At 32.9% G+C, this 208,792-nt stretch overlaps 5 protein-coding genes across 13 annotated transcripts; 2 read left to right on the forward strand and 3 right to left on the reverse strand.

Annotated features, from left to right (window-relative positions):
* Window positions 1-22,018: 22,018 nt before the first annotated feature.
* Window positions 22,019-67,122, reverse strand: LOC126887439 (retinoblastoma-like protein 1). Of its 3 annotated transcripts, none has more exons than XM_050654972.1 (16): window positions 66,421-67,122; window positions 64,052-64,185; window positions 63,786-63,995; window positions 57,283-57,767; window positions 56,345-56,428; window positions 54,592-54,638; window positions 54,336-54,508; window positions 52,770-52,968; window positions 46,441-46,644; window positions 43,062-43,236; window positions 38,152-38,277; window positions 37,973-38,094; window positions 30,437-30,731; window positions 29,158-29,264; window positions 24,944-25,105; window positions 22,019-23,469 (listed from the first exon to the last, which is right to left on the reverse strand). In XM_050654972.1, the coding sequence occupies exons 1-16, from the start codon at window positions 66,556-66,558 to the stop codon at window positions 23,314-23,316; spliced, it is 2,817 nt and encodes a 938-aa protein (XP_050510929.1). In that variant the 5' UTR covers window positions 66,559-67,122; the 3' UTR covers window positions 22,019-23,313. The 3 variants fall into 3 exon arrangements, with proteins under 3 accessions (XP_050510929.1, XP_050510930.1, XP_050510928.1); XM_050654973.1 differs by having other exon boundaries at window positions 37,973-38,049; window positions 54,592-54,641; window positions 66,421-67,119; XM_050654971.1 differs by having other exon boundaries at window positions 54,592-54,641; window positions 66,421-67,117.
* A 5,172-nt stretch (window positions 67,123-72,294) lies between these two features.
* On the forward strand, window positions 72,295-77,096 carry LOC126887441 (pre-mRNA-splicing factor 38). The gene is made up of 2 exons (XM_050654976.1): window positions 72,295-72,893; window positions 76,666-77,096. Exons 1-2 carry the CDS (start codon window positions 72,426-72,428, stop codon window positions 77,053-77,055), a joined length of 858 nt encoding a protein of 285 aa, XP_050510933.1. The 5' UTR covers window positions 72,295-72,425; the 3' UTR covers window positions 77,056-77,096.
* Window positions 77,097-77,678: 582 nt separating this feature from the next.
* On the reverse strand, window positions 77,679-92,868 carry LOC126887440 (vacuolar fusion protein MON1 homolog A). Of its 3 annotated transcripts, none has more exons than XR_007699072.1 (5): window positions 92,426-92,868; window positions 86,114-86,311; window positions 85,633-85,876; window positions 83,015-84,591; window positions 77,679-81,148 (listed from the first exon to the last, which is right to left on the reverse strand). XR_007699072.1 is itself a non-coding variant. In XM_050654975.1 (5 exons), the coding sequence occupies exons 1-5, from the start codon at window positions 92,719-92,721 to the stop codon at window positions 82,005-82,007; spliced, it is 1,452 nt and encodes a 483-aa protein (XP_050510932.1). In that variant the 5' UTR covers window positions 92,722-92,868; the 3' UTR covers window positions 77,679-82,004. The 3 variants fall into 3 exon arrangements, 2 of the variants coding, with proteins under 2 accessions (XP_050510932.1, XP_050510931.1); XM_050654975.1 differs by having other exon boundaries at window positions 77,679-82,285; window positions 84,159-84,591; XM_050654974.1 differs by lacking the exon at window positions 77,679-81,148 and having other exon boundaries at window positions 82,280-84,591.
* An 8,495-nt stretch (window positions 92,869-101,363) lies between these two features.
* On the reverse strand, window positions 101,364-208,530 carry LOC126887443 (integrin alpha-PS3-like). Of its 2 annotated transcripts, none has more exons than XM_050654981.1 (21): window positions 208,512-208,530; window positions 186,471-186,586; window positions 181,769-181,851; window positions 180,891-181,008; window positions 177,500-177,588; window positions 174,441-174,645; window positions 172,212-172,300; window positions 168,800-169,003; window positions 159,014-159,116; window positions 155,569-155,754; window positions 154,072-154,242; window positions 153,875-154,011; window positions 147,547-147,812; window positions 146,928-147,141; window positions 146,440-146,603; window positions 141,869-141,941; window positions 135,261-135,732; window positions 133,362-133,452; window positions 131,905-132,040; window positions 131,791-131,844; window positions 101,364-101,648 (listed from the first exon to the last, which is right to left on the reverse strand). In XM_050654981.1, exons 3-21 carry the CDS (start codon window positions 181,799-181,801, stop codon window positions 101,484-101,486), a joined length of 2,970 nt encoding a protein of 989 aa, XP_050510938.1. In that variant the 5' UTR covers window positions 181,802-181,851; window positions 186,471-186,586; window positions 208,512-208,530; the 3' UTR covers window positions 101,364-101,483. The 2 variants fall into 2 exon arrangements, with proteins under 2 accessions (XP_050510938.1, XP_050510937.1); XM_050654980.1 differs by lacking the exon at window positions 208,512-208,530 and adding an exon at window positions 207,025-207,236.
* Window positions 108,746-130,007, forward strand: LOC126887445 (uncharacterized). Of its 4 annotated transcripts, none has more exons than XM_050654985.1 (4): window positions 108,746-109,011; window positions 123,022-123,495; window positions 125,947-126,299; window positions 129,470-130,007. In XM_050654985.1, exons 2-4 carry the CDS (start codon window positions 123,057-123,059, stop codon window positions 129,905-129,907), a joined length of 1,230 nt encoding a protein of 409 aa, XP_050510942.1. In that variant the 5' UTR covers window positions 108,746-109,011; window positions 123,022-123,056; the 3' UTR covers window positions 129,908-130,007. The 4 variants fall into 4 exon arrangements, with proteins under 4 accessions (XP_050510942.1, XP_050510943.1, XP_050510941.1 ...); XM_050654986.1 differs by lacking the exon at window positions 108,746-109,011 and adding an exon at window positions 115,672-115,765; XM_050654984.1 differs by lacking the exon at window positions 108,746-109,011 and adding an exon at window positions 115,686-115,978.
* Window positions 208,531-208,792: the final 262 nt, after the last annotated feature.

Genomic DNA, 208,792 nt, shown 5'->3' on the forward strand with positions numbered 1-208,792 from the left:
AAACTCCACTCCCCCGTCGCAGGTGGAAAGACATGGTGTCGAATGAAAGCTTATAATCCAAGGATGGTACTAAGGGTGAGAAATTTGACTTGGGACTTCCTGATTTAGAAATGCAACCGGAAGTACTCTTTTAAAGTTAAAAGAATAGTACAAGCGATATGTTATTCGACGCGCCTTCGTAAGACGAGAACAAATACATACTTCCGGTTTCATTACTGCCTGTCTGTTTGTCAATCCGTCCGCGAATATAACTTCTCCGTTATTAATACGGATAGAGAGACAAAATGAAGTGTCGAATGGAAGCTTATAACCCAAGACCCAAGGATTGTATTATAAATAGATGAGAAATTTTACATCGGACTTCCGGTTTTAGAATTGCAACCGGAAGTACTGTTTTAAAATCACGGAAATAGTATAAGCGATATATTATTCGACGCGCCTCAACAAGATAAGAACAAATGTATACTTTTGGTTTTTATATATGTCTGGCTTCAGCTGGGCTTTATTCTAGTCTGTCTGTCCCAGAGACTTTTTAAACACAACTGCTCCGTCATTAGACCAGATAGAATGACAAATGAGTTGTCGAATGAAAGCTTATAACCTAAGGATAGTATTAAAGGTGAGAAATTTGACCTCGGACTTCCAGTGTGAGTCTTGCAGCCGGAAGGGCTGTTTTAAAGTCGTAGAAATAGTACCAGCGATATATTATTCGACGCTCCTTAGCAAGACGAAAGCAGTCAGTCAGTCGTTCGTCTCCTCTTAGCTTTGTGTGCAAATGGCAAATGTAATGTGTGTCTGGCTTCGGCTGGGCTTTAATCTATAGGGCGCGTCTTGTAGACGCGCAAGCGCTGTTTGGCAATAAAAATAAAACAACCCTTATGATGTGCGTCGCAACTCGCATAGTCATCCACACTCGTTTTTCGTGGGAGTGCGTTTGGCAAGTTCAGGGTCGTATCCTTAAACCATTGTAGTAGGTGAAAATTTATATATATAAATAAAAAAAATACATTTATGAGGATATATTTTTTATATAAATATTTTAGGAAACTTGAAGGATTAAATAATAATCAGATTAGAAATTAAGGAATACTGGGATAAAAATTTGAAAAACAGGATAATGAAAAACATAGTTTATAATTATTACAAAGAAAGAAATATTAAAATAGCTTGGACATATTATCATATATCTATTGTTTTCACCCAATTTTAAAAAATTATGAAAACGTTTAATTACCACGTCCGTCTGTCTGTCCGTAAACTCCACTCCCCGTCGCTATAGCAGGTGGAAAGACATATGAGGTGTCGAATGAAAGCTTATAATCCAAGAATGGTACTAAGGGTGAGAAATTTGACTTGGGACTTCCTGATTTAGAAATGCAACCGGAAGTACTCTTTTAAAGTTAATAGAATAGTACAAGCGATATGTTATTCGACGCGCCTTCGTAAGACGAGAACAAATACATACTTCCGGTTTCATTACTGCCTGTCTGTTTGTCAGTCCGTCCGCGAATATAACTTCTCCGTTATTAATACGGATAGAAAGACAAATGAAGTGTCGAATGGAAGCTTATAACCCAAGACCCAAGGATGGTATTATAAATAGATGAGAAATTTTACATCGGACTTCCGGTTTTAGAGTTGCAATTGGAAGTACTGTTTTAAAATCACGGAAATAGTATAAGCGATATATTATTCGACGCGCCTCAACAAGATAAGAACAAATGTATACTTTTGGTTTTTATATATCTGTCTGGCTCCAGCTGGGCTTTAATCTAGTCTGTCTGTCCCAGAGACTTTTTAAACACAACTACTCCGTCATTAGACCAGATAGAATGACAAATGAGTTGTCGAATGAAAGCTTATAACCTAAGGATAGGTATTAAAGGTGAGAAATGTGACCTCGGACTTCCAGTTTTAGACTTGCAACCGGAAGAGCTATTTTAAAGTCGTCGAAATAGTACCAGCGATATATTATTCGACGTTCCTTAGTAAGACAAAAGTAGTCAGTCAGTTGGTCCTCTCCTCTTATCTTTGTGTGCAAATGTAACAGGTGCTCTCTGTCTGGCTTCGGCTGGGCTTTAATCTATAGGGCGCGTCTTGTAGACGCGCAAGCGCTGTTGGACAATAAAAATAAAGCAACCCTTATGATGTGCGTCGCAACTCGCATAGTCATCCACACTCGTTTTTCGTGGGAGTGCGTTTGGCAAGTTCAGGGTCGTATCCTTAAACCATTGTAGTAGGTTAAATAAAATTTATAAATAAAAAAATTTTAAAATACATAGGATGATACATGTTTTATATAAATATTTTAGGAAACTTGAAGGATTATAAATAAGATAAGAGATTAAGGAATAGGTATTACTGATTTTCGGAGGGTGAAAGGGTACGGGAAATTTTTTAAAAATTAGGTTTAAAATGGTGAATTTTAAAACACTTTTCAGTACCATAACGACATTCAAAACTTATCGTTATTAAAGTACCTATTTTTATTTATCTAGCAAAGAAAAATCAGATTTTTTTTAATTCTCGAAGGGTCGGGGCGGGCATGGCCCCCTCTCTGGATCCGCCCTTGCTATATTTGTTGAAATTTTTGAAGTGTCCTTAAAAATAAGCTATATTTTATAATAGTTTGGTGTACCTACCTACATACAGGGTGTTTTGATTTACCTACCATAAACCTATATATTTCTAAAAATGTGACGTTTTAGAAAAAACTAAATTATCTTGGGACTTAAAAATTCATAATAAACTATTTGTCTTATTTAACCCGGGAGTAGTCGCGCTCACTTCTGTAACGTGAATATTCGCGTGTTAGATTCTATCTCAAAATACGAATTTAAATACGGATTTACAACAAATTTTTATTTTATAATATTTTTATTTACTTGCTATGTTTGAAATATTATTTCTAACAATTATTAAAGCTAATTGGCTCTCTCCATAGCCATAAATTCCACAAAAAGAAGAAGAAGAAGTAAAAAATAAATAAATACAATTCCTACGTATTACTACACCTTTCCTCGAGGCACTTACGAAATTTTTTTCAAAATTTCAAAATTGTTCATCAAGTTATCGCGAAAAAGGATAAAATGTGAGATTCTATCTAACGGCGCGACTACTTGCGGGTTAAACAGATGTTTATTATAACAATTTTTATTATTGGGTGGTCAAAATAATAGATTGTTCTATTAGCAAATTCAAGTTGTAATAACGTAGATACCTACTTATTTGAAATGAAACATGAAACACCCTGTCTTTTATTATTAGTCTGTCGTCTGGAAAATTTACTTATCTTTATTAGAATGCCCTATACTCTATACTATACGTCATATCTCCCGTCATCTTTGAAATATTGTTGCCACCCATTTTGAAAAATGTGAAAACCAGCGATATATTATTCGACGCCCCTTAGCAAGGCGAAAGCAGTCGGTCATCTCCTCTTTGTGTGCAGATGGCAAATGTAACAGGTGCTCTCTGTCTGGCTTCGGCTGGGCTTTAATCTATAGGGCGCGTCTTGTAGACGCGAAAGCGCTGTTTGGCAATAAAAATAAAACAACCCTTATGATGTGCGTCGCAACTCGCATAGTCGTCCATACTCGTTTTTCGTGGGAGCAGTGGCGTAGCTAGGGTGGGGCGGAGGGGGCGGTCCGCCCCGGGTGTCACCCTTTCGGGGGTGACACCCGAGAGGCACGATCACAAAACAATGAATCGTTAATTTGTAACTACTCACTTTACAATCAAAATACAATTCGAACTTATTTTGTGAACACCCGAAATCGAGAAAAGTTTAGGTTAAAGTGGATTTGAACCGTTAAAAGGAAAAAGAAGTTGATCTAAGTATTTACCTAACGAAATTCTCAAGAAGCTTGAAATAATTATTTATGGTTTAGATAATATGAAGTGCCGTTCACAGGAATACGATAATGCAGCTCTTATGAGCGGCGCCGGCGTACATGGAGGAATACAAGCTATTATTACAGCAACAAATAAAAAGGCCATTTCCTTTGGATGTATTGATCATTTAATTAATTTATGTAGCCAGCACTCTTTTTCACAAAAATAGATTTTTCGGAAGTGTAGAGGCGATTTTTAATTTTTTTTTTCTGCTTCCACTAGCTGCTGGGAAGCGCTTATTAAACACAACAAAGCATCTGTTAAACGACTTTCCCCAACGAGTTGGAGTGCTCACTATGCTGCAGTTCTAGTATTGGCAACACATTTTGATAGTATTGTTGCTGCAATTGAGGAATTATGTCATCAACTAGAAAATTTAGATACCAGAGGTGCTGCACATAACCTTATGCCCGCTGTGTGTAATTTCATATTTGTTTGTTATCTTTTCTTTTGGAACGATGTACTAAGAGAAATACATTTTTGTCTGATTGAATTGCACAGTAAAGGTATAACCGTTGATCAATCAGCGACCAAATTATATTGAATATTGAGGGGTCTTTATATTGAAGAACAACGTAGTCATAAATATTATTGATGAAGCAATAGATTTTTCCACGAAAAAATATGAGGACGTCATTCCCACCGAAAAACGAATTCGACGTCAAAACCGAACGCATGGTGAGTTAGCTTTAGCTACCGATACAGGACTCACACTTCGAGTCGAACTTCAAAAGGATATGTTGGAATGGTCTGACCTATTCAATGTTGAACTCGAAACCAGATCAATGTCCATTCATGATGCGGCTTCATTGTTCAAGATTGTGCAGACACGCACTTTGCTTTTTACGAACAGTGAACAGTTGAAATTAGCTGTTTCAACATTTTGTGACTTTTACCATGAAGATGTATCGGAAGCAGATCTCCTGATAGAAATACCAAGGCTCAGAAAATATTTATAAGTGGCCAATACTACAGCGTCTAATCTAAATTCTAAATGGTTACCTGTACACATTTTAAAATTCATTGTGGAATGAGTTTTCATGGAATCCCTCAACAACTTTAATGGTTGCATTAAAATTGTTTATAACAATTTGGGTATCGGTGGCTTCATGGGAGAGAAGTTTTAGTAAGCTAAAATTAATCAAAAATTACTTGCGAGCAACAGTGATGCAAACAAGGCTAAATAACCTTGGTTTATTAACTATGGAACATGAAGCAACACAAAACATGAATATAAAAAATGTATTTTCAGAGTTTGTCGCTAGTAAAGCTAGAAAAAAAATTACTTTTAATTCATTCACACAATGTAAAACAAAAAATAAATAAACTGTTTTATAGGTACTATTTACTGCAATTTCATTAACTATAATTATTAATTTTTTCATTATTTAAAACATACGTATATGGGATTCTTTTTGATTTTAATAGTCTTTATTTTTAGAATTTGGGGTGACACCATCGATTACCGCCCCGGGTGTCACCCATGTTAGCTACGCCACTGCGTGGGAGTGCGTTTGGCAAGTTCAGGGTCGTATCCTTAAACCATTGTAGTAGGTTAAATAAAATTTATAAATAAAAAAATTTTAAAATACATAGGATGATAAATGTTTTATATAAATATTTTAGGAAACTTGAAGGATTATAAATAAGATAAGAGATTAAGGAATAGGTACCGCGATAAAAAATTGAAAAATAATATAAAGAAAAACACAGCCAGTTCATAATAATTATTATAAAACTGAAATATTGAAATGGCGTGAACATATTAATACAAGGAAAAGAAACATCTACAAAAAGGAAGATAGGAATTAGGAACTGGACAAAAAATATACAGGGTGGCCCATCTTAGACTTCTTGTTCTCTATGCAGAAAACGAGACTGATTTTCGAGGTAGGGGTGAAAGGGTACGGGAAATTTTTTAAAAATTAGGTTTAAAATGGTGAATTTTAAAACACTTTTCAGTACCATAACGACATTCAAAACTTATCGTTATTAAAGTACCTATTTTTATTTATCTAGCAAAGAAAAGTCAGACTTTTTTTAATTCTCGAAGGGTCGGGGCGGGCATGGCCCCCTCTCTGGATCCGCCCTTGCTATATTTGTTGAAATTTTTGAAGTGTCCTTAAAAATAAGCTATATTTTATAATAGTTTGGTGTACCTACCTACATACAGGGTGTTTTGATTTACCTACCATAAACCTATATATTTCTAAAAATGTGACGTTTTAGAAAAAACTAAATTATCTTGGGACTTAAAAATTCATAATAAACTATTTGTCTTATTTAACCCGGGAGTAGTCGCGCTCACTTCTGTAACGTGAATATTCGCGTGTTAGATTCTATCTCAAAATACGAATTTAAATACGGATTTACAACAAATTTTTATTTTATAATATTCTTATTTACTTGCTATGTTTGAAATATTATTTCTAACAATTATTAAAGCTAATTGGCTCTCTCCATAGCCATAAATTCCACAAAAAGAAGAAGAAGAAGTAAAAAATAAATAAATACAATTCCTACGTATTACTACACCTTTCCTCGAGGCACTTACGAAATTTTTTTCAAAATTTCAAAATTGTTCATCAAGTTATCGCGAAAAAGGATAAAATGTGAGATTCTATCTAACGGCGCGACTACTTGCGGGTTAAACAGATGTTTATTATAACAATTTTTATTATAGGGTGGTCAAAATAATAGATTGTTCTATTAGCAAATTCAAGTTGTAATAACGTAGATACCTACTTATTTGAAATGAAACACCCTGTCTTTTATTATTAGTCTGTCGTCTGGAAAATTTACTTATCTTTATTAGAATGCCCTATACTCTATACTATACGTCATATTATCTCCCGTCATCTTTGAAATATTGTTGCCACCCATTTTGAAAAATGTGAAAACCAGCGATATATTATTCGACGCCCCTTAGCACGGCGAAAGTAGTCGGTCATCTACTCTTTGTGTGCAGATGGCAAATGTAACAGGTGCTCTCTGTCTGGATTCGGCTGGGCTTTAATCTATAGGGCGCGTCTTGTAGACGCGAAAGCGCTGTTTGGCAATAAAAATAAAACAACCCTTATGATGTGCGTCGCAACTCGCATAGTCGTCCACACTCGTTTTTCGTGGGAGTGCGTTTGGCAAGTTCAGGGTCGTATCCTTAAACCATTGTAGTAGGTTAAATAAAATTTATAAATAAAAAAATTTTAAAATACATAGGATGATACATGTTTTATATAAATATTTTAGGAAACTTGAAGGATTATAAATAAGATAAGAGATTAAGGAATAGGTATTACTGATTTTCGGAGGGTGAAAGGGTACGGGAAATTTTTTAAAAATTAGGTTTAAAATGGTGAATTTTAAAACACTTTTCAGTACCATAACGACATTCAAAACTTATCGTTATTAAAGTACCTATTTTTATTTATCTAGCAAAGAAAAATCAGATTTTTTTTAATTCTCGAAGGGTCGGGGCGGGCATGGCCCCCTCTCTGGATCCGCCCTTGCTATATTTGTTGAAATTTTTGAAGTGTCCTTAAAAATAAGCTATATTTTATAATAGTTTGGTGTACCTACCTACATACAGGGTGTTTTGATTTACCTACCATAAACCTATATATTTCTAAAAATGTGACGTTTTAGAAAAAACTAAATTATCTTGGGACTTAAAAATTCATAATAAACTATTTGTCTTATTTAACCCGGGAGTAGTCGCGCTCACTTCTGTAACGTGAATATTCGCGTGTTAGATTCTATCTCAAAATACGAATTTAAATACGGATTTACAACAAATTTTTATTTTATAATATTTTTATTTACTTGCTATGTTTGAAATATTATTTCTAACAATTATTAAAGCTAATTGGCTCTCTCCATAGCCATAAATTCCACAAAAAGAAGAAGAAGAAGTAAAAAATAAATAAATACAATTCCTACGTATTACTACACCTTTCCTCGAGGCACTTACGAAATTTTTTTCAAAATTTCAAAATTGTTCATCAAGTTATCGCGAAAAAGGATAAAATGTGAGATTCTATCTAACGGCGCGACTACTTGCGGGTTAAACAGATGTTTATTATAACAATTTTTATTATTGGGTGGTCAAAATAATAGATTGTTCTATTAGCAAATTCAAGTTGTAATAACGTAGATACCTACTTATTTGAAATGAAACATGAAACACCCTGTCTTTTATTATTAGTCTGTCGTCTGGAAAATTTACTTATCTTTATTAGAATGCCCTATACTCTATACTATACGTCATATCTCCCGTCATCTTTGAAATATTGTTGCCACCCATTTTGAAAAATGTGAAAACCAGCGATATATTATTCGACGCCCCTTAGCAAGGCGAAAGCAGTCGGTCATCTCCTCTTTGTGTGCAGATGGCAAATGTAACAGGTGCTCTCTGTCTGGCTTCGGCTGGGCTTTAATCTATAGGGCGCGTCTTGTAGACGCGAAAGCGCTGTTTGGCAATAAAAATAAAACAACCCTTATGATGTGCGTCGCAACTCGCATAGTCGTCCATACTCGTTTTTCGTGGGAGTGCGTTTGGCAAGTTCAGGGTCGTATCCTTAAACCATTGTAGTAGGTTAAATAAAATTTATAAATAAAAAAATTTTAAAATACATAGGATGATAAATGTTTTATATAAATATTTTAGGAAACTTGAAGGATTATAAATAAGATAAGAGATTAAGGAATAGGTACCGCGATAAAAAATTGAAAAATAATATAAAGAAAAACACAGCCAGTTCATAATAATTATTATAAAACTGAAATATTGAAATGGCGTGAACATATTAATACAAGGAAAAGAAACATCTACAAAAAGGAAGATAGGAATTAGGAACTGGACAAAAAATATACAGGGTGGCCCATCTTAGACTTCTTGTTCTCTATGCAGAAAACGAGACTGATTTTCGAGGTAGGGGTGAAAGGGTACGGGAAATTTTTTAAAAATTAGGTTTAAAATGGTGAATTTTAAAACACTTTTCAGTACCATAACGACATTCAAAACTTATCGTTATTAAAGTACCTATTTTTATTTATCTAGCAAAGAAAAGTCAGACTTTTTTTAATTCTCGAAGGGTCGGGGCGGGCATGGCCCCCTCTCTGGATCCGCCCTTGCTATATTTGTTGAAATTTTTGAAGTGTCCTTAAAAATAAGCTATATTTTATAATAGTTTGGTGTACCTACCTACATACAGGGTGTTTTGATTTACCTACCATAAACCTATATATTTCTAAAAATGTGACGTTTTAGAAAAAACTAAATTATCTTGGGACTTAAAAATTCATAATAAACTATTTGTCTTATTTAACCCGGGAGTAGTCGCGCTCACTTCTGTAACGTGAATATTCGCGTGTTAGATTCTATCTCAAAATACGAATTTAAATACGGATTTACAACAAATTTTTATTTTATAATATTCTTATTTACTTGCTATGTTTGAAATATTATTTCTAACAATTATTAAAGCTAATTGGCTCTCTCCATAGCCATAAATTCCACAAAAAGAAGAAGAAGAAGTAAAAAATAAATAAATACAATTCCTACGTATTACTACACCTTTCCTCGAGGCACTTACGAAATTTTTTTCAAAATTTCAAAATTGTTCATCAAGTTATCGCGAAAAAGGATAAAATGTGAGATTCTATCTAACGGCGCGACTACTTGCGGGTTAAACAGATGTTTATTATAACAATTTTTATTATAGGGTGGTCAAAATAATAGATTGTTCTATTAGCAAATTCAAGTTGTAATAACGTAGATACCTACTTATTTGAAATGAAACACCCTGTCTTTTATTATTAGTCTGCCGTCTGGAAAATTTACTTATCTTTATTAGAATGCCCTATACTCTATACTATACGTCATATTATCTCCCGTCATCTTTGAAATATTGTTGCCACCCATTTTGAAAAATGTGAAAACCAGCGATATATTATTCGACGCCCCTTAGCACGGCGAAAGTAGTCGGTCATCTACTCTTTGTGTGCAGATGGCAAATGTAACAGGTGCTCTCTGTCTGGATTCGGCTGGGCTTTAATCTATAGGGCGCGTCTTGTAGACGCGAAAGCGCTGTTTGGCAATAAAAATAAAACAACCCTTATGATGTGCGTCGCAACTCGCATAGTCGTCCACACTCGTTTTTCGTGGGAGTGCGTTTGGCAAGTTCAGGGTCGTATCCTTAAACCATTGTAGTAGGTGAAAATTTTAATAGAAATAAAAAAAGTAAAAATACGGGGATACATCTATAAATATTTTAGGAAACTTCAAGGATTAAATTAATAAGATTATTGTTTTCACCTACCTAATTTTGAAAAAAGGTGAAAATGTTGAATTATTTACGTCCGTCCGTTCGTAAACTCAACTCCTCCGTCATTATACCACGTAGAATGCCAAATGAGGTGTCGAATGAAAGCTTATAACCCGGCCAAGGATGGTATTAAAGGTGAGAAATTTGACCTCAAACTTCCGGTTTTGAAGTTGCAACCGGAAGGGCTGTTTTAAAGTCGCCTAAATAGTACCAGCGATATATTATTCGACGCCCCTTAGCAAGGTGAAAGCAGTTGGTCAGTCGGTCGTCTCCTCTTTGTGTGCAAATGACAAATGTAAAATGTAACAGGTCTGGCTTCGGCTGGGTTTTAATCTATAGGGCGTGTCTTGCAGATGCGCAAGCTCAATTCGACAATAAAAATAAAACAACCCTTATGATGTGCATCGCAACTCGCACAGTCATCCACACTCGTTTTTCGTGGGAGTACGTTTGGCAAGTTCAGGATGGTATCCTTAAATCATTGTAGTAGGTTGAAATTTATAAATAAAAAAGGAAAAATACGATGCATTTATATAAATATTTTAACAAACTTAAAGGGTTAAATAAGATTAGAGATTAGGTAATACGACGAAAAAAATTTGAAAAATAATATAATGAAAAACATAGGTGTACTGGCTAGCGAAAGTATCCAGAGACGAAGAATTCCACAGTTTTATGTTATTAATTTTGTTGAATTGAATTAGGAAAAAAAAATAGGATATTATTTTCACCCAATTTTGAAATCCACGTCCGTCTGTCTGTAAACACAACTCTACGGTTAATATACCAACCAGGTAGAATGACAAATGGTGTCGAATGAAAGCTTATATAACCCAAGGATGGTACTGAAGTTGAGAAATTTGACCTAGGATTTCCGGTTTTAGAAAGGCAACCGGAAGTACTGTTTTGAAGTCGCCGAAATACTACAAGCGATATATTATTCGACGCGTCTCAGCAAGACGAGAACAAGTATATGTATAAAAATACTAAGTTTTCACTCTAATGGCATATAAAACAACATAATGCTATTCTACATCCCACCAAAATGAAAACAATGGGAACCTTCTCTGGTTACACCTCTGAGGCTTCTACAATTTGCAAGCCATACGGATGCTGAGACTAAGGAAGATGAGGGAATTCTACAATTTACAATTCACGTCCCATCTTCTCAGCGCGGCAAAGTTCCAACGAGAATGGTTCCCTTCGTACTCCAATCAGAGTAAATGGTAATCAAAAATGAATAACCATTTTCAATTTCGTTGCAAAACGAAAATACAGCCGAACCATATTCCAGTCCAGTCAGAGAGTGCAGCAAGCACCTCTACCGGTTTCGAAACTTATTAGTCTCTCATCAGGATAGGCACATATGCTGCTCTCTCCGATCCAACCAAAACAAACCCCAGCGTGCAGTCCCGGGTTGCAACGAACGAAATGGCATAGATGCCCTAGCGGCAACTGCTAGCAAAAAGACTAAGTTTATTATTATATTATCTCGAAAACTAATGACTTTATCGTTACGAGTGAAGAGTAAGTTATTTACATAGAGAGTACTGGAGAATCTATAAATTGCGCTAAAATAGCAATTTCACCAGTGACGTAGAATTTGGGAAGGGTCAACCATTTGCTTTCCCGTCGTACGCCTCTGGTAATAACCGGAAACCTGTATTTAACATAATTTCATAAGTTGAAATTTGATAAAGTTAAATCTTAATATTTTGAGGTCTAGATTCGACTACTCAGAGATTGGACAGTCTTAATGATACCCCCTCTATAAGCAAAACTATATATTTTACTAAAAGGAAAAAGAAGAAGAAAAAACGACAAAAAAATTGTTAATTAGTGAAAAATTCCCAGGAACCCGATTATAGGAACAGCATTTCAAAATGTTTAATCCCCGCGACGTTATTAAAAAAATAAATTATAAACAAATTACAACAATTTTCAAATGCTATTTTAGAGGGGAGTTAATTTGAAATTTGAATTTATCAACACATTTAACGAAAACATACATACAAATAAAAGTAATGAGATTTTAAACAGGTTTATAATCTGGTGGTAACAACCGCGTTTTTGCAACTGAAAATATAGTAACATTTTATAAATTCAATATCTCATAAATTATTAAATATTTTTTAACCAATTTTTTTTTCTCAATACTGGTAATATAGCGCAACTTCTCGTATTAAATAAAAAAATTTATAGTGCTTATTTAAAACGCAAAAAATATTTTTTTGTAAATTTTATATATAATTATTTAAATAAATAGGGGGTCAAATTTAATTTAGTAAGTCTTAGGTGAAAGATTTGTCCTTCAGCTTTGTAGAAAAAAAACCTAAAGACCTTCAATACAATTCAAATAACCTCAGCAGTTAAAAAAGTAAATATTGTGCAAAAATGACCCCTTTTTAATTATTTAAACAATGATCCTCTTATATGATTTGGATACTTTCTTGAAAATATCTTTTGTACTCACCTAAACTTTGATATAAAATTTGTTCCAACCTGTACGAATTTACATTTCGATTTACATGTAGTGTAATCTTATTTTACTAGACTAGCCGTGAATAGCTTTGGAGAGACAGTGTCTCGTTGCCGTACTCCTCGCTGTATACCGAATTTATTTTTCTTGTTCAGAAAGTCTTACACTAGCCATTGCATTTTGGTACATATAATAATAATAATAATAATAATAAAGGTCTTCCTGTGGGAGTTTTATGTCAGTTCTTCTATCAGGCGCGGCCCCCTGCGAATGGGGGATGCTTTCTGGGTATTCGTAGCGCCAATACCCAGAGAGTAGCAGGAATACTTGCCGTGGAGCAAAAACTGACACCTGGCAGTAGGTATAAAATGCACACCCATGAGAATGGAGACAAATAGTTTATGTTTAGGGCCGCTGCCTGGGGATCGCCAGGGCACGTCTGGAGCCGACGCTGGACGTGACAGCATGCGGGACGTCGGTGGCAGGGTGTTGAGGAGGTGGGCCCCTGTCACACAAACAGCTACAGCCCAACAACAAGAACAACAACCACAAGCGAGCCAAACAACAGCAAGAGCTCCACTCGCTGAAGGTGCTGCGCCGGAACATCAGCCGGCGCTCACTCAAGCGGGACGACCGAGGCAGCGCATGAAATGGACTGTGTCCATTAACGATGCATCTTGCGCTTCTATTATAAGGTGACAAACCTCGGTCAAGAAACGATCGGCTACAGACAACAGCTGTATGCCGAATTTTGCAGGGAGTACCCAGATATTCAAGTATCGGAGCAAAGAGTATCAGATCAATACCGGGTAATCGTAAGAAACAACCTTATCCCAGAGACTAGACGCAATACGATCAAAAGCGAAGTCGAACGGGAGATTAATAACCAAGAGCTAGTTTTAGATCAAGTCCCTAATGAAATCCTTGATGAGCAGATTCCTGAGATTCCCATACCAGAAACTCAACCTGACAATACACAGCAGGAAAACAACGAGTTGCGCGATAGTCTAGAAAACGAAATGGCTCGTGCCGTACAAGAGTTTAATGGAACAAATCCACTTAGCAGACCACCGCTACCACGAATAAACTCTTGTAAGAAACTAGGTGCCCTGTTACAAATTGTGAATACTGAAGTCCTACCCAATTATGTCGTAGAAGCCCACACATTGGAGTACCTGCATATGCTAATCTACTGTGCAGCTACAGCAATTGCCAATGTAATGGGCGTTAAGATCAGAACACGACGGGGTACTAATAACGGAAGGACTGGTAACAGAATTGCACCCTGGGAAAAAAGACTTCTCGGAAAAATTGAATTACTGCGTAGGGATATTGGGCAAGTCACGGAATATATAAGAGGTGTAACAAGTAGAAAAGTCATTAAAAGAGCTGAAGAAATAATGCGGAGCACTGCAAGACACTCGAGATATGATCCAGAAAATAACACAGCCCAACAGTGTCTGGATACATTAAAACAAAAACTCTCCGTCTATTCAGGACGATTAAGAAGGTATAAAGTTAGTAACAACCGAAAATCTGACAATGCACTTTTTGAGAACTCTGAGAAGGCGTTCTACCGAAAACTCAATTCCACCGTAGAAAGTGTCGACAAGTCTTACCCAAGCCAAGAAGAAATTCATGAGTTTTGGGGAAATCAACTTTCCACACCAGCTGCTTTTAACAACAATGCTGGCTGGATAGAAGATACGACGCACAACTGTCACCACTACGTCACTGCTAACTACGAACCATTCATGACTGAAGAAGTCTCAAATGTCATCAAAGAGCTTCATAACTGGAAATCTCCTGGACCAGACGGAGTTCAGAACTTCTGGCTTAAAAAGTTTTGGAGTATTCATGAGTGCTTATCAACATTAATTAATCATGTTATTTCTAATCCGCAGGAATTACCATCATTTCTAACTCAGGGAACTACTTATTTAATACCCAAGGATCAAAATAACACCCAAGATCCATCCAAGTACCGCCCAATTACTTGTCTTCCAACTTTGTATAAATTGGTCACATCCTGTGTAACCCGGCGTATCTACCAACATTGTGCTCTAAACAATATCATAGAGCCTCAACAGAAAGGATGCGCTAAGGGTTCCATGGGTTGCAAAGAACAACCTATCATCGACTAAGTCATTTCTAACCAGGCATACACTAAAAAAATAAACCTTTTTACTGCTTTTATTGACTATAAAAAGGCCTTTGATTCAGTACCGCATGAATCGCTAATAGATATATTGAAAATATACAAAGTAGATGATAACATAGTGACCTTTTTAAGGCATATAATGAGAGATTGGAAGACTAAAATTCACCTCCAAATACCTGGTGAAAATATCGAAACCGAAAATATCGCAATCAACCGGGGATTATTTCAAGGAGACTCGTTGAGTCCATTGTGGTTCTGTTTAGCTTTGAACCCCCTTTCCCAGCTATTAAACTCCACTGACTCAGGTTTTAGCATTAAAAGCAATAATACTGTGGTAGCGAAGCTCAATCATCTGTTGTATATGGATGATTTGAAATTAATGGCTTCCACTCGAGAACACCTAGAAGAGATGCTAAAAACTGTAGAAACATTTTCTAATGATATTAGTATGCAGTTCGGTCTAGACAAGTGCCGTGTTTTGAATATAGTCAGAGGAAAGGTACAGCCCGGTGGATTCGATATGCAAAATGGCCAGAACATCGAGGCCATGGGCGACAACGATATGTACAAATATCTTGGAGTAAAGCAGGCGCGGAAAATTGACCATAAGCAAATGAAAACTGAGATAACTACTGAGTTTATAAGAAGGGTAAAACAGCTGCTTCGTTCACACCTTAACAGTAAAAACTTGTTTAAGGCACTAAACACCTACGCTTGTTCCGCGCTTAGCTATTCATTTGGTATTGTTAAGTGGACAAAAACGGATATAGAAAATCTTCAGCGAAAAGTACGAACACACCTCACAAAGGCACAAAAACACCACCCTAAAAGTGCAGTAGAACGAACGACATTACCCCGGTATTTAGGAGGAAGAGGACTTATGGATATAGGTGAGCAATTAGATAAACAAATTGCTAATTTAAGAACTTATTTTCAGATGCAGGCTGAGACATCTACTCTACATCGCGCTATCTGCGCAGTAGATGACACAACACCGATCAAACTGAGGGAAGCAGAACTGCGCATAAACCACCTTACTAAGGACGAAAAAGTGCGCGCCTGGATGGGTAAACCTTTGCACGGGCGACATCCCAATGAGGTCAGCCAAGATTATGTCGACAATATAGCGTCGAACTACTGGTTGACATCAGGAAAGATGTTCCCTGAAACGGAGGGTTCATTACTGGCCATTCAGGATCAGGTTATACCAACCAGAAACTACCTGAAATATATCATCAAAGACCCTCAGGTTCAAAACGACAGATGCCGATATGGATGTCAAGCCCAAGAAACCATCCAACATCTTACAGGGGGCTGCCAGGCATTTGCTGCAACTGAATACAAGGAACGGCATGACGCAGTGGGAAAAATCCTTCATCAAGAGATATCTATCAAGCTGGGACTTCTCCAAACGGACCATCTCCCGTATTATCAATACGTCCCTGAGAGTATGCTTGAGGATGGCAACTACAAGCTATACTGGGACCGCACTGTGCTCACAGACCAAACAGTGGCACATAATAGACCAGATCTCGTACTAGTTAATAAATTAACAAGACAAACAACACTAATTGATGTGGCGATACCTAACAACAATAATCTACGTAGTAAATTCACTGAAAAGATCGCCAAGTACAGAGATCTAGAAATTCAAATACGAAGGCAATGGAGAATGCAAAGTACCCAGACGATACCTATTGTTATGTCTACTACTGGAGTCATTCCGAAGAACCTCCTCGAAAGCATAAAAAGGCTGGGTCTAAATGAACATCTTTACAAGACCATGCAGAAAGCTGTACTACTCGCAACGGCCAGATGTGTACGAAAGTTTTTGGGAGATACACCTGCATACCAAGTCACCTAGGGCTCGATAACACGGAAAGAGTCCCACCAGAGCTCAATCCTTTTGATACCGTAGGTATCTGGGATGAGTCAATTTTCCCCTTAGAGGGAGTGTGAGCCGTATGGCTAAATCTGGGATAAGGTCTTTATTTTTCCTTCAAGTACATACAGTACACAAGAACATACAAAATATAAATGCATAATATAACAACAAGAAAGAAAAAATGCCGAAGATCAGTTGGTACTGAGTTCAAGAAATCAGCACCTCTGCTTTTCATCTTAAGCAAGAGAAAAAATATATATATATATTTTTTTCATGTTCTGTAACATTTTAAAAACCGTGACTAATAGGAACATTTTGTAATTAAATATTGTAAAAAAACTATCACATAGTCTATACATGCTACATAACAGGTCATTAACTATGGCACATGTTTTACTCAGTTAGCAATTTAGTTTTAAGAGATTTCTTAAAAGATACAATCGACTTTAATTTTAATTCTTTTGCTAATCCATTATATATTTTTGATATTTGATATGTAAATGAGTTTTTGAATTGTTCTGTACGATGTGGTGGAGCTGTAATTGTATTTTTATATCTTGTATTAACATTATGTATGTCAGTTCTATATATAACTTTTTTAAAAAGATATGCTGGTAATGAGTTTTTGATGATTTTATGGAATAGACAAGCAGCGTGTAGATATCTTCTCCTTTCCATGCTCAACCATTTTACGTGTTTTAGTTTGTGAGAAATAGGCTGGTGTCTTCTTACACCACAGATAAGACGAAGACACGAATTTTGAACCACCTGAATTCTTCTCCTGTCATCTGAACTAATACAAGGCCCGTACACAACATCACCATAGTTAAATTTAGACAAAACCAAACTTTCACACAGTATTCTTTTTATCTTGTAAGATAGATAGCGGCGATTATGATAAATTGTTCTTAAACTGAGAAATGCTTTACTCACACAGGTGTTAATATGTTTTGTAAATTTTAGGTGATTATCTAAAGTTAAACCCAGATTTTTAGCACTAGTTACAGGTTTAATGATTTCATTATCAACAACTATTTCAATGGTGTTACTCATCTCCAGACATAACCGGCTAGGACCACAAACCACCAGATTAGTTTTTTTAAAATTTATATTTAATGCATGATTTCTTGCCCAACTAATGATTTAATATCCTGATTAACAGTCCGGGTAGAATGAATGGTAAATTTGTGTATCGTCTGCATATAGATGAAAATTACAGGTATTCAGAGAAGTCCCAATATTGGTGGTGTATAAAGTAAATAAGATTGGACCTAAAATTGAACCCTGAGGCACCCCTGACAAGATGTTTAAAAAATCAGAGCACCTTTCATCTACTTTGACGCTCTGTTTCCTATGGCGCAGGTAAGACTCAACCATATTCAATGCATCCACGGAAAAGCCTATTGACTGCAAATATATATATATTGTTATATTTCTATTTGATATGAAAATTAAATTTTGATAATTATAAACAGGATTCAATTTAATATAAAATATTTTCAATTTTCTCAACCACGGGCATATAAATTTAGAACAACCTGTATACAACAAATTGTTATATTTAATTATAAGAAGTGATTAGAAGAAGCTTACGAAACTCGGGACAATGCGCTTAGAATAAACAAAGTGAATGGCGCGTACCATTATCGTTTTTCGCGGAAGGTTCGATCATTAGCTTATGCTAAATAAGACTCAGTGGAAATCGATAATAGGTCATTATCGTTGTTCGCGGAAGGTTCGATCATTAGCCTATGCTAAATAAGACTCAGTTGAAGTAGATAATAGGTCATTAAATTTTGTAAACAGTAGAAAGTAATTTTAGAATGGGAATTAACTATTTTTTTTTTAAATCCATTAAGCATATTTAGAAAGATTAAAAATTGGTTTTGAGGAATACTGCGAATGAGAGTTGGTGGTGGAAGGTTGATTTGTGAATCTGGAAGGGATATTTAGAAAGTAGGGGAATGAATGAGAAATAGAGATCAGAATGTTAGGAGCTGTCGAGAAGTGAAGTCCAGTAGTAGACGGTAGTGTACGGAGAGTGAGAAAGCCGGTGTAGTTCCGTGAGTGTGGAGTATCTATCGTGGAACGAGAGGTAGGCCAGATCGAGAGTAAAGAACCTCCTTGAGCCAAGAGTGTCCCGGTAGCTGATTGAAGTTTCGAAAAAGGTAGAAACACGGCATCACGACAGAAGCAGGAACGGGAGCTATACGAGCTAGTTTTCAAAGGAGAACATTACTGGAAGCCAGGACGAGGTTTTGATCGCAGCCAAGGATAGCAGGAAACGGATCTTGTGTGAAGACATTCTCAGTTCACCAGAAAAAGGTCAGTCTTATTTGTTTGGACATGAATGTATGGGTTTTTCGTATTAAATACCACATTTAAAATTGAAGAACATAATCAATAATATCAGAAAAGCTTCATCAAACTTAAATAGAATTGTTGCTAATAAATCCTAATAGTTAAATGTTAATAAAAACTTTCAATTGGAAACCAAAAGGAAATAAGATTCCCATGTGTAAATGTTATGTTTAAGAATAATAAGATAGAGCAAATATTAAGCAGTGATTGTCATTTAAATAAAATAAACAATATTTTGATTATAATTGTAACCCATATGTGTGTATTATTTTACTCTTTTATTTCCTATCCCGATTAGGAACCATTGAGAAATACTTAGAAGCCACGTAAGTAAGTAATTAAATTTATAAAAAGCCCTGAGATTGAAAACATATTGATATGTGATCTGGTAAATTAATTAGATTATTATAAATGCATTGATTAAATTAAATGACATATAAGAATATTATCTCATATCAATAATCAAGATCACATCAATATATATAGCAAATATATGCTATATATTTATGTTAATGTAGCAATGGTCTATTCGGCATTTTGTCAATGCTTTTAACATTTTCTGCTGGCTTATGGTATCGAATACTTTCTGGTAGTCCACGAATATCAGTGCCAATGGTTTGCTATATTCTGCAGACACATCATCAGGTTTTTTATTACATACTAGTAAGTGGCCGTTAGTGCTATATCTCAATCTAAATCCAGCTTGTTCTCTAGGCTGATGGAAGTCTAACTTATCCTCCAGTATTTTTTGTAAAAAGTTGATACATGTGTGACAGCAAACTAATAGGACGAACAAGTACACAGAAAGGGGTTCAAAACTTTTTTTAAGGAAAAATAAAATACAATTTTTTGTGATTTGTTATATTGCAACATAGAGATACAAATTCAGCTTAATATCTATACAAATCTGTCTTCTAAGTCGTACCAATCAATCACACAATTTACTTAAAAGTCTATTAAAAAAATACAACTAAGTATTGCAATAAAATTATTCAATAAATTAGATATTAAATTACCTAATGGTATACATGAATTTTTGACATATACAAGGCAGCAATTTGTTCTTTAGCTCCTATTAAATTCAGTCTATGAGTTTTCTTTGTAAATTACACTATTCCAAGAAATCAAAATTATATGAGTCGTATTGTAATAGTCGGGATAATTCATAACGACCACACGTCTAATACCAATCATACGTAACACCATAAGGATTGGCTAATAATGGACTACAAATTAACGTTAAGAAAACTAAGTTCATGATTAATTCTAAGCAACATACAGTAGAAAGGCTAGATATCAATGGAAAACAAGTAGAAAAAGTCTATAACTGTAATAATATGATGACGCAGCGGGCGATGGGCCGGTCGACCAGAGACGACCGTAGGAGTATCCGTGTGGGCGCATCCCCTCTTCATAACACCGCTGGGCGAAACCGAAGGAGTAGTGGCATCGAGAGCATATTTAAGACGAGCCAGGAGAATAATAAAATCAGTTGTTGCTAACGTATTGAACTAAAAATAGCTCGGTGGCAGAGATGCACCGGATTTGAGGTGGTATTATGCCTAGGTAGACGCCACAGTATTGACGTGGCGTTCCACCGTAACCGTTACCGCAGTAAGCGGTAGTAACGATGGACGGGTGACAGTGTCACTGTTCAAATGTTATCGAGTTGAATTGAAATGCGATGTCTGGGTCTGAATGTGTGGATGTTGATTCCGCGTAGCGAGATAGTTATTGTATATACCGGGTGGTGAATCGTAAAACGGGCCATAGGAAATTCAATGTAAAATTCTAAACTGTTGAATTTCTGCTTCCCTAATTATTTTACATCAAAAGTCATAAGAGAATATTTGTAGAGAATTGAAATCCGTATTAAAATCAAAAGTTAAAATTGTTCTACGATTTAAATGCATTCCAAAATTTTGAAAAATATGATACATTTGCCACAGTAGGTATGTGTATAGAAATTAGGCCACACGTTACTATTTAACTGACAGTGCGGTTACCATTAACTGAATAAAAAATCTTTATTATTCATACTTTCTCCGCAACTGAGGTATCTTATCAACTGTATTGTTTTTAAACAATAAATGATAAAATAAAAATATTGACAGTTCAAAAATGTGAAAATAATAACGTCATTGTGACACATTATTGCACTGTGTGTGGCCTAATTTTAGGCTGAAAAACGTATTACATTTTTACAAAATTTTGGAATATGTTTAATTCGTAGAACAATTTTAACAGTTGTTTTCAATACAGATTTCAATCCTCTACAAATAGTTTCTAATGTCTTTTGATGTAAAATAATTAGGGAAGCAGGAATTCAATAGTTTAGAATTTTACATTGAGTTTCCTATGGTCCGTTTTCCAATTCACCACCCGGTATATTGTGTTGTGTATTCTATCGTTTTAATAGGTATTTCTATTGTGTTCGAATGACAGTAATGAGTATAATGTTATTTTTCCTTTGCAGAAGACAGAATTATATTTTATTTTATTTATTTTAAACTGTATTTAATTATCTGTCGATCGGATAGCTCAGTGCGACTAGCGGCTGACCCGCACTTCACTTCTACGTGAGATATGTGAGTTCAAGCCCAGCCAGACCATCGGAAAATCAAAAAAGGCTAACGCGTCAGTATAATATTCTAAATATGAATCTGGCGCTTAGACTGGAATATGCGGGCATTTGATCGGCCTATGAGGGAGCAGTACGGCAAGGGATAAGGGCTTGCGGCTCGGTGATACTCCCCCATAAATCGCTACCAGAAGGGCGTTGACGCCTAAAATACCGGTGTATATATATATTAAATATATTTATTTTATTTTTAACCTGTGTTTTCCTGAAAGAGTTACCCGTTACATAACTACAACTAGTACAAATCTGGATACCTGGGTAAATAAAAACAATGACCAAGCTAGATAAATCAGGATACGCATTGAAATTGCAAGGCAAGCATTTATAAAAATGAAAAAAATGTTTGTTAATCGAGACCTTCCTCTGAAGCTGAGGATAAAAGCCTTAAGATGCTACGTGTTCTCGACTTTACTGTATGGAATGGAAAGCTGGACACTAAAAGTGGATAATATAAAGAAGTTGAAAGTATTTGAGGTGTGAGAAGATTGCGAGGTCACAAAGAGCATCAAAACAAGAAAACTGCATTATTAGCCCATCAATCCCGTTATAAATTATTAAGTACTCTCATTTCTTCTCATAATACTTCTCATTTCTTGGAAAGTGTAATTGAAATAATTCAGAACAAATTGAAAAACAAGAAAATTTGTTTAGTTCTTAAGGTATAAGGAGTAAAGTACCTTGTTAAAATCTTTGATCTGTACGCCAGATCTATTATATAAATATGTAATATAATCACAAAAATCAAATACCTTCATAATTAATATTTAAAATTGGCCATTTCTATTTATTTACTTTCACAATAGTCATTTATTATTAAGCTAAACAGATTTTACAAAAGCGTATATTCATAATATCTTTTCGGTCTTATAGAAAGGCACAATATGTATGGTCCTTGGGCTCACCGTTTAAAAAAATATTACCTCGCTCAGGAGACTTTTTTTATTTAGTTATTCATGACGAATCGTAAAACTTTTCTATTTCAGAAAATTTTCGGGAGGGGGACGTTTCGTAAATATAGAGGTCTCTAAACTTTATTGCGGCCAACAAATGGAGTACCCTAAAAATTTTTCGGAGAATATTACCAGTTAATTGTAAATATTTTTATCAAACAATCCTGCAAAAAATCATCATTTATGACTCCATAGTGCGTCCCGCCTAATAGGAGGGGGGCGTACGCATCATAAAGAATCATAAGATTTATACCCTCACAGCTGATTTTTGCAGGATGATTTGATAAAAATATTTGCAATTAACTGGTAATATTGTCGGACAAATTTTTAAGGGTACAATTGTCGGACGCACCAATGTTTAGAAACCTCTATATTTACGAAATGCCCCCTGCCGAAAATTTTCCTAAATGGAAAACTTGTGGGATTCAACATAAATAGCCGAATAAAAAAAGTCTCATGAGAGAGGTAATATATTTTTTTAATGGTGGGCCCAAGGATTAATTTATGAACATGAATGATATTTAAAATCGGCCTTTTAATTTTAAAACCATTTTTTAATCAATTCTATATCTCTTCGCGTGTTTACTTGATAATAAAATAATTTATTACATAAATATAACTATTCGCTGTTTTGGTTCCTACGTTCTTCGACCAAAGTATGGAACTTACGATCTGATAATCTTTTTGGGGGTGATTCTGCTTCTAAATCATCTGCTAAAAGGCGTTTTCCTGTCACTTTACTATTGCTAACCAATTTGTTGATATCTTTTAGATCCTAAAACAAATGTTAATATATAAAGTCAAGACAATATTGCAAACATCTTTTGTATCAACAAAATATTTAATAAGAATTCGCCGTAAAACGCTCAGTACAATAAATCGATCATCCCTCTCTGTCATTACACGTCGCCGCTGATCCGAATTTGGTCGTCGACTGTAGCTACCTGTCTCGTGGTAGCGACGGCAAGCCCTTGAGACTGCAGACTTCGTCATAAGGAGGCGACGGGCGACAGTCCTCTGGACTATATCCTTCTCGTAATAATGCAATTATCTGGACCACCTTCACTGGTAAAGTATCCATTTTGTAAAATATTCGCTTACTTCACTTCGAAGTGTACACACAGGTCAACGTTTTAAAAGGGACTGAGACGACCACCAGCAAATTAATAGACGTCTACATTGCGTAGAACATGCCCGTTACGATGTTTGATTCATTCCCCCTGCCATACAGAAGAAGACAAATTTTACAAAACGTTGCCAATTATAAATTACAAGCTCTATAGTAGACAATATTCTTTTTGCATTACTTGTTTTAATTCAAAGAAGACAACATGAAATTACTAAGCAAAAACTACAATTCATCGAGTGAGTCGATTTTTTTGCTCTCAAGTGTAGATAATCAATTATCACAGTTACATAATATTGTTAAAATTACTATATTTTAAAAGATTAAGTTTTTCAACCTAATAAAAATATTTGTAAAATAAAATATTTTTAAAAGATTTTTAAGGTACTAGTACACTTTAGAAGACCAAAAATAAGCATTTTTTCAAGATTTTTTTTCTCAGGACCTTTATTAGAAATGAACAAAACTTTTTACATATTAATATCTGACTCTTGGAGAATACAAAAAATATATCTTTTTTCATTTATGCACGTACACTAATGTTGTAGAGGGCGCCAAAATCGAGGCCTCGAAAAAAAGTAGTTCCGATGGCGGACAGTTAATCTCATGATTGGGATCTCTGAAACAAAAAAATCATACGGCATTTGAAAAAGGAAGGTTTCTTACGTGAGAATTTACCACCGTTAGTGAAAAATTCCGCAAAGAAAAGATTTTACGGAAATTTGAAAAAATTTTGTGAAAAAATGACCCGTTTTTCTTCAGTTTTTCATGGTTAAAAAATAATTATTTTTTATTTTTTGATGAAATTGTGGTAAATTGTCACGTAAGAAACCTTCCTTTTTCAAATGCAGTACGATTTTTTTGTTTCAGATATCCCAATCCTGAGATTAACTGTCCGCCATCATTGTTCGAGGCCTCGACTTTTGCGCCCTCTGCAATATTAGTGTACGTGCATAAATGAAAAAATATATATTTTTTGTACTCTCTAAGAGTTATATATTAATATGAAAAAAACTTTATGTTCATTTCTAATAACGGTTCTGAGAAAAAAATTCTTGAAAAAAATGATTATTTTTGGTCTTTTAAAGTGTACTAGTACCTTAATTGAAAAAGTATATTTTACCTTGGAAGGGCTTCTACTGAAAAAGTAATTAAAATTCGTACTGGAGCTAGCCACAGGAATCTCAAACGGTCGCAGAAATACGTTTCCAACAACTTGGACACTAGAGGAAATTAAACTTTTACTTTTCACTGCAGGAAGTGGGCTTAGCAGTAAATTACTAGTCTGAAATAAATAAAATCATTATTGCAGTAAATAGATAGTTGATAATATAAAATTATATATTATTGTGTATCAATTTATCAATCAAAGATAGAATAAAAATTTTATTTTTTTAATATAACGCGGGCACATAAATTTAATACACCCTGTATATTGATTTGTAACTATTTAGTAGAAGGTAGCTTTTACGCAGTGGGTTTCTCTTTAATGAGTTTTTCCCTGAAGACTTAAAGACATTTGCAAATACAGTGAAGTGAAATGACAATTTATTTCGGATTATAATTTAAAAAGATTGTTTGTTACGGGAAGGTAAAATCCACAGGTAGCTGTAATTATTAGTTTTTAGAAAAATAAAGGTAGAGAGATTTGGATTTTTAAGTCTGTTTGTTTTAAGCACAAGAATATTTGTATAATTTCCGGAAAGTGATTAGGATGAGTAGAAGTATTGTTTGAAAGAATGCCTGGGTTTTTCGAATGAAAAAGAGGAATGTGGAAAGAGAAATGTTTCTGATTGGCTTGGCAATTTGGAATGGGGAAAGGGAAGTTTGAATGTTGAGACAGTTTGGAAAAGAAAGGTGTATGTCACCGGCATCCTAGAAGGGCAGTCGAAAGTTTTCGCGTATAGTTCAGAAGCAAGTACTAGTGGTTGTTTGTTAGTGGAGAGTAGCTGAAAAGTGGAATGAGAGACAAATCAAATCGAGAAGAAATACCTCTTTGATTCTGTAAAATCCAAGAGAGTAAGTTACAAGAATTATCGTTATTAAAATTATTTGTGACACCAAGTAAAAAGATACTTGGGTCTCAGGAGATTATTATTGAGAGAAAGAGAGGAGAGTTTTGGAGTTTATTGAACGAGTACTGGTCAAAAGCGGCCTAGCTTGTGTTTTGGAGAAATAGTTGCTGGTGTGCTGCTGGATTGATACTGAGAACGGAGAGGGCTTTGATTGGCAGCCTAAAATAATCAACCAGGAAGAGCTGTTTGGGTCAAGAGGAGACATCATTTTGTGTGAATCAAAAAGGTCAGTCAATAACTTATGTGATAGATGTTCTTTGTAATCAGAAGTTAAAATATTTGCGTAAAAGCATATGAATTAAGATTCCAACATTTCAATAATTTAATAGGAAGTATAAGTAGTTTTGCAAATACCTAAATTTGTTTGTTTAGCTTATTTTATAAATGGTATCAGGAACAAAGCGATAAATATTTGTTTAAATTATATTAATTATATGGTAACAGTTTCATTTGGACAATTATGCCCACAGGATTTAATTGATAGATTTTCAGAGCATTGCTTTTGATAATAAAGGTATTTGTATGTGCTTATTTATGATTTTTCTATTTATTTCCTTTTCCTATTTTATCCCGATAAGGATCAACTAAGAGATACTGAAGCCACGAGAAAGGATAAGTAAAACCTAAGATAATTTTAGTTAATTTTTATGACAAAAAGGCACCCTGAGATTATTTATTAATTGTTTATGTATGATTTCCGTCAATTCACTAATTAATTAATTAAATAAATACTCAATTAAAATAAAAGTAATAGAAAGCACATCATAACAATATTTTATTGCAAAAAAAATTTAAGTTTAGTGAGTCAACATGTTTTTAACAATGGTTGCCATTCAAAAAGCAAATATCAAAATTGTAACACATTTTTAGCAAAATAAAAATTATATTCACTATTTTTTTACCATGTGCCGTAGTAAAGATATTATATTATAACGTTTAAATAAGTGAGATCATTGCAATTAAATCGGTCATTTTAAAAACGACATATATCCACATTTTGTCAAAAATAACTTCACAACATTTTCATGGAGTTTGTACACTTCGCGTCATAAAAAACTGGTATTACAACTCTTATAACCTAAAATCGTGTTTTCAAGTTGTGTAAGTTGGTCTTGTCACAATGTCATTCTAATTTCTAGGACAACGTTGCCAGTTCAACGAAAATATTATATCAAACCAGCTAAAAGCAGGGCGACAGACCGCAAAGTAGGTATACTAAAAATTAAAACAACATCGAGCATTCTCTATTAGTCAGTCACATTTATTTAAACATGCATCCTAAAAAATTCTCTTATTAATTTTGTAATTTTCCACCATTTCAATTAATTACCCTTACATTAATTATTCGTGCTTTATTATAATTTATGACAGATATGACATGAATAATGACACATAACAAATCTAGACATAACTTTAAATTATTATGTTTATTTCAAATCGAGAGGTGTGATTGGTTTCTCGTAAAGTCTAGCACAAAACTGTATTGAGTTGTGGGATACTAGAATAAATAAAACACACGGGAAAAATTAAAATTTGAAATTAATACAAAATGAACAACTTTTACAGTGAACAAGTGTGAAATTTAAATATATGTATTACAATAAAATTCGAAACTGCTGAAATATTAATATTTTGTCATAGCTCCATTATTATTAATCACTGCTTGTAATCTTCTGGGCACTGAGTTAATTAAATTTACTGCTAAATTTTCATCTTCGATAAAGCTTATTATTCCGGCAAATTGTTCTCGTTTTATCAGACTTACTTAACTGACGTGGCATCGTTAAAAATTTACTTTGACCAACTTGTCAAATCTGACTGATGTCAAGTAATTAGATAAGTCATCGAGGACTGGACCTAGTCCGTTCTATACAATGTGTTTAATCGTTTAATTTTTCAGTTATAAGTGGATTTTTTAAGATTAACTCAATCTTTTCTCTGGTTATTAAATTTATTAAATACGATTTTTTGTTGTTAATGATAAAAGTAATACCTATCTAAAAACTTTATACATTTTTGAATGTTATTTTTGAAGTTATACTTCTTTAGGCGCGATTGAGATTGAGGGTGAATTTATATAGATCTGCGCGCATGCGCACACCGACAGTTTGGTATTAGTCTTTATACGGCTCTGATTGGGTGTTGAAATGATCTGTCAATAATTGTTCAATATGGAGGTTATCGGTAAACAAAAATGTTGTATAATATATTAGTTTTTATTGTTGTGAGGACAGAAATAAAATCGAATTTATAATTATAGTGACTTTTTAAATAGTTTTGAAAAGCCACAGGTACGTAATTCTAAATGTTTCAGTTGTATTCCAATAAAAAATTATCTTCATACCTATTTGGCAAATGTAAAAAAAATAATGTACTTACCTAGTACTTGCTATGCTATACCCCTAGTGGGCAATGCTTTAATTTACATAATCTGATTACGAACAAACTTTCTACAAATTTTCATCTAATGTATCGTTTTCTTACTCTATATATTGTTGTATCTTAATTCGACAAAAATCAAACTAATAAAAATTCATATAAACAAAATGTCAAAAAGTTGTTCAGTTTGTGTATATTCCCACACGTATACGCGAAGGTGGTGCAGTTTGAAATCGCTTTGACTCTCGTATGGCGGGATACACGGGAAGTAGGTTCAAGCCCAATGCAAGTTATATAATTTTTTTATAGATTTTATGATTGTAAGTATATTATTATATATATTTTTCAGAAAATACGTATTTAATTAAAATTTTTGGCAACAATTATTGTTCAGAAATCATTTGTGGCATTTTTCAATGTGTTTGTGTGTGTTTTATTCTTTTATTTTTTTAATTTTTGGTATTGTTTTAATAAAAATTTTTGGAAAGTAGTAGAGAAACTGTTTAAAGTATATTGATTTCGTTGAAATCATATAATAGAAGTATAACTTCTTACGTGCGTACAAAGTACACACATTCTTTTTGTATTTAGATTTAGTGCAATTCCGTTATCTGTGATGGCAACAACGCCGTGATTCACGAGCAGTTGTGTTATGTCTGAACACAGGTTTACATTGGGAAAAAAAGTGTACCAGTTTTTTATGACGCGAAGTGTACCAGTCTCTAAGATTTTGTGAAAAAAAAATCACACAAATCCGACCCCCGAAGACGTTGAAAAAATGATTTTTATATCGCTTGATTTAAAATGATTTTTCTCAAAATTACTTCAGTGCATATATGTCGTTTTTAAAATGAACAATTCAATTGCATTTAAATATTTTTACCTGTACGGAACTCCTAAATTTGACAGCAAATTTTTGCATGACACCTACATATACAGAGTTGTAAAATATTATCAAATCACTTCGTTCTTCAGGACATCGCCTTCCACCTAAAATGTTAAATCACAACGTTAAATATGCAGTTCAAATCAAATTGGCAAAATATATATTATTCATTTAAACTACGCAAGTGGATTATGAATCACGCTAGTCAAAAATGTCGCGCTAGAAAGAAAAAAATCAAAGATAAAGAAGAAGCTTTGGCGTGAAGGAAAAGCGTGGGTATTTAAGAGGGATGTACAAGCGGTTCAACTTATTCCTGTCGTCGTAGCAGGCATGGTATACTTAAACAGAAAATAGCATGCTATAACTTTACAAAAATATAATTTAACAAATTACATTTCCCAAGTACGCGCTTAAGGTTAATAATATGTCGGTGTATTCAACATTTGAGTACATTCTGATTAACAACATCTAATTCTACCAAGGTTTCAAAAATCGAACTGTTGTTTACCTATTAGAACTTTATCATTACTTTATATCAGCATCAGTACTTCATAATTTTCAAATAAAAATATTCCGAAAACGGTAAACAGTATCGAGTTTTACCAAGACTACTTTTTTGGTGTAATACAGCATGTTGAATATCCCTAGCTTCGACTCGCTCAGCGACAGCATCGCGCCAGCGCACTTGAGCGTAGTGAGAAATTTACTTCGCGATTCAAAAACATATTCCGGTGTGTAACACTTTACGATTTGACAGACAAATAAGAAATTGAAAATAAAGTTGTCAAAGCTTTAAACGCGTTTTTCTCAAAACTGCTTTTTTCAAAGGCGGTGGACATTGTAATTCAAAAACTACTTGACCGATCTACCTGAAATTTTGCACAGACTTTCTTTGGACACTTCGTATGGTAACGCTGTCGAGATATTTTTTACGATAATAAAAAATATGTTGGATTTTCACCTTATTTTTAGAAAATATTTCGATATTTTGACTTCTGAGTGACACCGGAAACTCCAAAATTGTTAAAACTAAAAAAAAAAAACTCGACAGTTCTCGACTCGACTATTCTTCAATGTTTTGAGTTAAATTTTTTTAAGTATATTATTCTTTGAATTGTACTGAATGTTTATTTAATTTAAAAATAAAATAATTGTACCATAGTTTCCAAAATAAAATCACAAAGACGTGCTTGACCCCCCCCCCTTAATAAATCTTATAGATAAAAAACACTGATCTGAATTATTTCAGCTGACACACAAAAATACTAAGACTTACTTTCATCATCAATACATTCTCTCGTAATTAACACATTCCTATAAACATTACTATTGCATTGGGGTTGTTCCCTGTAGAATTTCATAATATCTTGAAACTTCAACGGAACATCTGACAGTCTGCTTATCACATAAACGGCACACATCAACAGTTGATCCAAGTGCCTGTCTTTTATTAGATCACTGTTTTGAATGGAATATTCAAACTGAGTCCAAATTTTTTTCTTAACTTCTGTATCTACTAAATTTAATTTCATACAAAGGTGTTCCATGCGGATTCCAGCCAAGACGTAGAACTAAAAACATATATTCTATTTTTTCATTGTCTTCGATATAAAATATTAATTATGTACTGAAATTGGCTCATTGGTCTAGGTCTAGGAGATACCAGATTTTGGTGCAGCATAGTATGTGGTCCACCGTCGTGTTTGTAAATGCATAAATAAGAAGAATTATTATTTTAATTTTGGAAATGAAATGCATAAATAAGAAGAATTATTATTTTAATTTTGGAAATGAAATGTTGCGTCGAAGATACAACTTTGAACTAAACTTACGTGCATAGAAATCGGCCCACTTAAAAGGGCCCAGCCGGGTAAGATGGTGAAAAGTGCCCCCAACTCAATTTAAATTCCATATAGGTCACTTTTTAGCACATATAGAGGAACTCACTTTCTGAAATTTTTAGCCCCCTAGGTGGTCACGTGACACCCTAGAGCCTAATTAGGCTTTTTATGTTTTTATTTTTTATCTCAGCCGCGTCAAGAGCTAGCCAAAAACTTTTTTAAAAAAGTTGTAAGTTTCAAAAATATCTATATGAAAAATTTTTTTAAAATTTTTTGGCGGGAAATTCGAATTTTTAGAACAATTTTAAACTTTTAAATAACTCTGAAAAAAAAAAATAAAGCACTCGTTTTTATGAAAATCAATTATAATGTGTATTTTTGCACAATCTTTCACCCTGAATTTTTTCAAATTTTTAAAATTGGTGAAACGTACCTTTAAAAATAAAAAAACCGCATTTTTTCGGTTTTTTTTTTCGTTTTTTGATACAATTTTATACATATTTTTCAAAAAAGGTAACACCGTCACTAGAATAGGTAAAAAAAATGAAAAATAATTGGGGTTTGCTTAATAAAATTTTTTTGTAACGCCATCCATTTTCAAGATACAGGGCGTTGAAGAAAACAAAATTTTACACATTTTTTACGATTTTGCCGAAACTACTGGCAACATTGCAATAAAATTTGGCAGGTTTTAAGAGGTAGTTATTGTGCATTTTTTGACATACAATTAAGAATTTTATAGTCATCATTGGCGCGCATACGAGTAATGGTCTCAACTTTTTAAAAAAAAAAATATGGTACGCCACTGACATATTTCAAATTAACAATCATTTTTGAAATCCTCGTTCCATTTGTGACAAAAAATCTATCTTCCCATTTTTTCATACGACGCGCCGTTTTGTTGCAAAAAATAAAATATCTTAACGCTTCCAAAGTATTCGAATTAATTTTTATAATGGATGTACGAGTTTATGTATGTAGATGTAGAAACTACTAGAAGTTCGAATGCTTTGTAAGGATTAAGATCTTTTATTTTTTTAATAAAAATGGCGCGTCGTGTGAAAAAATAAGAAGATAGATTTTTTGTCACAAATTGAACGAGGAATTCAAAAACGATTGGTAATTTGAAATAATATGTCAGTGGCGTACTATCTTTATTCTTTAAAAAGTTCAGACCATTACCCCTATGCGCGCCAATGATGAATATCAAATCCTTAATTGTATGTCAAAACATGCACAATAACTTCCTCTTAAAACCCGCCAAGTTTTATTACAATGTTGCCAGTAGTTTCAGCAAAATCGTAAAAAATGTGTAAAATTTTGTTTTCTTCAACGCCCTGTATCTTGAAAATGGATAGCGTTACAAAAAATTTTTATAAAGCAAACGCCAATTATTTTTCAGTCACCTACTCTAGTGACGGCGTTACCTTTTTTAAAAAATATGTATAAACATGTATCAAAAAACGAAAAAATGCGGTTTTTTATTTTTAAAGGTACGTTTCACCAATTTTAAAAATCTGAAAAAATTCAGGGTGAAAGATTGTGCAAAAATACACGTTATAATTGATTTTCGTAAAAACGAGTGTCTTAGTTTGTTTTCAGAGTTATTTAAAAGTTTAAAATTGTTCTAAAAATTCGAATTTCCCGCCAAAAAATAAAAATTTTTTTTTTCATATACAGTGGAACCTCGATAACTCGGATTAATCGGGACCACGACCGATCCGGGTTATCGAAAATCCGAGATAGCCGGAGAATATGGTAAAAATTAATAAAATACGGTATACTTACAGATAAACTCCGTTAGAATTGAAATAACATGAAATATCTTTATAAATATGCACAGTACATATTACCTACTCATTACAATTCTAAAAAAAACACCAAACCCAAACAATACAAGACACACAATACTAAAGACCATTGTTTATAAAAGAATTTTTTAAATAGTCTTTCCTAAACAATGCTGACAGTTTGAAATAAAAAGGAATAGATACTACAGACAGCTGGCTGTTGTTTCTGCGGCGTGTACTATGAGTAATTTTTAATCTCGTGTTCAAATTACACACATAAGTACACGACACAGAGAGTCTAGACACATTATCTCTCAAATATTATATTACATACACTTTTATTGTTGAAAGGATTGTCTGATAATTAACTATTTTGATTGGAAATAAGCCACAATTAAATTGAAAAATACAAAATATTGAAAATCAAAATGTTTATCTGATGAAAATCGGTCCGGGTTAGCCGGACTTCCGGGTTATCGGGGACCGACTTATCGGGGTTCCACTGTAAATCTTTTTGAAACTTACAACTTTTTTAAATAAAGTTTTTGGCTCGCTCTTGATGCGGCTGAGATAAAAAATAAAAACATAAAAGCCTTTAGGCTCTAGGGGGGTCACGTGACCAGTGGCGTGCTGGTCATATAAATGAATCGGTGCAATCACCGAGAGGCCTCGGCCTCTTGAGGCCGGTCAAATAAGTTTTCATTATAAATAATGAATAAAAAATTCTGATGATTCTCATGAAGGTAACATGAGGATGGGAGGCCGCTTTCCTATAAAATCACCGGGCTGCTTGAAAAGTTCCAGCACGCCACTGCACGTGACCACCTAGGGGGCTAAAAATTTCAGAAAGTGAGTTCCTCTATATGTGCTAAAATGTGGCCTATATGGAATTTAAATCGAGTTGGGGGCACTTTTCACCATCTTACCCGGCTAGGCCCTTTGGTCATTTTTGATGACTCGTATCTCCTAAACCTGTTGGACGATTTAATTGATTTCTTGAACATGTCATAGCCCGATTCTTTAACAATACCACTGTAATAATATTGTTGCTAAACAGATAAATTTTCATTGTATACCGGGTGTACCAATCCTGTGTTTTTTCCTCAAAGTTCGCGTCACCCTGTGGAATATTCTAGTATATATAAAATACTGAAATTAAAACGCAACTATAGCCTCTGGTTTTCTTAATATTCTGTTTTTTGATTCATTCATTTATGTTGGATAATAAAAAAGTTAGGTACTTTAACAACTAGACATGTTCTTCATCAATACACGATGTTTCTAAATAAGTCCGACAAACTTTAAGAGGTAATTCTGCATGAAAAATAATGACAGTTAACTTGATAAACGTTTGTCCGCAAATGTTTCGTTTCCGAGATACGTGATGTTGAATTATTTCTTACAAACTAACGATTTATTTATTGCTTTAAAACCAGTTGAGATATGAAAATGAAATTTGGTAGGTTTTAAGAGATAGTTATTGCGGATTTTTTGACATAAAATTAAGAATTTAATATTCACCATTGGCGCGCATACGGGTAATATGACCGATCATATTACCCGTATGCGCGCCAATGGTGAATATTAAATTCTTAATTTTATGTCAAAAAATCCGCAATAACTATCTCTTAAAACCTACCAAATTTCATTTTCATATCTCAACTGGTTTTAAAGCAATAAATAAATCGTTAGTTTGTAAGAAAACATTCAACATCCCGTATCTCGGAAACGAAACATTTGCGGACAAACGTTTATCAAGCCAACTGTCATTATTTTTTCATCCAGAATTACCCCTTAAAGTTTGTCGCACTTATTTAGAAACATCGTGTATTGATGAAGAACATGTCTAGTTGTTAAAGTACCTAACTTTTTTATTATCCAACATAAACGAATGAACCAAAAAACAGAATGTTAAGAAAACCTGAGGCTATAGTTGAGTTTTAATTTCAGTATTTTATAATATCTAGAATATTCCACAGGGTGACGCGAACTTTGAGAAAAAAACACAGTTTGAATGGTACACCCGGTATGCAATGAAAATTTACTTGTTTAGCAACAATATTATAATAGTGGTATTGTTAAAGAATCGGGCTATAACATGTTCAAAAAATCACTTAAATCGGCCAACAGGTTTAGAAAATATGAGACATCAAAAATGACCAAATTTTTAAGTGGGCCGATTTCTATACACGTAAGTTTATATCAGTTATACACTGATCCAGATATTGTGAAATTCGTTAAAGTGCACAGACTTAGATGGGCTGGACACATTGCTAGGATGTCAGATCACGAATACACGAAGAGATTAACATTCTCAAAACCAGAGGGCACAAGAAGTAGAGGACGACCACGAAGAAGATGGATTGATGATATGGAAGAAGACCTAAAGATTCTAAGGGTGAGAAGATGAAGGGAAGTTGCCAGGAATCGACAGGAGCGGCGACTTCTTTGCGAGCAGACCAAGATCCACAACGGATTGTCGAGCCACTTATGATGATGATTATTTTAATTTTACAAATTATTATACAGTTATATCCCTATTTACTATTTTAGTTCGGAATAAGTTAATTTGTATCCTGAGAACCACAGTGCCTACCCAGTAGCCAATTTTGTGGCTTATTCCTACTTAAAATAATAAATTGATATGACAAAGTATTAGTTTGTAGAATTAAAATGGCAATTCTTATTAGTGCAGTCACTGAAGCGTAAAATAGGTTTTTACCTCCGAAATTTTTTACTATAAACCGATTTACATGAGATTTTGGAATTAGACTTATCTTACCCTTAACTTCAAAAGTGTTATTGACCCGAACTCCGTTTTTTGAAGTTATACTTCTTTACGATCGAGAGTGAAATTTTATCACATGCCGGGCGCATGCGCACACAGACAGTATGTATTTCGTTGCTAATCTTTCAAGATGTATGTATCAGCGCTGTCAGCGCAAATAAGCCCTATTATATCATATAAAAGGATATATTAGTGTTAAGTATTAGTATTATTTATTATAATTTTTGTGTCTTAAGGTTTGTCTTCCTCGGGAATAAGATATTTTATAATAATAGTAAGTATATTTGTATACTTCACTTGCTCAGTATATGAGAAATCTTGTAACCTGTCAAAGCAGAAGGGATATAGCTCAGTGGTAGAGCGTGTGACCGGAGATCAATTCCCTGGTTCAAATCCCGGACGATTCATATTTTTGTTTATATTTTTGGTATCGTTTTAATAAAAAATTTTTAAAAGTGGTAGGTAGGTAAAGAAAGTTAGTTTAATATTTAAATAAAATACAAATAACCTGTTATACTTAATTTCGTTGAAATCATAATAATAGAAGTATAACTTCTTACGTGCGTACAAAGTACACACACATTCTTTTTTCTTTTTAAGGGGTGAAAACAACCCCTTAATGGAAAAATTGAAATTGAGCCAATTTATCGCCAGAAAACGTGTTTAATAATAAAGAGTGACATTGTGAAGTGTTTTCTAACACAATAACCTTATGTTAAACTCATTTTCATCCCATTGAAAACCGTACAACCCTTGCAAACAACCGCTAAATCGAAAAAATTTACAAAAAATTAATTTAGTATGACATAAAAAGATTTAAATATATAGTAAATGATATTTTATGTTCCCTATCTTAATTATCATATTAACCCCCTTTCAACCCTTAAAATCAACCCCTCGATTAAAAATTGTATAATTTTTTTTTTGTAAACTAAAAAGGATTTAAATATCGTTCCACGTTCTCGAAAAAGCTATGCTGAAAAATCATATGCTCAAGTTCTTTAACCCTTAAAACTACCCCTAAATTAAAACATTGAATATGTATGATTATACATTTAAAAATGTTTAGTTTACTAAGTAGAAAAAAATACGATTAGTTTTTGGGCCATAACTACTTAAATTTTGAAGCTATCACAACATAAAAAACCATTTTGAAGGTAATTAAAAGAGCTACAACTTTTTTCAGTATATGTAGTGAAAAACCATTTATTTTGAAACGGTGCAGGGTCAAAGTGCTCGAGAGAGATTGTGGTCGCGCTCTTTAATCAATCATATCTTCGTCAATTTTTGTGTGATAGGAAAAACAAACAAACCAAAATTTTTGTCAAAAAAACCTATTTTTTTATTATTACACTTTTTTACGTATCTTTCATTATTTTTGAGATATTATGAAAAGGTGGTTCTTTTAAAAACTTTTTTTAAAAATTCTTTTTTCTTAAAATCGTGATTTTTTCAAAAAATATTTGTTCCAAAGCAGCGAAACTGCTAGAATCCATCAAACTCTTTATATTAAAGTTGATTTTAGACGGAATACGATTAATTTTAATTTTGGTGGAAATTGCACTTATGAAATCCATTGATTTAAAAAAAAAACATTAGATGTTCCTCTTTTTTTCATCACAGCTCACTCATTTTACGTACAAAAGACTTCTAACAGTATTCATTTTAAAGCACTATAAAATTCTTTCTAATTAGCATGCATAAAATTTATTCGCTCTCCGCTAGTTGGCATTGAATACATCGATTAAATTTCACACAAAATAAACAATGGCTTTGATCTTCAATATCTCGCTTAATATTGCACCTAGAACACTCTTTAAAGAACCAATTTGTTCATTTTTTTAACAGCTACAATTTTGTTCAGTATCATATTATTGCATAAATGCGTATTTTTGGAGATATTTGCAAAAAACTGTTGAAAATCGTGAGAAAATTCCGAATTTTCAATTGCCAATAACTTGAAAACTATTGGGTTTTTGAAAAAACTTTATACAACATGTTTTGCTTCAAATTAGGTCTTCTATCGATATCTGAAGTTATTTTGAAAAAAAAATTCCACCACCGAAAAGGGGTGGCAACCACCCCCAGGGTGAAAGTGGAGTTCGGCTCAATATCACTTTTGAAGTTAAGAGTAGGATAAGCCTAGTTCCAAAATTTCATGTAAATCGGTTAATAGTAAAAAATTTCTGAGCTAAAAAGCTTCAATGACTGCACTATATGATTTATGCGTTTTATTTACTTTGTAAAGATTTTCATTATAAAACTGCAAACCCTTCTAAGAAAAGATTAAAAAGATTATGGTATTGTTTTAGCCACACAGATTATTTTTGAACGTATTTGCTGAGAAAAATAAAAAACATGTTTGCTGATAAAAATAAAAATGATCTGTATACCTTTCTGAATATGATTGCTAAGCTCCCTAATCTTCGCCGAACATTTTCAGGAGCAGGTTGTTGCTTATTATCAACATCTGCAAAAGAGATCCATTTCTTATTACCTTCTTTATCAACAATGACTAAAAAAGATTGGATGAGAAAAATGAACAATCAATGAGTGACTAAATAGTACTTACTTAGCTGTGGATTCTTTTGCAATACCGATTGCCCTGGTTGAATATTTGGGAAAAGATTTCTGCTGGCATTTTGGATGGGTGATTGGAAACGGTCCACTGCAGATGGAACAGGTGATTGATGAATATCTAAAGAACAAAGATTCATTGAACAACACAGAAAATCAGTAAATCAATACGGTTTCAGTAAATGTTTTTTGTAAAACTTCGGTATTGATTTTATACAACATAATTTAGTGTAGGAAACAGAGGTTGAACCTTGCAAAATGGACACAAGTCCGGTTTTTTTTTTCTGGCATATCAAGGGGTGCTTATTATAAGACTAACTTTTTCTGAAAAAATTTCGCCCCGGAACCCCCCTTTTCACCCCTTTAAAGGGGGTAATTTATGGTTTTTGCAGAACGTAGCCCTTCCTGTACCTTTTACAAAAAATTTCTTTTATAGAAATATGAAGAGGACTATATTTTCTACGATTTGTTTCCGACAGCATCTCTCTATCGTCCACCGTTTAGCAAGGGTGGCGCCCCAAAATTGACAAGTTTTTAAAAAAGATGTTTTTAAAAAATATATATTTTTCCCTAACTGTAACGGAAATTAAAAAGAAATGCTGCGTAAATTATTCACAAATAGATGATTAATTTTTTGGTATAGGTTTCACTTAAGGATAATTGCCCTTTTTTTAATTACAGGTTGTTACATTTTAAAAAACCCCTTTTTATACCATCTGAACCGTTTATGCTAGAGTAAAAAGACTTTCAGCGATTACCCATGTACTGGTGCTATTTACAAATTTGTATAATGCACCCCCATTTTTCCCCGGAACCACCCAAAAAAAGAAGAATTAATAAATAAAGTGATTTTCTTGGAATCCTTCACACACAATGCCCTTCATTAATATGCTTCATATATCATTTTGTGCAAGTTATTATTACCCATGCATGGATACTAAAAGCGATTTCCTAGTGCAACCCCTGTAGCCAAAAATAATAAATAAAATGGGGGGTTGAAAATTTTTTTTTGTTTTTTGCTTTTTGATCCATATGTGCATATGCTTCATCAATAGTGCTTTTCAAAAATGTATATGGTTATTGCAACATCCCTGCGCAAACCACCCCTATCCTTGAAAATATACTGCAGAAACTACCCCTATACCTTATCCAGCATGTTTTTACGATTTTCTCATTACCTATTCATTTTTTTTTAAACAAAACTTATACAAGGTTAAAGACCACTATTTACTCTAAAGATTAGGTTCTATTCATTTTTTTCGTTTAAGCAACCGTTACGGCACAGTGGCGCCGTAAACCTCATATATGCTTTGACGGGCTCCAGTTTTTGTTTATTTTTTCGTCATCTGTTTGTTTTATTGATAAAGTACTTATGTAAAATAAAACAACACAGTGTAACCTACAAATCATGACCTATGCACATTTTACATTCTTTGCTCCCCAAAGCTACAGTGGTGGCCCAAAATAAATTTTTTCATATTTTCGCCACCTACACGCATTTTATTGCGTTAATGCTACCTTAATAGCACAATATTCACCCCTAAGTGGTCGCTAAGCAGTGGCGGATCCAGGGAGGGGTGATGGGGGCGATCACCCCCACCCCTCTCAAACCAAGTGATATTATATTTGAAGATTATAAAAATATTCATTTATTTTTATAGAAATACTTATATTATATTAATATTATTTTTATAAGAATGACTTTTTATGCTTTAGCGACAGTGGCGGATCCAGCATGGTTAAGAGGGGGGTGCCAATTGGTTAAATTTCTATAAAAATAAATGAATATTTTTATAATCTTTGAATATAATATCACTTGGTTTGAGAGGGGGGGAGGTGATCACCCCCATCACCCCTCCCTGGATCCGCCACTGCGTAGCGACCACCTAAGGGTAAATATTGTGCTGTTAAGGTATCATTAATGCAATAAAATGCATGTAGGTGGCGAAAATATGCAAAAATTTATTTTGGGCCACCACTGTGGCTTTGGGGAGCAAAGAATATAAAATGTGCATAAATCATAATTTGTAGGTTACACTGTGTTGTTTTATTTTGCATAAATACTTTATCAATAAAACGAACAGATGACGAAAAAAAAAAACAAAAACTGGAGCCCGCCAAAGCATATATGAGGTTTACGGCGCCACTGTGCCGTAACGGTTGCTTATACGAAAAAATGAATAGGACATAATTTTTAGAGTAAATAGTGGTCTTTAACCTTGTATAAGTTTTGTTTAAAAAGAATACATAGGTAATGAGAAAATCGTAAAAACATGCTCGCCAAGGGATAGGAATAGTTTCTGCAGTATATTTTCAAGGATAGGGGTGGTTTTCGCAGAGATGTTGCAATAACCATATATATTTTTAAAAAGCACTATTGATGAAGCATATGCCCATATGGATCAAAAAGCAAAAAACAAAAAAAAAATTTTCAACCCCCCATTTTATTTATTTTTTTTTGCTACAAGGGTTGCACTAGGAAATTGCTTTTGGTGTCCATGCATGGGTAATAATAACGTGCACAAAATGATATATGAAGCATATTAATAAAGGGCATTGTGTGTGAAGGATTCCAAGAAAATCAATTTATTTATTAATTCTTCTTTTTTTGGGGTGGTTCCGGGGAAAAAATGGGGGTGCATTATACAAATTTGTAAATAGCACCAGTACATGGGTAATCGCTGAAAGTCTTTTTACTCTAGCATAAACGGTTCAGATGGTATAAAAAGAGGTTTTTTAAAATGTAACACCCTGTAATTAAAAAAAGGGGCAATTACCCTTAAGTGAAACCTATACCAAAAAATCAGTCAATTATTTGTGAATAATTTCCGCAGGATTTTTTCTTAATTTCCGTGACAGTTACGGAAAAATATATTTTTTTTAAAAACACCTTTTTTAAAAACTTGTCTACTTTAGGGCGCCACCCCCGCTAAACGGTGGATGATAGAGAGATGGTGTCGGAAATAAATCGTAGAAAATATAGTTCTCTTCATATTTCTATAAAAGAAATTTTTGTAAAAGTTACAGGAAGGGCTAAGTTCCGCAAAAACTACAAATTACCCCCTTTAAAGGGGTGAAAAGGGAGGTTCCGGGGCGAAATTTTTTCAGAAAAAGTTAGTCTTATAATAAGCACCCCTTGATATACCAGAAAAAAAATAAAACCGGACTTGTGTCCATTTTGCAAGGTTCAACCTTTGTTTCCTACACTAATTATAAAATTATATTTACACAATTACTTCACAATGAAAGTACCACGACTTTTTAAAATTCTTTCTTCTTTTAAGAAAAAAGCTTTACTTCTGGTTAGGTTTTTGAGGGGACAAGACGTGTCTACTTTACGGGATTCTTTATACAATAAATCTCCCAAGATTGGTTGTGAATTCTACACTCAGTGTTATAAGTTGCTTTAATGTTGTTCTGAAGCTATTTTTTTGTGGCATTTTTGTAATTAACTATTTTTAATGGGAAATAAGCCACAAGTTTACTAAAAAAAAAAAAATGATTTTATTAACGTTTCGATGTCCAAATCAGATGCCGTTGTCAAAATACAAAAAATATTAATAAATTAAACAAAAATGTTGTTGCTTAGTAAAAAAATCTTCTAATAATTTATTTAATATGACTTATTTATATCGGCAATTCAGACATATTATACATTTTAAAGTAGAAGACTTTAAAACGATATTGCTAATATTTATGAGTTGCGTTCCTGGGACGACTTTACTGAAAGATAGTTCATTCAATAGGGAACTTGCATAAAATTTTAAATTCGAAAAAAATGGTATAAATCACAACAGAACATAATTTAGAACCTGTATCAAAAATAAAAAAGTTTTGTTTGTCTTTCGTTTGGCCCCTAAAGACGACTAAAAATTCAACTTATACCAGCCACCCCAAAACGGGTCGTGACGTCACAAGGTTGTATGTTTACATTCTACACCAATTGTATATATAATTTTAAATTAGACATTATAAACGTCAGTAGAAAATACAGTTATGTGACGTTATAAATGTTTTTGATCGTTTGAACTATTTCGTATGAAAATTTGTACTTTTACAAAATGGTTTTATTTTCAATAGTAAACCTTCTTTCTTTTCCTTCAAAAACTGTATCAAACTGCAATCTCAACAAACTGGTATATTTTATTACAATGATGCCCATTATCGTATATGAAATACGATAAATGTCATTAGAATATAAATATTTTTCCTTTATTCCCCGACGACGATCTGGCTAAATAACCAAGTAGTTGGAGGCCAATAAACTAAAGAAGAAGAAGAAGAATATACGTAAATATAACCGTAAACTGAACCACATAGTCAAACTCTGTGACGTCACGGGTAGTTTGAACTATTTTAAGATAAAAAAGACTTTAAATTTGTACTTCTAAGTTATTATGAGTTTTTGAAGCGTGAAATTTTGGAAATATCATTTTTATACAAAACTGAACATTATTATGTAATAAAAAAAATGTGCAAGTTCCCTATTCGATCCGTCACAAAAAAATCATAGCATGTGATCTGTCTTAAAGACAACCACATGCAACGATGACAGTAAAATTCTCGCGTTAGGGATTCCATAGTAAATCACGAGCGAAAACCAGGAAAAAACCTCGTGATACTATCCCGACATCGTAAGTATTAGGTCTTACTTTAGTTTACTCTCAAAACTAATACCAAATTCTGACCTTAATATGCACATATGTTATTTTAAATTATAAATAATATTAGTACTAACTCGATATGTTATTGACTTACTAATCGTGTATTTTCTTTCTATTGACTTCCTCTTTTAGTATAGGTAACCACATCCTACTGCATTCTACCGAGGAAATGGCTTATTTCCCATTAAAAATAGTTAAGTTGCTTTAAATTTCATAGATGTTTATTATCTATAATACTTACTTATTAACGTAGGAATGTCATTGGACTCATTCCTAAGTCCGTTTCTGTCATATACAACTTGATTTGGAAGAGCCGTTTCTTCAAATTTTGGAATTGATCCTCCAGAAAGAGCGATGGCTTCCCAAATCGGACTGTTCGACTTCCACATCAAACTTTCAAGCACTGTTTCTTCAGTCTGCAAAAATATATTTTTGAATTTTGGTATTTAGTCCATGTGGTGAGACCGCCCCGTCTGAATCAATTTCTGATTCGATTTCTTTGTGGATTCCTATTCAAAAATGTCCCCTTTAAACAAATCTGAAGGGTACCGGGCGGAATTTTTGGGCAGGAAATGTTTAAACAATTTTTTTAAACAAATACAAAAGATCACCTTTTTTGACCCGAAAAATATTTTTTGTTAGGTTTAATGGGTCATTCTAAATAAGAAAGGTATCTTGTGATTCTTCTCAGAAATTGATAGTTTTTGAGTTATAGGCGATTTAAAATCTAAAAAATGCTAAAATACGCATTTACAATGCTTAAAAACTCATATTTAAATTAGTATTTTTGAGGTTGCCAAGTACTTATATTGTAGTTCAAACATTCATTTTCAAGATTCTGCAGACTGATCGGGTCTAACTTCAATTTACACCGTTGTTATTTAATTGTTAATTATGCATGTCCATCCGATTTTTGCCGGTGCGGCGCGCACTATTCCCAAAAATCTCCTATTTTCCTTCGAAAACTATATTTTTAATATTCTTTGGGACATTCTAAATAAAATAAGTTTCTTGTCACTTTTCTCAAAAGTTAATAGTTTTAAAGTTATAAGCGATTTAAAATCCAAAAATGCGTATTTTCGCATTTTTCGAATTTTAAATCGCTTATAACTTTAAAACTAGTAACTTTTGAGAAAAATAACAAAATACATATTTTATTTAGAATGTCCCAAAGAATCTAAAACATATATTTTTTCGAAGGAAAATAGGTTTTTGGAAATAGTGCGCGCCGTACCGGCAAAAAAATCGGATGGACACGCATAATTAACAATTAAATAACAACGGTGTAAATTGAAGTTAGAGCCGATCAGTCTGCAGAATCTTGGCAACCTCAAAAATACTAATTTAAATATGAGTTTTTAAGCATTGAAAATGCGTATTTTAGCATTTTTCAGAATTTAAATCGCTTATAACTCAAAAACTATCAATTTTTGAGAAAAATCACAAGATACCTTTCTTGTTTAGAATCACGCAAAAAAGCTAAAAAAATATTTTCGGTCGAAAAAAGGTGATCTTTTGTATTTGTTTCAAAAAATTGTTTAAACAATTTCTGCCCAAAAATTTCGGCCGGCACCCTTCAGATTTGTTTAAAGGGGACATTTTTGAATAGGAATCCACAAAGAAACCGAATCAGAAATTTTTTCAGAAGGGAGCGGTCTCACCATATGGACTAATTCAAGTCGCTCAAAAAAAATATAATTGTTTTGAGTCAGAGACACAGTCAAAAGCTTTTGCATAATCTATAAAGCAAATGCAACTCTATGAAGCAAATGCATAACCTATGAAGCAAGTTCCTATGATCTGTGCATTTATGTAGGAGAACCGATAGGCTGAACATTTCTCTGATTCCAAGATCAAAAACAAATTTTTTTCAGACTTATGTAAGGGTTCATCTTGGTTCCATTTCAAATCACTCAATTTTGGAGCAAAAAAAATTTTGGACCTCCGATTTGTCTGAAAATTGGTATATAGCTTCTGCGGGACGTAAAAATCAGATATTTAAGGTCAAAAAATCTTCTTCTTTTTTTCTCAGAATGTTATTTTATGCGATTTTACAGTGATTTGGTGTTTATTTATACAAATTTGCATTTTCTATCGTAAAGTATCAATGGAAAACATAATATTTTAATAGAAGGGACTTAAAAATGTCATTATATGGCATTATAACAAGTTACTTTGATTCAAAACAAGCTTTTGATCAAATTTTATAGTGTAGAAAACGGTAAAATACCGTTTTTTACATTTTTCTCCTTCCCAAATTACATTATAATCGATTTGGCTGAAAATTTGCCCACAGATAGACAAAACATAGGACTTTAAGTGGCGAGAAGGATTTGAATTATATTACAATGCAAAAAAAGTTACATGCAATATTATAGTCAAAAATATAGGCGTCTACTGTAAGTACAATTAACTCGAAAATATCGACCTCACGACAAAAATTGTTAAAAAGAAATTGTAATAATTGTAAATACGATTTATTTGGAATAATTTCAGTTCCTACCATTTTTGTCGAAAAGTTAAAAATGGCGGAGATATTGAGCAAAACAGGTTCTCCTTTAAAATCAAGATGGCGGCTAACGTAACGGAAGAATTCATTCGTGATTTTAAATTTAGGCTACTATTGACTCCCCTAAAGATCAGAAAAATAAAATTTTGGGCAGCTCGGCATTCAAGGTCAAATGCTATCCCGACTGGACTAACATATACTTTTGAGTCCGATATTACTGCATGTAACTTTTTTTGTATTGTAATATAATTCAAATCCTTCTAACCACTTAAAGTCTTATCTTTTGGCTATCTGTGGGCAAATTTTCAGCCAAATCGATGATGCTGTATTTTGGGAATGGAGGAAAACGTAAAAAACGGTATTTTAACGTTTTTTACACTATAAAATTTGATCAAAAACTTGTTTTGATTCAAAATAACTTGTTATAATGCCATATAATGACATTTTTGAGTCCTTTCTATTAAAATATTATGTTTTTCATTGATAGTTTACGACAGAAAATGCAAATTTGTTTAAATAAACACCAAATCACTGTAAAATCGCATAAAATAACATTTTGAGAAAAAAAAAAGAAGATTTTTTGACCTTAAATATCTTATTTTTACGTCCCGCAGAAGCTATATACCAATTTTCAGACAAATCGGAGATCCAAAATTTTTTGCCTGAGTGATTTGACATGGAATGTACCGTAAATAATTTTATATAATGGAACCTTATATCTCCCAGATGCACAATGACGCAACTGTACATAGGGTTGAAAATGGGGGGATTAAATTAAGATAATGAAATTGGAACCAATAGCGATGAAAATAAAAGCCATCGTCATACCGATGCTCCTGAACGATTACTATTCATTTAATCCCTGCCCTATTTAAAAATTTAAAAATCGATTTTTTTCTCTCCTGAAGAATTTTGCTTTTTTTTGCAGTTACGTCATTGTTCTTCCAGACCAGCGATATATGGATTCCAACAGCCTATACGGCTTTCCATGCACTTCATAGAGATACAAATTATTAAGAAATACTGTATTTTATGTATAAATATGATTCTTGCTACTTTTAATTTGGTACAGAAAACAACTTAACAAAAACCAAACAACTTTAAGACTTACCATATTTAGATGCTTCACCATCTCTCTTGAGAGTTGGTCTTTAGTTCGAACAATCAGTTCAATGACTTTGACAAAATGTATTGGTTGCACCTCAAAAACATCGAGGATCCAGGGGAACTTATTAGGAAAATTATATGAAAATAATACTATCTCCATACAGCAGGAAAACATACATTTATAAAATATATCCTTTTTTACTAGAGCCTGAAAAAAAGTTTAAATTAATGAATAACTTTCTATACAGTCAGGTCACAAAATATAAATGATTTTGTTTAAATTATACTCATTTACCAGTAAAATACATTCATATAACAGATTATAAACAGCATAAGGGAAACAAAAGGAAAGCCTAACAGAGTGCCATATAAACTTACGTACATAGAAATCGGCCTACTTAAAAATTTGGTCATTTTGATGTCTCATATTTCCTAAACCTGCTGGCCGATTTAAGTGATTTTTTAAACATGCTATAGCCTGATTCTTTAACCATACCACTCAGTGGCGGCTGGTGACTCAAAAATTTGGTAGTTCTGCAGTATTTTTTGGTTTTTTTTAATTCAATATCTTTTAATCGTTGTATTTTACAACGAGGCTTTTAGTTTGATATTTTACACCATATATTTATTCATTATATATCTATTAAAAAATAATAAAGAACTTACCGATTTTCTTCTTTTCAAATTGAAGATAAATACAATTATATCAAAAATAGCAATGGTACATTATGGCACACTAGTAATTGTTTTATAGTTTATGTTTTTAGTAGAATTTTATCGATAAATACGCGAAACTAAGGAATGCAAACGAAAAAACACTACAAACAAAATCGCCACAACAATAATTGCATTATAGGGTCTTACGAACTAACTACACACAGAGCCAAATATATTATTTTTTTTTATAAATAAGCTCGATTCGTTGATTTTTTTTTTAAAGCAAACTTGTCTATAACTTTTTCATTAAAGTTTGGTATTTCTTTTATAAGTGTTTTTTCTACTGACAACATGGTTAAAGCTACAAGTCGGTCTTCAGTCATGGAATTTCTCAAGAATGTTTTAATCCATTTTAAACTCGAAAAGCACCTTTCAGCTTCTGCCGTACTCATGGGCACTGTAATTAGAATTTGAAGCAGTTTTACAGTTTCTTGAAAAGGCTCTGTTAAATTATTTTCAATTAAAAATTTTAAAAAAGGTATTGCCCCATTAATGTATCTACAGTCTCTTCTAAAATAAATAACAGATAATTCAGTCTTCAAGCGCTCCCTACCTAAATTTGGATATGACGCGCAAGTCAGGCTTAAATTATCATCTGGGAAATTAGCACAATAATTATCAAATTGCTCAGGATAAAGCAATGAAGTTGCAAGTAGGTGATTTTTAAAAGCAAATCTATCATTTGCACAATTTATGATTATATCACAAACTTCGATAGATGCTCCCCGATGATCTACTGGACTGTTATCCTTCCGTAACCTTTTAGTTGGTAATGGTTCAACGCATAAACTAGAACCTTGGTCAATGGTATCATCTATTGAATTTCTAACTGAATTCATGTATCTTTCGAAATCTGTCACCTTTTATTGATTTCCAAAGGATCCGTTTTAGTCTTTTGAAGGGCATTATACAAAACGTCTACTTGTGGCATTATGCGATGGAAAAATGTTAACCAAAAAACAAAATTTTGATCCACTAGTATTCTTCGAATGGAAGACGCTGAACTACAGACAGCTGCCTTATCAAACGATTCTTCTATTTCTTCCATACATTCGATAAAAGAAGATCGATGTTCAAACACAACATTAACAGTTCGAATATTGAAGTTCTAGCGAGTTGGAGCGCCATGAGGAATTTTCTTTTGGACGATTTTATCTAAAACTGCCACTCGTTGTGGCGAATTTTTAAAAAAGGTAGGGATTTCATTTAAATTTCCAAAAAAAAGTCTAACTTGAGAGTTTTCGGAACAAGCCTTAGACATTATTAAATTTAATTGATGCGCGTAACAGTGTACAAAATGAGCAAATGGATATTTTTCTTTGATTCTGGCTTGAACTCCTGCGTGCTGTCCACACATGACCGCTGCCCCATCATAACTCTGAGCAATTAGTTTATTATTTGAGTTTTCCAGGATAGGATCCAAAACACTGAAAATGTTTTTGCTTAAAGTATCTGCATTTAATTTTGAAGGTACCAAATATGTCCAAAATCGTTCTACCGGTGCTCCATTTCGACAATATCTAAATACTACAACCATTTGCGATTTTGCTGAAATGTCTGTAGTCTCGTCGGCCATGACAGCTAGATATGGAGATTCCCGAATTTCCTCCAAAATTTTATCCTGGCATAATTCCAACATGCAGTCCAAAATATCATTTTGAATTTCTTTAGAAATGCCCTTAAAAACCGTCGATTCTTCCAAGTGTTGTGCTAAAGTTCTATCCAATTCAGCAGTAAAATTTATGAGGCCGCGAAAAATTCAAGGATAGTCGGATGTTTGTGTCTCGTCGTGTCCCCGAAGCGCCAATTCGAAAACACTACAAAATTTTATGCAGTCTATAATTTTTGAGAGAACATACCTATTTTTTGTTACAGCTTCATTGAATTTTTGAATATTTATCCAGTATGCAGAATCTAACTGTTCTTTAATATTCACGGAGCCTAATAAAGCATATTCCATTTGATTGTGCAAATGATGCTTAGAAGTTTCGTGCTTTTTTATTTTATCACTTAAATGCACTAAGTCTGTTACACCAACTTGCGTCCATGACTTATCACCTCCAAAGAGTACACAAGGAAAACAGAAAAGAGCGTTTTTTCTGTTGCAGCCACATATCCAACTATTTCTCGTATAAATATCGCAATTAAATTGTCGTTTGTAATTTTTCCCTCGGCTTGATCCTTCTTTTTCGATTTTAATATCCGGCAAAGGACGTCCTTTGCATTTTAATTCTAGTTTTTCGTCATAAGAATATTTAAAGAATCTCTTAACATTAATCAAATTATAAATAACATCCATCCTGAACAGCACTTTTATTCTCATATACTTAATATAAATACCGAATTACGTGCAGGACAACTTATTTTAACAGTCGTCGCGTCGCGATCACCGATTATTTAAAATTACAATAAACGTAGGTTTCTACACACTAGTTCGAACTGCAACAAATGCAGCTCAAATATTGCTTTCAGTCGTCGCCCGAAAAGTGTAGGCGAGGGTTGAGCGGGTGTTATCGGGAATATCTTTAACAGTTCACAGCTCGGAGTAGCACCGGTCCGGTCAAATAAGTGGGACTTGCTATCGCCATGAGATGCGACGGACGACAGATTAAAATAAAGGCGGCCATGCACCAAAACCATCTAAATGAATTTAGATTTTATAAGTAGTGATATTTTTTATTTAATTTTCAAAGTAATTTTGTTTGGATTATTTTGGTGGTTCTGCAGCTCCGCAGCACTTATATACCAACCGCCACTGATACCACTGCAATAATATTGTTACTAAACTGGTAAATTTTCATTGTATACCGGGTGTACCAATCAAACTGTGTTTTTTTCTCAAAGTTCGCATCACCCTGTGGAATATTCTAGCATTTATAAAATACTTAAATTTAAAATCCAACTATAGCCTCAGGTTTTCTTAACATTCTGTTTTTTGATTCATTCGTTTATGTTGGATAATAAAAAAGTTAGGTACTTTAACAACTAGACATGTTCTTCATCAATACACGGTGTTTTTAAATAAGTGCGACAAACTTTAAGGGGTAATTCTGCATGAAACAATAATGACAGTTGGCTTTATAAACGTATGTCCGCAAATATTTGGTTTCCGAGATACGGGATGTTGAATTTTTTCTTACAAACTGACGATTTATTTATTGCTTTAAAACCAGTTGAGATATGCAAATGAAATTTGGTAGGTTGTAAGAGATATTTATTGTGGATTTTTTGACCTAAAATTAAGAATTTTATATTTACCACTAGCTAGCATACGGATAATATGATCGGTCATATTACACATATGAGCGCTAATGGTGAATATTAAATTCTTAATTGTATGTCACAAAATGTGCAATAACTACGTCTTAAAACCCACCAAATTTCATTGGCATATGTCAACTGGTTTTAAAGCAATAAAATAAATCCTCAGTTTGTAAGAAAAAATTCAACATCCCGTATCTCGGAAACCAAACATTTGCGGACATACGTTTATAAAGCCAACTGTCATTATTTTTTCATGCAGAATTATCCCTTAAAGTTTTTCGCATTTATTTAGAAACACCGGGTATTGATGAAGAACATGTCTAGTTGTTAAAGAACCTATCTTTTTTATTGTCCAACATAAATGAATGAATCAAAAAACAGAATGTTAAGAAAACCTGAGGCTATAGTTGGGTTTTAATTTCAGTATTTTATAAATGCTAGAATATTCCACAGGGTTATGCGAACTTTGAGAAAAAAACACAGTTTGATTGGTACACCCGGTATACAATGAAAATTTATCAGTTTAGTAACAATATTACTGCAGTGGTATGGTTAAAGAATCAGACTATAACATGTTCAAAAAATCACTTAAATCGACCAACAGGTTTAGAAAATATGAGACATCAAAAATGACCAAATTTTTAAGTGGGCCGATTTCTATGCACGTAGGTTTAGATCATCGCTATATAAACATGATCAAATACATCTATGCGACAGCAAGCGTGAAACTGGCAGATAAAAAGACCAACGCATTTAAAATAAAACAGGGAATGCGACAGGGAGACACAATTTCGCCAAAATTGTTTACATTATTAGAACATATGTTTAAGAACGCAAATCTGAGTGAAAAGAAATTAATGTCAACGGAGAGTCATTTAAGGTTCGCTAACGATATTGTTCTTTTTGCTGACAGCATCGATGATGCAGTATCGCAACTGGAGAAACTCTACCCAGCCTCCGTACAAGTTGGATTAAAAATCAACCATACAAAAACACAGATCATGACAAATCTTGTGTTAAGTGAAAAGATTTTAGTAAATGGCATGCCTATTGAAAAAACCACCTTTTATAAGTACTTAGGGCATGAGCTACGCATAGGGAGAGATACCTAATCAAACGTGCGAACTAAGCCGCCCATAGGACTCATTTGGGTGGCATTCGGCAAGCTGGGCTATGTCCTTAAGTCAGAACTGCCAATGTGTCTCAAAAGAAGTCTTTGATCAGTGCGTATTGCCAGTATGTACAGTGGAACCCCGATAACCCTGAAGTCCGGCTAACCCGGACCGATTTTTATCAGACAAACATTTCAACAATAAAAATGTATGTAATATAATATTTGAGAGATAATAGGTATTTGTGTAATTTGAACTACATATACGATAGTAAAAATGACTCATGGCACATGACGTTCATTGTCGTGTTATCTGAAACAACAGGCACCTGTAGTAACCTTTATTTATTTCAAACTGAAACCTTTATTTATTACTTTCAAAGACTAAAAGAGTAGGTATGTAAAAAATTCTTTTTTAAACAATGGTCTTCGTCTGTTATTAAATAACATAACATCGTTGCGATTGAGACTGTATTGTGTGTAGTACAGTCGTATTGTTCGCTTCCGTTCTGTAATCGTTCATAAATCTATTCAGATTTTGTATTTGCGTGTTTTTTTGTCTACGTAATGGCAACAAAACTTAAAAATGTTGTAGTGATAATGGACAAGAAACTAGAAGCATTAAGTAGAATTGATATAAAAGGCGTAATTGGTACGTTATTTTATATGTGTACTGTGCATATATATTTCATGTTATTTCAATTATAACGGATTTTATCTGTAAGTATACCGTATTTTATTAATTTTTACCATTTTCTACGGCTAACCCGGATTTTCGATAACCCGGATCGGCCGCGGTCCCGATTAATCCGAGTTAACGAGGTTCCACTGTACTTACATATGGTGCAGAAACTTAACAATAACCAAGAAAGTAAGAAATAAAATTTGTATTACACAAAGAGCCATGGAACGCTCAATATTAGGCATTTCTCATAGGGATCGAATTACGAACAAGGAAATAAGACAGCGAACAGGAGTGACAGATGGCATAGAAAGATTTATGACCCTAAAGTGGAACTGGGCAGGCAAATTTCCCGCTTGGATTAGTTCCGATGCAAATCTCTTGGAGGGCTAAATCTTATATCAAAATAAAGCTTTGTCGTGAAGCATCTATCTATAGGTAGGTGGTTTGTGGCTGAGAACACGTGGTAAACTCGAAAATATTTTATAGGTATTGAATTTTGACAAGAGCTATGTTCGTACGATAATTAATTCACGAAGCTCATCTAGAGTACACTTACCGATATATCATTCCTAATTTTGCTTTCATTATCTAATAGATTTTCTACATATTTATAAAATAAAGTGACACCAATTTGTAACATATTCTTTGCCTCTTCTTCGCGGCCACTGTATTTGCTACTATATGCCACTACAAATTTGTCACTTAAACTATTTAAAATTTCTTGAATTTTATCAATGGTGTTTTCCTCGCCCGATCTAAAATGTATTATTATGAAATTAATATGTTTTTGAAGAGTTTACGATTAAGTAAAATCAAAGTTTCATAGAGGATTTAATTCAATAGGGAACTTGCACATTTTTTTTATTACATAATAATGTTCAGTTTTGTATAAAAATGAGATTTCCAAAATTTTACGCTTCAAAAACTCATAATAACTTAGAAGTACAAATTTAAAGTCTTCTGTATTTTAAAATAGTTCAAACGACCCGTGACGTCACACAGTTTAACTATATGGTTCCGTTTATGGTTATAATTAGGTATATTCTTCTTATTCTTCTTTAGTTTATTGGCCTCCACCTACTTGGGTATACCTCGTCGCGGAATAAAGGAAAAATATTTATATTCTATTAACATTTATCGTATGTCATTCTAATAATATATACCAGTTTGTTGACATTGGAGTTTGATATAGTTTTTGAAGGAAAGAAAAGAAGGTTTACTACGGAAAATAAAACCATTTTGTAAAAGTACAAGTTTTCTATGAATAGTTCTAACGATCAAAAACACATGTAACGTCACATAACTGTATTTTCTACTGACATTTATAACGTCTAATTTAAAATAAATTAAATTACTTTTAATGGGAAATAAGCCACAATTTTACCAAAAAAATGACGTTTCGAAGCCCAAATCGGGTTTCGTTGTCAAAATACTACTCTAATTTAAAATTCTGTTAACTTTGTTGGAAGGATGTAAACATATAAACGGATGACGTCACGACGCGTTTTGAGCTGGCTGGTATAATTTGAATTTTTAATCGTCTTTAGGGGCCAAACGAAAACTTTTTTATCTTTGATACATGTTTTAAATTATGTTCTGTTGTGATTTATAACATTTTTTTCAAATTTAAAATTTTATGCAAGTTCCCTTATGGAAATCTTATCTTATGGAAAGGGTAATGTCACTCAAATGCAATAAAATTTACATGAATTGATTCGTCTCGAAATCACAACCATTTCATATCATTGCGCCAACTCTGAATTTTGATCAATAACAGCGTAAATTGTAACTAAAGTTCATGGAAATCACATTTTTGAAATCCATGAAACTGTCATATTCATAAATACTATTAGTCCAGTCGCTATTGAAAACAGCTTAATCAAGCGTGAGCTAAGCCGATTAGAGGAACTATGTACTTTCGTACTACTGACCAAAGTATACCTACTAGTTTTAGATGGATTTATATCAATTTACGCCGTTATTAATCAAAATTCAGAGTTGGCGCAATGATATGAAATGATTGTCCATTACATTTTCCGTAAGATGTGTGTGTTCTTTGATAATAATTTATCTTTTTTCTCAACAAACAATGAATATGATCTACACATAATAAATTACTTACTCCAATAATTTTAATAAGGCCTCGCTAGGACCTTGAGGTCGGTTATTTACAATTTTATGTAACCGAGCAATTTTCTGGGTAATAGTTCTATCAGCAGATAAAGGTGAGCTGTCTGACTCTCTTGGCAGGTATCCTCTACCAGTTAAAGGAGTATCGGGGGCACGTGGGGTTACCTGCATTTACAAAAATGGTTCATGTTTAGGATTTATACTACTATTTACCAGTAAATAAATTATTTATAATAATTTATACTTACACCTCCATTGTTTTCATTATTTTGTGGGGACGTAATAACAGAATTCTCTACTGAAAAAGAAAAAAAAAGTAAAAATATTATTTTGGACCTCCTGTTGATAATAGGTACAAGAATTTATTTGAAAATTGCAATGAATGGCATGTAACCATCTTAAATGGGACAGGAACATGAATTAGTCATCATTTAAAACCATTCATGCCTATTCTGTAACTCATTTCGATGATAGAAGTAAGGAAAATCGAATAGAAGTGGCCAAGTCGAATAGAAATAGTCAAAATCGGTATTCCATAACTCCCTCGGAATCTCTACAATCAGAATAGTGAATAGAAATGACTTCGACAACATTTACCCTGTCGAAATTAGATTTCGATAATCGGAATTGTGCTTGACGCAAGCGCATTGTATTTTGTTTTGACGTTTACATTTTATATCTACTAAACATAGTTTATTACTACTTATTTACAGTATTTTTACATTTTGTATCTGCTTAATTTTTTAGTCTGTGGTGTTATTTACTTAGGAAATTGTATATTTAATTTAGTCATGTTGTACGAGTATGCATTGAACCTAACCCCATTTTCTCGCATCTGAATTTGAATGCTGAATGTTTGCCAGTCACAGTTCACAGTGTTGCCATATTTTTTTTGTATATTTCTTATACAATTTCAATGGCATAATGATTTTACAAGACCGTTTAAAATTTAAAGATATACTTATAGCGTTGATTGATAAATAATATACTATACAAGTTTACTTGTATTTTTATCAATCAACGCTTATAGAAAAGAAAATAATTATAGAAAAGACGCCATTTTTGGGTATGGACGCCATCAGTAATTTTAGCTGGAATCAAATATTAAGATTGTATATTATTAATAATATTTTACATCAGACATCTTATCTTCATTTATCTTTTTTATTTATCAGTTGATCTTCTTTTTTATAACAATTTTAATTAACTTTGATTTAAAACCATTTATCATCTTTTGAGATTTTGTGTAGAATATTTACACTAATATTTTGTTGTTTACTTTTCAAAACTTTTCTTTTTTGTTATTTGAAAACTATTTTTCAAATGAAACTGTATGTAATGTGATAGTATGGAAAATTGAAGATATGGCAACGGTGTCGTATTTCAAATTTAGAACCAGTAACAAGCAGGCCACAGAACACTAATTTCGCTTGACAATGCGGGGTTGCCACCCCCTCCTGACCACGTGAAATAGAAAGTGCCGATTTCGATTTACCTTTATTTCGATGCGAGTTACAGAATGCCAATCCAAGCACGAAAATGACGCGATAGATATCAAACATTCCGATTTCAGGTAATTACGATTCGATTTGGTCATTTCTATTCGATTTGCTAAAAGTTACAGAATAGGGCTGATTGAAAAAGGATATAACAATGAAAGGATGAATGTTTTCTGAGACAATTTGCTGCTAGATATCTGATACTCAGCGTTGCTATTAAAGCCTTAGTCATTGTACACTTGAAACACATTTTTTGAGTTTATGCGGAGTTAAAATATTACTTATACTAAAATCACAATAAAGATGCACCAGAAATAAATAAACCAAGACACGTTGAATGTTACGAGCACTCCCGAATCATGATTTACAATGTATAAACTTTGTAAATCATGATTTGGGAGTGCTCCTTGTAACATTTAACGTGTCTTGGTTTGTTTATTTCTAGTGCATCTTTATTGTGATTTTAAGATTTTAGTATAGCTAAACGAAATTAAAAATTCACCTGAGTATGATAATGGAGATGCTCTAACACTTTGCCCCCATGTTGCTTGTTGTTGTTGCACTAATAATAATCTTCGATATTCAGCTAAAAGAAATTTATAATGTTCATATATAAAGCAATTATACAAATTTAACAAAGAAGCATCCATTTTACAAAATATAAAAATTATTCATCATCATCACTGGCTCCACAGCTCAGATTGGGCCTTGACCTGTTCAATTAATCCTCTTCACTTCCTCCTATTTCTAGTTTTTGGCCTCCAATTTCTAGTTCCGAGTCCTCTCGAATCCTTCTGTGCTTGGTCCGTACATCATGTTTTTGGGCTACACTTAAGTAGATTTCCTACCATATGTTGTTATGATTTTTGCTGGTTCAGAGAGTTCCATGCGCTCCACATAACCTATCCATCTCAGTCTGCCGGTTATCCGATATAAGTTTTATCGGCTTCACCACATTAGAGTCTCTATAGGTTTGACACAATTACACAGTATACTTTCCCATTGGTAGTTATGTTGTCATCAGATCCAGGCTCTCATCCAGTCACAGACAGTGCTTTTTGGTACTCCTAAGGCAGGCTCTGGACCAGTAAGTATTTTGTAGCTGATCTTTTAATCAGCTCTTTTGTTGCCATGCATTTCCCGATGATCTGGCGCACATACCAGGTGACACTGTTATGCTCATATATATAGTGACTCTTCACCTTCAATTTTCACCATAAAGTCAACCATCAATATCCTTTTCCATGAGGTAACAACGCTGGTTAAACTGTATTGATATAAAAAGAGAAGAGGAGGTGAAGAAAACTTCTTTGGAATCATAAACTAATTTCCCAACCAGGCCAAGAACTTTTGGGGCCACCAATGTATTGTATGGGTAAATTTAATAACTACAAATTATACCTATATAAAAGCAATGTTATAAAAACTACTTTTTCTTACCTAAAAAGATTCTTTCATCGATATCAGCAGTGTTTAACAAATGTGTCTCATAAGCAGTCTTGATATTCTTAAAGTTGTCTTTGAAAGTGTCTTGATCAAAGAGTCCAGTAAAATCTTTAGGGTCAACTTTTAATATATCATTAGTAATAAGATTTCCCATCAACTTCTTCAAATCGTACACCTTCATGTGCATAGCTTCAGTTAATGTCGATGGCAACTTACACAAATAACTCATCAGACATGGAGCCTCTTGAGGTACTACAAACCCAGGTTCATTCCAATCGGTAGGTAAAAGTTCAAAGTTTGGTTTCAGAAGATCGCGCCGTTCTGCCAAAAATGCATTTTTAAATGCTAGATCAATGCATGCAAACATTAAGTGATATGATTTCACTAATTCAGAGCCGAACTGTTGGTCTTCGCTTTTTAATGTAACAAAGAGACTCCATACAAATTCAAACACTGTAGAACTATTGCACATAATGGGTCTGAAATAAAAAAAAAATGTTAGCTTATAATAGACAAAAAAAATAAGAAAAGGTATGAAGTATTTAGGAAAAACTAGGAATGCCAATTAAAAACTTATACACCAGAAATAGAACAGACTCATGGGGAAGGACAACACCATAACTCAGAAATACCTAAAGCAGAGAACCATAAATCGACACCCCCATCGAACAAGGTGTTTTAGCGAAACACTGAATACCAAGTCCATTGAAAGAGTGAGCAAATTTAAATACCTGGGAATGCTTTTTGAAGACTGGGCATCGGACAGGGAAGTAAAATGTCGCATTGAGCAAGCTCGACAAGCTTTCGTAAAATTCAGGAAGGTACTGACCTGTTCAGAGTTCGATCTTACACTGAGACTAAGGTTTACTAAGCGCTACGTGTGGCCGGTGCTGCTATATGGCGTAGAGGGCTGGTCACTCAAAACAAGGGATATAAACAGATTAGAAGCTTCCGAAATGTGGCTTTATCGCCGTATCCTAAAGATACCATAGATGGCGAAAGTCACAAATGTAGATGTCCTTAAAAGAATCAACCAAGAACACTAACTTTTCGAAACCATCAAGAAAAGGAAAACGGCGTGTCTAGGTCACATCATGCGAAATGAAAAATACCAGTTCCTCCAACTTATAATCGAGGCGAGGGTAAAATTGAAGGCAAAAGAGTTTGCCTTCTTAAAACAAGTTTGCAACTCAGTTTTAGCGATTTTACAGGAGAGGCAAAAAACGAAAACATGACTTTTTAGAAATTTGTAGCGAAATAATTAGACTTTTTACACTAATGTGATATGATATTTATATTTATTTATTTATTGACGGGATTACCCCATTAAAAGTTATACAATTAACAATAATAAGTTTACGAGCTAAATATGTACTAATAATACTTTAACATTATAATTAGATTAACATTTAATAATTATAATTAGATAACAAATATTAGAATAAGAATAGGTAGGTACTTGTAACCTTAGAACTAACAAAAAAAAAATTAAATAAATACTCTATTTAAATTATTTTTAAACATATTCAGAGATATATCAAAAATTTCAATGTGTTTGTCATTTATAAGTTTACAGTAACGATCTATAGGTGAATTTTGGCCATAACTTGTGCGATGGAAAGGAATATAAAATGTTATAAAATCACCTCTTCGATTTCTAGTTTGTATATCAACGTTATATCATAATAAGGGATTACTGTGAGATGTATGTTTTGTAATTTTAATAACTATTGAAAATCTTGAGTTTGATTGAGATACAACCTTGAGATTAAACATGAGTATTCGTAGAAAAAGGTTGTAAGTCGCCTAACAACTATTTTACACTCTCTGTGTTAATTATTTTTCCCGTTTACCTATTAAAAGGTTGTATGTTTTGAATTATTTGCAGTATAGCTAAAAGAAAATGAGTTTTTAAGGGATATTTAAACAAAATATCAACTGTTTTCACAATTTTAATTGGAAATTATAAATTTTACAATAACAATAATATTCTATCACTATGAAAAAATCATGGTATTCTTTTTCTCATGATCATCTTTCAGAGCGTCACAGTTTTTCTAACGCATTAAATTGTATGTGACAGAAAAAAGGCACGTCCGTGATTACAGACATTTACAACATTTATTCTAGTTATTCTAGTTGTCGATAGATGGCGCCATAATAAAAAAAATATTTTTTTTAATTAGATAATAATATTACAAATATAATCTGTATAATTTATAAGACTATACAAATCAAAGAAAATACCATTTTATAAATGCAAGAAACACATTTGATTTGTTTTTATTCCAAATTGAAAATAAAATGTGACAAATGTCAGATTTAACTAAAATATCATGTTAGAATAAATGTCATAAATGTGTATTATCACGGACTTACCCTTTTTCCTATTAGTCCTGTCGCCAGGGGTGGTACAACGGCCTCCTGTATTCAGATGGACTTACCCAAGTTTTTTTTATGTATTTTGACCCGTAGAACACGAATTTTTTGGGTAACAGTTGATCCGGATGTCGATAAGATTGTTATAAACAAAAAAGTTGAGGAATTACATAACAGCGATTTCTCGCAAAACAAAACATGTTTTTGTATTTTTTGGGCCATTCTAACCAAAAAGTGTTTCTACAAATTTTTTCGTAGGATGCATAGTTTTCAAAATAAACGCGGTGGAACTTTCAAAAAATCGAAAAATTGCAATTTTTGTACCCGAATAACTTTTGATGAAAAAATAAAATAGAAATTCTGCTTACCGCATTTGAAAGTTCAAGTCAAAGTATATCGGTTTTAGTTATTTGCATTGCTAAAAATTTATTATTTTATTGTTAAACAAAAGTATAAACACCTAGTGATGGAGTGATGTTTTCAATGATTTCTCATTTAAAATCGAATGAGTAGATAGAGTAGGTACAAGTGCAAGCGAGGCTATTTCTATGTAGCATGCATGTAAACGCATGTATTAGGCACGGGAAACACTATGTGTTTATAGCTTTTTTTAGCAATAAACACATAAATTTTTAGCAATGCATATATTCGAAACCGATAGAATTTGACTTGAACTTTCAAATGCGGTAAGCAGAATTGGTATTTTATTTTTTAATCAAAAGTTATTCGGGTTCAAAAATTGCAATTTTGCGATTTTTTGAAAGTTCAACCGCGTTTATCTCGAAAACTATGCATCCTACGAAAAAACTTGTAGGAACATTTTTTGGTTAGAATGGCCCAAAAAATACAAAAACAGGTTTTGTTTTGCGAGAAATCGCTGTTATGTAATTCCTCAACTTCTTTGTTTATAACAATCGTATCGACATCCGCATCAACTGTTACCCAAAAAATTCGTGTTCTACGGGCCAAAATACATAATAAAAACTTGGGTAAGTCCATCTGAATACAGGAGGCCGTTGTACCCCCCCTGGCGACAGGACTATATCATTTGTTACGCACTGAAAAATGCTCATGAAAAGGACAATATAAAATATCTCAAATTTTTTGCATTTTTATTGCGTATCTGTAAATATTTAATTCTAGACCATTTTACTTGATTACTTTAGTCTTTTACTATTAATATCTACATCAAAATTAACATGTGTGTCCTTAAATATGTTAAAATTTAGAATTTGGTTCTGATTTAATTCAGTTACGGATTTAGGCTGGCCTGATGCTTTGGCATATCGTATCATGGTTATCCATTGGTTTGGAGCATATACGACTTAATGTTTTTTCCGTTTTTCTATAAGGGCATGCATTGAATCACCCTCGTTTTGTGAATGTGCTATTTCGAAAAATACATGTGTAATGTTAATACTACACTGTTTCACTATATAGAAGTATGTAGCAAAAACTATTCTATATTTATTTTGTCCACCGCAACTATCAAAATGGAAAAAAGTCTTTAAATCCTTTTTTTATTTTCATTTCCATAAATTGACTTATGAGATACACCATATGCTTAAATACTTAATAAAGTAAACATACGTGCAACAAAGTTGTAACTCATTTAACAACCTTGTTAATCGTCAAGTATAAAGAAAGTAAATATATAACATAGGGAGTATCCAGTGTTACTGCCTTTTCACGCTAAAATGGCACACGTAAGTTAAAATACAACTTTTTTCAATGGAGTATTAGCCAAACTATTGAGAATTAAACTATGTCGTTTATATTGACGTGTGCGCAATTTTTTGCTGAATTCGCCTGTGTTGAAATCTGAAAATAGATGTAACTTGAGTTACAACCTTGTTCGATGGGGGTGTCGAAATGTGCTGTATCCACCTTTAGCTACTTGGGAGTAACAATATGGAAAACCGGAAAAGAAAGAACAGAGGAAAGACAAAAAGATATTTCTGAAAAGCAAGACTCTAAGTAAGAAAACAAAGATCAACCTATGTAAGATTTTATTAAGACCCGTTATTACATATGGGATGGAAACAATGATATTTACAAGAAAGAGGAAGATAGCCTTCTGAAATTTGAAAAAAAAAATGAAAAAGATACTACGCCACAGTGTAACAAGAGAGAGAGAGAGAGAGAGAGAGAGAGAGAGAAAGAAAAATGAAAACAAATGCCGAAATTGAAGAATTAAAGAGAGAAAATATAGTCAGACACATAATATCTCTTTGCTTAAAATGGTTAGGACATACAAAGAGACGCAAACACTCAGCTATGTTGAGAAGGATATCTAACTGGACACCCCAATGGCCCAGGTATAGAGGAAGGCCTAAAAGAAGATGGCTGGATGATGTAGAAGAATATGAAAGAAAAATGAATGTTACAGATTGAAAAGTCTGCAAGTACAGGAAGAAATGGAAAAGTGTCACTACAGCAGCAAAGACACAGAGACAAGCTATAAATGACATAGGGGAGTAATCTACCTCATCCAAGAATAGGATTTTGAATGCCATGGCGTTAGCTATAATCCCTAGGGATTGCAATGCTTAAGAGCGAAGGCGCAAAATTTTGGACCAATGTTTTTTAAATGCATTTATTTTTTTCCAATCCTGAGAAAACTAATAAGTATATTTGACAAATTTAAAAGCAGAATGAAAGACTACATTATTAAACAGGGCAGAAAGTCCCTGAAAACTTCTATGATGTTCATTTTAATAAATTAAGTATAAGGGTGAAAAAAGAAAAGAGAAAATTGAGTGTGATTTTCCAATTTCAAATATCTCATTCAAAAGAAACTTTTTGTTTATTCTAAGGGACTTTCGGCCCTCGGTAATACAGTGGAACCTCGATTATCCGTCTCTCTATTAACTGTCACCTCTGTTAACCGTCAGGGTCCATACATAAGTTATATTGTATACATAAGTAAAAATTTAGTCATCAATTCATTTTGTTTGAGCATTGCGATAAGTCAAACGAAATTCGCTGAAATGTACACGAGCTGCAGTTATGCCACCACCGCATTTTTTATGTATAATTTTTGTTTTTATTCAGGGCTCTGGATTAAATTTCAGTTTAAATAGGTAATGATAAATGATACTGTGCTTTTAGAGTTCTATTTTTAGAATCGCAAGCCGAAAATAAAAACGCACAGCACAATAATAATTACTATTAGTCATTATCTGTGTGTCACCATAATTCAGTGTGTCACCATAATACTATGAATTTTTTTAAATGTTCTGTTAACCGTCTTTTCGATTATCCGTCATACCCTTGGTCCGGTGCCCTGACATATAATCGAGGTTCCACTGTAATGTAATCTTTCATTCTGCATTTAAATTTTTCAAAAATATTTATTAGCCTTTTCAGGATTCGAAAAAAAAGGAACACGTTTGAAAAGCATTGGCCCGAAATTTTGCGCCTACACTCTTAACGAATGAATTATGAATGAAACAGGCATGGAATTATTTTTAAAACGTTTTTATATACTTGGCTTGGTCTGTGTCACGGACTCCGCAAATTTTGTAATCCATTTTAAAAATAGTTCTAGGCTACGTAGGTACCCGAAATTTTCAGAATAGCTTTGAACTAGATAACAATGCAATATTTAACTGCTATTATACAGGGTGATTTATTAGTAGGGTAAAGCTCCGTAGATCCGTTATAGTAGTGGATAGCGATAAAAGTTAATAACAAAAATTGTAGCCAACTTTGAGCTTCACATTACAAAATTAGTTAGTTGAACACGGCTCTTGCGTATCTTTCTTTAATTTTTTTAATAAATAATTAAAAGTTGATATACTTAAAATTCGTATTTTATAAGTTAATTATTATAATATAATAATTAACTTACAAAATACGAATTTTAAGTATATCAACAATTATTATTAGAAACAACAATTATATAAATATTATATATACCATTTTAAACAACTGTGGTATTATAAAAAGTACTTTTTTATACTAGTGTAATTTTTGGAATTATTTATATCGTCAAATTATTTTATATTCTCTCCTATAAATTTTTAAACGTTTTATTGTAAAAAAGTTCTGTTTTATAAAAGTGTAATTATTACATTTTATTTACATTTGCATGCAAAAAAGGTATAAATACATACTTGAGTTTCCTATTCCTGTGTTGTTTGGCATTTTCTAAATCTGCTGAGTTTGGTGGCTGAAATATTTGACAAAATATTGGATAGTACTTCTTAAATGTACTATGGGCAACACCAAATGTATCTTGTAGATGTTTGACTTTCTGCCGAAATTCTTCAGGCAAGTGTGCCATGTCTGCCCACAAATTGATGTTTGTGAAAAACTGCACAAAACTAAAAGAAAGATGCTATAAGTCATTCAAGATCACAAAAAAATGTAATATAATTACCTCAAATTACTACACCTTAGTAGACTTGTTAGGTTTATACCACTACCTCGTACTACTGAGGACATCAGATTTGGTACTTCCAATGATTGGGAAGCTACAAAAATGGCACATCCTAGCCAGTGTAATGAGTCTCCCTAAAAACGCAATAAAGAATAAATAAATTTAAAGCAATTTTAATCTAGTGTGCATGATCAATATTTCGTCACTTTTAATTAATTTTTCAGAATTTAAACTATTATTAAAATTTAAACAGATTAAAAACTTCTGTAGGTTCGTAAATTCTAAAAGGAACAATAATAGCATTCCGAACACTTTAAACCATAATGGCCAAACCAGTTCCGATGGTCCTACCACAGCCAAGATGTTTGCTCAGTACTTTGCTGCAGTATATAGTGAGGCCGAATGTCCTATTCCAAATAGTGCAAGGGCTAACACTAGTTTCAACATTGCTGGTTGTGACTTATCTATTTCAGAGGTATATACCAAATTATCTCAGCTAACATACATAAGGGTCCAGGGCCTGATGGAATCCCACCCAAGTTACTGAAATACTGTAGTTTTAATCTTGCTTGTCCCTTATTCTTTACTTTTCAAAAATCATTACAAACTAGTGAATTCCCTTCCGTTTGGAAAGTTAGTTTTATATCACCGATTTTCAAGAATGGCGATGATAGAAACAGGGTTCAAAGCTACAGACCTATTAGTATCCTTAATACTATACCTAAACTGTTCGAGAATTTAATATGTGACAAAATTAAGCCTACTATACAAAACGTAATAATTGAACAGCAGTATGATTTTGTTATGGGGAGATCAACTGAAATGAACTTGTTAAATTATACCTCCTTCTTAAATGAAGCCTTGGATAGCAAACACCAGGTAGATGCGATTTATACAGATTTTTCCAAGGCATTTGATAGGGTCAACCATATGTTATTGTTACATAAGATCGAACATTTGTTTATAACATAAACACGGTAACATTTGTTTCAGTTAAATTTGTTAAAATTAAATCTAACGCAGAATTCAGATGATTTTTAACATTATTAATTGAGTATAAATCCATGATAGGTATATTATGTATACATTAAGAAATAAATGATCGGATTATCAATTTCCGATCATTTTCCGATTCATTTTCAATTATTCATGCCACGTCCGGTCCAGAGGAGCACGGATAATCGGGGTTATACTGTATATCAAAGAAATCAGAGTTAGAATAGAAAAGGTGAGAGTGCATTCAAAAATATGAAACAAATATTATGTAGTTATAGACCTCAGGCTAATTCACAAGTACTAAAGTGTTATGTATTTTCTGTTCTTTTGTATGGTGTGGAGACATGGACTCTTAATAAACAATGTCTCAATAGATTGGAACCATTTGAAATGTGGACACATCACATATCGCAGAATGCTGAGAATCTCCAGGACAGACAGAATAACCAATGAAGAAGTACTAAGAAAAATAGAGAACAGCAGGGAGATACTGGATCCCATCAAAATAAGGAAACTACAATATCTAGGTATGGACAGATATGAATTCCTGAAATTAATAATGCAGGGAAAGATTCAAAGAATGCTCAGCATAAACCTCAGAGAATGGGTGCGTTCGGACGACCACAGCGGCTGGACAGCTGAGCCAGCAGTAGCTGTCAGACGTCACCGCTGGAAGCCAGCCGCTGAGAGATTTACTAAGCTTTCCCTATCACGGCTGGATACAACCACTCAGCCGATTTCTGCTGACCTCCAGCCTCTATGGTCGTCCGAACGCACCCATTGGTTTGGATGCAGCTCAACTGAACTCTTTTGAGTTGTAGTGTCAAAAGTTAGAATAGCAATAATGATTGCCAACCTTCATTGCAAAGATGGCACATAAAGAAAAAAGAATAATCAGTACATTCCTGGCCATCATATTGAGCATAGTAAGAAATACCATATAATGTTAGAAATTAGAAACAATGTAAAACAAAAACCCTTATACAATATGGAAAACAAAAAAATATGATGGTTAAAACAGGTAGTTTATTAGATAAATCTCAAATCCCATAGGACAAAAAATAAAACTGAGAAAATCAAGAAGTGTCACAGAATTCATGGAAAATGAAAGATGAATTTGCTATTTTTTATTTAAAATTTTTGGAAATATCTGAATGCATTCAAGACTTATTTATGACTCCATAATGAACATAACTAAAGAATTATTTTACAAAAAAAAACTATAGGTACCACCTATACTATAATGGGCTGTATTTTTTAAATACATTTACCTATTTAGATAAGGGATTTATTAAACAATACAGATTATAATATGTGCTTGTCAACAATAATTTATAAAACACAAAAAATCACAGAAAATTTTGAAAACTTACCTCCAATGTAAAATTTTTGTTTATACTGATAAAATTATCCCATGCTAACATAACAGTCCTTTGGTCAAGGCTTAATTTTCCACACAAATCTAGTAATTTCTTATGCAATTGATCTTCTCCTTCGTCTGATAACACCATTTTAATTGTTAATAATGCAATAATGCAATAATAGAGAATGCAATATTTAATCTAAACCCAGATAAACTGAGAATCTTATTGGGTGTATTCAACAACGCCTACAATTCGCGGGAAATATATTTTTTTCTTTTGTTAGAAGGTGCCCTTTTTACTACCTTGCGCGGGAATCACAATGAAATATCCATTATTTTGAAATTATTTGTTTGCAAATAGTCGCGGGAGTTTTTTGTCAGTGATTATTTGGATTGTGGAACTAGTTTTGAACGCGCACTTTTCTACTACATAACCAATAAAAACTAACAAATAAATAAAAGATATTATTCCGAGTGTGACATTACAACAGGTACGAGTTACGATATATTAATATAATGTAAAAATTAATTTTAAAAACAATGTTTTAACCATTAAAACCATAAAATTATTATTGCTTACGTTCCCGCCAAGTACTTTGCGCCAAGGGTAGTGACGTTTACAAATATACTGAAATGACGTATGTCAAATTACTATAATCTTCTTATAAAACAATCTTGTTATAAACATATTTTGTTTTAAACTGTACCACAAAAATATAAAACACAAATATAATAGGACATACGTTAAAAATTTTAATTGACGATAAAAGCAGTCCAATATAAAAATAAATATATTTAAATTCAATGCTTTTTCTCCTAGTTGGTAACTTGACTAAAATAGGCCACATTAAGATGTCAACGTCCAACGTAAAGACGTCTGTGAAGACGTCAATAAAACACTCGATTCTAAATCCTGACCCGAATATTAGCGGCGTGTAATTTGTGTTGCCTATATAAACTTGAATCGCGAATCGCTGTTTATATTTATCGGTGGCATATTTATGTATACTTCGTCTAATTTACTAACCGTTGCACGTCATCCGCGTCATAACCTGTAACGTCACATGGTACCAACACGAAATATTTAGGCGGTAGGTGTGTTCTTTTTTAGAATCATTTTGCCTAGTACACTGGAATTACAGCCACTAGACATATTTTATTATATACGCGTAGAAATAATATTTGACGATTTCTATTAATGTTAACCTAAAGAAATACACAATAATATGCTTCATTTAATTTGTATAAGGCCCGGTCTTTTCACCTCCGAATAACTATTTATTAGGAAGTGAAAAGACCGGGCCTAGATGGATTATAAAACGTTTTTATAAAGCAGATTTGTTCGGAACACACTGTAACTGTAATCGAACGAAGGTGACATTTTAGAATAAATTGGTAACATTTATTTGACAGTTGCGGTGATGACACTTCATATTTGTTTATATTCTTTACTATAAGTATCTGTTTTATTATATTTACTGTTTTTATTTTTTACTTTACTATAAAAAGATCCTCTACTATAAAAATATAAATTTCACCTAATTTTATCACGACTTGGAATAATCAAGGTATCTGACAACTTTTTTAGTTGTTATTGTAGACAGACATATACAAAGAAACCTACCTGCTTCATGCCAAGAGTTTGGAGTCGTTTTTTAATTATTAACAATGCAGTGCAAAAACGCTTGCACTGCAAATCTTAAAAGATTATAACTTAATTCTTGTTCTCTATTTCTTAACATTTTACTTATTTACATTGAATATTAATTTGTTTTGTTGTATAATCCACGTTTACAATAATTATGTGATATATTTGATTTAAAATGGATTCAGGATTTTTTTATACCTTGGCAACTATGTCAACTTAGATCTCTGGCGTAGATAATGACGTGCAATGGTAATGGACTGTAGTTCACTATTCCTGCCTTTTTTCCTTTTTCGCAATAAAACTAGCATTTGTTTCAAGCTCTATTTTATTCTTCCAAGAAATAAAGTCATCATGGTTGGAAAACTCTATTCTATCGTATTGCATAGGAATGCTATGAGAAGTTTGATAATGTTTAATAGTCCTTTTTAAAAGTTGCATGATAATTACACAAAGAACATTTATTATGTTGAAATGTTTTGTTTCTGCAGAAACTGATACATTTGTGTGCACTTTTTTGATAAAAGTTTAAACTTGGCTTATATCTAAATTGTTTATCACAACTTATAGACGTTGCCTTTAAGCACTTTTAAAGGGACAGACAATTGCATCCATTTTGTCGGGATGCGAACTTTTTACATGTCTTTTTAAATCATGTTTACGTTTATACACTTTTCCGCATTCCACGCACTTATTAATTCTTTCCACACCGAACATTTTCGTTGTCAAGAAAATGAAATACCTACTCAAAAGCAGCGGCGGCTCGTGGGTCAATCTTCAGGGGGGTCATTTTGGTTTGAAAACTTCAAACTGTTGATTTTTTAAAGTATTTAAAAGATCTTTTAGCATTTATATTTTAGATAAAAAATACAGACTTAGATAAAACTCAATACTATTTACCCTAGTTTTCCGAAAATTAAATTTGTCTTTTTTTAGAGTAAATCTTTTAAAAAATATAGGAAAAATGGTATGAACAGGTTATTGACTGATATATAGATAGGAATATTTATAGTATAATAAATTGTAAATTTATTAAAACGAAACTTACTTTAAATATTTTTATATTTTAAGTCAATTCTTCTATCCTTTAGTTCTGCAAAATAGTCTATGACCTTCTCATTGAAATTTGGAATGCTCTTGACAAGCGTTTTCTCGATGCTCAGCATAGACAAGGCACTAAGTCTAGGTTGTCCCATCGTATTACGCAGGAATGTTTTTACTCTTTTTAAAGTAGAAAAACATCTCTCACTTTCCACGGTTGTCATAGGGAGTGTGCACAAAATATTTAATAACTTCACTGCTTCAGAAAATGTTTCAGACAAATTCATGTTAATAAAAAGCTGAAGTATGGCTACTGCACCAGCACTATTGCGAAAATCCTCACGACAATATAAGACTTCAAGTTCCGATTTTAGTTTGGAAATATTCACTGTGGGATAATTAGCCGTCACCATTTTTAAAATATTTTGCGGAAAGTTGGTAGTGTATGCTTCAAATTTCTCTATGTAGAATAACTGTGAAATCATGAGATGATCATTGAAACTAAACCTGTGATTTATTTCAGATATAATAATATCACAAATTTCAAGTGCAGTTCGTCGCTTTGGATCCTCTGCAGTAGTTTTTCTTTTTTTTGCTGTTGATGTGCTTGGTACTTCTGATTCCAAAATAGTATTTCTAATTATTTGGATATTGTTGTTAAAAGACAGGATACAATTTTTGACAGATATAACATCAATGTCTCGCATTTGCAATTGTTTAAACAATATATCAACATGGGGCATTATTTTATGGAAAAAATTTAACCAAAATAAAAAATGCTCATCTTCCAAATGTCTTTTTAAACCAGTTGCTTGATTTATATTGTTACCATCTTGCTCCTCATCAATAATTTCCTCTAAGCAAGATTTTAAATCATCTTTATAAGTGTATACAATTTCAACACATTTTGTATTGAAAGCCCATCGAGTAGGCGCAGCTTTAGGTAGCCTTACTTTAACCACTCTATCCAGAACCATCGTACGTTTTGGAGATCGGCCGAAAAAGGACGAAAATCCGTGTAAATTTGCAAAAAATATTTTTATCGGTTTGTGTTGACTCGCCGCTTTTTGGAGGATAAGATTAAATTGATGGGCATAGCAGTGAATGAAGTGTGCATTTGGGTATATTTCTTTAATTTTTGTTTGTACTCCTCCCAGTTTACCGCTCATGACTGATGCACCATCGTAACTTTGGGCAATCAATTTTTCAGGTGCTTCATTAATTTTTAATAATTGAAGTTCTTCCAATATTACATTAGTTAAATGTTGTGCTGTAGTACCTAGGGGGTTAACAAATTTCCAAAATCTTTCATGTACAATACCAGTTAATACATATCGCAATATGATAATCATCTGCGTTTTATTGGAGCTGTCTGTGGTCTCATCTACTTGAATGGCCACAAAATTTGTCTGGCCAATCTCCTTCATGATATGAGTATGCACAATGGCTAACATTGATTCTAAAATATCGTTCTGAATTGTTTTCGATGTTCCTTTAAATACTGTACTTTTTTCAATGTGTTCTTTAAACATTAAATCCAGTTCAGAAACAAAATCGATAAGGCCCAGAAAAATTCCACGATTATTGGAGCTGTCACTTTCGTCATGACCGCGCAATGCAATTTCGAAAACTCCACAAAATTTTACACAGTCGATTAGTTTGTTTAAAATATACCTATTTTTAGATACCAATTCATTAAAGTCATGCACAGATTTACGATATACACTATCAAGTTGCTGTCTTATGTTAACACGTCCTAAACTTGCGTAACTCATTGATGAATTTATATGAGTAGTTGAAGAGGCATGTTTTGTAATTTTCACTTTTAAATGCTTAATGTCAGTTACTCCATTTTTCGCCCATACAGCGTCATTCGAAAACAGTAAACACGGATAGCAAAAAAATGCATTTCTCACACTGCAGCCACAAATCCAATCACACAAATTGTACATTGATTCTTTAAAATATCTTTGAATGTCCTTACCCCTATCCTTTGTTGTTTGTTTTAAATTCATGTTTGGTTTTGGTCGACCACTTTCTTTTTTCTCAAGCCGCCGTTCATAATTTAGTGTTCCAGCAGATTTTAAGGCAATTATTTCGTCAACAACACTCATCTTGTTTTTGTTACAATCACAAAAAAATCCAACAAAACAAAATAAATTACGCAAATACGCCGCGATCGATATAGACCTGCCGTGAAGTGCGGTCAGCAGACGGTAACTAACTAAACGTGAGGCCGTCGACTCTACTAGAGGTATACGACGGAAAGGTCACTCCCACTCTCGCCCACGAAATTGCTATCTGCCGTCTCTTTTCTATTTTACATGCATTTGTCCATAAGCCATAAGAACTGTATATAGACAATTTAAAATACGGCCCAGCCACGGGCTTGTGTATAGCGCGAGGCGCGACGTTATTATATCTATTATATTTGTTTTGCCAATGCAGACTGCTGAGAGAGAATTTTATATTTCAGAGTGAAGTTTTAGATAAAAGATATTTTTAATAAAATTGGTATTTTTATGAGATTATTTTAGGGGGGTCATTGACCAATTGACCCTAAGGAGGAGCCGCGCTTGCTCAAAAGCAAACACAAACACAGAACTGTGAACAGTAGAAATGATTGAATCGGAAAATTAATCTAACAGCTTCACTGTTCACTTGGTAATTATACAAAGAGTCTACATTCTACCACATCCAATACTATTTTAACATTAAGGCCCGGTACTTTATGTCTCCGTTAACAGCCGGTTAGTTAACCGGGGTTTAATCGGGACAGAAATATATGCATAACATAGACATAAACGCAATTATACTTATTATTATATTCATAAATAATTATAATAATAATTATAATTGCTTTTATTACAACGCAAGAGGCCCTATGAGGTACTTTTCTGTCCCGATTAAACCCCGGTTAGCTAACCGAGGTTTAACCGGGACATAAAGTACCGGCCCTAAATATCATGTAATCGCAGTAAATATCGGTTTTTATTATCACTAAATTATAGTCTTTTCAGCGTTTTAAACAGTGATGTGGGAGGACATCACCATAGATAAATAATATATAGTATTATATCGATTATATATAGTATTATGACATCACTGGTTTTAAATAGCTCAAAAGGCCTATTTCGTCGATTCAAGTTTATATAGGCAACCCAAATTACACGCCGCTACGCCTCGGATCAAGATTTAGACAGATTAAATAAAACGTCACGAGTAACGAGAAAGAAGAACAGAAACAGAAAATCAAGAATAAAATAAAATGAGTGATTTGATTATAAACCGTAGAAATTAGAAAATTTAAATTAATAATATAGCGAAAAATGGCAAATAGGACAGTAAAAGATGCAAAGTCCATTCATGGAACTAACCCTCAATATTTAGTGGAGAAAATTATTCGTTCTCGCATATACGACTCAAAATACTGGAAGGAAGAATGTTTTGCTCTCACAGCCGAATTATTGGTGGATAAAGCCATGGAATTACGGTACGTTGGAGGTGTTTTCGGGGGCAACATAAAACCTACACCCTTTTTATGTCTGATTTTAAAAATGCTGCAAATTCAACCTGAAAAGGACATTGTGGTGGAGTTTATAAAGAATGAAGAGTTTAAGTATGTAAGAGCTTTGGGGGCTTTTTATATGCGACTGACTGGTTCTTCTTTAGATTGTTATAAGTATCTGGAACCTCTATACAATGACAACCGAAAGTTACGGAGACAGAATCGACAATCACAGTTTGAAATTGTTCATATGGATGAATTTATTGATGAACTCTTGAGAGAGGAAAGGGTAAGTTGTTTGTTTTTATTTTAATTTGACCCTTTACATTGTTTTGAAATCTACTCATCGCCTCTTCAACTGTTGATACCTTATATCTGTCCTCTCTCTCTCCTATACAGCCCAATTGTCGGGCTGTTGCCTCTCCATCATCTGTCTCCAGGTATCTCTATCTCTGGCTGTTCTCCACCCTCAGTATATTTTTAGTACCAGTTCTCACTTTGTGTATTTACGTCTTCCGTGGACTTCTTACTGGCTGACATCCCACCATACTTCCACTAAGTATTCTACTGGCAGTGGTGGCTGGCCTATGAGGCAGTGCCTCACCAGTATATCAATCGACTATTTACGTTATTTCGTCATCAATTCTTTAAATACAATTTAAGTAACTCTTTGAAATTTGCTAAATAGATTTTTATGATAAAACATAAAAATGAGTATGGCCCTGATCTCTGCCCTCCGTCCTACGTGCGAGTATTTTGCATCTCATTCTCACTCTCTCAAATTATTACAGATGAAGCAAGCCTCTCTTGGCTTTTCTAACATACGGCATTTTCGTCAACGGGACCAGATTTATATCGGCAGCCAACAACAAAATTCTAACTGAGGTTTAATTTCGGAATGCGAATTTCACTATCCTTCTAGGCTAGACTCGAAGGCTGGCCAGTAAGTGTAAGATATGATATACCTAAGTGTATAATGTCGAACTTCACCAATCTGTTTAATGGATAAAAGTGATTGGATATGTAATTTAGTCTGTTAACAATTTTAAAAAACAAGCGGTGCCTGATATTATTTTGTTCTCAATACAATTAATTATTAAAAAATCCCTTTTCTTTATAAATTAAAAAAATTCTTCCAGGTCAGATATTTTAGATTTTATAGATCATTCGAAACAAAAAAGATCTTTTGTATTTTTTTTCTTAAGTTGATCTTTTTCGAATTATAAACAATTTAAAACCGAAAAAAGAAAGAAAGATGACGTTTTCCAAGGCTCGAAATATAGTAAAAAATATCATTTTTGAAATTATGAAGTCCATACCTAAATTCAAGTTCAACCATTATTCTATCAGTTTTGATAAGTAGTTTGGACTTATTTTAATCCTTATATTTTAAAACATTGTTTTATAGTTGTTAATCGACCATTTTGCCATAAGGAACCTTCCTCCTTAAAAATGACAAAACTATCCTATATTTTAGAATAAAATATGGCAAAAATTATTATCAGGAACTGAGAGAAGAGGGTTTGAACTTGAATTTAGGTACTTGATGTTTACAAAAATAATATTTTTTACTTGTGTTTTGAACCTTGATAATCGTCATCTTTCGTTCTTTTTTCAGTTTAAATTGTGTCTCAATTCGAAAACGATCAACTATATTTTTAAAATTTATAAAAAAGTCAGTTTTTAATTATTAATTAATTATAGTCAGAACAAAATTAGATCGAGCACCCGTTGTTTTTTTTTAAATGTTTCTCCTCCTCCTAAGTGTCTTCTCTATTGAGGTCAATATGACAAATTTCTGTCTGTTCTTGGCTTGATGAATTAAGTCATTTGCTGTTGTGTGGGTCCAATATCTGATGTTTCGTAGCCAAGATTTTTTCTTTCTTCCTATATGCCTTTAACCTTCGATCTTGATTTCTGATATTACCTGGAGCTACTCAAATTCCCTATGGCTCATTATGTGTCCTACATAATGACGTCTTCCTAATTTTGATAGTATTGACCAGAGGAGTCTTGAGATGTTTATTATTTTCAGTACTTCTTAATTCATAGTTCTGCTGGCCCAGCTTATTCTTAACATTCAGCGGTACAACCACATTTCGAATGAATTCAATTTGTTGACATCATACTGTTTTAACGTCCAGGACTCACAGCCATATAGTAATAGAGACCACACATAACACTTTACTCTTCTCATATTGTATACTAATTGTATAATTGGTAACATACAAATCCGATAATTTTTATCCATTAATCAAATCGGTGCAGTTTGACCTTATATCGGAACCTCTACTATAACGTTTTTTTTTGAGGATAGATAGAGATTTTTTTTCATGATAATGATTTAAAACTTTGTATGCCAGAAGTTTTTAAATTATTATGGATTTGTGTTGTTTTGCCAGTGAAGTCAGTGGCCTTCTGCAGAAAGAAGTTTCTCCGCGCTAAAAATGATTAAAATTATATCAGAAATACAATTGGACAGACACGATTGAGTAATATGGCAAAAGTCTCAACTGAAAATTCATTTATAAAATCACAGGATGAGAATGCTTTTATATACGAGGTAATACTGATTTCGCAGAATGTACTGAAGACGGCCTCACGTTATAACGTCACAAAATCGACCTTCTGGCCATTAAAGAGAATCTAACACCGTAATAATAATATTCCTCAAATGTAGGGTGCCTCACCATCTTGTACTATCACGAGCCGCCCCTGTCTACTGGGTGTTACGTCATTATCCATTCTTATAAGGTGCTTATGAAGTTGCTGCCCAGCGCAATCTTTGTATTTTTGCATAATTTGAAGATTCTTTGTAATAATGTTATAACTCGTGGTTGAACCTTATTCTCCATATACCATTGTTGCATGTGGGTCACAATATCTTCCTTAATCTCTTTCTTTCAAAAGTATTCTTCTTATATTAGGTCTTTTGACCTATTTTTAACCGATTTTGTACTTGTATTCATAGCTATGATGTTGACTGCCAGCTATCTCACCATCTTTTAAAGGGTCTTCCTATTAATCTCTTGCCTGTTGGCTTTGAATCTCTGGCTATATTATGGGCTATTCTCTTGCTGTCCATTCTCGTCACATTCTGATTTCCCTCTCATCTTCCCCACAGTACTATGTCTTGTATGTTATAGATATTTTGTTCTACCTCTCAGTGTTATCCCAGTTATTGATTCTCATTTCTGATGTTCTCAGTATCCTCTTGCTTTCTGCTGTGTCACATCTCGTTTCTATCGCTTACGTCATAAACAGTCTTACACATTATTTGTATATGAGTACTTTTCCTTCCAGCCTCATATCTTTATTTCTTCAGATGACATCCCTCAGACATCCTGACACGTAATTGGCTTTATTTGCATGCTTTCAGACACTCTCTTTATCATCTCCATAACTACATATTTTGACTCTCAGATATTCTAATCTCAAGACTCGGTCAATTAGTTCGTTGTTATACCCTATTCCACGAACATACGCCTGTTTTGGATTACTTCGACAACGAATATTTTACTGTGCAAAATAAGAAGAACGAAAGTAAATTGCAAATTACATTGTTGTTTATTGGAATAATTATTAGCGCCATTTACTTTCGTACTTCTTATGTCGCACAGTAAAATATTCGTTGTCGAAGTAATCCAAAATAGGCGTATGTTCGTGGAATGGCCCATACTTACTATTTTGCATCTTATGGGTTTCCTTGACACTGCCAGGGATTTTATCTTAGCTGTTGATATTTTCAAGCTGTAGTTCTCTCTACTGTATTGAAAGTCTGTGCCATTCGCTGTAGCTTATCCTCGTTATCAGAGATTAAATTGTATTGTCAGCATAACAGAGGATTTTTATTTATTTTTCTGCCATCTTATCTGCTTTTCCTGTACTTTTAATGTCTTCTATGATTTTGTCCATTACTAAATTAAAAAGCAATGGGCTCAAGCTATCCCCTTGTCGGATTCCCAAGTTGATTTTTTCTTCCGATGTTAGTTCATTCTCGACTTTTATTCCGGTTTTGTTCTTTATTTATATATTTATGTTTACTCATATTTTTATTGTAGGTTTGTGATGTAATTGTTCCAAGGATACAAAAACGAGCCCTTCTAGAAGAAAGCAATGAGTTAGAAGCAAAAATATCTGCTTTGGAAGATGATTTAGATGATGACATCGAAATGGAAGATGAAGAAGAAATACTAAAGTACACCTTAGATGAAACTCCGAAGGCAGAAAAGAAGAAATCTAAGAAAAGAAATAGAAGTAGGTCACGAGAACGACATCATAGTAGAGAAAGAGATAAATATAAGGAAGACAGAAAGAAAGATAAAGACAGAGATCATGGAAGGGATAGAGACAAGGACAGGAGAGATAAAGATAAAGATAGAAGGGATAGAGGAGATAGAGATAGGAGGCGAGACGATTATAAGAGAGATGACGATAGGAGAAGAAGATAATTATAAATAAACCTTTTGTATAATAAATAATATTAACACAATGTGTTTTGATACGTGACAATGTGCTTGACTGTTATACTTTTACAGGTCCTAAGGATTTCATCAGTTCAGCTATATGTTAAACACTCAATGTTGGAGTGTTGAAATTTTTCTTACCAACTGACAATTTATTTATTGCTTTAAAACCGGTTGAGATATGCAAATGAAATTTGGTGGATTTTAAGAAGTAGTTATTGCGCATTTTGACATACTATTAAGAATTTTATATTCACCATTGGCACGCATAAGGTTCATATAGGGCTTTTCATCGACTGTCATTTGTTTCGAGCTTCTGTCATGTGTCACATAATATTAATATATATACGCCATATGTCTTTGGTTTGTATCGTTGGTATACATCAATAACATATGACGTAGATATATTAATATTATGTGACACATGCCAGAAGCTCCAAACAAATGACTGTGAATGAAAAGCCCTATTACCTATTCTTCTGTCATTTTTGTTCTTCGATGCATACTTGGATTATTTTTTGTAAATTTAATGTACATGTTTTTTCCATGTTACCTGATACAGTTTGCGGAAAAAGAAAAAGGACATGTTGTTACAGAAAATAAATAAACACTCTTTTATTATTTATTTTTAAATGAAACTAAAACAAAAAATAATTGGAGTAAGAATGTGATTATCACAGCTTAGAATAATCTATTATCTTCACTACATAGTTCAATATATATTTTTTACAAAATTTCAACACATATATACATATTTTTTTAATTCAAACCTAATGCACAGTATAATACAGATTACATAACAATTTAATATTTAAACATGATATGTCAAAGCTAAAATTATCTAATTAAAATAATTGCAAAGGAATTATCTTTTAAAAAGAGATATCAGGTATACAGATGACACTGTGATAATGGCAAAGAATATTGTAGATTTGCAGAGAAAACTGAGAAAAGTCCAAAAAGTTTATAAGTCCAGTTTACATTATGGCTTAAATATGAATTTTTGGACACAAGAAGTTTCTAATCTTTACCAAAAAAACCAAATAATACTGCCCAACTTATTATGGATGGCCAAAATATAGCATGTGTATACAGTGCTAGCCAGCAGTCCTCTCCCCCTTTGTATCTTCTGAACGGCTATATTTATACAATTAGTGAAATTTGGAGGGACGAAATAAAGGACGTAGGCTTGTCAAATAGACATTACACTATAATCTGTATTTACTGCGAAGGTGCATTTATCTAGTTATTATACATACATTTCATATTATTTCAAATTAAACAGTAAATATTCCATCTTTTTTTGGGCAGCAGTCAAACAATGAGGGATAATCAATTTAATAGATAATAATTTGTTATATAACAATTTAATTGTTTAACTGATTCTAATTCGTAAACTAATACAATATAAATAATTTTTACAAAATGCAAAATTTGTTTCTTAAAAAACCTACAAAAGGATGTTTGGTAAAACTTTATCCAATCATTAGAACTGAAGATATTGTAAAATTAGTGCAAAAACATTGCAAAATTACGACATTTAGGCGACTTTTCACTTGTAACTCAGTTGCATTTAGAGTAAAATCACTTTATAATAACTCAAATTAAAGGAAACACTACCAGCTTTAAAAGTGAACCTTATTATAATCGAAATATTTATGGCAATTATTATAAACGGATATTTTTGATAAAAAAGCATATAATTTGTTTGTAAGACTTTTAGCTACTAAAACTTTAGATTATAGCAAAGCAAGTTACAGTCATTGTACAGATCCAAGATGAAGAATTTTATGTATTGTTAGTTTTTTAATATTATAATCATTCATAAGAAATGGATTCTTAAATGCATCGACAACTAAAGCCATTTACATGGTACAGTTGATTTGGAAATCAGATAGTGTGTGTAAATGTCTTGTTACTTAGTGAAGTCGACTTCATTGTCTTTACAAAGAGACACTAATTGTTATCCGAACATCTGCGGCCCCTCCGGTGAATACCTACCGATCCCATTAGGATAGAAATTATTTTCATTTATTAATGTTTAATAAAGACAAATTTCCTATTCAGCTGGGATTCGAGCTCACAACCCTTGGATCCAAAAGTAGGCACTCTTACCGCTTAGCCACAGAGGAGGGTGAAGTGGAAATTGAAACGATTTTAAACAGACATTGTGGTTAGTTCCTATCAAAGAGTAAATGTTATTAAAATGCTACAAGAGAAAAACTTCAAAAGTTGAAATAAACTGTATATTTTTGTTAAACATTAGTGTCCTCGTATGATTTTTTTGAACCAATTCTGGTTGTTATTGTTTTTTTTTCTGCAAGTAATATTAATATTTGCCATTTTATTTGAAATAAATTTCAACTGAATTAACATTTGATTTTTTTTTTAATTAATAATTTAATATTTTTAACCTTCGTCAAGAGGCATAATAGTTTCCAGAAAGGGCATAAGCATAAGAGTAAGATTTTTTATTGTTTAGGGCCTACATTACTAAATTAGGCAGTACATACTTGCTTAGCACTTTCAGCTCCGGGCAATATCAGATATTTGTCTCATGTGCCACTTTTATACAGTCACTAGAAAATTGTAGAAATGTAAACACGGTGGCCGTGTCGGTGGCACCTGATCGATAACAGTGTGAACACGGGAGCCGTGTCGGCGGACTTGAAAGTATTTTTCTATGTGCCAAAAATGGGAATGTACATTTTACCATACTCTACGTTATAATTCTAAAAATAATTTGCCACTTTCTTGTACAAGGATGTGATAGAGCAGTGGCGGATCCAGGGGAGGGCGATCGGCCCCCCTTTCAAACCAAGTTATATATAAAGATTATAAATACATTCGTTTATTAATTTATTTTTCATAAAAAATTAGTCAATCGGCCCCCCTCTTGACGATGCTGGATCCGCCACTGGGAGAGAGATCAATTGTGAGCTACAGAATCTACAGCCAAATTTTCAGCATTCACTGGTGCCCAGAAAAATGTTCTGTTTAATGTGCGAAAGTTATAATTTGCCCATACAACACATGACAAAGGTTAAAACAAGTGAGAACAGGTACCTTCATTTAAAAAGTAGGTGCATTTAGGTGAAATAGTTTATCTTCTTGTTTTTTAATCCAATTTAAAAGCCTACCAACCAGGAGAATCGCTAACGAAGTATCGATCAAAGGCTCAAAAACAACGAACAATTCAAACCCCTTAGTGTCCCAGGCAAGAATCGCCTCCCTCGAACTCCGTTCAAACATAAGTTTAAGTGGTTTGGTAGAATTATGCAGTCTTTGATGAGCTCCCTTGTAAAGTTCAGTCAGATAGATCTTCGCTTGAGTATAAGGGGGGCTTAAAACAGGTTGATAGAACTGGGCAGTGGACTTACATTTATACAAATAATGTATCTCTACAAAACCAGCACTCGCACAACTATATCCCGGAGCTGCCAGTAATTCGTTGATGGATTCCAAGCAGTTGTTTCTTCTCAACTTTTCTACGATTTTCTGTTTCGCTTCACTCAAAGTAAAAAATACATCCCTTTCCACTGTTAGAAGTAACAAACACACTTGACAGTCTTCGGATAAGTAAGAAACATGACCGTAGGCCGTAGAGGAATCCGCTAGCATCGAATGTAGGGAGACAGGAGCTCGCAGGTATGTTGAATGGGTTCTAGAACAGGAGTTAAGCTCTGAAGATGAAAATTTAATTTCCACGTATGATAATGCATCTCCACATACTTAAAGAAAAAGATAACACTGGTCTGGAATGGCCTGCTTACTCACCCGACCTTAACCCTATAGAGCATTAAGTATACGCTTAACAGAAACATTAGAGCTCACCGGGATAATCCACAAAACACCGCACAGCTAGTACAAGCTGCTCTTGAAGAGTGGAGCAACCTACAACAAAATGTTGACAATTTGATTAGGTGCATGCCCACGCATATTGTAGCTTGTATAAGGGCTAGGGGTGGTAACACTGACTACTAACAAATATAAATAAATAAAAACAATTTAAAGATTATTCGCTTTACATTGAAATTATTTATGCTATTGGGACCGTGCAAGTTCGGCAAAGCGACACCTAGTTTTTACGCTCAGCAACATTTTTCGCACTTTTAATTATATTAGTCCTGGTAACTGGATCATTGTCAAAGCCATAGTCCAAAAAAATAATAAGAAGAAAAAATAAGATTTGGGTTATGTTATTAAAACGTTAACAATTATTTGTAGTAAATAAAATTAGTTATAAAAATATTACTGCAAACAAAATACAATTAATTAAATTTACCTTTATATAATAATTGCATATCATATCAATATTGTGGAGCAATATATATTTTATCTTCTTCAATGACAGTAGGTATGAAACATATGTCAATTTGACAATTTCAATTGAAAATATGAATTATTTAAGAAAGTTGCAATATTTCTCCGCTATTCGCGCTCGATCGTTTCTCGTATCCCCCTCCAAGTACTTGCACACCGCGAATTGACTTTAAACAAATAGTTTCAATTTGTGATTTCAAGATTTCATGGTTTTCTTTAATTTTTATGTATTGATGATTAAATTGCTTTAAAATAAATACTGTTTGATTTCGTATGCTAGTTTTTTTACATTCGCTTTAATTCAAAGCTAGAAATAATATCAATATTTGTATTTTACATACATTTAAAACAATTTATTATATTTTCTATGTTCCCAAAATGTACTATGTTATATTATATATTATAAGGGCGAATTCTAAAAATAATTCACCACTTTTTGTACAATGATGGGATAGAGATCTATTGTGGACTATAAAATCCACAGGCAAACTCAAAAGAATTCACAAATTCTCACCATTCGATGGTGTCCATAAAAATATTCTTTTGTTTAATGTGCGAGTTATAATTTGCCCATGACAAAGGTTAAAATAAGTGAGAACAGGTACCTTTATTTAAAAAGTAGGTGCATTTAGGTGAAATAGTTTATCTTCTTGTTTTTTAATCCAATTTAAAAGCCTACCAACCAGGAGAATCGCTAACGAAGTATCGATCAAAGGCTCAAAAACAACGAACAATTCAAACCCCTTAGTGTCCCAGGCAAGAATCGCCTCCCTCGAACTCCGTTCAAACATAAGTTTAAGTGGTTTGGTAGAATTATGCAGTCTTTGATGAGCTCCCTTGTAAAGTTCAGTCAGATAGATCTTCGCTTGAGTATAAGGGGGGCTTAAAACAGGTTGATAGAACTGGACAGTGGACTTACATTTATACAAATAATGTCGTATCTCTACAAAACCAGCACTCGCACAACTATATCCCGGAGCTGCCAGTGATTCGTTGATGGATTCCAAGCAGTTGTTTCTTCTTAATTTTTCTACGATTTTCTGTTTCGCTTCACTCAAAGTAAAAAATACATCCCTTTCCACTGTTAGAAGTAACAAACACACTTGACAGTCTTCGGATAAGTAAGAAACATGACCGTAGGCCGTAGAGGAATACGCTAGCATCGAATCTAAGGAGACAGGAGTTCGCAGGTATGTTGATTGGGTTCTAGAACCGGAGTTAAGCTCTGAAGAGGAAAATTTAATTTCCACGTATGATAATGCATCTCCACATACTTAAAGAAAAAGATAACACTGGTCTGGAATGGCCTGCTTACTCACCCGACCTTAACCCTATAGAGAATTTTTGGTATACGCTTAAAGAAACATTAGAGCTCACCGGGATAATCCACAAAACACCGCACGGCTAGTACAAGCTGCTCTTGAAGAGTGGAGCAACCTACAACAAAATGTTGACAATTTGATTAGGTGCATGCCCACGCATATTGTAGTTTGTATAAGGGCTAGGGGTGGTAACACTGACTACTAACAAATATAAATAAATAAAAACAATTTAAAGATTATTCGCTTTACATTGAAATTATCTATGCTATTGGGACCGTGCAAGTCCGGCAAAGCGACACCTGGTTTCTACGCGCAGCAACATTATTCGCACTTTTAATTATATTAGCCAATTATATTAGTCCTGGTTACTGGATAATTGTCAAGGCCATAGTCCAAAAAAATAATAAGAAGAAAAAATAAGATTTAGGTTATGTTATTAAAACGTAAACAATTGTATGTAGTAAATAAAATTAGTTATTAAAATGCAGCACTGCAAGCAAAATACAATTAATTAAATTTACCTTTATATAATAATTGTATATCATATCAATATTGTGAAGCAATATATATTTTTTCTTCTTCAATGATAGTAGGTATGAAATATATGTCAATTTGACAATTTCAATTGACAATATGAATTATTTAAGAAAGTTGCAATATTTCTCCGCTATTCGCGCACGATCGTTTCTCCTATCCCCTCCAAGTACTTGCACACCGCGAATTGACTTAAAACAAATAGTTTCAATTTGTGATTTCAAGATTTCATGGTTTTCTTTAATTTTTATGTATTGATGATTAAATTGCTTTAAAATAAATATTGTTTGATTTCGTATGCTAGTTGTTTTATATTCTCTTGAATTTAAAGCTAGAAATAATATCAATATTTGTACGTTACATACTTTTAAAAATTTTTATTATATATTCTATGTTCCCAAAATGTACTATGTTATATTATAAGGGGCGAATTCTAAAAAGAATTCACCACTTTTTGTACAATGATGGGATAGAGATCTATTGTGGACTATAGAATCCACAGGCAAACTCAAAAGAATTCACAAATTCTCACCTTTCGCTGGCGTCCATAAAATATTCTACCGTTTAATGTGTGAGTTATAATTTGCCCATGACAAAGGTTAAAATAAGTGAGAACAGGTACCTTCATTTAAAAAGTAGGTGCATTTAGGTGAAATAGTTTATCTTCTTGTTTTTTAATCCAATTTAAAAGCCTACCAACCAGGAGAATCGCTAACGATGTATCGATCAAAGGCTCAAAAACAACGAACAATTCAAACCCCTTAGTGTCCCAGGCAAGAATCGCCTCCCTCGAACTTCGTTCAAACATCAGTTTAAGTGGTTTGGTAGAATTATGCAGTCTTTGATGAGCTCTCTTGTAAAGTTCAGTCAGATAGCTCTTCGCTTGAGTATAAGGGGGGCTTAAAACAGGTTGATAGAACTGGGCAGTGGACTTACATTTATACAAATAATGTCGTATCTCTACAAAACCAGCACTAGCACAACTATATCCCGGAGCTGCCAGTGATTCGTTGATGGATTCCAAGCAGTTGTTTCTTCTTAATTTTTCTACGATCTTCTGTTTTGCTTCACTCAAAGTAAAAAATACGTCCCTTTCCACTGTTAGAAGTAACAAACACGCTTGACAGTCTTCGGATAAGTAAGAAACATGACCGTAGAGGAATCCGCTAGCATCGAATCTAGGGAGACATAGTGGAGTCCAGCTTTCTGAGTTTTTAAAACTCTCTGAGGCTTGAACTAAATTAAAAATTAAATGTAGATCTGCTGGATGAAGGCAGTATTTCTTCATACGGACTAGGGTGATGAGTTTATTATTTGCTAAGAGGATCGCAAAGACTAAATTCTGAAAAATAAAAGTAATAATTAATATTTAAAAGTATATTTCTCAGTCAAAAAATTCACAAAGTTAATGCAACACTTTATGAGCAATCCCCTGGACTTTTAAATCTCAATGATATTTCATCTTTTTCGGTTTTTTCTCATTATGAGTTCGCCATTTTGGCCCCCACAGCAGTCTATTCTCCCAGTCACCTTCTCTGAGGTCTCTATATATCATAGCGTTTCCTATGTATGTTTTCCATCTCATAGCAAGTCTTCGTCTTTTCCCCGGCGGGTCCCAGGCAACTATTCTTTTCAGCCACCTGTGCTCTGGCATTCTTTGTACACGCCAGTACCACCGCAGGGCTCTGTTTTCCAACTTTTTGGTAATTGAGTATTCTACTTCCATTCTGTTCCATATTTCCTCTGTTCTTATTCTATCCTCTCTGGTGATTTGTAGACATCTGATAAAGTCCAATTCAACTGTTATTTTAGTTTGTATTGTTGATGTCATTGACCATCCTTACGCTCCATATACAATAGGGTAATATTCACCACTATGCTCTGCAATATCCTTTTTTTTTTTGTTTTCTTTGGTTAGAGTGTTGATCCATAACAGTCCATGGAGTTCTTTCGTGGCTTGTTTTCCCCGAGCTATTTTCATTTCTATATCTCATACAAGTACCATCTCGGCTTATCATTGACCCTAAATCCTTAAAAGTCTTATAACTCATTTGTTTTGGTTTCTTAGCACTACACACACAGTTGTTTCTTGGATACACTATCGTATGTTTTCTTTAAGACAACAAAGGTCATATATGTTTCAATATGTTTCTTTTTGTTCTTTTCTCTCACTTGTCTCATGATGAATATACATATTTATTATCTAGACATGATCTGGCTTTTCAGAATCCGGCTTGTTCTTTGCCATAATGGTGCATGTGTTGTGCTATTTTTTCATTTATAACCGTGAAAAAGATTCTTAGAGGATACGGTTAAAAACAAGACGATAGCAAATTGGTGCATTAAATTTGCCATATATTTGATAGACGAAAATAATACCAACCTTGATTTTGCTACACGCTCCTACAATAGCTGAACTAATACTGTCCCTGACAGATGCAGGAAGTGACAGACACTGAACTGCGCCAAGCATCACAGATAGTTCATTTTCGGAGAATGTTAGAAGGTGATCAATTAGTCTCTCAACTCCTGATAGTAATCTTCTTAAATCATAGTTCTGTCTTTGTTCATAGATCTTATTCAGCCTTGTGAGGGTTAAAATGCTTGTTATTTGATTAAACACATAGCTGAAATAAAACAAATGAATTTTATATTAAATGGAAAGTTAAAAGGTAGTATAATGTCTCTATTCCCAATTGAACCATCGACATAACATAAAGTTGTCTTTAATCTATAAAGATATCCTTAATCTTGTGACATTTACAATGACTTCATAATTTTATATTAGTTGATGCTCAACATTTAAGTATAATATAACCTCATAGTTTTTGCTCATTGTATGTCATTTAATAACATGTACTCACTTTAACTGTAGCCTTAATTGACTGTCGTTTTCGTGGGTTTTAGAAACTGCAACCAGTATCAATGGTTTTTTAATCAAAAAAACAAAACGGGTATCACCAGTATGGATGCTTTGTATACTATCATCTGAAGACTGAATAAAACTAACTAGAGTCTGCATAACTCCGAATAACCAGGCTAATTTATCTTCATTTCCATATCTAAAATTGTTTGTTAATTAAAACTTAAAAAAAAACAAACAAAATGATGTATGTACTTAAGTATTCAGCTTTTAATGAAATTAAAATAATCACTGTATTCTTCCATCATCAAGAATTCTGCTCAAATTATCTCAAGTGTGCACAGTTTAGCCAATTTGGCACTCTCGAGTTAAATCGAGCATGCATGTTAAGGGGTTAATTCACTAGTAGCTAGTAGCTGTCATGTAGGGTTCATTTTAAAAGATATCAGTTTAATTATTCAATATTTATTGAAAGTTATTTAGTGTCAATCAGGACTATTTTTTCCTGCCTTGCATTTTTGGGATATGATTTGTACATACAATCACCGGCACAAAATTCTGACACTAAAAAGTTTTGATGAAGTTTGACAATTTATAACTTTATTATTTGTCCTCCGATTTTCAAGATTCTTGCATCAGTTTGTAGGTACATGTATTGATATCGTTTGTTATTATTCCGGTAACAAAAACAATTTGCTTAAATGAATTCAATTCTGTGGAAAAATTGAAGAGCTAATTTTGTTTCATAGTCTTTTCAATTATCCCGGAGGCATCACTAAGATTTTGTTTTTGGAATTATCTGAATATCTCTTTTCTTGTAAGAGCTGCACAATTTTTTGTAAATGAAAACATTGATTGACTGATATATCTTAAATAGAGGTTGTATTGATAAAATTAGAATGGCTCACATCAGTGGCGGCTCGTGACCTCAGTATGCGGGTAGGCTACACATATACTTCGGGTAGGCGACAAAAAATATCCTACAGTTTGTAATACATTTTGAGCCGTCTTGCAATACTAAATGTAATCTATCAGCGCAACAATGTGTAAAAATTGCTTTTGGAGCATCTACTTTAATTTTTGATTGTAATCCGTTTAAAGAGCCAGCCGTTACACTTGCACCATCGTAAAATTGAGCAATTAATTTATTTTTGTAATCATATGGCTCAAGCACGTTTGAAATTAAACTATATAGAGCGTCTGCAGATCTATTATCGCTAACATCAAAAAACCCTAAAAATCTTTCTGTTACCTGACCAACTTTGTTAACAAAACGGATTGTTAAAGTACACTGTGATTTTTCGGTTATATCTGTAGTATCGTAGCTAGTATAGAAAAGAATTGACTTTCATTAATTTCTGTTGAAATTTCATTTTTTTCGTAATCGGCAAGACAATCTATTAAATCATTTTGTATTGTTTTTGACAAACCCGTGAACACCCCTTCTATTTTTTAACATGATCCTGGATTTCCTGATCGCGTTTAACTACTAAATTAAAAATTTCTTTAAAATTACCCATGTTTGAAGAATTATGGCTCTCATCACGACCGCGAAATGTAAGTTCTTGTTTTGCTAAAAGAATTGTAACATCAATTTCTTCAACTTCTTCAATCTTTTTCAACTTCTTCATTATATATCTTATTAGATAGAGAAATATGTCCAGCGAAAGCACTGTCAGTAGTTTGTTTATTTTTTTCTAACCGTTTTAAATCTAAGCAATTGTTTAAATGTTCTTTCGAAGATTCATGTTTTTTTACACTAGCTGATAAATTTTTCAAATCTGAATATCCCTGACTCACCCAAACATTTTGCTTCAAATTTTAGAGCAACAGACAAGGCCAACAGAAAAGTGAATTTTTAAAATAACTTCCGCTTAGCCATTTATGATTTTCATACCATCTTGTTTTAAACGATTTCGAAAATGGTTGATTGTCTTTTGTCTTATCTGTGGATAAAATTGTTAAATTTTGTAAAGGCCGGTCCATTGAAATAATTACTAATCTTTCTTGATTTTGGCGCCTTGAAAAAGGCGTCTCGATCAAACTGCATATTACATCGTTTAAAATATTCATATTCGATGACTAAAGTTTTTCCACCAATAAAACTAACACACCTACGTTTCAGCAACGTCAAATATTACTTATTATATTTATGTATCAAATAATAATTTACTATTCGAATAAATTGATAAGTTAACAATTAACCTCGCTTTAAATTTTTAATTATCTATATAATCTAATAACACATTATTCAGTTTTCATAAACAAATTTAAATTGTCCTACCTAGTTTTATTCAATACTTAACCTACTAATAACAGCCAAAATCAAAAAACAATTATTTTAAAACAGTTTCACAAGACACAAGAGAAGCAACTGATGAAATTTTGTAGGTAGACTCTGAGGAGTAGGACTCTATCTGTAGGAGGCTACAAGACTCTGTGCCTATCCGCCCGTTCAAAATCGTAAAATACGGTCGCTACGAGCAGACCTGCTCGCGTAAACAGAGAGAGATCGCACGTCAATTCGGTGTTGGCGTCGTTCTATTTCAGGCTACGTTCCCGAGTGCCTGACCAAGGAGAATATAGAATCTATACAGTACTACTGATACTACAAGGAGCGTACAATAATTATAACTACGGAGAAAATTTTTTGGATATTTTTAAAAATAATTTGGATAATTTTTGCTATTTTATTGTAGATATTGTGTCAAAATTTATAAATTACAATTTTGAAATAAGTAATTTATATTAATAATTTATATTATTGTACTACATTTGAAGAGAGTAGGCGGCGCCTACCTTGCCTACCCCGACGGGCCGCCCCTGGCTCACATGCAGCCCAGATCTCAATCCTATCGAGCATTTAGGGGATGAATTGAAAATAGCTATTCGCCATCATCCTAGGCCTCCAGAAAATTTGGTACAGTTATGGCCCTGGTAGAGGAATATCGGGCTATTCCCCAGGCAAGGATAACACATCTTATTTATTTTATGCAAAACAGATTGCGAACTGTCGTTGCTGCAAGAGGTGGACATACCCACTATTGAATTGTTTTGTTGTTAATTTTGTTTTGTGTTGTTATTTTAGTGCATTTGGTATTTTTAATTAAATACACCTTCAAAGCAGTGTTTTTATTTACAGCTTTTACAAAAAAAGAGATATTCGGATAATTCAAAACACAAAATATTAGGGATACCTCTGAGATAATACTAAAGGAGCATCAAACAAAATCAGCTCTTCAATTTTTTCAAGATTTTTTAAAGTTAGGAGAAAATAGAACGCTTCCATTCACCCCCGTATAATGCCATCTAATCAAAAAAAAAAATTATTACTGGAATAATAACAAACAACATCAATACATGTTCCTACAAACTAATGCAAGATTCTTGAAAATTGAAGTACAAATAATAAAGTTATAAATTGTCAAACTTAATCAAAAATTTTTAGTGGCAGAATTTTGTGCCAGTGAGTGTATTTATAATTCAAGTGAAAAAACTGCATTGTAGATACATTTTTTAAAGGAAACTGTAGTGAGTGATTGAATAAAGTATATATTAGGTATACTTAATAATATGCTTTAATAATAATGAAATCAATTTTCGTTTGTTATCTCTTATTTTGGTAATCAGACTGATTGCTACGGATTTGTATTATTATAAATAAATATTATTTATTTATTTCTATATAATCTACAGATGGTCAATATTAGTTCACAATAAATTATTGTGAAATATGTTATCATGTTATTGATTATATAGGAGAGACAATATAAATATACATTATGGTGACAAAATGGGATGTTAGTTGTTATCAGTAAATATAATAGTACTAATAATATTAAAAAATACATATTGAATATATTAGATTTGATATCAAACCAAAATACAAACAATACTGTATTTCTGAAACCTTAGTAGCTAAGGCATTCACCAAATACTTTACTAAATTACTAGAATTTAGTAAAATATACAGTGCTAGTTAAAAGTCCCTCCCCCTCTTATCTTTTGAACCGTTATACTTTAATGAAATTTGGAGGGAGGAAATAAATGGATGTAGGCTTCTCAAATAGTCATAACAGACAACAGATGGTGTAATAGTGACAGATGACGTTACCAGTGATACTAATTTTGTTTGTGTTTGAGTTGATTTTGATGAATAAATTAAATAAATATAAAATTGTAGTTTCACATTAAATTAATAAAGATTCAAATGTGCACCTATTTTGTTCACAAATTCTCTAGTTGTTTTTACGTAAATGTCAACTTTTTTGACAAATATGAAAAATCAAGTTAAACCCAAACAAAAATAGTATGACTGAATAGATATTTTCACTTACTTTCAAACAAGATATCACTTGCCATAAGGTCCCATTTAAAATGATTGGTCAAAGTATTATGTCACCTGTTATGACTATTTGAGAAGCCTACTTCCGTTTATTTACTCCCTCCAAATTCTACTATTATAAGTATAAAGGTTCAAAAGATATGAGGGGGAGAGGACTTAAGATTAGCACTGTTATATGTTATAAAAATATGAAACCAGACTTCATCAATATACCCTTGTTTACAGTAACTCTATACATCTACAGCATCACCCTTGAACAACAGAGCTTCCAAAAATAAAAGAAAAGTATACATCTTGATTTGTATAAAATGAATAACTGGCTTTTGAAAATATGTAAATACAGTAAAACCTCGATATAACGGCCTAATTGGGGGACGGAATGTCTGTTAAAACTGAAAGTCCGTTATATAAAAATATGTTTCAAATCAATAAAAATATTTATTTTGATAAAATATGTGCCCACTGTATTTAGATACAGTGTACACATCTGTAAATTAAAAAAGGTATCCTTGTTTGCTACTTTTTTACTTTTCTACTTCATCTAAAAACTTTCTACAATATTCTCGTTTGGTTGCCAAAATTATTCACTGATCCATGGGTTGAATAAACGATGTATTTTTTGGTAAAAACAATCAAAGTTGTCATCTTATGAATGTCGAATATTTTCAGGAGGATAAGCAGGAGCGTTATCTAAAATCAATAAACATTTCACCTCTTCGGCAGTATTTCCTGTTTCTTCTCTTGAAATTTTCTCACTGCAAGTACAAATTCTTAAAAAAAACCAATTTTTGAAAATATCTATGGTGAACCATGCCTTATTAGCGCTATAATATGAAACGAGCAGATGATGCATTATACATATCTTTAACAACTCTAGGTTTATGAGATTTGCCAAAATTATAGCAGGCAATCCATGCAATCCATCGGCGTTAGCACAAAGCAGTACCGAGATCCTGTCCTTGCTGATTTTCTTCCAGAATCCGATTTTTCGTATTTTTTTGCATTAAATTTTTTTACATTTGATCGGATTTTTGTCTGTTATATCCGAAGTCCGTTAAATAGAGGCCCGATATATCGAGGTTTTACTGTACCTACAAAATGTGTAAATACTTGAATAATCCAGAGTATCTAAAAATATTCGTAAAAAACAGAAGAACGAGTTATCTAGGACATATTTACAGAGGAGAAAAATACAACTTTCTATGACTCATAATGGAAGGGAAAGTGGAAGGTAAAAGAGGTCCAGAAAGGAGAAAATGCTTCTGGTTGAAGAATGTAAGAGACTGGACAGGCATGGACACACATTCGATACTAAGGACAGCTCAAGATAGAGAGAAAATTGGTGTAGTTTAGCCAACCTAATGGAGAAGGCACCTTAAGAAGATCTAAAATATCAGGTGTAAATAAGACTTTCTCTTAGCCATAAAACACAACAAAATAAGTTATCTAACCAATTGCTAGGAAGACAGTGCTAGATGAGGATTAAAATATAGCTATTACTTCAAACTATCATAAAAGATGGCCTGTCTGAAACATGGACTCTCAAACGAAGCTGAAACATAGACTCTAAAAAAAAAATCGATAGAAGAAAGATCTATACTTTCAAAATGTGGGTCTACAGAAGAGTTCTACATGTAACCTGCTCAGAAAACAGAACCAACCTGTCAATTCTGGAACAGCTTAATATAGAAGACAGGCTATTAAAAAAGTAAACCGAGCATACCTACATTACTTTGGCTACATAGCGAGAACCATAGGGACTATGAGGAGGATGATAAAAGATAAAATAACGATTTATGAATAACATATAAATAAGGTAAACAGAGTATGAAATAGACATGAACCATTCTACTTATGACAGGTTAAGTTTAAATCACTCATATCAAATCAAAAACACCATGAAAAAAAATTAATACAAAATTACACAAAACAATTATCTTATTAAAATACAATTGTTTTATATTATACCTTGAATATATCGGCTTCCCTGCCATACTCAGAACAAATACATGTTTATCCTTATTAATCCAATCTTTGTTCAGCTCAAAATCTTCTTCACTGGTTAAAGTTTCATTATCATTGCTTGATTCATCTAAATTTTCATTATTAGTGTTTTCATTGTGTTCTTCTTCATGGTTCGATTGATTTGTGCATTTAATTTCTTCTAGACTAGAGCTCATTTGTTCAAAATGATCTAAGGTAGTATCAGTTGTTACTAGGACACTCTCGGGCGCTGCCCCCGGCTCGATTTCAACAGTCGACATATTGCACTTTAATAGTTGCCAGTAAGTGTTTCGGTCATTAAATCTTCGAATAAATAGTTTGCGTTTAAAGTTTTTACATGATTTTACTGCCTTTAACTTTTTGTCTGAAACTGAACATAACCTTAAATAGTTGTCACTGTCACTGTCATTCTGACAGTAAGCAGATGTTTGCGCTCTTTGTGGTGAACTTTTACACTAGAATCAATCTTTGATACAGAATTCGTTACAGATTGTTTTCAATTTTCCCCAATAGATATCGCTACATGATCAAATTTTTGAAAACAGATTAATTTTTGTAGAAAAACAAATAAAGTAGGGGAGATGGGGGCAAGTATGATGTTTTTAGCATAACATCCGCCATTTACTAACTATTCAGGTTCTATCCGCTTGTACAGACAATATAGACTAGAATATAAACTTGTAGTGTTGTTCTGAAGCTATTTTCTTGTGGCATTTTTATATTTTTGTATTTTGACAACCACACCCGACTTGGGCGTCGAAACGTTAATAAAATCATTTTTAGGTAAAATTGTGGCTTATTTCCCATTTGAATATACTTGATTATAAACTTGTAGAATTATTTTCTTCTTGACATCACTACCACATCATCCTCTAATGCCAAAACTTATGTACTACCTTCCATACTATCTTTTTTGGAACAGAACTCCGTCTTTTTTATTTTCGCGTCTTGAATTTAATTTTATACTTAAAGTGGCTTCGTTTACTATAAACTTTTCCGACGTTTGGCTGTTTTGTTGTTTATTTTGAGTCCGCTTTCTGCCTTCTTCAAAGTAATATGAATGTATGATGTTGCGTACCTACCTTTCTGCTAATTCCCACTTCCTCAAGCGCTCCCTTTAATCTTAGCAGGGGAGGAAAGTATACTAAATTTGCAGTTACTCGAGCGTTATGGGGACCTATTGGGTTGCGGACAGTAGGTCCTAAAACCAAAAATAGTTACGTTAAGTTTTCCATAAAGTGGAGGACTTTCCATTTTCAGGGCCGTCTTAAGCATACACGGCGCCGGGGTGCAAGACTCAACTTTGCGCCCCCTTTTATCAAAAGATAATATTATACTTAAGAATATAAGTTATAAGTACGCTAAAATTAAAACTAATTATGTTTGCATTCTTTATATATTAAAAAAACATGTTTTCAGTATTCAAACAAGATCAATCTTTAACACTATTTACACTATTTATCAAATTCAACTTTTCTAGCGTTTAAGTTGCCAAAAATTTTTATTACTTCGGTCAACTTCGGTGATATCTAATTCATGTGCTTTTCTATACTTATTAAAGACAGGTTTGTTAATCTCTATTGACCCATTGTTGAGCTCAGATAATTTTTGGTCAATTTAAGTGTAGAAAAAGACCTTTCTCCTTCAGCAAGTATTACTGGAAGTGTTAAATATATCCTTAGACATGTAGAAAAATTTGGGAAAACGGAAGTAAATTAGTAGAGTATAATATAACTTAAAATATAGAGTGGAGCTGTGTTTTTATTTATAAAAAATATTGGTAACAATTCTAACTCATGGAATAGATCTTCACCATCTATATCAGATCTATTTCCTGGCACTAGTGTTTTTTGTAATTTTTTTTGAAGGCTAGTATTTTTTTTCTCTCTCGCATTTGCCCACAGCCTCCTACTGTGATTTGCCCCATTATCATACTCTTGGCCTCGTAAATTATCTAAATCAATATTCATTCATTTCAAAAATTCTAACAAATAATTTGCTAATCCTTGTCCGGTGTCCGGTAGTATCAACTATCAGTAACCAGTAAAAAACCTAGAAAATGCAACTAACAATGCAAATATAACTTCGGTAAGCTTTGTTGACGAATTGAGATAAACTTTAGAGTAGGGAGAATTGGAAGTGTAAAATTTTCCCTACTCTAAGAGATAAACGAACCTAAACACAATAGTAGTTCCTTGAGTGAAATATCAGGTGTGCAATCTAAAATTATAGAATAATATTTAGATTGTTTTAAAAAATCAACAATAATTGTGCATTTAATTTTTTCACCAATTACACTTCATTTTAAATATTATGTCCAAGATAATGGGGCATACGATGCTGAACACTTTGAATTCGTGCAGTATGTTCTGACAGCGTATTATCAAAATTGGAAATAAGTACATTCTATTAATTAAAAGTTACCGATATCCGATACATACAACCTTTGACTGGTTCCTCTTAATGGTAAATTTGGTGTGCTAAAAATGTTATTATTTCGATAATTCTTTCTAAAACCGCCGTCCACTTTTTTCTTTTGCGTTCAACTGCTGCTTTATTGACAGAGTCTATTGTGTGGCTGTCTAATATAGTAATAGTAGGTAAGTCTTTTTTAGACCTAAATATTTTTTTACAGAAATTAACTGGCCAGAACTTTTCTCGTGTTTTTTAAATTTCTCGAAATGTATGTAGTCTTTGAAACCAATGTGGGTATTAAAAGCAGTAACATTGGCATTGAAAAGCTTCCAGTAAAAACAAAATACATAATCACCATTAGATACAGAATATATAAGACAATCTCGTTTGATAATTTGGTTTATTTTTTAAAGTTTTTGTATAATAGATATCTGCAAAGGACCTGTTATTGCTATCTACAGGATACTTAGATCTTTTAATTTGCACTGGTCCATGTTCTGTTAGAAATAATCTTAATTTATCTGGTATTACTACTTAAAATAGTGTAACGCGTCACCTTCTTGAAATTATGTCGGAAAAATCTAAATGGGTTTCATATTCCATTTGTATATCGTAGGTGTAGTAATCATTAATAGCCTTTGTAAAAAATACTGAAAGTGCACTTGTACATGTTTGTTATTTGTAGTTTTTTAAGGACAAGCGCAAGTTTGAGCCTAGCAAGTGTTCGGCTTGCGCCCCTTGGACTTGGCGCCCGGGTGCCTCGCACCCCGTGCACCCCCGGGTTAAGACGGCCCTGTCCATTTTCAACGAAAACATTTCGTTTATAAATTCGCAAAAGCGTGTGTGTTATTGCGTTGCCGCTCCTGCAATACTCAGATCAGATTTATCGATGGATTCTTATGTAGTTTTTTCTTCTGAATCCAAATCTGAAAACGGCATTTCGATATTTCTAACTGTCTTCGAGATAATTTACCTCAAATTCTAAAATGTGACGTCACAATCGTTTTATTTTCTTCCGACACACTACACGTCCAGCTGAAATCGTTGCTATTAAGTAGGCTACACAATCACACAACGCTTTTTTCTATGGTGGGCTAGTTTTTTAATCTCGATTTGTTAAGCAAAGCATAGGTTATTTACATTTGAGTTTGACCATAGAGAAATAAAAACTTGTTTTTATTTCTCTGAGTTAGACACTTCGTGAATGTCAAACCATGACATTTTTGATAGTGCATTTAATTATTATATAAAATAAATAAGATGTTCAAAAATACAATTTGAGTATATTTTAAAAGCAATAATTTATTAACAGCTTTAAAAAGGTTTATACGAGTATACGGCCTCCCCTTTATGATAAATGGACTGTTCCATTTGCTATGAAATTAAAATATAATCGGTTCGCTAAACTCGACACAACTGGCTAGTGATTTTAGTAGGTAATTTTTTTGTTTTTTGCGAATTTTGCCAAAATTGGCAAAATTACTAATTATTTAGTAATTATTAACTAATTAGTAATCATTTTTTTCCCAATTGGCAAAATTATTGACTAAAATCCCTAGCCAGTTGTGTCTGAGTTTAGCGAACCGACAGTATATGAAATAATATTGTTTGGTAGAAAAAATTATGGTCTGATATGTGCAATTACATCCTTCTAATGGAAAAAAATATTTGAAGATTTTTCTCAAATTATGGATACCAACAACATTTTCATTTATAACTATTTTATTTTTAATTTGACGAAGAAAAGTTATTCTTCATAAAAAGCTCTTCATGTTCTAAGGTTTATGATGCAACCATCATATATAAAATTTTATTAATTTTATACGAGGTATATAAAAAATATGAATTTCGATCAAGAGTAAACTACCTTTATAGTTCATAACATTTAAATGAGACTGATATAATTGCACATTAAAACATAATTATTAATTCTAAACTACTTTTCATAATAGCAATTTTCCATATTATGAATTAAAATACGTAAATAAACAAAGTTTTCTTTATGATAATGCTCGCATTTCCAGCTTGTTTAATTTAATTTTCCATTCTGCCGATTTTAGCGCCATCTATCCATAATTCGAAAAAATAAAAGTTGCTTATTTTTACGTAAAGAATCCAAATCTGCAATAAAAATTAGGGTTACTATTTAAGATTTTAAAGTAATCCCCACCTCACCCCCGGCAGGGGGGGGAGGGGGTCGTGTTTGGTGCCACTCGATAGATTTTTCAAAAATATTGAATACGTGTATTTTGCAATTTTTCGATCTGATGTTCATTTCGCGAAATATCGCGGGGTTGGTATTTAAAATTTTAAATTTACACCCCACCCCTCTCCGTGGGGAGTTGTGTTTGGTATCATTCGATAGATTTTTGAAAAATGTTGAACACGTATTTTTTAGTTTTTAGATCTGACGTTCATTTCGCGAAATATTCGCTTTTTTTGTGAAACTTTGTGGCTCACCCATTTCCTTACGCCCTGCTCAAATCGTCAGATTTTTTAATAAGTAACTTACCTTATTGTTCGTCCGCTATAACTTTTCCCATGCGTCACGATTCATTTTCAAACAAATTAGGTCAAAACTTAAAGTGAAACGAACGTCGATGTGTATATACATTTTGTATACTGTATACTATATACTACACACATCGGCGTACGTTTCACTTTATGTTTTGACTTAATTTGTTTGAAAATTAATCGTGACGCATGGGAAAAGTTATAGCGGACGAACAAATATATCTTAATCTGACGATTTCGCGTTTTTCTAAGGATAGATTTTTTTCGGACCCCCCTTAACGAACTCCCCTGTATTAAGAGCCAATATATGGTAGAGGTACATTTACATATATTGTAGAGGTACAAGGTTTCTCCCCATGTTATAATCTGATGCGCTCGAGTAACTGCAAAAATCCTCGTTTGGGCTCCCCTACCATCTCTTCTTATACGAATTCTTGCTCCGTTGTGCTTCACCTTGTCTCGTCTAGAGTTGCGTGTTGATATTCGCCTATTTTGTTTTCAACTTTATATGTAATGGATTTTGCTATAGTATTTTATATACCTACGGTATTCGGTAATGCTGTGTAGTTACTGCATTCTGCGTTAACGCCTTTTTTCTGTACCTAATGGGCAAATAACTTCTTTCTTCCAATCCTATGGATTTCGTTCGCATATCCACGTTTCCGTTACGATTTTGTATATTCATTCATTTAATAGTGTTCCAGCATTAGTCCAGGGCGGATCTGTTTTGAGATGGACGTTGAGAGGCGACTCATATTTTTTTGCAGAAATTGCTTGGAATTAACTCATGTAATAATACTTGAGTTATCCTCCCACTCAAAAAGGTCCGGAACATTGTTTAAATAATCAAAATGTTAAAAAATTAAGGAAAAATTCGATTTTTTCCTTCGTTTTTTGATTATTACTTTAAAAGTATTCACTTGAGAGAAACGTTGTATTGACATAAAAGTTGCGTAATTAAATTTACTACAATATAGGATTAGGTAGAAAATTTTAATAGTTGTCACCTTTATTGCAAAATAGCAATAATTGCGAAAAAAACATATAGTCCTGTCGCCAGGGGGGGTACAACGGCCTCCTTAATTCAGATGGACTTACCCAAGTTTTTTTTATGTATTTTGACCCGTAGAACACGAATTTTTTGGGTAACAGTTGATCCGGATGTCGATAAGATTGTTATAGACAAAGAACTTGAGGAATTACATAACAGCGATTTCTCGCAAAACAAAACATCTTTTTGTATTTTTTGGGTCATTTTAAGCAAAAAATATTCCTACAAGTTTTTTCGTAGAATGCATAGTTTTCGAGATAACCGCGATTAAACTTTCAAAAAATCGAAAAATTGTAAATTTTAAACCCGAATAACTTTTGATTAAAAAATAAAGTAGCAATTCTGCTTACCGCATTTGAAAGTTTAAGTCAAATTATATCGGTTTTGATTATTTGCATTGCTAAAAATTTATTATTTTATTGTTAAACAAAGCTGTAAACTGTAGTAAACACCTAGTATGTGAGTGATGTTTTCTATGATTTCTCATTTAAAATCGAATGAGTACGTAGAGTAGCTACAAGTGCAAGCGAGGCAATTTCTACGTAGCATGCGGTAAAACGCATGTATTAGGCACGGGAAACCTATGTGTTTATAGATTAGTTTAACAATAAAAAAATTAATTTTTAGCAATGCAAATAATCAAAACCGATATAATTTGACTTAAACTTTCAAATGCGGTAAGCAGAATTGCTACTTTATTTTTTAATCAAAAGTTATTCGGGTTCAAAAATTGCAATTTTTCGATTTTTTGAAAGTTCAACCGCGATTATCTCGAAAACTATGCATTCTACGAAAAAACTTGTAGGAATATTTTTTGCTTAAAATGACCCAAAAAATACAAAAATATGTTTTGTTTTGCGAGAAATCACTGTTATGTAATTCCTCAAGTTCTTTGTCTATAACAATCTTATCGACATCCGGATCAACTGTTACCCAAAAAATTCGTATTCTACGGGTCAAAATATATAAAAAAAACTTGGGTAAGTCCATCTGAATTAAGGAGGCCGTTGTACCCCCCCTGGCGACAGGACTAATAAAAAAAAACAAGTGTTCGTATTTTACGGTTTTCAACCATTTATGCTACACTTAGGACCTTCATATTTTAACCAAAAAACTTTATGACATAATAAAACAATACTGTAAATTTGATTAAGATTGGTTTAATAAATTTTGAAATCCAGGTTTCGCAAAAAAATTTATTTTTTCAAAATGTTGCAGGACTGAAAATTAAGCAGATAGCAAGTTGAAATTTTTTTTACATATAGAAAAATACTTTAGCACCAAAAATTAATGTTTATTTAAAAAAATTCCTAAAGCAGTAGTAGTTAACCGATTTTAATTTTGAAAATTGCAAATGAAAGGTATAGTATTCTTCTATATGTAAAAAAATTCAACTTGCTGTTTGCTTTATTTTCAGTCCTGCAACATTTTGAAAAAATGATTTTTTTGCCAAAGGTGGATTGCAAAATTTATTTTGAAAAATCTGTTAAACCGATTTTAATAAAATTTACAGTGTTGTTTTATTATATCATATAGTTTTGCTGGGTAAAATATAAAGGTCCTAAGTGTAGCACAAATTTTTGAAAAACGTAAAATGCGAATACTTGTTTTTTTCTTATGTTTTTTTTTTCGCAATTATTGCTATTTTGCAACAAGGGTGACAATTTTTAAAATATTTAACTAATTCTATATTGTAGAAAATTTAATTACGTAACTCTTATGTTAGTGCAACTTTTCTCGAAAATGAATATTTTTTAAGTTATAATCAAAAAACCAAGAAAAAAATCGAATTTTTCCTTCAGTTTTTGATATTTTGATTATTTAAACAATGTTCCGGACCTTTTTGAGTGGGAGGATAACTCAAATATTATTATATGAGTTATTGTCAAGCATTTTTTGCAAAAAAATATGAGTCACCTCTCAACATCCAAATGTAGGTACTAATATTTTTAAAGATGCGCCCTGGTCTATATAGGGACCTACTGTAGCTTCTGTGTTATGTTATCACTTCCCGGCTATTTGTTGTTTTTTAGTCTTTTTTATTATTATCCTCAATATGGTCTTTATGATTTCTTTATAAAAGAGATCTTTTTTATCACTTTATGATTTCTACTTCTCCTACCTATCTACCTATCCTATATATACCTACCTTCCTTCTTGTATTTTCGTACGATTTTAACTTTTTTCCATTATCCATAGGTATCTTTTTTCTGTGTGTGCTTTGGTAACGTTTTTCTTGTGGCGTTATTATTTGTTAGCTTTTGGATACTTTTTTAATCTTCTACCATTTTTGTAGTTCGACTTCCATTCGCTGTTATACACATATTTTTGAACCCATATCTTGACTTTTTTTCTCTATTTTTTCTTCCCGGACAATTTCTTTATTCATTGCCTCTTTGATATCTACTTTACATCTATTTGCTGGACGGCCTCTCCTTCTTTTTCTTCATGGATCCAATTAAAAATATGGTTACGTAATCTCTCGTGTGGCCTTCTCTTCAATTCTCCTCATTTTCCTTATTATGGCCCTATAGGCTTGTTTCTCTTCTATCCTCTCTAGTAACTTCGTTTCTATACCCATTCTATTCCGAATTTTTTATGACATGACCTAATAATGTAACTTGACGTAATAACCGTCTATATACCCTATTCCACGAACATATACGCCTGTTTTGGATTACTTCGACAACGAATATTTTACTGTGAAAAATAATAAGAATGAAAGTAAATTGCAAATTACATTGTTGTTTATTGGAATAATTATTAGCGCCATTTACTTTCGTACTTCTTATTTTGTACAGTAAAATATTCGTTGTCGAAGTTATCCAAAGCGGGCGTATGTTCGTGGAATGGCCCATATAAAAATGTTAATATGTCTGCCGAAAGTTATGACTTTATTATTTCTTTTATAAAATGTGCACCAACATTTGAAATATTTATTTTTTACTATAAATACTGTTACATAACATATTCTAAAGTAATTTACAGATATAAATACTTTTAAATATCACAAGACACTTCACATTACATTAACTTTTTACATCATTTCATTTCAACAAGGTTTTCCTTAGATTGTGATTCAGTCGCAGGAGGCGTATCATTATTAAGTGGTTCATCCTTCATTTCACCATCGAATGTAGTTTCCATCTCTTCATCGTCCATTTTGCTACCCTCTATTATTTCCAAAATTTTATCCTCTTGATCAGCCTACAATAAAAACATATACTAAATAAGAGATACATACATTAGGATGCATCGAAAAAGGCGAAAAAAATTTTTTTTTTGCGATGGAAAAGTAATATCTCACAAAAGTTGCCCAATCAACTGTTAAGTATTTTGGTAAAATTTTTTCGAAATTGGAAAATATCTTCTGCCCCCCCAAGACAGTTAAAAATTTTGAAAAAATGTTAACAGACTACAAAAATTTTTATTTCGAAACGAAAATGTAATATTTCACAAAAGTTGCCTAACACACTATTTATTATTTGAGTAAAATTGCGTTGAAATAAAAAAATATTTTCTGTCCCCCACGGCAATTAAAAATTAGAAAAAATACATTAATATGCGAATTTCTTTTGTAAGGGAAATGTAATACCTTATAGGACTTGAATAAATAAATTCGGTTTAAATTGGAAAATATTTTCTGGTTTCACAAGGCAATTAAAAATTTTGCTTAAGAAAAGTATACTAAAATATTCTTTTTATAAAAAAATAGCCTAACTTATCCGTCTCCCTGACGTCACCCAAGTTTTTTAATACTAAAATAAATATAAAGCAAAGTACAAGATAAGGTTTATAAATATTACAAAAAAATATGGTAAAAGCATTCTATACGAAGATATCTTCCGATTTAGCATTAAAGTGAGGCATAGTTTTTCTGGAATCAATTCGAGTTTTTATAAATCCTGCTAGAGATAAGCTTGTGTCACAAGCTTGACATATCGTTCTACACTTTGATTGTGGCAGTGATATTTCTTAATCTCAATGTTAAAAGGGTCTAAGTTAGGATTCTTAATAAAATCTCGCAGATTGTCACTCGAAAATCTAGAGAATATAGGGGGTTCTGTAAGGTGGTATTCTTGTTAGTTAATTGACTCAAAGTAGTCGTTTGAATCAAAATTTTTATAGGAGAAAGTTTGAAGACACTCACGTTTTTTGATTTGGTCACTGGCAAACTTCTTTTGATGTCCAAGGGGTAAATCATTTGAATGTCGCAGACATAAAAACCACTGAAACGGTTTTTTAAGATGTTCTTCTAACAGCCGTATTACATCACCCTTAACGCCAATATTTACGATTGTTTCGTCACATGCAATAGCTGGATTTGATACTTTCTGATATACCAGACAGCAAATACCCATATCCGAAATATTTGCACCTTGGCTCATGAACAAGTATTATGTGTCCTTCCACGATCGATTGACCATAAAACTTAATACAGTCGAACCCGCTTATTGGAATCGCATTCGTGCCAAGCCAAAGTATTTCAATAACCGGGATATTCTAATAACCGATTATTAGTGGCTAGTAGAAAGGATTAGGGACCTCAAATTTTTATTCCTTAAAGCGGGATATGCCTTTAACCGGTATTCTAATAAGCGGGTTCGACTGTACTGCTTTTTACTTGAGCTAAAGTTTTGTCTTTGCGTCGGTAACTTTCTTCTTTTACCGTTGTTCTCTCTGATTATATTTGTTTCTGTTTTCCCTATCAATCGAGCTTATCACCATTTTTCTGGGACCTCTTTGATTTAATAGAAATTCGCGCTCATCCAGAGCCACTTTTTGAGATTTGCTACAAAGACAATTAATCAGAGTGTCACATTTGCATGCTGCAAGATCAAAACGTGTAGTTTTACCGTTGATTGACAAATACTCTATATTTATCAATCAACGGTTTTACTTTTGTTCTTAAAGCATTGAATTTTATTGTTGTAAAATTCACTGTTTTGCCTGTTTTTAAATGGTTTCACAAGTTTCATATATTTGTCATGATAGGCTATTAAAAGCTGAATAATTCTTGTATGTTAAATTATTGGAATTAGAGCCTTTCTCCATATTTCCTCCAATTTAATTGCAACCTATTCTATCCTCTTGCAACCACAAAACTTCATCGCTTATTTGTATTTCGGTAAAACATTTTCAGGTATATTTGGTGGTTGCCCAAAAATGGGGCGGTCCACAGCACATCTTGATTTTATTCCCCATGGTCCTGGTTTATCTATTTTAAAAATCTTTAATTTACAAACAACAATAATAACAAAGTAAGGCATCGCACCAAACATAAGTGAAAATTATACGCACGGACTGAAGCGGGACATTTCAAAGGGGTTGGGGAGACTGAAAAAACAAATAAAACTTTAAATATCGTTTAAATCTGTAATTGATAACATTTTAAGTTTTCTTTAATTGATCTTAGATCGAGTTAGCACATATTTTATTCCAAATAATATAAATTGAAATTTCCATAAAAATCAGATATTTAATAAAATTCAAGGTCTTTGGGGGGGCAGAAAATTCGCTTAGAGAAAAATATGCCGAAAAATAACACTAGCAACTTTTTCACGCTATTAGATATAATATTTCCAATTTTTATTTTTTCGATGCACCCTAACATACATATTTTGAAGATTTATTAATAATTACATATATATAGCATTTAAGGGGATGGTACGTATTTTCGGCTGCAATGCTATTCAAATGGGGATTCACTTTTTTCGAATCCTGAGAAAACTAATAAGTATTTTTGAAAAATTTAAACGCAGAATGAGAGATTACGTTATTAGCGAGTCCCGAAAGTCCCTGAGAACTTCTATGTTTATTTTAATAAGTTACAGGGGTGAAAAACGAAGAGAAAATTTAGTGTGATTTTTAATTTCAAATATCTCATTTAAAATAAACTTTTTATTTATTCTAAGGGACTTCCGGCCCTCGATAATAATTTAGTCTTTCATTCTGCGTTTAAATTTTTTAAAAATAGGTATTTATTTGTTTTTTCAGAATTAGAAAAAAATGGACACTATGTCCGTGGTGATATTTTCCAAATCGAACATTCGCTATCTTTGTCATACAACGCACTGAGTCAAATAGAATATGATGACAAGACAGTGACAGTTTTAAATATTTGACATGGCATCGGGAATATTTTGAGTTGTTGATTAAATAATACTGATAGTGTATTTGATAAATAATTGATTTAAGACGTGAACTTAATAAAAAGTTATTTATTGTTTATTATTTATGGAAGATCCAAGCAGAGAATACATCGGGATATATTCTGTGATGCAAGTATTTTTTTGTTGAAGATGTTCAAGATTGTAAGCGTTCCATAGTAACAATATATTATTAAAAAGTCACTTTAACACTTTTCCTCTTTTATCGATTGAGTATTAGTTTTTGTTGTACATATATCTAAATTATTACAATCACTGAATACATAGTTAGTGAAAAAATTATCACATTTATTAACTGAATTAATAATTTGCAATTATACAAATAAGAGTTATCCAAGAACATTCAAAAGCCATCTCTTTAAAGTTAATGATGACATTGTCAAGTAGAATGACATTCTAGTAATGTTTACATATCCATACCAGTGTGAATTTAACTACAAGTAATTTGCCGTGTAAAGACAGAAAAAGTAGGGATAGCCGTAAAATATTTGCGAATTATGTACTGATGGCCTTAATAAATTAAATAAATATACAATTATTGTAGTAGTTTTGCATTTATTTAATATAGATTCAAACGTCCGCCTAGGTTATTTGTCAAAAAAGTTGACATTTTTCAATTTTTATAGGAGCCAAAAAATGCGAAGAATACCGTATGAATATGATAAGCCTCATGATGAGTCATTTCCTAAAATTGTTCCTAAAGATAACCCATAAGAGAATTTACAAACTGTGTGAAAGTCTTTACGTCAACCAGTTCGGGTTTATTGGTCGACCAATAACATGCTATGTCAGTGAAGCCTGGGTCCTGAAAGAAACATCCAAAAACAAACTCGACACATTCGAAAGGAAAATACTGAGGAGAATACTAGGACCTGTGAGGGAAAACGGAATCTTCAGAAGTCGATACAACAACGAACTTTATCAACTTTATAAGGAAGCACCCCTGTCAGACTTCATTAGAATACAAAGATTGCAATGGGTCGGACATGTGATAAGAATGGGAGAGGATAGGCTACCAAAAAGAGCACTGCATGCTAGAATGCAGGGAAAGAGACCGGTTGGAAAGCCAAGAAAACGCTGGGAAGACACAGTAAAATGCGACGTACAAGCCCTTTTAGGAGTCTGTGTATGGAGAAGAGCAGCCACAGACAAGCAAGGGTGGAGGCAAAAAATAAAGGAGGCCAAGGCTCAATTTTGGCTGTTGTACCGCAGAAGAAGAAGAAGTTCGGGTTCATAAACGCTGTTGGTGTGAGAGAGGTTTTGTTCACAATATAAGTCTTATTCCAGATTATTTCAGATATTAAAATAATTAGAAACTTTTACTGGAATCTGACCGCAAACCTCAGAGTTGAAGGTGAACACACTTAATATGGTAAAATCATGCGTGGAGTGAGACAAGGCTGTATATTGTCTCCCCTAATCTTCAACCTCTACTCTGAAAGAATATTTGTCAAAGCTTTGCACGAAACTGAAAACGGTATTCTACTAAACAGGTACCTACTGCCTAAACAACATCAGGTGTGCAGATGACACAATAGTTGCGGACAAGCTAGAAGACCTACAAGTATGGACTAAATAATTATAAAGGCAAAGAAGACAAAGTTTATGATAATTAGCAAGAAAAAGATAACAGAAGGTCAATTCTACCCAACCAAACCCCTGTATGAAGAGTGACGAACTACAACTCCATAGGCACCATAATAAATGAAAAATGGATTAACAACCAAGAGATAAGAGCGCGCATCGGAAAAGCTAGATCCACCTTCGACTGTATGGAGGTCTTCTTCAAGAGCCACAACCTCTCTTTTGACATAAAAGTAAGAATGTTGTTCTGAAGCTTATTATTGTGGCTTATTTCTCATTAAAAATAATTAATTAAAAAGTAAGAATGTTTGGAAAATGAGGTTTAGGAAGAAGAAGAACATTCTAGTTGAAGAACCTCAGAACCTGGATCAACACAACATCTATGCAGCTTTACTGCGCTGCTGCAGATAAGATAAAGATTGCTATGATGATCGCCAACATTCATCACGGATAGGCACATCAAGAAGAAGAAGATCAGTTAGTTGGCATCGTATAGCCAAAGCCAATATAAACTGTGTTGTTACGCCATTGACTAATGTGCAAAAGGGTAAAGTAAAAACTAAATACGTAAGTGTTAAAACACTGTAATAAATTAAAAATAATTACACAGAAATTAAAGAATAAATCATTACAATATTTATTTTAATTTAATTTGAACATTCTATAATTAATCACAATTATAATTGATGGATTCGACCGTTACTTGATGGAAGTTCATGTTATCTCACAATAAAACACTGAAAACTTTTGTTTTCTATACTTCCACAAAATTTATTATTTACAACTATGTGACTACAGCTGTTTCGGCAGAGTGACTTTCTCAAGTGATATAATTTACAATGTGTTTGCCTTTTTAAGTCTCTAACTGAAGAGGTTGAGGAGTGGGGAACTGTTTGTCTCGAGTTGGTCATTCAGAATTATATCAGTATTTTTCAGTTTATTAATTTCCATAGATTCTAAAAAAGATAGCTTAAGGCCTTTATTTTGGATATGCAGAATTTGAAACTCTTCATTGAAAGAATGATTATGATCTAGAAGGTGAAGTGCGTATGTAGAAGTGTCTGTTTTTCTATTGTTGAAAGCCCTTTTGTGTTCTGCTATCCGTTTGTCAAAAGTTCTACCAGTTTGACCGATGTACGTTTTCGGACAGTCACCACAAGTTAGTTTGTACACACCACTCTGTAGTTGCTTTCTCTTTCGGCTTTTATTGTTATTAATATATTTGCTTAAGTTGTTGTTAGTTCTGAAAGCTGGTATTATTCCTTTCTTTTTTATGTATCTGGCTATTTTTGTTGTTATGTTGCCAGTATATGTGAGAGAGCAGAAGGTACTGGGTTCTTTCTGTGGTGGTGGATACACTAATTTCAGGGCTTTCTTATGGAGTTTTTGATTTAAAATTTTGTTAACTGTTTGTTCGTTATAGCCGTTGTTTACTGCTAATTGTTTAATGATGTTTAGTTCTATCTCGAAGTTATTTGTTGTCATGGGAATTTCTGTCAGTCTATGTATCATGCTATGGTAGGCTGCTAATTTGTGTTGTGTAGGATGGGATGATGAATTGTGTATAGTTGTGTCATTATGGGTAGGTTTATGATATACGGAGAACTCATGTTTGTTGTGTAGTCTGGTAATCGTTACATCTAGAAAGTTTATGGAATTACTATGGAAAGTTGAGTTTACAATAAAAACAGAACAGAATAATTCCATAAACTTTCTAGATGCAACGAGTACCAGACTACACAACAAACATGAGTTCTCTGTATATCATAAACCTACCCATACTGACACAACTATACACAATTCATCATCCCATCCTACACAACACAAATTAGCAGCCTACCTTAGCATGATACATAGACTGAAAGAAATTCCCATGACAAAAAATAACTTCGAGATAGAACTAAACATCATTAAACAAATAGCAGTAAACAACGGCTATAACGAACAAACAGTTAACAAAATTTTAAATCAAAAACTCCATAAGAAAGCCCTGAAATTAGTGTATCCACCACCACAGAAAGAACCCAGTACCTTCTGCTCTCTCACATATACTGGCAAGATAACAACAAAAATAGCCAGATACATAAAAAAGAAAAGAATAATACCAGCTTTGAGAACTAACAACAACTTAAGCAAATTTATTAAGAACAATAAAAGCCGAAAGAGAAAGCAACTACAGAGTGGTGTGTACAAACTAACTTGTGGTGACTGTCCGAAAACGTACATCGGTCAAACTGGCAGAACTTTTGACAAACGGATAGCAGAACACAAAAGGCTTTCAACAATAGAAAAACAGACACTTCTACATACGCACTTCACCTTCTAGATCATAATCATTATTTCAATGAAAAGTTTCAAATTCTGCATATCCAAAATAAAGGCCTTAAGCTATCTTTTTTAGAATCTATGGAAATTAATAAACTGAAAAATACTGATATAATTCTGAATGACCAACTCGAGACAAACAGCTCTCCACTCCTCAACCTCTTCAGTTAGAGACTTAAAAAGGCAAACACATTGTAAACTATATCACTTGACAAAGGCACTCTGCCGAAACAGCTGTAGTCACATAGTTGTAAATAATAAATTTTGTGGAAGTATAGAAAATAAAAGTTTTCAGTGTTTTATTGTGAGAATCACAATTTAGTAATTGATGCCTAAATTATCGAATACCTAGGTTAATGACATTAAAGTATTTAAGTTTTATCTGATTCATAGTGTAAACAACAGGTGTAAACAATCAGTTTATTATTGATAAGATACTAGTATCGTAAGTTTAATGTTCCATTACATTGTTTGACGAAGACTATTATGTGGTAAGAAAAATCATTTAGTTTTGTTTAGGTATACTTTATACTTTTTACAAAAAAGTAGAGCTGGCAATAGATTTTAATATAGGATTTTCTGATGCAAACTACATATTTTCTAGCGATCTAAATATAGACAATTTTCTAATTATCTAGTGGTAGGTAGTTTAGATAGCAAACATGATAGACTTCCCTGGTTAGTATAATTAAACCTATAGGTACCTAACTAAGGTCAATATCACTATATAATGACATTAATATTAAACTTATATAGTTTTGGGATCGATCGCATCCAATTTTTGTAGAGCTTTCGACGCTATATCTGGAGTCATCATCAGGACTACCTTCATCTCAATATCCAGAGTCTCCACGTCAATTTACTGTTACACAATTTAACTGTAGTAACTAGTATAGTGTATGAGTGCGGGAAGTTCCTCATATTTATTTATGATTGATGTTTTAAGGTTCCACGTTTAAACTGCATAGAGAAGAGCCGACCAGACGTAGTATTTTGATAAACGCTGTCGAATTTCGAGCTTTATTCGAGAATCACATAAGTAGCAGTCCCTTGATTTTTTCGAAAGATTATCTGGACTGTTCTATTCTAGACCTTATTTTTTCTAGATCAGGATTTAGGCTGCTATCGATCCAACATCCCAGCTACTTGATTTTCTTAACCTGTCATAAAATGTGCCCGTTTATTGTACAAGGTTGAGGTCCATTTTGGTTTTTTCGGATTGACATCACTTTGGATTTGTTAATGTTTACTTTCATATCAAATAGCTCACAGACCGAGTTGGTTATGTCGATAACTCGTTGTAGATCCAAGTCGAAATCCGCAATCAACACCGTATCATCGGCCTATCCTATGTGAGATCTGATGATGTTGATATAATTTATGCTATTCACCTTATAGTGATATGCAGTTATGTGTATGCAGTGCCCATCACTACACTATTGATTACCTACATAAAGGAATCTTGTAATACAGTTTCTGGGTTCGACTCATACTGGAGTTGAGACTTGACTTATGACAGAAGCTAATTTCTTCTAGAGAGAAGCAAAATCAGAAATCAGTGCTATTCTATAATGAAGAAATAATATCGAAAATTGCCATCTGAATGCGGATTCACTCGCAGATGTGTAGATGGGGTAATTTGATCGTTTGTTCTTTATATATCACGTCGGCGGACGCGTATGCGAAATATCCGATTGTTGTCGGTTTTTCCAGCACAGATTAAAGGGTTTCGGTGTGAACGTCCGATGCCTCTCCACACATCTGACTATCTGACCTCTACGATGAATTAGTTTTCGCAGTGAATTCAAAGTAGATATTGCGTCTCCCGAGAATTAATACAGACTGAACGATTTACAGATGTGTACAGATGTGTGGACATCTCGAGATGATACATCGGCAGATGCATCCGCAGACGCGTCTGCCGATGTGTAGAGGAGGCATAATAATGCATATTGGATGGCAAAAAGCGTCCGTTGAAGATGTTTACCTATCTACTAGTAGAAGAGTGTCATTTAACATCAACCAAATACTTCTTTATGTGCCATAACCAATTTTAAGGGGTAGGCTACTTCTCTGCGAATATCTGTGTTGCGTAATATTAAGGCCGTCGTCCGCACATGGGTCGACGCTCTAAGTAGTCAGTAGTCGACTCGATTTCAGTCGCGTAGATCTCTCCCCGTAGACGGGGCGTTTAGGACTGCAAATCTCCTCGTCTTGTACGACTCTCGTCCCTTGCGATCGGTAGCGCACGAGAAAGTTCGAGTGAGACTCACGTTTCCAGTCATGGAGGTAAATTTATTTTATTTGTTTCCTTCGTTTTTTGTTGTTTACTGTGCTAAATTAAATTTTAGTTATTTTGAAGTTATACTTCTTTACGATCGGGAGTGAAATTTTGTGCTAATGCCGGGCGCATGCGCACACAGACAGTATGTATTTCGTTGCTAATCTTTCAAGATATGTATGTATCAGCGCTGTCAGCGCAAATAAGTCATATTATATCATATAAAAGGATATATTAGTGTTCTTAGTAAATGTATTATTTATTATAATTTTTGTGTCTTTGGATTTGTCTTCCTCGGGAATAAGATATTTTATTATAATTGTAAGTATATTTAAAGTATTTTTGTATACTTCACTACTTGGTCTATTAAATTTGTCAGTATGTGTGAGAAATCTTGTAACCTGTCAAAGCAAAAGGGATATAGCTCAGTGGTAGAGCGTGTGACCGGAGATCAAGAGGTCCCGGGTTCAAATCCCGGACGATTCATATTCTTTTTTTTTTATATTTTTGGTATCGTTTTAATAATTTTTTTTTAAAAGTGGTAGGTAAAGAAAGTTAGTTTAATATTAAATAAAATACAAATAACCTGTTAAGTATATTAATTTCATTGAAATCATAATAAAAGAAGTAACTTCTTACGTGCGTACAAAGTACACACACATTCTTTTTTTTAAGATCGGTGAATGTTATGTTCGTTGACTGCAGTACTCTGTGGAAATATATTGTTTTTAATATAAAATTCTGAAAACATTGAAGTTATATTTCTAGGTATTAAATATACAATTCTTTGGGGAAGTAAATAAATACTCTCAATTGTATAATGCTTATTGTATACAAATTATACTAAAAATGTAACAATACCGTACTTTTCACAGATCGAAATAGTCGATTTGGTTGACATATAAAACATGCGTTCTTCCTAGTTGGAATATGTGAGCAAACTGAATCGACAAGTGTGCGGAGAACAATCGCTTGTGCCGCAGGGTTCGTACAAGACGAGCAAGACGCGCGAACTTCGAGACGTGCCTTCGATAGACCCATGTGCAGACGGCCTAACTGTACACAGATATAGGTCTCTACGGGACTTAAATCTTAATACAATTCAACAACTAATAGAAAAAGAATTGTCACAAATAGATTCGTCCATCTGGCTTTTGTAGATCTTAAGAAGGCCTATGACCCGATACCTAGTACCAAGCTACGGGAAGCAAGGGAAGACATCGAAGTTTCACGAATATTAAAAGCAGCAAAATCACTCTACAAGAATAACAAAGTAGCTATCAAAACGGAGAGTAGAACATGCAATCCATTTAAGACTACAAGGCTGCCCCACATCTCCTATCCTGTTCAAAATATTCCTAGAAAAAACCCTGAAACCATGGAAAAGAAAGTGCGAAGGAATGGGGATATCAGTAAGAAGCGAATACCTATATGTATACCCTGGTTTTGCTGATGTCCAAATATGTAGTGATGGCACAAGATGAAGATGACCTCAGCTTTATGATTAGAAAACTGGAACACGAATATACAAAGAATGGGATGGAAATAAACCTAAGGGAACCTGAATACCTAACAACGGAGAATACAGAATTAAAACAGCTGGAAATAGACGAAGGTAAAAAAATCAAAGGAACAGACAAGTACAAGTATTTAGGTTAACTACTGAAGAAGATATAAAAAATAGACTTGGACAAACAAGAAACTGCATACGAAAATTGAACCCGGTAGGTACTGTGGGATAAGAACATCAGTGTAAAACAAAAAGAAGAATACCATGACAGGAAGTATCCTGACTTACAGGGCCCCCGTAAGGGGTACTGGCGCCTGTGTGCAAAAAAGGATTTTGGCGCCCCTTAAGGCATTTTGGATCATGTTTTTTATTTATTTTTTGAAGGTTGGTAGGTGCTTTAAATAAACCAGAAAACTGAACTTTAGAATGTGAGTTTCACCCCTTCTCGGGGGTGAAAAAACATACGTTCAAAAAAGTCCGGAATTGGATAAAATGACTAATTTTAAATAATTGGATAAAATGACTAATTTTAAATAACTTTTCTTCCATAAAGATTTTTATCTGTCAATACTTTTCAATAGTTTTCGTTAGTTTCGTTTTCAATAGTTATTTGCGAGTAATTTATGTTCATTTTTCAACAAAAAAAAAACAAGTTTTTAGACGGATTTTCGCAAATAATTCAAAAAGTAAGTATTTTATCAAAAAAAATATAGCTTATAAAAAAGTGAAAAAAAATTGTGTAAATACCTAATATAAAGTCTGCAGACCCACTAGAAGCAAAGTTGTAGCTGATGAAAAGGAGGTTCTTATTCGTCAAATTACAGATCAAATATTTCAACGTAAAATATCCAAAAAATTAAGCACTTATCAGGGAAAACTCATTACAACTTTTTTAAAGAGTTTAAAAGAAGCTATAATTTCTAACATCAAAAGTAAGTAAGTTAAAAATAATGTTGGTCCATTTTTTTGGTAAAAAATCATGAAAACCACCCCATAATTAGCATCCCAAATGAAATTTATCGTTACCGCTTCACCACAAGTTACTTTACTTATGTATTGTTATATTGTTTATATGATCTGAAGTTTAATCGGTTCCAAGTGTTTATTTTTGAAAAGGTTGTATTTAAAAGGGAGAAAGGGCTGAACGAGTCACTAATCATGAGTGTATGCAGAATTTGAACAGCCATATCTTTCAATTTTTGTCTTATAGGAAAACAAAACATCCAACATATTCAGAAAAGCAAAATTGCATTTTTTTACTGCTTGAGATTTTTGGTATTACTAATTAATTTTAAAGTTATTTGGAAAAAGCAATTTTTTCAAGATTGAAAAAAAATTACTTTAAAACCAAATTTTTTCAAAAATGAGCACTTTAAACCGATGAAACTTACAGATCGTATAAATAAAGCTTTTCTTAAACATTTTAAAGAAGTTGTAATGAGTTTCCCCGAAAAGTGCTTAATTTTTGGTTATTTCACGTTGAAATATTCGATTTGGAATTTGACTAATAAGAACCTACTTTTCATTAGCTACAATTTTGCTTTCTACTGGGTTTTGCAGACTTCATATATAAATTATTTTTTTCACTTACTTGTAAGCTATATTTTTGCTAAGAGTATTTTTTCGATAAAATAATTAGTTTTTAATTGCGAAAAACCATCTAAAAACGGTTTTTTTTTTGTTGAAAAATGGACATACTCACTCGCAAATAACTCGAAAAGAATTGACGTGAAAATCTCTATATAACAAAGGTTGCTTAGAATTAGTCAGTTTATCCAATTCTGGACTTATTTGAACGAATTTTTTCTCACCCCCGAGAATACGCCCAGGTATTCTCGGGCGTATTCCCCTGAGAGTACCCCTTTTACCCCCAGAGGTAAAGCACACATCGGGACAGTAGGTATCACTTCTTTTCTTGTTAGCTACGTGTATGACAAATTGTATGTCAATCCAAGCGGTTCTTTAAAATTTACAACAAAAACCGTGAGTAAATGGACTATTATTAGTAGGCTAAAATATCAAAATGAAACAAACAGAATAAAAACATAACAAAATAAATTAAAATGCCTGACTTCTGATATGTTCTCGCAAATGGGAACCGGCAGTAACTGGATGATATTATATTAATCAAATTTAGTGTGTGTTTAAACTGAACCCTATTTAATTTTTTAACTTTTATTTTAATTTTTGTTTCTTTGTTTCTTTGCCTTTTTTGGAATTTTTGACCCCGGGTTTTGGCGTCCCTAAAGGATGGCGCCCGTGTGCATTGCACACTTTGCACATATGGCAGCGGGGGCCCTGCTGACTTATGGGTATGAAAATTGGATAATAAATAAATTCCAAAACAAAATAAGAGCTACAGAGATAGATGGAATTCCTAAGGAGAAGCTGCAGAGTACAGTAGACTCCCGTAAGTTCGGACACCTCGGGACCGGACCCTAGGCCGAACTTAAAAGTGGCCGAACTAACCGATGCTTATCTAAAAAATGCCCATTCATTGTTTGTATGGATCTAGCAAAAACAAAACACTTGTACATTAAGTAGAAGACAACACAGAGGAATACTCTGACATATATTTAACATATTATATGAAAAGATAGACCGTTACAAAAATACTATAAAACAATACTTACAGAACTGTATAGTCCAGAAAGGCACTGCGCATCCGCTGGGAAAAATATTCTAATTCGGATTTTTTGCACAATCTTACTCAAAAAGGACTCCTTTTAACAAATTTGCATGTTGCCAGGACCAAAAGGTGGTTAAAAATTTTTTAAACGTTTTTTTTTGCTTAAACACTTAAAAAAGTCAGTAATTTTTTTCTGAATTTTCTCTTATAATGATTTTTGATGTGCAAAGTGTGTGACTAATGCTCAGAGAGCCGGCCGGACTAAGCGGAGACCGAACTAACCGAGGCCGAACTTACGGGAGTCTACTGTAATAAGAAGAGATAGAATAAATAGACTACATAGAACAGAAGAGATTAACCTGATACGGACATGTCAGAAGAGCAGACAAAACACGTTGGATAAACAGAATAACCGAGCGGAGCCCGATAGGAAGAGAGATGAAGTGGACGAAGCAATGGAAAGAAGAAATCTGCAGGAAGGGGACTGACAAAATAGAAAAACTGCAGAGAACGGTAGAGTGAAGGAATACAGTGAAAACTGTGAAAATCCTTAGTACATAAACAATTTAATGTCGACTCCAAACTGGAAGCCGCGATTAATAATGAATAGATAGACAAAACATTATTATTAAGTCATATGATTAAAATTCTATGTTTAGCAACAAAGCACATAATTTATACATGGTATGACGTAACAACTGACTGGTAGGTTAACAATAATTGCAATATCCTCTTTCTGCGCTGATTACATAATATCCTAAAACGAAACCAATAAATCGTATGACAACGTGAATGCAGTTTTCTAGGACGAACGGGTCAATAACTGTTAAGTATTTCAAGTTCAAACAATTTGTTGGTATTTGTTTTCATTCTCATTCATATCTGCGTCAGATAACCACCATATTTTTTTTATTCTGGGAAAGTGTTGTCTAGTTTCTGCAGCGTTTTAGTTACCTAATCTATTAAAAATACTTCCGAAAGAATACAAGTTCAGTGTGCAATTGTGGAACTACAATGTAAGTGTCATAAACGTGAAGTGTAGGTATACATATATTTTTTTCGTTATAGTCCTTTAAAGGACGATGTATAATATAATGTATATTGCTTCATATTGCTTGATATAAATAAGTGTATGACCTACATTAACACATTTGAAGTATCTATGTGTTTATTTTTAGCACCGACACTACAGAATATACCATAGCATTTTGTCGGCCATAGCATATCAAAAGTGCCTAAGTCCAAATTAACAAATTTTACAGGAGACGAAAAAAACTGATTTAAAGAATGATTGTGACTTAATAAAATTTATCTTAGTTGACACAGTTACTTAGAATAGTGTCCGTCAGCCTTCTCATAAAGATAGATCTATTTTTAAAATATTATTACTTTAAAAATGTAGTTAGGCAACTTTCATTTTTAAAATAAGGAAAAATTATGGAGTTAGGCACATTTAATAATGAAAATCATGAAGAAATATGCGTAACTCCATAAAAAGGTCGCCAAAAATAAACTGTGAAAAATGCTTAAGTCGCACAAGAAAAACAAATGTGGGGTTTTAATGATAATAATGCTACTTAAATGTAGTTACCACAAAAACTATAATATGATCAAATTGAACTTATCTTCAATAAGTTTACATTATTTCCATGAAGATATGTTAGCTTATAATACTCTTGAAGATATTCGCAAAATTAAATTCCGACAGAGGGCGCTCAAAATTTCAAAGATGGACGATAACTCTAGGAAATTAATTACAATTAATTTTGTCATTTGACCTCACAGTTCTAAAACGTTAAATTAAAATCATTTACATGAGTGTTTTGCCAAAGTAACCACTAAGTTTTGCCACTAAGATATCTTATAGATTAAGTACGACTTAAAATTATGTTTTATCTGTATGCATTCATTAAAATTTGATGCTAACTACATTTGTTTTTACCTTTTTTTCATAAAAAAATTTGGCCCCCCGATAATCACACAGCGTTTTAAAAATTATTAATCTATCTTAGAATTTCTAATTTTGTTTTTAATTTAGTTAATAGGTACGCTACAATTTATTTTACACCAACAGATAACAATTTTTAATTAAATAAAAGCTGGAAACTAAGTAGGTGAATTTATCTTATAATAAATGTGTTCTGGAAATTATGAGGTGGTCGGAATATTTTTCATAACAATGTATACACTACATTTTATTTATTTATTTATTTAATTTTGCAGTCGCTTAAACAATAAAAAATACTACGTTTAATACAAACGTTAAATTAACAAAATGTGTGATTTGGCATTGGTTAGTTTACGTGATAACGTAGAGCATAGGTTCTCAAACTTATTTTGTCTGCCGCCCACATCGAAAATTAATTATTTTCTAGCGCCCCCCATTTTTTTTTACTTTACTACATCTTAAGAATCACAATCGCAGTCATTATTTTAATAATTAAATTATGCGTGTCATGTGAAAATAAGACTTTCTGATGAGAGTAATTTAAAACACCATTTTGTAATATTAGAAAAACTTTTATTCATGTTATTAAAACAAACATTTCAATTTGAATGTTAAAACTAATCTAATGTGAAGGATGAATCTGATGATTTTTAACAAGTTTGTTAATATCAGGCTCGAATTTACTCAAAAACAGCCGTAAGTCACCGCGTTTGGTAATCTGCAACCGATTTCTCTTTTTAGTTAGCAACGTTGTCACAGCACTAAATCCACGTTCACACAAATACGATGATGGGAATGCTATCAAAAATAGTTGAACGATGGACCACAATCCAGGGTACAATTGCGGGATTAGCCTTTGTAGCCAAAATTCTTGGTATCCATTTTTGAATTTTATTTTTATTTCCTCGTTCGTTGTCAGTTCTATGAGTTCTTCTTCCAGCTGGGGTGATCCTGCTGTGTTGACATTTGAAAAAGGATCCAACACCCAGTCCGGTATTTCCAAGTTTAAAATGTCCTGGAATCGTTCTGTGAAATTCCTGTGGAGGTTCTCCAAATGTTGGCAGTAAACAAGCAAGTCGTCGTTGTTGAAGGATACTGCTGACAAATTAGGGAAATTGTGAAACTCACGTCTGCCGATATTATTCTGGTATAAGAGCAGTTTAGCTACAAAAGCAGCAATGACATTTTTTGTTTTAATCAAATTCGAGTCGTCACCTTGAAGTTGGAGATTGACATCATTAAATAATTTATATAGGTCTGTCAAGTACGCAATATCATTCTTTGAAGTGATGAGGTTGTCGTGCAATTCTTTGTATTTGTTTTCCAAGAACTCTATCACAGACTCAAACAGATTGTAAAATCGAGTCAGACAGTTACCTCTTGATAACCAACGTACTTCTGTGTGAAATAGCAATCGGTTGAAATCTTCATCATTAGCAACACAAAGCTGATTAAATAATCGGTCATTTAAAGAGCTGTTTCGGATTTTATTGCCTGCTGTGATGATATATTGCAGTGATTGAGAGAGACGCTCACTCAAATTTCTCGCAACCAAATGTTGTCTATGAACGACGCAATGTACAGCGAGCACATCTGGAATTTTATTTTTTAAGTACGCTATGAAGCCTTTGTGACGTCCTGTCATAGCCGGAGCGCCATCCGTAGCAGCTGATATAATATTCTTCAGTGGAATTTCTTTCTCATCACAAAATTTTTCCAGTGTATTAAATATGGTCTCTCCTTTTGTATCGGTCTCTAAATTTCTGGCAAATAATAGTTCTTGACATATTTTATCATTTTTAATAAACCTCACGTATGACAGCAACAATGCTTCACCAGTTGGTAAAGTGGACTCATCTAACTGAATTGAGAATTTAGAAGTCTTCAGATGATTGCACAACGACTCTTCAATGTTTTCAGCCATCTCATCAATTCGTCTTTGCAAGGAACTATTGCTCAAAGGAATTTTTCGGATAATATCTGCCGCTGGTTTATGGAGCACAGTAGTTATTACTTCTTTTATTGCCGGTAAAATCAAATCCTCTCCAATAGTGTGAGGTTTACCTGTTCGAGCAATTAGCAAGGAGATATTGTAGGAAGCTCGGAGTCCGTCCTCGTCTTGCTTAGAAGCCGCTGAAAAAAGTTTTGACACAGTTGGCTGAGCTGCGTGCTTCTTTTCCAAGTCTTGAAAATAAGTCACATTTTTGTCTTTTTTATCTGAATGCATTTTATTCAAATGATCTTGCAACCTTGAGGGTTTCATCGCTTCATTCGAAAATGTTTTTTGACAAAGAAGGCACATAGGCGAAGATGGATTTGTAGGATATTCAATAAATCCATATTTTATATATTCCGCGCTGTACTGCCGTTTCTTCTTTTTTGCTTCCGACATAATTTTGTCTTCAAAAATGCCGAAGTAAAGAATCGAGTATTAAAAACTTGCTAATGACACCACTCACAGTATTCTTACTGAGCAAATTAGGCACTGTACGTACAGCACTTTATCTCGTCACTAAATTCACTTGTTTTCGTAATAAGGCGATGCTCCTTGACGTCTGAGACGTTCGGTCCCTAGTAGAGCAGATTGTCGAATGACATGACTGGATGGCGTGCGCTTTTATATGAGGCAGCGGGCGGGCCTCGCCTCGGCCTCGGCAGCGGGCGGGGAATCGATAAAAAGCGGTATTATAACCAGTAGGTAGGTTTTCCTCTCAGAGAGCTAGAGTATTATTATATTTTCTAGAAAAAGCAGTTTTGATATTTTTGAGTATTCTTTAAAGATAATTTTTGTAATAGAATTGTGTTGTTTTTTTTGATATTTTAATAAACTGATTAATTATTGTGGTAAAAAATTAAATTAGCCATTGCCCCTGTAAACCGCTTCAACGCCCCCCAATCTTCTCTGTGCCCTTTACCGCCCCCCTAGAGGCCTCCAGCGCCCACAAGGGGGCGTTATCGCCCACTTTGAGAACCACTGACGTAGAGTATAATAGGAATGAATACTGAGGAACACTGCAATAGTTTTTTAAGTCGAAATCATTGTTAATTACAACATAAACTGACCGCAAATATGTACATAAATTAATGACAAAGTCAATGATTTCCTAGAGTTGATGCTTTTCAAATTCACCACCAGACGTCGCCCACTTTGCGATTCCTCGCCAATGACACAGCAGCGCAGCAAAAGTACATCTAACCTCAATGACAATGATGGACTTTGGCAAGTTTCATGCGATTCACCCAACGCCGTGGAGTTGGGTAGAGTTCTTTTTTGTGGTTCTAGCGACATCTATTGACTTTTTGAACTTTTTTGTCTTGCTATGCATGCGTACCATAAATATTAATCAGATGGCACAAAAATCTCATTTTTGCTTATTTTGGGACTTAGGAACTTTTCATATGAGGCCGACGTTTTAGGAAAAATAAATCGATTATTAAATACAGCACCTATCGACTTGCAACTTTTTGCATTGTGTTCGAGATAACGTGAGGAAAAAAGTCTACAATAGAAAAATGGATAGAAATGCATACATGCATTTACAGTGCATAAAATGCATCCAAAAGTGCATAAACGTATCAAAATCAGTATACTAACAACTACATTTTGTTGCTCGGGGTTTTTTGGGGTCGCTCTACGTGAATACTCCATCAGAACCGACTCCCGGAGCACCTGGTGCCCAGGGTCACTGCTAAGCCACGTCATTTCCAGGGTTATCGGCACTAAATTGATTCAAACAGATTACTCGGAGGTTTTTGGGGTCACTGAGCACGAATGCGTTATCAGAACCAACACTGCAGTACCTGGTGCCCTGGATCAATGCTGAGGCACGTCATTTTCTGGAGTTTGGATGGTTTTCGGTACTAAATTGATTCAAACATATTACTTGGGAGTTCTTGTGGTTGCTGAAGACGTATTTGACATCAGAACCGACGCGACCCTCGGAGCACCTAGTGCCGAGGGCGACTATTATGCACGTCTTGGGCACCAAGTGTTTCGGGAGTCAGTTCTGATAGTGTATTCGTGTTCGGCGACCCCAGAACTTAACGTCCAAAGATTGGTTGACTATTATAGTAATAGTAATTTACATGAGAGATACCAAGGGCAGATCCAGGGCCGATTTTCGGGAGGGGCCATGAACATTTTTTGGGGAGGTGTACCGGAGAGTCAGGGGGTAATTTTTAAAAATTAGAGTTACAATAGTCAGTTTTAAGGCACTTTTCACATACTTTTGAGTGTCATAAAGACATTCAAAACTTATCGTTATTAAAGTAGGTATTAAAGTCAGTAGTACCGATTACTACACATTTCTTCGGATCCAAGTGCAGTTCTTTCAACAAGAACCTAAGCAATAATTATTTTCCCAATGCTTCTCCTGTCAGGCCTTGTTCTTCCCCTCTTTCTTGATTTTCACTAATTATTTTTATGTTCTCATAAACGTCAATGAACTTGACAAAGTCTTCACGAATTTTGTTATTGTGTATGTTTCTCATTTAGAGAAAGCTTCTCATTCTTCACCTGATTCTTGATTTTTGCTGGTACTACTAATGTGTGTTGCTTAGGTTAATGCTGTGGATAGGTGTTGTTTAATAGTCTTATTTATCTCCTGTTCTGTCCTGATGTGATTTTAAACCTTAACAATTCCTCTCATTGCTAGGTCCAGTATCTTCGTCCAGAAGCAGAAGGCCATCATCATGATGGCCCCTTAGAGGAATATTTTGCCGACCTAAGAACACTATAGACTCTAGTATTGGTCGTAGTCTTTCTTTATTTTCTTGTCTCTGTTTAGACCTTTGAGAGTCTATCTGGTTAATGACTGACTTTTGAGAGTTGCGATAACTTTGTAGAAAATCCAGCTCAACCTGAACGTACTTCTTGTCGTATAATGTTTTTTCATAGGTTTGTGTGGCTCCGTCTTTGCCCATGAGTTAGGCAAAAGATGTTAAAGGTTTCGTGATAAGGCTTTGCGCTGTCATCCCTTTATTGTTTTCATATTTTTCATTAGAAAAATAAAACGCAATACTTGTATAACAATCCCTTTTGACTGTGAGAAAATACCAACCAACACCTTTGTTCTAAGTGATGGTGACCCAAGTAACGCTTCATTCCTTTTTTATTCTTTCTGTTTATAGAATATGGAAATTGATACGATTTTAATGGCTGCCAGTGCCAAGATTGTTGTAACAATTGGCACTTTGTAAAATTATCAACATTTTGATTTATAAAACATCCTATGTCATTCTCGTTACTGCTTTTGTTCAATTCTAGTCCAGAAACATATTTATCCCCTATTTTGCACATATATATGTGTATGAAACTAAAAACATTTGAACTGCAAATATTTAAATTTATACTTTTTTAAATTCTCGGAGGGGGCCATGACCCCCTCCCTGGATCCGCCATTGAGAGATACTTGACTGAGTACTAAACCTGTGAATGCGTCTGTTCTGTTTTTTTTTAATTACATACAGTCCGTCTAATTTACTTACCGTTGCACGTCATTATCTACGTTAGAGATCTAAGTTGACATTGTTGCCCAATTACAAAAAATTCTTGAATTCATTTTAAATCAAATACGTCACACAATTTTTGCATAAGTGGATTATACAGCAAAATAAATTAATATTCAATGTAAATAAATAAAAACTTTAGAAATAGAAAACAAGAATTAAGTTATAATCTTACATTAAAGTACATAATAAAAACATTAAATATAACGAAACAAATACTTATAGTAAAGAATATAAACAAATATGAAGTGTCATCACCGCAACTGTCAAATAAATGTTACCAATTTATGCCAAAATATCACCTTCGTTCGATTATAATTACAATGTATTCCGAACAAATGTGCTTCATACGCTTTATAATCCATTTATACAAATTAAATGAAACATATTATTGTGTATTTCTTTAAGTTAACATTAATAGAAATCTTTAAATATTATTTCTACGCGTATATAATAAAATATGTCTAGTGGCTGTAATGCCAGTGTACTCGGCAAAGTGATTCTAAAAAAGAACACGCCTACCGCCTAAATATTTCGTGTTGGTATCATGTGACGTCACGGGCTATGACGCGAATTACGTGCAACGGTAAGTAAATTAGATGGAGTATATACGTATTTTTTGCAGATATGCTTCTTGAAATTAATTAAAAATTCAAAGACATGGCAGATCCCATTACACTTCCGCATGTTGTGCGTGAAAACCTAGAGGCGCTACTAAAAGAACTAAACATAAGCGAATATGATCTAAACTTCTCTAAAGGTTCTTCTAAAGGTGATAACTACCTAGGAATAATAACAAAAGTGAAAGTGGTCGAACTGAATGGTTCAAGAATATTAAATTTAGTCATTAAAAGTGCTCCACAAGCTTTAGAGTTTAGGAATTATATTAAGATTGAGATTTTACACGAAAGAGAAGTTTTTATGTACGAACAAGTTTTTCCAGAACTCGTCAAATTTCAGGAAAATGCAAATTTGAAAGACATTTTTAATCCCACGCCATTTTGCTATAAGACCAGTGTTACTGCTCCTTATGAACATCTTATATTTGAAGATATGATGGCAAGTGGATACATGATGAAAGATAGGAAATGTACAACAGGTAAGTGTTAATATAGCTAATTTCAAATGCAGTGTCATTGTATGCTATCCGGACAGGGCCAACTTGTGAGCCCTTTAGATACATATACCTCCTAAGGAGGGTCATTTTATCGAACATGGTCTTCGGCATTTCTGGGGCCCAGCTTGCTCCGGGCTCCCATATCAGTTAAAGTCAGCAGGGGCTGAGCTCCTCCTGTCACCCCGAGGCCCGAACATCTAATAGTTTAGTAACATTACGGCCTCACAGAAAGCCATAAGTCTCTTCACAGGCAACTCCTTCAGTTGGCTCGGTTGCATAAAGGCTGAACCCAGGATCTGCCACCTCTGGTAAGCCAATACCGGGCACTCCCAGAGGACATGTGAGGAGGTTTCCTTCTCCTCAGCACATCTTCTACGACACTACAGCCCAAATTTAGCCTTAGCCTCCTTTATTTTCTGTCTCCACCCTTGCTTGTCTGTGGCTGCTCTTCTCCATACACGGACTCCTAAAAGGGCTTGTGCGTCGCTGTTTACTGTGTCTTCCCAGCGCTTTCTTGGCTTTTCAACCGGTCTCTTTCCTTGCATTCTAGCATTCAATGCTTTTTTTGGTAGCCTATCCTCTCCTATTCTTATCACATGTCTGGCCCATTGCAATCTTTGTATTCTAATGAAGTGTGAAAGGGGTGCTTCCTTATAAAGTTGATAAAGTTCGTTGTTATATCGGCTTCTGAAGATTCCGCTTTCCGTCACAGATCCTAGTATTCTCCTCAGTACGTTCCTTTCGAATATGTCGAGTTTGTTTTTAGATATTTCTTTCAGGACCCAGGCTTCACTGCCATAGCATGTTATTGGTCGAATTAAAGTTTTATAGATTCTCATCTTTGTTTTTCGGTGGACATTTTTAGACGGAAATATATGGGGGAGGGCAAAATAAGCTCTGTTAGCCTGCGTTATTCTCTTCCGTATTTCTCCATCTTCTGATCCGTCGGCATATATTTCTACTCCCAGGTATGTCAACTTTTTAACCGTTTCAATGTCATCTTCATGTATAATGTTTTGTGGGACTATATTTCTTCTCGTCTGAGTCATTATTTTTGTTTTTTCTGCGATAATTTCCAGACCTAGCATTTTTGTTTGTGTTTTTAACTCTGCGTATGTTTCCTGTGCTGCGGTTGATGTTCTACTCATAATATTAATATCATCGGCATAAGCGGCCAGTTGAACCGTTCGGTTGGTCAGTAGGTTTCCTCGTCCAGTTTGCATTTGCCTAACCGCATACTCCAGTGCCAGGTTAAACAATGTTGGGGCCAGCCCATCTCCCTGCTTTAGTCCCTGCGAAATTTTGAAAAAGTCTGTCCGGTGGTTTTGTATTCGTACACATGCCTGAGTTTCATCCATGGTGGCTTTAATGAGTCTTATTAGCTTTTGTGGTATTGCCAATTCAGCCAACATATAGTATAGTTTGTTCCTATTGACTGAGTCGTATGCCTGTTTGAAGTCTACAGACACGTTGTGAACATCAATATCGTGTTCCCATGATTTGCTCAAGATCTGTTTGACTGTAAGTATTTGATCCAGTGTCGATCTTCCCCGTCGGAAGCTCGTCTGATACTCTCCCAATAATATTTTCTGCCAGTGGTTGGAGCCGCTGGTTTATAATATACGTGAGGACTTTATATGCTGTACATAGTAGAGAGATTCCACGGTAGTTTTTGCACTGGAGTTTGTCTCCTTTTTTATAGATCGGGCATACCTACTATACTTTTCTTCCAGTCGTCGTTATAGTTATGCTGGTATTTTGTCAACTCCCGGAGCTTTATTGTTTTTCTGGGCCTTAATAGCTTCGAGAACTTCCTCTATAGTTGGAGCTTCTACTCCATTATCTACTTCATTCTCTTCTACGTAGTTCATACCCATTTCATCTTCCATGTCTATTTGTGTTCCAAGTAGGGGCTGAAAATAATGGTTCCAGGTTTCTGTGACTTTCTGTTGGTCACTGATTATTTGCCCACTTTCATCTTTATATAGACTTGTTTGAGGTTTATACTCACTTCTTATCTTTTTTAGGTATTCGTATGGCTCTCTAATTTCGTTGTTTTTGAAATTTTCTTCCATTTTTTCTATTTGTCTATTTTCATAGGCTCTCTTTTTCTTTCTACATATCTTGTCTGCTTTCCGTCTTGCGACTTCAAATAATGTTCGTCTTTCCCGTGTTCTTCTTGTTATGTACATTTTGTGTGCTTCATTTCTTTCCTCTATTGCTTGTCTGCACTCGTCATCCTCAGCACATAGACGGTTGTATATAGGTTCATAGAAGAATTGACACCATGTAAAAAACACCCTGTAACCCAGTAAGGAGTCACAATTTATTTAATTGACTTGGGTTAAACCTCAATATTTTGAGCCCAGGAATCTACAGTTAAAATATTTTCAATTATTAATGAAACAACCTGTATATCGAGTTTATTTTTAGATTTAAATCACTGTACCACAGTTCTTCAAGCTTATGGTAAGTTCCATGGACTAGCCCTAGCTTTAAAAATAAAGAAACCAGAAATATACAGAAGACTGTCCGAAGCTGCTAGAGAGTCTTACTTTAATAATGTCGATTTAAATAATTTATGCAAAACTGTAAAAGCTGGTACAGATAAAGTCGTTAACAAACTAAATGCTAAGGATGATCAGTTACTAATAGATAAATTAAACAATTTCACGGAATATCCAGTGAATGGATTATTAGAAAATTTATCTATTGAGGCAGCAGATGGGGAAGCAGTATTTTGCCATGGAGATTGTTGGATAAACAACTTACTATTTAAATATAAGGTAAGCTTAAGCATCTAGGCTAGGCTGTCCGTTCAATAAGACTTGCGGTTCAATAAGAGAGGGCGTTGCTACTAGCCTAATTTTATTTTGTTATGTTGGTACACTCTTCATATAAACGTATGTGAAGTTTCATTTTAACATTTTTTGTTTGCAAGTGCAAGCCTCAAGCCATTTAGTATCGAGTGGTATCGACGTGTCACAGTATTTTTTTATAATGGAAACAATCAAGTACCGTGCGGTGATTGAATTTTTATTTTTGGAAGGTTTAAGTTTAAAAGCAAAGAAATTTATGACCGAATGTTCAAAGTGTATAAGGACTCTTCGCCTTCAATTAGTACAGTAGAAAAATGGGTTACTGAATTTAAACGTGGTCGTACAAGCCCTAGAAGACGATCGGCATCAAGGACGTCCAAAAACAGTAAGACACCAGAAATCGTAGAAAAAATACAGGATATATGTATTGGAAAATCATCTAGTGATAAGACATTTAGTAATACCAGCCCTCTCACTCGATATACGCCAGTCAATGAGAGCAAGAAGAGGATATTACCTCCGAATTCTATCCTACTGCATGGATTTTAATGAAATTTTGGGCCTAGCCCCTACTTATCTCCTAATTCAAAGTCTACCCTATGCCGATGTGTGCTTTTATCTTGGGGGTGGTTCCCACCCCTTCTGAGGGGTGGAAAATTTTCTAGTTAAAATTACCACGGAATTAGCTAGAGAACCTAATTCTAAGCAAAAACTGTTCTACATTTTTTTTTTGAAAACTCAATACTTTTTGAGTTATTCATGGTTGAAAATTGGTTATTTTCATTGAAACATATTACCTTTTCGAATGGTTTTTTGCGAATACCTTAAAAACTATGTATCTAACTAAAAAAACTATATTAAACATCTTTGTAGGTTATAAAAAACAAAGAGACACTTGCCTTCATAAATCTTCTAGTTATAATACAAAAAGAGATATGGTAGGTGAAAATAGTTTGTTTTTCGGTATATTCCCAAACTGGTGTATTCAACTTGAAATAACAGAGAAACGGTCGATTTTAGGTGTATAATGCTACCAATACCTTTTGTAGTGCTTGAAAAGACCTTTACAATGAGCTATATTATTATAGGTCCATTATATTAAAACTAAGCGAGATATGCTGCAAACAAAATTGATAACTAATGTGTTTAAAAAAAAATTAGAAGTAATTTTAACCCCCATCCACCAAAATGTAAATGCATCGTTTTCCGTCTACAATACCTTTTGTTATAGTGTTATTTCTATGTTCAAAAAGTTGGACGTGTTTAAAGTAAATGGTTTTTTGAAACAAAAGATCAAATTAAATAGCGCATTTTTAAATTTTCTTAAAAATCTTCTTTTTCTCCATGTAACTTGAAAATGATAAGAGATACAGTAATGAAAAATAAAAAAGAAATCTTTTTTCATACCTCTTATCATTTTTGGGTTACATGGAGAAAAAGGAAGATTTTAAAGAAAATTTAAAAATGCGCTCTATAATTTGATCTTATTTTTTTCAAAAACCATTTATTTAAAACCAATCCAACTTTTTGAACATAGAAATAATACTATAATAAAAAGTATTGTAGAAGGAAAACGATGTACTTAAATTCTGATGGATGAGGGGTTAAATATACTTCTCATTTCTTCTTAAAATACATTAGTTATCAACTTTTTTGCAGAATATCTCGCTTAGTTTGAATGTAATCGACATTTAGTATTGCTCATTTTAAAGGTCTTTTCAAGCACTACAAAAGTTATTTCTATCATTATACACCTAAAATCGCCCGTTTCTCTGTTATTTCAAGTTGAATACACCGATTTGAGCATGTAGCAAAAAAACAAACTCTTCTTACCTACCAAATCCCAGATTTGTGAAGGAACGAATCTCTTTGTTTTTTATAACCTACAGAAATTTTTTATACAGTTTTTTTGTTAGATGCATAGTTTTTAAGGTATTCGCAAAAATCCGTCCGAAAAGGTTTTTTCAATGAAAATGTCCAATTTTCAACCACGAATAACTCAAAGAGTATTGAGTTTTCAAAAAATAATTATAGAACAGTTTCTGCTTAAAATTAGGTTCTCTAACCTCTTCCGTGGCTATTTTAACGAAAACATTTTTCACCCCCGAGAAGGGGTGGGAACCACCCCAAGATAAAAGCGCACATCGGCATAGGGTAGACTTTGTTTCTTGAGCTATTCCCTACTTACTGTGAAATTATCAAGTAAATCGATGTAGTAGGATGGAATTCGGAGCCAAATACCCTCATTGACTGTCCTAGTAGTGTAAGCAATATTTTGACTGAACTATCGGGTTTTAGAAAGCTGTGTTCACAATGGGTGCCGCATTCGCTAACAACGGAACAAAAACACAGTCGAATGCAATATTCTCAACAACATTTAGAGCGTTATCGAAAGGATAAAGTAGATTTTGTGCATAGATTCATCACTATGTATGAGACTTGGGTATATCACCATGATTCTGAATCAAAAGAAAAGGTTAAAGAGTGGTGTGAACCTGTTCTTCGGCTACGAAACGAATTCGTGTTCAGAAATTGGTCAAGAATGAATTAGCATCAATTTTTTGAGATGCAAGAGGAATTTTATTCGTGGATTACTTGCAAACTGATAAAGCAATAAATTCTGGATGTTATTATAACCTTTTAGACCAGCTGAAGGAAACAATTCATGAAAAAAGAGCTGGTTTGCAGAAGAAAAAGTCCTTTTTCATCAAGACAGTGCATCGTGTCATATGAGTATTTAACAATGGCTAAAATCCATGAATTAATGTTCGAATTGTTAAAGTGTTTACCGTATTCATCAGATTTGGCCCCTAGCGACTTCCATCTGTTTCAATACCTAAAAAATTCATGCGTGGAAAGTGTTTTTCATCAAATAATGAGGTCATAACAGCTGTAGAAGCGTATTTTTCAGCCCTTCCAGATTTTCAGTTCAAGGATGGAATTTATAAATTGGAATCTCGTTGGAACAAGTGTATTGATGTTCAAGGAAACTATACTGAATGACAAAGTGTATTTCAAGCCATATAATTTGTTTTTCTTATCGAACCGCAAAATTTATTGAACAGCCTAGTATTTACTTAAACATGCCACAAAAAAAATAGTTTTAGAACCTCTTGTTAATTCAGTTAATATTTTAGGAAGGCAGCTCAGCACCCTCTGAGGTATGTATTTTGGACTGGCAACTGAGCAGATGTGCCTCACCAGCGATAGATGTTTCTTACTTCATCTTTGCATGTACGGATAAAGAGTTGAGGGATTCTTATTACGACCGTCTTCTGAATACATACTATTCAAGCCTCTCATCTGTACTTTTGCAGTTCGGTTGCAATTCAGACGTTTTTTCCAAAGAGACTTTCCTAAGCCATATGAAGAGATTTTCCAAATACGGCCTGATGATGTGTTTTATCGCTGTGCCCCTCTTTGCTGCTGATTTAGATGAAATTCCTGACTGGACGGCCAATATGAATCAGGGTGAACGAGAGAAAATGTTCACAAAAGAAAGAAAAAGTGAGGCTTATATTGTAAAAAAACTAACCGAAATTGCAAAAGATTTTGTTAGGTTGGGGTATTTATAATAGATGGCATGATATTTAAGTAGTAATTTTTATGTATTTTTATGTGATTTTTTTATATTATTTAATATATTTTTTCATATTAAAATTGTTCATAAACTAATAGATTTCAATTTAATAAAGACTTAAGGATCATTTCAAACCTCTACCAAGAACAAAAGGCTAAAATCAGAATAAAAAGCGAAACATCTGGGAAAATCAATATCGAGAAGGGAGTAAGACAGGGATGTATCCTGTCACTTTTGCTGCTCAACCTTTACTCTGAGAAGTTATTTAAGAAAGGTTTGTAAGGCACCTCGGATGGTATAAATATAACTAATTATAATAAATAACCTGCGATACGCTGATGACACGGTCATTCTGGCAGATAATGCCGAAGCACTGCAATGCCTAATGGACCGAGTAACGACAGCCTGTAGATAATTTGGAATGAAATTGAATACAAAGAAGGCAAAAACGATGATCATCAGCAAGCACCAAATACAAGCGTGAAGGTCAATATCGACGGAACAAATCTGGAAAGAATATCATAAGAGCTCTATAGAACTGCATTTAAACCAGTCTCTTAAATTCTTCAACCATGACACTCTCCTTCTTCCTATACTCCTTCCTCCTCTTATCTTTACCTGTGTGATCAGTCTTAGCAGTTCATAACGCTGTCCCCTCATTAAGTACGTGTTCCAGATATTGTAACTGTATTGTATTGTAATAAACAAAATATGCAAAAGACTCTTCTTCTTCTTATGCAATCCACTAATGGATGTTCGCGATCACGTTTGACCATTTTATTTATCCTTAACAGTGTGTATTAGGTCTTCTATGTTTCTTAGCCCTGTCCATTGTTTGACATTACGGAGCCATGACATTTTCTTTCTGTCCACGCCCCTTCTTCCTTCGATATTTCCTTCAATTAAGGTTTGCAGAAATCTTTCGTTTCTAATTACGTGCCCCAGGTATGCCGTTTTCCTCTGTTTAATTGTGCATAGCAGTTGTCGTTTTGTACCAATTCTTCTCAGGATTTCTTCATTTGTTATTCGTGCGGTCCAGGGAACTTTAAGGGGTTACATAGGTCTTGCGGGCAAAAAGTGACTTTAAAAAAATATATCTCGAAAACTAAAAATTATTTTTATTTATGATTGGAACATGTAAAAGTATAGTACTTAAGGTACTCTCAAAAAAATTGTTTGCCAAAAATATTCATTTTTGTAGAGTTGACTGCAATTTTTCGACAACAGCCCTTTTTTGCGGTGGGCAGCATAACTAAGTCCAGTCTCATCTGAGATGAAAAAATCAAAAAGTTTCTTGTAGTTTATACCTCTGGCTAGTGAATAAACGGAGGAATTTAAAAAAGAATGAAATTTGAAGATTTTACATAAGTTTAAATACATTTTCGACCCCAATTTTTCTCATTTTTTCAAAAATGACCATTTTTAAAGTAGTTTTTTTTTTATAAAACAAAAACAATATAAATTCCTTCGTTCATTCACTAGCCAGAGGCACCCAGAGGTATAAACTACAAGAAACTTTTTGATTTTTTTATTTCAGATGAGACTGGACTTATAACGCTGTCCACTTCAAAAAATAGGGCTCTTGTTGAAAAATTGCAGTCAACTCTACAAAAATGAATATTTTTGGCTGAACATGTTTTTGAGAGTACCTTAAGTACTATACTTTTAAATGTTCCAATTATAAATAAAAATAATTTTTGGTTTTCAAGATATAATTTTTTTAAAAATTCACTTTTTTTACCCGCAAGACCTATGTAACCCCTTAAGGATTTGTAGATAAATCCACATCTCAAATGCCTCTCGCTTAAAAGACTAAACGTCATTTTTTACTTCTAGACAATTTATAAACAATGTGAAAGAAATAAATATTACACTTACCGCAGCTTTAAGATTTTCAAGTTCTTCTTTTTTGGATCTCTTGAAGAAACCAGCCTAGAAAAAGGTAGATATGGTTTGAATCAAATACCAAATGAAAGCAATTTAACAACTTACCCTGATAAGACCATATATTAAGAGCAGTAAAAGTAATATACCGATGATTGCAGATAAGATAATTATCCACAACGCTACCTTTGCTGGTTTCGACATGTCGTTTATGAAGACGCTTGATACGGTGAAGACATCAGGTCTAAAAATAACAAAATTTTAATGTTATTTAAATAGAAGTCAATAACAAAATTATTATAAACATGTTTCAACATAGCACTGAAGAAAATATACCGACCATGTTACTAATCAGGGCGTTTTATTATGAATACAAAAAGAAAAAGAGTTCTTAACCAAAGTAAAAACAGCCAAAATCGAATACTTTGTTGGTTACATCATGAGGAACAGCTAGAGGATATGGACTGCTGCAACTAATCTTACAGGAAAAAGCAGAAGCAAACGAGGACCAGGAAGGCGAAGGATTTCTTAGCTGAGAAATCTGCGTACGCGGTTCAAAACAACAACCACAAATCTTTTCAGAGGAATTATCAGGGAGCTGTTTATTAGGAAGCTGATCTCTTAAAAAATATAGAGGAGTGGAAACTCGCAATTGAGTTCTAAAACGAGCGAGTAGCACCTTGGTAGGTTTTGGACATAAGAGGGCAGGATAGAGAGAGAGAGAGAGATAGAGAGAGAGAGAGAGAGAGAGAGAGAGAGAGAGAGAGAGAGAGAGAGAGAGAGAGAGAGAGAGAGAGAGAGAGAGAGAGAGAGAGAGAGAGAGCGAGAGAGAGAGAGAGAGAGAGAAAGAAAGAGAGAGAGAGAGACGACGCCGACGTGTGAGAAATGGTAGCCTCGTTAAGGCACGGGGTCTTTGATGGTCCGTGTGGTTGTTGATTTCCCGATGAATGTGTGGGAGAAAGAATCGGGTGATAGCAGGGCATCAGGAGATATGTTATGCCCTATGGGCTCTTAAGGAACACTGTTTATGATCAAGAACTTTCTGGGTAGTGAGAAAAGTATACGGCCCGGCTCAAGAGGAATCTGGCATATGGAGAATCAGGAGAAATGACGAGATCAGTAAATCGAATGGAGGGTATGATATTATAAGATTTGTTAAAAGTCAAAGACTGTAATGGCTTGAACATGTCCATGAACAAGAAGATATAAAATCAACAAAGAAGATATTATACTAAAAGACGATAGGAAGACAAAAAAAAAGAAGGGTGATGACCACGAGATGATTGGATGACGTGAAAGACGACATGAAAATTATGAATGTAAGACAATGGAGTATAGTTAAAGACCTATCCAGGGTAATGATGCCAAAATAAGCAGAAAAGAAGAATTATAGGACTGAAGATAAAAGAATACAAGCATCTGAAATGTGGATACACAGAATAATTTTCAAACAAGGTACACATGTAGATTCGTTACATCAAATATTTTAGGAAGACCGATTTTTTGTCAGCCATTGTGCATAACGCTAAATAATAAAGAATTCTTTTTTTTTTGTATAATCATACCTGTCTTGATACTGAACGAAATTAACTGGAGATTCTATCACAACTTCTCCGTTTGTAGCGATAAGAACCATCTCTTTAGTCGATGCCATTCCTGAAACAAATTAAAACTTTGTTTATACCTATTTATATATTGCACATCGCACCTCCGCTCAAACAGTGTCATAAGTCAAACAAGCAAAATATCGAGAAAACGACATTTAACATAATTCTAGAACTCTTCCGGGTTCAATTTAAAAACTATTAAAATTAGAACAATAACTATTTTAATACCTAAGTTACAAACGTTTTTTAAGAAAAATCTAGATCTTAAGAAGGCTTATGACTCGATACCGAGAACCAAGTTATGGGAAGCAATGGAAAACATCTTAATTCCACGAATATTAATAAAAGCAGTAAACGTACTCTACAAGAATAAAAAAGTAGCTATCAAAACGGGCAATAGAATATGCAGTCCATTTAAGACGACGGACTGCTACAGGGCTACTACACATCCCATGTTCAAAGGATTCCTGGAAAAAACCCTGAAAACATGGAAAAGAAAGTGCGAATAACTGGGTATACCAGTAAAAAACGGATACCTATATACCCTAAATTTCGCTGACGACCAAATAGTGAATGCACAAGATGAAGATGACCTGAGTTTTATGACGAGAAAACTGAAACAGGAACATACAAAAAATGGGATGGAAATAAATCTAAAGAAAACTAAATATCTAACAAAGGAGAATACAGAAATAAAACAGCTAGAGGTAGACGAAGGTGAACAAATCAATGGAACAGGCAAGTACAGCAATAGGCTAAGACACACAAGAGACTGCTTACGAAAATTTAACCCAGTACTGTGGGATAAGAACATCAGTATAAAAACCAAAAGAAGGATATAATATAACACCATGACAAGCATCCTCAGTTATAGTGGTGAAAATTGGATAATAAATAAGAAAACCAAAAACAAAATAAGAACAACAGAGATGGAATACCTAAGGAGAAGCTGCTGAGTAACAAGAATAGATAGAATAAATAACATTGAGATTAAGAACCGAAAAGGAATGAACTTAGATATAATAGACTACAAGAACAGAAGAGGTATGGTACAGACATGTCAGAAGAGCAGACCAAAAACGTTAGTCAAACAGAATAACAGAATGGAGCCCGATAAAAAAAAGAAGAGATGCATACCCCGAAGATCTTGGAGTGGATTGAAAGTTTAGATGATGATAATGCTATTGATAATGCTAATGACATACCTTGGAACAGTCGTCAATTCTAAATGGGATCAAACAACCGAAATACGATCTAGAAATGAAAAGGCCAGAGCAACATTTAACAACATGAGAAATATATTCACCCACTGCGACATATTATCCCTCCCACTAAAAATACGGCTGCTAAACTGCTATGTATTTCCAGTCTTCCTGTATGGCGCAGAGGCCTGAACAATAACGGAAACATTAATGAGGAAGGAGGCATTCGAAATGCGGATGTAACGACATATCCTTAAAAAATGCTGGACGACTCACACCACCAACGTAGAGGTATTGCGACAAATGGGAAAACAAAAAGAAATCTCTTTCACAAGAAACGGAAGAAACGGAAACTTGAATATCTCGGATCTTCGGATCGGATCTCGAATGAACGGTCATATTATGAGACTTGATAAATATCATATCATATACTCCAACTGATAATACAGGGTAAAATAGATAGCAAACGCGGACCCGGAAGAAATAGACACTCATGGCTTCAAAACTTACGCCAATGGTTTGGACTAACATCGATCGAGTTATTCAGAAACGCTGCAAACAAAAGTAAAGTTGCTATGATGATAGCCAACGTCCGCAACGGACAAGGCACATGAAAAAGAAGAAGAAGATTTTTATAAATAATATTTCACATTACCTGATATTGCTGTAATATTGACCGTCATCCTTAAAGTCACTGAGGCTGGTGTAAATTCTTTGTTGTAAGGTCCAAAACTACACACAGCTTCAAAGCAAGTAACTCCCTCCGATGAACAGTTTACATATAAAGTTTTATTAGCAATGACTTCATATTCCTCGTCATCAACCATGATGTCTTCCTTTTTGCGGGTATCCGAAACTTGCTTGAACGTTTCCACTTGTCTTCTTCTTCGTCTTTTGCTAGGTTCTATTATTGTATCGTCAATGTTGAGTATATTTTTGATAGTAGTCACCTCAGCACTTTCTTCAGTTCCGTTCACATTACATTTGAAAGATTGTCCTCCAAATATGATTTCAACAGGTGCAATACTAAGAAACCTTACAGGTTGTTTACCTGCTTCGTGGTACTCTTGAGGTACTTGGAATTTAACTTTCAAAGTTTCTAAAGAGCTGGAGCCGAATTTTTCGATCTGTAATAAAAATCAAAATGTAGATGATTGTATTTTAAATAACTGAAGCATTCGACCGTTACTTTGACCGTTCATTTTATCTAACAATAAAGCACTGAAAATTGTAAAAAGTACTGTACGTCCAGTGTTAGAAATTCCATACAATTGATTTGTTGTGTAAATAGTTCGAAATCATATCCCATTTTTACCCTTGTCGACGCCCGTGGTTCCTCGCTCGCATATTTTTCGGAATCCACCTGTGTCGAAGACTTGGACGTTTCAACCATTTGAGGTCCAAAAGAATTCTCCCCCGAAGAGATGCATTTAGCCGGCTGAAATGTCAACACGCAAAAAAATAGTGACTTCGTTGGCGCGTCCTGATTGACGATTGTAAGTATATTTTTTACCATATTTTATTATTACCTATATCCTGTTATCGTTTGAGCTATTTGACCAACAATTGATTTAAATGTGTGTATTAATAAGTGTATGGCACCTATGAGAATTTCCATTTAATCTCTACCAATGGTAGCTATCGAAGAAAAATAGTAATTGGCAGGTAATTTGTATTGTTTATTGCTTGTGTTGATTTTATTAAATTGTTTTCGTTCAATACCTGCTAATAACCTACATCTAGGATAGCAATAGACGTGAGACGAGATTTGCAGAATTCGTTTATCGCTAAAATTACAAGTTTGCTAGGGTTCATATAGACCACTCACTCATCAGCGGTAAAAAACTGTAAAACCGTGGAAAGAGAATCAACACCGACTTTGGGTTTAAGCTCTGTTGACACGCTTCTTCAAAATCTACCCTATGCCGAACTGCGCTTTTGCCCTGGGGTGAAAACAACCCCATCTAGGGAATGAAAATTTTATAATCAAAATAACTATCGAAATCGATAGAGCGACCAATTCTGAGTAAATTTTGTTGTAAAATTGACACTTTCCAAGTTATTTGCGATTGAAACTATAATTTTTTTACTGAAAAAACTCACGTTTTATAACCGTTTTTCATGAATAACTTAAAAAAGTTTAAGTTCATAGAAAAAATCGTTAAAAACAAAATTGTAGCTAATAAAAAATAATTGATATGATCCATGAGATTCGACCAGTATGGAATGCTTAGTTTAGAAAAAATAGTTGATTAAATCGAAAATGACATTATTATAAGTAAAAAAAGTGCATTTTCCTTAAACAAACCTAAAAGTATTCATGATACAAAAACAAAATAAAAAAATGTGAAAAAAAAATTTTTAAGAAACGCTTTTCTTTAGTTATGAGTGACTAAAATTTAAAATATTATAAAAAAATTAATTAAAAAGGAAAAAATAAACAAATCAAACTCGAAGGATTATTCGAAAAAAAAAAAATGACAAAATCTAACACATTCGTTAAAAAAAAGCGTGGGGCGCTATCCTCAAACCGTTTATTCGATAAAGACGCACCCCACGCTTTTATTTAACGAATGTATTAGATTTTTTCATTTTTTAACGAACGTTTTTTTTTTCGAATAATCCTTCGAGTTTGATTTGTTTATTTTTCCTTTTTAATTAATTTTTTTTTATAATATTTTAAATTTTAGTCACTCATAACTAAAGAAAAGCGTTTCTTAAAAATTTTTTTTCATATTTTTTTATTTTTAACTTTTTAGTCTTACACTTTTCAAACATTAAGCTATATCATCATGTTTAGAAAAGGATGGAAGTATATGACAGAATTTTTTGCATTTATTTTAACTTTTGATACATACATTGTAAATTTTCTGTAATTTCTTCATACATTTCTTGAATCAAAATCATTATTTACACCTATTACAGTTTTCGCAGTCTTTCCATCTCTTCTAATTTCTATTGCACGGTGTAGACCCTGTTAATTTCTAGCAATGCAGTTCTTCGATGCGTAAGCCGTCTAAAAGTACGTATCCATACAAGGGTAAACCTCGCTCGGTATAGTAGCTCCACATAGTGGATATGTCAGTGATCGCCGCTCTGCGCTTACCCTCTTCGATTCAACCGGTTTGCGGTTTATGTGCAGGGGAGCGCATGCCGTATCTATTCAAGCAGCTACACCGAGCGGGGTTCACCCTTGTATGGATACGTACCTTAATGATCGCACTCTGCTCAATGCAACGTAAGCTTTGCCGGCTCAATGCAGGCTTTTAAGCCTGTCCTTACGCAAACACTATCGGGCCCAAGCTCACGACAGGGTAGTCAACAGTCGAACCTTGCGTTTTATGGACAGTCGAAGCCCACGACAATACTAAGGGCAGCATTCGTCTCTCTGCGGTGCCTAACTTCTTTTCGCTGAAACCTGGATGGAAATCGGACAGAAACTGGATAAATTTGAAACTTTATTGTTTATGTATGAAGCATAACGTAAACAATTAACGTAAAAAGTGAAATTATGTATAGCTCATATAATTAGCTACAATCTGTAAAAGTTTCAAGTTTCTGCATTGTAAAAAACAAGAGAATTTAAGCTTTTTCCATTAAAATCGTTTTTTTTATTTAAACAATTCAAAAACATAAAAAAAAATTTTTTGATCGACTATTCGTGTATTGTTCCTGCGAATGCATATGTCTGCAAAATTTCATTAATTTGCATTGAAGAAAAGGCAGTCAAATTAACGTCTAAAAATTTGACGCAAACGATTGAACTAAATAAAAGCGTTAAAAAAACAAAATTTTCAGTAAAAGAAATTCTACAATTAATATTTGAAACATTTTTTCACATTATGAATATTTTGGATTTATTTAAAAAAATGCACTTTTTCTTTTAAATTCTAAAAATGTCATTTTTGATTTAATCAACTATTTTTTTAAACTAAGCATTCCAAACCAGTCAAATCACATGGATCGTATCAATTATACCTAAATAAAGTTAATTTTAAGTGGGAAGCTATTCATTTTTATTAGGATTGTAACGACGAGGATTTAATTTTTACATTTCAAAAAGAAAAAAGCAGAGACCGACTTTATTTTTGTCATAAGTCAGTCACTTCTTACGCAAAAAACTTTTGTCATAGCTTATTTGAAAGGATTTTTAATTAACTTTAAAAGATATCCCTTAAGTTTTCCCATAAAATAGCACCACATTCGAGTTATTTGAGATTAAACGTTCTCCATTTCGATGTTCTTCGAAAATAACCATCCTTTAACCTTTAACTACCCACGCATCAAGTTATAACATAACTACACGCGTGGCGTACTTTGTACGCCACAAGAAAATACACTTAAAAACAGCAGATTTTTGTTTAATTTTTTTTTGAAAAAATACACTTAGTTGTTTGTTATAAACTTTATTCGGCATCAGTGAATACTTGGAGTTCCTTTTCAGTAAGCCAATTGGGATTTATAACTGGAATCATGGAATAACTGGATTCCATGATAAATAAAATTACTAATAAAAAATTTTTTTAAATGTGATTTTTTACAGGAGAAAAAGTATTGTTTATAAAGAAAAATATATTTTTTGCCATAATGACTAAAAAACAATTAAAATATGTACTTATATTACGACTTATAGTGATATAATCCTGGGGTATATTGTCCACCACCGGAAACAACAAATAATAAAATGTAAATTACGATCTTTCCAGAACGCCGATTATAATAGGTTTGTTCGTAGTACGATCCAATCGATCAGCAACCGTTGCCAACCATCAGACGCATGCGCAGTTAACAGTTTGCGCTGCGCAGTTAACAGTTTGAGTTCGTAGACTACGAACGCGCTTGCGTCTGACGGTTGGCAACGGTTGCTGATCGTTCTACGAACAAACCTAATGAAACTAAAACCAAATTATAAAGCACATTCCAGTGATAGGTTAGAAAAATAAGCAAGGTCAAAAATTAAATTTTTAAATATATTTCCAGTAGAATTCTTATATCTGGCGTACAAAATACGCCAGCGCGTGTAGTTAAAGGTTAAAGAACAATAACTCAGTCGTTGTTGGGATTACATAGACTTTTGAGACACGAATCTCTTTGATTTTTATTAGCTACAATTTTGTTTTTATTAATTTTTTCTACAAAATTAAATTTTTTTAAGTTATTCATGAAAAACGTTTATAAAACGTGAGTTTTTTCAATGAAAAATGCATAGTTTAAATCGCAAATAACTTGGAAAGTGTCAATTTTGTAAAAAAAATTTATAGATCAAAATTTACTCAAAATTCATCACTCTATTGATTTCCATAGTTAATTTGATTACAACATTTTCAACCCCTAGATGGGGTTGTTTTCACCGCCAGGGCAAAAGCGCACTTCGGCATAGGGTAGATTTTGACAAAGGTTATAATTACATACTACCTAAATCCAAATTTCCAAGAAAATCGACTTTGGTTCTCAAAATTCCACGAGAAAATGGCTGTTCATTGGACTAATATAACTTTTATGAACTAGGATGAGTAATCTCAAAAGACATATTCACACCCAATAATGTCACTAGAAAAATCACCAAATTCATTTTCTTTTTGGTTTGATCATGTCGGGCTTCGACGGTAATCCATAAATACCAATTAATTATAATAACATATCCATAAATTATATATAATATATATAATATTATATACAATATTATAATATTATATAATAATAATATTAATTATTATAATATTATAATACCATATCCATAAATTACATTATACTAAAAATAAAAATACGTAGCTGAAGAGTTCTAAAAACAACTATTTTTATACAGGGTGTAACGAAAATACAGGTCATAAATTAAATCACATATTCTGAGACCAAAAATAGTTCGAATGAACCTAATTTACCTTAGTACAAATATGCACATAAAAAAAGTTACAGCCCTTTGAAGTTATAAAATGAAAATCGATTTTTTCGAATATATCGAAAACTATTAGAGATTTTTTATTGAAAATGGACATGTGGCATTCTTATGGCAGGAAAATCTTAAAAAAGAATTATAGTGAAATTTGTGCACCCCATAAAAATTTTATGGGGGTTTTGTTCCCTTAAACCCCCCTAAACTTTTGTGGACACTCCAATTAAATTATTATTGTGGTACCATTAGTTAAATTCAATGTTTCTAAAACTTTTTTTCCTCTTAGTATTTTTTCGATAAGGCAGTTTTTATCGAGTTGCGGCTTCTTTTTTAATATGTTTACATAAAAATTTTATGGGGGTTTTGTTCCTTTAAACCCCCCAAATGTTTGTGTATGTTCCAATTAAACTGTTACTGCGGTACCATTAGTTAAACACAGTATTTTTAAAACTTCTTTGCCTCTTTGTATTTTTTCGAGAAGGCACTTTTTATCGAGATGTGACTTCTTTTTTAATATGGTTCAAAATATACCTAAAAATGTAAATCATAAATAAATTTTCATATTATTACCAAGTCTCCATAATCGTACTTAGCCATATACAAATATGTGGTGGATTTGACAAATATTCAAAATATCTCGATAAAAACTGTCTTTTCGAAAAAGTACTAAGAGGCAAAAAAGTTTTTAAAATAGTGTATTTAATTAATGGTACTACAATAATAATTAAATTGGAACATACACAAAAGTTTGGGGGGTTTAAAGAACAAAACCCCCATAAAATTTTTATGGGGTGTCTAAATTTCACTATAATTTTTTCTTAAGATACTACTACCATAAGAATGCCACATGTCTATTTTCAATAAAAGATCTCTGATAGTTTTCGATATATTGGAAAAAATCGATTTTCATTTTGTAACTTCAAAGGGCTGTAACTTTTTTTATGTGCACATTTGTACTAAGGTAAGTTAGGTTCAATCGAACTATTTTTGATCCCAGAATATGTGATTAAATTTATGACCTGTATTTTTGTTACACCCTGTATAAATGCAGACTAATAACTAACGGGATAACGTAGAAAACACAAAAAATTGCCGATATAACTTAATTTATCTACGAATTTTAAATGCCAATAGTGTCAAAATTTCATAAATGTCACTTGTGTCCCAATTTAATAAATTATTGGAGTAAACTTGCCTGCGTTGGACAAATTACAAACAACCATTACGGCACGGTAAATTTGAATTATTCCTCCTGGTTTAAAACGAGGTATAATAATATAGTATAAACAAATTTGGAAAAACATTGATTTTTATTAATGTTATCATTATGTTACATGTTGCCTATTTATTAGAAAAATATTGTTACTTACTTTGTAAGTGTGCGTTAGAAGCGATGTGCTAATAGAACTATTTCCATAATAATTGGTTTCTTGTTCACTTTGCCTAAAAATATACTTATTTTAAGATAAAAAATAGATTAGAAATATATTTACTATTTATTGTAAGAAACTTTCTGTTCCATGGCACACCACGGGCTGTTCTGAGGAGTTCAAAAGAACGAAATGTGCGTAAACAGATGGTTGTGGTGGTCTCTGAAACTAAACTGAATCTCAAACTGCCTTTCATTTTATTTTATTGGAAAACAATCAATAATGGAGAATTTAGTTTATTAGATAGTCTTTATATTATTTTATTAACTAGTTTGTTCATAGTTATACACTCACGGACAAAAATATTGCATAGCTTGAAACTTACAGCCGGTTCCTAAAAAAACTGATACGACTCTTACTAAGATTTGATCATGTTGAGCAGTGTATTTGATTGATCTGACATTATATTTATTATGACAGACAATTAATAAAATAAACAAACAACAACCAACTGATTCATGAAAAAACTAATAAGTATTTTAGAAAAATTTAAACGCAGGATGAAAGATTACGATATTACCGGGGGCGGAAAGCCCCTTAGAATAAACAAGCAGTTTCTATTGAATGAAATATTTGAAATTAAATATCACACTTTTTTTATTTTCAGCCCTGTAACTTATTAAAATAAATATTATAGAAGTTTTCAGGGACTTTCAGCCCTCGGTAATAATGTAGTCTTTCATTCTGAGTTTAAATTTTTCAAAAATATTTATTAGTTTTCTCAGGATTCGAAAAAAAAATGAATACAATTAAAATACATTGAGAATTTTGACATGCGTCACAATTTTGCATTAACTCAATGTAAAATTCTAAACTGTTGAATTCCAGCTTCCCTAATTATTTGACATCAAAAGACATTAGAAACTACATTGAAATCTGTATTGAAAACAACTGTTAAAATTGGTCTACGTAATTAAACATATTCCAAAATTTTGTAAAAATGTAATACCTACATTTCAGTTTTCAGCCCAAACTTAGGCCACACACAATGCAATAATGTTCACATTTTTGAACTGTCAATATTTTTATTTTATCATTTATTGTTTAAAAACAATACAGTTGATAAGATACACTCAGTTGCGGAGAAAGTATTAATAATAAAGATTAATAATAAAGTCTAATAACCGTGGAACAGAATAAGCTATCTGACAAATTTTAAGATTTGGCAGTGACATTGACAGTATGTAAATATTAAGTATTTATCCTTCAAAATACACTGCTCAATTTTCTACAAAATACGCGTCAAGAGTCGTATCAGTTTTTTTTGGAACCAGGTGTACATGTGAAATAAATATTTTTGTGCTGTCCCCAGTGTCATAGAATTTTAATTTCTGTTCCGAATGAGATGTTTTAATGTATCATATAAATGGTATAATCGAATTTAAATTTAATATGGACTATATGGTGGCAAATATAATTTTTAAATTGAATCTCATCAAGGTATGTATTCACTAATTCTACCGACATGAAGACTTGCGTCATGGTGCACTAACACGAATTGGTTATCCAATATGGCTGACAAATGGCAAAACATGATCTTCTAAAATGGTTTTAATGTACATATCAGCTGCCATTCACCCAATCACCTTCACAAGTTCGGTATCTCCTTTCCAAGAAATACCACTCCATAGCACTATGCCGCCACCACCAAAATTAACACTTTGTATGAGGTTACATCTGGCATACCGTTCACCATATGGATTTACATATAGATTTACAAAACTTCGTCTACAGAAGAGTTGGCGAACAGTATGTCAGTTGTAACCTCATACAGAGCGTCAGTTTTGGTGGTGGCGGCATAGTGCTACGGAGCGGCATTGCTTTGAAAGGACGTACCAAATGTGGAGGTGATTAGGCGAATGCCAACTGATATGTATGTTACCGGCCAAACCCGATTTCAGGACAAACTAGTTTATCCTGTTATAAATACATACACTTCAGGATAAACTAATAGGCCCTTTATAATATAGGTACCTACAATATCAAAATAAATAGATAAACTGAATAAAATAGGTACATGTAATTGGAAAATAATCGTTTTTAGTAAAAAATTAATGGACAATTATTGGTGATACAATCATACCTGCTATAAAAAAGTGTTTTTTGGTGACATGGAGTGTCCATGACATGTAGTATTTTGGTGACACTTAGAATTGCGGATTATCAATGCCTTCTTGCTCTTGCATCTGTTTGTAAAACAGTTTTTGCTGCAGCTACATTTGACAAATCCTTGTTCTGATCCTACTGAACCTCTCTTAGCTGCAACCCTTAACGATATTTCAGTGCCTTAGTTTACATCTACTATCTCTAAAAAAGTTTAATAGCAAATGTCGAATTCTGATCTGAAAACAATAATTAAGAACCTTTAAGAGACATTAATACCCAGAAAGTTAGATAAATTATCTCTAAAATATCGCTAAGGGTTGCAGCTACGAGAGATTGTTAGATCGGACAAGGTTTTGTCAAATGCAGCTGGACAAAAACTGTTGCACAAACAGAATCTAGTGCAAAAAGGCAATTATAATCCGCAATTCAAGTGTCACCAAAATACTACATGGAAAAATGAATAAAAATTTTTATAATTGAGTTATAATTGGACGGGATTCTGCAGAAAGGATCCAACCCACACTTTATTATAACTGAGATATTAGCCAAAAACATTACGATAAAATTTAGAATTCTCTATTAAATATATTTATGGTTTAACATTATAGTCCTGTCGCCAGGGGGGGTACAACGGCCTCCTTAATTCAGATGGACTTACCCAAGTTTTTTTTTATATATTTTGACTTGTAGAATACGAATTTTTTAGGTAACAGTTGATCCGGATGTCGATAAGATTGTTATAGACAAAGAACTTGAGGAATTACATAACAGCGATTTCTCGCAAAACAAAACATCTTTTTGTATTTTTTGGGTCATTTTAAGCAAAAAATATTCCTAAAAGTTTTTTCGTAGAATGCATAGTTTTCGAGATAACCACGGTTGAACTTTCAAAAACTCGAAAAATTGCAATTTTTGAACCCGAATAACTTTTGATTAAAAAATAAAGTAGCAATTCTGCTTACCGCATTTGAAAGTTTAAGTCAAATTATATCGGTTTTGATTATTTGCATTGCTAAAAATTAATTTTTTTATTGGTCAACAAAGCTATAAACACATAGTGTTTCCCGTGCCTAATACATGCGTTTTAACGCATGCTACGTAGAAATTGCCTCGCTTGCACTTGTAGCTACTCTACCTACTCGTTCGATTTTTAATGAGAAATCATTGAAAACATCACTCACGCACTAGGTGTTTTTAGCTTTGTTTAACAATAAACTAATAAATTTTTAGCAATTCAAATAATCAAAACCGATATAATTTGACTTAAACTTTCAAATGCGGTAAGCAGAATTGCTACTTTATTTTTTAATCAAAAGTTATTCGGGTTCAAAAATTGCAATTTTTCGATTTTTTGAAAGTTCAACCGCGGTTATCTCGAAAACTATGCATCCTACGAAAAAACTTGTCAGAACATTTTTTGCCTAGAATTATCCAAAAAATACAAAAAGATGTTTTGTTTTGCGAGAAATCACTGTTATGTAATTCCTCAAGTTCTTTGTCTATAACAATCTTATCGACATTCGGATCAACTGTTATCCAAAAAATTCGTATTCTGCGGGTTAAAATATATAAAAAAAACTTGGGTAAGTCCATCTGAATTAAGGAGGCCGTTGTACCCCCCCTGGCGACAGGACTATTAGAATCGGTACAATATTAACGATCCCGTAAAATATCCCGCCCAATTATTGCTTTTATAAAAAAAACACGTATTATTTATAATATGATTGTTTGTACTACCAATTGTCCATTAGTTTTAACGACGAATCATTATTATTTTAATAAAAATGATTATTATCCAATTACAGATTATTTGATTCAGTTTATCTATTTATTTTGGCTTTGTAGGTACACTATAATGTTGATACTAGGCCGTACTATTAGTGGGTCCTGCAATATCAGTATTAATATCAAGATAAACTAGTTTGGCCTAGGTCAAACTAGTTTATCCTATCGCATTTAGGACAAACTAGTTTGGCCTAGGCCAAACTAGTTTATCCTAACGAGTGCAGGAAAAACTAGTTTGGCCTAGGCCAAACTAGTTTGTCCTGAAATCGGGTTAGGCCGGTAACATGTACATTGAAAACATTTTAGAAGATCATGTTTTGCCATTTGAAAGCCATATTGGTGCTAATGCACGTCGTCATGTCGCTAGTATAATGAATACTTACCTTGATGATATTAAAATTAAAAATTATACTGACCAGTAGATAGCCTAGATCAGATTTAAATCCGATTATAGCATTTATATGATACTTTAAAACATCGCATTAGGAAAAGAAATCCTATTCTTATGATACTAGAATCCTAGTCTAAGGATTGCAGAACAAAAAATTTCATTCCACATTCCACATGCATATATGCAATATTTTTGTCCTTTAGTATATAATATTCTTAAGTCCACTTACCCATATATGGTAATATCTGCCTCTCTTTTTACAATCAAAGTAGTCTTCTGAGTATCATCATTTGCATTATCACTTTCTGTAGTTATTTTGGAATAGATTTCCAGCTGATCAATATAATATTGATTGTCTAAAGACGAAACTCCAATTTCAAATTCAATCAAATACTAGAAAAAGAAAATAATGTGGTTATAAGATAACGTATATATTAAATATATTTTGTATCGATCGGTTCGCGAGCGTACCGTTTCAGTGCGAGCCGATCTTGCGCCTCAGAGTGCGCTATTAAAATATCGATATCATGGCCAGAAATAAAACTGAGAACATTTTACTAAGCTAAAAATTTTCTTTTTGAGTTCTAATTACTGTTAGTTAAAGTATAAAAATGTTTATTGTTTAAATTGGTATAAAACCCTTATAAACAAATTAATTTACAAATTTTTAAAGAAAATTACAATTGACTATTTTAAAATAAAATAACTGATACTTACATTTGTATTATTTCTTAAAGGATTCCCAATGTTGCAAATTATAGCAGATCCATTGACAGCATCTGCAAACCTACATTTTTTAGGAGGTTGTCTAAAAAATACTAGTGATGGCAAAACTACAAAAAATTCTGTAGAGTATGCATTTTCTAAACTATTAGTTATATTAACTTCCATTTTTAAATATACGAGAGATCCAACTATAAGGGCATTGTCACTAAAAAAAAATGAAAAATGAAAAAAAAAAAAAATAGAAAAATATGATTAAAATTGTGTGTGCGTGTTTGTGATGCATTGTATATTAGTGAGACAAAACTCAGTCAGCTTTTAAAAACTGAAAAAGTGTAAATAGTGTTGTTGCACAAGATAAATCTAGACCACACCCTAAGACTAAAGGTCTTAGGGTGTGGTCTAGATTTATATAGTCGTGAGGGTTGTATGTTTGAAATTTGAGACATGGTATAAAATGTGTAAAAAGAAAGAATATGTTTCTTCTGAGGTCGTGTTGTTATACATTGAGATACGTTTGACTTTAACTTTGAAGTGTATACTTCAAAGTCAAAAGTTTCTTATTCTTTTAGGTTTGTTAATTTGTGTTTTAATTTTTATTAAACAATCTTACCGTAGCTGTGGAAATGTTATGTCAACATTAATAAATGATTGACATTCATTATCTGAGCCACAATCTAGCGTGAACGGTATCGCAGTTTCAAACAATGTTTCGTTGGATCTATATGTGTCCAAAACTGGTCTTCTAACGTCAAGGATATCATTATCTTGTTCGTCTCCCGTTGATACGAAGGTTATGGATTTGGTATACTTTGGATAGTTCAAGTCGTAAGATAAAGAAACTTGTATGGGTATTTTAATATCTAAACTAGGAGAGTCCTAAAAATAAAATAAATAGTAAAATAATTCAAAGTTTTATTTCCGAAGAAAATAAAACTTTTAATGAGACAAAGTATCTGGTTAAGACTTCGTGGTTTCTGTTACTTGCAAACCATACGAATGTTGAATTAAAGAAGACTAGGGGAGGTCTATAATTTTCACCTCACTTTTCTCTATTCTACAAATAACGAATATACTACAAAGAATTACACAAACACCCCTACCACTATTTTTTGTGGACTTAAAAATGCAAGAAAATAATAAAGAAATTTATAAGCTGGAATATTTACTCAACGCAAAAATTAATGTAGAAGCCCAAGACTAAAAAGAGAATTAGTACAATGTACCAGATGTCAAAGATATGGCCACACAAAAAATTTCTGCTATCATCAATACAGGTGTGTAAAATGTGGTCTAAATCACAAAACAGGTGATTGACCATTTTGTTGTGTTTATTTTGAGGTAATAACCACCCAGCGAATTACAGAGGATGCAGTGTACATAAACAACTGCAAGAAGCAAGATTTCCAACCTTAAGAAAGAAAGAGTCACCGAATCAACTACAAAACCAACAGCAACCAGTTGCTTCAACAAATATAAGCACAACACAAAGACCTACATATTATGCTCAAATGGTAAATACCAACCAACAAGATATTACAATGGTCACTCAGGTAAATGACATTCAGAAGTTAAAGAATATGATGAAAGGGCTTATGGAACAAATGAGCACCATGCTAAACTTATTAAGGTGATACAGTAGCGATCAACAGGTAGCAAAAACGCGTTCCAAGATTGCGGCTGTAATTTTGAATATTTTTTCGAGATATTTGGCACACGTATTCGTAATATAATAAAGAATGGCGGTACAGAGCCCAATTTGAAAAATATATTAATATGTGGAAATTACTCTGTAATTAAATACAATATTAAAAAAACGAGCCTGTACCGCCATTAAGAAGAACAAAAACATACACTTCCTTCAAATAAACTTTTTTATCCGATGCCTAGATTTTGTGTCATTTTGGAACTACTAAAAATTTTTTTTTTCATTGGTAGTTCCAAAATGACACAAAATGTAGGCATAGGATAAAAAAGTTTATTTGAAGAAAGTGTATTTTTTGTTCTTCTTAATGGCGGTACATGTTCGTTTTTTTAATATTGTATTTAATTACAGAGTAATTTCCACATATTAATAAATTTTTCCAATTGGGCTCTGTGCCGCCATTTTTTATTATATTACGAATACGTGTGCCAAATATCTCGAAAAAATATTCAAAATTACAGCCGCAATCTTGGAACGCGTTTTCGCTATCTGTTGATCGCTACTGTTTCCTCTTAACAACACCTGTTTCAAAAATGAACTAATGGCTAATACACTAAAATTTGCCATATGGAATGCTAATGGCTTGACACAACACAAACATGAGTTGTATGCATTTATAGTTAATCGTCAATTAGACATAATACTGATTTCAGAAACACACTTCACGAAAAAAAGTTTCATAAAATTTCACAACTATAAAATATATCACACAACACATCCAGATGGAACTGCACATGGTGGGACAGCAATCATTATAAGAAACAACATCAGAAATTACCAGACAACTCACTATCAAAAAGCACATATTTAGGCCACAAATGTAGTTGTAGAAGACTAGACAGGACCTATAACGTTTTCAGCTATATATTGTCCACTAAAACATTCAATTAAACAACCAGAATTTAAAACCTTTTTTGATACACTTGGACCTAGGTTTATTTGTGGCGGAGACTACAATTCAAAACATCTAATGTGGGGATCTAGACTTATTAATAAAAAAGGCCGTGAACTACAAAAAGAAATACTAATAGATAATCTCAACATAGTAACCACAAGGGAGCCAACATACTGGCCTACAGACCCTGCGAAAATTCCAGATCTCCTCGATTTTGCTATAGTGAGAGGAATGAATGAAAAATACTTTAAACCAAAGTCTTGTTACGATTTATCCTCTGACCATTCACCTGTTATCATATCTGTAAGCAAAAACATAACAAAAATAGAAAGGAGCTGTATATTACACAACAACAAAATAAATTGGAGTTATTTTCGATATCAAGTAAATAATCAAATCAATTTAGACATCCCACTAAAGACGGATAAACAAATCGAACAAGCAGTAGAACATTTTAACACAGTTTTACAGGAAGCAGCATGAAACTCAACACCATTATGTACAAATCGACATATGAACAAAAACTGTTCCAATACAATACATGAAAAAATAACTGAGAAAAGAAGACTCAGAAAACAATGGCAATTATCAAGATCACCTCAAAGTAAAACAAACCTCAATAAAGCACAAAACGATCTAAAAAAATTGATAATAATAGAAAAAAATGCAAGCCTTCAGGAATACCTACAAAAACTATATGCAACTCAAGCCACTGACTACTCGTTATGGAAGGCTACAAGGACTCTACGAAGGCAGAACTATACAGTCCCACCACTAAGAACACAAACAGGACAATGGGCGATAAGTCCACTAGAAAAAGCCGAAACATTTGCGACACACCTTAAAAAAGTTTTTACAACAAATGAGAGAAATTACTCACTACAAACTGAAGAAGAAATTATTTCGATAGTCACAAAACCTTATCAACTAGAACTTCCTGAAAAAAGTTTCACAAAAAATGAGGTAAAAAATATTATACAACACAACATAGATCCAAAAAAAGCTCCAGGATACGACCTGATTACGGGAAAAACTCTTCGGCAACTCCCAGAGAAAGGCTTCTAATTTCTGACACAGTTATGTAACTCTATAATGAGATTAGGTAATTTCCCATCACAATGGAAACTAGCACAAATAACAATGATACTAAAGCCAGGAAAAGAACCAGAAAGTGTACAGTCCTACCGTCCTATTAGTCTTCTTCAAGTGGTATCCAAAGTTTTTGAAAAGCTGACACTTACTAAGCTAATGCCTATACTAGAAAACAAAAAACTAATACCACCACACCAATTTAGGTTTATAAAACAACATTCAACAATACAACAGGTACATAGAATTGTAGAAAGAATCAACGAGGATTTCGAAAATAATGGGTACTGCTCGGCGGTATTTCTGGACGTAAGTTAGGCATTTGATAAAGTCTGGCATAAAGGACTATTATGTAAACTAAACCAGAATTTACCTACAAATTACTATATACTATTAAAGTCCTATATCACCAACAGAAATTTCCAGGTGAATTATAAGATTGAATACACAAACATACAACAAATTCTAGCTGGGGTGCCCCAACGAAGTATACTAGGACCTATATTATACCTTATATTCACTGCTGACTTACCGACAGATACACATATCACTACAGCCACATTTTTGTGGATGATACGGCAATACTATTATCGAACAAAAATCCCAAAATAGCCTCAGAAATCTTACAAAATAATCTAAATAAAATTCAACAATGGATGACAAAATGGAGAGTCAAAATTAATGAAAGCAAATCGCTACACCTAACATTTACCACGCGTAGGGAAACATGTCCGGCTGCATATTTACAGATGCTAGCGTGTGTAGATACCAGGGTGTTGAAATCAGTTAGGGTTTGGAAAAACAGTACATTTACATATGCTAGCGTATGTAGACACCAGGGTGTTGAAATCAGTTAGGGTTTGGAAAAACTGTACATTTACAAATACTAACAGATTAGGACACCAGAGTGTTGAAACCAGCTAGCTTTTTTAGTGGCGATACATGCATAGATGCTAACGGCTATTGACATTGATTTTATATACCTACTTCTGTGAAAAAATATTTAAGTGATTTAGATATTAACAAATAATTAAACGTTGTTAGGATATGAACAATATAAATATACAGGGTGATTCATTAAGAATGTCCAATCTCTGAACTGTAGATTCTAGACCTCAAAATAATAAGATTTAACCCAAATGACTTAGATAAAATGTGGCTCGTTACTGAGTTACAGGGTGTTTTATTTAAAAATTTAATAACCATTTTTTACTCAGTACTTTAACACTATTTGCGTATCCTTGTCATACTTGGCAGAAAGTGTAAGTACTGTGTACTCTATTAAATTATGGTAAACAAACGTTTCTGGCTACTACCAGAGGCGTACGACAGGGGAAAGTGAATTGTTGACCCTTCCAAATTCAAAGCCACTGACGAAATTGCTATTTTGGAAGAATTTTTATATTCTCCAATACTTCCCATGTAACAATATATTCTTCATTCGTAACCATAAAATAATTAGTTTGCGAGATATTTGAACTTAAAAATGGAGGGGCACAAAACATTGATCAAAAATAATAGCTATGCCGTTTCATTTTTAACTTCAAATATCTCGAAAACTAACGACATTATCGTTGCGAATGAAGAGTATATTGTTTACATAGAATGGATTAAAAAATCTAAACATTGAGCTAAAATAGCAACTCTGCCAGTGGCGTAGAATTTGGGAAGGGTCAACAATATACTATACCCTGTCGTACGACTTTGGTAGTAGCCAGAAACGTACACAGTACTTACACTTTCTGTCAAGTATGACAAGGATACGTCAAATAGTGTTAAAATACTGAGTAAAAATGGTTATTAAATTTTTAAATAAAACACCCTGTTACTCAGTAACGAGCCATATTTTATCAAAGTCATTTGGGTTAAATATCATTATTTTGAGGTCTAGAATCTACAACTCAGATATTGGACATTCTTAATGAATCATCCTCTATATTTATATTGTTCATATCCTAACAACGTTTAATTATTTATTAATATCTAAATCACTTAAATATTTTTTCACAGAAGTAGGTATATAAAATCAATGTCAATAGCCGTTAGCATCTATGCATGTATCGCCACTAAAAAAGCTAGCTGGTTTCAACACTCTGGTGTCCTAATCTGTTAGTATTTGTAAATGTACAGTTTTTCCAAACCCTAACTGATTTCAACACCCTGGTGTCTACATACGCTAGCATATGTAAATGTACTGTTTTTCCAAACCCTAACTGATTTCAACACCCTGGTGTCTACATACGCTAGCATATGTAAATGTACTGTTTTTTCAAACCCTAACTGATTTCAACACCTTGGTGTCAACACACGCTAGCATCTGTAAACGTACTGTTTTTCCAAACCCTAACTGATTTCAACACCCTGGTGTCTACACACGCTAGCATCTGTAAATATGCTGTCCGCATGTATACTTAAACGGTAAAGAAATCCCACAAGGGAATGAAGTCAAATATTTAGGTATGTAGTTTGACAGAAGATTAAACTGGAGGAAGCATATATTTACTAAGCGAAAACAACTGGGTCATAAGTTAAGAACCATATATTGGCTGTTGGGCAAAAAATCAAAACTATCAACTGAAAATAAAATATTAATCTACAAATCCATCCTAAAACCAGTGTGGACTTATGGGATAGAATTATGGGGAACCGCCGCACATTCCAACATTGAAATCATACAAAGATTTCAGTCCAAAATATTGAGATCAATACTAGGAGTTCCATGGTTCATAATCAATGAAGCCATTCATCGGGACGCCGGACTAACATACGTCAAAGATGACATCAAAAAGTGCGCTAAAAAACATACAGAGAAACTTAAAGTGCATCCAAACGTTAGCAAAAAGTTTAGTGAATAATCCGCGTACTGTTCGTAGGTTAAAACTAAAAGTTCCGTTAAAGTTAAGTGAACAATAGGTACTAAATTAATGTGTATAAGTTTATGTCAGAAATAGTCAGTGTTGTAGGCTAAGTTTTAAAAAAAGGGGTGCATCACTGGATGCCTCCCTACATGTCATTCCTAATTATTGTCAGTCCTATTACTTATTGTCTGTTATCTACCTAAACATTTAGGTTTAGATTGTATAGATAGATTGTAATAAATGTGGGGTTAATAAAAAAAAAACTTCTCTCTATTCAAGGTTGCAAAATTCCAACGAAAACATGATCTCGATACTCAGATAGGAGTAAAACTAATATAAAAAAATTTCGTCGTGAAACGAAAGCAAAAGACGTATTATATTTCTGGTTACTTACTGTTATTTTTACACTAATATTTTCGCAAGTAGGTACATTTTTCTTAAGTGTTACATTCGTTAATAATGAATTCTCGTATCCAATTCCAATTAATGCTCTTCCAAGCAGTTCATCTACTGTAACTTTGTACTTTATAGCTACAAAAAATTTCAAACGCTTATAAAATAAGTTTTCAAAAAAGCATTAACCATACGTACCTACTGATTCTTCGTTAAACATTTCGTATTTGAAACATACATTGATTAGGAAAGATCTTAGATCTTCTGGTAAAATTTTGGGGATAGAAGCCAGAGTATATTTAATCGTCACAATCGGTTTTCCTCTGAATAATACCGCATGTCCTGATACATGGGATCCAACAGTCATATCTGAAAGAAATAGTGTACGGTATATCGCTGTTTAATAAAATATTTTAATATTTGAACATTCTTACAGACCAATCAGCCTCTTGCCAATTATATGTAAAGTGTTCCAAAAACTATTAGTCAAAAGACTCGAATCCTGGATGAAAAAATTAATTCCACCAGTTTGGATTTCTGTCTGATCATTACATAATCCAACAAGTTCACAGAGTGGTAAAACATAAATGCCAAATTTGAGGCCAAGAGATACTGTTCAATGCGTTTCTAGATGTTAAGCAGGCATTTGACAAGGTGCGGTGTGACTCATATTTGTCAGGTAGGTGTTACTTTATTAAATATCAAGATGCAACCTCCAAACTCTATTCTATCAAAGCTGGCGTACCACGGAGTAGCGTGCTGGTATTACCTTTTATCTCTTATTTCCCACTGATATACTTACAACTCTTTAGGAACCACTAGAGGAGAGACCCCCTACAGAAGAAATGATGTTAGAAACATTTGCCGACGATACTGCAATCCTAGCCTCGCATGCTGACCCTATCTATGCCTCGCATCTCCTTCAAGAATACAAGATTGGTTTTTCGAATGTAAAATTAAAGACAATGAAGGAAAAGCTATTCATGTTAAATTTACAACACCAAGAAAAACCTGCCCCTTGTAACTTTAAATAATCATCAGTTGTTTTTAGCCAGCGAGGTAAAATATCTTGGTATTCATTTGCACAGAAGTCTCACATGGAGGAAATATGTTTGAACCAAAAGAAAACAACTAGGTCTACAATTCAGAAACTTGTATTGGTTAGTGAATATTTCATCAAGATTATCCCTGGATAACAAATTGCTGCTCTATAAGTCAATACTTAAGTCCATCTGGACATATGGATTGAACCTATGGGGAACAGCCAGTTACTCCAACATCGAAATTATTCAATGCTTAAGCTCATCTGGACATATGGATTGGAACTATGGGGAACAGCCAGTCACTCCAACATCGAAGTCATTCAATGCTTCCAATCCTAGCTCTCCAATGCTTTCTAATCAAAAATCCTCCGAACTATCAGCAATCCACCGTGGTACATCAACAAAAGAATTATTCATCCTGACTTCAAAATAGATAGGGTAGAAGAAGTAAAAAAACGTAGCACTGCATACATTACCAAGTTAGAAAATCATGAAAACCAGTTTGAACTTAACCTCCTAGACAATTCCCAGGCACAACGTAGGTTAAACAAACGTAACACCTCAGGAAGTAAGAAGATTTCCTTCTGTTCTCTAAATATTATCTATAAAAGCTATACAGTTAAATCTAGCTATCAATAAGTATACTACTGACCTTTATAACCATTTCCATCCATATCGACAGCTTTGGAAATAGTTATTCCAAAACCTAGTAAGCCTGGGTATATATCTTTTCCTACGATTACTTGACAAGGCTTTGCTAATAATCCCTCCGGAGATCCTTTGTAGATATATACAATACCTGTGTTTCCATTTTCATACGGAGCACTTATAGCGACTTCTAAAAGATTAGAGTTAATATTAAAAAAGTGTAAATCATCAATCGTAAAAAAACATAACATTATCTAATAATGTAAACACTATACATATTATATATTTCCAAGGTAGAAGGAGCAACAAGTTAAGTAGGGCTGAAGATTAATGAAGAGAAGACGAAAATATGTCTGCAAATAGAACGACACGAAGAGACAGGATAGGACAAATAGGACAAAATGTGACGGTTCAATTTTGAAAGAGTACAACGTTTTAAGTATCTGGGAGCCGTAATCACAGCTGACAACGGTGTTACTAAACAAATAAAAGACTGAATACAATCTGTGAATTGCTGTCTATTCGCACTGGAAAGCTTATAAAATCAGAAAATCTTGCAAGAAGTTCAAAGATCAAAATCTATAAATCCATAGTCAGACCTCCCGATCACCCAAATTGATTAATTCTCCCTTCTCAATTTCTTCGTTGATGTTTTTGTGAGAATTAAGATATCTGCTCCATTTAAAAAGTAAAGTTAGGGGGTATCATTTGTAATCTACATATATAACACCTCTATAGTTTTTTATTTTTTTTAATATCTTTTAAACCTCCAATATTTATCAATTATTTAAAGTAAATTTTATATTTTGTTCCAAATATTGTAGTCTAGGCGCCAGAGGGGTCACCGTGTCCTTTTCAATTCTGATGGACAAACTCAACGGTTCTTATAGATTTTTGGCTGATGATTACGAATTTTAAGGGTGGATTTCGATCCGAGTGGTCAAAAAATTGTTATAAACAATTTAATTGTTTCTAAATTGTTTATAAGGCTGTGGCTCATAAACTAAAAGAGATAAAAAAGAATGTTTCAAATAAAATTTGTTCGTTAATAAAAACGAAGAAATAAACGTTTACTAAACTTAAATCCAACAATTATAACTCAAGATATTGTAAAATTAGTGCACAATACAAATTGCAAATTGCAAAATAGGTATTTTTCGAAGCTTTATCGATTGTAACCCGGCTCCTACGCATGAAAACGAACTTTAGAAGGTCTTATTTGAAAGCTTTATTAATAGGCTTCCAAACAAAGTTTGTTATATTACTTTATCTTCATTTGTTTTAAAGTTATACCCGTTTAAAGTTATAATTTTCTTTAAAAAATTGAACATTAATTTGTTTATAAGGGTTTCAAGTAAATTTGAGCTGTAAACATTTACAATTTAATTAACAATAATGATAGAAGAACTCAAAAGGAATAATTTGAGCTTAAGAAAATGTTCGTAAGTTTATTTTTGGTCAAGATATCGATATTTTAATGGCGCGCCATGAGGCTCACAGTCAAGTATTTTTCGACGCTTGATCGATCGTAACTCGGCTTCTATGCATGCAAATGAGCCAATATATGATATCTACATAAAAATGGATCGAGTTATTTTGCAGCATCATCATTGCATATAAAACGAGCATTTATGTTGTGGCGGCATACACACAATTGACGTGCCTTGATGATGCTGCAAAAGAACTAGATCCATTTTATATGGATGCTATTCACTATCCACTGGATATCTATATGATATAGATTATATCTATATCATATAGATAATTAAAAAAGCTGAGATTCCCTGTATATCTCGATTCAGATGCAATAAACAAAAAGTTTGTAAAAATAGTATTAATAAATAATATCAACTTACTTTTTAGTTCTATTTCTGAAATATTAGTTTTTAATGGTTTTTCTCATTTAGTACAAAAAATAGAAGACAAAGTAAATATAATAAAAGGTGATACGAGGTAAAGTATGATGATTTAATTATAAGAATTATATGATAAAATTTTATTAGGATCTTCAAAAATGAAAAATGAAGATAACGTATATATACATAGAAATTATAATTTGCATCGGGAAGTTAGCGCGTGAACCTTTACGCGGTGAGCCGATCTTGCGCCCCAGAGCGCACTATTAAAATATCGATATCTTGGCCAAAAATAAACTTACAAATATTTTCGTAAGCTCAAAATGTCCCTTTTGAGTTCTTCTATCATTATTGTTAATTAAAGTATAAATGTCTATAGCTTAAATTTGCTTGAAACCCTTATAAACAAATTAATGTACAATTTTTTTAAGAAAATTATTACTTCAAATGGATATAACTTTAAAACAAATGCAGATCAAGTAATTTAACAAACTCTGTTTGGAAGCCTATTAATGAAGCTTTAAAATGAGATATTCTAAGGCTCATTTGCGTGCGTAGAAGCCGAGTTACGATCGATAAAGCTTCGAAAAATATTTATTTTGCAATTTGCATTGTGCACTAATTTTACAATATCTTGAGTTGTAACTATTGGATTTAAGTTTAGTAAACGCTTTTTTCTTCGTTTTTTATTAATGAACAAATTTTATTTGAAATATTCTTTTTTTATCTCTTTTAGTTTATGAGCCAGAGCTTTATAAACAATTTAGAAACAATTAAATTGTTTATAACAATTTTTTGACCACTCGAAACGAAATCCACCCTCGAAATTCGTAATCAGCATCCAAAAATTCATAAGAAACCGTTGAGTTTGTCCATCAGAATTGAAAAGGACACGGTGACCTCTATTTGCGCCTAGACTATTTAATTCTTTTTAAAAACGTATCGAATTTAAGACGAAACAAAATAATTACAAGATAAACGGTTTCGTTTTGATTCAAATCGAGTCTCTTGTCATCCTCTGCACCGTGTTTCGGGGTCTACCCCTTATCAAAGAGGCTTCGCAAGAAGACTGATTTGAATCAAAACTCACCGAGAAGATGGTGTAACCGGAGTATGGTTAGCCTGACCTCTAAAGGGGAACGATGAAATTAATGAAAATGAATGTCGACGACGATTCAAGCGGGCATGCCAGGAACGGGAGCACGCCAAATAGAATTATATTTTAGTGACGTCACATTGCCTAGCAATCGTAGATTATTAAATTCTATTTTGTGACGTCAGCAAAATAGAATTTTATTTGGCGTGGTCTGGGTCCAGGTTTCCTCAACACGACTCTACCTTATCGGCAGAATCTAGAGAAGTATACGGTAAATTGAAGCTGGAATTACAAAAAAGGAAATATGTATGTTTTTGTACTCACTTTATAACGATAAAAAATTACGGGATCTGGATTTCAATGCATATTTTTTTTTTATAATTCTAGTATCAAAGTTACGCGTGAAGTTAGTCGTATTGATGACAGTTGGATAAACATGGGCGACCCGATTCAAGCAAGCTGTTAGCCCTCCGATAATTGGTTAATAAAATAATTACCTCCGAATCCATCATTATCTATGTCTCCCATATAAATAATGGATGTCCCAAATTGTCCGTTTATACCTCTTCCACTTAGTATGGACGACATTTGCAGAGTGCTCTGAAAAATTTAACATAATGGATACGTACCTTAACATTAATTTAGTAATGTAAGTTTTTGTTTTTTTTTTTATTTTTACAATTTGCATTTTTTCTATTTTAAGCAATGTGTAAAGTTAATTCGAATATTCACTAAACAAAACAAAAAAGGATCCTCTTACAAAGGTATTCGTAGTTTTGAACTAATTTTTTTAAAGAATTTAATTTTTTTTATTTAATTATAACTATAGTCCAGGAACCGAAGCTTTTCACCTCGCAATTTTTACAGAATGTATCGATTTGCTTGAAAATTTGAGAATAAGTAGTGAATAGTCCAAAGATCAAAATCTATATCATGCCAAAACGCGCTTTTATCATGGGGGTGGTTGCCACCCCATCTCGTGGGTGGAAATTTTTTATTATATTTTGATCACAAAAGGTGATAAAAACATTCATTCTTAGCAAAAAATGTCCTATACTTTTTTTGATAAAAGTGATAGTTTTCGATTTATTCGCTATCGAAAGTGTTAGTTTTATATCGAAAAAATCAATGTTTTTCGATAATATACTCATTTACGATTCACGCAATTTTTGCCGTAGAAAAAATTTTTGTAAATCAAGTTCTTGGGAATTAAATAACCTAAAATTTCACACTTAAACTTTTTTTCGTATCTCTGATGCTAATCTTTCTATTCTGAAGAGAATGGCATTTTTTACAAAACTACAAAAATTCGTTATTCGCTTTTAACTCCACTTTTTTAAAAACTAATCATTCTAAGCCCGTCAAACTCCTAGAATCTATTAATAATACATAAATAAAAAAGAATGAATAAGACCAATGACTAAAAACACCGCTAACTTATATTATTATGCTTCCAATTGGATTTCTCCTTTTTTTTTCAAAAAATATATTAATTTTTTAACCGTAACTTTTTTATTTTTTATCTTAGAAAGTTGGATAAAGAATAATTTTGTAGATTTTTCGCAAGATCTATAAGCCTGTTAAAATTAAATATTTTTAAAATCTTCAGTCGCAAAAAGAGGTGACTTTGAACGGGTTGGTAAAGTTGGTATTTGCATGCTATTACAAGTTTCAATTGTCAATAGCTCACTCAATTTTTACCGTAGAAAAAATTTTTGCAAACAAGGTTTTTGGGAATTAAATAAGCTACAATTTCATATTTAAACATTTTTTCGTATCTCTGATGCTAATCTTTCTATTCTGAAGATAAAGCCACTGTTTCCAAACTACAAAAATTCGTTATTCGCTTTTAACTCCATTTCTTTAAAAACTAATCATTCTAAGTCTGTCAAACTTCTAGAACCTATTAATAATACATACATAAAGAAGACTAAATAAGGTAAATGACTAATTTTAGGTTGGTGAAGGTGGTTTTTGAGTCTTATTACCAGTTTTAATTGTCAATAGCTCACTTAATTTTTACAACAGAAAAAAATTTGGCAAAACAATTTCTTGGGAAATAAATAAGCTACAATTTCATATTTAAACATTTTTTCGTTTCTCTGATGTTAATCTTTCTATTCTGAAGAAAAGAGGATTATTTTACCAAACTCCAAAAATTCGTTATTCGCTTTTGATTCATATTTTTAAAAACCAATTATTCTAAGCCGGCTAAACTTCTAGAACCCATTAATAATACATAAATAACGAAGACCAAATAAGGTCAATGACTAATTATACTTAGGGTGGTGATTAGGAGGTTGCTTCCGATCACTTTTTCGCTGAAAAAAATAGGGACTGACATTATTTTCATTATGTCACTTAATTTTTGAGGTAGTGACTTGTTTTTATTTCTGGAGATAGATATTTTTAAATAATTTAAATTAGTTTCAACAAGTTTTCCTTGAAAAATGTATAGTTTTCCCGTCTTTTGACTTTGAAACTACAATATTTAGCATTTGACGTAGAAGAGCTAACATTTAATAAAGTATAGCTCGATTACTATTGGTCTCAAACAAAAATTAAAAAACAAGGTTTTGTTTATTTTTTTAAAAGGTACATTTCTGTCAAGTAAAGTTGTTTTGATAAAACGAAATCTTTTGGAGTTATTATCATAAAACTTGTTAAAAACATTGATTATTTCGATATAAAACTAACACTTTCGATAGCGAATAAATCTAAAAATATTAATTTTATCAAAAAAATGCATAGAACGTTTTTTACTCAGAATGAATGTTTTTACCAACTTTTGCGGTCAAAATATAATAAAAAATTTCCACCCACGAGATGGGGTGGCAACCACCCCTATGGTAAAAGCGCCTTTCGGCCTCATATAGATTTTGATCCTTGGACTATCCACTACTTATTCTCAAATTTTCAAGTAAATCGATCCATTCTGTAAAAATTGCGAGGTTTTGTCCTATTTTAAGCTTCATTACTTGGACTACTAAGGCTTTTTGATAAATAAATCCTTTTTTACTGCAAAGTTTTTTTTACTGAACTGTAAGTTTTCTTGTGAAAAAAATAAAAGTGATAAATTCGATTTATTTTTTTAAAAGCAAGGTTGCTAAAAATTATTTTAAAACAAAACTAATAGCGTGTATGGAGTAGTGATGTTGATTATAGTTACTTTCGAGTATTCGTTACAAATCGTTACTTTTGTATAAAGTAATCATTTACAGTATTCGTTACTTTGATTACTATGATTACTTTTGTTACTTTTGTATTTGAGTACCGGTAATCATATCGAGAATCGTATTTCTCAGTAGGTAGGTATTTTGTATAAAGTAATCATTTACAGTATTCGTTACTTTGATTACTATGATTACTTGTGTTACTTTTGTATTTGAGTACCGGTAGTCATAACGAGAATCGTATTTCTCAGTAGGTAGGTATTTTGTATAGGTATTCCGATATAACAACGACCTTCACCTATCTGTTTAAGGGATAAAAATGATTTGATTACTATGATTACTTTTGTATTTTGTAACGAAGTAATCAGAGTAATCAAAGTAGATACAATAGTAGTTACTCGCTCTAATACGATTGGTACGAAGTAATCAGAGTAATCAAAATAATCGAAGTAGATACAATAATCGTTACTCGCTCTAATACGATTGGTACAAAGTAATTAGAGTAATCAAAGTAGATACAAAAGTCGTTACTCGCTCTGATACGATTGGTACCAAGTAACGAAGTAATCAGAGTAACCAAAGTAACGATTTGCCTCTCTGTATAGTAATCGTTACTTTCGGTATTCGTAAGTAACGAGTACTTTGTAACGAATAGTTACTTTTTCAACATCACTAGTATGGAGTCCTTTCTGCACTATGGAACTTCTGCACAATGTTTAGTCATGCTTTTATAATAGTTTATTGATCTAGTTGTTCCCAATCTTCCATGAAAACTTCCTCGACGTGTAGGTTTCTGAGTGACTGACGATCCTTCAAGAGCTTCCCGAGTTTATCCCAAATCTGTTCAGTAGGATTTAAATCATGACTCCTCGATGGCCACTCCATAACCTGAATAATGTGGGTAGTCAAATAATTTTGCACTGAAGGATAAATTTTAAGCAAATGGGACAACACGTGGTTCAAGAACTTCGTCAATGTACCGTTCTGACGTCATCGCCCCTCGCCGAATAACTACTAGGTCAGAGCGGTCATTTAAAGTTATCCCTCCCCAAACTATAATTGAACCTCCTCCAAAAGCCTGGGTTTCTTGAATTGTAGAATCCAAAGAGCCTGGTCTTCAGACTCTAACACGTCCATCAAAATGATTTAAAAGAAATCTAGACTCGTCAGTAAACATCACGTTACTCCATTCTGCCCTAGTCCAGTTCATGGGTTCTTCTGCAAACAAGCGTCTGGTTCTACAATGTGCAGGAGATAAAGGAGGTTTAAGGCCTTCATGCATTCAACCCATGTTCGTAAAGCCGATTACGTATAGTTTGAGTACACCGAGAGAACAATTACTTTTCTCCTAAAACACCGATTTCTTTGAGCAATATTTCTTAAAAGTAAACATATCCTATTAACTTAAACATACCGGTTCACACATAAAGAAACGAGTTTTTTAAACACAACTCAATAATTTCTTACAGATAATTTCTTCAATACTAAGAAATGCATTATTGGTTACATTTAATTTTCTTATCCTAAAGTTTTTATTTCTTAAATTGAAAACTACAAATATCTTGCAGTATAAGAAATATAATGTTAAGTTAATCCATATTTATATTTGTGAACAAGAAATTTTCTTGCAATCAAATAAATATTTTAAACCACAAGAAATAATTCTTCAGAAATACCCTCTGTAGTAACTGTGGTTATAAAATAAAAACTTTGTCATTAATGCCGAAATATTACTTGCAAAGATATTTTCTTCCACAAAAGAATTGCGCAGATTAACTATTTATGATTTAGTCGTCAGTGTTTGTCAAGATGGCGTGATATGTTCATATTCATATAGATGGATGTTGGATTTATTGGTGTACTTTAAAAATTAACGGATATTTTGAAGGTACGTACATATATAGGTATTAAATAAAAGTAAATTGAGTAATTTAAGATGTAATAATAATATTGTTGCGTATCCGATTGGTTAAAAAAGAAACATAATAGTATCTTTATATGCTTTTTAGGTATAATGATGGACGACTCTGAAATAAAGGAGCTTATTATTCTAACTGGGAAATATGCCACAATTTAAAGCTGGGACAGAATGATATAATATATAGCTTCAGAACAATATTAAGAAAGGAGTTATTAACCAACTGCGCGGGGCCTTCCAAAAATGGTAGAACTTCATACATGTAAGTACCTTTTTAAAAATGTGTATATTTATGTATCAACTATAATAGGTTTCTTGAATGTATCGTCTTCTATAAAAATATACAATACAACGCTATATCAAACATGGCGGGTGCAACGCTGAGGATTTTTTCTGTTAATTTATTTGAGATAAAGAAATCATTTAGTCTAAAAGAAATATATGTTTATGGTTAAGAAATGTTATTGCCGAAAACCGTGAATTAGTTAATATGTATTAAATGACTTAGATGTAAACTAATAATACTTTCCCGTAATAAAATTTCTTAATGATTAGGCATGCTGTCTCTTTTAGATTATAAAAATTAAAAAAATTACATATTATTGTGTCTGCTTCAATGTTTTACATTGGTTGTATTTTCCCTCTTGTTTTAGCTAAACAATGTTTATTGTGTGACTTAATATTATACAGATAAATAATTAATATTTCATTAACAAAAAGAAAAAAATAAACAAAGATGTGTAGGTTAAATAATGCCATGTTTGAACTACATAAATATGATTGATTATTATTAGTATTAATAGTTCTTATGTGGGGCCGTGTATTTGTTTTTTTTTTGTATTTCCTAAATTTGTCAAAATAAATATCTACATCTTTATAAAAAAATTTATTAAAGTAAGTTTACTCTTTCTACATAACGATTTTGTTTTAGTGAATTGCTGATATACAAAGTGCTATTAACAAAAGAAGGAAAATTTGAGGAAGTTGGATTTGCCTCTCCATCCTTTTATTGTTGTGTAGAAACCAGTGGTTTAAGAGTGGAGAAAATATTTGTATGTAATAATAACGTTTTATATCTTGTTTTATTAATAAATAATGATTTTACCTTAACACAATGATTTATTTCGCCGTATGTAATATCACTTTATTTTCAAGAAATATTAACTTAACTCTAAATATACGTTTATCTCTGCGAAATATATTTCTTAACATTAAATAAATTAATTATTAATAGTAAAATAATAATATTCCTTACTAAGAAATATTATTGCTCAGAAAGAATAGTTTTCTAATGTGTAGAAAATATATTTTTATGACTAATAAAATTAATTCACATCAAGTGTAATTTCTTTCTGATAAATGGGTTTAAAGTTTGCCAGAAAGTGATAGTTCAATCATGTTTAAGATATATTTCTTTGGCTATAGTAGAATTTATTTGAAATATTTTAGAAAATTATATCTTACATACAAAGATATATTTCTTAGGCAATATACCAAGTCGATCTTTCTTAAATATTAATAAAGTTTCTTTATGTCAAGAATTTTTTTCTCTCGGTGTATTTACTCTTGTGCCCGTAGCTTCTACCAACTCATTTTGTAGCGTTCGAGCCGTACTTCTGACCCATAGTTTTAAAAGTCTATCTTTTCTAGCTGTAGTCGCATGCATGTGTACTAATATTATACACAGATTATACAACATGTGACACAAGCTCGAAACAAATGAGAATCGTTGAAAAGCCCTATAAACAATTTACATTAAATGAAGTAAAAGACAGACGTAGGTACACTCAATCATTTATTGTAACTTCCGACGACCGGTTTCGCTCTCTAAAGTATGCAGAGCATCTTCAGGTCTAGGGTTACAAGTCACTAAATGCTACAAATAAAAACCAGAGTTAGAACAATGTCTGGTTATGAAAGATGTTAAAATGATCCATAAGATCAAGCCAATATTGAACAACATACATAAAAGGATATTCAGACAGCAGACAAATACATATGAAGGGTACAGGTCCATAAAGAGCTAAGTCACCAAATGTTTATTTCGTACAAAACAAAGTTTAAAGTTTAAAACCAGTTATTGATAAATTATTGATGGTTATCATGAACTCTGTTAATTAGATCAGTTACTTGGGTAATTAATGAGACACACACAAGAAATTAAACGTATATTAATATTATTAAACATGGTACATAAGCCTTAAATGGCCAAACCACCAAACATTTTTGGCCTAAAGGGGCTAAGTCCAAAAAACAACTTAAAATGACGAACAGACAGAAGTTATTAATACAAAAAATTCTAATTCTTGAGGAGGTTATCAAAAAATTGCTTTGCTTCGTCACCACAGAATCGTTTTAGATCTTGTAGACATTTAAATTTTTTAGCTGAGATTGGTATCAAGCCTAAAAATAATGTTGTTTAATAATAGTATTTCAAGACATATTTTTTTATACCTGAATAAGAATAAGGAGGAAGTTCGAATTCATTTTGTAATAGCATAGGTCCCTTTCGCTTACTTTCTTTTTCCTTCAGTATTGCAGACTCCCATGCTCCATTATAGGATTCCGGTAATATATTAGTCTACGATGTTCTTGACTTATTTCCAATTCTCTAATTGGGCGGGAACTGAACGGACATTTCTTCAAATAATCTGTTTTAGTAGTAAAAAAATTCGTCCATGATCGAAAGTAGGATTGATCTACTTCCACACACAACGTCAAATGGCGATGGTTTTGCACGAGCACTTCTGAAAATTTCAACCCAATCGGAAGGAATCTCAGCTCGTTGTTTGGAGTTTATTAAGCCCATATTTTTATCCGGTTCCATGTAGGAATGTCCACGAATAGGGAAAGTAACTTTAACATAATCAAGTCTACGTGTATTGTGGACAATATAATGCAAAAAACGAAACATGGTGTAATTTTTATTCTGCCCCCCGCAGGAGTCACAGAATATTTCAAGCGATCTTACTTGTACATCGAGAAAATTCCATAGAAAGTCATTCAGCATGGAGCATACATCGTCGCTTCCCTTTTTACCAAGTGTTTCCGGGTAAATGTAAAACACACTTTTTGCTGTAGATAGAATATGGACATTAAAGGCATAAACGTTCAGCTGGCTCTTATAGTAAACATCGTTTGTTGTTATGTTTGGGACACTAAGATTTTTTCCAAAATCGAGACAAATAGCTTCGTGAGTCACAGAGGTTCGACTTCTTTTCTTCGCAGCCCTTTTTCTACTGTAAAATGTCTCAGCCTTTCTTTTGTGTACATCATTTTGTATTGTAAGCTGGCGTATTTCCTTTTGCAATCGTTCAATTTGAGCAAGATCGGAACTTTTTAAAATATCAGACTGAAGAGATTTTATTTTTATAAGAAACTCATCACAGGAACTACATGTATCGGTTCTGGGATATCCAAAGGCTATGTTGAATTTTGTATTAAAGACTGTTCTGTACGACTCGTAGGATATTTTCATAGATGGGTTCAACTCGCAAAACATTTTGAACATCTTTTTTATGATTAAGTCTTCAGGTAAGTATAATTTTTTACTATCATTCACACTGTAGTGGCTTTTCCGGCCTTTAAATGACTTTATATGTTCGTATATTGCTGCAAGAACATGGGATTCCAATTTTTTTGGATGGTTTTTATTTTCTCCCCTTTTATCTTTAGGAGCGACTCCAGTCATTTTTAGTGATTTTTGTAATATCTCTAATTTTTTTTTCTTTATTCCATGGATAGACATAAAAGCTTGTCTACAAATATTTATTTCTTTTAAGCTATTATCAGTGCAAAAACGTACCCTGTAATTATATGTAGCACTTCTCAAATTTGCTTCATCTTCATCTTTCCTAGGCCTTCTTCGGCGAATAGGAAGTACCGTAATCAATCCACATAAGTATGAGTTCTGCTCATTAATAGAAGTCATTGTGTTAAAATTCTTCAGTATAGTTTTTCTTGCTTCTTCAGGCACATTTTGAAAACACTGTTTATGACAATTACAGGTTGCACCTACCTCGTGACTCTGTAGTCTAATTTTTTTCATGACATCTCTTATTCTGCCGTGCTTTTTCCTCTTTTTTGATTCATTCTGTCTAGGCACTACTTCAGTCTCGTTTCCACTACTATTGTTTTCTGTATTCATTGTTATTTACTTTTAAATCACTTGGAAAACAATGAAAACACTAAAAACACTAACTACACAGACGAACCTAACTCTAAACTGCACGTGTCTATTGGCTGTTTACATGGACTTTACCCTTTTAGGACCTGTTTTATGAGGACTTGCCCCCTATTGGCGGTGTATGCGTAATTTACGAATTAGTATTTCACAGGTACTCAGCGCTTTTAGGACATGTATAAGCAACTGGCCACTTCTACGTTAAAATTGCTACAAGATGGCACCAGTAGCTCTATTTTACTAAAATTGCGACTTGCCCCCTTTTGGACCTGTACCCTTCATATGCATGTATACACAAAGGCAGCAACAAACGCCCTCATGTCTACAAACATATGCAGTCTGTAATTGTGCAATGGTAACCTGTCGTACTTACATTCAGCTACAAAGAGCTCCTCCTTGAGTATTCAATAACATGATTTCTTGCTCAAATGATGCCAATAGGATATGGTGGAATAGACGGAGAATGTTGTAAAGGTTCTCCGTCTATTCCACCATATCCCATTGGCATAATTTGAGCAAGAAATCATGTTATTGAATACTCAAGGAGGAGCCCCTTGTAGCGGAATGTAAGTGCGACACGTTATCATTGCATAATTACAGACTGTATACATTTGCATGTGTTTGTAGACATGAGGGCGTTTGTTGCTGCCCTTGTGTGTACATGCATATGTATTTGTCTGCTGTCTGAATAACCTTTTATGTATGTTGTTCAATATTGTCTTGATCTTATGGATCTTTTTAACATCTTTTATAACCAGACATTGTTCCAACTGTGGTTTTTATTTGTAGTATTTAGTGACTTGTAACCGTTGGCCTGAAGATGCTCTGCATACTGTAGAGAGCGAAACCCGTCATCGGAAGTTACAATAAACGATTGAGAGTACGTCTGTCTTTTACTTAATTCAAAATGAACTCTCATAATATGCAACCCATTCAAAATTTACATTAAATTAAGTTAGTGGTTCCTTTCTCGTTTTGATCAGACATTTTAAAAAAATAAAGATCTTACACGGCCTCCATGGTATATAAAAACCCTTCCTTCGTTGTATGTGCTGCCTTTATAAAATGGAGCTCCAACTAAAAGGTCGTCGAACGTATCACCATTTACGTCACCACTTGCTAGACTTGCACCAAAGTATTCACCAAATTGTTCGCCGACTTCCCTTGCGAATACTCTGATTTTACTTTCCTTATTAAATAAAAATACAACGACCTAAAAAACAAAATACTGTCTAATATCTCGATTCATAATAAAAATATAAAAGTATTATAGAATTAAAAAGAGATAGTTCCCTGGGTTGGCTGTATACCATATAGTTAAAAAACTCGTAACACGGAAGTAAAACAACTTCTATGTACCTAATAGGTATATTAAAAAATTCTAAAAAATCCCAATGGATTGTCTAAAATGTGTTCAGAACGAACGTTTTAGGACCTATCAGTCCATCATCAGTGAACCTAAAATAGAATAAGTAATCCCACTATTAAAATTGAAAAGATGTTTGAAATTTTGAATGTTGAAAAAATTGTGGTTATGATTACTTACTCAAACACTTGCTAAATAGCCCCAAAACCAAACAATGGTTGTAATTAAAATTCAGTCTACATTATAGTGTGTTGAAATTAAGAAGGCTTAACGCCGATGTTAGAAGATACCTCTGGGAACATGGTGAAACCTAAACGAAACCTTAAGCAACCATCTTAGGCCACGAATGTCTGCCAAGTGTCAAAAGTGTATAAGGGAATGATTGAAGTGACAGTGACGCTGGACTAAGATAGTCGCTTTTATAGTTATTTTCCTAACAAGTGCAGATGCAATTTGCCAAACGACGCGAAGCGGGAGTTCGGCAAGCAGTCGAGTGCGGAAAAGAGACTTTCTGCAAGAGTTATTAACAATATTTTTTCTAAGAGTCTTTAAAAAATTACCAAATCTTAATCAATTAATTTAATTAATATGAAAATACATACACAAATTAATTCTTTGACAAGGTTGTCAAAACCAAACTTTCATTATAATTAGTTAGCATGACGACGATCTTGGTTTCCATGACGATGATTCAAAACGACTGTTATTGTCTACCGATTTGACTTTCGAATATTATGTCAAAATAATTTTATTTCATCGAATTGCCGCGTTAATTTCATTAAAACAGGAACACAATAAGGTATATTTGAAATAAATTAGTAAATAATATCTAAATATTAGTTTATTGCATGTATTATAATTACTTTAAGGCCATATTAACATATCTAAAGTAACACGCGTGCGAAAAATTAAAACCGCGTGCGGAAAAGTAACACGCGTGCGGAAAAGTGAAACTTTCTAAACTAAAATGCGTGCGCGAAAGTAGACATTTTTGCACGCTCGTAGAAAAAAATTATAACCAAATGGTTATGATCAAAATAATGATATGATAAAAATTGTATAATATCTGAAAAGTCGATCGTTTAAATCTATTAAAAAGAAAGAGACCCCATTTTGTTTTACAAAAATTTGGAATTTAAAATTCTTAATTATCTGTTGACTACAAATTAACTATAAAGTTACACTGATCAAATTAGTTGAAAAATAATTAGAATAGAAATATAGAATTGTTATCAATTTAACTGTGAATGGTTAACAAGGTAACAAATGAAAAACCGCAAAAACTTTGAAATTGGATTGATCTGACAACGTCGCGTAACCAAAATTGTCGATCGGTCTGACCTTGGAGGTTTCAGATATTTCTGTCGATTTGTACTACTTTATACAGAAGAAAAAGGTCTACTAAAGTTGAAGAATATATTGCGTATACATACAGAGTTCCTAAAATATTTGGGAACACGTTATTTTCTCGAAAACCGCTAGAACGATTTTTATAGATTTTGGTGGGTAAGAGTCTTTTAATGCGGCCGATATTATAATGGTAATTACATTGTTGTCAAATCTTCCGTTTTTCTGGAAATCTGATGAACTTTCTTATTTAAAATGGAACATCCTATATATTTTTTAAGTTTTGGAATCCTTAACGGATACTGATTATTTTTCATATGATATTCCCTATACCTAAATGCTAGAGTTTCGAAGTTATTACTACATTAAAAAAATATTAAACAATTTATAAAAATCAATTTTTTCGGCCTGGGTAGACATTTTTTAGATTCTTTAGATCATTGGGGACAAAAAAGGCCTTTTGTAATTTTTATCTAAAGTTAATCGTTTTCGAGTTATAAACAATTTAAAACTGAAAAAAAAACGAAAAATGATGATTTTCAAGGTTCAAAAACACAAGTAAAAAAAATAATTTTTGAAATTAAAAAGCACCTAAATTCAAGATAAAACCTTTTTCTATCATATATCTATAAGAATTTTTGGCACGTTTTATTCTAAAATATTGTTTTTTTAATTATTATTGAAGCGCATATGAGAGAACGGGCGATCGGGCTCCATTAACAACTAAAAAATAATATTTTAAAATGAAACAAGACCAAATGGCTTGTAGGTAACTGATAAAATAAGGCTTTAACTTAAATTTAGGTACGTCGTAGTTTCAAAAATAATATTTTTTACTTGTGTTTTTGAACCTAGAAATCGTATTTTTTCGATTTTTTTTTCAGTTTTAAATTGTTTATAACTCGGAAACGATTAATTTTAGAGGAAAATTACAAAAAGCCTTTTTTGTTCATAATGATCTAAGGAACCTAAAATAGTGTCTACAGGGCCGAAAAGATTGATTTTTATAAATTGTCTAAAAATTATTTTTTAATAAATGGGGCAATAACTCCGAAATTATGGCATTTAGGTATAGGGAATATTATACGAAAAATAATCACTATACCTTAAGAATTCCAAAACGCAAAAAATATACAGGGTGTTCTATTTGAAATAAGAAAGTTCATTAGATTTCGAGAAAAACGGAAGATTTGACAACAATGTAATTACCACTATAATATTGGCCGCATTAAAAGACCCTCACCCACCAAAATCCATAAAAATCGTTCTAGTGGTTTCCGAGAAATTACCGTGTTGCCAGACTTTTTCGCAATCCTGTATAGCTATCATCATCAATCAGCCAATCGCGTCCACTGCTAGATATAGGCCTCCCTCAGTTCTTTCCAGTGTCTTTCATCTAGTCGGTGGTCGTCCTCGGTTTCTTTTATAGTTTCTGGGCCTCTACTCCATGATTAGATTATCCAAACTTACAACCAAAAGTTTTCTAGTAATCGACAAATGTAAGAACTTTCTTGAATATAGCTTACGTATACAATATTAAAGATGGTGATAAATGAATTATTTTTAATTTAAAAATCATATTTCATATACCTACAAGTAGCATCAAAACCAAGAGATATATTAAATATCTAATTGTTTTATTTCGTTTTTTTTTTATTTTCGTAACTAAATAGATCTATAAATAGATATGAATAAAATTAATACTTACTTTTCCTTTATAATCCATTGCTTTTGGTGTTCCTGACGCGTAATAAAGAGTACTTGGACCAAAATAATACCCTGACGATACACTATAACCTGGAATAAATATTTTCGACTGAATAATAATATTGTAAGGTAATCAACAAAATCATAGAAGACATTAACAGTACAGGAAAAATGTATAAGATGGCAGAAAAGCAAATAAAAATCCTCTGTTATGCTGACGACGCAATCTTAATCTCCGATAACGAGGATAATTTACAGCGAATGGCACAGACTTTCAATACAGCGGCGAAGAACTACAGCATGAAAATATCAACCCTAAGACCAACCCTAAATAGTAATAATTAACAACGAACTAAAGAACAAGTCTCGAGATTCGAATATCTGGGAGTCAAAATATGTAGCTATTGTTAAAAAGAGGGAGATGTTAAAAAGAGCGTCCGAAAACAAGCAAATAAAGCCAATAACGTGTCAGGATGTCTGACGGATGTCGTCTGGAGAAATAAAGATATGAGGCTAGGGATATTTGTATAAACGGAATATTCTAATAAGCGGGTCTATACCGGAGTCAAACCAGACATAACTGCTAGAGGAGCAAAGATTGTTCTCGCATTTGCAGATGACGTAGATGCAGTAGAACAGACAACACTGGAAGTTAAGGACATAGTTTCGAAGAAGGAACACTAAACGGCCTGTAAATAAACGAAGAAAAAACTAAATACATGGTTGTCTCAAGAAATGAACGACAGCGGACAATACAAAACATTACCATAAACGATCATAATTTTGAGGTGGTCCAAGAATTCAAGTACCTAGGAACAACAATTACCAGAGACGACACAGGAGAACAGGAGGTTGAAATACGAATACTGTCGGGGAATCATTTTTTTTTGCTGTTCAACATCTAATGAGGTAAGCTTCTCTCAAGACGTGCCAAAATCCAAATGTACAAAACCATAATACAACCAGAAGAGACATACGGAAGTGAAACATGGACATTGAGAAAGAAAGAAAGCCATAAACTCTTAGTATGGGAATCATGTGAGTTATATATTATGATGCTTGAAGGGACAGCGTGACACATGAGTGAAGGAGTAGATGCAACAATGAATTAGAGACTCTCTTCGGACAGGGAAATATCATGAGATACATAAAAGCCAATAGACTAAGATTGGTACGGCACGTGGTACGGAGTGATGAAGCCAGACTGATTAGCAATGTGTTTTGGGAAAGACCAGATGGTAGAAGACGGCAGGACGGCCTAGAAAACGGTGGAAATATGCAGTCAGAGAAGACCTGGAGAAGATAGAAGTGACTCCATGGAAAATAGTAGCACAGGATCGGAACCAATGGAAGACAAGAGTAAACACGGCAGAGACTCACGAAGATTTGTAAATGAGAAAGATGATGATGACTGTATAGAACTTACCAAACGGAGAACGCGGAGAACGCTTCCGCACGGATAAGAATTGGTATCACCACGTCGGAGGAATTCCTCATTGACACCGGGCTTAGACAAGGAGATCCTCTCGCCCCCTGCTGTTTAACTTCGCACTGAAACATGCAGTAAGGATAGCTCAGCCACAACTGACAAGCGTATTTGCCGCCCAAGGATCAAAAATACTATTGGCCTTTGCGGATGACGTGGACACAATTGCACAATCCACCAAAGATGCAAAAGAAGTTTTCACCCTATTCGAGAACGGAGCCAAGGAAGTTGGTCTTAAAGGTCAACGAGGACAAGACCAAGTACATGGTGGTTACGAAGAACCCAAGACCAAGGGTTAGACAAAACGTAACAATTAATGAATACAACTTTGAAGTCGTCAAAGAATTTAAGTACGAATCTGAAAATAAGTATGAAAAGGACGTGACAGCCAGGATCATTGCAGGAAACAGGGCATATTACTATGGAGATGAAAACATAGTACGCTACATTAAAGCAAACCGAATAAGATGGGCGGGCCACGTGCTAAGATCGAGTGGCAAAAGACTTCTGAACGCCATATTCTGGGAAAGGCCTGATGGTAAAAGGTCAGTTGGTCGCCCAAGAAAGAGATGGAAGGACGCAGTAGCCAGTGATCTACGCAAAATGGGAGAGCAGCAATGGGAAATAGCTGCTCACGACCGACAACAATGGAAGGAAATAGTAAACGCGGCCAAGACTAACATAGAGTTGTAGAGCCAAATAATGATGATGATGATATAATGATGATGACTGTATAGAACTTACCAAAGAGATTAAAAGCTCCATTTTGGGTAGCATCTGGTACCGTTACGTTATTAAATGGTTCTAGTGCTCTTCTCTTTCGCTTTGGATCGCTTTGTCTTTTACGTCTGCTTGGCTCAGGGATATCGTATTCTAGATCAGATACTAGAAGAGGAGTTCCAGCCCAGTTCAAAGTACCCGGTGCTCCCAAAATTAATTCGTTTGCACGCTAAAATAGAATGATATACGACATGAAACATTATTTAGCTGATACATTACTTACTACATCACCTTCTTTAAAACAAAAAAGTATCAAAATTTTTTTTTAAAAAACGCTTTTCTTTAGTTACGAGTGACTAGATATAAAAATATTATAAAAAAATCAACTAAAATGCAAAAAATAAAAAAATTCAAACTAGAAGGATTATTCGAAAAAAAAACTGTTAGACAGATTAAATATATAAAAATCTCACACATTCGTTAAAAAAAAGCGTGGAGCGCATCTTCATCGAACGTGTTAGATTTTTTAAATTGTTTAACGAATGTGTGATATTTTTGTATATTTAATCTGTTTAACAGTTTTTTTAGAATAATCCTTCGACTTTGAATTTTTTTGCTTTTTAGTTAATTTTTTTATGATATGTTTAATTCTAGTCACTCGTAACTAAAGAAAAGCGTTTCTTAAAATTATTTTTCATATTTTTTTGTTTTTTACTTTTTGGTCTTACACTTTTCAAACATTAAAATATATCGTCATGTTTATTAAAATATATGTACAAAACATATTATGATGTACAAACATGAAAAATAGTCGGAATCGGTAAAAAATTTCAAACTTTATTGTCTATTTATACATAAAGCATAACGTAAAAAATTAACGCAAAAAGTGAAATTATGCATAGTTAATATAATTAGCTACAATCTGTAACAGTTTCAAGTTTCTTCATTGTAAAAACCAAGAGAATTTAAGCAATTTCCATTAATAGCTATTTGTATAACAAGGGTGGAAAGTGCTACTTTTCCTCCCGAGGGCAGTAATCATTCAAAGGAGGAAAAGGTACTTTACTCCCATGTTATACATAGGTATGATTTTTCCACCATCTTCAAATAACAAGTCAATTTTTCATTTTTAAATAATTTAATTATGTAACTAACTAACAAAATTTATTAAAGAACTAAAACTAACAAGTAGGTACATTATAACCGTCAACTGTCAAATATAAGTCAAATTATCAATGTAAACATTGTTAAATCAAAATAACAATTTACTGTTTTTTGCCACTCTGTAAAATACAGGGTGTTCTATAAATAAACGTTAAAATGTATAGATACTTACGTATGTAAAAGATAATAAAATATTATATAGGGCGTCAATAAGTTATTTCATCAATGATATATCATGACGTCACTATTACTTTTACTCCCTAGGGAGGAAAAGTACGACTTTGCTCTCTACAATCAGGTTAGGAAAAGTATACCTTCGGTAGAAGTAGGTGGAAAAATCATTTTATTATTTAAACAATTAATGAACTTAAAAAAAAATTTATTGACTAGTCGTGTAGTGTTCCCGCGAATGCATAAGTCTGCAAATTTTGATTCATTTGCATTAAAGAAAAGGCAGTCAAATTTATGTATTTGACCCAAGCGATTGGACTAAAGAAAAGCGTTTAAGAACAATTTTGAACTAAATATTTGAGTATGGTCTCATATAATCATAATACACTTCTCCAACAAATTAACGCACCACCTTAAAAATGGGCTATTTTTAATGCCTTGAATTTTCTAAACCTGTTGTCTGATTTAAGTGATTTTTAACGTATTATAGCCTTATTCTTTATCAAAATCGCTGTAATAATATTGTTGCAAGACAGGTAAATTGTCATTGTATACCGGGTGTACCAATCAAACTGTGTTTTTTTCTCAAAGTTCACCACATTCTGTGGAATATTCTAGCATTTATGAAATACTGAAATTAAAACCTAACTATACCCTCAGGTTTTCTTAACATTCTGTTTTTTATTTCATTCGCTTATGTTGGATAATAATAAAAAAGTTAGGTAGGTACTTTAGATTAGATTAGATTAGATTATGTGAGATCGTTAAGGCTATGGAGCCTCTCAGCACTTCGACCTATAAAGATCTTTTGTGCGTACCTTAATCTAGTTAAACTCTAGGATGCCATTACTTCTGATGAAATTAATTAGCATCCTAAGTGACTTGTTTCCTATGTCAGAGGGCGTTAGGGTGACCTCTTCTAGGAATTTTAGTCGTTTGCAGAACGACTAGGTACTTTAACAACTAGTCATGTTGTTCATCAACACAGAATGTTTCTAAATAAGTGCTACAAACTTTCAGGGGTAATTGTGCATGAAACATTTATGACAGTTTGCTTTATAAACATATGTCCGCAAATGCTTCCTTTCCGAGATACGGTATGTTGAAATTTTTCTTACAAGCTGACGATTTATATACCTAGGTATTGCTCTAAAACAGATTGAGATATACAAATGAAATTTGGTGGCTTTTAAAGGGTAGTTATTGCGCATTTTTTTGACATACAATTAAAATTTTATATTCTCCATTGGCGCGCGTACTGATCATATTACCCGTATGTATGCCAATGGTGAATATAAAATTCGTAATTGTTTGTCAAAAAATGCGCAATAACTAAACTATTAAAACCCACCAAATTTCATTTGTATATCTCAACCGGTTCAAGAGCAATAAATAAACCGTTAGTTTGTAAGAAAAATTTCAACACACCGTTATCAAACTGTCATTATTTCTCGCGCAGAATTACACCTTAAAGTTTGCCAAGTATTAAAAACACCCTATATTGACGAAAAACTAGGCTAGTTGTTAAAGTAGGTACTTATCTAACTTTTTTATTATACCTGTCTAGCAACAATATTACTACAGCGATATTATTAAAGAATAAGGCTATAAAATATAAAAAATCACTTAAATCGGACAACAGGTTTAGGAAATTCGAGACATCAAAAATGACCCACTATTAAGGTGGTGCGTTAATTTCTTGGAGAAGTGGATTTTAATATTTGAGTTTAGTTTGGTTATTTACTTACTTCAGGTAAATGCGCAGAAAAACCTGCTTGCGCCTGACCATACCAATACACGCTTCCCAGATTTTTTCCATATGAATATGTTCCTTTTGCTAAAACAAAGTAATTAATAAATAAATTATTTAACCTTAAATGAATGGCACACGGTAATTATTTTATTAAATTATTTCATATTAAATAGTTAGAATATACAGGGTGTTACATTGGGAAAGCAACATTCATTAACTGTAGAAAGGAGACACTTAAGCGGTCTCAAAAATACTATACTTAATGGATCTTACTTTATCAATAACAAAGGAACTGGGCGTTTTATCTACTTCGCCATTTTATTAATTAGTTCATAACTTTTTAACCACACTGTCTATTTATTTTATATTTGGCATACAAATATTCTTTAAGATGTCCAATCAATTAATTTATTTATAATTATAAAAAATCCAGACTCGGATTAAAAAATATTGGAAAAACGCTCCGACCCAGAAAGAACGCCTGGGGGAAATACTATTTTAGCCCAATTTTTCGATTCTCCAATACTTTCTATGTAAATAGTATACTCTTCATTGGTAACGCTAAAGTCATTAGTTTTCTAGTTATTTGAAATTAAACATGAAACGGGTCAGTTATTTTGATTAATTTATGATATGATTCATATGATTAATATTTAAAAACTGTTTGTACCCAGTACTTTAAAACTATTTGACGAATCCTTATCATACTTCGTAGAGAGTGTAGGTACTGTACACCCTACTAAATTATGTTAAATAGTCCTTTCTGACTACTACCTGAGGCGTACGACAGGGGAAACTGATTAGTTGACCCTTCCCAAACTCTACTCCACTGACGGAATAGCTATTTCAGTGTAATTCCAATACTTTTTATTTAAATAATATACCCTTCATTCGTAACGATAAAATCATTATAGATCTGGATCCCGCGTACCAAAAAAAGGTGATTAATAGCAAGCTGAAAATTTGTTAATAACTTTGATGTATGGGAACACTGGAACAGAGGAAGTTTTAATTGTGGAACAGGTTAATAATTTGGAACGTCAGACTACGAAAACGTTCCATGTATTTTGTCGGGCAGAACTTCCAATTGATTTGTTAAATACCATTTCATTAAACTCTCATGCAAAAATCAGACTGGTGTTTATCACCAACTGGGCATTTTAATGAGTGGAACACAAAGAAAATGTAAAATGACAGGAATCATGTTGGTTAGTAATAGCAGTCTGATTTATACATGAGAGTTTAATGAAAGGGTAACAAATCAATTGGATGTTCTGTCCGACAAAATACATGGGACGTTTTCGTAATCTGACGTTTTAAATTTTTAAAATGTTCCACAATTAAACATTTCCCCTATTCCAATGTTCCCGTACAATAAAGTTTGTCCGACTAGACACTGTTAAGCTATTAACAAATTTTCAGCTTGCTACTAATTAGCTTTTTTTTGGTACGCGGGATCCAGGTCCAGGTCTATTAGTTTTCGAGATATATGAAGTTAAGAGTGTAGGCGCAAATATTTTACGGCTATCCTAATTTTTCTGTATTCATACTGGTATGAATATGTAAAAATTACTTGACAATATCATCAATAACTTTAAAAAGATGGCTTTTGAATGTTCTTGGATAACTGTTACTTGTATAATATTGCTTAAATTATTAATTCAGTTAACTAATATGATCATTTTTCACTAACTATGTATTCAGTGATTGTAATAATTTATATACTGAACAACAAAAACTAAAAAATTGATTTTTTGATAATATATTGTTACTATGGAACTCTTACAATTTTGAACATCTTTAACAACAAATTACTTGGATCACAGAATATATCCTGGTATATTCTCTGCTTCGATCTTTCATAAATAATAAACAATAAATAACTTTTTATTAAGTTGACGTCTTAAATCAATTATTTATCAAATACACTATCAATATTATATAATCAACAACTCAAAATATTCCCGATGCCATGTCAAATATTTAAAATTCTCACTGTATTGTCACCATGTTCTATTCGACTCAGTGCGTTGTATCCTGTATGACAAAGATAGCGAAAGTTCGATTGGGAAAATATCACCACGGCCATTGTGTGTATTTTTTTCGAATCCTGAAAAAACTATTAAATATTTTAAAATGCAGAATGAAAGACTAAATTATTATCGAGGGCCGAAAGTCCCTTGGAATAAATAAAAAGTTTCTTTTGAATGATATATTTGAAATTAAAAATCACACTACATTATCTCTTAGTTTTTCACCCCTGTAACTTATTAAAATAAACATTATAGAAGTTTTCAGAGACTTTCGACCCTCAAAAAGAACGTAATCTTTCATTTTGCGTTTAAATTTGTTAAAAGTACAGTAAAACCTCGATATAACGGACCAATTGGGGGGACAGGTTATCCGTTAAAGCCGAAAGTCCGTTATACAAAAATATGTTTAAAATAAATCAAAAATTATTTTTTTTAAGTTTTGTTTGCACTTTTGAAATTTGCTGTTTGTTATACTATTATTAGAAATAACGTGTGATCCAAAATTATTGTCACCATAGGTAGCTCTGAACGACAGATATAGCTATACAGTGCGTGTCTATTATTAATTCAGATATACTTTCCAGTTTACGTCAACTTTGACAGATACTTGTCAGTGTACGTACGTTAACTTAAAAAACACTATAATTGAACATAAAAAGTAGCAGAGGAAGCAAAATTTTAACTTTATACGAATTAAAAGGTATTGCGATTGGGTATCTTTTCAACGTGTTTTCAATCTCTATTCTTTGTTTGGAAAAGTGATCATAACAACACTGAATATAGCGGCAGTTGGCCGTGACGTCACATTCCGGCGGTCTTTCAGATTAAAACAAGACATACGTAATTTTTTGCACGGATAGCTTTGATCCCAATAATTGTTGATCGCTCGTTATATCCGCATTATGCTATAATAAAAATTTTATTGAAATTCTTTGAAAAATACAGAGACGTTTTAATTTTTTTCACATTTGAGCGGATTTTTTTGTCCGTTATATCCGAAGTCCGTTAAATAGAGGTCCGTTATATCGAGGTTTTACTGTACTTATTAGTTTTCTCAGGATTCGAAAAAAATTAATCCTATTTAAATAGCATTGGAGCCGAAACTTTGTATCGATCCCCTTAAAAATAAAGAGATACAATACATTAATCAAAATAACTGTACCGTTTCATATTTAACTTCAAATATCTCGAAAACTAATGACTTTTTTCGTTACCAATGAAGAGTATACTGTTTACATAGAAAATATTGGAGAATTAATCTAAGTTAAATCTTAATATTTTGAGGTCTAGAATCTACAACTCAGAGATTTGACATTCTTAATGATACACACTGTATGTAAAACATATACTTACATGTATCCAACAATGGCTTAATATTTTTAAATTCGGTTTTATTTAAAAATGACCAAAAACATGCCCCCATTGTCCTGTAGTCACCGTTTACGACGTAAAATTGTCGAAAACCACATACCTAAAATACAAAAATAGATACTCGTACAATTTTGGCTAGAAACTGAAAATTGATTAATTTTAATTAAATAATACTTTCGTTGTAAAGCGAAACAAGAACCGTCTTATATTTCAGTTTGTTCAGAGAACATCATAAGCACCCTAACGGGTTTCAAACCTCATTAGTTTATCGTCAGAGAGTGCTGCTGTATAACTAAAATTCGGACTGCCAGTATCGATTCACAACGAAATAACATGATGGTATGGATGTCGTGGCGACATCTGCCAAAAACAAGCGAAAATTTTGCTTTTAAAAATTATATAATGTCATAAACAAAACTTTATTGGGATCAATTTTTTGGTAACACCTTCTTGGTTTCTAAAATTTGCAAACCAACGAATTTCCGGAGAAAATAAGTCCGAGGGAGATCTAAGAGTTGCATCTCACTTCTCGCATGTCCAGCGTGGTAAAATATAATACGGCTCTTGTTTTACAACGAAATTATTATTTATTTATATTATTTTCACTTCAACTGAGTATGCGGGGCCATTTTCGTTAAAATTTTACCGTGCTGGACAGGTGAGAAGTGAGATGTAACTTTTAGATCTCCCTTAGCCTTCTTTGCTCCGGCAATTCGTTGGTTTGCAAATTTTAGAAACCACTAAGGTGTTACCAAAAAATTTGTCACAATAAAGTTTTGTTTTTGGTATTATTTCATTTTATTAAAAGCAAAACTTTCGCTTGCTTAATTTTAATTTATTAGGGAAAATATATATCTTACCGCAACTCTTGACTGGTTGTAAGATATATCCATAGTTCCTCCAACAAAACCGTGCTTCCATTGTTCCTGTGGCGGTTCTATAGCTAAAAATATTAATGATTATTTCATTCATAGAAGATTCTGGCCAATAGAAAGCTACAGAAATAAAAATTAAACTGATAATTTTTGATAATATCCCGTCGTCAAGTATATTACGTCAGATGCCCTTCGTTGCTACGAAAAAATACATTCAGTGACATTAATGACAATTAATGTTTTAAAAATTATAAAAGTGATGACTTTTAACCGTCAAATATTTATAACAACTGTGTCTTTAATTGTACTAATTTGTACTTACATAAATAAATTACAATAAAATTTTGGTTTTGAACAGTTTTATTCATGAAATAATCGCAACAAATTGCACCCGATCTCTAAAATTATTATCGAATTTTTGCCCTCGTGACACTTTGACATAATTTCAGTCCCCTTCGGGTCGTGAAATTAAAACTGTCAAAGTGTCACTCGGGAAAAATTCGATAATTTTAGAGCTCTTGTGCAATTACTACTGATAATTAAGTTAGTAATAATAACTAATAACGTACGCATGTTCCGCGCTTAGCTATTCATTTGGCATTGTTAAGTTGACAAAAACGGATATAGAGAATCTTCAGCGAAAAGTAAGAACACACCCATATAATATCACATAAGCATAACCCAGAAGGGTTAAATATTATCCCTTCTGGGTTATGCTTATGTGATAATATATCACAATGTGACATCAACCATATTCTTTTCAAGTGCGGTAAACATAAGTCTGAAACAGATCAGCTCTATTTAAAATTAACAGATCTTAAAATTCAGACTCCCATAAATATCACCCATTTACTTTCTTTAGACAGTAGAGAAATATTTGAGCTAATATGTAACTTTCTTTTTAAAGTTGGATATATTATTTAAAAACCAATAACCTTTACTACCATTCTGTGGCTAAAGGACTAGCTTCCAAGCCAACTCTTCAAACACACACACACACATAAGAACACACCTCACAAAGGCACAAAAACACCATCCTCGAAGTGCAGTAGAAAGAACGACATTACCACGGAATTTGGGAGGAAGAGGACTTATATGGATATAGGTGAGCAATTAGATAAACAGATTGCTAAATTAAGAACTTATTTTCAGATGCAGACTGAGACGTCTAATCTACCTCGCGCTATTTGTGCAGTGGTTGACACAACACCGATCAAACTGAGGGAACCAGAAATGCGCGTAAACCGCTTTACAAAGGACGAAAAAATGCACACCTAGATGGGTAAACCTCTGCAGAGGCGACATCTTAATGAGGTCAGCCTAGAATATGTCGACAATATGGCGTCGAACTATTGGTTGACAACAGGATCAGATGTTTCCTGAAACAAAAGGTTCATTACTACCTGTAATATATCGTCAAAGACCCGCAAGGTCCAAAACGGCAAATGCCGATATGGATGTCAAGTCCACGAAACCATCCAACATCTTACAGGGGGTTGCCAGGCATTTGCTTCAACTGTATACAAGGAACGGCATGACTCAGTAAGAAAGATCCTTCATCAAGAGATAGCTATCAAACTGGGATGGGACTTCTGCAAACGGACCATCACCCATATTATCAACACGTTCCTGAGAGTATGAAGTATAAACAGTGGCACATAATAGACCAGATGGTCTATTCCGTGCCAAGTGTCTTTTTTCCCCTGGAAGCCGTCTGTTGTGAACCGGTTGTACTGCAGTCACTTGTCTTATTGTAAATCTTCCATTCGTTTATGAAACCCATTCCAGAATTCTGGAACCCTGTACCAGCTTGTACAGGTCTAGTGGGTGGGTGCCATATATATTTGGAGTCACTTCGATGTCTCCGAAAAGTGTTTGCCGCCTCCGATCCAATGCCTCACAGTCATGCAAAATATGGTTGACTGTTTCAGGTTCTCTGTTACAGAGTCTGCAGTTCAAGTCTCCATGAAACAGCCCCATTGTATGCAGGTGACCCTTAACTGGCGCATGTCCAGTGAGGAAACCTGTTATGACTCTGAGCTGATTCCTGCTTGTTTTCAGCAGTAACTCAGCCCTACTACACATGTCCGTCCGATATACATCTTGCCATGTGTTTGACCGGGTACACTCTCCCAGTGTGAGTTGTGTTGGCTTCGAATCCAGGCTTTTTTTAGTTCGCGGACGGTGCTTTTTGGCACTCCCACGGCCGGCTCTAGACCCAGGTATTTTGTAGCTGATGCTCTCTTGGCAAGTGCATCAGCTCTTTTATTGTCGTATATGCCCCGATGACCTGGAACCCATACCAGTATAACACTGTTATGTTGGTCCAGTCTGTCAAGTTCTTGTCGAGATTCCCACACCAGCCTAGAGTTCACACCAGTTCGAATGCCATCAGGTTGTGCCAAGTGTCCTACATAATAGACGTATTAGTTAATAAATAAACGACATAAACAACACTCATTGATGTGGCGATACCCGTCAACAATAATCTACACACTAAATTTAGTGAAAAGATCGCTAAGTAGGTACAGACATCGCGAAATAAAAATACGAAGACAATGGAGAATGCAAAGTACCCAGACAATACCTATTGTAGTCTCTACTACTGGAGCCATTCCGAAGAACCTCCTGGAAAACGTAAAAAATCTGGGTCCGAATGAACATGTCTATAAGACCATGCAGGGAGCTGTACTATAGCACTATTCTCGACGGCCAGATGTGTACGAACATTTTTGGGAGATACTGTTCCATACCAAGTCACCTTGGGCTCGATAACACGGAAAGAATCTCACAGAGCTCAATTCTTCTGATACCGTAAATATCTAGGATTAGTAAATTTTCCTCTTAAAGGAAGTGAGGTCCGTGCAGCTAAATCTGGATAAATCGATCAAAAAAAAAAAACCATCACGTTCAGTCATCCACTGTTTCGACTGTTCCTTGGTCTCTGGTGTGTAACAGTTCTTCTTCTTAAAGTTCCCTCCTATCTGAGGTTGGATATCATAATGGCTGTGGTCACTTTGTTGGCTGCTGCTCTGAATAGCTATAATAAACTACAGTTAAACCACTCGCTAAGGTTCCTCAGCCAGGAGATGCGTCTTCTTCCTACGCTTCTTCTTCTTTGGATCCTTCCTTGCATAATAATTCTCAGCAACTCATATTTTTCTCCTCTGGTAATGTGACCCAAATATTCCAGTTTTCTAGTTTTTTTATACTCTTCATAATTTCTAACTCCTTATTTAAACGTCGTAGCACTTCAACATTGGTAATCCTTTGAACCCACTGCATTTTCAATATTCTTCTCTAACACCACATTTCGAACGCTTCTATTCTTCTTATGTGTTGACTCTTCAATGTCCAAGCTTCCATTCCGTATAGCAATATAGAAAATTTGTATCATCTTAGAGCCCTCAATTTGAGAGGCAACTGAAGGTCTTTGTTTGTAAGCAGTGTCTTCATTTTTATAAATGCTTACCTTACAGTTTCAATTCGGAGTTTAATTTCTTTGCTTTGGTCATTTTTGTCACTAACTTAGGTTTGCAGATATTTGTATGTCTTAACTTTTTCTATTTGGGTTTGCTCTATCATTAACCTTTCATTTCCATGTTCTGTTTTTGAGACAATCATAAATTTAGTTTTTTTCTTGTTTATCTTTAGTCCGTATCGAATGCAATAATCGTTAATTCTATTTAGCAATTTTTGTAGCGATTCCAGGGTGTCTGCCATTATAATGGTGTCATCAGCGAATATGTTATTTACTATTCTTCCATTTATAGAGATTCCATCACTTAGCTCCGCTATCGCTTCCTGAAATATGGCTTCACTGTACAGGTTAAATAGTAGCGGCGACAGAACACAACCCTGTCTTACTCCTCTGTTTATATCAATATTCTCGGAATCTTGTTCTTCTATCTTTATATTGGCCTTTTGATTCCAATACAGATTGATGATAATTCGTGAATCTCGTCTGTCTACATCTCTGTTTTTCAATAATTCTATTAGTTTTTCATGTCGGACCCTGTCGAACGCTTTTTAGAAGTCGATGAAACAGGAATAAATATCCAGGTTCATATCTAAGCATCTTTGAGAGAGGACATTAAACGCAAACAATGCCTCTCTTGTTCCAAGTCCTTTGCGGAACCCAAATTGGGTATCATCCATATCATATTCTAGCTTTCTGTATAATCTTCCATGAACTGTGTAACAGTGGATCCATGTTTTGTCGATGGTTGCCGACTCTGCTAAACCTCTCTAAACAGACCTTAGGTAGCAAGTTGTAACTCAGTTGGTATCTAAGGTCCGTTTAGAGAGGTTCTCTCTGGGCCCAAAACCCCCTAGTTGGGAAGCTTACGTTCCCATGAAGTTAATCACCTTAGAATTAAAACATCCTATAATATTATCAGCAAGTAGGTAACATAATACCAAATTTATAACATTGAAAAGGTTTTCACCCATATATTTAGTGGCTTTAAACATGTATACACTGCAGGAGCACTGAAGGTGGAATTATCATTCCGAAAACATTTTGTGATGTAGCCCGAAAGGGTTCTTTTAAATAAATAAACCTTTTGGAAAGGATTTTTAAATAAAAATTGTTGTGATTTATGGTATACCTACAGCCGATTACAGAAAATTAATTTATTTGTGCATTTTTTAAACAAATTGATTAAGCTAATATTTTTATACTCACAATGTGGAAAGTCAATTGGTCTACATTTCGTTTTTATGTGACAATCGTAAGCAATACCTGGCCGTTCAATGTTTGGATACTTGGTGTCATTTGATTTTGGAGATCCGATCAAAATTCTGAAACAAAATTAGAATTAAAAAACTATGTATTAAAGTGTCAGCCAAAAGTCCTCTTCCCCTCGTATCTTTTGAACGGTTATATTTACTTATTGGGGCCGTGCAAGTTCGAACTTTTTTCGCACTTTTAATTATATTGGCCAATCATATTGGTCCTGGTTGCTGGACAATTGTCAAGGCCATAGCCCAAAAATTTATAAGAAGGAAAAGTAAGATTCAGGTTATGTTATTAAAAGGTAAACAATTGTATGTAGTAAATAAAATTAATTATTAAAATGCACTACTACAAGCAAAATACTATTAATTAAATTTACTTTTATATAATAATTGCATATCATATCAATATTGTGGAGCAACACATAATTTTTCTTCTTCATTGACAGTAGATATGAAATATACCTACCTGAATTTGACAATTTCAATTGACAATGAATTATTTAAGAAAGTTGCAAGATTTCTCCGCTATTCGCGCACGATCGTTTCTCGTATCCCCTACAAGTACTTGCACACGGCGAATAGTAGTGAAATTTGGAGGCAGGAAATTCGCGAGCTCAAGCGAGGGTGCTGCCGCTTATTTGGAACTAGAGGAATTGGGATCAAAATATAAACCAATCATCCGTTAACCTATGTATGGACGTCATTTGAAAGCTTGTCGGATGTGCTCATTTAATAAATAATTTATTTATATTAATTAATTACATCAATAACACTATTAATTATAGAAAAATACGATATCCCAATTACATCGGCCATTTTCATGCAACTGCACTGCCACCTATAGTCGATTGAGTTGGCGAATAGGGTTTTTCATCGATTGTCATTTATAATATAATCATATAATCCGTGTATATTTATTTATTTATTTATTTATTTATTTATAAAAATCCAAACAGGTCCTAAAACCTTTTTACATGGACAGTTATAATCATAAACTTTATATAACAAATATAACTAATATATACAGTCATTAGCACAACTATTGATAGGCAGATATAGAAGACTTTAACACAAAAACAGCTAGACTAATGATATCTATTATCCATCTACTAGTTTAAAGTGCTCTTGCACTATATATCTATAGCAACCAACTGACATTGTAAAATCAATGTTTTTTACTAAATTTATATTGTTCGCTAGTTTCAACATGGCCTCTAGAGGAGAGCAAACAGATGTTCTTATTTTTCCAAACAACAACTGATATCTCGTTGCTTTTCGAGGAACATTAAATGGTATCCGCATTCGTAAATCAATTGTACCTGAAATATTATTAATTATTTTACATAAAATCATTGCCATTACAAATTTGCGCCTACTAGTCAAAGACAAAACTTCAAATTCTTCCCTTAGCATGGTTGATCTTATGGTTCCATAATCAGGCCATCGATGATGTTTTTTGAAATACAAATAACGAAGAAACTTATCTGAACTTTTTCTAGTGCCTCTAAATGTACTTACGGTTGTTGTCCCCAAATAATGGAACCAAATTCTAATATTGGTCTAACTAAAGTATTATATAATATTTTTATACCCTTAATACTAGTAAAATCGCAAGTTTGTCGACATATAAAACCCAGCATACGGTTCGCTCGTTTTGCAGCTTTACCAATATGTGTAGCAAATGACAGTTGATTATTATAAATCAAACCCAAATCCTTGATCTCACTGGTCCTTTTTAAAACATTCAGTCCTATTAAATAATCAAATACTATTGGTTCTCTTTTACGGGTAATAGACATAACGTAGCACTTATTTATTTTGAATTTGATCTTATTATTGTCACCCCATAATAAAATGTTCTCAATATCCCTTTGAATCATTACGCAATCCCTAACAGTTTGAATTATTTTGAATAACTTAAAATCATCTGCAAATAATAAATAATCTGAATACTGGATGACGTTTGCTAAATCATTTATAAACATTAAGAACAAAAGTGGTCCAAGATTAGACCCTTGTGGTACTCCCGAGTTAGCCTTAAATTTACCAGAAGTATTTCCATTGTGTTTTACAACAAAACTCCTATTCTGCAAATAACTTTTAAATAACTTTATTAGATTATCAGATAAGCCAAAATTACATAACTTTCTTAAAAGAACATCGTGTTTTACTTTATCAAAGGCTTTTTCGAAATCCGTATACACTACATCCAATTGCAATTGTTTTTCTAACGCATTGTTTGCAGACTCGGTGAATGAAATAAAACTTGTGTTTATCGAGCGACCCGACATAAAACCATGTTGATGATCATTAATACTATTTTTGACGTGATTATATACATGAGCATGCAATATTTGTTCGAAAATTTTTGATGGAGCACACATAATAGCGACTCCTCTATAATTTTCAATATCTCTTTTGTTACCCGCCTTAAATATTGGAGTAATTGAAGATAGTTTCCATTTTTCTGGAAGTTTTGAATAAGTTATTATTAGATTAAAAATATGTAATAATGGTAACTTTAACCACTCTTGGCATGCCTTTAAAATATACGGGGGATGCCATCTATACCGGCAGCTTTCTTTGGTTTCAGCTTTTTGACTGCATTATCATAATCTACGCTTGTTATTGATGGTAAATTCAAAACATTGTTATTACTAATAATATTTGTAAAATTAGTGTTATAGCTAGAAATGTCGGTAGAATAAACAGATTCAAAATATTTCGCAAACTCATTAGCAGTATCACTCTGATTTATTTCTTTACCCCCAAAATAAAATATTTCTGTTTGATTAGACTTAGAATTCTTATTATTAATGAAATTCCAGAAATTGTTAAACTCATTTTCTATATTTTCCTCAATTTGCCGTATATATTTCCTGTGCTCTATGTTAATTAATGATCTTAGTTTTTTTCTGGTATCTATAAATTGATTGTTAAAATAAATTGAAACATGTCTTAACTTTCTAAAATTATTTTTTTGTTTGAGCAACTTTTTGATATCAGGCGTAAACCATTTCGGAAAATTAGAATAATTCTTGTAAATATTATATTGTGGTACAGATCCTTCAAATATATTAAGTACTTTTGAGTAAAAGATATCTAGAGCTTTATCTACCTCTATTTCCTCTGTTACAGCTTCCCACGTCATATTTCTCATCAAATCACACATCAAATCAAAATTTGCTTTTTTAAAATTAAATCTATTACCAACTAACTTATCTGTTTGTCTAAAACTTGATACTGTAAATGAAAGTTGAATTTCCAGAGATGGATATAATCTATCTTCCTTTACTAACGGTAACTGCTCTTAACATACCTTACAACTATTTATATTATCTGCAGATGCTACTACTTGATCTAAAGTTTTGCCCTGCCAGTTTTTTACATTGTTATAAAGCAAAAATGAATGAATATTAATACTATACACAGATTATACAACATAAGACAGAAGCTCGAAACAAATGACTGTGAATGAAAAGCCCTATAAACGGGTCAAATAGTCAGAACAGGTGACGTAATAGTGGCAGATGACGCTACAGAGCCACTTTGACCAATAATCTCACACGGGACCATATGGCAAGTGATATCTCGTTTGAAAAGTATTGAAAATACCTATTGAATTATATTAATCTTGTTTGGTTTAAGTTGATTTTGGTGAATAAATTAAATAGATACTAAAATTGAAAAAAACTTATGAAATATTGGGTTTTACAAACCTGTGTTCACGTGGATGCGCCATTCGCTAACAACACATTCGTGCGCGACACTCTCAGCAACATTTATAGCGTTTTCGAAAGGATAAAGTAGATTTTGTGCGTCGATTTATCAATATAAATGAGACTTAAGTTTATCGTTTACCACCATGATCCTGAATCAAAACAAGAGGCTAAAGGGTGGTGGCTAAACCTACCTCTATAATTGGCTAAATGGCGCTATATAATTTGTAGCGCCATCCCATAAGCACAATGTCAATTCGATTGCAAGATTGCATTTATCTCAAAACTTCGTCTTTGGGGTTAGGCCATTGTTGCCCTGAGCGCCTCAATTGCATCTTGAAATGTGTCTTTCCTGCCTATTTTATGGCCGATTTCATTTATGAGAAATACAAAATCAGAACTTTTCATTCAAGTTTTTAAAACTGCTGTCTCTTGTCGATGGGTATATGTCATCCCTTTCCAGATCAGCTAAAAGAGCTGTACCACCATATTTTGCTAGAGCTACTAATGAAGGCCGCACTCAAAATCTTCATTTAACACGCCCGTGTCGTTTGCACAAAATTACACAAGTTGCTGCTGCTATGATGGCATTCTCTAAGTATGACGCTATATTTTATATAATAGACGGAGAGCTAGAGCCGAAAAATCATCGTCATAAGTAATATGGAGTTTTTCCTGAGAAATGTATCCATTGTATATTGACAATTATGACTAGCGTTACCAGGTGTCCCGATTTGCGCGGGGCGTCCCGATTTTAAGGGGTCTGGGGACGCGTACCGATTTGTACCTGATCGGGACACTAAATGTCCCGATTTTCACCCACAAAAACCAATGACTTGCAGTGAATTTTATAACTATGTTATAAAAACAAGGCACTCCTAAAAGCGGCAAAATTGAATGAAAAATATAATTTTAATAAAAAATAAATAATTTACTTAATCTACGATTTTTTTTTTGTAATTTCGTCTGATTATTATCATTATGTAGGATTAAATACAGATTATAGAAACACCGTGTAGTCCAGTAAATGAACGGGAAATACGGCGATACCGTGAAATTTTCAGGATTAACTCAGAATTGCATGAAAATTTAGACGACTTATGCCGTTGGTTGCTTTTACTCGGGGGTGAAAACCGCGCGTATAAAATAAGTCCGGAGATGGACAAATATTTCAACGTGAAATAACCAAGAAATGAAGCACTTTTCGAGAAAAATCAATTGAAACTTTTTAATAAAGCTTCATTTTTATATTTTAAAACAGTTTCTAGCATCCCACCTAAGCGAGTTATGCTCAAAATCAAGTTGACTCCTTTTTTTTGCAAAAAATCGTTACAACCTTACAAAAAATTTACTTTACTTATGTATTTTTTACATGATTGAAAGGGCCTGAACGGGTCACTAATCACGAGTGTATGCAAAATATGAACAGCAATATTTTAACCAATTTTTGTCTTACAGAAAAACAAAATGAATCTATCATATTTATAAAAGCAAAATCTACCTACATTTTACTCCTTAAGTTTTAGTATCCCTAATACTTTTATTTTCCAATATTTTAGGAAATTTTTTTTCACTATAAAACCAATTTTTTTCAAAACTACCAACCGCTAAATCTTACAGATCGTATAAACAATACACATATAAAGTAAGTGGTAAAGCGGTAATGATTAACTTTATTTACGGTGCTAAATAGGGGGAGATTTTCACGATTTTTTTACCAAAAAAAGGGGCCAACTTTATTTTGAGCGTAACTCGCTTAGATTTAATACTAGAGACTTTTATATAAAACAAAATTAAAGATTTTTTAAACACTAAAAAATTTTAGGTTTTGCCCGAAAATTGCTTAATTTTTTGGTTATTTCAAGTTGAAAAATTCGATTTGGAATTTGAGGAATAAGAACGTATTTTTGATGAGCTACAACTTTGCTTTACTGGTTTTATAGACTTTCTGAACATACAATTTTTTTTTGCTTTTTTAAAAGCTACATTTTTACTAAGAATATTTTGTTCGATAAAATTACTCGAAAAGTATTGACTTAGTTTAAAAATTATATAGAACAAAAGTTTTTTAGAGTTAGTCAGTTAATCCATTTTGGGACTTACTTTAAACGCGCGTTTTTTATCCTCGAAAAGGGGTAACTGTAACTGCCACCCCCCAAGTAAAAGCAACCAACGGTACAAGTTCAACTTTGAAGTAGACAGTAAGTAGAACCTAAAACCAGATTTTCATTAATTTATATATTTTCATATAAAAATTATACTCCAAAACGGTCATTTACTGGGCTATTGTTGTTTATTTGTCCCGATCTACAACCCTAAATCCTGATTTGTTTTTGCTTATGTACCGATTAAAAACAAATCGGACCTGGCAACACTAATTATGACCCCTTTCAGGCTGACACCTCAGTGGATACAGGAAGTAGCAATAAGGGATGAAAGGGGAAAGTTAGTGCAGTAATTAAAGGTTTTCACCTCCTATTTTGGTGACTAGTTAGAGCATACCTCAAGAAACAAAACTGATTTGGTCCCACTTGCACTTTTACCCTGGTGGTGAATACCACCCCTTCCCGCGGGTGAAAACTATTTTATTAAAAATAACCCCACAAATCGATAGAGGGACAAATTTTAAGTAAAATTTGTTATTCATGTTATTAAAATAAATGAATACTTTATAAGTTATTAAAGATCAAAGATTTGTTTATTTAAGAGCATATGCGTGAAGTTACGGATGATAAAAAGAACATGTTAATTAATTGTATGTTAGTAAAATATTATTTTTATATTATTTCGATATTTAATTGAATTTTTTTTTATTATAAACTGAATCTGTCCAGAAACTGGGGTGTCCAATAATGGGTACATTTGACATATTCGAATACACTTTTGCTAAATTTATAATATCGAAATAATATAAAAATAATATTTTAGTAACATTCAATTAATTAATATGTTCTTTTTATCATCCGTAACTTCACGCATGTGCTCTTAAACAGACAAATCTTTGATCTTTAATAACTCAAAATGTATTGATTTATTTTAATAACATGATTACAAATTTTACTTATAATTTGTCCCTCTATCGATTTGTGGGGTTATTTTTAATAAAATCGTTTTCACCCCGAGAAGGGGTGGTATCCACCCCCAGGGTAAAAGTGCAAGTTGGCACCAAATCATTTTTATTTCCTGAGGTATGTTCTAACTAGTCACCAATTTTCATGCAAATCGATGGAGGTTTAACAAAATAGGAGATGAAAACCTTTAAAGACTACACTAGCTTTTCCCTTTCATCCCTTATTGCTAATTCCTGTATCCACTGAGGTGTCAGCCTGAAAGGGGTCATAATTATCAATATACTAGCTCTTAGACTATAAGTAGTACGCCTAACCTACCAGCTACCCAGCTAAAATGCTGCAAAAGTTATGCGCATTTGTTATTTTTTTTTGTTATATAGTTTGGATGCTTATGCTATATTATAACAAGTTACAGAACAAAGTTGTACAACAAATTTTTTGTACAACTTTGCTATTAGGTAACATGTTTTGTTACTTATTAGTCTGGACCCGGCTTTAGCATAAGTTTTTTGGGATGCGAGAGGAATTTCGTTTGTGAATTACTTGGAAACTTGTGAAACAATAATTTCTCGATATTATTATAACCTTTTATACCAGCTGAAGGAAAAAATTAGTGAAAAGAGACCAGGTTTGCAGAAGAAAAAAATAATTTTTCCTCAGAAAAATGAACCGCCTAATACGACCATAAATTAAAGTTCGAATTGTAGGAGCATCCATTGTATTCATCAGATTTGGCCCCTATCGACTTTCATCTGTTTCAATATCTAAAAAAATTGTTGCGTAGAAAGCGTTTTTCATCAAATGATGAGGTCATGGCAGCTGTGGAAGCGTGTTTTGCATACCTTCGATATTCTCACTTCAGGGAGGGATGGAATTTATAAATTGTAATCTCGTCGGAACAAGCGTGTTGATGTTAAGGGACACTATACTGAATAATAAAGTTTATTCCAAATGATAAAATTGTGTTTTTTTTATCGAAGTGCAAAACTTATTGAACAACCTTTATGTAGCAAATATTCATTATTTGCATGATTAATAAAGAAAATATTGGGTCACTTACGATGCAGGCTGGCATCACATAAACAAAATATTTCCGTAGTTTCAGGTATGTAATGACGTCAACTTCCTTTTGACTGATACACATACTTGTGCATACTGCATAAAAACAACAGGCGTCAAAAGGTGTTCCAAGAATGCATCATGACGTTATCATATTATTGTCATGACGTTAACAATATTGTTAATACTTTATGGTAGGGGAGCAAAGTATGCTAAATGTGCAGTCACTCGAGCGCTTTGGAGACCTATTGGGTTGTGAAGAGTAGGTCCTAAAACCAAAAAAAGTTAAGTAACATTTTCCATTTTAGTGGGCGCTTGCCATTTTTTAATTTAATTTTCCATTTCCAACAATCGTTTTTTCCGATTATAACGCCATCTATGCATAATTCGAAAAAATGTTTCGAATAAAAGTTACTTATTTTTTCGTAAGGAATTTAAATCTGCAATAAAAATGGGGGCACCTATTTAAGATTTTAAAGTAACCCCCCACCCCACCTCCGTGGGGGGTCGTGTATAGTACCATTCGATAGATTGTTTAAAAATATTAAATAAGTGTATTTTACAGTTTTTCGATCTGATGTTGATTTCGCGAAATATCGCGGGATTCGTATTTAAAATACTAAATTTACCCCCCACCCCTCTCCGTGGGAAGTCGTGTTTGGTATCATTCGATATATTTTTAAAAAATATTGAGCACATATTTTTTAGTTTTTCGATCGGTCATTCATTTCGCGAAATATTCGCTTTTTTCTTGTGAAATTTGGGGACTCGCCCATTTCCTTACGCCCGGCTCAAATCGTCAGATTTTTGAAATATACACTCTTTTGAATGTACTCAACTTACCTTATCTTAATCTGACAATTTCGACTTTTTTTAAGGATAGATTTTCTTTTCGGGCCCCCCTTAACAAACTCCCCTGTGTTAAGAGCCAATATATGGTAGAGGTACATATGCAGGGTATCAGGTTTCTCCCCATATGATAATCTGACGCGCTCGAGTAACTGCAAAAATCCCCGCTTGGGCTCCCCTATCATTATATTCCGAACGAAAATTTTCATTTTATGGTGTCCACATAGAACAAAATATAATTTGGTTACAACTAAAATATATTATTTAGACCAGGGCAGATCTGTGAAAAAACGTCTATCTTTGGATGTGCGAGGTGGCATTCGGATTTTTGCAAATAAAGTTAGGTGACAGCTTCAATAATAATAATTTACTTATGCTCCTTCTCAAATATGCCCGGAACATTAATAAAAAAATTAAAATATGTAAAAATTTCGAAAAACATCGATTTTTTCTACTTTTCTTTGCTTATAACTTTAAAACAATTCATTTTGGAAAAAAGTCGTGGGGAAATAAAAAAAGATAATTGAATTTTGTATCATATACGTCTAGTTAAAAATGTCTTAAATGATCAACCTTTCTGCAAAATAGCAATAAATACAAAATAAGGGGACAAAATAAGTAAGTTTTATTCAATGTTTTTCAACCACTTTCGTTGCACTTAGAACCTTCATAATTCGCTTAGAAAATTCTTATAACATACTTAAATCGACCAACAAATTTCATTAAAATAGACTTAATAGATTTTGCATAATAATTTTGCAATCTAAATTTTTTTAAAAAAGTTAAAATTGTTTAAAAACGTTCTGAACAAAAAGTAGACCATTTAGAAGATTGCTAATTTTTTTTACATATAGAGAGGTGCTCTACCTATCTATACTAATACACTTTACAGAACTAAAATTGGATTATTTAAGCGGCCTCAGCACTGTTTTAGAGTTATAAACAATTTTTTGGCTTATAAACAAATACAGTGAGGACGTTTGAGTTGGAATAAATTCATTTTTCAGTTATTTATCAAATAAACATTTTTTTCTGTTTTAGGACAACAGTAAAATGTTTTTCGAATTAAGTAAATTACACACTTTCTTCTTTTTGTCTCAATTACTTAAAAAAAATTTGGGCACCCTGTATAAATAATTATGTCAATGTCTATATATACTAATGAATAGAAATTTAAATAACCTTCGTCATCGATTACGTCATCAGACCCAGATGGATGACGTCACTAGTATGATATATATGCCAAAAAATTATAATTTGTATATAAAAAATCGACCTGTTTCGGGATTTATCTCCAGAGTCGCCCATTCTCGAGAAAATGAATTTATTCCAACTCAAACGTCCTCACTATATTTGTTTATAAGCCAAAAAATTGTTTACAACTTTAAAAGAGTGCTGAGGCCACTTAAATAATCCGATTTTTTTAATTCTGTAAAGTGTATTAGATAGGCAGAGCGCCTCTTGATATGTAAAAATATTAGCAAACTTCTAAATGGTTCACTTCTTGTTCAGAAAAATTTTAAAAAATTTGAACTTTTTTAAAAAAATTTAGATTGCAAAATTATTATGCAAAGTCTATAATGGACGGTTTAAATGGCTATAAATTTGGTGGACGGTTTAAGTATGCTATCCTTTAACTACCCGCGCATCAAGTTATAACATAACTACACGCGTGGCGTACTTTGTACGCCACAAGAAAATACACTTAAAAACAGCGGATTTGTTTAATTTTTTTTTAAATACACTTAGTTTTTTGTTATAAACCTTATTCGGCATCAATGAATACTTAAAGTTCCTTTTCAGTAAGCCAATTGGGATTTATAACTGGAATCATGGAATAACTGGATTCCATGATAAATAAAATTACTAATAAAAAATTTTTTTAAATGTGATTTTTTACAGGAGAAAAAGTATTGTTTACAAAGAAAAATATATTTTTTGCCATAATGACTAAAAAACAATTAAAATATGTACTTATATTACGACTTATAGTAATATAATCCTGGGGTATATTGTCCACCACCGGAAACAACAAATAATAAAATGTAAATTACGATCTTTCCAGAACGCCGATTATAACGAAACTAAAACCAAATTGTAAAGCACATTCCAGTGATAGGTTAGAAAAATAAGCAAGTTATAAGCAAAGAAAGTAGAAAAAAAAAATCGATGTTTTTCGAAATGTTTAAATGTTTTAATTTTTTTATTAATGTTCCGGGCATATTAAATTTCAGAAGGAGCATAAGTCAATTATAATTACTGAAGTTGTCACCTAATTTTATCTGCAAAAATCGGAATGCCACCTCTCACATCCACCTCTCACATTTTTATTTAGATTATATCACATACCTACATAGATTTAACTTAAAAGACAATGAATATTGTGAATGTGGAGAAATAGGCACACCAGAACACATAGTATTTATTTGCGAAAGACAAACAAATACACAAGAACTACAAAGAATGAGAAGAGACCTTCTTGGCATAAATATAGAAAATATAATACAAAATGAAGAATTATTTAATACATTAAACAATTTAGCGGACATAATATCAAAGAAACAATTAGAATTATATAATATTAGACGAAGAAGAAATCAAGTAAATAATATCCAACCTCTTTGAATTTAAATAAGAAATTATACAAAAAAAAATTAAAATTACCTATAAAAATATAAAATAAAATATTGGAATAATTAAATAAATATTTATATAATAAAAAATTAAAAATTAATATCAAATATAAAATAAAATAAATCAAAAATAAAAAAATTATTAATCAAACAAAAAAAAAATAAACTAAAAGCCTGAAATTTTAAAACTCAATGGTCTGAGGCTCACCGAAATACCATTAAGAATATCATAAAGTCGATTAGACCTGCACTTAAAATTATTCGTGACTATTTTTAGATGAAGAATGCTGGCATTTCTCATCTGAGAATGAGAAATGGGAGCACTTTTATAAAAATTATATGTTCAAAAAAAAAATTAATAATTTATATTTTGTTTATTGGTTTTTGTTTATTTGTTATTATTTGTTCATTAGAATTATTTATTAGAATTGTTTACAATTTGTAGTTTTCATAATTAGTAGTAGATTAGGGCTATTGTTAATTAGTCAAATATAGAAAATTCTTAAAATAATAATAATGTAAAGATAAACTACTGTAATCCCATCAGGAAACGACCTGGATTAGTCACAAAAGGCCAGGTCATTTGTATAGTACTATAAATAAATAAATAAATAAATAAATCTCACATCCACCTCAAAACAGATCCGCCCTGGTCTATACTATTGAGTTAATAAATTACTAAAGTGGTGACTTTATTTTAACAGATTTTTATTATTCCTTCATATAGCAAAATCAAAGTAAATATCTTAAATTGGATATTTTTTCTTTTTATTCTTCCAGTACCTACCTATCTATCTTGTATGGATGTTATAGTTATGACGTTGATGTAAATAATCTTAATGATCACTAATCTAAAGAAAAACGGAGTTACCCAAGGTAAGCAAAATAAACAATTCAGAATCTCACACTGATAGAGTATCAGTTATTTCCACGGATTCTGGGGAGGGGGGACAAAAATTGGAGGTACATATTTGAGAAAGACGTCTAATACATAATAATACATCACTCAAAGTTGCAACTTTAAATGCAAGAAACTTTTCCAACAGAAGAAAAATTCATCGAAATAGAAAGTCGAAACAAGAAAATGGTTGAAATTAAGAAATTTTGATTGGTTCTTTATCAGCAAACAGAAAATTTTAAAATTCAAATAAAATAGGTTATCACGACCGATTATTATCTACACTAAAAATTTAAACTAAACTACAGTCTAAAAAATTAAAGAATAGGGAATGTTTAATATTATACACGGATTATACGACATTTGACAGAAGCTCGAAACAAATAACAATCGATGAAAAGCCCTATACCCATGAACAAACCCAGGTCTTTTTCTATAAATAACAAACGTTTGTTATAGAAAAAGATAGCAACTACAAAATATCTGATTGATGTGATCGTTCATGGGTATAGGGCTTTTCATCGATTGTCATTTGTTTCGATATTATGTCATATGTTGTATAATTTGTGTATAATATTAATATACACAGATTATACGACATAATAAATATGATAGGAGCAGGAGCTCGAAACAAAAGACTGTAAATGAAAAACCCTATTCTTTCAATTTTCCGATTGTAGCTAATTTTATTCGCTCATTATTATCTCAGACGGCACAAATTTTAAACTTTAACTACTCCTCGTATCCAGTCCTTATTTAAGATCAAAACAGCCATGGTGACGCGAAGATAACGTAAAGAAGAAAAATAATGACAAGAAATGAAAATCAAATAAAATTGATCATTAACAAAATTGGTTGAAGTGTTTTCAAAAATGAATCATCTAAGTGTTGATGTTAAAGAATCATTAATACTACAAAATTTCCATATCCATTAAAAATATATTATTAGTCAAAAAGCGATTGAAGTTCGAGTCATGTCATAATTAATCGAAAATGAGATATACAAAATAAAAGAAATACAATGCTACTTTCTCGTGCATTACCTACTCGTTATAGGGTTGAAAAATAACGGAAACAATTTTTGAAGCGAAGCTTTTATAATGACGTCAAATCGTCACGGCATGTGAAATAGATGGAAGAGTCAATTTACTCAACAAGGGGAGTCCGTTATACAGAAGTCAACATTTGATGAATATTATTTAAGAACTTTTATTTCATTTTTATTTATTTTTTATAGATGGGGTGAAGTCAAAAAGAGAGCAAAAAATAGAAGAGAATTGACAGAAATAGTACCCAGTTTATCCAGAGAATAAAAACAAAAGAGGATGCGCTGTCCCGGCCAGACAGCAATCTAACACTTTTGGCCAAGAAACGCATAGAGAGAGAGAGAGAGAGAGAGAGAGAGAGAGAGAGAGAGAGAGAGAGAGAGAGAGACAGAGAGAGAGAGAGATTTCAGAATTTTTATTAAAATATTAGATAATGTAATATTTTTTAAATTTTTTGGAAAGCTCTCGAATGCTTCAAACTACTGAGTGACGCAAGAGTTTCCAAATTATATACCTATGTATCATATGCGGTTATGACATCTTTGTGGTTATCATAACTTAAAACACTTGGTAATTGATCTTCCCAGAATTTTTTTAAAATAATCTTTTTTGAGAACGACTTCCGGTGTGAAAATCTAAACGTCAAACATTAGTTAATTAAAAATGTAATTTTTATTACATCGATAATTATGGTTTAATCCCATATAAATATAATATTTAAATCAGGCATGCCATAATAAGAAAGCAGTATCAGAGCTTTGTTAAATATCTGTTATTTGTTTAAAAAATGTAGGTTATCAAAATGTACCCATAGAATTACCAACTACCTATACATTTCGAATAACATGCAACCTCCTAAGATAAAAATGTTAGCACTTTTTCGCAATTTTTCGTAATTATATCCTTATTATACAGGGTGTAACAAAAATACAGGTCATAAATTTAATCACATATTCTGGGACCAAAAATAGTTCGATTGAACCTAACTTACCTTAGTACAAATGTGCACATAAAAAAAGTTACAGCCCTTTGAATTTACAAAATGAAAATCGATTTTTTCCAATATATCGAAAACTATTAGAGATTTTTTATTGAAAATAGACATGTGGCATTCTTATGGTAGTAGTATCTTAAGAAAAAATTATAGTGAAATTTGGACACCCCATAAATATTTTATGGGGGCTTTGTTCCTTTAAACCCCCCCAAACTTTTGTGTACGTTCCAATGTAATTATTATTGTATTACCATTAGTTAAACACACTATTTTAAAAACTTTTTTGCCTCTCAGTACTTTTTCGAAAAGTCAGTTTTTATCGAGATATTTTGAATATTTGTCAAATCCACCACATATTTGTATATGGCTAAGTACGATCATGGAGACTTGGTAATAATATGAAAATTTATTTATAATTTACATTTTTAGGTATATTTTGAACCATATTAAAAAAGAAGTAATATCTCGATAAAAAGCGCCTTCTCGAAAAAATACAAGGAGGCAAAAAAGTTTTAAAAACACTGTGTTTAACTAATGGTACCGCAGTAAAAGTTTAATTGGAACATACACAAACAGTTGGGGGGTTTAAAGGAAGAAAACCCCCATAAAATTTTTATGTAAACATATTAAAAAAGAAGCCGCAACTCGATAAAAACTGCCTTATCGAAAAAATACTAAGAGGCAAAAAAGTTTTAGAAATATTGAATTTAACTAATGGTACCATAATAATAATTTAATTGGAACGTACACAAAAGTTTGGGGGGGTTTAAGGGAACAAAACCCCCATAAAATTTTTATGGGGCGCACAAATTTCACTATAATTCTTTTTTAAGATGTTCCTGCCATAAGAATGCCACATGTCCATTTTCAATAAAAAATCTCTAATAGTTTTCGATATATTCGAAAAAATCGATTTTTATTTTGTAACTTCAAAGGGCTGTAACTTTTTTTATGTGCATATTTGTACTAAGGTAAATTAGGTTCAATCGAACTATTTTTGGTCTCCGAATATGTGATTTAATTTATGACCTGTATTTTCGTTACACCCTGTATATTTTACTATTATACTACTACTACTACTACTACTTATACTTCTACTACTAAACTAGTATAACTATCTTGGAACAATAGTAAACGAACAATGGGATCACTCACAAGAAGTAAAATATAGAATAGAGAAGGCTCTAGGAGTACATTTAACACCATGGCCAAACTGTTTAATAGCCACAACCTTAATCTAGAAATAAAAGTAAGACTCCTACGATGTTGTATCTTCTCAATATTATACTACGGAGTTGAATCCTGAACACTCACTGAAGCGATGGAGAAAAAACTTGAAGCCTTCGAGATGTAGCTATACAGGCGAATTCTAAGGATATCATAGCCAGTGATACTCAACCTGCGGCCCGCGGGCCGCATGCGGCCCTCTAGTGTTTTTTATGCGGCCCGAAGCCTAACTAAAGGGCCCTGTGATCAAATTATTTGTCAAATTTCACGTGTTTTCTCTAACTATTTGATAGTGTGCCGATCCGATGTGTTTGAGGTGTGTTTGGGAGTGACAGTGTTTGGGCAGACAATTTAATCACCTTAATTTTAAATTATATTGAAATTTTTAAGAACTCTGATTAGAAAACAAGGTATTTTTAACTTTTAATAATAAATTAATAAAGTTAATGAACAAAACATACTCATTTTAAAAATAATCAATACTTATTTACTACATTGCAACGACCCATTTAGTAATCACAAGAAAAATCCAGGTCCGGATTAACAAAAAAAAATTTAAATAATTGTAACCTTGAAACAACACCCTGTATATTAAAATTTTCAAAATTCGTCTGCACATTTAAAAAGAGCATAAAAACTAAATTTAATTGCTCGCTTCAATTTTTTGCGCAGACAATTTAATGACATTAATTTTGAAATAATTATATCGAAATTTTTGTTTTGAAAGTATGAGTTCTTAAAAATTTCGACATAATTTCAAAATTAAAGTCATTGAATTGTCTGCGCAAAAAATGGAAGCTCCATTAAAGCTCTTTTCAAATGTGCAAACGGGTTTTGAAAATTTCAATATACAGGATGTTGTTTCAAGGTCACAATGGATTTAAAATTTTGTTTAATCCGGACCTGGATGTTTCTTGTGATTAGTAGTTGGATGGTTTGGATTCTAAATTCGACATATGTGTACCAAATATCAAAAAAATATACAAGGTGGTTCTTAAGTTATGGGTCCAGAAAGAAATGGGCAAAATCGATAAAACACCCTGTAACTCGGTTATAAAGTCAGTGGAGCAATAAATTTAGTTTGTCTAGAACCGCCTCATTTACCTCTATTAACCATTCAAGTATTTCCGTTTCCCAATGAAACACCCTGTATATTACTTCATCTTGATTGCGGCCCGCAAGCTGTGGCAATAGCTACTATGTGGCCCAGGGAAAGAAAAAGGTTGAGTATCGCTATAGACGGACAAGATAACCAACGAGACCGTACTACGAAGAAAGAAAGATAAGTGATATATGCGATTAACAGGAGAAAGTTAGAATATTTCAGACACACAATGAGAAACGGCACTGAATACTTACAGATTATGGTAGGGGAGCCCAAGCGGGGATTTTTGCAGTTACTCGAGCGCGTCAGATTATCATATGGGGAGAAACCTGGTACCCTGCAGATTTACCTCTACCATATACTGGCTCTTCACACAGGGAAGTTCGTTAAGGGGGGCCCGAAAAAAAAGATGAGGAAAAAAACAAAGAAATTAAAGAAAAAAGAATGTGTGTGTACTTTGTACGCACGTAAGAAGTTATACTTCTGTTATATGATTTAAACGAAATTAATATACTTTTTATTTATATTTTGTTTAAATATTAAACTAATTTATACTTACTACTTCTCAAACATTTTTATTAGAACAGTGCCAAAAATTAAAATAATAAAAGAATAAAACACACACAAACACATTAAACAAGCCACAAATGATGTCTGAACATTAATTGTCGAAATTTTTTTTAACTAAATACGTATTTTCTGAAAATACAATTATATAATAAATATACTTACAATCATAAAATGTATTAAAAAACAAAAAAGAAAGTTTCTATTGGGACTCGAACCAGCGCTGATAAGAGCGGTTGGTATTGGAATTCATTCGCCTTCTCCGCTTAGCCACGGACACTATGTGTCATTATTTACGAAGATCGACTAACTAAACGGATTAAACTTGTGATATTTTGATATTTTGAAAATTGATCAAATTATTTTAATTTTGAATTAAAATGATTTAGAATTGAAAAAATACAACAAAACATAGAGTAAAAAAACAATATATTAGGTGAATATTGATAGAAATTTTGATGGTAATCAAATTATATAAATAAAAGTATTACATACTATGTATTTTGGCAGATCAAATAGGTAGGTTTATACCCATGATACATTAACAATTATTACGTACCTGTTGCTTTTAAAAACTATTTAAAAGTCACTACAATATTATAAACTTTTTTGTTTCTGTCCTCACAACAATAAAACTAATATATTATACATTTGTTTACCTTTACCTTTACCTTCAAACCACAGCTGCCATATCGGATAATTTTTGACATGTCATTTGAACATCCAATCAGAACAAAGTTATAATGCGCATGCGCCGGGCTGATAGGTTTTAACATATAAAAAAATCACCCTCTACCGCCGGTAAAGAAGTATAACTTCAAAAAAGAAAAAAAGATAAGGTAAGTTAAATACGTGCAAAAGAGTGTATATTTCAAAAATCTGATGATTTGAGCGGGGCGTAAGGAAATGGGTGAGTCAAAAAGTTTAGAAAAACTAAAAAATACGTCTTCAATATTTTTCAAAAATCTATCGAATATGGTACTAAATACTCTCACCCACGGAGAGGGGTGGGGGTAAATTTAAAATTTTAAATACAAACCCCGCGATATTTCGCAAAATGAACATCAGATCGAAAAACTGCAAAATACACTTTCAAAATGTTTTTGAAAAATCTATCGAACGGTAGGTACCAATAAACACGACACTTCACGGAGGTGGGGTGGGGGTTACTTTAAAATCGTTAAGGAGACCCCTAAATTTTTATTGCAGATTTGGATTTTTTACTTAAAAATAAGCAAATTTTATTCGAGACATTTTTTAGAATTATGGATAGATTGTTGGAAATGGAAAATTTAATTAAAAAGTGAAAAGTCTCCACTAAAATCCAAAATTGTACTTTTGGTTTTAGGACCTATTAATCACAACCCAATAGGTCCCCATATCACTCGAGTGACTGCAAATTTAGCAAACTTTGCTCCCCTACCCTTACTGAAAATAATCCTTCAAGGAAAAGTATTCGGAAAGCGGGAAAATGATAGAAGAAGAATATCATGGTTAAAGAACCCGAGGAAATGGTTCTCCACAACAACTAATCTATTTAAAGCATCAGTTAATAAAATAATTATAACCAGAATGATTGCCAATATTCGAAACAAATAAGCACCAATAGAAGAAGATATATTTTACTATAATTATCTTTTTATAGTTTAATAGTATTTTATAAATTTTGTAGCACACAACGACAAAAGGTCGTGAACTTGGGAATTATAGATTATAATGTCTAAAATATAAAATAGTTTATTCTAAACAGACGATACACTATGATGTTTATTATTATTTAATAAACAATTAGTCAGTTATTGATAATATAATCAAGTTAACAAACAAACAAATATCTGCAGAAAGTTACATATTTATATACATATTTACATACCTTGTAAAAACCAAATAAATGGCGTAAGAGCACAATTCGTGCTCCGGATATCTGAAGAGCTAGGGCATAGTGAAATAGTATGTAATATTCTACCGGTACCGATTCAAAACAAATAGCCGGAACGTTTAAGCAAAATAAAATTTTATTTATAATATACCGACAAACTCTATTTGTAGAGGTCTAAAATCTGTATTAAAAACAAATGTTAAAATTATTCTTCTACAAATTAAACACACTTCAAAATTTTCAGAGATTTGAGCTCTAATAATCATACGAATAAGCGGAATTTGCTGAGAATGTCTCAGCGTTTTTAGGCATATTTCAAGTGCCTCATATTTGTTGCTTAATCACAAAATCGAAATTTCATGTTATAGGTTTTAAAGACTAGGCTTCAAAAATGGAAAATCCAATGGGGCCAGAGGTGTAATCAGGATGGTCTAACTAAGGGGCCTAAGGGGGAGGGTTACAACTACTTGATGGTCTCTGCGGGGTACGGAATAGTAATACGTTCTTTGACGGTTTTTGCTGTAAATTTTAAATAACCGTTTGGATGGACATGAAATTTGGCATACGCATAGCTAACATGTCAAAGGAAAAAAGTGATATTGTGCCGATGTGTGCTTTTGCCCTGGGGGTGATTCGATCAACTGACTAATTCTAAGCAACTTTTATCTTATACAGTTTTTTCAATAAGTCAATACTTTTCGAGTTATTTGTGAGTGAATATGTTAATTTTTCAACAAAATAACCACGTTTTTAGATGGTTTTTCGCAAATAAAGTAAGTATTTTATCGAAAAAACATTATTAACAAAAATATAGCCTGTAAAAAAGTGAAAATAATGGTGTATGCATGAGGTTTCCAGACCTAGTAGAAGCAGAGTTATAGCTAAAGAAAATAGGTTCATATTCTCCAAATTACAAATAGAATATTTCAACGTGAAATAACCAAAAAATGAAGCACTTTTTGGAGAAAACTGATTACAACTTTTTTAATGAGTTTAAAAAGTGTATTTCTGTTTTTATAAAAAAAGATTCTAGCATCAAATGTAAGCAAGTTACACACAAAGACAGTTGGTCACTTTTGTTTTGGCAAAAAAATATCGGGAAAATCACCCCCTAGTTAGCAACTTAAATGAAATTAATCGTTACCGCTTCACAAGTTGCTGTATTTATGTTGTGCTTATTTGATCTGTAAGTTTCATTGATTCAACGTGCTTATTTAAAAAAAATTGTTTTAAGTAAAATTTTTAATTTTGAAAAAATCCATTTTTTCAAAATAACTTAAAAATTATTAGAGGTACCAAAAATCTCTAAACTTCTAAACAGTAAAAAAGTGGGCTTTGCTTTTCTGAATATCTTGTATTTTTTTGTTTTTCTGCAAGACAAAGATAGGCTCTCTTACTATTGAGCTACAGAGCGAGTCAGCGAGTTCAATAAATATTAAAAATACAAAACTTACTTTTCACTGAATTCCCCTGGATACATAGCAACAGAATAACCAAAATAAGTTTTTTCAGGCGAACGATCTGTAAAAATGATCGGAAAGTCCATATCGAAATTAAAACATTTCACATTCACACAAAATAAACTAAATATAAGAAAAATAAATCGCCGCATTTTGGAAGGTGCGTATCCTTCAACGACTACGACAAAATGATGCTATATGGAATCTTATTATTAATAATTTGTTACTTGGAAACAACCATTATCGTATCGCGTATCGGGAAGTAGAAAAACCAATCTTTTCCTGTTCTAACCAAATCCTAAGACAATTTTTGTGAATATTTAAAAAATTTAACGTATTATGAATAAATTTTACATTTTTTGGTAGATATAGTTGTGACTACTGTCACCGGTACGAAAAACTTAAATTTTTTCACGAAATTGCGCTGTATTTTTGATATTTTTTATCTTTTTACAAATTTAACAAACGATGAACACAGGTTAGCACAAATCCATAAAGATAAATTTTTTAAAAAATCCACAAGGAAAAGAAAATGTTTTTCCTGTAGTTGGCTGTATACCATCAATCACAAAATTGGAAAAAATCCTTTGTAAAAGGTATAAAGTTGCCATTAAGTCATTGAAATGTAAATAACTCAATTTGGATCCCACGTGTTGGGAAATTTCAATACATTACCTTAGGGCATTATCCTAGTTGCCATGTGACCATCATTGGGCTTTTTATTAAAGTATGCACTTTTAACGCATCTATATTATATTTAAACGGTTTTTACCCGAATATTTTTCTTTTGTGGCTCAGCTAGCATCCAGTTTATCTAACACTGATGATGATTTTTTATAAAAATCGAAAATGTTTTGTTGTTATGTAGCCCTTTAAAGGGATTTTAATAAAATTTTATACCTTTTACAAAGGATTTTTTCTAATAAATTTTTTCAACAATATTTAAATACATGGATGAAAAAGTCGCTTCTTTACTTTAACACTAGACAGTCGGAGGGGTCAATTTGGCCCCTGTTGTGATTTGAAGTTATTGTAGTTTTTTTATTTGAGGCAATAATAATTTCATATTTTATGACTTTTAATATTTTGGAACAAAGTCTTATTTAACAAAAAAAATATTGTTTACTAAATTTATTAAATGGTTTTTCTAACAAATCTACCATAGAAGTCTAAAGAGGCCAGATTGGCAATGTGTAAGTTATTATCGTTTTCTGGGAAATTCGACGAGGCTTCTTTCAAATTCCTGTCGGATGGGTAAAATTATGTTTATGTATGTTTATTGTAAATGGTTAGGTACCCTTATACTGGTACTGATCATCTACGTAATAAAGATAAAATTGTTGGTGAACACAAGTGAACACAAAGATACAATTGTGGGTGTAGAGGACCAAATGACGCGTCTTTATACTACAAAAGTTACTTCAAGACGATGTCCTATGTACGTGTTTTATAATACTCTAAATAACTGAAAATATACTCACTCTTTGTAAGTTTATTCTTCGGCTGTGTGAAGAATTATGGATCCCATACCTTGCCTCCCGAAATCTGGAACTACGCCTAGCAACACCAGGTCTACCAACAACTATCACTGTTACTATCCTAAAACGACAAAAATATCAGTTGAAAATATTTTGTAAAGGAAATCATACTTCCAATCATTGCCGCGGCTGTAACAAGACAATGTGTGGCAAATATCAAAAACTGCAAACTGTATGGTGTTCCGAATGTTTTTGATAGGCAGCGAATGTGTTAAACATTGAAA

This window comes from Diabrotica virgifera, chromosome 6 (assembly GCF_917563875.1).
Source record: "Diabrotica virgifera virgifera chromosome 6, PGI_DIABVI_V3a".
NCBI classification, from domain to species: Eukaryota; Metazoa; Arthropoda; class Insecta; order Coleoptera; family Chrysomelidae; genus Diabrotica; species Diabrotica virgifera.

Bases quoted from the DNA above. Each gene is read 5' to 3' on its own strand.
- LOC126887440 (XM_050654975.1), bottom strand. From the start codon at position 92,721: ATGTCGACTGTTGAAATCGAGCCGGGGGCAGCGCCCGAGAGTGTCCTA. The intron at 85,877-86,113 runs GTGAGTACATGT...GTTTTATTTCAG, and splicing joins CAATTAAGGCTACAGTTAAA to CTATGTGTTTAATCAAATAA. The intron at 84,592-85,632 runs GTTGGTATTATT...TTTATTTTTCAG, and splicing joins GAGCGTGTAGCAAAATCAAG to AATTTAGTCTTTGCGATCCT.
- LOC126887445 (XM_050654985.1), top strand. From the start codon at position 123,057: ATGGCAGATCCCATTACACTTCCGCATGTTGTGCGTGAAAACCTAGAG. The intron at 123,496-125,946 runs GTAAGTGTTAAT...GTTTATTTTTAG, and splicing joins AGATAGGAAATGTACAACAG to ATTTAAATCACTGTACCACA. The intron at 126,300-129,469 runs GTAAGCTTAAGC...TTAATATTTTAG, and splicing joins ACTTACTATTTAAATATAAG to GAAGGCAGCTCAGCACCCTC.
- LOC126887439 (XM_050654971.1), bottom strand. From the start codon at position 66,558: ATGGTGTTATCAGACGAAGGAGAAGATCAATTGCATAAGAAATTACTA. The intron at 57,768-63,785 runs GTATGTATTTAT...TTTTTATTTCAG, and splicing joins CACAGGAATAGGAAACTCAA to ACCCATTATGTGCAATAGTT. The intron at 46,645-52,769 runs GTAAGTGTACTC...ACTTTTTTTCAG, and splicing joins AAATTAGGAATGATATATCG to GCTCTAGTAAAAAAGGATAT.
- LOC126887441 (XM_050654976.1), top strand. From the start codon at position 72,426: ATGGCAAATAGGACAGTAAAAGATGCAAAGTCCATTCATGGAACTAAC. The intron at 72,894-76,665 runs GTAAGTTGTTTG...TTTTTATTGTAG, and splicing joins AACTCTTGAGAGAGGAAAGG to GTTTGTGATGTAATTGTTCC.
- LOC126887443 (XM_050654980.1), bottom strand. From the start codon at position 207,182: ATGCGGCGATTTATTTTTCTTATATTTAGTTTATTTTGTGTGAATGTG. The intron at 172,301-174,440 runs GTAAGTTCTATA...TATTTATTCCAG, and splicing joins TGGAGCTTTTAATCTCTTTG to GTTATAGTGTATCGTCAGGG. The intron at 154,243-155,568 runs GTCAGTAGTATA...TATTTCTTTCAG, and splicing joins GGATGGAAATGGTTATAAAG to ATATGACTGTTGGATCCCAT.